The 288,358-nt window shown below is 44.0% G+C and overlaps 1 protein-coding gene and 1 long non-coding RNA gene across 2 annotated transcripts; both read right to left on the bottom strand.

Moving 5' to 3' along the window:
• Positions 1-117,191: 117,191 nt before the first annotated feature.
• Positions 117,192-229,152, bottom strand: ABCA12 (ATP binding cassette subfamily A member 12). Its single transcript, XM_066575618.1, has 39 exons — positions 229,029-229,152; positions 228,753-228,938; positions 225,864-226,056; positions 225,630-225,769; positions 223,966-224,094; positions 217,047-217,137; positions 214,293-214,472; positions 210,779-211,076; positions 210,551-210,665; positions 207,672-208,001; positions 205,978-206,047; positions 204,160-204,294; positions 203,919-204,065; positions 200,758-200,938; positions 197,589-197,807; positions 191,037-191,233; positions 189,937-190,094; positions 181,583-181,819; positions 177,955-178,087; positions 176,766-177,018; positions 174,708-174,791; positions 174,040-174,133; positions 165,445-165,572; positions 164,149-164,230; positions 162,241-162,346; positions 154,341-154,392; positions 150,533-150,710; positions 142,144-142,259; positions 141,884-142,055; positions 139,593-139,846; positions 138,277-138,490; positions 136,243-136,352; positions 135,965-136,115; positions 134,306-134,440; positions 133,481-133,584; positions 130,258-130,350; positions 126,005-126,110; positions 121,416-121,553; positions 117,192-119,080 (listed from the first exon to the last, which is right to left on the bottom strand). Exons 1-39 carry the CDS (start codon positions 229,077-229,079, stop codon positions 118,991-118,993), a joined length of 5,850 nt encoding a protein of 1,949 aa, XP_066431715.1. The 5' UTR covers positions 229,080-229,152; the 3' UTR covers positions 117,192-118,990.
• Positions 229,153-232,534: 3,382 nt separating this feature from the next.
• Positions 232,535-237,697, bottom strand: LOC136576376 (uncharacterized). The gene is made up of 3 exons (XR_010786354.1): positions 237,468-237,697; positions 234,306-234,391; positions 232,535-232,636 (listed from the first exon to the last, which is right to left on the bottom strand). It is a non-coding gene; the product is annotated as an uncharacterized lncRNA (long non-coding RNA).
• Between the last annotated feature and the right edge of the window lie 50,661 nt (positions 237,698-288,358).

The raw sequence follows: 288,358 nt of genomic DNA, 5'->3' as shown, positions 1-288,358 counted from the left end.
GGGCTGTGGCATATATATGCCGCACCCAGCCATGTGAATGGGCTAGAAAACGGGAGATTTAGCTGCAACTTGCTTGCAGCTTTCTCTCATTCATGCAATTTTCAGCTGTGATGCGAGTGGTCAAAAATCGCAACGTCCGTGTGGAAGAGCCCTAAAGGTAAAAATAATGTTCAGGAGGGAAGTGTATTTGTTAAGAAACAAATCACTAGAACAAGAGGGCTCAATCCGAAATTAATTGGGTGAAGATCAGAAGCAACTTCAGAAAATGTTATTTTACTGAAAGAGTAGTAGATGCTTGGAAAAAACTTCCAACAGACATGGTTGGAAAGTCAACAATAAATGAATTAAAGCTGCCTGGGATAAGTATAGATCTATCTAAAAGGAGATTAAAAAAAGAAATAATACAAGTGCAGACTAGATGGACCATGTGGTTTGTTCTGCTGTTAATTTTCTATGTTACATCTCCCAATTAAGTGGACAAATAATTGCATATACGAGCACATACATTTTGGTGCATGAATACATACAATTGTTATAAAATGCTTAAATAAAGCTTCTTTAATGACCAAGTTCTAAAATTTGGTTTTATAGTTTTCTGAAAAAATTAAATTGACATTGTGGTATTACATACATTTGACGCTATGATCTAACACTGCAACGTGTAGTTGTTTTCTCATGCCTTGGTATATTAGTGGCCTTTATATTGGACAAATGCAAGGCTAGACAATCCTGACCCTTCTCATTCTTCAGGTTTAATTTTAGATCTAGAATATGAAAGCTCCTCACAGGTTTCATGTGACAGAATTCTTCCTTTGTATCCCTCTATGTTATGTGGTTTGCTAATACTAAAATAATATAATTACAGTATTCAGGACCTCCCTTTGTAATAATTATCATTACGTCAGAGATATTCAAGCGACCAACAAGTATTATCACTGGTAGACAACAGGTTTTGTGTGATATGCTAATACTAATATAATAATACACTTATGCAAGCTTCGACTTGCCTTTGCAACAACTTTGATTATTCTGGAAATATTCTAATTCCAGACCAATAATAAGCCACTGTTGTTGCTGGCATGATTCACACTATTACCTCTCCCAAGCCAAATAATGACGTGATAAGCCACAGCTTTAACATAATGAATCTGCACAAAGAAAAAAAGGATTAGAAGCTTTTCATTTCAAAGTGAATAATCACTGTTTTGCTTACTTTTTATTAAAATTGGTTAAAAAAAAAGTGCTATAATTGTATTTCTTTATAGAGTTCACAGTTTTATTTTTTTATATACAGCGCCAAATCACCTAAAATGGTGGGGCTGGAAACCATCAGCTACCTGCTCTGTCATTTACCCCGTGACCTTTTCTGTCAGCAAGTTGAGGAGGGCATGATTCAGTGACCTTATCACTCCCAATTTACTGAGCTGCAGACAGCACAGAGCAGAAGAATCCTTTAGGGTGATCTGCTTTGTTCATCATAGGAAGGGGTTAGTTGACTACTCGTTTTGTTATTTTTAGGGTTAAATTTCTCTGTTGGGAGTTCTAAGTGGGCTTCTTTCCCATGTGTGGAACATTAACAGTCATCTTAACTGTGTATGGGGCACTAAGAGGGCATTACAACTGTGAAAGGGTACTAAGAAGACATCTGTACTGTGAGGTGAGGCTAGGGTGTGTCCATGATGTATCCAGAGACACCAAAGGGACATGACTACTATAAGGGGAGCACTAATGTGGCATCATTACTTTAGGGGCATCCTTAGTGAGTGTTGTGGCACTAAGAGGGCAACATCACAATGCGACGACACAGTTATTGTGTGCGACATACAGACGGCAGTATAGAAGTGTGTGGGATACCATTACTGTGTTGGGGTGCTAAAGAGGGCACAATTACTGCGTCTTACAAGAAAGACGGCATTGATATTGTGTGGGGGGTACAAAGGGGACTGGGCAGAATAGGGTGTAAATTGACAAGGATTGGGCAGGATTAGAGGCATTGTTTACATGAGGAAAACCGCTACATGCCTAACCAGTATAGTACCATTCTTTCCATTCTATGAAAATGGAAGGTATGCCATAGCAACCAACTCCCTACATGGCCCTGAGCCTGGAATTTGGAATTCTATATCGTAAAGATGTGTATCCTAATATATATTATGCTAATTAATCAGAAGATCAAATTAAAGGTTGGACATTCACTTTAAGGCTGGTGACACACTAGTGTATTTTGGTCACATTTATGTGTCTGTAATATGCACATGCGTCTCAGCCTTACCGTGGGTCTTCTGGTTTGAATTTTCATCATAAATTTTCTATCAGGCTCACAGTTTGAGTCAGGAGACCTGAATTCAGGCCGGAACATATGTCCATATTACAAACACATATATACAGCTGAATGACATTGCTGTGTCAAATGTCTGAGGGTGAAGACCACCACTGGCTGCCTCAAATGTTAAAAAAGCTGTTATTGCAGCTAGTTTTCAGTAGGGTAAACACTTAAGTTTGTCTTCCCTGGCTATGTCAACAGTTATCTAAACCCCTTTTAAAGATACACATATGGTCCAGCAAGCTTGCTGGTTTATGCAAATGAGGAGTGGAATATAAAAGTGATTAGGCAATGATTGACTGTTATTCTCCAGTGCTATGATCCAGTAACTTAAATTTTGAAAGTTCCTACCTTATTATGTTTGCTGAAGGATTGCTTGTAATCTCATTCACTACTTCCAGCACAGATTGAAGGAACTCATCCAGGTTGATGGTATCATTGCAAGTGATATTCAAGACATTAAATTGACCTGAGAGTAGATCAAATGAGACAATGTAGTAGCTCAATCATATAACACAATACAGAAGAGAATAAATGGGCATTCAGTCTGTCTTTTATAGTATTAAAAAATCAGACAGGTGCAGGCCCCACCTCTGGGACCCACACATACATCTAGTTTTGGCCACAATCACCCCTGATCTGGCTGTATGAGGTGTCCAGGGGTAGACAAATGAGCTTCCCTGTGCTCTCTGTGTAATTCCCATTGACTTCTATGGGAGTTATAGAAACAGTATAGCCCAGTCATGCTTGGCTGTTTCTACCCTCCCAGATACCCTGCCACCTCAAGGGAGGGCATCCATAATTGGTTGAGATGAGAACACCCCTTTTGTTTACAAGCATGTACAGCAGTGAGAACTCTGAGTGTCCTTGTCATGTTGCTAGAAGTAGAAAACAAACTGGTATGAGCATTAGGACCCAATATTTTTTGTTTTAGTCCCCATAAGGGACATGAACTAGCTATACGTTGATTGCTTGTGCAATATATTGCAATTAGAGATGAGCGAGCACCAAAATGCTCGGGTGCTCGTTACTCGAGTCGAGCTTTTCGTAATGCTCAAGAGCTCATTTCGAGTAATGAACCCCATTGAAGTCCATGGGAGACTCGAGCATTTTTCAAGGTGACACATGCTCTGCATAGGGGAGGGTGTGTGATTCACCTGAGAACATCAGAAAGTGATGGAAACACCACAAAAATGGATAGGGAAGAGCAGGAGCAGCATGCATGGATGCATCTGAGGCTCCCAGGTCGCATTTTTAAGCCACATTGTGGGCAAGAGCCTGGTGGTCACCCCCCTAGCAATTTAGTTGGGCCAGACCATAATCAGCAAGGCACACGCGCTGGCACATCTTAACTAAGCACCCCACTAGGTGCAACAAGGCCAATCACCGCCTGTGGGTGACACCACTGCCTCTTCTCCTGTGTTACATGCTGGCATTGCTATTCCAATCCCCCCCAGGTCGCAGGCACGAACCTGCATCCACAGCGTACTGAAAATTTTTCCCAGCGCAGTTTCCAGCTGTCCCCATCCCAGACACGGTAAGGCGCACCCCTTAGCATACTCAATATGAACTGTAAAGAAATTAGCGGCCAGAGATGAACACGGTTACCATGCAGTGGCTGCCGGGGCCACGGGTGGTTGGTTGGCGCGGTGCGCGTGCTCGTGGGTCCGGGCGGCGACGTGTGCGCGCGCCTGTAAATGCAGCACTATGCACAAGTCCCTGTTTATGGGATTCTGCTGGGAGGTAGTCGCCTTCCCCTCTCCACCCCTGGGCTGGCAGTGAGGTCCATTCACTGCCAGTTATTGGTTTCTGTCAGTGTGTTTGCTTCCTGCCTCTGTCAGTCTCCTGTGTTCAGCTTGTTTGCTATATCTGCCAGGTTATCCATCTGCCTCGGTCTGCTTGCATTATCTGTTGGTTTATTCATCTGCCCTTCCTGTCAGTATTCTACCCTGTTCCAGCTTGGTACGCCAGCATCCCTCCTTGGTCCCTAGCAAGAGTAGGGACCGCCGCCCAGTTGCCCGCCTGGGGTTTGCCAGGAGTGGAGGCAAGTAGGAAGGGACAGTTCTAGGGCAACCCGGGCTGGCGTATCATCGGGTTGTTATTATGTTGTTATTATTATTGTAACATAATAACTGGCCCTTAAAATTACCCTGCGGGTTTTTGTTTACTCTCCAATGGAGACTATGAGTGTCCTTGCTAATCAGTTGCAGGAGCTAGTGGGCGTGATCCAAGACCTGTCCGGTCGTATGGTGGCCCAGGGGCAGCGGGTGTTGGCGCAGGTTCCTGCTGCCCCATATATTCCTGCGCCCAAGTGTCCTCTCCCTGAGGTGTTTTCAGGGGAGAGAAGCAAGTTTCTTGTTTTTCAGCAGGCATGTAGACTATATTTCCGGATGCAGCCCGGGTCGTTCGGCTCTGAGTCCCAGAAGGTGGGATTGATTCTGTCCTTACTGGGAGGTTTTCCCCCAAACATGGGCCTACTCCTTACCGAGAGTTCGGCTTGCCTGCAGTCTGTTTATTCATTTTTTCAAAAAGAAGCAGGGTCAGGCAGCAGGTTAGGTGCTTAAAGATTTTAATGCATAAGCATCAGTTATAAACACCTCATAGCCATAAAATAGCGACGTTTCGACCCTATATAAAGCGGGTCTTTGTCAAGCCTACAACAACTTAAAACAGAGTGCCATATATATACACACCCACCAATCACCGTGAACAGACATTAACATAAGTGATAACATAAGTATGCAGCAGGTGTGGGACCCGTCATGAGCACTGAATTTCAATCAATGAAAGACCTTGAGAGTAAATCATCCGCATCAGCACATGTCAGTAAATAACGGGTAGTAAACAAAAGGGGCTTATTCACATATCATAAATCTAAACTTACTATATAGTGAATCAGCGATCGGCAGGTCACCCAGCAACCATTGAAACAAACGGCCGTGTATTCCCATATTCTGCGCATGCGCGAGAACCGCTAGTCTTGCGGGACTTCCACGTCATCGATGACGTAAGTCAGCCAGCGAAAAAAAATTTTTTGAACGGAGTTCACAATGCTGCGCAAGCACATAGGCTCCGCAACGGGAATTCCGAGATCCTTACATAGTATCATCAATGAGCTTATTGCATGCGCGCAATAGGCACATACAAAAAAACAAGATACCGGTGCGGCTGTAATAACCAAAGAAGGGGCTTTTATTCATAACCATCATACGGATTACAAGTGTATCTATAACGTCTGTGATTCAACAATGTTGTTTTAAAGGTGCAGTAACATTGCATCAGAAAATGAAATATTCCCATAGCGGAATCTGAGGTATTAGTACACTATCCTGATAGAGTAAAAAGCACTGTTCGCATGTGTTTTTGAACTAAATGGTCACATCATGTGTGTCAATAAAAACTAAAAAATGTCTGGGGTTTCGATATAAATATTACCCAGGTAATTGAATGACTCCATGGACTTTTAGAGTAAGTATAAGACACAGCCTCTCAAGGGAAGGAGATATTGAGATATCACAACCACAGCCACTCCAAGTTGAATGCTCAGAAAAACCATTTATTATTTTATTATTTTACAATTTGGCCCAATAGAGGGAATATTTACGTATATAGTAGCGCAAAATTTATGAATATATGAGAATCTCAAAGAAAGGGGGACATCCCCCACTCAAAATTATATAGGGTCAAACATTGGTAGAAAAATCAGGCTTCAAGGTCCACTTTACATTCAGAAATCCACCTGCAATACAAAACACAGCAATTAGGGTGCTGATCAAGTACAAGAAACATTACAGTGTTATTGAAAAGAAAATGTATTGTACTCAAGATTCAAACGCGGGGAGCCAAAGTATCGAGAGTATGTATCCAAAAGGCTTCTTTTTTCTTGAGAGATTTGATGCGGTCTCCACCGCGAATATTGACAGGGACATGATCTATATATAACCTTAAACTTAAGCTGGCTGATGTTGTGGCCAGCATGTAGGAAGTGTTTCGGAATGGGTAACTGTACGCTTTCCGTGCGTATGGTACTTTTGTGTTTGGTGATTCTCGAACGAATCTCCTGGATTGTTTCACCGACATAGTAAAGCCCACAGGGGCATGATATTAAGTATACCACAAAGTTGGATTTGCACGAATACCGATGTCTGATCTGATAGGTTTTTCCAGTCCTGGGGTGGTTGAAAGTGCTGCCCCTGCTCATATTGCCACAGCACGTGAAATTAAGACAAGGGAAGTTGCCCATTTTAGTGGGAAAGAAAACACGTTGTGTTAAAGAAGTCGTGTCAGGTAAATATGACTGGACCAACTGGTCCTTCAAATTCCGATCATGGCGATAGGCCATAAGGGGAAAGTTCTTGAACTCAGGAATGTCAGGACTGCCTCTCGATAACAATGGCCAGTGTCTATGAATTATTTTTGCTATATAATTGCTACAAGGACTATAAGTAGACACAAACGGGATCCTGGATGTAGTAATAGCAGCCCTATCCTTCTCCTGTAATAAATCATTACGTGAAACCTGTCTGGCTTTATCTACCAGTGGTACAACTAGTTTAGCAGGGTAACCTCAGGATAAAAATTTAGAGCACATCTGGTCTAAGCGAACGTCAATTTTATCATCGTTCACAATGCGTCTAACTCGTAACATTTGACTCCATGGTAAAGATTCCAATGTCCTTTTGGGGTGAAAACTGCTGAATAACAATAAATTGTTTCTATCGGTAGTTTTGACAAACATGTCTGTGTCAAGTAGATTATCCTTTTTAGAAATTAATACGTCCAAAAATTGCAGTTCGGTATAAGACCACGCCATTGTGAATTTGAGTTCTGGGAGGATCTCATTCAATTCATTATGAAAGTTTGTTAATTCCATCTCTGAGCCCTCCCAAATCATAAAAATGTCGTCTATATACCTCCACCATCCGGGTACATGTCGCCAGAATGGGGAGGTATATATTCGAGACTTCTCAATAAAGTTCATAAATATAACGGCGTATGTCGGGGCCACGTTAGAGCCCATTGCCGTTCCGCAGCATTGGCGGTAAAATACTTTATCGAACAGAAAAAAATTATTAGTTAGAATAAATTCCAATAGGGACAAAATGAACTGGATCGTCTTGTTGGCCCAATCAGAATTACAAAGATGGTCTCGTACAGCCTCCAACCCTTTATTATGTGCAATAATAGTGTATAATGAGACCACGTCCAAGGTCACTAGAATTGTTTTCTCATTAGTCGTAATTGTCTTGATCTTATTCAAAAAAATCGCTAGTGTCACGAATATATGATTGTGCGTTTACAGCAAAATCCCTTAAGATTTGATCCAGAAAACGGGCTATGTTGCTAAAGAGCGAATCCCTCCCGGAGATAATAGGTCTACCGGGGGGATTTTCCAAATCCTTATGGATTTTAGGCAAAGTGTATATCGTAGGTGTAATAGGGTAAAGGACTAGCAAAAAATCCGCAAGTTGTTGGTCAATGATGCAATCATTAATCGCATCATCGATCATGATCCGTAGTTGTATCTGGAACCGGAGGGTGGGGTCATGACTCAAAGGTTCGTATGTATCAGTATCGTCCAATTGACGACGAATTTCCTCAATGTATTTATTTCTATCCATGACAACCACGGCACCTCCCTTGTCTGCTGGCTTAATTATCAGGGATTTATTTGAACGCAAATTCTTTATAGCAATTAGCTCATTCCTATTTACATTGGCCCTACAGATCTTATGTAGTTGGCTAGATCTTAACCGGCTAATATCCTGCTTTACGAATTTAGCAAAAGTTTCCACCGTATGGTCAGAGGGAGGTTGAAAGCGACTGGGGGGGGCGCAAACCCAGCTCCCTGGAGGAAAAAGCCACACAGGGGCCCGTCCGCGTACCCCCCTGTCCTTCACCGCCCGAAGTACCTGAAAAATACATTTTCAATCTCAATCTCCTAATGAAGGCATCTATATTAACATCAAGGTTAAACCAATTCACTGTGGGTTTTGGACAGAAAGATAAACCTTTTGAAAGAACTGAAATTTCAGTATCAGATAATACAGTAGATGAAATATTTACCACTAATGTGGCGTCGGTGGTTAAGGGGCTCGCTTGGACACTGCTCGAGTTTGTATACCGTCTTTTCCTTGACCGACAGTGTTTGCGGCCGCCTCTGCGGGTTCTTGTTGGTTGCGGGAATGGCCTCGCGCTTTGAGCGGGGGACGATGATCTAAAAAATGTGCTGTATTAAGCATTTCTTCATTCCCGTGTCTGGATGATTCGTCTGTTGAGTCAGATCCAACCGATGTGAAACCAAAGTCACCCTTGCGTTTGTAGCCACCCATACGTCCTCGTCGTTGTCTCCTCACATTTTGACCTCTGTTAATATTGCTGCGGGCAGGATGCCAATTATAAACCTTATTGTTCTTGTAGTCTTCTGCATCTCTATACCATTTGCTCCGTTTGGTTGCTTCTATATCACTTTGAAATTTTTTAAGGAACAGATCCATTTTTGTAATATATGTGTCCCATCTGTTGAGATAATTGGGCTTCAATCTCTTTTACGGTCTCCTGGCTTTTCTTGACCTCTAAGTTCAAATGTTCAATATTTAGTAACATGAGGTCAAAAGAGCATTTATTAATAATGCCTTCAAACTTCGCACAGAAGGTGGGATCATCAGACAATAATGTTGGTCTTATGCTGGAGCGTAAGCCCCTTGGTATTCGCCTCACCTGATAGTATTCATATAACGTAGCCATATGGAGGTTGTATGAGATAATATGCTTACATACTGATTCCAAGCGCTTTTGTAATGCTCCTACAGATGGGGTACACAGAAAGGAAGTGTCCACTGTAACATCCGAAAGAATCCTTGTTGCTTGTGCTTCTAAATACATAAATGACCGTGAGGTTCCTGGCGCACCATCAGCCAAACCAGAAAATAATGAAGGCGTAGTCCCTTGGGGTGCTCGCTGAGTAGGATCCATTAGTATACACGTGAAGACTGAGGGGTACAGCAGCACTCACCGACCATATAGGGGGACCCTTCCAAAGGAAATAGCTGCTCGCCTGAAAAAGGGATTGAATCCACAGAAATCCCAATGTGTCAAATCCAAAAAGAAGCAGGGTCAGGCAGCAGGGGTCTGGTTCGCTTAGACCAGATGTGCTCTAAATTTTTATCCTGAGGTTACCCTGCTAAACTAGTTGTACCACTGGTAGATAAAGCCAGACAGGTTTCACGTAATGATTTATTACAGGAGAAGGATAGGGCTGCTATTACTACATCCAGGATCCCGTTTGTGTCTACTTATAGTCCTTGTAGCAATTATATAGCAAAAATAATTCGTAGACACTGGCCATTGTTATCGAGAGGCAGTCCTGACATTCCTGAGTTCAAGAACTTTCCCCTTATGGCCTATCGCCATGATCGGAATTTGAAGGACCAGTTGGTCCAGTCATATTTACCTGACACGACTTCTTTAACACAACGTGTTTTCTTTCCCACTAAAATGGGCAACTTCCCCTGTCTTAATTGCACGTGCTGTGGCAATATGAGCAGGGGCAGCACTTTCAACCACCCCAGGACTGGAAAAACCTATCAGATCAGACATCGGTATTCGTGCAAATCCAACTTTGTGGTATACTTAATATCATGCCCCTTCGGGCTTTACTATGTCGGTGAAACAATCCAGGAGATTCGTTCGAGAATCACCAAACACAAAAGTACCATACGCACGGAAAGCGTACAGTTACCCATTCCGAAACACTTTCTACATGCTGGCCACAACATCAGCCAGCTTAAGTTTAAGGTTATAGATCATGTCCCTGTCAATATTCGCGGTGGAGATCGCATCAAATCTCTCAAGAAAAAAGAAGCCTTTTGGATACATACTCTCGATACTTTTGCTCCCCGCGGTTTGAATCTTGAGTACAATACATTTTCTTTTCAATAACACTGTAATGTTTCTTGTACTTGATCAGCACCCTAATTGCTGTGTTTTGTATTGCAGGTGGATTTCTGAATGTAAAGTGGACCTTGAAGCCTGATTTTTCTACCTATGTTTGACCCTATATAATTTTGAGTGGGGGATGTCCCCCTTTCTTTGAGATTCTCATATATTCATAAATTTTGCGCTACTATATACGTAAATATTCCCTCTATTGGGCCAAATTGTAAAATAATAAAATAATAAATGGTTTTTCTGAGCATTCAACTTGGAGTGGCTGTGGTTGTGATATCTCAATACCTCCTTCCCTTGAGAGGCTGTGTCTTATACTTACTCTAAAAGTCCATGGAGTCATTCAATTACCTGGGTAATATTTATATCGAAACCCCAGACATTTTTTAGTCTTTATTGACACACATGATGTGACCATTTAGTTTAAAAACACATGCGGACAGTGCTTTTTACTCTATCAGGATAGAGTGTACTAATACCTCAGATTCCGCTATGGGAACATTTCATTTTCACCGGTATCTTGTTTTTTTGTATGCGCCTATTGCGCGCATGCAATAAGCTCATTGATGATACTATGTAAGGATCTCGGAATTCCCGTTGCGGAGCCTATGTGCTTGCGCAGCATTGGGAACTCCGTTCAAAAAATTTTTTTTCGCTGGCTGACTTACGTCATCGATGACGTGGGAGTCTCGCGAGACTAGCTGTTCTCGCGCATGCGCAGAATATGGGAATACACGGCCGTTTGTTTCAATGGTTGCTGGGTGACCTGCCGATCGCAGATTCACTATATAGTAAGCTTAGATTTATGATATGTGAATAAGCCCCTTTTGTTTACTACCCGTTATTTACTGACATGTGCTGATGTGGATGATTTACTCTCAAGGTCTTTCATTGATTGAAATTCAGTGCTCATGACGGGTCCCACACCTGCTGCATACTTATGTTATCACTTATGTTAATGTCTGTTCACGGTGATTGGTGGGTGTGTATATATATGGCACTCTGTTTTAAGTTATTGTAGGCTTGACAAAGACCCGCTTTATATAGGGTCGAAACGTCGCTATTTTATGGCTATGAGGTGTTTATAACTGATGCTTATACATTAAAATCTTTAAGCACCTAACCTGCTGCCTGAACCTGCTTCTTTTTGGATTTGACACATTGGGATTTCTGTGGATTCAATCCCTTTTTCAGGCGAGCAGCTATTTCCTTTGGAAGGGTCCCCCTATATGGTCGGTGAGTGCTGCTGTACCCCTCAGTCTTCACGTGTATTCATTTTTTCAGGAACTATGAGGTATTTTTGATGAGTCAGACTGGGCGGGGTTAGCCGTATCTCACCTTATGGCTTTGCATCAAAAGCAGCAGTGTGCTGAAGACTATTGCTCTAAGTTTAGACAGTATGCCAGTGAAACCTACCTGGAACGATGGTGCCCTCAAAGATGTGTCTTTATTGGGTCTTTCTGATGCTGTCAAGGATCTTATTTCCCATCCCGCTCCCGTAACACTTAAAGAGGCAATGGAATTGGTAGTAAAGGCTGACAGGAGACTGAGATCTAGTGAAATGGAATGTCAGGCCTGTAAAACTAGGGAGTCCTGTAGATCCGTTCCCATTTTTCCCATGCCAGCTCCTGAGGCCGATCCTTCGGAAATAGACCAACTAAGTCCCGGGGAACAGCGACGGTTGCGGATGACTCACTGTCTTTGCATCTACTGTGGGGAAGCCGGACATCAGGCAGTAACGTGTCCACAGAAGCAACATCAGTCTGAACCGGCGGAAAACCTACAGATCCTAGGCGATTATTGGAAGGGTCGCCTAGGATCACAGGTACTCCCTAGGTTGTTGGTGCCTTGTTAGGTTGGCTTCCAGAATTTTATTCTGTCTGGTCAAGCCCATATTGATTCAGATGCTGCCGCCAATCTGATTAATTAAAATTTTGTCAGACCTCTGATGACCGAATTTTCCATGCTGAAGCCCCCCATACGCTTCATCGGTATTGATTCTATCCCTCTCTCTGCAGGTGTTGTTGAATGGAGGACTCCCATTCTGCAGTTCACTGTGGGTGTTCTCCATTCTGAGAATCTGTCTTTCCTGGTTATAGAAAAGATGTCTGTTGATGTGGTGCTTGGTATGCCCTGGTTGGGACTGCACAATCTCTGATTTGATTGGTCCACCCGGGAATTGACTCATTGGGGGTCATCCTGTCATAATCATTTAACTACTATAGCCATGTGCTCAGCAGATACTGTGCTTGTCCCGGAATATTTGTCAAATTTTAGGGACGTATTCTCCAAAAAACTGTCTGAGACTTTGCCTCCCCATAGGGAGTGGGACTGTGGTATTGATCTGATTCCTGACAGTCCCATCCCTACGGGAGCCATTTTCAATTTGTCAGGGCGTGAGCGCGAAGCCCTGAAGTCCTATATCTCGGAGTCTCTGGCCAAACGACATATCCGGCCGTCCAGGTTCCCTGCCGGGGCAGGTCTCTTCTTTGTTGAGAAGAAGGATGGCACATTGAGGCCTTGTGTGGATTATTGGGTCTTGAATAAAACCACAGTGAAGAACCAGTGCTCCTTGCCCCTGATTCCTGACTTGTTGAATCAGGTGGTAGGGGCCCACTGGTTTTCCAAACTGGACTTAAGGGGGGCTTACAATTTAATTTGCATTTGAGAGGGAGATGAATAGAAGACCGCATTCAACACCCCGTTAGGACATTTTGAATGTCTGGTCATGCCTTTCAGACTCTGTAACGCCCGCGCTGTGTTTCAGGGTTTTATGAACGCGGTCTTCCACGACTTCCTGAGGGTATTTTCCAGACTGGGATTCACATGTATGGCACCTAAGGTTGGTTATGACCAGTTTGCGTGAGTATCAACCTTTTGTCAAGTTTGAGAAATGTACATTTGGTTCTAAGCAAGTATCTTTCCTGGGTTATGTGGTCTCACCCACGGAGATTCGGATGGAGTCTGATAAAATAGCAGCAATCTCCCAATGGGTCAGACCAGACAACCTTAAGGCTCTCCAGCGGTTTTTGGGTTTTGCTAATTTTTACTTCAAATTCATTAAGAATTACTCGTTTATCCCTCAACCCTTGACCGATCTGAATAAGAAGGGGGCCGGCTTGGTAAAATGGTCGCCTGCAGCCCTAGAGGCCTTTAGTCATCTAAAAAGAGCGTTTATGACTGCCCCGGTGCTAGTATAGCCGGACACGCGACTACCATTTTTCATTGAGGTAGATGCATCTGAGGTGGGGGCAGGAGCTGTATTGTCTCAGGAAGTCAGTGGGAGATCCAGGTATAGTCCATGTGCGTTCTTTTCGGGGAAGTTTAGTTCAGCAGAACGCAACTAAGACATGGGTAACCGCGAGTTACTGGCGATCAAAGGGGCTTTAGAAGAGTGGTGATACTATCTTGAGGGTGCTAGACACCCCTTTACCGTTTATACCAATCACAAGAATTTGATATATCTCGCCAATGCTAAAAGACTCACAGCTCGTCAAGCCAGGTGGGTGTTGTTTTTTGCCAGGTTTAATTTCGTCGAGACATATATCCCAGGAGAGAAGAACGTGAAGGCGGACACCCTGTTGCGGAGTTTCGGGGCGCCGGAAAGTGAGACTATGATTCCTGAGAGTATCTTGGTACCCAGGGTGGTGGTGGCAGCTGTAGAATCTAACTTTGTCCCTCAACTACAGAATGCTCAGCAGGACACTCCTTTGGGGGTGCCGGAGGGCAGATGGTTTGTGCCAGAGACCTTACGTCTCAGAGTCATTGAAGAATCTCACTCGTCGATTTTCGCAGGTCATCCGGGGTTTCAGGGGACCCTGGATCTTTGTTCTAGACACTTCTGGTGGCCAGGCATGTCTCAGGAGATCTGCGACTTTGATAAGGGATGCTCTGTCTGTGCACGCAATAAAAGTCGGCGGCGTCCTCCAGAGGGTCCTCTGAGACCCTTACCGCTACCTTCTCGTCCGTGGTCACAGTTATCGGTAAATTTTATCACCGATCTACCGGAATCCCAGAAGCTCACCACTATCTTAGTGGTTGTCGATCGTTTCTCAAAGATGGCACATTTCTGGCGTTAAAGAAGCTACCTTCGGCAAAAGAATTTGCCAAGATTTTTGTAAATGAAATCATTCGCCTACATTGGGTTCCCCAAAACATTGTATCTGATCACCGGGTTCAGTTTGTGTTGCAGTTTTGGCGAGCCTTTTGCAGAAACCTGGGACTGTCGCTTTCCTTCTCGTCAGTGTTCCACCAGCAAACCAGTGGTCAGACTGAGCGGAAGAACCAAGTTTTACGGTTGTTTGCTAGCGAAAAGGCTCATCAGTGGGCAGAGTTCCTGCCGTTGGCAGAGTTTGCACTAAGCAACCGCACTTGTTCTTCCACTGGGGTATCTCCATTCTTTTGTGTATACGGTCAGCATCCTCGCTTTCTTACAGCGATTCCTACTCCACCTGTCTGTCCTGCAGCTGACGTCGCCACAGATATGCTGCAGGGAGTATGAAGAGAGATACAGAAAAACTTGGAAGCAACGGGGGCTCGTATACAGTTGCGTAGTGGAAGGAGTCTGTCAGTATCTGAACCTTACAGGGTGGGACAGAAGGTATACCTATCTTATAAAAATCTCAAATTAAGGGTCCCGTTCTTGAAGCTGGCGCCACGTTACGTGGGGCCCTATGTCATCACACATGTGGTGAACTCTCTCGCCTATGAACTGGGTTTGCCAGCTACATGGAGGGTTCACAGGGTGTTCCATAAGTCTTTATTGAAACCTTTTTTCCCTTCGGTCCCTTGTGCTTCATAGCTGACAAATCGCAGACAAATTAATAATTGCAAGAAGAGATTTTTTTTTACCAACATTGCAGGTGAGAACCTGAAAGATTTTTTGAGCGAGAGTGCAGGGTATTTGTTTACCAAGAGTGTAGGTGAACCCCTGAAAGATTTTTTCACCAAGAGTATAGGAGAACCACTGAAACATTTATTTACCAAGAGTATAAGCGAACCCCTGAAAAATGTGTGTACCAAGAGTATAGGCGAATCCCTGAAAGATTAGTGTACCAAGAGTATACCCGGTAGGTGTACCCCTGAAAGATTTGTTTACCCAGAGTGCAGGTGAACCCCTGAAATCCTTTTTTTTTTTAACATAGAGCTCATACTTGCTTAATGGGATCCAGGTGGCGGTCCACTGACAGGCGAGCTACTGCCTGTCCCAGACCCTTCCTCTTCCTGAGGGTCTTGTTAACTAGGGCTGGGATACATTTGTGTGGGCGTATGAAGCTGGAACCAGCATGTTTGCTGAACTCTAGTGGTGAACCTCTTCATAATTGGGGGCGAGAACCTGGAGCCGGCTCTCAGAAAAAATTGTTTTGACAGAGCCAGGAGGCAGCCCTCCGAAAAAAATAGTTTTTACAGAGCCTTTTGGCCATCTGAAGAATTGGCTTGTCAGCATGCTGACATCCTGGTTTAGGAGGAGGAGGAGGAGGAAGATCAGAGAAGGATAGATCAAGCTACTTCTACCCTTTTTTGGGGTGATAGAGGGTGAGTTCCAGCTTAAAGATACTTTATTTTAAGCTGCTTTCCACTGGTGGAGAAGAGAGATCTGGGGAAATCCAGGCTTTGTTCATCTTAATAAGTGTAAGCCTGTCGGCGCTGTCAGTTGACAGGCGAGTACGCTTATCCGTGATAATCCCCCCAGCAGCACTAAACACTCTCTCTGATAACACGCTAGCAGCAGGGCAGGCCAGCACCTCCAAGGCGTACACAGAGGTGTGTTGGAGGAGGTGGCATAATAAGCCGGAGAAACCATGACCGCAATCCTCAGTGTGGGTAGCACATGAGCGGACCGAGGCTCAGACTCGGTCCCAGCCTTTACCAAGTTAACCTAGTGTGCCGTCAGGAGATGTAGTGTCCCTGCCCGCCAGCACTTGTCCACGTGTCGGTGGTTAAGTGGACCTTCCCAGTAACCGCGTTGGTGAGGGCATGGTTAATATTCCGTGACACGTGCTGGTGTAGGGCGGGGACGGCGCAGCAGGAAAAATAATGGCGACTGGGGATCGAGTAGCAAGGGACGACCGCCGCCATGAGGTTTCAGTAAGCCTCACTTTTTTACCAGTCTATATAGCAGCATCTCCAGGCTCAGCAGTTTGGAGATATGCACGTCTAGCGATTGTGCATGCAAGTGGGTGGCTGCATATTTGCACTTGCGCTCTAATGTTTGTGATATGGACAGCTGAACGCTGCGCTGGGACACATTAGTGGAGGCAGTGGAGGACCGCGCAAGTGAAGGGTTGGGTGCAGGGCGGGAGACGTTTGTGCCTGCGTCCTGGGAGGGGGATTGGATCTCAGTGCCAGCATGTGACACAGGGGAAGAGGTAGGGGGTGAATGGCCTTCGTTGCACCTCGTCGGCTGTTTAGCTATCATATGCCTGTGCATGCTGGTGGTGGTCAGGCTGGTAGTGGTGGTTCCCCTGCTGATCTTGGTGCGGCACAGGTTGCACACCACTGTTCATCAGTCGTCCACGTTCTCATTAAAAAACCTCCAGACCTTTGAACACCTAGCCCTCTGCATGGGAGCTTGCCACGAGGAGGTACTTTGGGGAACAGTTGGGGCATTACTTGCTCTGGCCCTGCTTCTCCCTCTGGCCACCCCACTGCCTCTTCCAACCTTTTCTGGTGCTGCACTTGCTTCCCCCCTCTGAAGCCCTGTCTTCAGTATGCTTACCAACCCAGATCGAGTCAGTCACCTCATCATCCACCAGCTCTTCCTCTGAATCCTCAGTCTGCACCTCCCTCAAACTTACTGCCCTAACAACAACCTCACTGACAGACAACTGTGTCTCATCATCATCATCATCAACAAATACCTGTTGAGATGTTACTTGGAAGTCCCCACCCTCATCACCCTGAAACTGTGAAAGATCCAAATTTTGGGCATTGGTCACGACAAACTCCTCAGGTGGCTCATGAACCGTTTTTTCCGACTCAGGGAAGGGACCCAAGAACAGTTCCTGTGTGTAAGCCTGTTCTGAATCTCTTCTTTTCCTGGAGTGACCAGGCTGGGAGGAAGGAGGATCAGCATGAGGATTCACAGGTCCAGTCCCTGGAGGTGTTATCCACTATCCACATCATCACCTGATAACAATGTTGTGCTTTTAATAATGGTCTACCACACGGACCTGCAAACTGTGAGCTGAAGTTAGGGAGCGTAGATACATGGCGCTCAACTTCTCCCTCAGCAGCAGGCACCGTTTCGGCCCCCACCCCCCAGGACCTCGGCCTATGCCCACACCCTCATTTGGACACCCACATTCACGTCCTCGACCCTTACCCCTTGTGTTCATCATGTTGTATAATGCACTCCGTCAAAATGCTACGCAAACTGTGAGGTATTTTGCGTATGCTTTAAGCCAAAAACAGAAACTGTAAACTGCGTATAGTCTTGTTAGATAGTGTGGATTGACAGGACACAGACAAGGGGATTTGGTGTACGCTTTAAGCCCAAATTAGACACTGTAAACTGCGTACAGTCTTGTTAGATAGTGTGGATCGACAGGGCACACACAGGAGGATTTGGCGTTCGCTTTAAGCCCAAAACAGACACCGTGAACTGCGTACAGTCTTGTTGGATAGTGTGGATCGAGAGGACACACATAGGGGTTAATTTTGCGTAAGCCTAAAATAGACACTGTAAACTGCGTATAGTCTTGTTAGATAGTGTGGATCGACAGGACAAACACAGGGGGATTTGGCGTACGCTTTAAGCCCAAAATAGACACTGTAAATTGTGTAAGTCTTGTTAGATAGTGTGGATCGACAGAACACACCCAGGGGTTAATTTGGCGTACACTTTAAACCCAAAATAGACACTGTAAACTGCGTATAGTGTTTCTAGATAGTGTGGATCGACAGGACACACCCAGGGGTATATTGCGTAAGCTTTAAGCCAAAAATCGACACTCTAAACTGCGTATAGTATTGTTAGATAGTGTGGATCGACAGGACACACCCAGAGGTTAATTTGGCGTATGCTTTAAGCCCAAAATAGACACTGTAAACTGCGTACCGTCTTGTTAGATAGTGTGGATCAACAGAACACACCAGGCGTTAATTTGGCGTACGCTTTAAGCACAAAATAGACACTGTAAATTGCGTACAGTTTTGTTAGAGAGTATGGATCGACAGAACACACCCAGGGCTTAATTTGTCATACGCTTTAAGCCCAAAATCGACACTGTAAACCGCGTATAGTGTTGTTAGATAGTGTGGATCCACAGGACACACCCAGAGGTTAATTTGGCGTATGCTTTAAGCCCAAAATAGACACTGTAAACTGCGTACAGTCTTGTTAGATAGTGTGGATCAACAGGACACACCCAGGGGTTAATTTGGCATAAGCTTTAAGCCCAAAGTAGACACTGTAAACTGCGTATAGTCTTGTTAGATAGTGTGGATCGACAGGACTCACCCAGGGGTTAATTTGGAATACGCTTTAAGCCCAAAATAGACTCCATAAGCGGCATATAGTCTTGTTAGATAGTGTGGATCGACAGGACACACCGAGGGGTATATTGTGTACACTTTAGGCCCAAAATAGACACTGTAAACTGCGTACAGTCTTGTTAGATAGTGTGGATCGACAGGACACACCTGGGGGTTAATTTGTCGTACGCTTTAAGCCCAAAATAGACACTGTATACTGCATATAGTGTTGTTAGATAGTGTAGATCGACAGGACACACACAGGGGGATTTGGCAGACACTTTATGCCAAAAAAAATGAAAAAATGAAAAATGAGAGGCGTTTTGTTACTTCCTATTTAGTCTGTGTACACCAGTAGCAGGATACTGTATAGAACCGGTAACAGTGTGCAGTATACAGCCTGGATGCTTGTGAATAATTTGTGCGCACTACTGGTCCCAGCCAGCCAAACTGCTGATGCACAAAAGTGGACCTGTAGTCCTAAAAAGGACTGTAGGGTTCTTGGAAAAAGGATCCCTGCCTAAACGCTTCTTTAACCTACACTACCACTCTCCCTCATTCACAACAGCTCTGTCCCTCAGCTAATCCAGCCTGCGTGGGAGGCGAGCATCAGGTGACCTGAGTTTTTATGCTCGTAGGTCACTTGATCCGGCCAGCAAGTCACTGCTATAGATGTGCACAGGGTTGGCACGTCATAGCAGGAGGTGCCAAAGCCTTCCCTGCATGTTCATTGGCTAAAAATGCCGCTTAAAATGTGGGGAGGACAAGGTGAAATTTTCTCAAGCACTGCGTGGTGCTCACTTGGGTAACCAGTACCTTCGAGTATGCTAATGCTCGAACAAGCATGCTCGCTTATCTCTAATTGCAATACTTTTGTTTATGCATAGCAGATTTTTTCGCAATAGAAAACTTGCTGTGGGTATTCGAGTGGATCAACACCAAAATCAACACTAAAATCTGCATGTGACAAGTGGACTTTGACATTGATCTTGGTGTAGAAATTGACCTGGATTGCAAGTCAATTTACACATAGATTTAGTGCAGATTTGTTCCGCAACGTGTGGATGAGATTTTGAAAATCTCATTATTTTTGCTGTCACTGTAAATGCTGCAGACATATCTCATATATACACAGGACCAAATGATCTAACAGCAAAGATAAAACTGAATGCATTTGTATCTCTCCCTATAAACCAATAAATGGATGAAGCTTGTTCAAAGGTATAAGATTTACTATAAGATATAGAACATTGTAATGAAAGTGCTCTTTGAATGTATGTAACTGCCAACAACATTGTTCATTTTGTAAAAAAAGAATAAATTCACAGTTCTTCTACGCCACAGGGCAAAAACACATGGGCATATGTGCAACTACACTCACCGCTACAGAGCTTCGTTGCGCATGAACCAGGTTTTCTTTTTAGTTGGGCCATTCAAACTCCGCACCAAAGCGCGCAAATTTGAAAAAAACAACAGGAAGATAAATCTTGCTGTGTCTTTCCCACACGTTGTATTAACTATGTGCGAGAAATATAGAGCAAGTCCTATCTTTTGTCGTCTGTTCTATTAATGGTCAAAAATACCGCTAATGCAAACGAAACCATTGAAATTAATGGTTTTGGTTCATCCTGTTATGCAGCCCTGATTATAACGGGACTAAATCATGCCCATGTAAAGAAGCCTTTACCGTTGTGACTCTCTTTTTTTCCTTCTCTTGGTCTGCTGCCAGCTCTCCCCTGCTTGCACACATGAAACTCTGGCTTGCGTACAGTCCTATGTATGGGAGTATTTGTTAAGCAACTATCCTTTGGGTACTGGCTCTCCACATCTGGCTTCAGTTTTGTTTCATCTCACAACAGCTTGTCTCTGGAAATCTCTGTTTCTTCCTGGTGTCCGTGTCGGCATGCACTCACCAACCACTGGCTTCCTTGACTCTTTCAGTAATACACGGGAGCGCTCACCATTTTTGGCTTGCCATGATTCACTTATAGGAAGGGACATGAAAGGCCAGGTAAAAATATACAGCTAATTAATACCTTGCTATTAGAAGTGTAAAGAAAGAAAAAGGACAAATTCAGAAAAAAAGTATAGGAGCAAGAGACACTGATCACATAATAAAATGTTTTTACACAAATGCCCAGATAATGGGAAACAAACAAGGAGAATTGGAGCTCCTAACACAAAAAGAGAAATGTGATGTCATAGGCATCATGGAAACTTGGTGGAATGATACACATGATTGAAATACAAGGCTTGAATGATATAACTTATTTATAAGAAACAGACCTAAAAAAAGGTAAGAGGTGTTGGATTGTATGTTAGGAAGACATTCATCTCCACCGAGATTCAAGCTTCAGGGCATGGTAGTTCTATAGAAACTGTTTGGGTAAGAATACAAGGAGAAAACAACAGAAAGGACAAATTGCAGGCATTTACTATAGGCAGCCTGGACAAGCAGAAGATATTGATGAACTCTTTTTACATCAGATGGCCAAGCTCTCAAAAAAGCATGATATAGTGATCATGGTAGATTTTAACTATCCAGACATTTGTTGGGAATCTCTCTCAGGTAAAAGTAATGGATCCTATAAATTCTTATCCGCTCTTGTTGACAACTTTATCTTTCAAAAGGTAGAAGAGAAAACAAGCGAATCTGCTATCTTGGACCCAATTCTTACCAACAGGGAGAGAATGGTTGAGTAAGAGTGGCTGGGACCTTAGGAGGCAGTGATCATGTTATCCTTAAATTTTGAATAAAAAGAGGAGGAAGACCTGAGAAGACTCAGACCTCAAGGTTGGATTTCAGAAAGGCAGATTTTAATGAACTTAGAAAGAAGATAGGAAGAATCCAATGGCTGGATGATCTTAAGGACAGAAATGTCCGAGAAGGTTGGGAAATATTATGAAATTAGATTCTCAAAGCACAATTGTTAACAATCCCTAAAAAGGAAGAATGGGAAGCATTTAAAGAGACCAGGATGGATGAACCCAGAATTTGCACACATGTTAAAAATGAAGAAAAATATGTTTATCAAATGGAAATAGGGGGGGAATATCTAAAGAAGAATATAATGCGGTCTGCAGAAACTGTAGGGCAAGTGTCAGAAAAGCTAAAGCTAATAATAAATTGAGGCTTGTAACAGAGGCCAAAAGCAATAAAAAGGGATTTGGGGGGTTGGTTAAAAGCAAAAGAAAAGTCAAATATGCTATTGGATGCTTACAGAATGAAAATGGTGAATTTGTTAAGAATGATGTTGAGAAGCCTGAACGTTTAAATTCCTATTTTGTATCTGTTTTCTCTCAGAAAGTAGATGGAACATCAACTGATCTTCCCCGTGTTATTGAGGGAATAAAAGAATGCAGGCTATCTATAAGCAGAGAGATGGTGAGGGAACACATAACTAACCTAAATGAATTCAAGTCTCAAGGTCCAGATGAACTACATCCTAGAATACTAAAGGAAGCAGTGGAGTTAATGGCTGAACCACTCACTATAATCTTTGAAAATTCCTGGAGAACAGGAGAGGTCTCAGAAGACTGGAAAAGGGCAAATGTTTTCCATATCTTCAAAAAGGGAAGAAGGTGGATCCAGGAAACTACAGGCCTGTGAGCCTGACTTCTATAGCGGGAAAGATCTTTGAACAAATTGTTAAACAGCATGTATGCAAGTACTTGGATAAAATGGAGTAATTAACCAGAGCCAGCATGGGTTTGCAACAAACAACTCATGCTAGACTAATCTAATTTCCTTCTATGACAATATCACCAACTGGGTTGATAAGGGAAATGCAGTGGATATAGTATATCTTGACTTTAGAAAAGCATTTGACAAAGTATCTCGTACCATACTTATTGAAAAATGACCAAATATGGGATTGACAAGAGAACTGGGGTTAGCCAGGAGTGGAGGCAAGTAGGCAGGGGGGGTTGTGGGTGAGATCTAGGGTACCCGGGCTGGCGTATCACGGGTAGTATACCATAACGTAATAACTGGCCCTTAAAATTGCTCTCCAAGGGAGGCCATGAGTACCCTTGCAAGTCAGTTGCAGGATTTAGTGGTCATGATCCAAGACCTGTCTGGTCATATGGGTGCCCAGGAGCAGCGGGAGTTAGTGCATGGTTCTACGCCCCTTCTTTTCCCGACCCCAAATGTCCTATTCCTGAGGTATTTTCAGGGAAGAGGAGCAAGTTTTTTGTTTTTCAGCAGGCATGTAGATTGTATTTTCAGATGCGGCCCTGCTCATCTGGCTCAGAATCCAGAAAGTTGGATTGATTATGTCCTTACTTCGGGATTCCCGCCAGACATGGGTCAACTCCTTGCCCGAGAGTTTGGCTTAGCTGCAGTCAGTTGATTTGTTTTTTCAGGAACCTGGAGGTATTTTTGATGAGCCGGACCATGCGGGGTTGGCAGTATCTCACCCTATGTCAGGGGCAGCAGTGGGTAGAGGACTATTGCTCTAAATTTAGACAGTATGCAGGTAACATCTCTTGGAACGATAGCGCTCTTAAGGATGTGTTTTTGTTGGCTCTGTCTGACGCTGTCAAGGATCTACTCATTTCTCATCCCGCTCCCGTGACACTCACTGATGCGATGGAATTGGCGGTCAAAGCTGACAGCAGGCTAAGATTTAGAAAAGAGGAGTATCAGGCTCATAAGGCTAGGGAATCCAGCAGACCTGCTCCCACTTCTTCCATGCCAACTTCGGGTGCCGAGCCTATGGAAGTGGACCAGCTAAGTCCCGAGGAACAGCCTCTGTCTCTGCCTCTATTGTAGGAAAACCAGACATCGTGTAGCGACCTGTCCTGAGAAGCGTCTACAACATCAGTCCGAAAGGGCGGAAAACTTCAGATCCTAGGCGATTTTTGGGAGGATCGCCTAGAATCACAGGTACTCCCTAAATTGCTGGTGCCTTGTCAGATTGGCTTCCGGAATTTCACTTGGTCCGGTCAAGCTTTTATTGATTCAGGTGCTGCCGCCAATTTGATTAGTTTAAGTTTTTTCAGACCTCTGATGACTGAATTCTTGACATCAAAGGTTCCCATTTGCTTCACTAGTATTGATTCTACCCCTATGTTGGCAGGTGTTGTACAATGGAGGACTCCCATTTTACAGTTCACTGTGGGTGTTCTCCATTCTGAGAATCTGTCATTCTTGGTAATGGAAAGGATGTCCGTTGATGTAGTGCTTGGTATGCCCTGGTTGGCACTGCACAATCCCCGATTTGATTGGTCCACTAGGGAATTGACACATTGGGAGTTGTCCTGTCATAGTCACTTAGCTATATATCCATGTGTTTTTACCGTTAATTCATTAATAATTATTCTGTTATTGCTCAACCCCTGACCGATCTTACCAAGAAGGGTGCCAACTTGGTAAGATGGTTGCCAGTGGCCCTATAGGCTCTTAGTCATCTCAAAAGGGCGTTTACTGCTGCCCCAGTGCTAGTACAGCCTGACATGCGGCGACCGTTCTTCATTGAGGTCGATGCGTCTGAGATAGGGGCGGGGGCTGTATTGTCTCAGGAAGTCAGCGGGAGATCTGGGTATAGTCTATGTGCGTTCTTCTCACGGAAGTTCAGTTCGGCGGAACGTAACTACAATGTGGGTAATTGTGAGTTATTGGTGATTAAGTGGTCTCTAGAAGAGTGGCGTCACCATCTTGAGGGGGCTAGGCATCCCATTACTGTGTATACTGATCAAAAAAACTTGGTATATCTCGCCAATGCTAAGAGAATCACAGCTCGTCAGGCCAGGTGGGCATTGTTTTTCTCCAGGTTTAACCTCGTCGTTAGATATATTCCAGTGGAGAAGAATGTGAAGGCACACACTCTCTCACGGAGCTTCGGTTCGCCGGAAAGTGAGAAAGTGGCTCCCGAGAATATCCTGGCACCTAGGGTGGTGGTGGCAACTGTAGAATCTGATCTCATTCCTCATCTACAAAATTGTCAGCAGGACGCTCCCTCAGGGATGCCAGGGGGCAGATGGTTTGTGCCAGAGACCTTGCTTCTTAGAGTCATTGAACAGTCTCATTCATCTGTTCTCGCAGGCCATCCGGGGTTTCAGGGGATTTTGGATCTTTGTACTAGACACTACTGGTGGCCAGGCATGTCTCGGGGAATCCGCAACTTTGTTAAGGGATGCTCTGTCTGTGCACGCTGTAAAAGTCATCAGCGGAGTCCGGAGGGGCCTCTGAGACTATTACCGGTGCCTTCTTGTCTGTGGTCGCATTTATCAGTAGATTTGATCACCGATCTACCTGAGTCTCAGAAGTTCACCACTATCCTAGTGGTTGTAGACCGTTTCTCAAAAATGGCACATTTTGTGACGTTAAAGAAGCTACCTTCTGCGATAGAATTTTCCGAGATTTTTGTAAAAGAAATCATTCGTCTACATGGGGTTTCTGAGAATATTGTATCTGATTGCGGTGTTCAGTTTGTGTCACAATTCTAACGAGCCTTCTGTAGAAACCTGGTAACATTGCTTTCCTTCTCGTCAGCATTCCACCCACAAACTAATGGTCAGACAGAGCAGAAGAACCAGGATTTAGTGCAATATTTACGGTTGTTTGCTAGTGAAAAGGCTCATCAGTGACCAGAATTCCTGCCGTTGGCAGAGTTTGCACTAAACAACCGCACTTGTTCTTCCACTGGGGTATCTCCATTCCTTTGCGTATGTGGTCAGCATCCTCGCTTCCTTACAGCTGTTTCTATTATTATAAATATATAGATAGACGATATAACCTTGGATGTAAAAGGCCACTGCATTTATTTTGGATTACACATTCTTAAAAAAATCAAACTGCAAATATTATAAATAATCAAAAACCATAGCCAGTCAATACACCTTTAAAAGGGTGCGAACCAAGCGTCCTCTATGTCATTTACTTTACCTGAAATGTGTGGCTTTAAGCCAAACATTTCATCAGAACCGCAATGAAGTCAAATGTCTAAGCAATCTAACCACCATTTCACTTCTTGCAGATAGAGAACGGCATATATAACACCCATATTGTCAGTGTGCAATCGAATCTTTTTACTTTTGAACGCCTTACCCCACAGATAAATTGCAACTAGGAATAATTCCAGTAAAAACAAATTTTTATTGAGGTCCTTATTCTAAAGCCATCAGACCATGACACGCCGTCGATCATTAAAATAAACACCTAAAGCAAATGAACTGGAAACATTCATAAAAAGATCAATGCAGGAGCAAAGAGACAATGAAAGAGGGAGAAGGAAGGTGCTCAATGAGTAATGAGGCTGATCATATGTTATACCATAGGAGAAGGCATAAGGGGACCAATAACTTACATATAGAGGTTAGGCAGATTGTTCTCTCATCCCCAAAAAATTAATAATGCATTTTCACCAATAAAGTCGAAGGAGATGTTTATTATACATCCATCCAACATATATGCAAAGGACCCTTCAAGCTGTCATATGATCATTTGTGAGACACACTTTTTTTTACTCCAAAAATGAGTACAATTTAGCAAGACATTATTTTCTCTGCATTTTTTGAGATTGAAAAACATAGCCTGCCATACTTTTCTGTCCCACAAAATAAATTATGGAAACAAATACTTTTTTTTAACATTGCAGTCAATTGAAAATGTATGGAAATGTATGGCTGTAGATTTCCATACACATAGGAATCCTTCACAAGGGCATATTTGTGCACGCAATATGCAGAGAATAGAACCCATTCATTTCACACAGTTCAGCTGCACAAAAAAACCCTCAGCATTCCCTACTTTTCTGCATATTTGTGCAGAGATAAATGATAAAATGCATTAAAAAAGTGAGAAAAAAACCCCAACCCTATATAAATTTGGTATTGACATAAGGCCTCGGTCAGACGACCGTTTTTTGCCGCGATTTGCGGATGCAATCTGCGCATATATAGAACCATTGGTTCGCAATGGGAGCGGTCACATGTCCGCTTTTTTATGCGGATATGCGATAAATTATAGGACACGACGACGAATCGCAAATCACATCTATCTGCGTTCTGCGATTCCTTGTGTTCTATATATGCGCTCAATGGGGCCGGCGGCAGCAGCGCCTACCCCATTGAGAACATATACTATAAAGATCATTCTCTTCTGCCACAGCTGTAACAGCTGTGGCAGAGAAGAACGATGTTCGCCCATTGAATTCAATGGAGCCGGCAATACAGCCGGCTCCATTAAAAGCAATGGGCTGCCGGCGAGTGCGGCATGAATTTTCGGGAAGGGCTTAAAAATATAAGCCCTTGCCTGAAAAGCATCCAAAAATGTGTAAAAAAAAATAAAAAATTATACTCACCTTGTCCCTGCAGACGGAGTTCAGCCGCGGCCGGCCAGCAGTTCTCCTGAACTGCTCTGTGTAGTATTCAGCAGGCGGGGATTTAAAATCCCCGCCTGCTGAATGGGCTGCCTCTGATTGGTCACAGCCCTCACCAATCAGAGGCAGCTCTCACTCACCCATTCATGAATTCATGAATGGGTGAGTGAGTGCTGTCTCTGATTGGCTGAGCGCAAGGACCAATCAGGGGCAGCTCTCAGCTATTGAATGACAGCTGAGAGCTGCCCCTGATTGGTCCCTGCGCTCAGCCAATCAGAGGCAGCACTCACTCACCCATTCATGAATTCATGAATGGGTGAGTGAGAGCTGCGACCAATCAGAGGCAGCCCATTCAGCAGGCGGGGATTTTAAATCCCCGGCTGCTGAATCCTACACAGAGCAGTTCAGGAGAACTGCCGACCGGCCGCAGCTGAACTCCGGCTGCAGGGACAAGGTAAGTATATATATTTTTTTTATTTTTACACATTTTTGGATGGTTTTCAGGGAAGGGCTTATATGTTTAATCCCTTCCCGAAAATTCATCCTGCACTCGCCAGCAGCCCATTGCTTTCAATGAAGCCGGCTGTATTGCCGGCTCCATTGAATTTCAATGGGCGGACAGCGCTCCTTTGATCGGGCCCATTTCGCCGAAAACGCTGCTAGCTGCAGATTTTTTGGCGAATCGTCGGCCCCGGTCACGCGATTTGCGGATGCGCATCCGTCATGCGATCCGCAAATCGCGGCAAAAAACGATCGTCTGACCGAGGCCTAATACTGGCCTGCAAAGTTAACTTAACATATTATTTATTCTGGACTGTGAATGCCGTTAAAAATAAATATAAAACTTAAACTTAATAAATTATAAAAACAACATGTTAGCATTGCAGATTTTGTTAATCTTGCCTCTAGAAAAAAAAATAAAAGGTAATCAAAATGTTATATGTTCTCAAAAATTGGATAAATTAAGACTAGAGTTTATCTATCTAAAAAACAAGCCCTTATAGAGCTTTGTCAATGGAAAAATAAAAATATTATGTTTCTTGGAAAGCAGTAAAAAAAAAACTGTTTTTTTGTGTACAAAAATGGCAAAACATGAAAAAAACTGTATAAATTTGGTATCGCAGGAAGCATGCTGACCTAGGGAATAACGTTATCACATTAATTATTTTGCACACTGAACGCTTTAAAAATGAGATCCAAAAACAAATGCCAGAGTTTCTTTTTTTCCGATCCCCCTAAAATAAATACAGTACTTTATATGTACTCAAAAATGATGCCATTAAAAAATACAACTAGTCCCACAAAAAAAGCCCTCATACGGCTATGTCGACAAGCAAATTTAAAAGTCATGTCTCCTGGAAAGCGACAAAGAAAAAGTGTGAACAATTATTTGATCATTAAGACGCAAAAAGGCTTGGTCACTAAGGGGTTAACATGTAACAACTTTCTTATTAGCAAAATAATCCTATGCAATTTTGCAAATCTAAACATGAACAAGGGGAAAGTGTTTTGCAGTGTGAGCGCTGTAGAAACAAGACGCATAGAAAGATGGTGGAATGTTGTCTTTTTTTCATTTTACTCCACTTAGAATTTTTGTAAAAGTTTTTCAGTAATTTATTGTACATTAAACAATATCATTGAAAAATACAACTCGTCCTGCAAAAAAACAAGCCCTCATACAGCTACATCGATGGATAAATAAAGGACTTACAATTTTTAAAAGGGGGGGAAGAAAAAAGGAAAATGGGGGATTTGTGAGGGGGGGGGGGGTACATCATTAAGGGGTTAACAGCTCCACATAATTTAACCCTTTCATGATGGCCCAATACCATGAGGCTCATTTTATTATACATTTCAGTGGGCCTTGTCATTCCCTGTTAGCTGGCATGGAAAATATCTCTCTTCACAGTAGCAACCTTATCTCAGAGACCTTCAGTTCTGATACGCCTATGAATCTTTTGCATATGGGTATTGGAATATTAAAAGGATTGTCCCATTTCTAGGGTGTCCCATCAACAGGATAGATCATCATTAGCTATGCAGCAGGGCTCCTAAGCAGCTAATTGCTGCGGCTATTGTTCTAATGTATGGAGTTGCTCTGCTACCAGAACCAGCTTTGTATATTGTGCAGTACCCCAACATGGTACTGCAAGCAGAGCACTACTGAAATGAATGGGACTGGGTCTGCAGTATACTCTGGGCCACTGCACAATGTACAAAGTTGTTAACTTCCAGCAACAAAGCAGCTCTGAAAATTAGAACATCAGCCCAAGTGATTAGGTATCAGCAAGTATTCTAGGCAGTAGGCCCCTGTTTATTAGCTATTTATGATCTATCTTGATGATAGGTCATTAATCTTAGAAGTGGGACAAACTCCTTTAATCTTAGTTCGCATTGCAAAGGATATTTGTATTCAAAGTTCCCTTGTCCTTTATATAATGGACTTAAAATGCATGTCATCATGAGTTTTGTATTGATTTGCAATTACTAGTGAAGCAATCAAGATAAATATTGCAGCTTAGTAAATGTTAGGAGCTGATAAGAAGTGTTCCCAGCAAGGAGAACCTTGATAGCAGTACAGTGGAGCACTATGCTAAGGCCCATTTACACCAACCTATGATCGCTTAAAAAAAAAAAAAATCGCTAATCAACGATCGTTTTAGCAATCATCGGCGCATCTAAATGCGCCCCCATCACGTGCTTTTCGGGCATTGCTTGCTGATCATTAAATTCAGTCCAACCTAAAAATTGTCAGTCAGTCTTATCAGAAGTTCTCCACGGGGAGTGCTGATAGCATTGTTTCCCGTGGAAAACTAAGGATCTGAGCACAGATAATAGCCCTCAGGCTATTAACTGCATTCAGGGAAGGCTTCATTTGCACACAATTGCTACTAAGTAGCTGAGTAGCTACTTAATAGTTTATGCAAAATGATCGCTCAAAGTTGTCACTCAAACCCTCGTTTGAGCGATCTTTGAGCGATCATCGGCCAGTGTAAGCCAGCCTTTAGTCATAAGCAGATGGTCAAAAATGGATAATCCCTTTAAGTAAGTTTGTTAAAAACAGGTATAATAAATGAGTCATTTATGTACCAAGTTTAATCCACATTTTTAAAGCCAAACTATTTTATTTTTTATACATTATTTATTTAAGAACAGAGGTAGAAAACAGCGTGGAGGAGCATTCCTTCTTGGGGTAAATAAACTGCACTTACAAGTAACAGTCAGACCTCAATAAAAGAAAATAACACACTTGAAGAAGTAGTCCAAATGCAACATACAGTGTAGTGACCTGGACTGGCACTACAGAATAGAATTACTTTACCTGCAAGATAAGAGCAACTGTTCTAACTACCAGTTCATTTAACAAAGGGTACTTATAGTAACATCGTAACATATTATGTAAGGCCGAATTAAGACAATGTTCATTTAGTTCAGCTTGTTTAACCTCCTTGTTGATCCAGAGGAAGGCAAAAAAAAACAGGGGGCAGAAGCCAATTAGCCCTTTTGGGGGGAAAATTCCTTCCTGACTCTCTCATGGCAGTCAGACTAATCCCTGGATCAACCTGTAATAGTTCCTACCTGTCTGTATACCCAGATCAACAACCTGCTGGTCACCTAAAATTTATATCCTGTAATATCCTTTCACTCTAGAAAGACATCAAGTCCCCTCTTAAACGCCTTTATGGATTTTGCCATCACCACATCCTCAGGCAGAGAGTTCCACAATCTCACTGCTCTTACAGTAAAGAACCCTTTTCTGTGTTGGCGATGAAACCTGCTTTCTTCTAGACGTAGCGGATGCCCTCTTGTTACTGCGGCAGTCCTGGGTATGAACAGATCGTGGGAGAGATCCTTGTATTGTCCCCTCATGCATTTATACATAGTTATTTGATCACGACTTAGACGTCTTTTTTCCAGGGTAAATAATCCCAATTTGGATAGCCTCTCTGGGTATTCCAGTCCCTTCATTCCATGTATTAGTTTAGTTGCCCTTCTTTGAATCCCGTCAAGCACTGTAACATCTTTCCTGAGCACTGGTGACCAGAACTGTACACAGTATTCCATGTGGGGCCTAATAAGTGCCTTATATAGTGGTAGAATAATGTTCTCGTCCGTCACCCCTATACCACTTTTAATGCACCCCAAGTCTTTTTTAGCTTTTGCAACAGATGACTGGCATTGGTTACTCCAGTTTAATTTACAATCCACTAGTACCCCCAGGTCTTTTTCCATATCACTTTTTTCCTAGCAGTACCCCATTTAGTGTATATTGGTGACATCTGTTTCTCCTGCCCATGTGCATAACCTTACATTTATAAACATTGAACTTCATTTGCCATTTTTCTGCCCAAGCCCCCAGCTTATCTAGGTCTGTTTGTAGCCGTACATTGTCCTCCTTTGCATTGATTATCTTGTATAATTTTGTGTCATCTGCAAATATTGATATTTAACTGTGCAGCCCCTCTATCAGGTCGTTGATAAAGATATTAAACAGAATGGGGCCCAATACTGAACCCTGTGGCACCCCACTAGCGACAGTGGCCAAATCTGAGTATGAACTGTTTATTACCACCCTCTGATTTCTATCTCTGAGCCAATTCTTTACCCAGATACACACATTTTTACCCAATCCGAGCTGTCTCATTTTATATGTCAGCCTATTATGCGGCACAGTGTCAAATACTTTAGAGAAGTCCAGATATACGAGATCAATAGACTCTCCCAGGTCTAGCCTAGAACTTACTTCATCGTAGAAGCTGATCAGATTGGTCTGACATGATCGACCCTTCATGAACCCATGCTGGTGAGGAGTTATTCCGTTGTTCTCCTTGAGGTATTCTTCGATGGCGTCTCTCAGAAACCTCTCTAATATTTTTCCAGTTACTGAAGTAAGACTTACCGGCCTGTAGTTACCAGGCTCTCTTTTGGACCCCTTTTTGTATATTGGAATTACATTGGCAATGCGCCAATCCAGTGGTACAACCCCGGTCTTGATAGTATCCATAAATATTAGAAATAGCGGCCTAGCTATCACATCACTTAGTTCCCTTAGATCCAAAGATAAAAGAAAAATAACCCAAGCGCTTCCCAGGAAAGATAGATCCACTGTATGGATGGTTTTTCCTATGGTTTATTGCAACAATCATTAATATAGAAAAAAGTGTGACTTACAATCTTGTGGGTGGAGTTTCCTCCAATGAGGACGCTATTGTGTAATAACGTCAGTACGTCCTAGTATGTCAGAGACTGTAACCATAAAGTGATACAGTTATCATGAATGGTATGACTAAATGCTCCAATGTCTAACGGGCATTCCTACTTCGGATAACATGATGTTATTTTATACTCGAATGAGTATCTCTCTGCTCGTCCCTGAAGATTCGGGGAGCGCCGCGGCTGACAGGTGAGTCGCAGCGGGGAGCAGGGGAGAGCGGGCGGGAGAGAGGGAAAGAGAGATCTCCCCTCCGTTCCTCCCTGCTCTCCCCCGCTGCTCCCCGCTCCGTGGCGGCACCCGAATCTTTAAGGACGAGCAGTGAGATACTTGGCTAAAGCACATTACTCGGACGAGTAGTGCTTTAGCGAGTATGCTCGCTCATCCTTAATAAGAAACTTAATAGCTTTAATAGCTTTTGGACCCCTTTTTATTTATTGGAACTACATTGGCAATGCGCCAATCCAGTGGTACAGCCCCAGTCTTGATAGTATCCATAAATATTAGAAATAGCGGCCTAGCTATCACATCACTTAGTTCCCTTAGAACCCTTCTGTGTATTCCATCTGGGCCTGGAGATGTATCAATTTTAATCTTCTTTAGCCGGTTCCGCACTTCCTCCTGCATTGGGTATGTAATATTTTGTGAGGGGTTCATTTTGTTCCCCTGCATCTCATGTGACATTTCCTTTTCATTTGTAAATACACTTGAAAAGAAACTATTTAATAGGTTTGCCTTCCCTCCATCATCTTCAATGATTTTTCCTGCATTATTTGTTAAAGGGCCAGTGCAAATCCTTTTACTGTTAATATAAGTAAAGAATAGTTTTGGGTTGTTTTTGCTCTCTTTGGCAATCAGTCTTTATGCCTCCTCCTTAGCAATTTTGATCTTTTCTTTGCATATTTTGTTTTTTTCCCTGTATGATTTTAGCGCTTCTTTGCTGCCTTCTTGCTTTAGTAGTTTAAACACTTTCTTTTTTTCGTTTATTTCCCCCCTTACAGTCTTGTCGAGGCCACATTGGTTTCATTTTACTTGAAGTTCTTTTATTTTTAAAGGGTATGAACTGCTCGCACGAGGTGATTAGGATCTTTTTAAACTTATCCCATCTGTTGTTTGTACTTTTATTTTTGAGGGCGTTGTCCCAATTAATGTTACGGATAGTATTTCTAAGCTGATCAAATTTTGCTTTACTAAAGTTTAGTTTATTTGTCACTCCCTGATAAGGCTTCTTATTGAATGACAGCTGCATCCCCATTATTCGGTCTGGTTTGTTAGTTAATACTAAGTCCAGAGTGGCCCTCCCTCTAGTTGGCTCCCGCACAAGTTGGATAAGGTAGTTATCTTTAATTGTTCTCAAGAATTTATCACCCCTATGAGATTTGCAGGTCTCATTATCCCATAATATATCCGGATAATTAAAGTCCCCATGATAATTACTTTGTTGCGGATTGACACCTCCTCTATCTGCCTTAATAGTAAGGTTTCAGTTTCTTCTGTTGCTTTTGGTGGTCTATAGAAAACCCCTATCGGGATTTTGTTATTTTTTTCTCCCTGTATTTCTATCCATAGAGATTCATTTCATAGGAAGAGGGAGTCAGGATAGGAACTAAAGAGTTAAGGTTGTTTAGGCCCCGTCGTAAATCACCTAGCTGCTGAGCTATGACAAGTACATGCTGAAGATAATACCTTAAAGCCATGTGATTCATTACAGGTGGTCCCCGACTTGTCAACAGGTTCCGTTCCAGGAGCCTGTTCGCAAGTCCATTTTGTTCGCAAGTCGAACAAATGGTTATATGGAGCGGGATCGCGGGTGGATCCCGCTCCATACAACGACGGGTGCAGGCTGTTCTTACAGCGGGCACCGAGCGGCAGCAGTTCCGACGAGCTGCGCCGCTTGTCGAAACTGTTAACACTTTAAATACCGCTCTGACAGCGGTATTTAAAGTGTTAACAGTTCTGACGAGTGGCGCGGCTCGTCGGAACTGCTGCCGCTGGGTGCCCGCTGTAAGAACAGCCTGCACGCGACGTTCAGGGGGCCCGTACAGCGTCCCACGATGAGATCACGGAACGCTGTGCGGTTGCTAGGCAGCGGGGGACCTCCTGAAAGGCCCCATGGCTGCCTATGCAGAGTGCCCATCAAGCGCACGGCTTGATAGGCACTCTTCATAGACAGCCCTAGGGCCTTTCAGAAGACCCCCGGCTGCCTAGCAACCGCGATCTGACCGGAGAGGCTTCTATCAGGCTTGATAGAAGCTTGTCTGGTCCCTGCACAGTATGATGTTATGCCATAGCATGACATCATACTGTGCAGAACAGATAGTTCGTATCTTCCGAAATTCGTAACTCGAATGTTCGCAAGTCGGGGACTATCTGTATTTAAAATATTCCCCAGTTTTCTCCTGCTGTGCTGTCCCCTGCTGATGTGATTCTCATCCATTTGCGTTAATGAGACATATTCTGTAAACAGCAATCTCTGTGGTTACTTGTTAAATTCACCCACCAGTGAGGAGCTCAAAATTGATATGCAAATCAATATCTACCTACAGTGGAGAATTAACTGCTATTTATTTTGAGTTTGAAGTAGTTAGGAACACATTCCCTGGCATCATTGGTTCACATTCTCTGTTCTCTGCTGTGTGAACCAATGATAAGACAAGGAATAAGTGCCAGACTACTTCAGTTTAAGCACTGTGTATAAACTATAGTTATAAATCATGGTGCTGTCATAACAGTACTGCGCTAAAAAGTAGCTAATGATTGAGATCTGAGCAAAAATACGTAACAGGTAGTTATTAGAGATGAGCGAACGTGTTCTTCCGAGCTTGATATTCGTGCGAATATTAGGGTGTTCGGGATGTTCGTTATTCGTAACGAACACCATGCGGTGTTCTGGTTACTTTCACTTCCTTCCCTGAGACGTTAGCGCGCTTTTCTGGCCAATTGAAAGACAGGGAAGGCATTACAACTTCCCCCTGTGACATTCAAGCCCTATACCACCCCCCTGCTGTGAGTGGCTGGGAAGATCAGGTGTCACCCGAACATAAAAGTCGGCCCCTCCCGCGGTTCGCCTCAGATGCCGTGTGAGTTAGATGAGGGACAGTGCTTTTTGTACCGGAGCTGCTGTGGGGAAAGAATTGGTAGTTAGTGTAGGCTTCAAGACCCCCCAAAGGTCCTTATTAGGGCCACTGATAGCTGTGTGTTGGCTGCTGTTAGCAGTGGCAATTTTTTTTTTCTCAAAATCGGCTCTGCAGAGCGTTGCACCCGGCATTAGGGACAGAAGTGCTGCATAGGCAGGGAGAGTGTTAGGCGTGAGTGTAGCCTTCAAGAACCTCAACGGTCCTTTCTAGGGCCATATTTAACCGTGTGCAGTACTGTCCAGGCTGCTGTTAGCTGTGCTGCATTTTTTTTTGCTTCTCAAAATCGCCTCTGCAGAGCATTGCACCCTCCATTGATACTGCAGGGAAAGAATTGCATAGGCAGGGCCACAACACAGTTATTATTCATTGAATATACGCAGTGCTGCCTTTTGCTTGTAAAACAAGTGAAAATAATTCTATTTGTCCTGCCTCTGTCCGTCCTAAGGGCGGTGGACACGTGTCGGCTGCGTGTGCAACCTGTAAAAATCAGACGCACCCAGCTACGTTTTACTCCTGGCTTCGCCATTTGCTTTCCTTAATTGGGAAAAAAAATACCTGCTCTGCCACAGTTAATAACTCTGCTACCCTCACGTTCTGTGACACATTAGCAGGAAAACAGCACAGTTATTAAACTTCTCATGTTCATAGAATATACGCAGTGCTGCCTTTTGGTGCAAAAAAACGGAAAATAATTCTATTTGTCCTGCCTCTGTCCGTCCTAAGGGCGGTGGACACGTGTCGGCTGCGTGTGCAACCTGTAAAAATCAGACGCACCCAGCTACGTTTTACTCCTGGCTTCGCCATTTGCTTTCCTTAATTGGGAAAAAAAATACCTGCTCTGCCACAGTTAATAACTCTGCTACCCTCACGTTCTGTGACACATTAGCAGGAAAACAGCACAGTTATTAAACTTAGATTATACATTCACTAGAGGCAGTGGGGCCTTTCGTTTTCAAAAAAGGGAAAAAATTATATTTGGCCTGCAGTCTTGCGCCAATTTATTAGCTGCCTGTGAAATCAAATCACTGGTAATACAGCATGCTGAGGGGTAGGGGTAGGCCTAGAGGACGTGGACGCGGCCGAGGACGCGGAGGGCCAAGTCAGGGTGTGGGCACAGGCCGAGCTCCTGATCCAGGTGTGTCGCAGCCGACTGCTGCGCGATTAGGAGAGAGGCACGTTTCTGGTGTCCCCACATTCATCGCCCAATTAATGGGTCCACGCGGGAGACGGTTATTAGAAAATGAGCAGTGTGAGCAGGTCCTGTCCTGGATGGCAGAAAGTGCTTCGAGCAACCTATCGTCTACCCGCAGTTCTGCGCCGTCCACTGCTGCAAATCCGAATCCTCTGTCTGCTGCTCCTCCTTCCTCCCAGCCTCCTCACTCCACTACAATGACACCTGCTCAGGAGCGGGAACACTCCCAGGAACTGTTCTCGGGCCCCTGCTTAGATTGGACAGCAGCGGTTCCTCTCCCACCAGAGGAGTTTATCGTCACTGATGCCCAACCATTCGAAAGTTCCCGGGGTCCGGGGGAAGAGGCTGGGGACTTCCGTCAACTGTCTCAACAACTTTCTGTGGGTGAGGAGGACGATGACGATCAGACACAGTTGTCTTGCAGTGAGGTAGTAGTAAGGGCAGTAAGTCCGAGGGAGCAGCGCACAGAGGATTCGGAGGAAGAGCAGCAGGACGATGAGGTGACTGACCCCACCTGGTGTGCAACGCTTACTCAGGAGGACAGGTCTTCAGAGGGGGAGTCAAGGGCATCAGCAGGGCAGGTTGCAAGAGGCAGTGCAGTGGCCAGGGGTAGAGGCAGGGCCAGACCGAATAATCCACCAAGTGTTTCCCAAAGCGCCCCCTCGCGCCATGCCACCCTGCAGAGGCCGAGGTGCTCTAAGGTCTGGCAGTTTTTCACAGAGACGCCTGACGACCGACGAACAGTGGTGTGCAACCTTTGTCGCGCAAAGCTCAGCCGGGGAGCCAACACCAACAGCCTCACCACCACCACCATGCGCAGACATATGATGGCCAAGCACCCCGCAAGGTGGGACGAAGGCCGTTCAGCGCCTTCGGTTTGCACCCCTGCCTCTCCCCCTGTGCCCCAACCTGCCACTGAGATGCAACCCCCCTCTCAGGACACAGGCACTACCGTCTCCTGGCCTGCACCCACACCCTCACCTCCGCTGTCCTCGGCCCCATCCAGCAGTGTAGTTCAGCGCACCGTCCAGCCGTCGCTTGCGCAACTGTTGGAGCGCAAGCGCAAGTACGCCGCCACGCACCCGCACGCTCAAACGTTAACCGTCCGCATAGCAAAATTCATCAGCCTTGAGATGCTGCCGTATAGGGTTGTGGAAACGGAGTCCTTCAAAAGTATCATGGAGGCGGCGGCCCCGCGCTACTCAGTTCCCAGTCGCCACTACTTTTCCCGATGTGCCGTCCCAGCCCTGCACGACCACGTCTCCCGCAACATTGTACGCGCCCTCACCAACGCGGTTACTGCCACGGTCCACTTAACTACGGACACGTGGACAAGCACAGGCGGGCAGGGCCACTACATCTCCCTGACGGCACATTGGGTGAATTTAGTGGAGGCTGGGACAGAGTCAGAGCCTGGGACCGCTCATGTCCTACCCACCCCCAGAATTGCAGGCCCCAGCTCGGTGGTGGTATCTGCGGAGGTGTATGCTTCCTCCACTAAAGCACCCTCCTCCTCCTCCTCCTCTGTCTCGCAATCAAGATGTGTTAGCAGCAGCATGTCGCCAGCAGTCGGTGTCGCGCGGTGTGGCAGCACAGCGGTGGGCAAGCGTCAGCAGGCCGTGCTGAAACTACTCAGCTTAGGCGATAAGAGGCACACGGCCCACGAACTGCTGCAGGGTCTGACACAGCAGACCGACCGCTGGCTTGCGCCGCTGAGCCTCCAACCGGGCATGGTCGTGTGTGACAACGGCCGTAACCTGGTGGCGGCTCTGCAGCTCGGCAGCCTCACGCACGTGCCATGCCTGGCCCATGTCTTTAATTTGGTGGTTCAGCGCTTTCTGAAAAGCTACCCACGCTTGTCAGACCTGCTCGTAAAGGCGCGCCGGCTCTGCGCACATTTTCGCAAGTCCCACACGGACGCTGCCACCCTGCCAACCCTGCAACATCACTTTAAGCTGCCAGTGCACCGACTGCTGTGCGACGTGCCCACACGGTGGAACTCTACGCTCCACATGTTGGCCAGGCTCTATGAACAACGTAGAGCTATAGTGGAATACCAACTCCAACATGGGCGGCGCAGTGGGAGTCAGCCTCCTCAATTCCTTTCAGAAGAGTGGGCCTGGTTGGCAGACATCTGCCATGTCCTTGGTAATTTTGAGGAGTCTACCCAGGTGGTGAGCGGCGATGCTACAATCATTAGCGTCACCATTCCTCTGCTATGCATCTTGAGAAATTCCCTGCAAAGCATAAAGGCAGCTGCTTTGCGCTCGGAAACGGGGGCGGGGGAAGACAGTATGCCGCTGGATAGTCAGGGCACCCTCCTGTCTATTTCTCAGCGCGTACAGGAGGAGGAGGAGGAGCATGAGGAGGATGAGGAGGAGGGGGAAGAGACAGCTTGGGCCGCTGCTGACGGTACACCGGCTGATTGCCTGTCATCCTTTCAGCGTGTATGGCCTGAGGAGGAGGAGGAGGATCCTGAAAGTGATCTTCCTAGTGAAGACAGCCATGTGTTGCGTACAGGTACCCTGGCACACATGGCTGACTTCATGTTAGGATGCCTTTCTCGTGACCCTCGCGTTGCACGCATTCTGGCCACGACGGATTACTGGGTGTACACACTACTCGATCCACGGTATAAGGAGAACCTGCCCACTCTGATTCCCGAAGAGGAAAGGGGTTCGAGAGTGTTGCTATACCACAGGACCCTTGCGGACAAGCTGATGGTAAAATTCCCAGCCGACAGCGCTAGTGGCAGAAGGCGCAGTACCGAGGGCAAGGTAGCAGGGGATGTGCGTAGATCGAGCAGCATGTACATCCCAGGCAGTGCAACAGTCTTTAAGGGCCTGGCCAGCTTTATGGCTCCCCACCAAGACTGTGTCACCGCTCCCCAGTCACGGCTTAGTCGGCGGGAGCACTGTAAAAGGATGGTGAGGGAGTATGTAGCCGATCGCACGACCATCCTTGGTGACGCCTCTGCCCCCTACAACTACTGGGTGTCGAAGCTGGACACGTGGCCTGAACTAGCGCTGTATGCCCTGGAGGTGCTTGCTTGTCCTGCGGCTAGCATCTTGTCGGAGAGGGTGTTTAGTGCGGCTGGGGGAATCATCACAGATAAGCGTAGCCGCTTGTCAACCGACAGTGCCAACAGGCTAACACTCATCAAGATGAACAAAGGCTGGATTTCCCCAGACTTCTGTTCTCCACCAGCGGACAGCAGCGATACGTAAGCAATACGTAGGCTGCACCCGCGGATGGAAGCTACGTTCTCTCTCACCATCCAAAACGGGGACATTTCTGCTTCATCAATCTGTGTCTAATATTCCTCCTCCTCCTCCTGCTCCTCCTCCTGAAACCTCACGTAATCACGCTGAACGGGCAATTTTTCTTAGGGCCACAAGGCTCACTCAAATAATTTTTCTGAACAATTTTTATAAGTTTCAATGCGCTTAAAAGCGTTGGAACTTTAACTTGAACCAATTTTTCGTTACACTGGGCTGCCTCCAGGCCTAGTTACCACTTAAGCCACATTAACCAAAGCGATTAATGGGTTTCACCTGCCCTCTTGGCTGGCCATGGCCAATTTTTGGGATGTACATTAGTACTGTTGATACAGCAATTTTTGTGGGCCCTCGCCTACAGTGTAATCAAATTAATTTTTAGCCCATCTGCATTACAGCTGACGTTACCTCAGCTGTGTTGGGCAATGCAATGGGATATTTTTGTGTACCGCCGGTGGGTTCCAGGGAGCCACCCATGCTGTAGGTGCACACGGAGTGTAACCTACATGTGTCCACTTGTAAAGAACCCCGGTCAGACTGGGGCATGCAGTGTGGGCCGAAGCCCACCTGTATTACGCACGACATTACTACCTCAGCTGTGTTGGGCAATGCAATGGGATATTTCTATGTACCGCCGGTGGCTTCCTGGCACCCACCCAGGCAGTGGGTCCACAGGGAGTTTAACCTACATGTGTCCACTTCTAAAGAACCCCAGTCTGACTGGGGCATGCAGTGTGGGCCGAAGCCCACCTGCATTAAGCACGACATTACTACCTCAGCTGTGTTGGGCAATGCAATGGGATATTTTTATGTACCGCCGGTGGGTTCCAGGGAGCCACCCATGCTGTAGGTGCACACGGAGTTTTTAATACATCTGTACACTTCTAAAGAACCCCAGTCTGACTGGGGCATGCAGTGTGGGCCGAAGCCCACCTGTATTACGCACGACATTACTACCTCAGCTGTGTTGGGCAATGCAATGGGATATTTCTATGTACCGCCGGTGGCTTCCTGGCATCCACCCAGGCTGTGGGTCCACGTGGAGTTTAACCTACATGTGTCCACTTCTAAAGAACCCCAGTCTGACTGGGGCATGCAGTGTGGGCCGAAGCCCACCTGCATTAAGCACGACATTACTACCTCAGCTGTGTTGGGCAATGCAATGGGATATTTTTATGTACCGCCGGTGGGTTCCAGGGAGCCACCCATGCTGTAGGTGCACACGGAGTGTAACCTACATGTGTCCACTTGTAAAGAACCCCGGTCAGACTGGGGCATGCAGTGTGGGCCGAAACCCACCTGTATTACGCACGACATTACTACCTCAGCTGTGTTGGGCAATGCAATGGGATATTTCTATGTACCGCCGGTGGCTTCCTGGCACCCACCCATGCTGTGGGTCGACAGGGACTTCACAATAGGGAGTTGTACCTGCCTGTGTCTATGAATTAAAAAGCCCGGTCTAACTGGGGCATGCAGACACCTTGACAGAATGAATAGTGTGTGGCACATAGGTTCCCCATTGCTATGCCTACGTGTGCAGCTCCTGATGGCGGTGGCACAGGATTCTATTTCTCATTGCTTCTGTACAGCATTGTGGGCTATCGCCCCGCCCCTTTTAAAGAGGGCCGCTGCCTAGCCATGCCAACCCTCTGCAGTGTGTGCCTGCGGTTCCTCCTCATGGCAGACGCACTTCTAAATAGACATGAGTGTGGCGAGGCATGAGGGCAGCTGAAGGCTGCGCAGGGACACTTTGGTGTGCGCTGTGGGGGGGAGGGGGGCGGTTGGTCAGCATGTAACCCAGGAGAAGTGGCAGCGGAGTGGCATCCAGGCAGTGATTGTGCTTTGTTGTAGCTAGTGTGGTGCTTAGCAAAGGTATGCCATGCTAATGAGGGCTTTTCAGAAGTAAAAGTTGTTGGGAGGGGGAGGGGCCCACTCTTGCCGGTATTGTGGCTTAATAGTGGGACCTGTGAACTTGAGATGCAGCCCAACATGTAGCCCCTCGCCTGCCCTATCCGTTTCTGTGTCGTTCCCATCACTTTCTTGAATTGCCCAGATTTTCACACATGAAAACCTTAGCGAGCTTCGGCGAAATACAAAAATGCTCTGGTCGCCCATTGACTTCAATGGGGTTCGTTGTTCGAAACGAACCCTCGAACATCGCGGGAAGTTCGTTCCGAATAACGAACACCCGAACATTTTGGTGTTCGCTCATCTCTAGTAGTTATCGCATTAATGTATTGACTTACATATCAATTTTGAGCTCCTGTCTTGAGGGTCCCTCATCCTCATCATCCTCATCCTCATCCTCATCTTCATCAACCTCATCATCCTCATCAACCTCATCATCCTCATCAACCTCATCATCCTCATCATCCTTATCATCCTCCTCATCCTCCTTATCATCATCCTCATCCTCATCATCCTCCTCATCATCTTCCTCATCATCATCCTCCTCCTCATCATCCTCATTATCCTCTTCCTTCTCATCCTCATCCTCCTCATCATCATTGCTATATTTATCTCAAAGGGGTGTTAACAGAATAATAAGTGAAAACTTACTGATAGGTGGGGGTTTTCACTTTCAATGCAACTGTTGAGATTCCCACTTGGGTATTTCTGTCACTTTCTTTGAAATGGAAGGAGCACTGACCACTCATGCTCAGGTAGCACTCCATTCAGAGTGACATAATTGCTGTGGATAAGGGATATCTTGTTGTTGTGGTAAACCCCTTTAAGGCTATAATAAATTAAATAATGATATGACATGAAAAATATGTGAAAAGAGCAAAAATATCAAATAAAGATATATTACAAAGATGAAAGATTTTATAGTGAATGATTATAGATCAAATGTTTATCAAAGATTAAATTTAAACCTTAAAGAGACTCTATCAGTTAAGTTTAGCCATACAAGCAAAGCTTATGGGCTGAAAGTAGTTAACCCGCTGAGTCTAGAGATGTAAATTTTATACTCACCTTCCTCGTCATTACTCCACTGTCAACACTGAAAGTCGCAGCGAATGCATTGAATGGGGCACTAAGTAGTCTGCCCATTATAAAATTAGAATGGGTGGACTACTTAGCAGTACCACTCAATGTACTTGTGATTGTTCCCAGTAAGAGAAGCCAAGTAATCTTGTAGATATCATACCTTTTAATGGCTAATAAAAATACATGATGTTATAGTGATATTTCAAACATACTTAGGGTTCTTCTTCAGGGATAATGAAATAATGGCTGAAAAAGAACCCTAAATAGGTTTGAAAGCTCGCTGTAACATCATAATCCCATCATAACCTAGAGCTTGGCTAGAAATGAAAGGGGTGATACAGATGCTGAAAACTTTAACTTAAAGGGGTTGTCCCGCGGCAGCAAGTGGGTCTATATACTTCTGTATGGCCATATTAATGCACTTTGTAATGTACATTGTGCATTAATTATGAGCCATACAGAAGTTATAAAAAGTTTTTTACTTACCTGCTCCGTTGCTGGCGTCCTCGTCTCCATGGTGCCGACTAATTTTCGCCCTCCGATGGCCAAATTAGCCGCGCTTGCGCAGTCCGGGTCTTCTGCTTTCTTCTATGGAGCCTTTCGTGCAGGATGCCGGCTCCGTGTAGCTCCGCCCCGTCACGTGCCGATTCCAGCCAATCAGGAGGCTGGAATCGGCAATGGACCGCACAGAAGAGCTGCGGTCCATGGAGGAAGAGGATTCCGGCGGCCATCTTCACAGGTAAGTATAGAAGTCACCGGAGCGCGGGGATTAAGGTAAGCGCTCCGGTAAGCTTTCTGTACGTCCCTGCATCGGGGTTGTCTCGCGCCGAACGGGGGGGGGGGGGGTTGAAAAAAAAAAAAACCCGTTTCGGCGCGGGACAACCCCTTTAACGCTTAATGTATTAAATACAGGGTTTCAGTAAACTTTACTGTGGCTTTTCAAGTATAGATTTAGCAAGGTTTAATTTGACTTTTAACAGGTTATTGTAACTTTGTGTCACGGTTTGCTTACCCTTTTACTTAATGATTGATTGCTATGTTAAGATAAAATCTATAGCTTTTAAATGGCTTAAGATAACATATCACAGTATGACAATCAAGTTAAAATTACATCTATTACATTTGTAGGGTTGTCAATTTAAAGTTTGCTGAAACAGCATATTTCACACATTAATGCCGGCTGCACACGGCCGTGATGGGCTCCGCTGCGGAATATTCCGCGGCGAAGCCCGTCACGGCGCCCCCCAAAGACCCCATACTTAGCAGCGGATCCGGCATCCTGGGTCCCGCATGGCGCTTCGGCATGACGCACCGCAGCATCATGTGACACGCCGGCCACGTCACAAGACATGCCCACAGCGTCACATGACGCAGCCGGCCGTGTCATATGATGCGCCGGCGGTAGGCGGAGAGGCGATTTTACGCTATCTTCCACTGTGCTACAGCGGCAGATAGCGTGAACGGACGGCTTCCATTGACTGCAATAGAGCATGGCGCGGGTGAGGATGGGAGATTTTACGGTGCGGAATTCCGCGATGGAATTCCGCACAGTGAGCACTGAGCTACTAGGTTCAATAGAACCTAATAGCTGCGGGCAACGCGGCGGATTTCCGCCACGAATTACGCGGCGGAAATCCGTCCGTGGGAAGGAGGCCTAAGTGTCAAGTTTGTTTGCTACATCTGTAAATGTTTGTTTGTTAGGGCTCCACCACCGAGACCTCCATGATCACTAGAATGAGAGATGTGCACCTCTTCTACATACTCACCCATATGACTGCAATAAGGTGGAATTTGGGTGGAATAGCAGCACCCATGCTTGTGCACTACTTCCTTCAAATTCCTTTTCATTGCAGTTGTGGGTAGAGATGAGCGAGCATGCTCGTTTAAGGCAGATACTAGAGCGAGCATTGCTCTTCTCAAGTAACTGCTTACTCGTCCGAGCAAATGCGGGGGGGGGGGGGGGGCGGCGGTAGGGAGCAGGGGGGAGAGAGATCTCTCTCACTCTCCCCCCACCCCCATTCCCGCATTTGCTCGGACGAGTATCTGCCTTAAACAAGCGTGCTTGCTCATCTCTAGTTGTGGGTATTAGGAGGATTGGTTGTCCTCAATATCCCAATCTAGTGGATAGGTGATAAATTTAATTTAGTTGAAAAATCCTGTAACCATATTTTCTAGGCTAAAATTTTGGACTTATAAGAGATATTTATTAGGGAGGAGCGAGCGTACTCGTCCGAGCTTAATGCTCGTTCGAGTATTAGGGTGTTCGAGATGCTCTTTACTCGAGACGAGCACCACGCGATGTTCGAGTTACTTTCACTTTCATCTCTGAGAAATTTGCGCGCTTTTCTGGCCAATAGAAAGACAGGGAAGGCATTACAACTTCCTCCAGTGACGTTCCAGCCCTATACCACCCCCCTGCAGTCAGTGGCTGGGGAGATCAGATGACACCCGAGTATTTAAATCTGCCCCGCCCGCGGCTCGCCACAGATGCATGCTGACATAGATCAGGGAAAGTGCTGCTGATGCTGCTGCTGCTATAGGGAGAGTGTTAGTTTATCACAGAGGCAGAATTGTCTAATAATCAACCAGAAAGCCCTTCACAGTTTAGACAAAAACTTTGTTTTTTTGTTTTGTCTAAACTGTGAAGGGCTTTCAGGGAGAGTGTTAGGTGTTATTTTAGTCTTCAAGAACCCCAACGGTCCTTCTTAGGCCCACATCTGACCGTGTGCAGTACTGTTGAGGCTGCTTTTAGCAGTGTTGCACAATTTTATTTTTTTTTGTATATCGGGCATGCAGACCATAGCGTCCTCAGTCTGCAGTCATTTTACAGAGTATAGGGGCAGTACTGGTGAGGCAGGGAAAGAGGTATACTGGCTATATAGGCAGTGGGCTTTTTCCCAAAAAGTTCAAAAAAATACTGTATTTGGCCTGCCTGTCACTGCCTTCAGTTTACTGCGTCTCTGCTGGAGTAGTAGTTGGTGAATTAATACCCAGCCTTGCGCATAATTGTTGCCTGCCTCTGCAATGCGTTACGTACGCAAAGTCAGCCTCCAACAGGGAAATCAAAATACAGTGTATATCGCAGGCAGTGTGGTTGTTCCCAAAAACTTCAAAAAAATACAATATTAGGTCTGCCTGTCACTGCCTTCAGTTTACTGCGTCTCTGCTGGGGGTAGTAGTTGGTGAATTAATACCCAGCCTTGCGCATAATTGTTTCCTGCCTCTGCAGTGCGTTACGTACGCGAAGTCAGCCTCCAACCACAGGCCAAATAAGCGGCACATTTAATTACAGCGTTCTGTTTCTGCTAATCTCGTAATACACCATGCTGAGGGGTAGGGGTAGGCCTAGAGGACGTGGACGGGGGCGAGGACACGGAGGCCCAAGTCAGGGTGTGGGCACAGGCCGAGCTCCTGGTCCAGGTGTATCGCAGCCGACTGCTGGGGGATTAGGGGAGAGGCAAGTTTCTGGGGTCCCCAGATTCATCTCACAATTAATGGGTCCACGCGGTAGACCTTTATTAGAAAATGAGCAGTGTGAGCAGGTCCTGTCGTGGATGGCAGAAAGTGCATCCAGCAATCTATCGACCACACAGTCTTCTAGGCCGTCCACAGCTGCAACTCTGAATCCTCTGGCTGCTGCTCCTCCTTCCTCCCAGCCTCCTTACTCCATGAAAATGACACATTCTGAGGAGCAGGCAGACTCCCAGGAACTGTTCTCGGGCCCCTGCCGAGATTGGGCAGCAATGGTTCCTCTCCCACCAGAGGAGTTTATCGTGACTGATGCCCAACCTTTGGAAAGTTCCCGGGGTCCGGGGGATGAGGCTGGGGACGTCCGGCAACTGTCTCAAGAGCTTTCAGTGGGTGAGGAGGACGATGACGATGAGACACAGTTGTCTATTAGTGAGGTAGTAGTAAGGGCAGTAAGTCCGAGGGAGGAGCGCACAGAGGATTCGGAGGAAGAGCAGCTGGACGATGAGGTGACTAACCCCACCTGGTTTGCTAAGCCTACTGAGGACAGGTCTTCAGAGGGAGAGGCAAGTGCAGCAGCAGGGCAGGTTGGAAGAGGCAGTGCGGTGGCCAGGGGTAGAGCCACCAACTGTTTCCCAAAGCGCCCCCTCGCGCCATGCCACCCTGCAGAGGCCGAGGTGCTCAAAGGTGTGGCAGTTTTTCACTGAGAGTGCAGACGACCGACGAACTGTGGTGTGCAAGGTTTGTCGCGCCAAGATCAGCCGGGGAGCCACCACCACCAGCCTCACTACCACCAGCATGCGCAGACATATGATGGCCAAGCACCCCACAAGGTGGGATGAAGGCTGTTCACCGCCTCCGGTTTGCACCACTGCCTCTCCCCCTGTGCCCCAACCTGCCACTGAGATCCAACCCCCCTCTCAGGACACAGGCATGACCGTCTCCCGGCATGCACCCACACGCTCACCTCCGCTGTCCTTGGCCCCATCCAGCAATGTCTCTCAGCGCAGCGTCCAGCCGTCGCTAGCGCAACTGTTTGAGCGCAAGCGCAAGTACGCCGCCACGCACCCACACGCTCAAGCGTTAAACGTGCACATAGCCAAATTGATCAGCCTGGAGATGCTGCCGTATAGCCTTGTGGAAACGGAGGCTTTCAAAAACATGATGGCGGCGGCGGCGGCGGCCCCACGCTACTTGGTTCCCAGTCGCCACTACTTTTCCCGATGTGCCGTCCCAGCCCTGCACAACCACGTCTCCCGCAACATTGTACGCGCCCTCACCAATGCGGTTACTGCCAAGGTCCACTTAACAACGGACACGTGGACAAGCACAGGCGGGCAGGGCCACTATATCTCCCTGACGGCACATTGGGTGAATTTAGTGGAGGCTGGGACCGAGTCAGAGCCTGGGACCGCTCACGTCCTACCCACCCCCAGAATTGCGGGCCCCAGCTCGGTGGTGGTATCTGCGGCGGTGTATGCTTCCTCCACTAAACCACCCTCCTCCTCCTCCTCCTCCTACGCAACCTCTGTCTCGCAATCAAGATGTGTCAGCAGCAGCACGTCGCCACCAGTCGGTGTCGCGTGGGGTGGCAGCACAGCGGTGGGCAAGCACCAGCAGGCCGTGCTGAAACTACTCAGCTTAGGAGAGAAGAGGCACACAGCCCACAAACTGCTGCAGGGTCTGACAGAGCAGACTGACCACTGGCTTTCGCCGCTGAGCCTCCAACCGGGCATGGTCGTGTGTGACAACGGCCGTAACCTGGTGGCGGCTCTGCAGCTCGTCAGCCTCACGCACGTGCCATGCCTGGCCCACGTCTTTAATTTGGTGGTTCAGCGGTTTCTGAAAAGCTACCCACGCTTGTCAGACCTGCTCGGAAAGGTGCGCCGGCTCAGCGCACATTTCCGCAAGCCCAACACGGACGCTGCCATCCTGCGGACCCTGCAACATCGGTTTAATCTGCCAGTGCACCAACTGCTGTGCGACGTGCCCACATGGTTTCTGTGTCGTTTCCAGCACTTTCTTGGGTTTTGCAGATTTTCACAAATGAAAACCTTAGCGAGCATCGGCGATATACAAAAATGCTCGGGTCGCCCATTGACTTCAATGGGGTTCGTTACTCGAAACGAACCCTCGAGCATCGCGAAAAGTTCGACTCGAGCAACGAGCACCCAAGCATTTTGGTGCTCGCTCATCTCTAATATTTATACAAAGAATAATACTTATCAACAACTTACATTGCAAAATACAAAAGAGAGAAAACATAAGAAAAATAACCACTTCAAAGTAGTAATATCTTCTACCCACTTGCAGGTTTTTTTTCTGAGCCATAATTCACTTCTGTACAATAGACAGATGTGTAGTCATTGGTTATATCATAGTCAATACAATGATATATAGCTCCATTTTATTTAGGGGAATAGGTAGATAGAGTTCTTTAACCCCTTGAGTGGCAGGTTTCCTACCACCCTGTCGTGCCCACCAGGGCAGGTTTTTTAAAATGGTCTAATCATTGAATTTCAACTAATTTTGCAGTTGCGTCTCAAGAGCCATAAGTTTTTCATTTTTCCATTGACATGGCCATATAAGGGCTTGTTTTTTGCGGGACAAGTTGTGATTTTTTAAACAGGGGGGAGGAAAAAAAGAAATGGGGAAAAAAGAAAAAAGGGGCCATGTCATTAAGGGGTTAAATAATGCATTAACTTCCTTCTCTGGGTCATTATGACGCATGGATACCACATGTGTGATTGTATTTTTGATTTTTTACAAAGTAAAGGGAGACAAGTGTTTTTTTTATTTTTTTAATAATTTTTTTTCCTTTTTTTTTTAATTTTTTTTTTTTTTTGTCCCTTTAGGGGACTTCCACAGGGACCCATCAGGACCCCTGATCACATTCCAGGGGTCTGATGGTGACAGCCCTTTACATGCTGCAGTGACAGCCCTTTACATGCTGCAGTCACATAGACTGCAGCATGTAAAGGGTTAACACAGCAGAGATCGGGGGTTTTCTCTGATCTCTGCTGTAAGAGCTAGTACCTAGCTGTCCTCTCACAGCCAAGCACCAGCTCTCCCTGCCACAGAGACCATCGGCTTGCTTCTGACAAGCCGATGGTCTCTATGGCAACTTGTAAACAAAGCAGGACATTGACGACATGTCGGCAATATCTTCTGCTGGTTTTTCAAAGCCCTTGCACTGCTCTCTGTGGGTCTGTGCAGGCAGAGCACACTGCTACAGCTTGTGGCATTGTGCTCTGCAGCTCCCATAGTGATACATAGCCCGGAAATCTTCCGGGCTATGTTGCTATGAGCAGTGGAGCTGGTCCCCGGAAATTTTCCGGGCGTGCCACTCAAGGGGTTAATGTATCCCCACAGACAGGTCGGACAAGAGAGTCTGGAACTCCTTTCAAATCTCCCTCCCCCCCTTTTTTTCCTCCCCTTCCCCCTCTCTCCCTTTTGTATTCAGTTTGTGCTAGCTCCTCTTCTCTTTTTTTTTCCGCTCAGTTAGGTAAGCTGCAATATTGCAGTTTTTTCTGTCTTTAAGCCGCCCGCTGCTAGGCTGGATGTTGTGGAGTGGGAGCTGGAAGGCTAGTTAAGCAGACGAGTTACACTGGCTTGCAATGTTAAAAGAGCTGAGAAGGGAATGGTAATTCTAATTTCTGATTTTCTTTTTAAAATCATGTTGGGAAACTTTCCAGAGCTAAATTGTCTTCTTTTGCATATTTGGTATTGAAACTGAAAATGCAAGATTTCATATATATCGATGTATGAATATGATAATACAAAATTGTGCTTTTGACTGCAATGTTAAATGAAAAATTTTCAATAAAAAGTGATTTAATAAAAAAAAAAATTTGTAAGAAAAAAAAAGGGTTAACTTGATGTTAGATATTAGTTTATATGGACTCATACAAAGCCATTTGACTATTAGATTAGGAAGAACATACACACATTTTCAAACTGATAATTTGGAGATTTCATTTGAGATATGGAATCTCAAAACGGGAATCAACGGAATGCTTTTGTAAGCTGGGAACCGAGAAATAGGATTATGTGAGCTATAATGCAATAACTAGACTTTTTTTTAGTAGGAGAAAAAAAAACAACATCTAGTATTGAGTACAGAAGTTAAAACTTGGGGTAGTACCACTAGTTTAACAGTCTCACAAGGTCAGGAGCCCCCCAAATATCTGTCAGATTCTTTACATTAAGCTACATTTACTGGGGTCAATTTTTTGGGCACAAACCTTTGCCCAATAACTGGCCTATGTAAATTTGCAAAAGATCAGTTGACAAATGAGCAAATGGCAGTGTGAATGCCATTCTGTGAATGGCAGTGAATGAGAACCAATCAATGTGCTGTGTTGATTGGTGCTCTTTAAGGCCTCGGTCACACGGGCGTTTTTTCCTGCGATTTGCGGATCGCATGACAGATGCGCATCTGCAAATCGCGTGACCGGGGCCGAAAAATCGCCCGAAAAATCTGCTCTAATGAATCTAATGAAACCTAGCCGTGTTTCATTAGAAACGGGCCGGAGTAGTGCAGTGCTGTCCAGCGCATTGAATTCAATGGAGCCGGCAATACAGCCGGCTCCATTGAAAGCAATGGGCTGCGGGTGATCTCACGATGAATTTTCAGGAAGGGCTTAAAAATATAAGCCCTTCCCTGAAATTCATCCAGAAATGTGTAAAAAGTAAAAAAAAAAATATACTCACCTTGTCCCTGCAGACGGAGTTCAGCCGCGGCCGGCCGGCAGTTCTCCTGAACTGCTGTGAGTAGTATTCAGCAGCCGGGGATTTAAAATCCCCGCCTGCTGAATGAGCTGCCTCTGATTGGTCACAGCCTCACCAATCAGAGGCAGCTCTCGCTCACACCCATTCATGAATTCATGAATGGGTGAGTGAGTGCTGCCTCTGATTGGCTCAGCGCAGGGACCAATCAGGGGCAGCTCTCAGCTGTCATTCAGTACAATGGCCTCATCTGCTGGCTAGAGCCAGTACTGTGGTATCGGACATGCTGGAGAGGCCCCCGACAACAGAGCGTCCAGTAATATACAGTAAGAATGCGCTGCTGGACGTCTTCCGACATCGGAGCTGTACAGGCTTCAATTAGAATGTCTTCAGACGTCAAACAGTGGATGGGAAGGAGTTAAAGGAGAATGAGTGCCTCAGAAGATTAGCTAAAGTTGAAGCTGGTTGAAGATTATGTCTGGAAGTGCAATCTGCACAATGTGAACAGGTTGTAAGAAAATGCAAATAAGAACCCAAGAGTAAAGGCCCATTTACACACAACGATTTTCACTCAAAATTCGCTTAAAAACCGTTGTGTGTAACTGCACTGACATTGTGCAGTTTTCATTAAGCCAATGCTCATCGTTGTTTTCAGCGTGCTGAAAGACAACGATGAGCCCTATCAGGGATTCATAGTGGGATACAGCTAATCCTATTGTTTCAGCTGTATCCCGCTCCCTGATTACAGGCTGAGTATAAAGAACAGAGCAGTCCAGCTCTGTTCTCCATACCCCGCACGGAGCGCTTGGCTGTATAACAGCCGGGCGCTCCGTGCAGAAAACAGCTGGATGCAGAAGACAACCGCGGCCACCCCGCTTGTCTTTTGCATCCTCCGCTCCGAGCGGGGAACAAGTGGATGCAGAAGACAGGCGGGGACACCCCATTTGTCTTCTGAATCCTCTGCTCTGATCTCTCGGCTGTATAACAGCCGGGCGCTCGGAGTGGGGAACAGCTGGATGCAGAAGACAAGAGGGGTCACCCCGCTGTCTTCTGCATCCTCCGCTGGCAGCGCAAGGTGATTGCTCGTCTTGAGCGATCATCTTGCGCTGTAAATGACACAATTGTTGCTCAAAAGACATCTTTTGAGTGATAATTGTTGCGTGTAAATGGGCCTTTAGAGATGAAGTGTTGCAAGTTAGAAAGAGCTTCTACAGATGCGTTAAATCAAACTACCGATTTGCATAATCATGTTGAAGAGTTGAAAATGCAGTTAGCAAAGATAAATGGTGAATAGGAGTCTCAGATAAGTGAGCTAAAGGAAAAATTGGAAATGTGGGAAGTTGCTTGCAGCCAGGCAAAGCAGCCAACTATGCACTTCATGAGCTTGTGGTGACCCAGCAACAGATAAGCCGGGATGAGGAACTTGAACTATATGGAGCTCAAATCCAGGATCTTAAACAGAACCATGTTCTAGTTATGGAGCAACTGTCCAAACGGTTAGAGCAAGATGGAAAGGTGAAAGAAACCTTGGAAGAGGCCAAAGAGGCTTTGGAAAGTGACTGTACTGAGCTGACCTATGAGGTGAAGGTGCTATTGGATGACCAGCATGAATCTGAATGCAAGAGAAATGCAGTAGAGATGCAGCTTCAAGAGCTACAAATAAAAATCACTGAAGGTGGAAGAGTACAGGCAGAGCTTTCTGAGAAATTGAGCGGACTGCAGGTGGAATTGGAAGCTCAGATTGAAGAGTCTAAGAAGTTGGTGCTTATTAAAGATATGCCACTCAACATGAGCATGCTAAAGAAAGGGCTCCTAAGAAAGAGACCGAAGTGCTAACTTTGACACGCACCCTGAAAGTTGTGTCAGAGAAAAAGGCTATGTTTCAAAAGTTTGCTAAGAAGCTAAGTGTACAGATGAAATTCTGGGAATCAAATAGGAATGTTACTGGAAGGAAGGTTCAGAGACTGGAGAGGTCTAGGACCCAGTTCAGACAGTAAGTAAAAAAAAAGATCTTGTTGAAGAATCTTAAAAATTAAAAACAAGCAGTGAAGCATGACAGATTTTGCTTGGAAGGTGACCTGCGCACTACAGGTGAACAGTGTAAAAACTGGGAAAGTATTGAGGGAAGAAATCACCTCTGAAAACACTAGTAAAGTCATTGAGAAGATGAGGGCTGAGCAACCCTCTCTGAGTATAGGAGACCAAAGAGAAGGCAAAATGTGAGGATGCTGAAGCTGAGAAGGCCACTAAAGAAGCAGCAGCTGGAAAAAAAGGTCTCAGACGTTGCAGGCCTCAGAAGCAAATCTAATATAAATAAGCCTACAGGCTTTTTCCTGCACCACACTTTGACCCCTTTGTCTGACCTTTGGTGGATGATTTTGGTGTCATTAGATTATTGACAACCTCGCAGGTGCCATAACATCCTAAAATTGGAGATTGGTACAGCGAGTAACCTGTGAGGGCAGCCCAATTTTCCTATGTTAAATCTATGGGCACGTGTCTGGGGACAGTGAACCATTGCTAAGGTGAGCGCACGTGGGCAGTATTGAGGCAGAGTGGACGATACTGAATGACAGTGGCCAGTTCTGATGGTGAGTGGCCACTACTGAAGGGCAGCAGGCAGCACCGTAGGACAGCGGGCGGTGCAGAAAGACAATGGGGCAGCACTGAAGGACAGTTGGGCAGCACAGAAGAGACAGTGGGGTGACACAGCAGAGACAGTGGGGCATTATCAAAGTGACAGCGGGCAGCACTGAAGGAGACTAGGCAGCGCTGAAAAAGAGTGGGTGGTGCAGAAGGGACAGTGGGCAGCACAGAAGGGACAGTGGGCTTGTGTAGGTGTGTAGAGTTGTTTCAAGCCAGGACCTGTGTCGTATGAGAGAGAAGTCTTAGGTAAGCTATGGGAGGTATACTAAGTTATAGCATTGAAGATGGCCAAAAGATCGCCAAACAGATTATAGGGAAGAGAGTGAGGCAGAAAAAAAAGAGTCCCCACACCCTTTACCCTCTTACATTCAAACAATTAGAGACTCTGGAAGAATTCGTCTGGTAACATAGAAGATGTGGTTTAAATGGCAAGAGTGGATTCTTGCGATGTTCTTGAGGTGCAGCTGACATGTTCGGGCGAGAGATTAGATGTAGGGGGTAAATGATAGATCAGAGTCAAATATGACCCCAAGGCAGCGGGCATGTTGTCTAGGAGTTATGGTGGCACCACACACTGAGATGGAGATGTCAGGGTGAGGTCGGTTAGTGGAGGGTGGAAATACAAGTAAGTCAGTTTTAGAGAGGTTTAGTTTTAGGTAGAGAGAGGACATAGTGTTAGAGACAGCGGACAGACAGTCAGTGATGTTTTGGAGGAAAGGTGTAGAGTTGTCACAGGAAGAGGTGTATAGCTGGGTGTTGTCAACATACAAGTGGTATTGGAGGCCAAGTCTCCTGATGGTTTGTCCAATAGGAGCTGTGTAGATAGAGAAAAGGAGGGGGCCGAGGACCGAGCCGTGGGGGACCCCAACAGCATGGGGAAGAGGAGGGGAGGTAGAGCCAGCAAAGGAGACGCTGAAAGAGCGGTCAGATAGGTAGGAGGAGAACCAGGAGAGAGCAGTGTCCTTAAGGCCGATGGAGCGAAGTATACTGAGGAAGATTTTGTGGTCAACAGTGTCAAATGCTACGGAAAGGTCGAGGAGGATCAGTAGGGAGTAATCGCCCCTCGATTTGACTGTAAGGGCAGTTTCTGTCGAGTGTTGAGGTCGGAAGCCAGACTGTAGGGGGTCCAGGAGAGAGTGCTCTGATAGATAAGCTTACAAGGCGGGAGTAAACCAGGTGTTCTAGTAGTTTGGAGATGAAGGGGAGATTAGAGATGGGTCGGTAGTTGGCAGCATCAGTTGCGTGTTTGAAAGAAGAGGGAAAGATGCCAGAGGTCAGAGAGAGGTTGAATATAGTGGTGTTATGGGAGATGACCACTGGGGAGAGGGATCGGAGGAGGTGTGAGGTGAGGGGGTCGCTAGCGCAGTTGGTGGGGCGAGCAGAGAAGAGCAATTTGGAGACTTCTTCCTCTGTCGCTGGTCTGAGTACAGACAGTGAGCAGGAGCTAGATGCAGTGCTGACAAGACTAGGGTCAGGGCCAGTCTGGGATTGGGAAGTTATTTCCTGACGGAGGTCATCAATTTTCTTTTTGAAGTAAGCAGCCAACTCTACAGCACTGAGATCCATCACAGGGGGCTGTGGTTTAGGGCTGAGAAGGGAGTGAATTTGCACAAGCGCTTACAACCTTAGTGGTGAAGTCAGCATTTGTGCAGTCATTTAGACGACTGTCATTCCATCTAAATGGGACACAACTGTAATTGTTTTCTTTATTTTTTTCCCCTTTATGTGTAACACTAATCTATGTTTTCTAAATACATGAATTAACATCCCACTGTAGGGCTGAGTAATTCTTATGATTATAGGTAATTAATTCCACCCACTGCTGTGCACCGTGACACAACCCCTACTCACATGATCACATGACTGGAATGCAGTATGACACCAGCATTAGAAGCAGGATATGCACTGATAACATGAGTCAAATCCCACGTGATCTTCCGAGTGGAATTATCCATTTCCGCAGGATGGTTATGGCACCATTCTCCAAATCTCATGGGACTACCCACTTCCAGCTCGCCATATTCAGCTGGTACTTAGAAAATTGAAAACAGTGTTCCTGTTGTACTCAATACTTTGTATTTTAATGAGTCTGACTTATCCAGAAGACTCATTTAGGAAATAAGTGATTTCTTTCTTTTTTTTTTCTTGAATTCACCTGGAACACAGGAATTTTATTTTATGTCCTTTTAATTTTCACATTTTTTCACAAAACCTGGCACACTCTTGTGTCCATGCAAGGCGAGGAATTATTTATGTAAAAATTAGCAATGTGTGATGAAACATGCAATGCAAATTCAATTTAGCAATATCATTCCTTCCTGCATAAATGATAACATAAAGATCTGGAAAGCTACTCCTAGATCTCTCTGACATACCTTTAACTCCATTCCACTTTAAATTTCTATGTCCTAGCCAAACAACCTGAAATTCAACAGATCCAAGGTTCTGTGATGTTCTGTATGTCCAGGCCGCTGTTCTTCTCTGAGCCTAGAAAACAAACAAGTGCCTGACTATCCAAATTACTCTGCATGCAATGTCTGAGGGGAAGAATAATTAAAAGGGTATTCCCATCTTCTTCTATGGTAAAAAAAAAATTGATTATGTTAGCACTCGAGCATTTCTTACTCCTTTCTTTCATCTGAATGTGGTGGACAGGATCTCAAGAGCACATGCGCACTAGCTCCTGGCCCGGCCACCAGCTACCATTGTCTCTGCTGTTTTTTTTTAATAGAAGAGGTGATCGATTTCTTTGGCAATGAGCAGTAAACCAGAGGGCAGAGGAATCAGTGAGTGCACTGTTTTGTGATTTCAAAGAGATTGAAGTCGGATTCTCGGTATGGGAATACCTCTTTAAGAAATGACCAGATTAGGACAAGCATGCAACTTAAATCTATACTGTTATTCAGGCCTAAACTATCCATTTCCGTAACTGCACCAATCAAAATGAATAAGCAATTAAATCAAAACCCGCAAGACCCACAACATCTAAACACTTCATTAACACAGGTATGAATTGAAACTTAGTGACAGAGGTTGAATTAACATGAATCAGAAAAGAGCCATGAGCCTCAACTGTAAATGATCTTGAACAACAGTAACCAGGTACAATACAGAACCCCCCAAAACTAGGCATTCTTAACCAACAACTTATTTGAACTATTTTAGATTTTTTAATTAAAAAAGTGATTTTTTGACTTCGACAAAATCAATCACTGAATAGCAATAAAGACAAAAATTAAAGATATATGCAACTCATTGATCAAACCAAACCAGCATTGCTACAAAATACCTAGCACTTACTCCAAGCGTCTGAATCACTACTCCATAACTACACCATGTATTGGGAGCAAGAAACCTTTTTCCTTAACTAACGTATTAATCACAGATCAGGGACCATACTTCCTCCAGACATTGAACAGTCACTGGCTGTGAATGAAAGATTAATTCCCAAAACCTCTTCCACTGCAAACGTAAGAGTGCATCTGTTATGTCATTTACTTAACCTGGAATAGATGTGGCTTTAAGCCAAACATTCTACTGCAAACATAGTGGAGTCAAATGCTAAGCAATTTAACCACAATATCACTTCTTACAGATTGGCAATTAATAGTATATGAAAGCCCCCTATTGTTGGTGTGCTGAATAATTGTTTTCTTTTTAAACTCTTTACCCCACAAACAAATTGCAACAACAACTGGGAATAATTCCAGTAACATCATTTTTTTTAGACCATTCTGAAGCTGTATATCAGGCCATGACACACCATTAAAATAAATGGTCATTAAAATAAACACCTAAAACAAATGAATCAAAAGCATCCATAAAAATATCAATCAGCGGTAATATAGTAACATAGTATGTTAGGCTGAATGAAGACAATGTCCATCTAGTTCAGCCTGTTTCAACACCCCCACCCTCCACCCCCTTGTTGGTCCAGAGGAAGGGGGAAAAAAACAACCAGCCTATTTAGCTCATTTGGAGGAAAAAATTCCTTCCTTACTCCATAATGGTAGCCAGAGTAATCCCTCGAGCAACATTTGAGATCAACAACCGCACTGGTCACTGCTGTGTCAGTATCCAGAAAAACTTCTTGCTAAACTCTCTTCTAAAACTAGATAAACATGGCCCAAACCCCTAAATCGTCCTTCATACTTCTAGGCAATCCCAAGTATGCAAAAGAGGATTTTAAACTACTCCTAGCCATATGAAACCTACGAGAAAAAAAAATCCCACCTGATAGAATGACTTCTGAAGCAAAAACAAGCTAACCTAACAAAGGCTACAATTCTCTGACAGTAGCTTTTTTTAACAATGCAGCAACTTTCTTATTGACAAAATAATCCACTGCAATTTCTCATCAGGCAATCTAAACTCTATTCTAACAGTATAAATAGTCATACCTAGAAAATCTAAATCCGAACAAGAGGAACATCAAATTGAGTGGTTACAAAATGAAATCTATTTAACAAACCCAAAGGAATGTCCGTTCCAGGAGGACCAAGAAAATCTTTCAAATAATGTAACTTTTGGTCAGAAGATTGATTAAACATAACAACCCATTCAAAAAAGGACGAAAATAAGTTAAACACCAATGAGGCATGGACTAGACGTCTCACAGAAAACCATGGAAAGACGTCTCACAGAAAAATAAATCATTGAACTGAAAACGTAAAGTATTAAAACTACAAGCTTTAATCGGGAGAAGACAGGAGGCAGCCTTGCTATCAGCTCTGGCTAGCCTTTACCACAGAAACAGTTTTGATAATGCCAAAATCAAAAGAGGCATACTCAACACTAGCCAACTTTTATGTTTCTTGCTATTTAGTAACCACTTCTATGGATGTGATAACTGGTGAATGAGTCTAAAAATCATTTGGTTCCTTTTTTTGGGACCACGACCAAAGGAGACAAGTGACACATTTTTAAAGGACCAGCAACTCTACTATCATGTTCCCTTTTTAAAAATCAAAATGTAAAAACATCCTTATGAACTGATTTTAAATTTTTAAGCCATGAACATCCTGAACTGACAAATTCTGGAACATAAAAACCAAACTTAATCCATTAGGTAAGAATGCAGCTATCGCTTTGGGTACATTTGTAACCATTTTAATAACAACGTGCTGGAACAAACCTGAGGACTTTTTAGGACATTTTTTTCCTGTAACAGCAGAAGAGATTGAAAAAGCCTGCAGCCAATTATGGAAATTGAGATTTCAGAACTGGATCCTTTCACTCATTCTTAACCCTCTCATCCATTTTTTGTGATGCTTACTCACATCTTTTGCAGTTGGAAGCAAAGACAATAAATCAACATATTTTTTTTTTCGTAGCTCCAGACAAATGAAAGCACAAAGGGGACACTTCATATGTAAAGGCATCTTCCAGACAAGACTCATTCATGCTAAGAGATCTTAATAAGTTGGAGGAAGGAAGCAGTATAAATAGGATTACTCATACTACATACATTGACAGATGACGGTTTTGACAATGAATTATTGCAATTTAAAGCACCATTGTTGACTGAATTTAGATTGGTACCAGACAAAAAAAGATCAGGCTGTAGTGACATCTTAGAGGCAGAAGGTGGTAGCAAAACATCAGAGACCACGGCTCTGCAGCTAGAAGAATCCCACGCGCTTTTAGCAGAGCTAGCTAACAGAGTTTCTGTAAATTTGACATTGCTTTTAACAATCTATCTAACAAGTCAATATTAATTACAGGCAGGATGCCTATAAGAACCTCTGCACACAACTGATAGCTTGGGATTGTCTTCTGCCATGAGTAGGTGGAAAATAAACCCCCTGGGGATTCTTGTGACTTCTTGGCAGGCTACTCCTCCTTTTCAACGTTGCACTGAGCGCCCACAGTCCAACTGATGCTTACTTCCTGTTTCCTGTCAGCATTGAAAGTCTTCTTCCATCCACCACTTGACTTCCTCTGGCAGACAACTGACTTCCTGCTTGGGGGACAGAAGATCGCTCTAGTATATCCAGCTCCACTGACTACTCCCACTCCAGTGGGGAACCGCTTCAAGGCACTTCAGCATCCAGGCTTCACCATCATAGCTCTCTGCTCTCAATATAAGGTTCAATAGCTCTTCAATATAAGTTTCAATAGCTTTTTTATCGTGATGAAGCTCTGGAACACTTGATCTTCTGACTTGACTGGACATCAGTTGGACTTTCTGTTAGACTTTTACATATAGGATTACTGCTGTCTCTCCAGTTGATCCAAACAGCTGATTTGGATCTTTCTGCTCTGCAATTCCTGGTGTTTCAACATGCTCTGACCCATTCATCTAGCCATCACAATTTGGCCCTTATCAAAGTTGCTATGATAATTATAATTGGGCATTTTTCCAAATCAACTTCAAGAAATTACTGTTCCCAGTTGTGTAATATAATATATATTTCCTTGATATTATATATATTCCCTTGATAGGTGCCTTTGACACAAAAAAATCAATGTTATATTTGGATTTGTTAAACACATGCATCACACTCTTTGCTGTCTGGCGAGGAATTCCATTCTACATAAAAAATCCAGTTTCCGTCAAGAAACCATTAATTTAGCTAATTAATCATGCAATTTCAATCATATTCCAATACTGGAACTGATCCAATATTACTTTTACTGCGTGCAGACAACCTGGACCCTTTACTTAGATGACACTCCAGACCACCTGTCTGTCCGATGCTTAACTTTTTTGACAACATATTCCTCTAGAAATTCTACTCCCAGCTTCCTCCTTACTAAGCAAGGATTGTCCATCGTTTAAATCATTGACTCATCAGAAAAGCACACACTTAGAACTCCAATTCTTAAACTACTTGGCTCAAGTTAGGCGTTCCGCCTTCAATTGTTGATTCAAAAGCTGCTTCTTCCCAGATGAATGATCTTGGTAGTCTGCATCACACAGCCTCTTCTTCCCAGTTCTACATTTTTAAAAGTAATTGGTCAGCCCTAAGGCTGGTGATTCATTTCCTTCCACAGTGCTCCCTGACCCAAATCAAGGTGCTTTTTTAAATGGAACATCACTGATTGATTAACAAATAATTTGCTACCTATTTCGGACTGGGCCATTGAAATATTTTGCAGCAAGACTTCAATTTTATCTTGTTTACAAGCTAAATATCACACACTCTGCTCATTTTTGCAAAGGCTTCAACAATTCACCAACAAGATTACCAGACAAGCCAAAATACGAAGAGGCTTATCATGTGCCTATACACTAGCATTTTACTCCAAGATTCCTTGGACAAACTATACAGTAAGTAGCAGTACGTGATGTAGCACCCATAAAATTCCAACCATTAATTACATGTTTTTACAACACAAATACAACTAAAACATACTGTATAGTAATACAAAATGCAAGGTTATGTTATTAACCCTTTGCAATCCAATTTTCGATTCAAGGTTTCCTAAAGGGCTTTCTCTTTCTGCCATGACACAATGGCGCCATCTGCTGGCTAGGCCCCCGACAACATAGCGGCCAGTAATCTATAGTAAGAATACCCTGCCGGACGTCTTCCGACATCAGAGCTGTACAGCCTTCAACGTCTTTAGACGTCAGACAGTGGATTGGGAAGGATTAATATGACCAGTACTGTAAATGTAGCAACAATCTATTTTATGGATATGATAAATGATCTTACAGATTTTCTCTGTCTGTAGACATGTACAGCCTCTACACTTGGGTAACTTGTTGCATCTTACAACTAGAACCATGAACAAGGTTTCTGACTCACACTGGTAACTGCCGGTTTCATTACAGTAATTAAGTGTTTTGTCAGCCTGTAAAACCAAGATCTTACACAGGTGCAGCGGGCTTATGTGATGCGTTTTTATGTATTTCTAGTAGTGAGACAACAAGGGATGGGAAGAGTGTGCTGAGCTGCCGCGTTCTTAGCTCAGCTGCAGGTCATGTGTCACCGTACTCATTGTTGACTTTGCCTTAATGATATCCCGGGAGCGCCCTCTCCTCCATTCAGGTCTAACGCCACTAATGGCACACTGATGTTTGTTTTACTCTTTCATTGGCAGTGATGTGGATAGTGCATTTCATCCTGATTTCATTCAGGGTTTTCTAATGGTTATATCTAATGACTTCTGTGTAAATAATCGAATATACATATAGTAGTAGCTTTGACAGTCATTGTCATATAATGAATGATTCCATATAGATATTGCCATCAGTGAGTTTTCTTTAAATGCTTACTTAGCATAGAAAGGCGTCATCTATCTGTTAGATCGTTCAGTTTGCACAACAGGACATTTACTGTCGTCTTTACGGAATTGTGTTATGGAATCCTATTAAAAAGGGCATGCATGTTCTGTTCTATCTGTCAGATTGCCTGGTTTCTGTGCTGATGTGGTGCTTTTTCTGGTAACTCCTTTCATTCAATGGGTGTATGCACTGCTTATATAAGCATGCTGCTTAGCTATCACTTACACGTTTTTCTTTTTTTTATCATGTGTGGAAAACACACACGTGAAAAATGCAGGTCTGAATGGCCCAATATTAATCAATGGGCTTTTAGTACTGCGTAATACACCTGTGTGAGGAGGGCCCTTCAATGAGTTCATCTCAATGAGCATGTTTTGAAAAAAAACAGCATGCTCTATTTTTGTGTGCACCAAAGGCAAATAGGAGTCTATGGGAGGTCCGCAAATACGTAAGAGGATGCAATAAACACTGCGCAAATCCGTGGGGAAAAGAACACATCTGGACGTCATTAGGCTGACTAGCCTTTAAAATCATGGAAGAGGTGTGGCAAGTGCGCATGTGAACTAGCCCTGCGTGTGCAAAAAGTAAAGTACTATGTGTTGATACTCATGCAGATCTACTTCATACAGCCTCAATCACAGCACAAATACACGGCACTGTGGTGAGCGTTTTTGCACATACGCTCCTGTGATGGGGCCCTTAGGGTGAGTCTGATTCAGTCCAGATGATGCTCTCAGTCATTCTACAGCAGGTCAGTATCATATATATAGGGAATTGTCTATTACACAGGTCCCTTTTAGTCTGTTTGTAGTAATAGAATTTCAGTGTTTTTGCACTGATCTTTTTTTTCTATTTTTGCTTTTTCTGCCCCTATTTTAAAAAATCATAACACTTTTTTCTGTGGAACAAATTACATATTGGGTAACTGAAATCTGAATTAGTCATTGCAAGTAGGTGCTGTGAACTTTTCTGCGTGGGTTAGGTAATTATTATTAACCCATTAGTGACCAAGCTTGTTTGCGCCTTAGTGGCGGAGCCAAATTTTGGAAATCTGACATGAGTCACTTTAACATAGAATAACTCCGTAAAGGTTTTGCATATCCAAGTGATTCTGATATTGTTTTTTGCCACGTATTGTACTTCATTTAGGTGGTACAAATAGACCGATTTTTTTCATATTTTCAACTGCAATATCTCAAATATGTGCAAACATACTGTACAAATTTTTGATGAAATATATATTTCTATCTGTTTACTTTATTCTGGATGCACATTTGAAAAACTCTAGTTTTCTGTTAATCATTTAGGAGACGTACACATTTAACATTAGTTATCAACATTTTGAGGAACACTTTGTTTTCCTACACCAAGCCAAGATTGCAAAGGCTCATAGGTGTCAGAATGATAGATACCTCCACAAATTACCGCATTTTAAAAACTAACCTTCACTGTTCTGATCTCTTCAAATATATAAAACTTAACTTTCATTGTTTTAAACATGATAAAACACTATGAAACAAAACAAAACATATAGCACAGTCCAATGCCAACAATACATTTGATCAGATACACATATTGTGCTGGGTTGTAATGTCCGATAAAGATGTACCTAAAACCAAACCATGTACTGTCTCAATATATGTAGTATACTATTTTGAGATCAAGATAATGTACATACTCATGCATAGAGAACCATCATATACATAACCAATTATAGTATCCCCACTATCTGGGGGCTTAACAGTACAGTGAAAAAGTGATTGAACTGTGCTTATGTGTATACATACACTGTACAAACAGGTGACTATGGGGATTTATAGGTATTAACCACTAGAGATGAGCGAACGTACTCGTAATGAGTACTTACGCACCCGAGTACCGCCATTTTCGAGTACTTCAATACTCGGGCGTAAAGATTCGGGGGGCGCCGGGGGGCGGGGAGAGGCGCGGCGGTGCGGGGGGGGAGCAGCGGGGAACAGGGGGGAGCCCTCTCTCTCTCCCTCTCCCCCCCACTCCCCACTGCTACCCCCCGTGCCGCCACGGCGCCCCCCGAATCTTTACGCGCGAGTACTGCTGTACTCGAAAATGGCGGTGCTCGGGTGCGTAAGTACTCGTAACGAGTACGTTCGCTCATCTCTATTAACCACCTAGTCCTCTGGATAGATCATTTACTTATATTACTGCCCGCTTATACTTCACAATGGCGTGCTCATATTTACACGTAATTCCACTCTGATGATGTATTAAAGGGGTTGTCCCGCGATGACAAGTTAAGTTAAACACTTCTGTATGGCCATATACATGCACTTTGTAATATACATCGAGCATGAAATATGTGCCATACAGAAGTTATATACTCACCTTCCCTGCGCTGGCGTCCCCTTCTCCATGGTGCCGTCTAATTTCAGCGTCTAATCGCCCAATTAGACGCGCTTGCACAGAAGGGTCTTCTCCCTTCTGGTTGGTCCGGGCACGAGCGGCATTCTGGCTCCGCCCCCTTCTACGCGTCATTGCGAAGCTCCGCCCCATCACGTGTGCCGATTCCAGCCACTCAGGAGGCTGGAATCGGCAATGGACCGCACAGAGCCCACGGTGCACCATGGGAGAAGACCCGCGGTGCATCGTGGGTGAAGATCCCGGTGGCCATCTTGGAGGAAAAGAAGGAAGAAGTTGCAGAGAGGGGATTCGGGTAAGTAAATTTTTTTTTTTAAATTTCATCACATCCCTTGGGTTTGTCCTGCGCTGAACGGGGGGCCTATGCAAAAAAAACAAAAAAAAACCTTTCGGTGCGGGACAACCCCTTTAAGTGTTTTGCTGCACTGCAGTAGTATACTATTCTGCCCAAGTGGGTTTATAGACATGGATTTTTTAACGGGATCTTTCCTTAAGATTTTATGATTTGGGTTTATGCACAATCATTTTTGGTTTGGTTCGACTTGTTTTTGTTGCTTGATTCAACTCATCAGGAACCCCTTTTTGTGATGACAGCTACAGGTTGTCGGCTACCTCTGGTGGCCCACGTGGCTTTAATCCCCAGAGCCAGCGTGTTTTTACGGCCCTGTGGATTAAAACCCAGCCCACCAGGACGTTGAAACACTATGAGGTGGTCACTAAGGGGTTAAAGCATTGGAAAACCCATTTAATCTTGACTTTAAGATGTATTAAATAATTTGAGATTTCACCAAACTGCTATTCCATTACCCAGGTATAAAGCAGAATATATAGAGGGAAATTTCTTAAGACCGTTCTTTTAAACAGAAGTCTTAGTATAATTTCCAGCACTTAACACATGAAGAGATGCATGCGTCTTCATGTATTTAGGTACATCTTGGCTTCTTCTTGCACCTAGACAGAAATGTATGCCAGGTCCAACCTTTTTTGCAAAAGTGGTGTAGAGGAGAAAAAGTTCCAAAATTTTAGCGCAAGCAGTTATTGCGCTAAATTTTGCTACTTTTTTATGCCAAAAACTGATGTGAAAAACCTTTTGAATGTCCCTGATAATATTTTAGAGGACAACATGTTAAGGACTCTAGTTGTGTCAAGTTTGTTCTAATATACTGTGTGAAAAGGGACTCAAATGGTAATTGTCATCATAAGGCAATGAATACTATTGAAGTATATAAATGAACTGTTAGATTAGCTGTTGCAAACTCATCACTAGCTCTCTTGTAGGCATATTAACTAGGGAATATCTTTTACAATATATCTAAAGAAACATTCCAGTCCTTATTGTGTTAAAGAGCCAGTCCAGTAAAAAGAAAAACATTTTCCACCTCTGCACCCCTCACCTGATTGTCTATCATGCTTTTAATGTCTCCTATGTATATTGCAGTCACTTCCATACAGTGCAGCCTCATGTCTGATACGTATCAGGCACTATATTGATGCTTAGATCTCTCCCTGATTTATCTTCTATGCTGTAGTAGCAATTCCATGATGCATCAGCACTGCATCACATGACCGGCTAGAGTCAGTACCATCTCTGACTGCTGAGAAAACCCTAATTATAATTACCTTCTATATTCACCTAAATAAGCTGAAAACCATAAGTATACAGTCAAGGATGATGAACTGTTTTCTCCTTCATTATAACTGTGTGACAAAAGCCTCTAATCATCATCAGTAACTGCAATTGTCTTTCCTCTGTGTTGAGCTTGCATGGTAAGTCCATGTGTAAGGGGGTAGGCACTGCATGCTCCACCTTACTATAGACAGTGGATTACAGCCACACAGACCATGGCACAGAGCTGTGTATTAAGCTCTATCCCCTCTGGTCCGGTGTCTGGCCAGGAGTGGCTACGGAAAGAGAGGAGACTGGCGCTTGCCAGCAACAGTCTGTACAGTGCTGCAGTACTATATGACAAGGCGCCTCCACTGACCACAGAGTCACAGCCAGGGAAGGCAGGAGAAGAGTGCCAGACAGTACTGATAGAACAAGTAGTCGAGTCACGTACAACTTCTAGGTTCAAGCCTCTGAAGACTGAGGATTACTAAAAAGCTGTGACGGACTTGCGGTTTTGAGCTCTACATAAAATGTCCTCCAGGGTAATTGCGTCAAATGTCTTACATAACAAATGCTACTGTGACTGACTGATTTATAAGCGAAATTAAACAGTGAGTGCAGTTTCAAAGAACTTTTGGTATGTCAGAGTTTTGATCTTTGCTGAGACCCCTGCTGATTGCTGAAATGAAGGATCTACAGCACTAACCTGAGTGCAGTGCCCCTTCAGCTGTCATCATTGCCCGTTAGCTCCACTTGGCAGCTGAAGATGGATGCACAGATGTCTGTAGAATCCAATGCATCCATGTTCATCTACTGAAAGGAGCAGACAGGCAATGATGCAAGCCAAAGGGGAACAACACTTGGGTGAGCATTGTGGCCCCTTTGTTTTAATAATATAATCAGACTGGGTCTCAGCACATGAACCTCAACTGATCAAAGATTTTGGCATGTGAAAAGTTTTTAAGAGTGCAGTTACTATTTAAGGCTTCTTTTCCACTGCTGTTTTATGTTAGGAGAGATAAAACTGATGAAAGGGCGCACAAATCAAACGTTTGTGCGCCCGTTCAGATGCCGTGGGTCCCGACGCATATACGCCAAGACTACCATGCCGTCATCCCTTCCCCCCCTCCCCATCGCAGGCTCACCTCTGCTCCTCTCCTCCCTGTTCTTTGCAATGACAGGGGGCAGGGCAGAGGCGGAGCTAAGTGCCGTCCCATCCCGCCTCCTCGCATTGATGGCTATGGACAAGGGGCAGGGAGAGGGCGTCCCCGCCCCCTCCCATTGCAAAGAATGAGCGGGAAGGAGAGCAGAGATGAGCCCACATGGGGGAGCGGAGGAGAGCAGAGAGAGGGAGTTTAGCAGCGTGGCTGCTAAACTCCCTCCCACCTCCAGCTGTTGCCATGGGCTCCCATGCAGCGGCCGACATATTCCTGCCCAAAAGATAGTTCCAGGACTGTCTTTTGGGCCCGGAGAAAAAACACTCCATGCTATATTGGCCTTCATCAGATCACAGCGTATATCAGCCGGCCGTGAAAATGGACGGCCAATATACGCTCGTGGGAAAGAGCCCCAAGGACTTCCCTACAGAAAAACTGAAAATTTCTCTGGAAGTATCACTTAGAATTAGGACTCATATTCTTGTTCTTTTAAATACTGAGCATGTCTCCCTTTATATATTAGAATTATGGACATAAAGGATAGTGTCAATACCTAATGAGGGCAATTGAACTGAAAGATAACAAACTGATGTACAAAGTATGAGCTTTTTATGAGGAATTAACAAGTAGTGTCTGGTCACTGTCTGATAACACTGATCGGGCTCTGTCTGTCCAGACGTTACATTTTTGCTGTACACATATTGGGGAATGTTTATTTTATTGGTGGACTTATACATAGTTGGACTAGGACAAGCTTACTGCACTAAGATCCTAGAGTAAATATTCTTGACAAAACTGGAACGTGTGCATTTTATAATATTCAGTGTATATACATGTTTTATATTGTAGGTTGTTTCAATCTGCCTTGAAGGGATTGTGCCTAGATAGCTTTCCCTGTTCATATGATTTATTATGGCATAAGAACATCATAGAGTGGGTTCCCTGACTCAGGGCCCCCCTCTAGGTCCCAGAACAAAGAGATTCTCAGTAGCAGTGGTGTCCGTCCAAGTAGACTTTCTGAGGTCCTGTTAATTACAGGTCAGTAATTTCTGTGAAGCTACATTTTCACTGCAGTGGAGGCTGCAGGAAAAATATCAGGCTGGCCGCAGCTACTTGCAGCAGAATCAACTGTTTGCCAAAGGTACCGAAAATAAAACACAGGATGATCAACTGATCACCCCGAGACATGCATTCACAAAGGGGTTGTGTATCTTCGCACAACCCCTTTAAAGTGATTTCATATACATGATGATTAAATGTTCTTTTTCTTAATCTGTATTTGAAACTTAAAGGTAAAGTTGGAAAAATTAAACCATTTTGACAGACTGGCCGACCAGGTCTATATGTAAAACTCCCAGCCCAGAGGGGCGGGGAAAAATCACATGACTCCCAGGGGGAATCATAAAACCGCCTCCCCCGACGGCGTGCACTGACCAGAGTGCCGCGTGGCTGACCAATGGACGGGCGCGCCCTCACACGATGCGGAGCGCACCACCGGCAGCCGCGACCGCCCACGAGGGTGGGGGAACCCCAGACAGAGACGCCAGCCCGGGCCCCCGCACCCCTGGTGGCAACCCCAATTCTAACAATACCGGTAGGAACTCATTATTGGTCCCTAGAGTGACACTTGCCTTGGACCCACATATTAGGTTAATTATGTCCTTTGACAATAAATCTTTTAAGATCTTTAAGGCCGGCTTCACACTGCCGAGAGCGATATCGGGCTGTGATTCATGGCCCGATACCGCCCTCACAATCCTTCTGAAAATACCTCTGGATGCGAGACGTTTTCACATGGAAACAGCCTTGCATCACTGCGTGGCTGAGAGAATCCTCCTGCGTGACTGTCACAGCTGCAACAAAAGATCACAATGTTCTCCCATTGTTTTCAATGAGGCTGGCGTTGCTTTTTTTATTCACTCTCCCATCACCAGTGTGAAGTCAGCCTAAAGGTCTGAATTAGAGATGAGCGAGCGTACTCGTCCGAGCTTGATGCTCGTTTGAGTATTAGGGTGTTCGAGATGCTCGTTACTCGAGACGAGCACCACGCGGTGCTCGACTCCATTATATTTCCTTCCCTGAGAAATTTGCACGCTTTTCTGGCCAATAGAAACACAGGGAAGGCATTACAACTTCCTCCTGTGACATTCCAGCCCTATCCCACCCCCCTGCAGTGAGTGGCTGGGGAGATCAGATGACACCGAAGTATTTAAATCTGCCCCGCCCGCGGCTCACCACAGATACACGCTGAGAGAGATCAGGGAAAGTGCTGTCTTGCTGTAGCTGCTATAGGGAGAGTGTTAGGTGTTATTTTAGTCTTCAAGAACCCCAACGGTCCATCTTAGGGCCACATCTAACCGTGTGCAGTACTGTTGAGGCTGCTTTTAGCAGTGTTGCACAATATTTTTTTTGTGTATATCGGGCGTGCAGACCATAGCGTCCTCAGTCTGCAGTCATTTTACTCAGCATAGGGGCAGTACTGCTGAGGCAGGGACCAGGGACAGTGGTACAGGGAAAGAGGTATACTGTCTATAGAGGCAGTGGGCTTTTTCAAAAAAATTGGGGAAACATACTATATTTGGGCTGCCTGTGACCGTCTTCAGTTTACTGTGCGTCTACTGGGGGTAGTAGTCGCTAATTAATACCCAGCCTTGTGTATAATTTTGTTCTGGCTGCACTGTGCTTTCAATAACCAAAGTCATCCTCCAACAGGGAAATCCATATACAGGCTATATAGGCAGTATTCCAATAGCTTAGTCATACGCACCTAGGTCGTACTACAGGCTTGCGCATAATTGTTTCCTGACTCTGCTGTGCGTTCCGCAAGCAAAGTCAGCCTCCAACCACAGGCCAATAAGCGGCACATTTAATTACAGCATTCTGTTTCTGCTCTACTCGTAATACACCATGCTGAGGGGTAGGGGTAGGCCTAGAGGACGTGGACGGGGGCGAGGACGCGGAGGCCCAAGTGAGGGTGTGGGCACAGGCCGAGCTCCTGGTCCAGGTGTATCGCAGCTGACAGCTGCGGGATTAGGAGAGAGGCAAGTTTCTGGGGTCCCCAGATTCATCTCACAATTAATGGGTCCACGCGGTAGACCTTTATTAGAAACTGAGCAGTGTGAGCAGGTCCTGTCGTGGATGGCAGAAAGTGCATCCAGCAATCTATCGACCACCCAGTCTTCTACGCCGTCCAAAGCTGCAAATCTGAATCCTCTGGCTGCTGCTCCTCCTTCCTCCCAGCCTCCTCACTCCATGAAAATGACACATTCTGAGGAGCAGGCAGACTCCCAGGAACTGTTCTCAGGCCCCTGCCCAGAATGGCCAGCAATGGTTCCTCTCCCACCGGAGGAGTTTGTCGTGACCGATGCCCAACCTTTGGAAAGTTCCCGGGGTCCGGGGGATTAGGCTGGGGACTTCTGGCAACTGTCTCAAGAGCTTTCAGTGGATAAGGAGGACGATGACGATGAGACACAGTTGTCTATCAGTGAGGTAGTACTAACGGCAGTAAGTCCGAGGGAGGAGCGCACAGAGGATTCGGAGGAAGAGCAGCTGGACGATGAGGTGACTGAGCCCACCTGGTTTGCTAAGCCTACTGAGGACAGGTCTTCAGAGGGGGAGGCAAGTGCAGCAGCAGGGCAGGTTGGAAGAGGCCAGGGGTAGATGCAGGGCCAGACCGAATTATCCACCAACTGTTTCCCAAAGCGCCCGCTCGCGCCATGCCACCCTGCAGAGGCCGAGGTGCTCAAAGGTGTGGCAGTTTTTCACTGAGAGTGCAGACGACCGACGAACTGTGGTGTGCAAGGTTTGTTGCACTAAGATCAGCCGGGGAGCCACCACCACCAGCCTCACCACCACCAGCATGCGCAGGCATATGATGGCCAAGCACCCCACAAGGTGGGATAAAGGCCGTTCACCGCCTCCGGTTTGCACCACTGCCTTTCCCCCTGTGCCCCAACCTGCCACTGAGATCCAACCCCCCTCTCAGGACACAGACACGACCGTCTCTCGGCCTGCACCCACACCCTCACCTCCGCTGTCCTCGGCTCCATCCAGCAATGTCTCTCAGCGCAGCGTCCAGCCGTCGCTAGCGCAACTGTTTGAACGTAAGCGCAAGTACGCCGCCACGCACCCGCACGCTCAAGCGTTAAATGTGCACATAGCCAAATTGATCAGCCTGGAGATGCTGCCGTATAGACTTGTGGAAACGGAGGCTTTCAACAACATGATGGCGGCAGCGGCCCCGCGCTACTCGGTTCCCAGTCGCCACTACTTTTCCCGATGTGCCGTCCCAGCCCTGCACGACCACGTCTCCCGCAACATTGTACGCGCCCTCACCAACGCGGTTACTGGCAAGGTCCACTTAACAACAGACACGTGGACAAGCACAGGCGGCAGGGCCACTATATCTCCCTGACAGCACATTGGGTGAATTTAGTGGTGGATGGGACCGAGTCAGAGCCTGGGACTGCTCACGTCCTACCCACCCCCAGAATTGCGGGCCCCAGCTCGGTGGTGGCATCTGCAGCGGTGTATGCTTCCTCCACTAAACCACCCTCCTCCTCCTACGCAACCTGTCTCGCAATCAAGATGTGTCAGCAGCAGCACGTCACCAACAGTCGGTGTCGCGCGGCGTGGCAGCACAGCAGTGGGCAAGCGTCAGCAGGCCGTGCTGAAACTACTCAGCTTAGGAGAGAAGAGGCACACGGCCCACGAACTGCTGCAGGGTCTGACAGAGCAGACCGACCGCTGGCTTTCGCCGCTGAGCCTCCAACCGGGCATGGTCGTGTGTGACAACGGCCTTAACCTGGTGGCGACTCTGCAGCTCGGCAGCCTCACACACGTTCCATGCCTGGCCCATGTCTTTAATTTGGTGGTTCAGCAGTTTCTGAAAAGCTACCCATGCTTGTCAGACCTGCTCGGAAAGGTGCGCTGACTCAGTGCACATTTCTGCAAGTCCAACACGGACGCTGCCACCCTGCGGACCCTGCAACATCGGTTTAATCTGCCAGTGCACCGAGTGCTGTGCGACGTGCCCACACGGTGGAACTCTACGCTCCACATGTTGGCCAGGCTCTATGAGCAGCGTAGAGCTATAGTGGAATACCAACTCCAACATGGGCGGCGTAGTACGAGTCAGCCTCCTCAATTCTTTACAGAAGAGTGGGCCTGGTTGGCAGACATCTGCCAGGTCCTTGGAAACTTTGAGGAGTCTACCCAGATGGTGAGCGGCGATGCTGCAATCATTAGCGTCACCATTCCTCTGCTATGCCTCTTGAGAAGTTCCCTGCAAAGCACAAAGGCAGACGCTTTGCGCTCGGAAACGGAGGCGGGGGAAGACAGTATGTCGCTGGATAGTAAGAGCACCCTCATGTCTATATCTCAGCGCGTTTTGTAGGAGGAGGAGGAGGGGGAGGAGCATGAGGAGGAGGGGGAAGAGACAGCTTGGCCCACTGCTGAGGGTACCCATGCTGCTTGTCTCTCATCTGTTCAGCGTGTATGGCCTGAGGAGGAGGAGGATCATGAAAGTGATCTTCCTAGTGAGGACAGCCATGTGTTGCGTACAGGTACCCTGGCACACATTGCGGACTTCATGTTAGGATGCCTTTCTTGTGACCCTCACGTTACACGCATTCTGGCCACTACGGATTACTGGGTGTACACACTGCTCGACCCGCGGTATAAGGAGAACCTTTCCAATCTCATACCCGAAGAGGAAAGGGGTTCGAGAGTGATGCTATACCACAGGACCCTGGTGGACAAACTGATGGTAAAATTCCCATCCGACAGCGCTAGTGGCAGAAGGCGCAGTTCCGAGGGCCAGGTAGCAGGGGAAGCACGGAGATCAGGCAGCATGTACAGCGCAGGCAGGGGAACACTCTCCAAGGCCTTTGCCAGCTTTATGGCTCCCCAGCAAGACTGTGTCACCGCTCCCCAGTCAAGGCTGAGTCGGCGGGAGCACTGTAAAAGGATGGTGAGGGAGTACGTAGCCGATCGCACGACCATCCTCCGTGACGCCTCTGCTCCGTACAACTACTGGGTATCGAAGCTGGACACGTGGCCTGAACTCACGCTGTATGCCCTGGAGGTGCTTGCTTGCCCTGCGGCTAGCGTCTTGTCAGAGAGGGTGTTTAGTGCGGTTAGGGGAATCATCACGGATAAGCGTACCCGCCTGTCAACTGACAGTGCCGACAGGCTTACACTCATAAAGATGAACAAAGTCTGGATTTCCCCAGACTTCTCTTCTCCACCAGCGGACAGCAGCGGTACCTAAACAATACGTAGGCTGCACCCGCGGATGGAAGCATCATTCTGTATCACCATAAAAAACGGGGACCTTTTAGCTTCATCAATCTGTGTATTATATTCATCCTCGTCCTCCTGCTCCTCCTCCTGAAACTTCATGTAATCACGCCGAACGGGCAATTTTTCTTAGGCCCACAAGGCTCAGTCATATTACTTTTGTAAACAATGTTTATACGTTTCAATTCTCATTAAAGCGTTGAAACTTGCACCTGAACCAATTTTTATTTTAACTGGGCTGCCTCCAGGCCTAGTTACAAATTAAGCCACAGTAAGCTAAGCGATTAATGGGTTTCACCTGCCCACTTGGTTGGGCATGGGCAATTTTTCTGAGGTACATTAGTACTGTTGGTACACCAATTTTTTTGGGCCCTCGCCTACAGTGTAATCCTAGTAATTTTTATGGGCTTCGCCTGCACTCATGGTACAGCAAGGTGTTGGCCTACACTTTTGCTACATAAATGTAACTGGGGCCTTGTCTATACTGCAACTACTGAAATGTGAAAGAGACTGTTATCTCCCTAAACTGCTGCAACGGGAATGTTACTGTGGCCTGTCTAGACTGGTACTATTACTGAAATGGAACTAAGACTGTGCTCCCCCTATACTGCTGCTTCGGAATTGTTACTGGGGCCTGTCTAGACTGCTACTATTACTGAAATGGAACTAAGACTGTGCTCCCCCTATACTGCTGCTTCGGAATCGTTACTGGGGCCTGTCTTGAGTGCTACTATTACTGAAATAATAATAATAATCTTTATTTGTATAGCACCAACTTATTCCGCAGCACTTAAATGGAACTAAGACTGTGCTCCCCCTATACTGCTGCTTCGGAATTGTTACTGGGTCCTGTCTTGAGTGCTACTATTACTGAAATGGAACTAAGACTGTGCTCCCCCTATACTGCTGCTTCAGAATTGTTACTGGGGCCTGTCTTGAGTGCTACTATTACTGAAATGGAACTAAGACTGTGCTCCCCCTATACTGCTGCTTCGGAATTGTTACTGGAGCCTGTCTTGAGTGCTACTATTACTGAAATGGAACTAAGACTGTGCTCCCCCTATACTGCTGCTAGTGATATGTTACTGGGACCTGTCTGGACTGCTACTACTACTGAAATGGAACTAATACTGTGCTCCCCCTATAATGCTGCTAGTGATATGTTACTGGGGTCTGTCCCTAATGCTACCGCTGAAATGTTACTAATTCTGGGCTCTGCCTATACCGCTGCTAATGCTATGTCACTGGAGTGTGGAAACGGAGGCTTCCCAAAGACATGATGGCGGTGAGGCCATTTCCCACCAACGCGGTTACTGTTAAGGTGCATATAACCACGGGCACGTGGAGAGGACACGTAGTGCCTCAAAAACATCCCCCTCCTCCTCCAACAATGAAAACATTCTTGGCAAATACCTTTGCATTGGTCCGTCTGGTGGCAGTCCAAGAATTTCACCTTTAACGACACAACAGGAGAGCCCCCCCACCATGCCCCCGCCATGGCCCACTTAATCCTGGCCACATTCCGAAAACCAACTAAATAAAACCGCGCTACTAGGTCCGCAGTCGCCACCACATTCCCACCAACGCGGTTACTGTTAAGGTACATATTACCAGTCTGACTGGGGCATGCACTGTGGGCCGAAGCCCACCTGTATTGTATGTGACGTTAGCTCTGCTGAGCAGGGCACTGCAATGGGATTTGGTTATGTACCGCCGGTGGGTTCCAGGGAGCCACCCATGCTTTGGGTCCACACAAACTTCACATTAGGGATTTGTACCTGCCTGTGTCTATGTATTAAAAACCCCGGTCAGACTGGGGCATGCAGTGTGGGCCGAAGCCCACCTGCATTTAATCTGACGTTACCTCAGCTGTGCTGGCCAATGCAATGGGATTTATTTATGTAACGCCGTTGGCTTCCTGAGACCCACCCATGCTGTTGGTCCACACGGAGTTGTACCTGCTTGTGTCTACTTTAAAAGAACCCCAGTCTGACTGGGGCATGCAGTGTGGGCCGAAGCCCACCTGTATTTAATTTGACGTTAGCTCTGCTGTCCAGGGCACTGCAATGGGATTTATTTATGTACCGCCGGTGGGTTCCAGGGAGCCACCCATGCTTTGGGTCCACACGGACTTCACATTAGGGATTTGTACCTGCCTGTGTCTATGTATTAAAAACCCCGGTCTGACTGGGGCATGCAGTGTGGGCCGAAGCCCACCTGCATTTAATCTGACGTTACCTCATCTGTGCTGGGCAATGCAATGGGATTTATTTATGTAACGCCGGTGGCTTCCACACGGAGTTGTACCTGCCTGTGTCTACTTAAAAAGAACCCCAGTCTGACTGGGGCATGCAGTGTGGGCCAAATCCCAGCTGTATTTAATCTGACATTAGCTCTACTATCCGGGGCACTGCATTGGGACAAACTACAGGAGCAATACAGCGCTATTGAGACGTGTACAGCTACGCTAGCATTGGAGTCCTCTGTAGGCACGCGATTGCTGAGGGTTTGTGCAGAGGCCTATGTCCTGGGTGCAGTGAAAGTCCGCTTCCAGCCTAGGATTGCTGAATCTGTGGGCCGAGGCCTATGCCGTGGGCGCGGTGCAAGTCTGCCATGTTTGGCCGCCCAGATCAATTTTTTGTTCATGTCTTGGGTTTACTAGGACCCACCTATGCTGTTGGTGCAAACACAGTTCCCATTGCGGTGTTTGACCTGCCTGGCACAAAGGCACTGACTGACTTGGGTAGGGGGCAGAGTGCTGACGGCTTTCCCCTTCAAGTGTGGATTGAGCTATACGACACCTTGACAGAATGAATACTGTGTGGCACATGGATTCCCCATTGCTATGCCCACGTTTGCAGCTCCTGACGGAGGTGGCACAGGATTGGAGTTCTCATTGCTTCTGTACAGCATTGTGGGCTATCGCCCCGCCCCTTTTAAAGAGGGTCGCTGCCTGGCCCTGCCAACCCCTCTGCAGTGTGTGCCTCCGGTTCCTCCTCATGGCAGACGCACTTATAAATAGACATGAGGGTGGTGTGGCTATGAGGCCAGCGTGTGGCATGAGGGCAGCTGAAGGCTGCGCAGGGACACTTTGGTGTACGCTGTGGACACTGGGTCGTGCGGGGGGGGGGGGGGGGGGGGGGCGGGTTGGGCAGCATGTAACCCAGGAGAAGTGGCAGCGGAGTGTCATGCAGGCAGTAATTGTGCTTTGTTGGAGGTAGTGTGGTGCTTAGCTAAGGTATGCCTTGCTAATGAGGGTTTTTCAGAAGTAAAAATTGTTGGGGGCTATTGCCGCTATTGTGGCTTAATAGTGGGACCTGGGAACTTGAGATGCAGCCCAACATGTAGCCCCTCGCCTGCCCTATCCGTTTCTGTGTCGTTCCCATCACTTTCTTGAATTTCCCAGATTTTCACAAATGAAAACCTTAGCGAGCATCGGCGATATACAAAAATGCTCGAGTCGCCCATTGACTTCAATGGGGTTCGTTACTCGAAACGAACCCTCGAGCATCGCGGGAAGTTTGACTCGAGTGACGAGCATTTTGGTGCTCGCTCATCTCTAGTCTTAATCTTCACTGGGATATATTTAGAGTAGATACTAACCTCAGTGATGCTTTGACTGTACTCCCCTCTGTTACTTTTAGAAGAGGATGTCGTTTACGTGAACAATTAGTTATTACAGTAGTTGCTACACCAGACACAAGGGGGTTGTTAATTGGTTGGACTGATGTCCAATTGGTCATTTTAAATGTGGGAATAGTAGGGCATGTAACTATTTTTGAAACATGTACAACTCCAAAGGCTAGCTCACCACATGGATCTACTTCCTCCTGGGTGCACCGACAAGTAAAGGTACACCATAAACAGCAATACAGACAAAAATCTAATACTTCCATGAATTCCAGCATAAAAACAATGTTTCATTTAAATTTCTATTTGTAAAACATGTAAATTCTATAACAACATTTTTGACAGGACATACATATTTTACAAAACATTTTTTTAAATTATTGCAGTGAGGATGCGTTCTACTTATGTTAGTGTTGTTGCCCTAGGTTATTTATAGGGAAAGCCTTCAGAGAATTAAGAAGGCATATATGTGAGCAAATCTGTGATACTGAAATAGATCCGTGTCCAGGCATGTTGTGGAGGTGCATGGAGGGGACCCATGAGCGGTCACTTTCTCGACCATTGAGATTATACGTCTATTGCCATGTGGTGGAGATTGGAATAAAATAATTCTGCAGTAAGAGTTTAAGTGGATTTATAGATTTTGCATTTTATGGCTTGAAGGAATAAAATGTCCTTTAGCTACTATTTGTAAAAAAAACTTTGGGGCACCTCTTTGTTTCTGCTGTGGTTGACTCCGAATACGGACTATTTATCTACTAATTATCATTGCATATGAACTGTTAGTTTAATTACTGTATATACTCGAGTATAAGCCTAGTTTTTCAGAACATTTTTTTGTGCTGAAAAAGCCCCCTTCGGCTTATACTCGAGTCAGGGAAGGCTTAAAAAAAAAACCTCCATACTCACCTCCCAGCTGTCGTCTGTGTCTCCGGCGGCTGTGCGGCAGGCTGCTTGAAATCTCACCGCTGTCATCCTCCACCATCCTCTTTGCTCGGCTCTGTCATCCCCCGCCGTCAGCGCTGTGTAAGTAAGAGCTGCAATTGGATCGAGCGTCAGACAATCACAGTCGGTGCTTGATCATTCACAGCCAATCAAGCTGCTTTAGAATTCTCCCTGCTGTCATCTCCCTGCTCGGCTTTCAAATCCCCTGCCATCAGTGCTGTGTAAGTAAGCGCTGTGATTGGATTGAGCACCAACTGTGATTGGCTGGCGCTCAATCCAATCACAGCGCTTACTTACACAACACTGATATAGCCAAGCAGAGAGGACGGTGGGGGAAGACAGCGGGGAGAATTCAAGCAGCTTGTCGCGCAGACACAGATGCCGGCTGGGAGGTGAGTATGGAGGTTTTTTTTATACTCGAGTATAGCTAGGCTTATACTCAAGTCAATAAGTTTTCCCAGTTTTTTGTGGTGAAACTTATTGTCTCGGCTTATACTCAGGTCAGCTAATACTCGAGTATATACGGTAAGTGTGATTGGTATATTTGCTCATGAATACCATGGATTCTTTCTTCATCCATTGTGATAGGCACATGTGGTAAACCATTTGCCAAGTTTTGACACAGTGTTTGTGTTTATTTGGACTATAACACCTGTATTAACCATATCCCCAATGAACTAGTGTGGCATATTGCACTTTATGACAGATAAATTTATTGTGATATTGGGTGCTTTCTTTTATATATATATTTTTTTTTTTTTTTAGATATATATATATATATATATATATATATCACTTTGTGAAGATTTCTCATTAGCAGAGAGGAGAATTAGGCATTTATACCCAATATTATACAGCCTTTGACATGTGGTGGAGATTGGAATTAAACAATTCTTCAGAAAGCACTTCAGTGGATTTATAGATTTTGCTCCTTTGCACTGTATGGCTTGAATGAAGAAACATCCTTTAGCTGCTATTCGTAAAAAACCTGGGAACACCTCTTTGTTTCTGCTGTATGTTCGACTCTGTATATCTAGCATTGTATCTCTAGTACTTTTTTGATTGACGTGTGATTGTGTTCTTACTTTTATTAAATGCTGGACTGCATTAGGTTCCAAATCTTTGCTTATCTGTATTCTATTGAAATCTAGTGCTTTCATTGATATTGCTTTATAGTATGCTACTTTAATCTGGGGCCTATATATCCATTTACTATGACAGCAAGTGCGTATTAAGTGCTTTATCTGGATGGGTCTGCAAAATGACTGCAGCTTTTCAGTTAAGTGGATGTATATTGATTAATGTTGTTTCTTTCCACTCTAGACAAATTGGTCACTAGAAATAAACTGCTAATTGACTTGTTTCAGTGTTTTATCTGTATAGTTGCTCTCCTTTGTTTTGAGTGGAATATTCATCATTGCATATGATCTATTAATGCACCAAATCGTCCTTCCATATAGCCTATTTATCTACCTAGTAATCATTGCATCATAACTATTTATCTGCTTGATTGATGGTGATGGATATATTTGCTCATCACTGCACATGAAATATTTTTTGAACCATTGCAGTAGGTGCATGTAATGAGCCATTTACCAAATTTTAACATAGTGCTTGTGTTTGAGATATAACACCCATATTAACCTCCTCTCCAGATGAACTAGTGTTTACTAGGGAAATGCATTGGAATTTTTTATTGTTTGGATTATTGCACATACCACTTTTTATATTATTCCTTATACTGTACATATGACATTAGCTTATATACCCTATGTTGCCCAGTTAGGCCTTTATGTCCTAGCTCTTTGCTTCTCTTTTTGAAGTGGGGTCTCATGCTGTTTCAGGGTCTCTGCAACCCTGGATGTAGTGCATCTGCAATACTTGAAGTTGAGCCTTGTGTGCTTCTCTCCACTCAAGAAGGACAGGAGTACTAGAATGAGCTCCTTGGCAAATATGACTGCAAAGACCCTCTTGGAACAATTTTGCAATGGATACATTTTTCTAAAGATTGGACCAGCGTCTTTACATTATATTTATAATATTTTTCCAAATGTGGACTTAAAATTGTAGCAGTTAACAGACTGTAGATATAATTTTTTCTCAGAGAACAACTCTTTAGCTTCTATGGCCCTTTCTTCAATGTGAATTGTACCAGACAGAAAATGCCAAATATATCAATAATGTAGTTGCATGGGTAAAAACTTGTAATGTCCTCCAGTAACCAGAATACTCCTTTAAGGAATTATAGGCTCCTACATGCCTTAAAGGAGATGTCCCGCGCCGAAACGGGTTTTTTTTTTTTTAACCCCCCCCCCCCGTTCGGCGCGAGACAACCCCGATGCAGGGGTTAAAAAACCCACCCGCACAGCGCTTACCTGAATCCCGGCGGTCCGGCGTCTTCATACTCACCTGCTGAAGATGGCCGCCGGGATCCTCCGTCTTCGTGGACCGCAGCTCTTCTGTGCGGTCCACTGCCGATTCCAGCCTCCTGATTGGCTGGAATCGGCACGTGACGGGGCGGAGCTACACGGAGCCGCTCTCTGGCACGAGCGGCTCCATAGAAGACTACAGAAGACCCGGACTGCGCAAGCGCGGCTAATTTGGCCATCGGAGGCCGAAAATTAGTCGGCACCATGGAGACGAGGACGCCAGCAACGGAGCAGGTAAGTATAAAACTTTTTATAACTTCTGTATGGCTCATAATTAATGCACAATGTACATTACAAAGTGCATTATTATGGCCATACAGAAGTGTATAACCCCACTTGCTGCCTCGGGACATCTCCTTTAATGAATCTCAATCAAACTTACTGTTTGTTGCTCATAGCAACCAATCACAGCGCAGCTTTCGTTTTACTAGAGCAGTTTAAGGAATGGTAATGGGTTGCTATGTGCCACAAACAGGTTTTGTTTGCTTCAATAAATGAAGCCTATTGTATAATCAATGGTAAAATGAGATGCTTTGTGATTCAGTGGCGATCTAAAATGTCTCTGAAAAAATGGAAGCCCGCTGGGCAAGTTCAGCCTTTAGAAAATAATGTAAAATTACTGCAAGTGAGTGAGTCAAGCAAACAATGTGAACAAAGACTTAAGAATAAGCAGAAAAGAGCCAGGACATCAAGGGCTGCAAAGACCTCAGAACAGCATGAGGGGAGAACTCAAAAAGAGAGAGAGAGTAAGGATTTCAAAAGCATCAGTAACCATTGGACATTAACTTTTTGGTCACCAGTCTGAGGATGGTAGATCTCTTGTCACAGACCCTTTTAGGATCCTTTTAACTAAAGCCTCCAGGGTCACGATGGTAGGTCTCATTCTAGCAGACCAGTTCCTCTTCTCTGCCCCAACAATATCATTCCCATTTCAAAAGGGTTGAGATTGGTTGCCTACCTGTTTGACTATATACAAACAGATGTCATGCTGTCAATTTTTTTAACAGCTTGCCATGTAATTTGGGCAGTTCTCTGAGATTGGATGCCAAAGAGCTTTTCTCCATGGTCCAAGTGCCTCATACTGGAAATCTGTGTAGATGGCCTCCCAAACTTTGTTGGGATGCATCAGTAGTCAACAAGATCCAGCAAGACTGAACCATGGTCTTCTTATCTACAAGCTAGCTCCACAATTTGAGGGAGTGACTGGATTTAAAAGACAGGGAGCATTTCTTGTCCAACCCTCTTACATTGTGGTTCCAGATGCACAGGACCTCTTCTTGCAAAGATTGTAAGTGCCGGTAGATTGAAACCTGGATTGTGACAAGGTCTTCAGGACTGCATCACAAAAGCTCTCTGAGGATTCTTTTAGCTCTGAGGATATAGAATTCTCAAGGAGACTCCATAAAGCCTGTATTGTATTTTCCTGAAGGTGTATTCCTCATTCTAATTGAGACATATCAGTAGTCTACAGGATCTAGAGTAACTGGATCAAGAATCACTTGACTGAGAGGTTTCTAATATCTAAGGGCTTGACGAGGTAGAAACAGCAGGTTGCACCAACTGTTAAACCCCCTGGGTTGTACTTCTATAGGCTCAAGAGCTCTCTCTGTAGATAACATAAGTACCATAAATTACAAGACCTTACTGCCAACATTGTCTTGATGAAGGGAGGAAGGCAGTAAAGTATCTCCTTGGAATTCATAACAAAGCTCAAGAACATCTTTGCTCTTGATAGCATGATATCCGACTTTCCTCAATTTGGTTTCCAACTAGAGATGAGCGAACCTACTCGTTTCGAGTAATTACTCGATCGAGCACCGCGATTTTCGAGTACTTCCGTACTCGGGTGAAAAGATTCGGGGGGCGCCGGGGGGCGGGGGGAGGCGTGGCGGAGCGGGGGGTAGCAGCGGGGAACAGGGGGAGCCCTCTCTCTTCCTCTCCCCTCCCCGCTGCAACCGCCCACTCACCCACGGCGCCCCCCGAATCTTTTCGCCCAAGTACGGAAGTACTCGAAAATCGCGGCGCTCGGGTGAAAAAGGGGCGTAGCCGAGTAGGTTCGCTCATCTCTATTTCCAACCTAAGTGTTGGAGTAATTGGACAGTAGTCTAATGACATTTATTAGCTTATCATCAAGGTTTGAAACCACAGATGTTCCCTATGGTCTAAAAGTGGCAGCTATAACAGCCATCACCTTAATAAACGTATGAGGTGCTGAGAAAATCCTGAAATGATAAATTGCGAATTGCAGGTACTTGATACTGCATTTTAGCTGCACATTTATTCTTAGTGATTTTCTGTAAGGCACAAAAGTAAGAATCCTTTAATTTCAGAGGCCAATATCTTTTGACCTAAAAAGATGATGGATCCGATTGTCCCCATTCTGAATTTCAACTTCCTGCCGAAGTAGTTAAGAAATATAAGGACAATACTTGACCTTCATATGCCTGAATGCATAGGAGCTGGAATTACAGGAGATTAAACTCCTGTTCCTCTCTCTGGAGTAGGGAGCTCCTCTATGACCTTCATTTCTGGAAATTGTAGAATGGAGTTTTCAGGATGGCACACATTACATGGTGTTATATGCAGTAGACCCCAGGAATCTGAAGTGGGTTTTGAACTTATGCCTCCAGGGAAGACTATGACTTAGTGCAGAACCTTAGACTGCCTAGCCATCCTGACTACCTTGCTTATGGGCTTTGAAGCCTCCTGCTGGACTTCTTCCTCTGCATTAGCTTCATGGACCTCTGAGTAGAAAGTTCATGTCTGGAGAGTACCTCAACTTTACCTGCTAGAAGCTAGCATTACCTTTCAGATATCAGCACTTGGAAGTTCAGCACTACAGCAATGGAGCAATAGATGTCCTCTGTGGTGGCCATGCTACTTGCCATGGCTTAGCCCCTGCAGAAAGCATCATAGTTGGCGTATGGACCTATTGTTCCATCACTATCGATTTTCTGGGCTAAGTGAGTTGTTCCACACACTTTAGTGGATTGGAACTTCCATGGCCACCGTCATCAAAGACTGCAGAGTAGGCCGTTGTAATTGAACACTCACTGCAGCGAATCCTAGGATCTTAACTTTTCATCTGTCAGAGCAGGTAATACCTTATGTCTAGACAATCAACTAGAAGCCATTTTAACTCTTGAGAGAGGACGCTTTCTAGTCCTGAATCTTTGAGGGCAGGCAAATCTCCTAGAAAATTTGGACTTAAATCTTTAGCAGGGATTGATCCCATCTTGGGAAATTTCTCTTCAACCAACATAGGTTTTTTTTTTTTTTAAAGCTTTGTCCACTTTAAAGGCACTAGGCCCCCAGGAGGTGGAGACAGGCGTTTTCCCAGGTCAAAATCATACTCATATGACCAGATGGATTTCAGCAATTTCTTGCAATTTGATAAAAGCAGGATACACTTTCTCTTTATCCCGGAGTGGATATTTGTAGAGATGATTCACCAGCAAGGTGACAAGCTCAACAGTCTTACAAGCGGATATTACAGTCTTTGCAGCTAACTGCATTTATTTGGAGGTTGCTTTCTTTCCTCCAAATCTCATGTCACCAGAACCTGCTGAAAACATCCACAAAAAAAGATGTCAATTAGAGTTATATAACTTGCTTCAGATGAGCACAAACTTCAGATTCTCCAGGATAAATAAGTATGCAACTCTGCACTGACAGAGGCAGAGGTACACCCAGAATAAGTAGTGTGAACTGCAGCCAACAAGAAGTGAAGATTTTCAGACTGAAAGATATTTTTAAGAATAAAGTTGCACACAAACAGGAAAGGCTTCCTCATCATACACCTGTAATTTTCTAGGAAACAAATCTACCCAATGGTTTTGCTGCTGTAGGACATAAGGGAAATACAAATATTTTTTTTACATAGTACTGCTTAAAAAATATAAAAATCTTTCTTTGAAAAATATCACTTTCTGCAGCCATTTTTTAATTCCACATAACTTTTGTCACGCCTGTCTCTTGAGATTTGTGGTACTACAGATGATCTGCAGCTTTCCTGCTCAGGTGTGGGGGTTTGTGCTGGTTGGGCCTGTGTGTCTCCAGTCAGCCAATCACTATAGGTCAGCACTAGAGATGAGCGAGCACCAAAATGCTCGGGTGCTCGTTACTCGAGTCGAACTTTCCGCGATGCTCGAGGGTTCGTTTCGAGTAACGAACCCCATTGAAGTCAATGGGCGACTCAAGCATTTTTGTATATCGCTGATGCTCGCTAAGGTTTTCATTTGTGAAAATCTGGGAAATTCAAGAAAGTGATGGGAACGACACAGAAACGGATAGGGCAGGCGAGGGGCTACATGTTGGGCTGCATCTCAAGTTCCCAGGTCCCACTATTAAGCCACAATAGCGGCAAGAGTGCCCCCCCCCCCACAACAATTTTTACTTCTGAAAAACCCTCATTAGCAAGGCATACCTTAGCTAAGCACCACACTACCTCCAACAAAGCACAATCACTGCCTGCATGACACTCCGCTGCCACTTCTGCTGGGTTACATGCTGCCCAACCACCACGCACGACCCAGTGTCCACAGCGCACACCAAAGTGTCCCTGCGCAGCCTTCAACTCCTCTCATGCCACACGCTGGCCTCATATTTTTATAAATAGTCACAGGCAGGTACAACTCCGCAATGGGAATTCCGTGTGCACCCACAGCATGGGTGGCTCCCTGGAACCCACCGGCGGTACATAAACAAATCCCATTGCAGTGCCCAGCACCGCTGAGGTAACGTCAGGTTTAATGCAGGTGGGCTTCGGCCCACACTGCATGCCCCAGTCAGACTGGGGTTCTTTAGAAATGGACACATGCAGTTACAACTCCGTGTGGACCGACAGCATGGGTGGGTTTCAGGAAGCCACCGGCGGTACATAAATATATCCCATTGCATTGCCCATCACAGCTGAGGTAACGTCCGATTAAATGCAGGTGGTCTTCGGCCCACACTGCATGCCCCAGTCTGACCGGGGTTTTTAATACATAGACACTGGCAGGTACAACTCCCTAATGTGAAGTCCCTGTGGACCCACGGCATGGGTGGCTCCCTGGAACCCACCGGTGGTACATAAATATATCCCATTGCATTGCCCATCACAGCTGAGGTAACGTCAGATTTAATGCAGGTGGGCTTCGGCCCACACTGCATGCCCCAGTCAGACTGGGGTTCTTTAGAAGTAGACGCATGCAGTTACAACTCCGTGTGGACCGACAGCATGGGTGGGTCCCAGGAAGCCACCGGCCTTACATAAATAATTCCTATTGCATTGCCCAGCACAGCTGAGGTAACGTGAGATGAAATGCAGGTGGGCTTCGGCCCACACTGCATGTCCCAGTCTGACCGGGGTTTTTAATACATAGACACTGGCAGGTACAAATCACTAATGTGAAGTCCCTGTGGACCCACAGCATGGGTGGCTCCCTGGAACCAAGCGGCGGTATATAAACAAATCCCATTGCAGTGCCCTGCTCAGCAGAGCTAACGTCACATACAATACAGGTGGGCTTCGGCCCACAGTGCATGCCTCAGTCAGAGTGGTAATATGTACCTTAACAGTAACCGCGTTGGTGGGAAATGGCCTTGCCGCCATCATGTCTTTGGGAAACCTCAGTTTCCACACCACAGTGACATAGCATTTGCAGCGGTATAGTCAGAGCCCAGAATTAGTAACATTTCAGCCGTAGCATAAGCGACAGGCCCCAGTAACATATCACTAGCAGCAGTATAGGGGGAGCACAGTCTTAGTTCCATTTCAGTAGTAGTAGCAGTCAAGACAGGCCACAGTAACATTCCCATTGCAGCAGTTTAGGGAGATAACAGTCTCTTTCACATTTCAGTAGTTGCAGTATAGACAAGGCCCCAGTTACATTTATGTAGCAAAAATGTAGGCCAACCCCACACACCTTGCTTTACCATGAGTGCAGGCGAAGCCCATAAAAATAACTAGGATTACACTGTAGGCGAGGGCCCAAAAAAATTGGTGTACCAACAGTACTATTGTACCTCAGAAAAATTGCCCATGCCCAACCAAGAGGGCAGATGAAACCCATTAATCACTTTGGTTACTGTGGCTTAATTTGTAACTAGGCCTGGAGGCAGCCCAGTTAAAAAAAAAATTGGTTCAGGTGCAAGTTTCAACGCTTTAATGAGAATTGAAACGTATAAACATTGTTTAGAAAAGTAATATGACTGAGCCTTGTGGGCCTAAGAAAAATTGCCCGTTCGGCGTGATTACATGAGGTTTCAGGGGGAGGAGCAGGAGGACGAGGATGAATATAATACACAGATTACGTACTCCCTCACCATCCTTTTACACTGCACCCGCCGACTCAGCCTTGACTGGGGAGCGGTGACACAGTCTTGCTGGGGTGCCATAAAGCTGTCAAAGGCCTTGGAGAGTGTTTCCCTGCCTACGCTGTACATGCTGCCTGATCTCTGCGGCTCCCCTGCTACCTGGCCCACGGAACTGCGCCTTCTGCCACTAGCGCCGTCGGATGGGAATTTTACCATCAGTTTGTCCGCCAGGGTCCTGTGGTATAGCATCACTCTCGAACCCCTTTGCTCTTCAGGTATGAGAGTGGAAAGGTTCTCCTTATACCGTGGGTCGACCAGTATGTACACCCAGTAATCCGTAGTGGCCAGAATGCGTGTAACGCGAGGGTCACGAGAAAGGCATCCTAACATGAAGTCAGCCATGTGTGCCAGGGTACCTGTACGCAACACATGGCTGTCTTCACTAGGAAGATCACTTTCAGGATCCTCCTCCTCAGGCCATACACGCTGAAAGGATGACAGGCAAGCAGCATGGGTACCCTCAGCAGTGGGCCAAGCTGTCTCTTCCCCCTCCTCCTCATGATCCTCCCCCTCCTCCTCCTCAACGCGCTGAGATATAGACATGAGGGTGCTCTGACTATCCAGCGACATACTGTCTTCCCCCACCTCCGTTTCCGAGCGCAAAGCGTCTGCCTTTATGCTTTGCAGGGAACTTCTCAAGAGGCATAGCAGAGGAATGGTGACGCTAATGATTGCAGCATCGCCGCTCACCATCTGGGTAGACTCCTCAAAGTTTCCAAGGACCTGGCAGATGTCTGCCAACCAGGCCCACTCTTCTGTAAAGAATTGAGGAGGCTGACTCCCACTACGCCGCCCATGTTGGAGTTGGTATTCCACTATAGCTCTACGCTGCTCATAGAGCCTGGCCAACATGTGGAGCGTAGAGTTCCACCGTGTGGGCACGTCGCACAGCAGTCGGTGCACTGGCAGATTAGACCGATGTTGCCGGGTCCGCAGGGTGGCAGCGTCCGTCTTGGACTTGCGGAAATGTGCGCTGAACCGGCGCACCTTTCCGAGCAGGTCTGACAAGCATGCGTAGCTTTTCAGAAAACGCTGAAACACCAAATTAAAGACATGGGCCAGGCATGGCACGTGCGTGAGGCTGCCGAGCTGCAGAGCCGCCACCAGGTTACGGCCGTTGTCACACACGACCATCCCGGCGAAAGCCAGCGGTCGGTCTGCTCTGTCAGACCCTGCAGCAGTTCGTGGGCCGTGTACCTCTTCTCTCCTAAGCTGAGTAGTTTCAGCACGGCCTGCTGTTGCTTGCCCACCGCTGTGCTGCCACCCCGCGCGACACCGACTGGTGGCGACGTGCTGCTGCTGACACATCTTGATTGCGAGACAGAGGTTGCGTAGGAGGAGGGTGGTTTAGTGGAGGAAGCATACACCGCCGCAGATACCACCAACGAGTTGGGGCCCGCAATTCTGACTCGGTCCCAGCCAGCACTAAATTCACCCAATGTGCCGTCAGGGAGATATAGTGGCCCTGCCTGCCTGTGCTTGTCCACGTGTCCGTTGTTAAGTCGACCTTGGCAGTAACCGCGTTGGTGAGGGCGCGTACAATGTTGCAGGAGACGTGGTCGTGCAGGGCTGGGACGGCACATCGGGAAAAGTAGTGGCGACTGGGAACCGAGTAGCGCGGGGCCGCCGCCGCCATCATGTTTTTGAAAGCCTCCGTTTCCACAAGCCTATACGGCAGCATCTCCAGGCTGATCAATTTGGCTATGTGCACGTTTAACACTTGAGCGTGCGGGTGCGTGGCTGCGTACTTGCGCTTGCGCTCAAACAGTTGCGCTAGCGACGGCTGGACGCTGCGCTGAGAGACATTGCTGGATGGAGCCGAGGACAGCGGAGGTGAGGGTGTGGGTGCAGGCCGTGAGACGGTCGTGCCTGTGTCCTGAGAGGGGGGTTGGATCTCAGTGGCAGGTTGGGGCACAGTGGGAGAGGCAGTGGAGCAACCCGGAGGCGGTGAACGGCCTTCGTCCCACCTTGTGGGGTGCTTGGCCATCATATGCCTGCGCATGCTGGTGGTGGTGGCTCCCTGGCTGATCTTGGCGCGACAAACCTTGCACACCACAGTTCGTCAGTCGTCTGCACTCTCAGTGAAAAACTGCCACACCTTTGAGCACCTCGGCCTCTGCAGGGTGGCATGGCGCGAGCGGGCGCTTTGGGAAACAGTTGGTGGATTATTCGGTCTGGCCCTGCCTCTACCCCTGGACACCGCACTGCCTCTTCCAACCTGCCCTGCTGCTGCACTTGCCTCCCCCTCTGAAGACCTGTCCTCAGTAGGCTTAGCAAACCAGGTGGGGTCAGTCATCTCATCGTCCAGCTGCTCTTCCTCCGAATCCTCTGTGCGCTCCTCCCTCGGACTTACTGCCCTTACTACTACGTCACTGATAGACAACTGTGTCTCATCGTCATCGTCCTCCTCACCCACTGAAAGGTCTTGAGACAGTTGCCGGAAGTCCCCAGCCTCATACCCCGGACCCCGGGAACTTTCCAACGGTTGGGCATCGGTCACGACAAACTCCTCCGGTGGGAGAGGAACCATTGCTGCCCAATCTGGGCAGGGGCCTGAGAACAGTTCCTGGGAGTCTGCCTGCTCCTCAGAATGTGTCATTGTAATGGAGTGAGGAGGCTGGGAGGAAGGAGGAGCAGCAGCCAGAGGATTCAGAGTTGCAGCTGTGGACGGCGTAGAAGACTGGGTGGTCGATAGATTGCTGGATGCACTTTCTGCCATCCACGACAGGACCTGCTCACACTGCTCAGTTTCTAATAAAGGTCTACCGCGTGGACCCATTAATTGTGAGATGAATCTGGGGACCCCAGAAACTTGCCTCTCTCCTAATCCCGCAGCAGTCGGCTGCGATACACCTGGACCAGGAGCTCGGCCTGTGCCCACACCCTGACTTGGGCCTCCGCGTCCTCGCCCGCGTCCACGTCCTCTAGGCCTACCCCTACCCCTCAGCATGGTGTATTACGAGTAGAGCAGAAACAGAACGCTGTAATGAAATGTGCCGCTTATTGGCCTGTGGTTGGAGGCTGACTTCGCTTACGGAATGCACAGCGGAGCCAGGAAACAATTATGCGCAAGCCTGCTGTGATACCTAGGTGCGTATGACGGAGCTGCTGCAATTCACAGCGCAGAACCAGTGAAGTGGACAAAGCTCAGTGATAGGCCTTCAGTATTTTGCCTCAATTTTTTAAAATGGTGAGGTGAGAAACCAGAGACACCGCATGCAGGGGATATAATGTGTACTGTTTCCCTGTGGCGGGATGATGACAATGATGTTACGGAACGCACAGCGGAGCCAGGAAACAATTATGCGCAAGCCTGCTGTGACACCTAGGTGCGTATGACGGAGCTGCTGCAATTCACAGCGCAGAACCAGTGAAGTGGACAAAGCCCAGTGGTAGGCCTTCAGTATTTTCCCTCAATTTTTTAAAATGGTGAGGTGAGAAACCAGAGACACCGCATGCAGCGGATATAATGTGCACTGTTTCCCTGTGGCGGGATGACGACAATGATGTTACAGAACGCACAGCGGAGCCAGGAAACAATTATGTGCAAGCCTGTAGTGACACCTAGGTGCGTATGACGGAGCTGCTGCAATTCACAGCGCAGAACCAGTGAAGTGGACAAAGCCCAGTGGTAGGCCTTCAGTATTTTCCCTCAATTTTTTAAAATGGTGAGGTGAGAAACCAGAGACACCGCATGCAGCGGATATAATGTGTACTGTTTCCCTGTGGCGGGATGACGACAATGATGTTACAGAACGCACAGCGGAGCCAGGAAACAATTATGCGCAAGCCTGCTGTAACGCTTAGCTGGGTATTAATTAGCAACTACTACCCCCAGCAGACACGCAGTAAACTGAAGACGGTCACAGGCAGCCCAAATATAGTATGTTTTTGAAAAAGCCCACTGCCTATATAGCCAGTATACCTCTTTCCCTGTACCACTGACCCTGCCTCACCAGTACTGCCCCTATACTCTGTAAAATGACTGCTCACTGAGGACGCTATGGTCTGCATGCCCGATATACAAAAAATAAATGTGCAACACTGCTAAAAGCAGCCTCAACAGTACTGCACACGGTCAGATGTGGCCCTAAGAAGGACCGTTGGGGTTCTTGAAGACGAATATAACACCTAACGCTCTCCCTATAGCAGCAACAGGATCAGCAGCACTTTCCCTGATCTCTGTCAGCATGCATCTGTGGCGAGCCGCGGGTGGGGCAGATTTAAATACTGGGGTGTCATTTGATCTCTCCAGCCACTCACTGCAGGGGGGTGGGATAGGGCTGGAATGTCACAGGAGGAAGTTGTAATGCCTTCCCTGTGCTTCTAATGGCCAGAAAAGCGCGCGCATTTCTCAGGGAGAGAAATGTAATAGAGTCGAGCACCGCGTGGTGCTCGTCTCCAGTAACGAGCATCTCGAACACCCTAATACTCGAACAAGCATCAAGCTCGGACGCGTACGCTCGCTCATCTCTAGTCAGCACACATATAAGCTGTCTTCCCAGATGTGGGTGTGGTCAGCTTTCTCTGTTCTCATTCTCCTTCAGTGTGTGGTGTGAGCAGGTTCTATGTGTGGTGGCTGCAAGAAAGGTTTGTGTTTTGTGTTTGTTTGGTTGGTAGTGTTGCTGGACTCCTGGTTAGTGTAGGGACTAGTGGTATAGCCAGGAGCCATGAAGTGGCCCGCTAGCTTCCATACTTTGATCAAAATGTCAACTAATACTTGGCATTCATAGCATTAAAATCTGCTACTAGTGTTTGCATTTTGGCTGCTGTATGGTGTGATTATAGCTCTGTGTGTCTTCTCACCCTGTCCAGTTTTCCCTGTTGGTGGTGGCATGGGTTCCTAGGAGCAGCTAGGGCCCAGTTCCGAAGTCCACTGGGATGCCCTTTATTGGTGGGATGTCCCGCTCAGGTAGTCACTAACCCTAGTAGAAGATAGCTAATCTGTGGTAGTTCACCTGGTGTTCCCTATCCTTCTGGGTCATGTTCATATGGGTCCGGTGCTCACTTGCCCACACAAATGTAACAACTTTTTTATTTTTATGTCGATGCAGCTGTGTAGGGGCTCAATATTTACAGGGAAACGTAGTTTTTATTGGAATCATTTGACTTTTTAGATGCTTTTAAGTTTTTTTTAGATGAGGTGTCCAATAAGTGTAATTCTGCATTGGACATTGTGTATTCTTTTTCTGACTGCATTTATCATCTGAAATTAATACTTTTAATAAACTGGACCTTTGTGGATGTTGCAATACCAATTTGTGTAGAAATGTACTTATTTTCAGAAGCCTAATGTGTATCAATGACTTATATCCTGTTTCCCATTACGGGGAGGTCAGTAATCACTTTTGTGAGATATCATTGTTCTGAACACAACTATTGCAAAATTACTAGGGTGCACTTCAAGTAAAATATCTGTACTTAGTATCTTTAGTCTCTATTGAAATCGCTACCATTGTGACTGGGGCTGTCACTGTTATAGTGTAGTCTAGCTGTCACACTGAGTTCTGTGATTATCATTGTCATGTTAGTAACAATATTGGTAATATTATGCACTGCTTTTGTGCAAAGACAATTTTTCATGTTGAACTGACACTCCACTCTGCTTTGAAATCTGAGTTAGTCATTGCAAATAGGTGCTGTGAACTTTTCTGTGTGGGTTAGGTAATTATTAGAGACTAGCGTACCCGTCGCGCGTTGCTGCGAAGACAGACATACATACATACTACGTTTTTATATATCTAGATGACGGCAGCAGCGACCACTGAGGTTTACCGCTGGGGTATGTCACTCTTATTACTAATGGGGGGAGTGCCACTATTATTACTGCTGTGGGATGTCACTATTATCGCTGGGGTGAAGGTGTCACTATTACCGCTGGGGTATGTGTACATGTGGCAGAAATGGGCAGGGCTCTTTCAGAATAGACCGGGTGCAGATTTTGACTGCTTTTTAGATGCGGAAATGCTGCAGAATTTTCCACAGAAATCTCCGCTGAGGACATTCTGCAGTATTTCCGCGTCCAAAAAGCAGTCAGAATCTGCACCCGGTCTATTCTGAAACAGCCTTGTCCTTTTTAGAACGACGGGGGTAAAATCATACGTTGTGATAAGCCCCGCCCCCTGACGTGTTGGCACTTTGCGATACATAAGTGGGTTTTGGGTTGTAGTTTGGGCACTTGGTCCCTAAAAGGTTCGCCATCACTGGCCTAGTACATGTTTGCCCACTTCCAACTCCAATGGAGACTGACTGTAAATGGCTGGCGTGCTCTAGTATTTATGGTTCCAAGCTGTACGTGTCATTGCATACAGTCTATCTATCTCCTATCTATCTATCTATCTATCTATCTATCTATCTATCTATCTATCTATCTATCTATCTATCTATCTATCTATCTATCAGGGTTATTGCCTACAGTCTATCTATCTATCTATCTATCTATCTATCTATCTATCTATCTATCTATCTATCTATCTATCTATGACATCAGGAAATGAGAGAATTAGATTTTGTAGGCCGCTGCTTCCCCCTTGCGGGCTGAATAAAATAGCCGTTGGGTGTAACATACAATTTATCCGGCTGCTGTGGCTTCTTAGGAAGATATCCTAGTACTTGTTTACCCACTTCCAACTCCAATGGTAATTGGCTGGCGTGCTCTAGTGGTTCCAAGCTGTACGTGTCATAATAGAGCCTTAGGCCTCATGTCCACGGGGAAAATCAGATCCGCTGCAGATTCTACATGTAGAATCTGCAGCGGGTCCCTCCTGCCCCGCGGACATGAGCGCCGAAAATAAGAATTTAAAAGTATTTACCATCCGGCGCGGGCGGAGAAGATCAGCTGTTCCTCACGGCCGGATCTTCATTTTCGGCCGGCGGATGAATTCCTGACGCCGGCGGCACGTCGCCGGCACGTCGCCGACGTGCCGCGCGCATGCGCCGGGCACATCCGCCGAGCCGAAGCAAGGAAGATGCGGCCGTGAGGAACAGCTGACCTTCCCCGCCCGCGCCGGATGGTAAATACTTTAAATTCCTATTTTAGGTCTCCCGCGGATCCGGACGGCTTCCATAGGCTTCAATAGAAGCCCGCGGGAGCCGTCCCCGCGGGAGACCCGCACGAAAATGGAGCATGGTCCGGATTTTTCCATGCTCCATTTTTTTTTAAATCCCTTTTATTGACGATCCGCGGGTATTTATGTACCCGCGGGTGGTCAATGCATCCCTATGGGATGCGGATCCGCATGCGGGAGATCCGCTGCGGATCTTAAATCATATTTTGCCTGTGGACATGAGCCCTTAATGACATCACAATGCAGCTTTATAGAACATGTTGGGGCATGTTCAAGGGCGTCCGATGTTGATGACATCAGTGATGACATCACAATAGCAGGTGGCTTACTTATTCGATCTTTGTGGGGGGGGGCGTAACTTTCGACGACGCTCGCGCGCCATTTATCGTAGGATATTTGTACTATGCCTATAATCTTCCCAGGAGTGTACTTAACAACTTCCCAAAGTTTCATGGCGATCGGATGAATGGTGTAGTAGCGCATAAAGGACAAACAGACACGCACGCAGACACGCAGACACGCACGCACGCAGACAGACATACATTCAATTTTATATATATAGATGAGCGAACGTACTCGTCCGAGCTTGATATTCGTGCGAATATTAGGGTGTTCGGGATGCTCGTTACGCGTAACGAGTACCACGCGATGTTCGGGTTACTTTCACTTTCATCTCTGAGACGTTAGCGCACTTTTCTGGCCAATTGAAAGACAGGGAAGGCATTACAACTTCCCCCTGTGACGTTCAAGCCCTATACCACCCCCCTACTGTGAGTGGCTGGAAAGATCAGATGTCACCCTAGTATAAAAGTCGGCCCCTCCCGCGGCTCGCCTCAGATGCCTTGTGACTGAGTTAGCTGAGGGAAAGTGCTGCTGCTGGTGCTGCTGTTGGGAGAGTGTTAGGAGTGAGTGTAGGCTTCAAGAACCCCAACGGTCCTTCTCAGGGCCACATCTATCCGTGTGCAGTACTGTGGAGGGTGCTGTTAGCAGTGTTGCACAAATTTTTTTTTTTTCAAAATCGGCAGTCTGCAGAGCATTGCACCTTGCAGTAATACTACAGGGACAGAAGTGGTGGTTAGGTAGGGAGAGTGTTAGGAGTGAGTGTAGGCTTCAAGAACCCCAACGGTCCTTCTTTGGGCCACATCTATCCGTGTGCAGTACTGTGCAGGCTGCTGTTAGCAGTATTCCATATTTTTTTCTTTTCAAAATTGGCTGTCTGCAGAGCATTGGGCCTTGCAGTAATACTACAGGGAGAGAATTGTGTAGGCAGGGCCAGAAGACATAAATTATTGATTGAATATAGTCAGTGGGCCCTCCGTTTCCAAAAAAGGGAAAAATTCTATTTGTCCTGCAGGCTTGCGCCAATTTATTTCCTGCCTGGGAAAAGTAACCGCTGTGCTGCACTTCATATAACTGCATTTCTGTGCAACACATATCTTCTCTGATTGAATATAGTCAGTGGGCCCTCCGTTTCCCAAAAAGGGAAACATTCTATTTGTCCTGCAGACTTGCGCCAATTTATTTGCTGCCTGTGAAAAGTCTCCGCTCTGCTGCACTTCATATAACTGCATTTCTGTGCAACACATATCATTCCTATCTGATTGAATATAGTCAGTGGGCCCTCCGTTTCCCAAAAAGGGAAACATTCTATTTGTCCTGCAGGCTTGCGCCAATTTATTTGCTGCCTGTGAAAAGTCTCCGCTCTGCTGCACTTCATATAACTGCATTTCTGTGCAACACATATCTTATCTGATTGAATATAGTCAGTGGGCCCTCCGTTTCCCAAAAAGGGAAACATTCTATTTGTCCTGCAGGCTTGCGCCAATTTATTTGCTGCCTGTGAAAAGTAACTGCTCTGCTGCACTTCATATAACTGCATTTCTGTGCAACACATATCATTCTTATCTGATTGAATATAGTCAGTGGGCCCTCCGTTTCCCAAAAAGAGAAACATTCTATTTGTCCTGCAGGCTTGCGCCAATTTATTTGCTGCCTGTGAAAAGTCTCCGCTCTGCTGCACTTCATATAACTGCATTTCTGTGCAACACATATCTTATCTGATTGAATATAGTCAGTGGGCCCTCCATTTCCCAAAAAGGGAAACATTCTATTTGTCCTGCAGGCTTGCGCCAATTTATTTGCTGCCTGTGAAAAGTAACTGCTCTGCTGCACTTCATATAACTGCATTTCTGTGCAACACATATCTTATCTGATTGAATATAGTCAGTGGGCCCTCCGTTTCCCAAAAAAGGAAACATTCTATTTGTCCTGCAGGCTTGCGCCAATTTATTTGCTGCCTGTGAAAAGTAACTGCTCTGCTGCACTTCATATAACTGCATTTCTGTGCAACACATATCTTATCTGATTGAATATAGTCAGTGGGCCCTCCGTTTCCCAAAAAGGGAAACATTCGATTTGTCCTGCAGGCTTGCACCAATTTATTTGCTGCCTGTGAAAAGTAACTGCTCTGCTGCACTTCATATAACTGCATTTCTGTGCAACACATATCTTATCTGATTGAATATAGTCAGTGGGCCCTCCATTTCCCAAAAAGGGAAACATTCTATTTGTCCTGCAGGCTTGCGCCAATTTATTTGCTGCCTGTGAAAAGTAACCGCTGTGCTGCACTTCATATAATTGCATTTCTGTGCAACACATATCTTATCTGATTGAATATAGTCAGTGGGCCCTCCGTTTCCCAAAAAGGGAAACATTCTATTTGTCCTGCAGGCTTGCGCCAATTTATTTGCTGCCTGGGAAATCACTGGTAATACAGCATGCTGAGGGGTAGGGGTAAGCCTAGAGGACGTGGACGTGGCCGAGGACGCGTAGGCCCAAGTGAGGGTGTGGGCACAGGGCGAGCTACTGATCAAGGTGTATCGCAGCCGACTGCTGCGCGATTAGGAGAGAGGCACGTTTCTGGCGTCCCCACATTCATCGCCCAATTAATGGGTCCACGCGGGAGACCTTTATTAGAAAATGAGCAGTGTGAGCAGGTCCTGTCGTGGATGGCAGAAAGTGCATCCAGCAATCTATCATCCACCCACAGTTCTGCGCCGTCCAGTGCTGCAAATCCAAATCCTCTGGCTGCTACTCCTCCTTCCTCCCAGCCTCCTCACTCCACTACAATGACACATGCTCAGGAGCGGGCAGACTCCCAGGAAGTGTTCTCGGGCCCCTGCTCAGATTGGGCAGCAGTGGTTCCTCTCCAAGCAGAGGAGTTTATCGTCACTGATGCCCAACCATTCGAAAGTTCCCGGGGTCCGGGGTATGAGGCTGGGGACTTCCGGCAACTGTCTCAAGACCTTTCAGTGGGTGAGGAGGACGATGACGATGAGACACAGTTGTCTTGCAGTGAGGTAGTAGTAAGGGCAGTAAGTCCGAGGGAGGAGCGCACAGAGGATTCGGAGGAAGAGCAGCAGGACGATGAGGTGACTGACCCCACCTGGTGTGCAACGCCTACACAGGACAGGTCTTCAGAGGGGGAGGCACGGGCAGCAGCAGGGCAGGTTGCAAGAGAGACGCAAAACAATCCAATTGCAGGAATACAGCTTTTTGTGGAAAAACTTGCTTTTTATTTTCTTGTGGTGCTTGAATAATAATAATACAGAGAACGCGTTTCGGTTATGAAACCTTGTTCACCTCTGACTAACAAATGCATAATGCAGACCTTAAAAAGGTTTAGTGAAAATAAGTGAATTAAAAACACATGTGCAATTAACCCATGGCAATCTGTTACTTCAATTACCAGAGCTCGTTCCTCCTGCAGGAACTTGCCCTGATCATTTTATATATGCATGACACATTATATGGTATATAAGAATAGCATATTCATATACATATACTGAGCGCTCCGCTGAAAAGAGTAGAGTATGAACCTTGAAATTTCATCCATTGCGGTTTTCCCTGACTGGAGGAAAAAGTGCTAGGTGCTATCAGATCTCCCAAGTCAGGGAAAACCGCAATGGATGAAATTTCAAGGTTTTTTTCCGCTGCGGCAATTCCAGATGTACCGTATGCCATTTAACTGATAGGAGAAAAACTTTTTCTGACAGCGACAATAATAAAGAGTATAAAATCTGCAATTATATTAACTGCAACACTATTAATGTAGTATATATGATTCAATGCAGAGAGTGTAATTTGAATTATATAGGTTGCACCACACGAAAGTTGAAGACCCGAATCAATGAACACATCCGTAACATCAAAAAGGATAATGTGAACAGTTCAGGTGCGGTTAAACACTTTTGTGATAAGCATAAAGGCAGTTTAAATACTTTTTCATTCTTTGGAATTGAAAAGGTCGTAAATAAAAAGAAAGGAACAATCAACCCGGATAAAGTGTTTAAAAGAGAAGCGTTCTGGATATTAAACTTAAATACAAGATTCCCTAAAGGAATGAATTATAAAACGGACCTTTTATACATTTATTAGGTATAATAATTATTATTTATCAAGTAACACACATTTATTCCAGCATGATTTCATTATGCTGGAAGTGTATGGTGTAGCGTTATGGATTACTATATATCGCTGGTAATAACATTCCATACTAATAATTTGTGTCTTGATTTAATATTGCTGTCAGAAAGGTTATTTTCCTTTTGTTTCTATAACAATGATGTACTGTTTTCATACTCTACTCTTTTCAGCGGAGCGCTCAGTATATGTATATGAATATGCTATTCTTATATACCATATAATGTGTCATGCAAATATAAAATGATCAGGGCAAGTTCCTGCAGGAGGAACGAGCTCTGGTAATTGAAGTAACAGATTGCCATGGGTTAATTGCACATGTGTTTTTAATTCACTTATTTTCACTAAACCTTTTTAAGGTCTGCATTATGCATTTGTTAGTCAGAGGTGAACAAGGTTTCATAACCGAAACGCGTTCTCTGTATTATTCAAGCACCACAAGAAAATAAAAAGCAAGTTTTTCCACAAAAAGCTGTATTCCTGCAATTGGATTGTTTTGCGTCTGTCAGAGCCAGAAGTAGCTGGATGGCAATCAGCTTGTGAGTATACTTGCTAGCGGAACTGAGGTGTGCAGCACATGAAGACAAGGTGGGACTTTTTATTGTTTGCTTCTTCAGGTTGCAAGAGGCAGTGCGGTGGCCAGGGATAGAGGCAGGGCCAGACCGAATAATCCACCAAGTGTTTCCCAAAGCACACCCTCGCGCCATGCCACCCTGCAGAGGCCGAGGTGCTCTAAGGTCTGGCAGTTTTTCACAGAGACGCCTGACGACCGACGAACAGTGGTGTGCAACCTTTGTCGCGCCAAGATCAGCCGGGGAGCCACCACCAACAGCCTCACCACCACCAGCATGCGCAGACATATGATGGCCAAGCACCCCACAAGGTGGGACGAAGGCCGTTCACCGCCTCCGGTTTGCACCGCTGCCTCTCCCCCTGTGCCCCAACCTGCCACTGAGATCCAACCCCGCTCTGAGGACACAGGCACTACCGTCTCCTGGCCTGCACCCACACCCTCACCTCCGCTGTCCTCGGCCCCGTCCAGCAATGACTCGCACCGCACCGTCCAGCCGTCGCTAGAGCAAGAGTTTGAGCGCAAGCGCAAGTACGCCGCCACGCACCCGCACGCTCAAGCGTTAACCGTCCACATAGCCAAATTTATCAGCCTTGAGATGCTGCCGTATAGGGTTGTGAAAACGGAGTCCTTCAAAAGTATGATGGTGGCGGCGGCCCCGCGCTACTCAGTTCCCAGTCGCCACTACTTTTCCCGATGTGCCGTCCCAGCCCTGCACGACCACGTGTCCCGCAACATTGTACGCGCCCTCACCAACGCGGTTACTACCAAGGTCCACTTAACAACGGACACGTGGACAAGCACAGGCGGCCAGGGCCACTACATCTCCCTGACGGCACATTGGGTGAATTTAGTGGAGGCTGGGACAGAGTCAGAGCCTGGGACCGCTCACGTCCTACCCACCCCCAGAATTGCGGGCCCCAGCTCGGTGCTGGTATCTGCGGCGGTGTATGCTTCCTCCACTAAAGCACCCTCCTCCTCCTCCGCAACCTCTGTCTCGCAATCAAGATGTGTCAGCAGCAGCAGCACGTCGCCAGCAGTCGGTGTCGCGCGGCGTGGCAGCACAGCGGTGGGCAAGCGTCAGCAGGCCGTGCTGAAACTACTCAGCTTAGGAGATAAGAGGCACACGGCCCACGAACTGCTGCAGGGTCTGACAGAGCAGACCGACCGCTGGCTTGCGCCGCTGAGCCTCCAACCGGGCATGGTCGTGTGTGACAACGGCCGTAACCTGGTGGCGGCTCTGCAGCTCAGCAGCCTCACGCACGTGCCATGCCTGGCCCACGTCTTTAATTTGGTGGTTCAGCGCTTTCTGAAAAGCTACCCACGCTTGTCAGACCTGCTCGTAAAGGTGCGCCGGCTCTGCGCTCATTTCCGCAAGTCCCACACGGACGCTGCCACCCTGCGGACACTGCAACATCGGTTTAATCTGCCAGTGCACCGACTGCTGTGCGACGTGCCCACACGGTGGAACTCTACGCTCCACATGTTGGCCAGGCTCTATGAGCAGCGTAGAGCTATAGTGGAATACCAACTCCAACATGGGCGGCGCAGTGGGAGTCAGCCTCCTCAATTATTTTCAGAAGAGTGGGCCTGGTTGGCAGACATCTGCCAGGTCCTTCGAAACTTTGAGCAGTCTACCCAGGTGGTGAGCGGCGATGCTGCAATCATTAGCGTCACCATTCCTCTGCTATGCATCTTGAGAAGTTCCCTGCAAAGCATAAAGGCAGCCGCTTTGCTCTCGGAAACAGAGCCGGGGGAAGACAGTATGTCGCTGGATAGTCAGAGCACCCTCCTGTCTATATCTCAGCGCGTTCAGGAGGAGGAGGAGGAGGAGCATGATGAGGATGAGGAGGAGGGGGAAGAGACAGCTTGGCCCACTGCTGACGGTACCCATGCTGCTTGCCTGTCATCATTTCAGCGTGTATGGCTGGAGGAGGAGGAGGAGGAGGAGGAGGATCCTGAAAGTGGTCTTCCTAGTGCGGACAGCCATGTGTTGCGTACAGGTACCCTGGCACACATGGCTGACTTCATGTTAGGATGCCTTTCTCGTGACCCTCGCGTTACACGCATTCTGGCCACTACGGATTACTGGGTGTACACACTGCTCGACCCACGCTATAAGGAGAACCTTCCCACTCTCATTCCCAAAGAGGAAAGGGGTTCGAGAGTGTTGCTATACCACAGGACCCTGGCGGACAAGCTGATGGTAAAATTCCCATCCGACAGCGCTAGTGGCAGAAGGCGCAGTTCCGAGGGCCAGGTAGCAGGGGAGGTGCGGAGATCGAGCAGCATGTACAGCCCAGGCAGTGCAACAGTCTTTAAGGGCCTGGGCAGCTTTATGGCTCCCCACCAAGACTGTGTCACCGCTCCCCAGTCAAGGCTGAGTCGGCGGGAGCACTGTAAAAGGATGGTGAGGGAGTACATAGCCGATCGCACGACCGTCCTCCGTAACGCCTCTGCCACCTACAACTACTGGGTGTCGAAGCTGGACACGTGGCCTGAACTAGCGCTGTATGCCCTGGAGGTGCTTGCTTGTCTTGCGGCTAGCGTCTTGTCTGAGAGGGTGTTTAGTGCGGCTGGGGGAATCATCACAGATAAGCGTACCCGCCTGTCAACCGACAGTGCCGACAGGCTAACACTCATCAAGATGAACAAAGCCTGGATTTCCCCAGACTTCTCTTCTCCACCAGCGGACAGCAGCGATACCTAAGCAATACGTAGGCTGCACCCGCGGATGGAAGCATCGTTCTCTCTCACCATCCAAAACGGGGACATTTCTGCTTCATCAATCTGTGTATAATATTCCTCCTCCTCCTCCTGCTCCTCCTCCTGAAACCTCACGTAATCACGCTGAACGGGCAATTTTTCTTAGGGCCACAAGGCTCACTCATATAATTTTTCTAAAAATTTTTTATACGTTTCAATGCTCTTAAAAGCGTTGGAACTTTAACTTGAAACAATTTTTCGTTAAACTGGGCTGCCTCCAGGCCTAGTTACCACTTAAGCCACATTAACCAAAGCGATTAATGGGTTTCACCTGCCATCTTGGTTGGGCATGGCCAATTTTTACTGAGGTTGATTAGTACTGTTGGTACACCAATTTTTTTGGGCCCTCACCTACAGTGTAATCATAGCAATTTCTATGTTCTTCGCCTGCACTCATGGTACAGAAAGGTGTGTGGGGTTGGCCTACACTTTAGCTACATAAATGTAACTTGGGCCTTGGCTATACTGCAGCTACTGAAATGGAACTAAGACTGCGCTCCCACTATACTGCTGCTTCGGAATTGTTCCTGGGGCCTGTGTAGGCTGCTACTATTACTTAAATGGAACTTAGACTATGCTCCTCCTATACTGCTGCTTCGGAATTGTTACTGGTGCCTGTCTTGAGTGCTACTATTACTGAAATGGAACGAAGACTGCGCTCCCACTATACTGCTGCTTCGGAATTGTTACTGGGGCCTGTCTTGAGTGCTACTATTACTGAAATGGAACTAAGACTGTGCTCCCCCTATAATGCTGCTAGTGATATGTTAGTGGGGCCTGTCCTAATGCTACTACTGAAATGTTACGAATTATGGGCTCTGCCTATACCGCTGCTAATGGTATGTCTTTGGGGTGTGGAAACAGAGGCTTCCCAAAGACATGATGGCGGCGAGGCCATTTCCCACCAACGCGGTTACTGTTAAGGTGCATATAACCACGGACACGTGGAGAGGACACATAGTGCCTCAAAAACATCCCCCTCCTCCTCCAACAATGAAAACATTCTTGGCAAATGCCTTTGCATTGGTTCGTCTGGTGGCAGTCCAAGAATTTCACCTTTACCGACACAACAAGAGAGCCCCCCCACCATCCCCCCGCCACGGCCCACTTAATCCTGGCCACATTCCGAAAACCAACAAAATAAAACCGCGCTACTAGGTCCGCAGTCACCACCACATTACCACCAACGCGGTTACTGTTAAGGTGCATATAACCACGGACACGTGGAGAGGACACATAGTGCCTCAAAAACATCCCCCTCCTCCTTCAACAATGAAAACATTCTTGGCAAATGCCTTTGCATTGGTTCGTCTGGTGGCAGTCCAAGAATTTCACCTTTACCGACACAACAAGAGAGCCCCCCCACCATCCCCCTCGCCACGGCCCACTTAATCCTGGCCACATTCCGAAAACCAACAAAATAAAACCGCGCTACTAGGTCCGCAGTCACCACCACATTACCACCAACGCGGTTACTGTTAAGGTGCATATAACCACGGACACGTGGAGAGGACACGTAGTGCCTCAAAAACATCCCCCGCCACGGCCAACTTAATCCTGGCCACATTCCGAAAACCAACAAAATAAAACCGCGCTACTAGGTCCGCAGTCATCACAACATTACCACCAACGCGGTTACTGTTAAGGTACATATTACCAGTCTGACTGGGGCATGCAGACACCTTGACAGAATGAATAGTGTGTGGCACATAGGTTCCCCATTGCTATGCCCACGTGTGCAGCTCCTGATGGCGGTGGCACAGGATTATATTTCTCATTGCTTCTGTACAGCATTGTGGGCTATCGCCCCACCACTTTTAAAGAGGGTCGCTGTCTAGCCGTGCCAACCCTCTGCAGTGTGTGCCTGCAGTTCCTCCTCATGGCAGACGCACTTATAAATAGACATGAGGGTGGTGTGGCATGAGGGCAGCTGAAGGCTGCGCAGGGACAGTTTGGTGTGCGCTGTGGACACTGCGTCGTGCAGGGGGGAGGGGGGTTGGGCAGCATGTAACCCAGGAGAAGTGGCAGCAGAGTGTCATGCAGGCAGTGATTGTGCTTTGTTGTAGGTAGTGTGGTGCTTAGCTAAGGTATGCCATGCTAATGAGGGCTTTTCAGAAGTAAAAGTTGTTGGGAGGGGGGGGGGCCCACTCTTGCCGGTATTGTGGCTTAATAGTGGGACCTGTGAACTTGAGATGCAGCCCAACATGTAGCCCCTCGCCTGCCCTATCCGTTGCTGTGTCGTTCCCATCACTTTCTTGAATTGCCCAGATTTTCACACATGGAAACCTTAGCGAGCATCGGCGAAATACAAAAATGCTCGGGTCACCCATTGACTTCTATGGGGTTCGTTATTCGAAACGAACCCTCGAGCATTGCGAAAATTTCGTCCCGAGTAACGAGCACCCGAGCATTTTGGTGCTCGCTCATCTCTAGTAATTATTATTGACTAAAGATGAGCGAGCGTACTCGTCCGAGCTTGATTCTCGTTCGAGTATTAGGGTGTTCGAGATGCTCGTTACTCAAGACGAGCACCACGCGTTACTCGAGTCAATTCCATTTCCTTCCCTGAAACTTTTGCGCCATTTTCTGGCCAATAGACATGCAGGGAAGGCATTACAACTTCCTCTTGTGAGGTTCCAGCCCTATCCCAGCCCCCCGCAGTGAGTGGCTGGCGAGATCAGGTGACCGCCGAGTTTTTAAAGCAGTCCCACCCGCTGCTCGCCTCAGACACATGCTGGCAGAGATTAGGGAGGGTGCTGCTGGTGCTATATTTAGAGTGTTGGCGTCTTCAAGAACCCCAATGGTCCTTCTTAGGGCCACATCTGACCATGTGCATTACTGTTGTGGCTGTTGTGAGCAGTTTTGCTCTTCTTTTTTTTTACATCGGGCGTGCAGGCTATAGAGTTCTCCGGCTGCAGTCTGTACTACGTAGTATAGGGGCAGCAAAGTATGTATGAGAGCAGCACTCCAGGGGTTAAATAAAAGAATAAATCTTTATTGTGCCCACACAATGTGCTCTCATACATACTTTGCTGCTGAAATTGTGATCCAGGATCTTTGATGAGCGTGCACCAGCTGGTGAGGACTGTCTTCCCTGCATATTTGAAGGTGAAGTGTGTGCTGTGATCAGTATTACATATTGGATTACGTAGTATAGGGGCAGTACTGGTCAGGCAGGGCCAGTGGGTAGTGTGTAATCCTGTGTACAAGAACCCCAACGGTCCTTCTTAGGGCCACATCTTACCATGTGCATTACTGTTGTGGCTGCTAGGAGCAATTTTGCACCAAATTTTTTTTATCATCTTGGGCTCTGCAGACTATTGCTTTCTCAGTCTGCAGCCAATTATACAGAGTATAGGGAAGTATTGGTGAGGCAAGGACAGTGCTAATGTAGAATCCTGTCAACAAGTACCCCCAAAAAGCTCCTGCTTAGGGCTATCTGTGACCGTGTGCATTTAACTCCGTGGCTGCTGGCAGTTCTAGTACCTCACTATTGCACAGCTAGGCTTGCTTGCAGGCTTCCGTATAATTTTTTTTCTGGGTGCAGTTTGCGTAACATAAGCGCTGTTTCCCTCCAACTGCACGCCAATAATAAAAAAAAAAATGTACACCGCTGTGTGTCTGCCGTCAACTGCACGCACAGCGTACGCCAACAGCCACCGATAGAGGGAAAGTCACATACATGCTATATAGCTTGCATAGCATTTCCCAAAAATTTTAAAATATTTCCTTCTTATGGCTAGCTGTAACTGTCTGCATTTCACTGCGTGGCTGCTGTGAGTTGAGGTACATCACAATTGCATATTGCACAGCTAGGCCTGCTTGTAGGCTTCCGTATTATTTTTTTCCTGGCTGCAGTTTGTGTAACATAAGCGCTGTTTCCCTCCAACTGCTCGCCAATAATTTTAAAATGTTTTACACCGCTGTGTGTCTGCCGTCAACTGCACCCACAGTGTAGGGCGACAGCCCCCGATAGAGGGAAAGTCAGATACACGCTATATATCCTGCATTGCATTTCCCAAAAATGTAAAACAAAAAAATCCCTCTTACGGCTAGCTGTGACTATCTGCATTTCACTGCGTGGCTGCTGTCAGTTCAGGTGCATCACTATTGCATATTGCACAGCTAGGCCTGCTTGCAGGCTTCTGTACAATTTTTTTCCTGGGTGCAGTTTGCGTAACATACCGTATTTTTTGCCTTATAAGACGCACCGGTCTATAAGATGCACCCCCGTTTTAGAGCGGGAAAATAGGGGGAAAAAATTCATTACTCACCTCCCCCGGCATTCTGCGGCGCTGCTGCAGGCTGTCGCTGTCTCCTGGTCCCCGGCAGAGCATTGCTTTCTGGACGCAGGGCTTGAAATCCCCGTCTCCAGAAAGCTAATACTGTGATTTGCTAACACACGCCGTCAGTCAATCACAGCCATTCAATGACATCATTGAATGGCTGTGATTGGCTGAAGGCGCACGTATGTTAGCCAATCACAGCCATTGCACAGCAAGTGCAGCAGCAGGACAGGTTGGAAGAGGCAGTGGGGTGGCCAGGGGTAGAGGCAGGGCCAGAGCGAAGAATCCCCCAACTGTTTCCAAAAGCACCCCCTCGCGCCAAGCCACCGTGCAGAGGCCAAGGTGCTCAAAGGTGTGGCAGTTTTTCACTCAGAGCACGGACGACCGACGAACAGTGGTGTGCAACCTTTGCCCCACCAAGATCAGCCGGGAAGCCACCACCACCAGCCTCACCACCACCAGCATGCATAGGCATATGATGGCCAAGCACCTCACAAGGTGAAACGAGGGCCGTACACCGCGTCCGGGTTGCTCCACTGCCTCTCCCCCTGTGCCCCAACCTGCCACTCAGATCCAACCTCCCTCTCAGGACACAGGCACGAGCCTCTCCCGGCCTGCACCCACAAACTCACATCCGCTATCCTCGGCCCCATCCAGCAATGTCTCTCAGCGCAGCGTCCAGCTGTCGCTAGCACAAGCATTGGAGCGAAAGCGCAAATACGCCGCCACACATCCGCACGCTCAAGCTTTAAACGTGCACATTGCCAAATTGATCAGCCTGGAGATGCTGCCGTACAGGCTTGTGGAAATGGAGGCTTTCAAAAATATGATGGCGGCGGCGGCCCCGCACGGTCCCCAGTCGCCACTATTTTTCACTGTGTGCCGTCCCAGCCCTGCATGACCACGTCTCCCGCATCATGGTACGCGCCCTCACCAACGCGGTTACTGGGAAGGTCCACTTAACCACGTGGACAAGCACAGGTGGGCAGGGCCACTACATCTCCCTGACGGCACATTGGGTGAATTTAGTGGAGGCTGGGACCGAGTCAGAGCCTGGGACCACTCACGTCCTATCCACCCCCAGAATAGCGGGCCCCAGCTCGGTGCAGGTGTCTAAACCTTCCCCCTCCTCCTATGCAACCTCGACATCGCAATTAAGATGTGTCAGCAGCACGTCGCTAGCAGTCGGTGTCGCGCGGCGTGGCAGCACAGCCATGGGCAAGCATCAGCAGGCCGTGCTGAAACTAATCAGCTTAGGAGAGAAGAGGCACACGACCTACGAACTGTTACATGGTCTGACAGAGCAGACCGACCGCTGGCTTTCGCCGCTGAGCCTCCAACCGTGCATGGTCGTGTGTGACAACGGCCGTAACCTGGTGGCGGCTCTGCAGCTCGGCAGCCTCACGCACGTGCCATGCCTGGCCCATGTGTTTAATTTGGTGGTTCAGCGGTTTCTGAAAAACTACCCACACTTGACAGACCTCCTCAGCAAGGTGCGCCGGGTCAGCACACATTTCCGCAAGTCCAACATGGACGCTGACACCCTGCAACATCGGTTTAATCTGCCAGTGCACCGACTGCTGTGCGACGTGCCCACACGGTGGAACTCTACGCTGCACATGTTGGCCAGGCTGTATGAGCAGCGTACAGCTATAGTGGAATACCAACTCCAACATGGGCGGCGTAGTGGGAGTCAGCCTCCTCAATTCTTTACAGAGGAGTGGGCATGGATGGCAGATATCTGCCAGGTCCTTGGAAACTTTGAGTAGTCTACCCAGGTGGTGAGCGGCGATGCTGCAATCATTACCATTCCTCTGCTATGCCTGTTGAGAAGTGTCCTGCAAAGCATAAAGGCTGACGCTTTGCGGTCGGAACAGGAGACGGGGGAAGACAGTATGTCGCTGGATAGTCAGAGCACCCTCGTGTCTATATCTCAGCGCGTTTTGGAGGAGGAGGGGTAAGACAGCTGGGCCCACTGCAGAGGGTACCCATCCTGCTTGCCTCTCATCTGTTCAGCGTGTATGGCCTGAGGAGGAGGAGGAGGAGGAGGAAGATCCTGAAAGTGACCTTCCTAGTGAGGACAGCCATGTGTTGTGTACAGGTACCCTGGCACACATGGCTGACTTCATGTTAGGATGCCTTTCTCGTGACCCTCGCGTTACACACATTCTGGCCACTACAGATTACTGGGTGTACACACTGCTCGACCCACGGTATAAGGAGAACCTTTCGACTCTCATTCCCGAAGAGGAAAGGGGTTCGAGAGTGATGCAATACCACAGGGCCCTGGTGGACAAACTGATGGTAAACTTCCCATCTGACAGCGTAACTTCCCATCTGACAGCGCTAGTGGCAGAAGGCGCCGTTCCGAGGGCCAAGTAGCAGGGGAGGAGCGGAGATCAGGCAGCATGTGCAGCGCAGACAGGGGAACACTCTCGAAGGCCTTTGGCAGCTTTATGGCTCCCCAGCAAGACTGTGTCACCCCTCCCCAGTCAAGACTGAGTCGGAGGGAGCACTGTAAAAAGATGGTGAGGGAGTACGTAGCCGATAGTACCACTGTCCTCCGTGACGCCTCTTCTCCGTACAACTACTGGGTGTCAAAGCTGGACACGTGGCCCGAACTCGCGCTGTATACCCTGGAGGTGCTTGCTTGCCCTGCCGCTAGCATCTTGTCAGAGAGGGTGTTTAGTGCAGCTGGGGGAATCATCACGGATAAGCGTACCCACCTGTCAACTGACAGTGCCGACATGCTTACACTCATAAAGATGAACAAAGCCTGGATTTCCCCAGACTTCTCTTCTCCACCAGCGGATAGCAGTGTTACCTAAACATTCTTTTCGCTGCAACCGCGGATGCAAGGATTGTTCTCTATCACCGTAAAAAAAGTGACATTTACCTTTGTCAATCTGTGTATGATATTAGTCCTCCTCCTCCTCCTGAAACATCCTGTCATCACGCTGAACTGCCAATTTTTCTGCGGCCCAAAAGGCTCATATAACTTTTTTCAGACAATATTTCCACGTTTCTAACTAAAGCATTGAAACTTCAACATGAACCATTTTTTTTTAACAGGGCTGCCTCCAGGCTCTGTTACAAATTAAGCCACAGTAAGCTAAAATATTAATGGGTTTCACCTGCCCTCTCGGTTGAGCAATTTTTCTGGGGTACATTTGTACTGTTGGTACAGTAATTTTTTGGGCCCTCGCCTACACTGTAATCCAAGTAATTTTTCTCGCCTTCGCATACACTCATGGTACACCAATGTGTCAGGGGTTGGCCTACACTCTTGCTACAGAAATGTAACTCGGGTCTGCCTGCTTATACTTCTGCCACAGTAATGCTACAGGGGTCTGCCTAAACTTCTGCAACAGAAATTTTACTTCAGTCTGCCTATTTTTCTGCTGCTGAAATGTTACTAATACTGGGCTCTGCCTATACTGCTGCTACGGAAATGTTACTCGGGTCTGTCTATGCTGTTACAACTGAAATGTTACTAATACTGGGCTCTGCCTATACTGCTGCAACTGAAATGTTACAGGGCTCTGCCTATACTGCTGCAACTGAAATGTTACTGGGGTCTGTCAATACTGTTACTACTGAAATGTTACTGGGCTCTTCCTATACTGCTGCAACTGAAATGTTACTGGGGTCTGTCAATACTGTTACTACTGAAATGTTACTGGGCTCTGCCTATACTGCTGCTACTGAAATGTTACTGGGCTCTGCCTATACTGCTGCAACTGAAATGTTACTGGGGTCTGTCTATATTCTTACTAATAAAAATGTTACTGGGCTCTGCATTTACTGCTGCAACTGAAATGTTACTGTGGTCTGTCTATACTGCTGCAACTGAAATGTTACTGGGCTCTGCATTTACTGCTGCAACTGAAATGTTACTGGGCTCTGCATTTACTGCTGCAACTGAAATGTTACTCTGCTCTGCCTATACTGGTGCAACTGAAATGTCACTGGGCTTTGCCTATACTGCTGCAACTGAAATGTTACTGGGGTCTGTCTATACTGCTGCTACTGAAGTGTTACTGGGGTCTGTCTATATTGTTACTACTGAAATGTTACTGGGCTCTGCCTACACTGCTGCTACTGACATGTTACTGGTGTCTGTGTATACTGCTGCAACTGAAATGTTACTGGGGTCTGTCTATTCTGTTACTACTGAAATGTTACTGGGCTTTGCCTATACTGCTGCAACTGAACTGTTACTGGGGTCTGCCTATACTGCTGCAACTGAAATGTTACTGGGGTCTGTATATACTCTTACCACTGAAATGTTACTGGGGTCTGTCTATACTGCTGCAACTGAAATGTTACTGGGGTCCGTCTATACTGTTACTACTGAAATGTTACTGGGCTCTGCCTATACTGCTGCTACTGAAATGTTACTGAGCTCTGCCTATACTGCTGCAACTGAAATGTTACTGGGGTCTGTCTATACTGTTACCACTAAAATGTTACTAATACTGAGCTATGCCTATACCTTTGCTACTGAAATGTTACTGGGCTCTGCCTATACTGCTGCTACTGAAATGTTTCTGGGGTCTGTCTATACTGTTACCACTGAAATGTTACTGGGCTCTGCCTATACTGCTGCTACTGAAATCTTACTGGGCTCTGCCTATACTGCTGCAACTGAAATGTTACTGGGGTCTATCTATACTCTTACTACTGAAATCTTACTGGGCTCTGCCTATACTGCTGCTACTGAAATGTTACTGGGGTCTGTCTATACTGTTACCACTGAAAAGTTACTAATATTGATCTATACCCATACTGCTGCTACGGAAATGTTACTGGGGACTGTCTATACTGTAACTACAGAAATGTTACTGGGGTCTCCCTAGACTTTTGCAACATAACTGTTAGTGGGGTCAGCTTATACCTTTGTAACAGGAATATTACAGAAGTCTGTGCATAGTATGGGTGCACTACGTTTTCCCATCGCGGTGTTCTACGTATCTGGCCATAACAAAAAAAAAACCCAGACTGACTAGGGCATGGAGTGTGGGCCGAAGCCAACCTGTATTTTATCTCACGTTTCCGCAGCTATCCTGGACACTGCATTGGGACAAACAAAAGGAGCGAAACAGCCCTAATGAAACGTTCCCAGCTACGCTAGCATTGGAGTGCGTTCTAGGCCCGTGATTGCTGAGGGTTTGTGCAGAGGCCTATGTCCTGGGTGCAGTGAAAGTGCGCTTCCTGCCTACGATTGCTGAAGCTGTATGCCGAGGCCTATGTCCCCGGGGGAACTGCAACTACGCCAGGTTGGGGCTGTGCAATTTTTTCCAGGCTAATCCAGTCATTGTAGCGGGGAAAGAAAACATAACTGATTTACTTAGCCAGCTTGGCCTTTCTGCAGGCAAGCATATAATTTTTTCAGCCTACCGTGTGCTTTACAGTACCACTGTCAGCCTCCAAGCACAGGCCAATAATCGCCTAATTTTTTACAACGCTCAGTGTCTGCTGTATTCAAAATACACCATGCTGAGGGGTAGGGGTAGGCCTAGAGGACGTGGCCGTGGGCGAGGACGCGGAGGTCCAAGTGAGGGTGTGGGCACAGGCCGAGTTCCTGGTCCAGGTAAATCGCAGACAGCTGCTGCGAGATTAGGAGAGAGGAAAGTCTCTGGGGTCCCCGGCTCCATATCACAATTTTTGGGACCATGTGGTAGACCTTTATTACAAAATGAGGTTTGTGAGCAGGTCCTGTCGTGGATGGCAGAAAGTGCATCCAGCAATGTCTCCAGCAACCTGTCTTCTACGCTGTCCACTGCTGCAACTCTGAATCCTCTTGCTGCTGCTCCTCCTTCCTCGCAGCCTCCTCACTCCATGAAAATGACACATTCTGATGAGCAGACAGACTCCCAGGAACTGTTCTCAGGCCCCTGCCCTGATTGGGAAAAAATGGTTCTTCTCCCACCTGAGGAGTTTGTCGTGACCGATGCCCAACCTATGGAAAGTTCCCGGGGTCCAGATGATGAGGCTGGGGACTTACAGCCAAGTACTAAAATATGTGGGTGTCCAAGCAGTTCTCTCCAGTTAGTTGTTGATCTAAGAACTGATTGTGTATTCAGGGATCTACAAGGACAATCAGTCTAACATGATTTTGTACTCAACATTATCCATTATAATCATAGTTCCACCTTTATCAGAGAGTTTAATGACTACTGATTTATCCTTTACAAGACTGACCTATAGCAGTCTTTCAGAGATTGAATTATACCTACTGTAGGTTATGGCGACTCTCTAGTTCCCAGTTACAACCTTAGTAATAATATCACCCATCAAGGCTATTCTGATGAGCAGGCAGACTCCGCTGTCCTAGGCCCCATCCAGCAATGTCTCTCAGCGCAGCGTCCAGCTGTCACTAGCGCAAGTGCTACTACGCCGCCACGCAACCGCACGCTCAAGCATTGAACGTGCACATTGCCAAATTGATCAGCCTGGAGATGCTGCCGTACAGGCTTGTGGAAATGGAGGCTTTCCAAAAGCATGATGGCGATGGTCCGACGCTACTCGGTCCCCAGTCGCCACTATTTTTCCCGGTGTGCCGTCGCAGCCCTATACCAGTACGTCTCCCGAAACATGCTGTTACTGGGAAGGTCCACTTAACCACGGACACGTGGACAAGTACTGGCGGGCAGGGCCACTATATCTCCCTGATGGCACATTGGGTGAATTTGGTGGAGGCTGGGACCGAGTCAGAGCCTGGGACCACCCACGTCCTACCCACACCCAGAATTGCGGGTCCTTCCTCGGTTCTGGTATCTGCGACGGTCTATGCAACCTCCTCTAAACCCTCCCCCTCCCCCTCCTCCAACAATGAAAACATTCTTGGCAAATGGTTAAGCTTTGGTCCCTCTTGCGGCGGTCCAACAATCTCACCTAAACTGGCACAATAGGAATGCCCCCCCCCCCCCCCCCCCGTCCCTCTTAATCCTGGCCACAGTTCCGAAAACCAACTAAATACAACCGGGGTCATATTCGATTATCCCTAGCTGAAGCATTCAGCCAACCGGTAGAGCAATAGCGGCTTCCATCTTGTTGGTACTGATAATAATTACATATTGTAGTGTACAGCTGAGGTAGGAATAGAGCTGACTACAGAACACAGCATCCCTGCAGGGCTGGGGACAGAGTAGCAGAAGGCACATATCCTTGGTGGAAGCAGGCCAGCTGAGATCCACATACTGCCAGACTGATTTTGGACTGATTGATGAGGCCTTTACTTGTGATCATCTTTGGTAATTCCTGATAAAGATGAGTGGTATAGCCAGAAACTTGCATTGCTAACACTTTGAAATGGTCAACAGAAAACATATGAGGGAAGCCTTTCCATATTTCTGATTGAGATGAGGAGGAGTTCCGACTTTTAGTTCCTAGAATATCCTTTTCATTGCTATCAAATGCCCCTCTTGTCTCAGAAAATACTAGCTTTTCCACATAGCTGTTGTCGCTTCCACTTTTGTTCTGTGGCTTCACTGTTGTCCATTGGCTCTTATTCGCATCTGAAGGTTTGATTTTGCCCATGGAGGCAAAATTCACGGTGGAGGCGCGGAACCGAACCTGATCCTGGGCCCGCTAACGTGCTTCCCACACAGACTATAGCGGGTCCCGGTCATGGTGTCTTGACCTTGTAATGCCACCTCCTCCTCCTGCTTGGGGTCAGGGGATCAGCAATGCACATCATGTATTTTCTCTCGTGCTACCACAGTTATCGGAGAAACTTGTTTGGGCCAAAGGAGAGGAGCGTAACTGCATTAACGTTACAGGGGTCTGCCTATACTTCAGCTGCAGAAATGTTACAGGGGTCTGCCAATACCGCTGCTACATAAATGTTTCTGGGGTCTGCGTATACTTCTGCAACTAAAATGTTACTGGGGTCTGTCTATACTGTTACTACTGAAATGAACCTAATACTGGGCTCTGCCTATACTGCTGCTACGGAAATGTTACTGGGGTCTGTCTATACTGTTACTACTGAAATGTTACTGGGCTCTGCCTATACTGCTGCTACGGAAATGTTACTGGGGTCTGTCTATACTGTAACTACAGAAATGTTACTGGGGTCTACCTAGACTTCTGCAACATAACTGTTAGTGGGGTCAGCTTATACCTTTGTTACAGGAATACTACAGGGGTCTGTGCAAAGTATGGGTGCACTAAGTTTTCCCATCGCGATGTTCTACATATCTAGCCCCCCCAAAAAACCCAGTCTGACTCGGGCATGTAGTGTGGGCCGAAGCCCACCTGTATTTTATCTGACGTTAGCTCAGCTGTCCAGGGCACTGCAATGGGATTTATTTATGCACCGTCGGTGGGTTCCAGGGAGCCACCCATGCTGTGGGTGCACACAGACTTCCCATAGCGGAGTTGTACCTGCCTGTGACTATTAATGAAAAAAACCCAGTCTGACTCGGGCATGCAGTGTGGGCCAAAGCCAACCTGTTTTTTATCTGACGTTAGCTCAGCTGTCCGGGGCACTGCAATGGGATTTATTAATGTACCATCGGTGGCTTCCTGGGACCCACCCATGCTGTGGGTCCACACAGACTTCCCAGATCGGAGTTGTACCTGCCTGTGACTACTGATGAAAAAAACCCAGTCTGACTCGGGCATGCAGTGTGGGCCGAAGCCCACCTGTATTTTATCTTACGTTAGCTCAGCTGTCCGGGGCACTGCAATGTGATTTATTTATGTACCGCCAGTGGGTTGCAGGGAGCCACACATGCTGTGGGTGCACACAGACTTCCCATAGGGGAGTTGTACCTGCCTGTGACTATTAATAAAAAAAAAACAGTCTGACTAGGGCATGCAGTGTTGACCGAAGCCCACCTGTACTTTATCTCACGTTAGCTCAGCTATCCGGGGCACTGCAATGGGATTTATTAATGTACCATCGGTGGCTTCCTGGGACCCACCCATGCTGTGGGTCCACACAGACTTCCCAGAGCGGAGTTGTATCTGCCTGTGACTATGAAAAAAGGCCAGACTGACTAGGGCATGGAGTGTGGGCCGAAGCCAACCTGTACTTTATCTCACGTTAGCTCAGCTATCCGGGGCACTGCATTGGCACAAACAAGAGGAGCGATACAGCGCTAATGAGACATTCACAGCTACGCTAGCATTGGATACCGCTCTAGGCCCGCGATTGCTGAGGGTTTGTGCAGAGGCCTATGTCTTGGGTGCAGTGAAAATCCGCTTCCTGCCTACGATTGCTGAAGCTGTTGGCCGAGGCCTATGTCCCGGGGGAACTGTAACTGCGCCAGGTTGGGGCTGTGCAACTTTTTCCTGGCTAATCCAGTCATTGGAGCGGTGAAAGGAAAGGTAACTGATTTACTGAGCCCATCGCAGATGAACTAGCATCTCTAAGTCCGCTTCATGCCCGCGTTTGCTGAGGGTGTGGGCTGACGCCTATGTCCCGGGGGAAGTGCAAGTATGCCAGGTTGGGGCTGTGGAGCTTTGTCCTGCTAATCCAGTCATTGGAGCGGTGAAAGGTAACTGATTTAATCAGCCCATCGCAGATGAACTAGCATCGAAGTCCGCTTCATGCCTACGATTGCTGAAGCTGTGGGCCGAGGCCTATGTCATCAGGGTGGTGCAAGTCTGCCATGTTTGGCCGCTCCGATTTATTTATTGTTCATGTCTTGGGTTGCCTAGGACACACCTATGCTGTTGGTGCACACTTAGTTCCCATCGCGGTGTTTGACCTGTCTGGCAAAAAGACCATGACTGACTTGGGTAGGGGGCAGAGTGCAGATGGTTTTCCCCTTGTGGTGTCAATTGAGCTATGCGACACCTAGATAGAATGAATACTGTGTGGGCACATGGATTCCCCATAGCTATGTAACTCATGCCCACATTTGCAGCTCCTGACAGAGGTGGCACAGGATTGGAATGAAGATCGAACGTCAATTTTTCATCGATTCTCAACAGCATTGTGGGCTATCGCCCCGCCCCTTTTAAAGAGGGTCGCTACCTGGTCCTGCCAACCCTCTGCAGTGTGTGCCTCCGGTTCCTCCTAGACGGAGGGGTGTTTATCACTCCAGCTCTCCCCATCTTCCCCCATCTCTGTGGGGCACCTCTGGTCTGCCAGGCTTCCCTGGTGTGTTTGGCTAGGGGCCACCCGTGGCCTTGTAGCAGGCCCAAGTCTCTGGGGGGAGTGGGATCTCTGTCTGCCAAGAGGGACTGATGTGGAAAGTTTCCTTTCCTCTGTATGTGGCGTGCTGCCGCTCCCTCCCCCCTCCCCGGCCAAGCTGTCTCCTCTGTCCCCCGGCAGGGACGGTACGTCCTCTTCGCAGGGGTCTCCCGACGGGCCATCTCCTCTGCAACCTGCAGTGACCGCGACTCCTACTCGCCCGTGTTTTGCGGCATTGCCTCTTCCTCCAGGCTGGCACGGCGCCATTTTGATTCTGCCGCTCAGCGTCGGCACTCTTTGGGAGCGGAGGAAGCGCTCCAGGTCCGGAGCAGGGACTCTCAACTGTTGCCTGGGGACATCGGGGGTCCTCTACTTCCCCATGATGGCTGGATCGAGGGGGTCTGCGGCGGCGGATCGGCTCTTTACATCGGCAGGTCAGGCAGGAGCTCAGGGCACAAGCGTCCTACTCCATGCAGCGGTAAGCAACGCCCCCATGTTAATTAAAATTAAATCATCCAATGGTGGGTTCATTCCTTGCTCAGGTGGAGCTTCCTGCCCTTCCTTTTGTGACAACTATGCACATCATTAATTGATTGTTATCTCCAGCTCAAAGGAGCTGGAGATGTCATGCATTCATGATACTGCATGTGTGCCAAGCCTCCAGAAAAGGTACATGTGCAGTGACTTGCCCTGCGGTCATCATGGGATCACTGAAGTCACTGTGCATGCACCTTTCCCAGAAGTGCACTTGCTGTATCATAAACACAACTCCGAAAGCTGAAGGGGGAAGTTATCGCTAAAAGAGGGGAAGGAAGCCAGACCAGAGCCAATTGCTCAAATACCCATCAGATAGCTTAGTCCTAATTAGTATACTTCACATGAAGTGAAAAAATTACTGATTTTGGCACGTAGCTACTCAGAATAAAAGCAAAGGTATGGAAAGGGTGGTCTTCATTCACCAATGTCTGTATAGAATTCATTAATGTAGGAAAATGAGTGAGAAACTTCCTTTAAATGAAATAATTTAAAAAAAGTCGCCAAAACTTCACCAAATAAAGAAATATTTAAATTTATTGTAAACACTTTGTTTCAAAATTCACTGTTTTAGGCATCAGGTCAGGTACAATGACATTGTTAACATTAATAGGTAATTAACCACCTTTGCAGAAGTTTTGTTGCTGCTCGCTTAATGATATCTTCTGTAGGTACATTTATAATTTTCAAACCTAACAGAAATAGTTAATATGTACATAATATGTAGATGGTCATGAAGTGCAGCTTCAAGTGTGGTTGAGTTTGTCTTTCCACTGTACTGAAGGGATAAAATAATAATATTGTACCTAAAAAAGTGCAATAATTCCGTATATATTTTTTTCTTTTTCATTGAATTGCTTGAAATCTAGGTAGTCAAGTATACAGTACAGTGTTAGCATCCAGAATAGTGGATAGACTTTAAAGGGGTTTTCTGAGACTAGACTATTAATAACCTATCCTCGTGATAAGTCATTAGTAATTGATTGGTGGTGTTCTGCCACTCGGGATTCCCTCCAATCAGCTGATTGAAAAGATCAGGGAGCTCGGGTGAGCACAATAGCTTCTTCTTGGGCGTATGATGTCACAATCATCGGTCACATGGCCTGAGTGTAGCCCAGTTCCATTCAAGTGAACAACACAATGCAACACAATGTACAATTCTGTACCTAATATGGACTGAAGTGGCCAGGGTTCTCACTCAAGTGTTGCTATCACTTCACTAATCAGTATCCCTGCCAATGAGATAACTGAACAACCACTGATCAACAATTGATGACCTATCCTCAGGAATGATCATTATTAGTTTAAGCCCTGGAAAACTTGTTTAAATACAAGATGCTGACATGGTTTTAAACATTCAAAGTATTGAAATTAACAGACCAGCAGTTAAATAACCCCATACATACAACAATGCATTCAAGGTCAGGAGAGTAAGAGTGAACATTCATAACATTTTTGCAACATGACCTAGCATGGCATATGTAAAGAGGTTTTCTAAAACAATCAAGTTTTTCCATAGTTGCAAATTGTTGATGGAGCAGAGCAAATATGACTGGATTTGCCCATTCTCTGGGATCACAATTTTCAGTCTTTCCAATCAAACAGAAAATATGACATTTGCATGTTAATATAATAAACTACTAAGTGTTTTATCTTCTTAACAATCACATTGAAATTGGAAAAACACTCCCAGAAATGTCACTTGTTTTTATTGTACACTTTGAATTTTTACCATTGAAAATTCTGAATTCATACTAAACTTGTAGATTCTGCATCTTCAGGATTCCTGTCCTGATCAATGCAACCATAAAACATTCCCTATAGTGTGCAGATGAATATATCTGGATTTCATTTGTACGCGGCCACTATCATAGAATTGTTTACTAGTCACGTTATCTATGGCAGTTTCATCAAAAACACCACAGACACATTAACCTACTTTATAAGTAGGAGGTGAAAATGTGCAGCAAGTACAAGTATCACTTTTTTGCTTGTTGAAAGAATGTGATGGCCCTGGTGTCTGATGTCACCTTTTAATTGACAATGTCACTCATGCTTGGAATTTGAGAAACATTAAAGTACTTGTGAGCTTTTAGGCCAGGGCTTTTCAATCGTTTCCTACTGGAGCTCACCAATACAAAAATAAAATATTTTTTAAATTACCTGCATTTATAATACATTTTACCTCCTGAACTTTGCACATTAAAATAGGCACAAAATAACTTCCTTATGTTGCTAAACCAGAGATTGATACAACCATAGAAAGTCCTGTGCAGCATATGTTCACTGTCAAAACAGGCCGCCAGCTGCTCCTCACCCACAACTGTCGCACTTCAGTTTGAGAAGTACTGCTTTAGGCAACCATTATGTGTGATAGGGCTTCTTGACTGCTTTCTCTGGAGTTATCAGGACTTGACTGAGATTGAGCAAAGTTGATAAAAACCTGGAGGAAAACACAGCAACATGTCAACAATACTGCTGTTGGGTTATGAATAAAAGGTAGAATTTAGAGGAAAAAAATCAGTTCAAGCACTTAGATGCTCTTAAAGAGATTTTGTCTCAAGGACAACTCCTGTCTATATGACATATGGACATAATAGAAAAGAGACAGTCATTCAAGACTAATCTATGAGTCAAAACACAAAACATTATATAAGAGTATCTGGCCACTTCATTAAAGGCACTCATCTTGTAGCGCATTGGACCTCCTTGCCCTTTAATTTCAATAAATTTTTATTCAAAAAGTAATGACTATACAACCGTATATATGCGTGAGTTAGTTGTTCAATACAATAGGAATCACATGTTAATATACAACAATAAACGTCTCTCTTTTGTAACATATGTGGATTAAACACTGTCTTTAAAATCACAATTATATGTTATTAACTTTGCTTTAAATTAACCCAAGGAAGTGGTGGGCAGGGAGTATGGAGAGGAGGTGATGTAAAGGGAAGAAGGAGGGGGGGGGGGACTGGGGTGGAACTTGGACTAAAGAGGAAAGGGGAAATGGGGAGCCACTTTTTTGTTTCAATGTTTTCCATGTTAATGAAAGATTTAACATAGTATAATATATAGAATCTGGTGTGGGTATATTACCACCTTGAAACTGTCTTGTAGTGGGACTCTATAAGGTTGGCGCTCTTGGAGCTTTTCTGTGCCCATGTAAAAGCTTTAGCCCATTGCTGAGGTGAGAAAGTTCCACCTATGTCCCTTTTCCAATTTAGTAGAATTACTTTTTTAAAGTATTTCACCTCTAATTCTCTCACCCCCACTAATAGTTCAGAAAAGAAACGCATCCCTAGCTTAAATGGGTGGGGGTGAATAGTGAATAGGAAGTTGTAGAGATATATGGAGAGCAAGGGTGATAGTGGGTGATGATTTTCCACATAGTTTTTAATTTGGAGAAAGTTCAGGAAATTTTAACCCCGGTAAAGAGTATCTCTATTTTAATGTTTCTAATGGAATTATTTTAGTATTTACCATTAGATCTGCAATATTTCCAAACCCTCTCTCCCTCCATCTGTCTACCTTTAGCTCACGTATAAAAAAAAAGGCCAGGGTTTCTATAGGAAGGCAAAACTCTTTTTTTAGGTGTGTGCATTCTGGAGAACTGTATGAGGTACAACCATGCTTTTGCTGTAGCCTCTAAGGAGGGGCACTTCGGAATTACTAGTGAATGGTCGAAGAAAATAGCCAGTAGTAGATAGTGACATGGGGCTCTATATCTTAATAATTGACCCTCTGTGGAAGGCCAGCTTGTTGGTTGAAGGTGGAAACCCCAGGCACGATCTTGGTGGATTAAGCTAGTTTTGCAGTATTGCTGTGATATTTGGGACATCTATTCCTCTGCTCACCCATGTTGCAAGCAGAATAGAGGCAGCTACTCTAGGTCTCCTTCCATTCCATATACAGTCAAACCTCTAGTTTTGTTGTCTTCTTTCAGATGGATTACCAATGAAACTAGAGGTTTGACTGTAAAGGAAATTATTTGTCTCTGAAGAGATGTCAGATTTCTTTTGGAACTGTCATAGTGCAGAACACATATAGGATTTTTGGCAGAATCATCATTTTGTATATGATTATTCTGCCAGGCCGTGACGGCTCTGAATGAATGCAGTTTGTTAGATTATCTTTACGTTCAGTGATCAAGGCCTCCAAATTGAGGTCAGGAGTTCTATTGAGAGGGAAAGGAACTTCCTGGGTTCAGAAGGACCACACAGACATTGTAGACTATTGTAGATGTAGATTATGATTTATTAGCAGGCACTGATGGAGTGTTGAGCTGAAGTATGATTGTCCTGTTCTATACCACTTCCTGCAACATCTAATTGTAAAGCAAGGATGAAGAAGAATCAATTACAGTAGAAAGCAATGTGGCAATGTGTGAAATGGTCACTGAGGCTCCATGTATACCTCTATATTGCCAGTTCCCTCTGTACTTTACTGCAAAGTCTAAATGGATGTGTTGGGTTTTCAATAGAAATCACTCCACAGATGTGAATAAAGTCTTATCAGTAATCACTTTCTAATATCTATTTCTTAAATGTCAATTAGTTATTGGACAAACATATTTTTTATTATGGGACCCCATACATTCAGCAGTGATTTAGCGTAACCTCATGGGGATCACTGCTAATTGTCAGGCAGCACCTAGATTTGTCAACAGAAACAAGAACACGTCCAGGTGCTGCCCAGAAATTATTGGTGATCTGCACCCTGCAGTATATAACAATACTCATTACACATTTAGGCAGTACAAAAATATTATCAAGTACCTCATCAAGAGTCGTCTGACTGACTGAAAAGTGAATGATGTTCAAGGCATTCTTGTTAGATTCAAGCAAGTCAAATATATTGGCGACTCCTCCAGCCGAAACAGGAACATGATATTCCACCATAGTGAAATGTTGCTCCTGTAAAGATATGGTTTTATTACAGTAAATGGGCATCTAATATACTTGTGCCTGTGGTAGTAGAGCCAAGAAGCTAGATATGGTATTAGAGATGTTCAGTGGACAGTTGGCTTTCAAAATAGGAACTTTAGTGGGTTCTTCTAGTTATTGTTTAACAGAGGGCTCTCATGGGCCAATTGTGTGAGGTCATTGTTACAAGGGGGTGCTAATAAGTCTTTGGCTTTGTGTTCTTTTTTTGTTTCTATGGTAACGAATGTTACATCACATGAAAGCCTTATGTGTCTAATATATGTTTTCAAAATGTTGTGTTTGTAGCTTATGGCAACAGTGATCTAGACACACAGGAAAACAAAATGGCGGAGTCTAAGGCGACATTCACAGCAAATCAGAGGAGTGATAAAATTCTTGTTTTTGCAAGGAAGGTCCGCAAAGGATATTCATGGTGATATGTCGCAGACATTGGGGGATCAATGCCCTTCATATTCTACAGTTAAGAACAGGGTTGCCAAATTTAAAACGGCCACTTCAGCACAAATGATGAGGAACGTTCTGGACGACTGAAAGAGGTTGTTGTTCCGGAGATCGTTGATGCTGTGCACAACCTCATACTGGAGAATCGGCCAATTTCAGCTAAAGAAATAGCAGACATCATGGGGATTTCTCATGAACCTGTTTGTGTCATCATCCATGAACATTTGAACATGAAAAAGCTACCTGCAAAGTGGGTTTCCAAATGTTTGACAACAGATCAGAAAAGCATGCGAGTCAAAACTTCCCAGTCCATTTGTTAGCGTTTCCGGACTGATAAGAATTTCCTGGATCGACTGGTCACTATGGATGAGACCTGGATTTATTTGTATGACCCTAAAACCAAGGAGCAATCAAAAGAGTGGAGGTACAGTGGTTCTCCTCGCCCAAAGAAGTTCAGGGTGCAAAAATCAGCCACTAAGGTGATGGCGTTTGTGTTCTGGGATAAGGAGGGCATGCTGCTAGTGGACTACCTTCAAAATGGTTCCACCATCAATGCAAGGTATTACATTGAACTTTTGGACCAATTGAAGGCAGCTCTAAAGGCCAAAAGGTGCGGCAAGCTGTCCAAAGGAATCTTGTTACTACAAGACAACGCCTCCGCTCACACTGCATAAGCAACCATGGCAAAACTGGAGGAGCTAGGCTTCTAGCTGGTTGACCACCCACCTTATTCACCAGATCTAGCTCTCTCCGACTATCATCTATTTCCAAACCTGAAGAAACACCTCAAAGGTACCAAATTTCACACCATTTCAGATGCTATGGCTGCTACGTATGACTGGTTTGAGGCACAACCGAATTCCTTCTTTTTGCAAGGCTTACAGAACTTGGAATACCGATGTAAGAAGTGTGTTGACATTAGTGGAGAGTATGTGGAAGAAATGTAAAGTTTCATCTTCCTATCTTGTTTCTTTCTGAGTAAAGCCAAAGACTTATCAGCAGCCCCTCGTATTTGTATAGCGCCAACTTATTCCGCAGCGATTAATCAATAGTATTTTCCTGGAAAGCCCCCATAACTTTTATTTCTCCATCGACATAGAGTTTATTTTTTAAAAGATAAGTTGTACTTTCTAATGGAACAATCTAATAAGGTAACTAGATGAGACTCTGTATAGATACAAAAGATGCATTGTTTTTAACTCTTGCATGCTTGAGAAAGGCTTCCTTGTTGAGGCCGAAATGCATTGCATTGTTATAATAAATTGCTATATCGATCTTTGCCACGTTTGCAATATCGCCTGGTGTTTGGGATTTGGGGGTGCCGAGGACAGGGCACCCCAGTGAAGTAAGTCTATCATCACTATCACCTTTGTCTTTACTTGCACCGGAGCGCTGGTATTTTTTGACTATCTACCCTGAACTTTGCATTCCTTGTTTTACTGTGTATACCTGGGATTATACCATGACGCTCTCCTGATGGGATGCCCTAATTGACCGGTGCACTGGAATCTAATCACCAACAGTGGTGCAGTGATCAACTGAGGTTATACACATTTCTGGATTTGGGACGTACCGGTATCCCCTAGGGGATACCTGGTTACGTCGGGTGAGTCCTTTCCTTTTTTTCCCCTTTTCCCATCTATACATCCACCGCAATTGGAGCGCTACCTATCATTCATTCCATTTTTGGATGCGGTATTTGTTTATTGATTTTTCTATGTTTTACTACTTTAATAAAATTAAAAACCCTCTTAAAAAATGTTTTGTAATCATATTTAGAGCCTCATAATTTAATTTTTCCAACAATGAGTTATGTGATACCTCGGTTTTTGTTTTTTTTTGCAGGATGAACTGAAGTTTTTGCGGCTACCATTTTTGAGCACATAACCTTTTAGTCACTTTTTATTCAATTTTTATTGGGAGATGGGATGAAAAAAATGCAATTGTGGCATTAAGTTTTTTTTCTTTTTTTTAAAGCTTTCTCCATGCAAGATAAATAATTCAGTACTTAGATAGCCTGGGCTTTTTTTGATGCAGTGATACCAATTATGTTCATTCTTTTATTATGTAAATTATTTTGTGGGAAAACTAGGAAAAAGGTTATTTTTAATATTCCTTATTATCTTTTTGTTTAAAAAAAATGTTATTTGACTTAGTTTCTTTTTTTAGTCTGATTAGCAATTTGATTGCTTCTACCATATACTGCAATGCTTTAGGTATAACTTGCATCAGAAAACATTTGTGTCTTGAACAGTAAATCTGAATAGGGCAGATTTACTATTCAAAATACAAGAGTTTGCTGATGCAAATTGCACCTGAAAACTGTCTTACACGCTTTCTACTACATTGACTATTTTTTTTATACATTTTTTAGATACTTTCAGACATATTTTGCAATTCATCAGAAAAAGAGGCATGGCTTTGTAAAAAGGGTGAGTGGCCAAAATTGCACTACAACTTCCGCAAAATTGAAAAACATTTGGCGCACTTTTTGGTATAAAACAAACTAATACATGGTATAAATTTAAACCAGACAGTCTTAAAATTCAACATATTTACCATCCAGCATGCATTTTTGCATTTTGACTTAGTTTGCACTGTCTAATTTTAGACAATATTAGTAAATGTGTCCTATTTTTAAAAAATTACAATTCGTTTTTTCCATAGAGAAATATTTAACTGTAAGGGGCTCATTATCCAAGAATTTTTCTGAATATTAGGTATATAGAGCAAATGAAACCACAAACAAAACAAAGCTTTGTTTTATTTGCTACTAGAAAACCTATCCAGAGTTATTAAGATGTATCGCAGCAGAGGTTTTTTCACTTTGCTCTTTTGCTGCACAGAAATGGCTTTAGGCAATAGCAAAGTAGGAGATTTGTTTTGGCAGCAAGTGCTTGGAGAGCATCATTATCAACAAGCTAAGGGAAAAGCACTCAACAGCCTAACACCCTAGCAGTATCTGGCTATTGTTTGACTATAACTCCCATAATCCTCTGCCAGATGAGAGCTAGGAGGGTTGTAACTGAACAGTTATGGCTACGTATCAATAATCTGGTGTCAGAGTTAAGGATTTCACATCTTGGACTTTAGTGCTTTTTTCAGCTTACAAGCATTGAACGCAAAGTGCATTATATATGATGTCTAATAAAAGCTCAGAATGGAAAAAAGCATTTTAAAGTGAAGCTCCGTCCTGACACCTGTATTTATGGAGAAAGTGAACACTGAAATGTTCGTCATTTGGTCGTGCATGTGTTTAGACTGAAGATAATTGTTCAGATTCTCGCTGATGGCAGGAATCTGAACGTTTCTTGGCTCATGTAAAAGGATCCTTAGCTTCATCCATTCAGACTGTTTACAGCTGAAACTGGTACAGATTAGCAGGAGATTAACCCCTGTTTTTCTGCAACATTACCACAGGACTATTTGAGGAACCTGCAGAAAATCCTGCAAACTAATAAACATTGGGGCAAGAGTATCTCCTGCTTACTTGTTTTAGGCCCCCTGTTCACAGGCATTGCGAAGTCCGAGGGCGAATCTCCGCCGCCGGAGCCGCGCCTGGGAGCAGGAGCCGGTAGATGAATTTTCGCTGGTCTGCCTATCTGATAGGCTGACCGCGGAGAATCGCGGCAATTCGCAGCATGCTGTGAATTGCCGGCCGCGAGCGGAGAATCGCAGTGATTCTCCGCTCATGGGCAGGGGGCCGGCGCTTTCCATAGCAATGCTATGGAAAGCTTCAGACGGTGTGATTCATCGGCAGTTTACCGCCAGCGAAATCACGTCCGTGGACAGGGGGCCTTATTCATTTCTAGGTTTATTTGTGTATTTTGACATTCCAAACTACAAAACATCATGGATGGCTTGAATTCTCTTTAAAGAAAAGTAAATATAATTATTTATAAAAAAATTACTGATTTTTGGTCATTCTGACATAGCTAATTAAAGCCACTATACAAATAAACTATAAGACAAAGTTGTACCTTTAAATATGTGTTTGGAAAGTGTGAGTGCATAAAGTTTGTAATTGTCTCGCTGCTGACGGAGGAATCCTTCAAATGCATCTTCACCGTGAACCCACTTCCAAACCTGAAAACATAGCAGAGGCTCATCGGATTGTAGCGTACAGAAGAAGCACAACATTTACTTGTTATTATAGAAGCTTGGAACTTTCTGTAGCTAGGAAGCAAATCCAGTCCTGTAGTGAGAATGTGTGCAACAAGCTGAAGTTAGCAGAAGCAACTCGAGTGGGTATTCTAAGTCAGGCCCAGTCATGGTGGTGGCCACTTTGCATGGAATGTTGACTCGCGCAGTAGGCGGATTTTCACAAAGGTGATTGGTGACAGCAAAGGGTACAAACACAAAGTGACGCCAGTGCCTCTGAGCATGGTGCAATGGTGAAATAAAGAGTCCAGACCAAAGAGCTTTAGTGAAACCAGAGGCACATATTTTTTACTGACTCTTGCAAAATGACAGGTTAGAATTCACTTGACAGTTTTACCAGGCAGTAGAAGCTTCAACAGTTCTTCTCTCACACATAAAATGACAGATTAACTTTCCTGGACTCTCTGTTGGAAGATAAGACTTCCGGACTAAGTTAGATGGTTGCAGCACTGGGAGGTTATTTGTGGAAGAATGGAGGGATAAGTGCAGGCTTGTTCGTGGATGCCTGGCCTTCTGATTCAACAGGGATGTGGTAAACTCATGGTTCCTAGGCCTGATTTCCTTCCAACTGCATGGTGTCTGCCCTGACTCAGATGCCTTCTGGTAGGGTGGAAAAAAGACTCTCCTGTGGCCAGCTCCACAACTTGAATTTTCCAGGCACTGCTTAACTTGGTCCAGCCTACATTAAGCTCGACTTCACTTGAACTCAGACTTCATCTACTCTCCTTCTTTCTCTCCTCCCGACTGGCCCCGGACCCTACCCAAGCTCTACCCCTTTGTACTATCCCACCAACCAATCCCAAGGGCCGGTTAAGGGTGATTGACACAGGACAGAGTGAGTTAGGGTGAATTGTGCTCAGTCATACCTGCCAGGTTAGTCAGAGAAAACACACGGCATTGACCTTTTTCTGACCTGTCTAGGCCAATACACACAAATTAACCCAGTTGACAATACACGCATACATATACACACACCAAATAAGGTAGCTAAATAAGTGCAGTAGGGCCCCAACTCTGGGCCACTATATATGCACAGTGTATCAACTAGTGTTGCTCGTCTTGATCCGGCAGGCAATGAAAACATCCCAATTTTCACCAAATTTGATCAGGTAAGTTCACACTAATTTTTCATGAAATCATAGGAAAAAAAAAATCGAATTATTTCCCATAAAGCCTGCTACAGTGGTCAGCCTGCAGCCTATCAGCAGGCAAGCCGCATTGATGGTGTCACCAAATGTGTTCTCATCTTGAATGTGGGCAACAATTTCATTGGACACCTACATTACATGACCTAGCCATATATAACATAGGCACAGTGCAACCAGAATTCATTTTAGATATTAGCTTAGGACAGAGAATCTGGACACCGTTTATATGCCTATATAAAGCATGTTCTGTTAGGGACAGATATTCTACAGAGGATATACTGTATTGCTGTTGGGTGTAAAAACTTGTATACCAGCAGAGAACCTAAATGGAGTTCTATTGGAGGGAGCAGAGAAAGAAGCTGCATCACATCTGTTTATACGAAACGTGGTCTGTACATTGGGAGAGGCTATATTTCTGCTGCTGTCAACGTATAGCAGCAAAGCAGACAGGCAAACTATGCTTTCGTGTGGAGACAAATGCAGTTCTCTGTTTATGGCATCATTCAAAGTCACCAGTGCGGCCACTATAAATTTTCCGGAGAGCTTAACAGCAAGCAGTGGGATTTGGGGAATTCAATTACGCTGCACAGTACAGGGACAATGTACAAATATACAAGCTGTACTGCCTGGCTTTCTGTTATCACATAATGTGCTGCAAAACAAAAATTCAAAACAGGGAACATCAAATATACACAGCGAGTGTCAGTATCCTCAAGTGTTGTTCAAAGTCGCCAGTCCAGCGACTACGAATTATTCGCAAGCCTTATGAAGCTAGCAGCAGGATGAGGGGAATTCAATTACGCTGTGCCAAACAGGGACAGTTGACAAATAAATAAGCTATGCTGTGTGGCCTTTTGTTCTCATATATTGTGCTGCCAAGGGATTGCGGCTTATTTTGTGGGCGGTGGTTTTTTTGTTAATATAAAACAAAAAGAAACTCTAACAGGAAAACCGTAAATACACAAAGTGTGTGTCAGCAGCCTCAGACATTGTTCAATCACAAGCCCGGCCTCTGCATATTATTTACAGGCCTACAAACTCAGGGCTTTCACCCACTAGCGTTTTTTTTTTAACGCTGCGATAACGCTGTGTTTTTCTCAATGGGACTTTCTAATGTTTAAATCGCATCGCACAAAAATCGCAAGTTTGTGCGATGCGATTTTTGTGCGATGCGATTTTAACATAAGAAAGTCCCATTGAAAAAAACGCAGCGATATCGCGGCGTTAAAAAAAACACTAGTGGGTAAAAGCCCTTAGTTGAAAAATTACTTAAGCCAAACTAAAAGTAAGTAGAAATTTTTTTAAAAAAAGCTGTAGCTCTGTACTTCCATAATTGCATATTTTTAATTTTGGGGGAAGTAGGAGGGGGAAAAATGGTGGGAGCAGGAGAAGGAAACCAGCAGTTCTACCACTACTAGCAACAGCACCTTGAGGGCAGAGTGCGCTCCACATGGAAACATGAGAGCTGTAGTGCTATATTTCAATATTGAAATATTTTTTATTTGGGGGGGAAGTAGGAGGGAACATGGCAGAAGCAGAAGAAGATGGTCTTCTCCGTCTGGTTGTTTGGACTGTCTGGTTATCATCTATGACACTGAATGATCAAACAGCTCCTTAGACTGATCCATGTAGACTGCATCAGACAGTGTGGGGGATTTGGCAGAGAGTGAAGTAGAGGGGATGCTCATGGCCGACTGTTACAGAGTGACCGCTGTGCGCCTGCGAGGAAGAGAAGGTGGTTGTACTTGAGGCATGTTCTGTCATCCACGCTAACTTTGTAGCATGTAGAAAACCACTGCTAGCTGCGTAAGACCTGCAAATATTATGTAGTGGCCGCTGACACGCACTATGTGTGTTTGCCGTTTCCTTGTTTGTTTTCTTTTTGTTTTATAATAACAAAAAAAGCACCACCAACTAAATAAGCTGCAATCCCTGGGAGGCACGATATGTGAGAATTGATTACAATACATGAGCATTTATTTCTGCTTGCTATATTAAGAAAATATCAAAATTATATTTATTTCAGGTTTTAAAAAAAACTTGATTTTTGGAAATCAGTATTTTTTTGCATTGCTACATTCAAAGTCCCATAAACTTTTCCTTTTGTGCTTCCAGCTGTAGTTTTTATTTGTACAATACTGGGATATATACGGCTTTTTAAAATAACTTTCATCGCTTTTTTGGGGAGACGAAATGAACAAAATAAGCATTTTGCCTACTTTTTTTAGTGTATTTTTTTCCCCTTACGATGGCAATCATAGGCCATGTCAGGCCGGGATTGTCTGGCATCCAGTTGCCTTGGCAGCCCATAGATCCTCTGTGATTATATAGCAGAGGGCTGAGGACATTATACAGGTAGCACGCTCCCTCTGTTAACCCTTTGTATGCAGTGATCTATAATGATCATGGCATGTAAGGGGTTAACAAAATGGATCTAACAGCCGCCTCCTCCTGAAGGATGGCGCGGGCTCATTTCTGAGTCCATGCTATTCACAAGACATACATTAATTTGCACATAACACGTATGAGTACAAAGTATGTATGTTTATTATCCTCATTTGTGGTGCATTGATAATGATGAGCTGAAGAGTGTGTGTATATATATATATATATATATATATATATATATATATATATATATTACATGATCTCTTGTTTTACATTTAATCCTTTTGGAGTACAAGTCTGTGCTTTATGTGCATTTTGTCATTTTTAAACCAGATTAATAAATGTCTGGTTTTAGTTTTTAGAACCTACTGTTACTGGACTTTTCTTCAAATATGGATTTATTCTGACAGCTCGGTGCATAGTGTATAAATATATACTTTATCCATGGACGTTGCTGCATACAGATGAGCTGACCATTTTCTCTGTATAATCTAAATCTGTATAACGACTGATAGATGAGCACAAAAGACACTGACCTGCTCTTTATGTGCTGCAGAGAGCCGATGCATTGAAACTTCCCTCTCACCATGATTGCCAGTCTGGTGCACAGGGCTTCACACTCCTCCATGCTGGGAATATAGAGTAGAATGAAAATTAGTACAGGCAATATGATATTAGGTTTTAGCTTGATTTACATTAGAAAGATAAGACTTTTTGCCATCACAAGCTCTCTAGTATGTTAGTAATTGAAGTGTTCGTCATCATATGGACATAATGTTAAAATAAATCAGTACATGTGGATATGTACATAGATACATTACTGTGATTTTTTTCTCACGCCATGATGCAATGCGGAGGGGAAAGAAAAAAAAATTGCTCATGTGTATAATCCTATTCAAAAGTATGCAAAAAAATCATACGAGGTTTGAGCGTTTCGAAATGCACAAAACTCGCACGATTTTCTCGACTATGTGAAAGTGGCCTAAGCCAATTTAACTTTTTTAATGTCCCAGAAAACCCCTATAAGTTTGTTAGTAAGTAATTTCTTATATTGCCCATGCTTTAAAACATGTTGTAGCATGCAATGCATTACAGAAAGAGAGCAAGGGATAGCTTGAAGATGTAAGATAAGGTGCCATCAATAAAGTAAAATATGACAGCCTGTGTTTTGTAAAAGGGGCGTTGCAGCCAAATCACTGAATGGACACTTAATTCGCAAGATAAAAGATAAATATTTGATTGGTTGGGATTCGACTGCTGGGACCTCCACCAATCACGAAAATGGGGGTCCTAAATGTCCCTGAATTAATGAAGCGGCAGTCAAACAGCTCTGTGGCAGTTGACCATGCATGCTGCTACTCCATCCATTTCAATGGGACTGCTGAAGATAGTCGAGTTCAAGCACTCAGTCCTCTCCGGCAGGTCCACTGCAATGAATGAAGCGGCAGCCCACAAGCACGGTGACACAGGATTTTATTCACACGGTGACACAGGACTCCCACTGTTGTGATCAGTAGGGGTCCTGTGGATTGGGGATAACTTTAAATCTTGGTACAACCTCTTTAAGATACCCTAATAAATAACAACTTGTGTTAATTTCAATATACAATATGTTTGATAACTGGAGTATATTGACATATGGATAGGACTGGCTAGTCATATATTTCCATATGCATCACCAGTACATCAGAACTGCTACAACTAAGAAGAGGATATAGCTCCCCAGCTTTACAGAGGGATTGTTAGATATTTTTTATTTGGCAGCGAGAAAGATGACTGAGGGGATCATGGAAGAACCTGACGTAAAATTTTTAAAATGTACATTGGTCACTTTTTTTTTAATATTGTTGTACCATTAGGCCTCATGTCCACAGGCGGGTCACAATCCACGTGCAGAATCTGATCCTGCCCACGGTCGAGGGCCCTACATACCTGTGCGGGCAGGTGGCGGCATCCGCGTGGACCTATGTACTTCCGGGATTTCTGCATTGCGGATGGTCCGCACGGCTCACCATCGAACATGCACAGTACAGATTTTTCTTTTTAAATCCCCTGCTTCCCCGCGGAATCCGCAATTCAATTGCAAACGGGCCGCAGATTGGATGGCTTCCATTGACTTCAACAGAAGCCATCCATGCAGGATCTGCACTGCAATGAAGCATGCTGCAATTTTTTTCTGGATTAAAAGGTCCACAAATCAAATCCACATTCTTTATGTCATTTGCGGACGCTCCTGTTTCTCTATGGGCGGCTTGATTTGCGGATCTCCCACGCAGATTCTGCAAAACATATCCGCCCGTGGACATTGGATCTTAATCAGACTAACTTATATTTTTTGGAGTTAAGCATAAATTCTATATGCCCATAGATCTCTTTTACATCATGAGATGAAAATGGACACAATACAAGGCCAGGTCAGATTCTTCAATTTTCTTACGGCTCCATCTACAATACATCTATATATATAAAATTGAATGTATGTCTGTCTGCGTGCGTGCGTGTCTGCGTGTCTGCGTGCGTGTCTGTTTGTCCTTTATGCGCTACTACACCATTCATCCGATCGCCATGAAACTTTGGGAAGTTGTTAAGTACACTCCTGGGAAGATTATAGGCATAGTACAAATATCCTACGATAAATGGCGCGCGAGCGTCGTCGAAAGTTACGCCCCCCCCCCCACGTAGATCGAATAAGTAAGCCACCTGCTATTGTGATGTCATCACTGATGTCATCAACATCGGACGCCCTTGAACATGCCCCAACATGTTCTATAAAGCTGCATTGTGATGTCATTAAGGCTCTATTATGACACGTACAGCTTGGAACCACTAGAGCACGCCAGCCAATTACCATTGGAGTTGGAAGTGGGTAAACAAGTACTAGGATATCTTCCTAAGAAGCCACAGCAGCCGGATAAATTGTATGTTACACCCAACGGCTATTTTATTCAGCCCGCAAGGGGGAAGCAGCGGCCTACAAAATCTAATTCTCTCATTTCCTGATGTCATAGATAGATAGATAGATAGATAGACTGTAGGCAATAACCCTGATAGATAGATAGATAGATAGATAGATAGATAGATAGATAGATAGGAGATAGATAGACTGTATGCAATGACACGTACAGCTTGGAACCATAAATACTAGAGCACGCCAGCCATTTACAGTCAGTCTCCATTGGAGTTGGAAGTGGGCAAACATGTACTAGGCCAGTGATGGCGAACCTTTTAGGGACCAAGTGCCCAAACTACAACCCAAAACCCACTTATGTATCGCAAAGTGCCAACACGTCAGGGGGCGGGGCTTATCACAACGTATGATTTTACCCCCGTCGTTCTAAAAAGGACAAGGCTGTTTCAGAATAGACCGGGTGCAGATTCTGACTGCTTTTTGGACGCGGAAATACTGCAGAATGTCCTCAGCGGAGATTTCTGTGGAAAATTCTGCAGCATTTCCGCATCTAAAAAGCAGTCAAAATCTGCACCCGGTCTATTCTGAAAGAGCCCTGCCCATTTCTGCCACATGTACACATACCCCAGCGGTAATAGTGACACCTTCACCCCAGCGATAATAGTGACATCCCACAGCAGTAATAATAGTGGCACTCCCCCCATTAGTAATAAGAGTGACATACCCCAGCGGTAAACCTCAGTGGTCGCTGCTGCCGTCATCTAGATATATAAAAACGTAGTATGTATGTATGTCTGTCTTCGCAGCAACGCGCGACGGGTACGCTAGTATAATATATAATGGAGTTTTACCTGTGAGATGTCAGTATGACTGCGCATTTTTCTCTAATTTCTTCAGAAATGATTTTCCATAGATGTCTTTTTGTTTTGGGATCCATTCCTGAACTTGGCTCATCCTGAAGGCAATGATGAATAACTGGGTAAGTACAAAATACCATAGATGGTTTGGGCAATATGTCTCTCTAAATCCTGTGGGCTCACTGTTATGACTGAAGTATGGAATGTGTGCTTGAAGTGGCCTTCTTCTGCTATTAGAGGGGCAGATCATCCACCCTCTCAGGAGATTCAGGTAACAATCCGCGTTGAGACTCCCTAGAATGAACAAAGGGCCAGCAATGGCTCCATGCATGTATCATAGTTGAAGGAGGCCACTTTGAGTACATTTTACTTACTTCAGTTATAGCAGCAGTTCCATAGGACTTAGAAAGACATGGAAGTTGAGTTTTACTTTGCTCATGCTACTCTTCAACTTTGCAATTCGGTTTTACTCTCTGTTACATGGACCACAACACAAAATTAAAATGCATGTTCTGGGGCCCTTGTACCATACCCTTGAGTAGTGCATCTATGCCTTCCTATTCAAGTACACTATTGTTATTACAATACAGGACACTAGTATTGAGAAATAGCGCTGGATCAGTCTTTTGACTACGCCCAGTATAAGAAAATAACAGAATATGGAAGAAGGGTGTATTATTTCACACAAGTTAGATCGCTTTAGGCAGTGATACTTAGTTGAACAGAAAGATCCCTTCAATTATCTGTATTTGTAATAGTAAAAAATATTCATGAACCAGTCAAATAAATCGGAGGGCATTTTAATATTGTTATATTTACCAGCAGAAGAATTGAGGGCTTTCCAATGAGGGCAAGAGCTGTAGACAGTTTCCTCCTAGTGCCACAGCTGTAACTGGCAGCTATTCTGTCTTTGTATTGTACAAGTTGTAGTTTTTCAAGCAGTTTATTGGCTACCTGTGAAAACAGATAAACAATACAAATATATATGCAAGTATAAAACTGAAGGAGATTTATTAAGCTACCCTATAGTGAGAATGCTCTTTGTTGTCCATAGGGTTAGGGTTACAACATTGGCAGAAGACATGTACATTTGTGTCAAATGAAATTTATGTCCTAGGGGGAAATCATCTTCACTACTTCATTTGTGTCGAGTAAAGTTTGTCCTAGGAGGACATAATCGTCACTTGATCCTGATAGTCTTCCTGTTGGCAAATCATGAAATGAGTCAATCTGTTTGTAGAGGTTTTATTATTTCTTTGTGCTCTTTGTAATGCTTAGGAATTGAGAGACGCTCTGTTTGTAAATATTAGCTGACTCTGCCTATGATCAACCTGCCCTAACAATAAAAGGGTTAATGACCAAAAGCATGTGTGACCAATCCTCCATACGTTTCAATGCAACTAACAGAGCACCGACTTTTCTATCTAGATACAGTGAATAGAGCTTTGATTTGTGGTTAGACCTCAAGCGGAAAACGCTTAACTATCCCATGGATAGGTGATAAATGTTTTAAGTGGGATAACCCGTTTAATGCCCTGTGCACCCTGAGTTCCCCTAGTGAATGGAGTGGCAGTGTGCATGCGTGGTCACTGTGAGATAGCTGAGTGATGCAGCTGGCTAACACTGTCAGTCCAATAGAAGGGAATGGAGCATTGGTTATACGCTGTTTCATTCACAGGGTGCAATGTTCTCCTGGGCCTTGGGCATCTCAATGGTCAGAACCCCATTAATCATACAGTTATCACCTATCTGTTTTTGGTGGAATAAAGGCCCATTTAGACTGGACGAATGTCGGACAAACGATGCCCGACACTCGTCCCCGCACATACTCGCTCTTGTGCGGCTGATACACTGGCTCACAGCAGGGCGGCTTGAGGAGATTTCACTCCTCTCGCTTCTCCGCCCCTCTCCATTGATTTAACATAGCAGGCGTTTAATACTGAATGGCTGCTATTTACACTGAATGATGATCGTTCAGCTCATCGTTGATCGTGTATGCAGCATAAACGATGGATGATGAGCTGAATGCTGATCATTCAGTGTAAATTGCAGCCATTCAGTATTAAACGTCCGCTATGTTAAGTCAATGGAGAGGGGCGGGGGAGAGAGGGGAGTGAAATCTCCTGCAGCCTCCCCGCCCCCCTGCTGGCCGCTCTGTGAGCGAGCCAGCGATGCTAGCTCCCATGCAACAGCACGGGAGAAAGAGAAAATGCGGGGACGAGTGTCGGCCAGTGTTCGTCCCGTCTAACTGAGCCTTTACTCCTTTCAATGGTTATCCAAAATGAAACAACCACTTTCAGAATAGAATACAGATTTATGTACTGTATAGATGTAAGTAGAATACTGGATTGCGTATTTAGAAAACAGTGATATTAAATGTGTGTGACAGATAAACCAGTATTTTATAGAATTTATTATCATCATGGATCTTTTGTAAACATCTCATAGAAATTGTATTTATTACAATAGCACACTTACATATTTGATGTTTTTTTCTGGAATTCCATGTATTCTGGCATAGTAATATAAATGTTCTTCTCCTGTCATCAGTTCATCTAGTGCATCCTCCTGTGGACAGTACCCAAAAGAAGACCAGTCTGTATTGAACCCTAAAACATTCACCAGATTCCTGTGTGACAGATACAAAGAAGTTGATAAGCAATGTGGGATGTTATTTTGCCAATCAGTACAGATTGTATGTCTTATGGTAGAATAGTGGAAAATTGGAAAGTATTTCACTGGTAACTGATACGTACCCGAGATGATTTCTGACTTGGATGTTTCCACATGATGGTGATATTTCTCCAGTCAGCATTTTGAATGTGGTTGTCTTCCCAGCACCGTTCACACCCAGGAGTCCAAAACACTAGGGAAAGAAAATATATTAATTTATAGTTTCCCGAACGGAGGAAGAGCAGGAATATTAGAGATAAGAGCTAAATAAAGCAATTATACGTGAGTGTGCAGTCATGAGTATGCATGCTGTATTCCAAGTATGCTGTTTTCTAAAGTGTGCAGTCTCTTAATTAAATGACTTTGGGAGAGTCACTTGTATTTATTTACTGCTTACCTATTTTAATTTTTGCATACACTACTTTTATCTATTCTATCTGTACAATCCTTATTTAGCATGTGCTCCATATTGATGATGCCGTCCAGTGTAAATCTTGTACCATGTATGCAGTCCTTGAACAGTCGTTCGAGGGTGCATACTACTGTTTGAAATGTGTGTTGCGCATTGGGAAGCCATGATCCTGGATCTTAATGTGGGTCTTGCAACACTGAGATCCATTGACAACATGGGAAGGAGTTTGCTGCTCACTGAGCAGATACTCCCTGGGGCAGATGTGGGAGTGGATAGTAGAATGGGAGTGCAAGATGATCAAGCAGCTAGCTGGAATCATATAGGGAGTCAGTAGCACTATCTTTAATGCTTAACTCAGCAGGGGAAGATAGTAGATGCAGTCTCAAAAAGGGGCCTTGATCCAAAAAGTCCAAAAACCACGTATACTGACTCATTGAGTCAAAACGTCGTATTTTTTTTATCTGGGAGGAATAAAAAGGGATTATTTGCACCTTTGATGCTGTCACATCTTCTTCATATACAAGCAGCTAGCTGGGTGACAGAAGGAGGGGTAGAGGAAAGAGATCAAGGGAGGCTAATGTTGAACTGGTACACCTCAAGAAGTTTGCAAAGTTGATAGGGGAATTTCCTTACAAGATTAGCAATGCTGCAGCATGACATGCCTTCTGAACGCCAAGAGAATGTCTGCTTCAGTAAAAAGGGGAATAGCAGTGTAGGGAAGGCTAGACAGGTTATGGTAGTGGGAACCTGAATTATTAGGGGGACAGACAGGGAAATGGGATGATTTAGTGAATCCTGCACTGAGCAGGTCCCTTCCAATTCTACCATACTATGATTCTATGATTCAATCTTCCACAAAGACCGGGATCGTTAAACAATGCTTGAGTTTGGCACAACGTGGGTGGGTGGAGGGTGCTTTAAAATGATTTAAGGGAACTAGGATGGAAGCTTACGCCAAGGACCTCCAAATTAGGGAGGGTGCAGCTGTGCTGGGAGAGAAAATGGCTAGAAGGTTGGAGGAATGTTTAAACTAGGGACTGGGGGAGAGCAAACTGAGAGATGGAGGGGAAGATAATGTAGAGAGAGATCTGGACCTAAATAATTAGAATGGGGGTGGAGCGGTGGTAGGGGTTAGAACAGTGAAAACTAGTAGAACATTTAGTAGGAATACAGTTGATATAAAAAATAGCCAAAACTTTCTAAGCTGTATGGTGACTAATGCTAGAAGTCTGGCTAATAAGGTTGACGAACTTGAAGTAATAATGTCTGAGTAAAACTATGGCATAATGGGAATAATTGAGACCTGGTTGGATGAAAGATGTGACTGGGTGGTGAACTTACATGGTTACAGTCTGTTCAGAAGGGATTGTAAAAAATGAAAAGAGGGAAGGGTTTGACTTTATGTAAAATCCCGTTGAAAACCCACACTATCGAAAGATATATGTGAGGGAAATGAACAAGTGGAATCTGTATGGGTAGAGATACAATTGAGGGAAACAATAATAAAATCCTCATAGGGGTTTTCAATAGGCCACCAAACATAAAATAAGGCATTGAAAATCTATTACTGAGGCAAATAGATGAAATGGCAAATCACAACCACGAAATTATTGAATTATTGAACTAATTGGAAATCTGAATTATGTACATGCATTACTCACTCTACTGCATTTTATACATCACTGCATAGAAAATTGTTACTTACCTCTCCAGGTGGAATACCCAGGGTCATGTTGTTTACTGCAATCATATTCCTGTTGACCTGATGGAATACTTTGGTGAGACCTTGCAGAAGCAAAAGATCCCCATTAGCATTGCCAGACTGGACCCGGTCTCTTTCTGCTGTTACATCCTCATCCTCTTCATGACTCTTTACAGCTAAACCGTACTTTATCCGAAAGGTCTTCTTAAAGAACACCCTGGTAGAAAAAAAAGATTCAAGCATAAGACTGTGATCCTTCTATCATCCATACGGCATACTTATTGATTTTGAGTTATTTTTCCCTTCTCATGGCCTTTTATTTTATAAATGTTTCTGAGCCAAAATTATTGACGAAAGAACATGGCAGCCAGGTGAAATACTTTAAAATAAATATGAAGCCCTTTGAACCCATTTTCAATCCTCCAGTCCAGTCCTCATATTGCTACCTATAAAATGATGCCATCCTCACATGTTAAATGGGGTTTCCCATGGCCGAACTATTGATGGCTTATCCTCAGGAAAATTCAGCACTGGAAAGATATAATTTTGAATTTTATCTTTGGGGTGCTGGATTTTCCTTCCTTGTATCCACCGATTGAGCCAACATTTATTCTGTGCACCTAGCCATTGAACATGAGGCCATTCTAACATGCACGTTGACACTACTACTATGTTGAGTAATTTACTTTCATACTATCCTTAGCAAAGGTCACTAACAGTTGATCAGCACGGGTCCCCTCCAATCAGTGAATCAAAGGGTCACTGTGCTAGTGTATGGAGCTGATGTGTCACCAAAACACAACTCTGTACACACTTTCAATGGCCCGGGATGGTATTGCAGGCAAAGTTCCCATCTACTTCAATGGAAACTTTGCCTATAATATCATGCCAAACCACTGCAGTGTGCATGACGCTATGCGTTTCCAGCAACACATTGGCACCTGACAGCTCAGTGAACAGCTTACCGGCAGGGATTTTAGTGAGTGGATCCTGCCAATCAGCTATTAATGACCTATTGCAACTATCAATAGTTTAATCCTGGAAAACCCCTTTAAGATAAACATAATATGTACTTTTGTGTCCCTCTTCAACAAAATAACACAAAATATCAAGGTAATTTTATACCAAATTGCATACAATAGTTTACAATATCCTATAATAATGACTATGACTTATAATACGCTAGTTGATGAAGAGTGAATGGAAATAGTGAAAGTTGTAATAGTTTAGTATTATATCATTTTCTATTGAGCCACCCAGTCTCTGCAATAAAATAATATTTATTCTTGTCATTTATAGGAATAGTCAGATTTACTTACTTTATACTGTAGATAATCCCATCATTAATCAGTAATCGTAGTATAAAGCAGAATGTCCCCTGGACGACCATGGCTACATACATATAGCCCAAAATATCCATAGAAAAAACATCCACCTTTTCATAATTTCCATAGATCTTTAACTGATCCTTTATAGCTTGTTGTTGTGACAGTACAATCAGCCCATATCCAAAGCAGAATTGAGGGAAAATCTTAAAAACATTTATGAGGGTATCGTAGGTGTAATTTAGGCTCTGTAAATAAAGAAGACAGAGTGTCACAGATACAGGGATGGGTAAAGACTAGAGATGAGCGCGCATACTCACTAAGGAGAGCGGGGGGGAACTGGGGGAGATCTCTCTCTTCCCCCCGCTCACTCCTGCAACACACCGCTCACCCCCGCCGGCACCCGAATCTTTTCTCACGAGCGGGAAGGTACTCGAAAAGGACAATACTCGCTTGAGTATTTGTCCCTAGCGAGTATGCTCGCTCATCTCTAGTAAAGATTTGAAAAATATTATAGATTAATAATATATTTTAGTATAGAAGGAAAATGTACAATATATGTAGAAGGGGAGTGGTGTGGTTAGAGAGGTGAGAAGGAGAAGATAGTAGGTAGATAGAAAGATTGCCGAAGGTAAATCTGCAGGAAAGTGGTGCAAAGCAAAAGGTGCGCAGTTCAGACTATAGACAGGTGGACTCGGTGCCTGAATGGCCAGTAGACACAGGTAAAGTAAGATCTGGCCTGAGTGGGTGCTCACAGGTCTCCACATCTAGCTCCTAATATTGAATATCCTCCAGTCAGTTAGAGTGCAGATGGCTACGAAACTGAAAGGTGGGGCCCACTGTTAGAGTGATTTGACTATGAGCAACATTTTCCACACAGCATCTGCTGGTGTAAAATGTATATTGCAGGGGTTTTGCTATGTTAAGCTAGGGAGTAGCATTATTGGCTGCGCAGTGGTCATACGGGGCATCCTGAAGTCCCAGACTACACTGAATATAAAAGAGATATGAGTGTATAATTGACAGAGTCTAACCTGTTGCAGAGGATTTTATTGGCTCGGTGCCAAAATCCCAAGCCCTTGAGCTAAAGGCCCTTTACCACGCAAAGATTATTGCTCAAAATTCATTCAAATGGCCGAAAATGAGAGATAATCGTTACATGTAAGCGAGGGCATCGTGTACTTTTCGTTTAAGTGATGGATTTCAGTCCACTCAAAATCCATCATTCAAGCTGCTCCATTTGTACACGGTGTACTCTGCTGTGTGGAGAACAATGGAATCTGCCAGCAGATGTTTATTCATTGGACGTGTGTTTAAACACACACCCAGCTCAGCAAACAACTCTTGGAGGAAAAAGAAAGTGATTAAAAGGTTATCTTGGCCTAAAGGCCCTTATGGCTCATGATGTTGGAGGGTTGCTTATTTTGGGATTATCACTCAGTTTCACATGATTCAGCAATTAATTGAATGACAATTGTTCCATGCAAAAGGGTCCTTAGTCATTATTGATGATGATTCCAAGTAGTTAGCAACTTACTGAGCTGTGAATACCACTGTTTGTTGCCGAGTCCAGGCATTGTAGAACAGCTGAGAGAAGAGCGCATTAAATCAGAAGGGCATGGAACAGTTCCAGCAGGAAACCCTACCTTGAGAAAATCCTGCATATGCCCTTTATGCTGCCCATCATAGATAAAGATCACTAATCAGACTTGAGAACTACCAGTCTCTGTAGTTGTGTAATAACAGAAGCTTCATTAACTAATAATGGAGAAAGGTTTTTTGTATAGTTTATAGTTTGTGTGTAAAAAATGGTCAAGAAATTAGGCGAACAGAGTTTCAGGAAAAGTTTCTTTTTAATAGTGGTGTCTAAAGACTTCCCTTACATGTGTAGAGGAAGCTGTGAATGGTATTCCCCAAGTTCTAGTCCATAGAGCCTTGGCCGGCCTATCTTGTACTGATGAGTGCTAAGAAGCCTGAATCTCCTCTTTACTTATAGACTGTATCTTAGCTATGCTTTCATAGAATGAATTGCCATACTAGTTGGATTACTCACCTCTTTTAAATTCATAGTGGAATATACAGCATTTATACAAATAACTTCATTTTTGGAAGATATTGCTATTTTGCATTATTCTATGATGGTCGAAAAAAATCGGAGCTACAGTATGGTTCTGTTTTGCCATACAAATTACTAGCACACATAACACAATAACAATGTCTCACTAAAATATCCTAACCCGTACAGCCATTCTGGATAGTTTCATAAAGAAAGATGAGATAAATACCTGAAAATCCTTGTCAGATGGACTCCTTTGTTGAATGAGCATATAAACTACACAAGAAGAGATGATGGTATTAATGCCAATGAACAGGTTAATACAGACATAGGAAATGAAAGCCATTCCAGGATTCCTGAAGGTTCCTGCTAGCAAGTACATCCATGAGAAGCTTGCATAACTAAAAAAAAATAATAAGAAGATTAAGGGTCTCCCTTTCTGGAAAGGAAGGATACTTTATCAGTTTGCTAGGAAGGAAATGAACTTACCCAAACAAAATAAATAGTAGCGACACGGCTCCTAGGTTGGGAAAATCAGAGAATGCTGGTAGCTTAAAGGCTGCTATCACGGCTATAGAAAGTGCAACTGCTATGAAGTAGATTGCCTACACCAGAAAATGTAGACAATGTTGGTTAGTGACATATATACATTTTGATATTACCATTTAGCCATGGCAGCAATAAAATAGATAAACCAGGTTATATAGATAAATAGGTTATATTGTAATAAAATTACTGGAGTTATAGGTTGCATAGAAATATATATAATATACATTCTTCTTGAAGGGGAACTAGATAATTGGAGAAAAAGCTGAAATATTGGTCATGGGAAGAACAAATCATTGGTAGAACAGGCATCTGGATGTGAAAAGGATAAATTAATTATTCTATAAGGCCGCCTGCAGACGAGCGGGTCGGATCCGGCAGCGAGAAATCTCGCCGCGCGATCCGACCCCAGAGCCTGCAAGGATGAGCGCGTACTCACCCGCTCCTGGCGGCCCCGGCTCTTTGATGTGCCGGCTGCCGCGCAGCCGGCGCATGCGCAGACCGGAGCCGGCGGCCAGGTGAGTGCGTGCCCCGCAGAAAATTAGAACATGCCGCGGTTTGTTTGCCGCGCGAGATTTCGCGCGGCCAAACCGCGGCCGTCTGCATAGGAGTGCGTATTGTAATGCACTCCTATGCAGACTTTCAGCGGCGGAAATCCCGCGGGAAATCCCGCGGCGGAATTCCGCTCGTCTGCAGGCGGCCTAAAGAAGTGTTTTTTTTTTCCTTGTTGGATGTAAAATAAATACGTAAATAAATGGTATTTTCTGTTTAACACGTTTTCAAATGACTCATTAAACCCATAGGACAGAGGGTGTTGAGTTTGTATATCCAATGTATCTCTCTTTTTTTGAGTGTCAAATCTATCTGAGGTTTCAGCCAGGATTTGTTATGTTGCCACTACAGAAAAGCCATCAAAGTCACAGTTGTGTTTTAATGCTGAGTGTTGAGAAATGCTATGTTTGTGGAAGCCCTGGATGGTGTCGAATCTGTGCTTATAGATTCTACACTATAGGGTCGGTGTAGTGCAACTTACATATTAAAGTTGACAGGAGCATTGTAACATAAATGACAAAATTGGAAGAGCAATTAATGAAAGATTTATACTTGAATTTGTCATTTGTGGTGTAATTAATGAAGTCGGTGGTTCTTGAGCTGCACAATTTTTCTATTACATCTGATGCAACCCACTATTTTTGGGAACATCTGATTTTTCTCGACTTTTCTCAATTAGCTCGGTGCTAGGTTATTTTTCAGGGACTTTGCCTTTCTAAAAATGATACGAGGATCAGGCGGGATAACCCCTGCCAGCTACCAGTCTTGTAGAAGGATCGGCCAATGTTTTTCAAAATTTTCTGAATTACTGGTACTGAGTGTTAGGGATTGTAGGTGAGGCTGAGGTTAAATTTATGGGGATCTTTCTGTTTTTTCTTCTTTTTCTTTAGAGAATCCTGTTGGGCCTCCTTTTTTGCTCTTATTCTCCCACCATTTGTGACTCCACATAATGTACTTTTTTTCAAATTCACCAATATATAAGTTGGTGAAACTTGGTAAGGACCTCATCCCCATTGCAGTCCCCCTATTTTGTTTAAAAAGTTTTGAGTTAAAGGTAAAGTATATTCTTCATAAAAATAAAGTAAATACCATGAAAAATGATTTTCTTTTCTGTCCAACTGGTATAGTAAAATCTGATTCTAAAAGTGTCACAATAGTGCTTACTCCTAGATCGTGCTGTATGTGGGTAGCCATTGTATATCTGTCAGGAAGTTGAGTAAAGGAAGAATGCCTTTTGGGTAGGACTCCAGATTAATCCCATATCTCTGGCGGAGAATATCAATATATTGAGATAAGTTGCTGATTACAAAATTAAAGGGAATCTGTCACCTACTTTCTGCCCTATAAATTAAGTTTATGGACTGAAAGTTGGTGACCTGCTAAGTCCAGGGATGCAAGTGTGATAACTTCTCAAGTGTTGACCACTGCACCCTTCACTGACATCACCATATTCTTTCCCAGTAGTTGGGACCTCATATTCATCAAGTCCATGAATATGTAATGCAGCTGAACTGATAATTTAATGCTGGGGTATTTTAATGATGGTTGTCTAAAATCACCAATAAGGGAGAAGTTGAACCTAATGGTTTTAGTAATTTCATTGCTTCTGAAGTGCTGCGCCACACCACCAGTTTTTGTCTCTCCATTCACCCAGTTCCACTTTTGTGGAGCAGTATCTGATCAACAGAACCTCTATAATAACTTGTATGCTTCAAACCCATTCAGCCCTTGCCTTTTCTTTGGGCCACTCCTTCCACACAGGTTTTTCTCCACTCATTTTTCTATTTTACAGCAAGAACTGAGGAAGGGACATTTTAGCCCCAAAATGCATCTACATATGCTGGAGAACAATAAACAGAGAAGTTGAACTAACAATTTCATGAATTTGTGCTTCTCTGAAGGTTGCACCTTAAACACAGTTTTTAAACCTTTAACCCCTTGAGTGGCGTGTTTCCTACCACCCTGTCGTGCCCACCAGGGCAGGTTTTTTAAAATGGTCTAATCATTGAATTTTAACTAATTTTGCAGTTGCGTCTCAAGAGCCATAACTTTTTCATTTTTCCATTGACACAGCCATATAAGGGCTTGTGTTTTGCGGGACAAGTTGTGATTTTTTAAACAGGGGGGAGGAAAAAAAGAAATGGGGAAAAAAGAAAAAAAGGGGCCATGTCATTAAGGGGTTAAATAATGTATTAACTTCCTTCTCTGGGTCATTACGACGCATGGATACCACATGTGTGATTTTATTTTTGATTTTTTACAAAGTAAAGGGAGACAAGTGTTTTTTTTTTTTGCTGTTTTTTTTTAATTTTTTTATTTTTGTCCCTTTAGGGGACTTCCACAGGGACCCATCAGGACCCCTGATCACATTCCGGGGGTCCGATGGTGACAGCCCTTTACATGCGCAGTGACAGCCCTTTATATGCTGCAGTCACATAGACTGCAGCATGTAAGGGGTTAACACAGCAGAGATCGGAGGTTTTCTCTGATCTCTGCTGTAAGAGCTAGTACCTAGCTGTCCTCTGACAGCTAACAACCAGCTCTCCCTGCCACAGAGACCATCCGCTTGCTTCTGACAAGCCGATGGTCTCTATGGCAACCTGTAAACAAAGCAGTGCAGGAGATTGCCGACATATCTGCAATATCTTCTGCTGGTTTTTCAAAGCCCTTGCACTGCTCTCTGTGGGTCTGTGCAGGCAGAGCACACTGTCACAGCTTGTGGCATTGTGCTCTGCAGCTCCCATAGTGATACATAGCCCGGAAATCTTCCGGGCTATGTCTCTATGAGCAGTAGAGCTCGTCCGGGAAAATTTCCGGGCGTGCCACTCAAGGGGTTAATTGGCTTGATCACATATGTCCTCCTTGAAGGTTGTGAATTTTTTGGGTTGGCTGCACCTGTTATACAAACCACTGATTCTACCAAGAAATAAAACCGTATTTTTCAACCGAGGAACCTGTCTGCCCTACTCTTCCTGGGATTGTTCCACCCCTCCTTTTTTCCCACCGTTTCCTATATCTCCTGAATTTATTGGAGGCCTTTTGTTAAAAAGAGGTTTTAGAGTTAGGAACCCATCCAACCTGGATGTGGTGGATGGGCCCACATGTTTTAAATAAAATATGCACTAAGAACATTGAATTTTTATGTGTTTAGTATAAACAACATTTGTGCAATTTTAATCAGATACTAAGAGGGAAATGTACTAAGATCGGCATTTTGAACACCCGTCTTAGTATAATTTCCTCCAGCACACAACACAGCTAATACACGGAGTAACCAATGCCAGTCAGTTGCTGCAAAGGCTAATAAAGTCTTGGGGTGCGTTAAAAGAGGTATAGGGGCGAAGGGCGAGAACATTATCCTTTCACTATATTAGGCACTTGTCAGGCCTCACATGGAATACAGCGCACAGTTCTGGTCACCGGTGCTCAGGAAAGATGTTACAGTACTGGAGGGGGTTCAAAGAAGGGCAACTAAACTAATACATGAAAGGACTGGACTGGAATACCCAGAGAGGCTATCCAAATTGGGATTATTTACTCTAGAAAAAAGACGGCTAAGGGGTGATCAAATAACTATGTATAAATACATGAGGGGACAATACAAGGATCTCTCCCATGATCTGTTTATACCCAGGACTGCAACGGTAACGAGAGGGCATCTGCTACGTTTAGAGGAAAGCAGGTTTCATCACCAACACAGAAAGGGGTTCTTTACTGTAAGAGCAGTTAGACTGTGGAACTCTCTGCCTGAGGATGTAGTGATGGCAAAATCCATAGAGGTATTTAAAAGGGGACTTGATGTCTTTCTGGAGCGGAAGGATATTACAGGATATAAATCTTAGGTTAATTGTTCATCCGGGTATACAGGCAGGTAGGAACTATTAGGAGTTGATCCAGATTAGTCTGGTTGCCCTTAGGGAGTCGGGAAGGAATTGTTTCCCCAAAAGGCCTATTTGGCTTCTGCTCTTCGGGTTTTTTGCCTTCCTCTGGATCAACAACACAGGACGATAACAGGCTGGACTAGATGGACATTGTCTTCATTCGGCCTTACAAACTATGTTACTATGTTACATGCAGCTCCTTGCGGCAACACAGAAACGCATGCAAGGCCTGACCTGGCGTACATTTCCAGCATAATTTAAGACAGATTTATGTATAATTTACCCCAGAAACTGTCAGTCTGGGGTGGCCATGCCTACCAAAGCACCACCTACTTTCCACAAAAGATAAAGCTGGTGCAGAAAACAGAAAAGTCCCAAAATGTTTGCACATGCAGGCCTTTCCTATGCCAGTATTTTGGTGTAAGGCCATCATAAATGTCCATGTGAGGCCTCGGTCACACGGGCGATTTTCCGTGCGATCTGCGCATGCGATGTGCGATTTTATAAAACCATTGCTTTGCAATGGTATCGGACACATGAGCGCTTTTTATGCGCTCGTCCGATAAATTATAGAACAGAAATCGCAGATCGCACCTATCTGCGATCTGCGATTACTGTTCTCTTCTCTATATGCACTCAATGGGGCCGGCGGCAGCAGCGCCGACCCCATTGAGAACATATACTAGACAAATCATTCTCCTCTGCCAATGTTTGCCCATTGAATTCAATGGATTGGTGAGGGCTGTGACCAATCAGAGGCAGCTCATTCAGCAGGCGGGGATTTTAAATCCCCGTCTGCTGAATACTACTCACAGCAGTTCAGGAGAACTGCCGGCCGGCCGCGGCTGAACTCCGTCTGCCAGGACAAGGTGAGTATATATTTTTTTTTAACTTTTTACACAGTTTTGGATGATTTTCAGGGAAGGGCTTATATTTTTAAGCCCTTCCCGAAAATTCTTCCTGAGATCACCCGCAGCCCATTGCTTTCAATGGAGCTGGCTGTATTGCCGGCTTCATTGAATTCAATGCGCTGGACAGCGCTGCACTGCTCCGGCCCGTTTCTAATGAAACGCGGCTAGGAGCAGATTTTTTGGGCGATTTTTCGGCCCCGGTCATGCGATTTGCGGATGCGCATCCGTCATGCGATCTGCAAATCGCGGGAAAAAACGCCCGTGTGACCGAGGCCTAAATGTGTATGAGTGCTGAGGCACAAGTTCCTGTAACTGCCTGATTCTGTTGTTCTTGGGGAGATAGCAGTTGTCAGCGGATTATGATAGCAGCTTTCTCCTTTTTCTATATTCAGAACTTGTCCGAAAATGCGTGTGATTGGAGCTGTTGGACAAGATAGCTGATGGTTGACGAGTGTCATTGCTATCATGGCTCCCAGTGTTTGATTGGTGCCAGGAGAATGGCATGTGACTGCAGCGGTTAGGAGTAGCCATTTGTAAAAAAATACTAGGATGACAGTAGTAGCTGCAGTGCTGGATTGCCGGGGAAACAACAAGTGAGCAATGCTTCTTTAATTGCCTTACAACATTTGCAGCCATTTTTTTTATTTCAACATTTGGGCAACTCTTTACATCTCTTTAAATGTCAGGGGGTCTAAAACAGGCATGTGTTTGATTCTCCCATACACACAAACAGCAGCATTCGTGGCCAAGTGTTGTCTGGCAATGCATCTTATCTTCATTCAAGTGAGCTCAGCTGAGACAGCCAATGATCCTGAAGAATGAGCCTATTTCTAGAAAATAATCAAACCAATTCTCTAATCCTGTAAACCACCATGAAATCTATTCCTGTACTAATCCTTTTTGTGTAATAGCCTTATTGTGTGCAGTTTGAATTTACTAAATTCATTTCTCCCTGCTAATATTTGCTAAAGACTTAGTACTCTCATTCGAGTTTTGTGACATGTTTTATAAATAATACTAAATATTTTAGTAATTTTAAGCTACATGAGAAGTTATCAAAATAAAGTGACATAAAGATGCATCAGGACACAGGCTGTATCCACACCTATACAATGTATACTTAATCCACTCAAAGTTTACACTGCATACAGTTGTTGGGTTTTATCAAGTCTTATACCTTTAATTACATTCGCCATACAGCTCCTAAAATTGATGTCCATCACATGGCCAAGCATGCATTGCTTTCTATTCCTTATAACTTTAATTGATTATAGCCCCAAGTCATAAAGTATTATGACAAACACATGATAAGTGACAGGGACCTGTCCTTCACTGATCTTCCCAGTGATGCACCTTCACTCCAAGGTCAGTCATGGTGTTTTGCCTGTGACTGGGCCTATTAGGGTTAATGAGGTGTAAGAGACAAGCAAGGTAGCTACAGTAGCACAGAAAGAGTTGGATGACTGAAGACATTTGACTCTGGATGCAGCATTACTTTCCTAAACAAGACCTTAAGGCAGCTGTCTGCGGTATTTAGGTGAGTTCTATAAAATATTCATATCTATTTTTGAAATATTACGCCATGTTTACAGCACAGGGCAAGACTGCAAATCAGGTTGGTAGAGGGAGAAATATAAAACCATTTACATAGTTCACATGTTATGTGGCGTAAGGAGAAATATTATTATTTCTTTTTTTTACACAAACCCACACATATATTAAATTACTTTACACTAAATGTAACAGAATGCCACTTTATTAGAGACAACTATCTAGCAGCGATTTCACTGCATGTTGCAGTTGTCGTGCAGGAATATTGGCTCATGCGGACACGACAGTTTCTTGCAAATACTGCAAATTAGATGGCAACACTAATGCTCTATCATTCACTGAAGTCTTCTAGGCCTCCCTGGATTGATTGATTGATCTGTCCACTATAATGTGGATTAAGGCCTTAGTCACATTGGCGTTTTTTCCCGCGATTTGCGGATCGCATGACGGATGCGCATCCGCAAATCGCGTGACCAGGGCCAAAAAAATCGCCCGAAAAAACTGCTCCTAGCTGCGTTTCAATAGAAACGGGCCGGAGCTGTCCAGCGCATTGAATTCAATGGAGCCGGCAATACAGCCGGCTCCATTGAAAGCAATGCACTGCAGGCGATCTCACGATGAATTGTCAGGAAGGGCTTAAATATATAAGCCCTTCCCTGGAATTCATCCAGAAATGTGTAAAAATAAAAAAATATATATATACTCACCTTGTCCCGGCAGACGGAGTTCAGCGCGGCCGGCCTGCAGTGGGTGTGAAGGGGGTGTGAGTCAGACCTGCCCCTGATTGGTTCAGCGCTGAGCCAATCAGAGGCAGCACTCACTCACCCATTCATGAATTCATGAATGGGTGTGAGTGAGACCTGCCTCTGATTGGCTCAGTGCTGAGCCAATCAGGGACAGGTCTGACTCACACCCCCTTCACACCCACTGCAGGCCGGCCGCGCTGAACTTCGTCTGCCGGGACAAGGTGAGTATATATTTTTTTTTTAATTTTTACACATTTCTGGATGAATTGCAGGGAAGGGCTTATATATTTAAGCCCTTCCCAATAATTCATCCCGCGCTCGCCCGCAGCGCATTGCTTTCAATGGAGCCGGCTGTATTGCCGGCTCCATTGAATTCAATGCGCTGGGCAGCTCCGGCCCGTTTCTAATGAAACGCGGCTAGGAGCAGATTTTTCGGGCGATTTTTTTGCCCTGGTCACGCGATTTGCGGATGCGCATCCGTCATGCGATCCGCAAATCGCGCAAAAAAACGCCCGTGTGACTAAGGCCTGAAACTGATCTGCAGAGAATGTGCTCACTTGATTTTATGGTGCACTCTGGGATCTAATTTCCATACAGGGAAGATCGACTTGTGAAAGGGCAGGTGTCTCTAATAAAGTGGCTGTTCACTAAACATTTATACACTTTGTATTAGTAAAAAATGGACATTTACCAAGTCATAAAGGAAATTTGTCAGCCAGTAGCACACTTCCCCAAAGCCTGCAATGTGCTGTAGCCTCTTAGAGCCATTGGCATACTCTTTTACCACATAGGTGACAAAACTTGAAGTCATGATGGAGTAGCCAACCAGAATAGATAGTGCCACCAGTGTATTCACCAAGATGGTGGTCCTGCAAAAAGACAAGAATGAGACTGTGAGGTAGGAGCATGCACTCGGCAGATTGCAGCTGTATAGTATTAGAGCTCCTTCCTCTCTCGGCTATTACTTATGAATAAAAACACAGAGAGGACGGCTACACAGTTGTTAAAGAGATAAATAATGGTGCCTGGAAAACCAGAGAGGTAAATACATCTTCTGCATTACTGCAGCACGGCTTTTATGAGCGTGACCATAATACCCAGAAACATATTAAAGCCCTAACAGAAAGAAGTCTTTCTAGAAATCTGGAATCCCAGAGGAGCATGAGGCGACATAAAAGACGGCAATATATTTTGTGTGAGGCTGGAATGTTTGTATGCAAGCCTTGCTACTGCATTCTTTTTTGTGCAATGACATTTCTTTTCTGCTATGGCTTTAACTAACCACTAAATTACAGAGAAGTTATTTTGCCATCCCTATTTAACTAATCATTGTTCTGCGACGTCCCAAATAGTTTAAAATAGTAATACAGTAGAAAAGGTGTACAGCATTTACAATACATACAGTATTTGTCTTGAAGGGCATCTAGCTCATAAAGTGATACTACTAAGGTTATAACTAGTGATGAGTGATCATACTCGCTAAGGGCAATTGCTCGAGCGAGCATTGCCCTTAGCAAGTACCTGCCCGCTCGAGTGAAAAGGTTGGCTGCCGGCAGCGGGCGGGGAGCGGCGGGGGAGAGCGGGGAGGAACGGAGGGGAGATCTCTCTCTCCCTCTCTGCCCCCCGCACCCCTGCTTACTGCCGCAACTCATCTGTCAGCCGCGCCGGCAGCTGAACCTTTTCTCCCGAGCGGGCAGGTACTCGCTAAGGGCAATGGTCTCTCGAGCAATTGCCCTTAGCGAGTATGCTCGCTCATATCTAGTTATAACCTAATGGGTGCTGACTGTATTCACTGTAATAGCTGCACTCAGAGGTGTAACTTGAAGCTCCTGGGCCCCAGTGCAAAAACCTGTAACAGGGCCCCCAACTATGGCCGCCTGCACACGGGCGGAAATCCCGCAGCGGGATTTCCGCCACTGAAAGCCTGCATAGGAGTGTATTACAATACGCACTCCTATGCAGACGGCCACGGTTTGGCCGCGCGAAACTTCGCGCGGCATGTCCTATTTTTGTGCGGGGCTCGCAGAGCCTCGCACAGAGACGTCACTCACCCGGCCGCCGGCTCCGGTCTGCGCATGTGCCGGCTGCTCGGCAGCCGGCACATGAAAGAGCCGGGGCCGTCAGGCGCGGGTGAGTACGCACTCGTCTCTGCAGGCGCTGGGGTCGGGTCCCACGGCGAGAATTCTCGCCGCCGGATCCGACCCGCTCGTTTGCAGGCGGCCTATAATGCTTTATTCATAGTACTGGGCTCCCTTTATGGAGAAGAGAGGCCTTATGGGCCCCCTAACTCTCCTGGGCCCGGGTGCAACCGAATTCCCTGCATCCTCTATAGTTACGCCCCTGGCTGCACTAATAGTTTGGGAAGCAGTGCTCTGCATCTGTTTACCAACCAGATCTAACAGAATAATATGTGGTGAGCCCCCTATATCGATAGTGAACCGTCATCAATTATACACTGGACATTTTTAGTGCCCACGATACATAACTGGGCATCTTGTAGATGTTATGATTAATAGTTATGTGAATGTTATGATTTTGTTTATTTTATTTTAATTTTCTCTTTCCAGAAGTCATAACTTTTTTTTAGCTTTATTACTTGGCTGCTGTATGAGGCCATGAATTATCACAATACATACAGACTTGTCCATGCCTACCTTGACTTCAATTCATTTAAAGACTCCAATCTCCCATAATCCAGTACAAAAATGTACATATTACAGTATTCTTTATTTAACATGGGAGCTTCCGTTGGAAGCATCAATCAGACTTATCCGGTAAAAAACGCATATACATTGAACATACATGTTTTGTTTCTGCCAGAGGCATCCATCAAACATACTTTTTTACTTCATTTTGCACCCTGCAGCTCAGTGATGTCACATCAAAGGGGTTTTCCTGGGACTAAAATATTGTTGACCTGTCCTTAGATAAGTCATGAATATCAGAGTGACATGGATCTGATTCACAGCATCCCCACAATCAGCTGAAGAAAGACACTGCAGCGTTCAGGGAAGTGCTACAGCCTTCTCCTCTGCCTCATCACATTTTAGTCACATGATCTTTGTGTAGCTCAATCCCATTCAAGTTAATTCCAGGCATCGCTTCTACGCAATCTATGGCACTTTGTCTGGTATACTTTGATGAGACCGCAGCTGTTTGGTGGGGAGAACCAGGAATCAGGCCAATCTAATATTGATCATCTATTATAAGTCAACTATATCTAAGTCCTTAATTTCTTACAACGTGACATTTATATCATATTGCAATAGCTTATACATTATCTGTAAAACAGAGCATTATACCACACAACACGTTTTTTTTTCCAAAAAAAATAACTTATAGTTGTATTCCGTATGTGTATGTTTGCTCTTCTGTGGCTAATTGGAGGCTGTAGAGATTTTGGTTAAGATAGAATGTAAAAAAAAAAATGTTAATTTAAAAACTCTGAGAGTGAACAAGCTGGACCACATATTCAGGCTTCGGTCACACTGGCGTTTTTTCCCGCGATTTGCAGATCGCATAACGAATTTAAAATCGCCGCCTGCTGAATGGGCTGCCTCTGATTGGTCACAGCCCTCACCAATCAGAGGCAGCTCTCACTCACCCATTCATGAATTCATGAATGGGTGAGTGCTGCCTCTGATTGGCTGAGCGCAGGGACCAATCAGGGGCAGCTCTCAGCTGTCATTCAATAGCTGAGAGCTGCCTCTGATTGGTCCCTGCGCTCAGCCAATCAGAGGCAGCACTCACTCACCCAGTGAGAGCTGCCTTTGATTGGTGAGGGCTATGACCAATCAGAGGCAGCCCATTCAGCAGGCGGGGATTTTAAACCCCCGTCTGCTGAATACTACACAGAGCAGTTCAGGAGAACTGCCGGCCGGACGCGGCTGAACTCCGGCTGCAGGGAAAAGGTGAGTATACATTTTTTTTTATTTTTACACATTTTAGGATGATTTTCAGGGAAGGGCTTATATTTTTAAGCCCTTCCCGAAAATTCATCCCGCGCTCGTCGGCAGCCCATTGCTTTCAATGGAGCCGGCTGTATTGCCGGCTCCATTGAATTCAATGGGCGAACATCGTTCTTCTCTGCCACAGCTGTTACAGCTGTGGCAGAGGAGAAGGATCTTTAGTATATGTTCACAATGGGGTCGGCGCTGCTGCTGCCGGCCCCATTGAGCGCATATATAGAACACAGCGATGCGCAGAACGCAGATAAGCGCGTTATGCGAATCGTTGTGTCCTATAATTGATCGCATATCCGCATAAAAAGCGGACATGTGACCGATCCCATTGGGATGCATTTGGTCTAAAGATCTGCAGATCGCAAGCGCGTCTGCAGATCGGACCAAAAACCGGTCGTGTGACCGAGGCCTCAGGAAGAGTAAAGAACCATTCTTTTGTTCTTGTTTTGAACCTGAGCTAGAAATGTAGGATAATATGGTTAGAATGTAAACACTGATTATAAATTGTAATTATAAACGGAATTGAAATGTTCTTACATGGCTCCTTGTGATACAGCTCCAGCCAGAGGCTTGTTGTAGACTGAAATGCCTGTAGAGAAAAATATTTTATAGCCATGCTTAGTGCTTCTGACATCCTATCATATACTACGGTGTGGTGAATGGCTGTGCATTATACTTTTTCAAGCAACAGATATAATCAACTGCAAGTAACCAAGTTTATTATTTATTTGTTATTTATTTCGTTTACTGTAATTATTCTCTCACAACTCTTTAGGCTGGATTCACACAAGCGTATGCACATTTGCACCGTGTTTTAGTGGAATGGGCATTGCATATTTGCGTGTGCTCTTGTGTTTTTTACTATACTTGTGTCAAAAGCGGTGTTGTGTCTCCTTAAGGAGAGCACTCAAAAAGTGTGTGGGGACACCTAGGGGTTGAGTGGATCAGAGGATGGTATAGTCTCTCCCCAAGGAGAGCACCTAGAAGTGGTGTGGGGACACCTAAGAGCTAAGTAAGTAGACTTCTAAGGCAATGCTCCTCTGGGAAATTTATGCAAATCAGAAAGATGGAAAAATACTATGGTATTTTTCCATCTTTCTGAATTACTGTACTTGCTGCGTGCACAAATCGTGTGCATTTGCACAGGGAAAAAATATGCAAAGATGCTCTCAGCCATTGAAGTGGCCAATTCGTTTCATGACTTCAAAATATTATGTTTCCTCGCACAAATGAGCAGGAAAATAGAACATACTGCGTATTTTTTGGGGCGACCAAAATGTACCTACAAAATATGCGCATGTGAACAATCCTATTGAAAACAGTGGGTTCTATTTTCTGCGTATTGCAAGCGCAAATATGCTTGTGGGAATCCAGCCTTAGAGAAATCATAAGAAGCGCAAACAATCAGACTGAATCTACTTATGGTCATAACAGGAGACCATTCAGTTATGTGAAAAGAAGAAATTTGCTTCAAATGAACTCCTCAGTAATTTCAGATCAGATTCGTTTGTTCTATAGGGAAAGGACATTACAGTTTTGAATGAACAGAGCTCGTTTTACTTTAAACAATTGTAGTTCCGCCCATATTAAATCTTGCATCCAAGCTAGACACGACCCAACAGGGTGCATAGAGCCTCCATGGCCGCCCATATCATATCTGGTATCCAAGCTAGAAACAGTATAATGGGGTACTAGAGCCTCCATACCTGCCTGTATCAATCTTGTATCCAAGCTAGAAGCAGTATAACAGGGTACTAAAGCCTCCATGCCTGCCCATATCACATCTTGCATCCAAGCTAAAGATGGGCTAGTAGGGCACTAGAGCCTCCATGCCTCCCTGTATCACATCTTGTATCCAAGCTAGAGCCGGTACAACAGGGTACTAGAACCTGCGTGCCCACCCATATCACTTCTTGTATCCAAGCTAGAGTCAGTATAACAGAGTACTAGAGCCTCCATGCCTGCCCGTATGACATCTTGCCTGTATCACTTCTAGGTGCTTGATTTTGTTTTGACAATGAGCGTATACTGAACTATCCGGTGGCCATAGAAGGAATATATGTTAGAGAGACAGAATAATGCACAAAACCAAGACTTCCAAAGACACACACTGCTCCTGGGTGTTACGTCTATCTCCTGGGATCTGTGGTACTACAGATGATCTGCAGCTTTCTTGCTCTGGTGTTGGGGATTTGGGCTGACTGGGCATGTGTGTGTCTCCAGTCAGCCAATCACTATAGATCAGCACACATATAAGCTGTCTTTCCAGGTGTGGGTGTGGTCAGCTGTCTCTGTACTCATTCTCTCTCACTCTGTGGTGTGAGCAGCTTCTATGTGTGGTGGCTGCAAGAAAGGTTTGTGTTTTGTGTTTATTTGTTTGGTTGTGTTGGTGGACTCCTGGTTAGTGTAGGGACTAGCGATATAGCCAGGAGCTGTAAAGTGGCCCGCTAGCTTCCATATTTTGATCAAAATGTCAACTAATACCTGGCATTTATAGCATTAACATCTGCTACTAGTGTTTGCATTTTGGCTCTGTATGTCTTCTTACCCTGTCCAGTTGTCCCTATCAGTGGTGGCATGTGTGTGTGTCCTATCCAGGGTGCGTGGGTACCTAGGAGCAGCTAGGGCCCAGTCCCGAAGACCGCTGGGCTGCCCTTAATTGGGGCGATGTCTCCGCTCATGTAGGTCTGTGTTACTAACCCTAAAAGAAGATAGGGGAGGTGCTAATCTGTAGTAGTTCACCTGGTGTTCCCCATCAATCTGGGTCACGTTCGTGTTGGCCCGATGCTTACTTGCCCGCACGAACCTAACATTGGGCTCTCTTCTGACTCAGAACCATACAATGGATGCTATATTTCTTATTTGATTCACAGGTTGAAAATTACACTTAAATCCAAATGTCCTGGCCGAGGCTGTGAACCAGAGTTCTAAAGCAGCAAAGTGACAGGGTGAAAATCTCCTTTATTGGACTTTTTATAATCATTTTTTTTACAGGAAGCCTAAGTCGAACCCCGAAAATAGGATTTGATTTCCTTCCAAATCACTAAAGCCGCAGCAGACTTTTATCTGTCCTTTTCAACTGTCAAAAGCTCTTGTACTTCAGAGTAGTTTATCTCCATTTATTGTAGTGCAGTCTGTCATTTATTCCCAATGGGAAAGTAAAGGAACAGAAAGCGCAGAAGTAAGGAAAATAAATTCTACAGTATGAATGGCAATCAGAAAATGGCTCGAAGACCGGCCCAGTGGTTGAAGCAATGAAAGCTAAAATTTTTTAGATGAAAAATATATGTAATAATATTAGGGTCAACGCAGACATGTTTATGATAGCACAAGCTGATGATATTGTTCAGGTTCTTAAATAATATTATCTATTTTTGCAACATAACATTCTTTAACCAAAAGCTGAAGGAATCACTGGCATAAAATTAGCAGGGTTCATAAGGTCCCCCAAGTTTTTTTGAGGCTCAGTGTGGTGAAATAACATAAAAACAAAAACAAAATAAAAACAAATTCACCTCAACCAGTGCTTTTCCTGCTGCTTTCTACTACCTGCTAAAAATCACCACCATGTGATATTTATTCTCTACCTGAAACTTGAAAGGAATCTGTCATCTACTTTTATTTCCATAAGCCAAGCTTAAGGGCTGAAAGTAGGTGACCCACTGAGTCCGGGGATGTAAGTGTTATACTCATCTTCCCCGTTGTTTCCCCAGTGTGAGCACTAAAAGCTGCCGCACAATGCATTGAGCGGCCGGCAAAGTAGCTCGTCCATTCAAATTTTATAATGGGCAGACTACTTATCAGCACCGCTCATGGCACTGCAGCAGTGGCTTCCAGGGCTGATATTGGGGGAACGACAGGGAGGCAAGTGCAAGACACCTTCGGATTCCATGGGTCACCTACTCTCAGCCCATAAGCTTAGTTTATAGGGCTAAAAGCAGGTAACGGAGACTGGTTAACCATTATCACTAATCACAAGTAGTATAAAATATAACCTTTTATTTATAATAATTAAAAACCTTTAATCATTATGTTTATAAACATGGTGCTCTGTCGAGTAATAAGTTACTCGATATTTTTTCTAGTGATGCGAGATCGAATGCCTCGCGGCGCAGAGAAAAGGCTGCAAAATCGCTCATTATTTTCAATGGGGCAGGCAGCAGCAGCGCCTGCCCAATTGAAAACATAGGGAGTACATTGTGGACTTCTGCCACAGCTGAAGATTCCGTCATCCTGGGGGGGACCAAGGAATTCTCTGCCACAGCTGTCACAGCTGTGGCAGAAGTCATTGATGCAATCCCATTGCTTTCAATGGGGTCAGCACTGCTGCAGCCCCATTGGAATCAGTGGGTTGTAGGCAAACCCTGCAGCGATGATTTTTCGGGGAAGGGCTTAAAATATAAGCCCTTCCCTGAAAATCATCCATAGCTGTAAAAAAACGTTTAAAAAAAAATTATACTCACCTAGAAGTCTCTTCTCTCCAGCAAGGCTGTCTTCTTCTGTGTTCTGGAGGCTGGGGATTAAAAAATCCCCACCCCCAGAAAGCACTGGTCTCATTGGCTGAGCCATGAATTCAATGAATGGCTGAGAGCTGGCTGTGATTGGCTGAGTGCTGTGACCAATCACAGGCAGCGCTCAGCTGTCATTCAATGGCTGAGCACTGCCTGTGATTGGCTGAGCGCTTACCCAATGAGACCAGTGCTTTCTGGGGGCAGGGATTTTTCAATCCCCAGTCTCCAGAACACAGAAGAGGACTGCCTTGCCGGAGAGAAGAGCCGTATGGCTCTTCTAGGTGAGTATAATTTTTGTTTTTACTGCTAGGGATGATTTTCAGGGAAGGTCTTATATTTCAAGCCTTTCCCTGAAAATCATTGCTGGGGGGTTGCCTGCAATCCATTGCTTTTAATGGGGCTGCAGCAGTGCCGACCCCATTGAAAGCAATGGGATAGCATCACTGACTTCTGCCACAACTGTGACAGCTGTGGCAGAAGATTCATTGGTCCCTGCAGGGAAAACAGCTGTGGCAGAAGTCCGCAATGTACTCCCTATGTTTTCAATGGAGCTGGAACTGCTGCCGCTGGCCCCATTGAAAATACTGAGGGTTATTGCAGATTTTTTCTCTGCACTGTGAGACTTGAGAATAAAAATCGCAAATGAGTATGAAACCATTGAAAATCATTTTTTAATAATCATCGCTCTCGCATCGCAAGGAAAAATATTGCTAGTGGGTAGGCACCCTAAGACACATAGAACATGAAACATGCCTCAGCCAGAAGGTGCAGCGGCCAAAGCAGAGACTGGATGAGTGCTGGGTTAGTGCAGTGCTTGCCAGCACCTTGTGAAAGCCCCCTCTGCTAGTCAAGTACCACGGGAGGGAAGGGGTTAGCAGAGGTACTTTTGTGCCATGTTTTAAGGTCCAGTGTGGAGCAGCTGGGGAGGTTCTGCCCACTCTATGATGTGGGCAGTGATGTGGCTAGTGTGTTACCACCCAGAAGAAGCCCACTGGTAGAGCTGGAGGTGTGAGGAAGGGAGATTCTGCCTTTCCCCTCTGGAATGAGACAGAAAGCTCTGGAAAGTTCTGGGCACAGGGAGGTGTTAGATATGAAAGGACAGAGCTGCAGATGACTGGTTGCGTGAAGCTTCAGTGTGGAGAGAGAGCAGTAGATGCAGCAAGAGACAGTAGCAGCTCCTATGTGTGAGATGAGCTAGCAGCACAACCAACTCTTAGAGTGTTGGAAGCTGCTAATTAGGGTAGTGGCATGGGCTGCATTCCCCCTACCAGGAAAGGAGCCAAGATGTCAGCAGCCAAATGGCTGCAATGGCCTAAGAGCTACGTCGGGCCCTGATAAGCTGGGGGCCAAAGTCCACCAAAAGAGTCCCAATGACCAGAGACCAAAGGGCAGGCTAGGATGCGATGGCCTGCGAACAAGAGAGTTTAGAGTACTGTTGCAAAGATGGCAGATTGGGGAACCAAAGGAAGATAGACATTGCTGCAGCGTTAGAACGTAAATTAGGGTTGGCCTCATTTCGATGAGCATAACATGTGACTTTAAGTTCTAGCAGGCCTGCTGGCAGGGTTAAAGTTATGGACAGTGACCAGAGACATAGAGCACTGTGGAGATTGTACAGTGGGTTTGTGGGGAATCATAATTCCAGTTTACGTGTGATATTTTCATAGAATATGGAAGCTATTAATGCTATGCACATGTGGCATATATTATTTAAGAAGTGAATGCAAGAAAAGGTGGTTGTAGACGCAATTCCTTTTTTTCCTTCCTGAGGTCGTTTTCTTACAGCCAAGAAAATCGAGTGAGATTTGTGCATTGGACAAATCCTGCACGGATATGAACCCCATTCTTTTCAATGGGGTCAAACACATGAGCAATGCTTTCCCATGGGGAACAAAATGCGGCATCCCCTATCTTTGGGTGTGCAGTCGCATCGCCCATTGTCTTCAAAGGGACTGGCAGCAGCATCGCACCACGTGCTAGGTGCATGTGGTGCAATGCGAGGTCTCCCCACTAAAAACAATGGGAGACTCTCCATGATCCTCTGCCATGGCTGTCAGCCGTGGCAGAGGATCGCTACTTCCCTGAAGTGATGCAAGATGGTTTTGACATAACAACACCTCGTATCCGCTGGGAAATTGCATCTTGGCGAGCGTGAAATCGAGTCGTAATCGCATTCGCCTATGTGAAGTAAGCCTTAAAGAGACACAAGACGTGATGTTAAACTTGACTCCTCTGTTTCTATTAATAAATCCAGCATACAATAAACATATTTCTGGACTGTTGCGCCCTTTCCTCCAGGTTTAAGCTGGGGACACACAGCCAGCACTGATGTGTTCTGTCTGAAGAGGAGTGGAGCACTGCGCCTACAATCACTTTTTTATTACATTCACTACATGCATTTGCACGTCCTCCTGGAAAGGTGTGATGTTTCGTAGGATGGCTGCACCTTTTACATATATCAACAACTGAGCATTTCTCACTCCCATAATTAGAAAAGGGAGAAGAGAGAGTAACTCCTAAACCAATACAAAGATTCATAGACTTCCTCAGGTACACGCTCCACTCTCGCTTTTCTCTTCTCATCTTTCATCATATATTATGTAAGGGCGCAGCTGAACATCTGAGAGAAAATGTGACATAGCCAGGGAAAGACCTATATGTATGTGATGTCTACGATGTCGTACATTCCCTTTGTGAGACGCAGCCTCAACAGGGCAGGATAAGGTCTAGACTATGTGTAGCACAGGTGATTATGGCCAACTGACATGAGCAGGTAAGCTGCTACAGCCCAGTTCGGGAAAGTGATGTAATGAACTGTAAGCATCATCCTATGTTATAATGTAATGTTCAAGTAGTTGAGCCCTCCAATAGACTGTTAAACCAGTGCGGTCTCCATTTCTCTCTGTGACCGCCGTGCCATAGCACCACCCACCTGTAACACAAGTATTTGTCCTTAGCTCAAAATTTCGTTTATAAAAGTATGTAGAATCCGGCTGTGAGGGTTTCTTTTGCAAATGCCCCATGAAGAATGAAGCAAGTAAAGCATCTGTATAACATCGGAGATAATGCCTGGTTATTTTTAGCAGAACAGTGGCACAAGTGCAGTAGTAGTTAGGAAACTGACTCAAGGGATTCTCCCTGGCGATCTGAAGGAGAAACTAAAAGCTATAATCATGATGGACAGTGGTATAATTAAGCTGTAATGTCAGTGGGATTGAATGCAGGACCTGCATAATGGCTTCTCACTGCAAGATAAATGCAGGCCTAAATCTAACGTGTTTATGGAAAATAAGCGGTGTCTAGAGATCATCAAAATGCTTTATTTTTTCAGAAAAAAAATCACAAGTCCTCCAAGAATCACTTCCACCACTACTATTGTTTGCACTGTTGCTAACTTACTAAACTTATATCAAATATTTATTGGTTTCTGCGCATTGCTCAGTGGGAGGTTTGAGCATTTAATTAGAGGTCTATGTTTCAGATGGGAAATTGAGCATTTTAGCTCTGTAGATGACATCTTTACCCAGTAGTAAATGCATATTTAGACCTTAATTAAGAGACATAAAGAAAAAATAGATTCAAGTCCTTCAAGCACTACATGGGCTGGGGGCTATTTGCTTTGCATGTGAAGTAGGTTACAGCTGTGTGAACAGCATGCTACCTATTTCATATTCAACCCATGGAGATACCTTGGTACATTCATGTAGCTTCAAACACTGGCGTCATGCATCAATTTTACATGAAATGTCGGATACTGAACTTTTATGTACTAGTTGTCCTTCTCTGCGCCCAGAATCTTGATATGGTCATCTTATGATACTAGAATAAACTTGGTGATGCTGTTTTCATATACTGTATCACATACGTATACTTGACTGTTACTTCACCTTTTTGTCAGACTGATTATTTGATACGGTTTTACTTACTATATTGTGAAGACTCTGCACTTGGCAGATTGGCCCTCAGAAGGAAGTTGCTGAAGCTGTTCAGGAAAGCTGGCAGACTGTGAGGACCCTTATAGTTATACCAAACCTGGACATGAGCAGAAATGGTCATGAGAAATATTGAGCAATCAGATCCAGGAACGGGTGGATAATACAAAGTTTAACTAACCCCAACAATTTTTCAATATAATAGCTAGCAGTGGATTTCTACCCATTGTTAGGTTAAATAATAATATACAAGAGCTTAAAGGAGTTTTCGAGGAGTGAAAAAAATTATGAAAGCAAGGGTAGGTTACAAATAGGGAAATGAGTCATACTTACCTTTTGCATGGTTCCCCCATCTCCTGGTCCGATGCAGAAGCACTGGTCACTGCCTCTTCGACCTTGGAAGAAGCTGAGGCGGTCATATGCCATTCACTCAGCCAATCACAAGCTTCAGCGATGATTCTTCCATGAAAGGCATGTGAACGCTGAGGCCTGTGATTGGCTGAGCGGTGAGGCGCACAATGAACGGCACATGACTTCTAGCATGTCTTATTTTTCTATTTTTAACTTTTTCTTGCCTATCCAATGCTTTTTCCAAACCCATAAACCCCTTAAACTGGATAATTGGCAAACCACCATTTTGCAATTGACTATTATAAAGGGGCTGTCTCATCAGGCTACATGACTATTGTAGAGGGGGTTCTCCTGCTCTTCACTAACCTCTACAAGACAAAGTGGAGAACCACTAAATAGCAGTTCTCACACTGGCTGTCCTTGGTATTGGAATGACCACCATGTGACGGCAGATTCACACATTCCATAAGAATCTGCCCCAAATTCCACATGTCCTACATGAAGTGTTTGGTGTGGATTTGTCATGGAAATGGTGCAGAAATGTTGAGGATTCCACTATTTTTATTGTTAGGGATGTAATCTAAAGCAATTCTGCACCATTTCATTTCCACATCAAAATTCCCATGTAAGACATGGAATTTTATGCATTTTTTGTGGCAGATTTTTATGTCACACATGAATTTACGCTAATGCTATATTTATCCTGCAGAAGCTGGTGCACAGGTAATGACCAGATGATGGCAACTTCCACCGACAGAAGCAGCGGTTTGCCAGGGGTTCTCTGGAACTGGACCTGCAGATAGCGGCAGGTCCCATATTAAAGAGATTGTCTGTAATGACAGGAATAAGGACCAAGCTTAACTCTTTCCAATCCAATTTGTATCCTGGTTTTCCTAGGGGGGCTTACTGTTTTTCTGCCTTTATACAACAGCGCTATCTGCTGGCTAAAGCCAATACTGCATGGGGTGACACGTTGGATAGGCTCCAACAGCAGAGAGGCTGGCAATATACAGTAAGAGAACCCCAACGGTCGTCTTCCAACATCGGAGCTGTACAGCCTTAAATCATAATGTCTTCAGAAGTCAGACAGTGGATTGGAAATGGTTAATTTTCAGTGTTGTCCAGTTAGAAATAACAGCATATTTTGCTATTGTATGTTGATAAATTTAAATTATTAATTAAAAATATATAATCTAATATAGAGCAGCAACTGTTCTCTGATTTTTAGTGAACCGATTACTATTCAATAGTACAGTATTATAATATATAGTATAATACAGAATTTACTATTTGTTTTGCTGAACAGATTTCCTTTGGAACTGAAGGTTTTCTAGAAAAGGAATAAGTGAACTTTTGTTGAAACTAAATAAGAACATCAAAGCAGACAGATATTTCCCAATAAGACCCGTGAAGGCAGCAGTGTGATGAAAAAGCAGATATTGCGAAGACCACTTCAGATGGAAACATTTTTATTAAGAACTATAGCAAACAAGTAAATTAAGCTTTCATAAGACTAAGGTGCATCATCTTGACTTGTATTTTTTGTATTACCTTACTCAGAGTCAGGTTTGCAGACACAGGTTCAATACTAGTTATCTGCGATGCAGGAATGCCAAAACTCCATCCTCCATACCTAGACACAAACAACTATTTATCACAGTGATACTAATCATCAGATCCTATACATTCATGTGTGATTACAGTTATCCCCAATCACCCTCTTCTCCCACATCGTACCCACAGGGGACCTACAAGCTGAGATATAGTCAGTTGACTCTCACAGTAAAGCTGTTATAGGGGTTGTCTCATCATTGAAGCAACCCAGTGAATAGATGATCACCATGAGTCCAACTTCAGAAATATCTGGTGATCAGCCGTTATTAGTGATGGGGGGGCTGCGGCACGCTACACTTGTACATGTGGTATATGACAGCCATTCAAATAAGTAGCCAACTCTGTAATACTTAGATGGGTCTGGTATTCTAGAGCAAGAGAAGAGTTTTGTTATTGGATTTCCACTCTCGCTAGTACTGTAGGAGTTCAAATTCCCTAGGAGGACTTACAGAAAGGGTTTGCTTCCATGAGTGTCCCTGTGGCTGCCTGTGACATGAAAGGGACACTGTGGACACCGGTAAAGTTATTTTCCCTGCAGGGACGGAATTTTATTAGGGAAAGATGTTTGATAGCGACTGCAATGTTTTCCAATGTCACTGGTACAAATGGACAACGTAAGCAGCTCTATGTTTGAAAGACCTCACCAAACAGAGCCCGATTTATGAACTTCTGGACAACTGTGTGTGACATGGGGAAGAGGTTGTCGAGATTAGAAAAACAGTGCCATTTACTTCCAAACAACAATGCCACACCTGTCTACAGGTTGTGTTTGGTATTGCAGCTAAGCTCCATCCACATCATGAAATGCAATACCAGAAAAAACCCTTGGTAAGGTATGTTTTTGGAAGAAAGCTGAAATGTCTTTCAGATCCTGGACAACCCCTTTAAGCACTTATTCCCATGGCTGTATGCATAAAACGCTGCATGTACCATGCAACGTTTTACTGCCGTGCGAGCCGGTGCTGAGAGTAAGGCAACGATTGTGCATTGCGCATTACAGTGTAGCTAAATGCATGCTGCCACATGCAATGTGACTAGTTTTTGTTGAATTAGATTTTGTGTGACTAGTTTTTTTGTTCCCCACCGTGTGTCACAGCGGCGTTGTGTACTCAACGCCGAACATACTCTTTAAAAATAAAGAGCGCAGAGCATACATACAACCAAAATATCGTCTCAGACCCAACAATGGAGAATAGTGTTCAAAAGACTCTGCTACAGAGTGCACAAACTTACAGACTTTGGACAAATTGCATGGTCGTTGCAAGGAGATAGCCCTCCATGTTTTTGCCTGTCAGATTGTACATCATTTGTTTAGAGTAAGTCATCCGATGGGGAGGACTGGCATCAGGTGGATTACAGACCTGGGTAATACAACACAGAAGGCTCAAAACATGATACAAATACAGTGGAACCTCTTTGAGACAATCACCCCAAATTTGCATTGTAAAATGGTTTTCTAAAGTGAGGTATTCTCAATGATAGTCAGTACACATAATATATGGGGTAGTGAAAATCTGTCACAGGAAATCTGTTCTGGAGAAGAAGTGGTCTTTTGGAGAGGTTTCAGTGTATCCATCTCATACATAACTGTGGGGCAGCGCAATCAATACTTCATATCTGTTACAGATTTGCCAAAAACACTAGTACTGCTATAAGAGTCATTTATAACTTCTTCTGCGCAAAGGCGATGAAAAAAAAAATCACAGTGATTCCCGTGATTCTTAAAGTTTTTAAAGATTTTTTTATGTATAAAATACAAGCAGCTCTTGTGTTCTGAATTTTGCATGATAACTAGAGATGAGCGAGCACCAAAATGCTCGGGTGCTCGTTACTCGGGACGAACTTTTCGCGATGCTCGAGGGTTCGTTTCGAATAACGAACCCCATTGAAGTCAATGGGCGACCCGAGCATTTTTGTATTTCGCCGATGCTCGCTAAGGTTTCCTTGTGTGAAAATCTGGGCAATTCAAGAAAGTGATGGGAACGACACAGCAACGGATAGGGCAGGCGAGGGGCTACATGTTGGGCTGCATCTCAAGTTCACAGGTTCCACTATTAAGCCACAATAGCGGCAAGAGTGGGCCCCCCCCCCCCTCCCAAAAACTTTTACTTCTGAAAAGCCCTCATTAGCATGGCATACCTTAGCTAAGCACCACACTAGCTACAACAAAGCACAATCACTGCCTGCATGACACTCCACTGCCACTTCTCCTGGGTTACATGCTGCCCAACCCCCTCCCCCCCCACAGCGCACACCAAAGTGTCCCTGGGCAGCCTTCAGCTGCCCTCATGCCACACCACCCTCATGTCTATTTAGAAGTGCGTCTGCCATGACGAGGAACCGCAGGCACACACTGCAGAGGGTTGGCACGGCTAGGCAGCGACCCTCTTTAAAAGGGGCGGGGCGATAGCCCACAATGCTGTACAGAAGCAATGAGAAATAGAATCCTGTGCCACCGCCATCAGGAGCTGCACACGTGGGCATAGCAATGGGGAACCTATGTGCCACACACTATTCATTCTGTCAAGGTGTCTGCATGCCCCAGTCAGACCGGGCTTTTTAATTCATAGACACAGGCAGGTACAACTCCCTATTGTGAAGTCCCTGTCGACCGACAGCATGGGTGGCTCCCTGGAACCCACCGGCGATAAACAAAAATATCCCATTGCATTGCCCAACACAGCTGAGGTAGTAATGTCGTGCTTAATGCAGGTGGGCTTCGGCCCACACTGCATGCCCCAGTCAGACTGGGGTTCTTTACAAGTGGAAACAGATGCATTTATAATTCCCTGTGGACCCACAGCATGGGTGGGTGCCAGGAAGCCACCGGCGGTACATAGAAATATCCCATTGCATTGCCCAACACAGCTGAGGTAGTAATGTCGTGCTTAATGCAGGTGGGCTTCGGCCCACACTGCATGCCCCAGTCAGACTGGGGTTCTTTACAAGTGGAAACAGATACATTTATAATTCCCTGTGGACCCACAGCATGGGTGGCTCCCTGGAACCCACCGGCGGTACATAGAAATATCCCATTGCATTGCCCAACACAGCTGAGGTAGTAATGTCGTGCTTAATGCAGGTGGGCTTCGGCCCACACTGCATGCCCCAGTCAGACTGGGGTTCTTTACAAGTGGAAACAGATGCATTTATAATTCCCTGTGGACCCACAGCATGGGTGGCTCCCTGGAACCCACCGGCGGTACATAGAAATATCCCATTGCATTGCCCAACACAGCTGAGGTAGTAATGTCGTGCTTAATGCAGGTGGGCTTCGGCCCACACTGCATGCCCCAGTCTGACTGGGGTTCTTTACAAGTGGAAACAGATGCATTTATAATTCCCTGTGGACCCACAGCATGGGTGGGTGCCAGGAAGTCACCGGCGGTACATAGAAATATCCCATTGCAGTGCCCAACACAGCTGAGGTAGTAATGTCGTGCTTAATGCAGGTGGGCTTCGGCCCACACTGCATGCCCCAGTCTGACTGGGGTTCTTTAGATGTGGAAACAGATGCATTTATAATTCTCTGTGGACCCACAGCATGGGTGGGTGCCAGGAAGCCACCGGCGGTACATAAATATATCCCATTGCAGTGCCCAACACAGCGGATGTAACGTCAGCTGTAATGCAGGTGGGCTAAAAATTCATTTGATTACACTGTAGGCGAGGGCCCACAAAAATTGCTGTATCAACTGTACTAATGTACATCAGAAAAATTGGCCCTGGCCAACCAAGAGGGCAGGTGAAACCCATTAATCGCTTTGGTTAATGTGGCTTAAGTGGTAACTAGGCCTGGAGGCAGCCCAGTTTAACGAAAAATTGGTTCAAGTTAAAGTTTCAACGCTTTTAATAGCATTGAAACATATAAAAATTGCTTAGAAAAATTAGATGAGTGAGCCTTGTGGCCCTAAGAAAAATTGCCCGTTCGGCCTGATTACGTCAGGTTTCAGGAGGAGGAGCAGGAGGAGGAGGAGGAATATTAGACACAGATTGATGAAGCAGAAATGTCCCCATTTTGGATGGTGAGAGAGAACGTAGCTTCCATCCGCGGGTGCAGCCTACGTATTGCTTACGTATCGCTGCTGTCCGCTGGTGGAGAAGAGAAGTCTGGGGAAATCCAGGCTTTGTTCATCTTGATGAGTGTTAGCCTGTTGGCACTGTCGGTTGACAGGCGGGTACGCTTATCTGTGATGATTCCCCCAGCCGCACTAAACACCCTCTCCGACAAGACGCTAGCCGCAGGACAAGCAAGCACCTCCAGGGCATACAGCGCGAGTTCAGGCCACGTGTCCAGCTTTGACACCCAGTAGTTGTAGGAGGCAGAGGCGTCACGGAGGACGGTCATGCGATCGGCTACGTACTCCCTCACCATCCTTTTACAGTGCTCCCGCCGACTCAGCCTTGACTGGGGAGCGGTGACACAGTCTTGGTGGGGAGCCATAAAGCTGTCCAGGCCCTTAAAGACTGTTGCACTGTCTGGGCTGTACATGCTGCTCGATCTCCGCACCTCCCCTGCTACCTGGCCCTCGTAACTGCGTCTTCTGCCACTAGCGCTGTCGGATGGGAATTTTACCATCAGCTTGTCCGCCAGGGTCCTGTGGTATAGCAACACTCTCGAACCCCTTTCCTCTTCGGGAATGAGAGTGGGAAGGTTCTCCTTATAGCGTGGGTCGAGCAGTGTGTACACCCAGTAATCCGTAGTGGCCAGAATGCGTGTAACGCGAGGGTCACGAGAAAGGCATCCTAACATGAAGTCAGCCATGTGTGCCAGGGTACCTGTACGCAACACATGGCTGTCCACACTAGGAAGATCACTTTCAGGATCCTCCTCCTCCTCCTCCTCCTCAGGCCATACACGCTGAAATGATGACAGGCAAGCAGCATGGGTACCGTCAGCAGTGGCCCAAGCTGTCTCTTCCCCCTCCTCCTCATCCTCCTCATGCTCCTCCTCCTCCTCAATGCGCTGAGATATAGACAGGAGGGTGCTCTGACTATCCAGCAACATACTGTCTTCCCCCGGCTCTGTTTCCGAGCGCAAAGCGGCTGCCTTTATGGTTTGCAGGGAACTTCTCAAGATGCATAGCAGAGGAATGGTGACACTAATGATTGCAGCATCGCCGCTCACCACCTGGGTAGACTGCTCAAAGTTTCGAAGGACCTGGCAGATGTCTGCAAACCAGGCCCACTCTTCTGAAAAGAATTGAGGAGGCTGACTCCCACTGCGCCGCCCATGTTGGAGTTGGTATTCCACTATAGCTCTACGCTGCTCATAGAGCCTAGCCAACATGTGGAGCGTAGAGTTCCACCGTGTGGGCACGTCGCACAGCAGTCGGTGCACTGGCAGATTAAACCGATGTTGCAGGGTGCGCAGGGTGGCAGCGTCCGTGTGGGACTTGCGGAAATGTGCGCAGAGCCGGCGCACCTTTACGAGCAGGTCTGACAAGCATGGGTAGCTTTTCAGAAAGTGCTGAACCACCAAATTAAAGACGTGGGCCAGGCATGGCACCTGCGTGAGGCTGCCGAGCTGCAGAGCCGCCACCAGGTTACGGCCGTTGTCACACACGACCATGCCCGGTTGGAGGCTCAGCGGCGCAAGCCAACGGTCGGTCTGCTCTGTCAGACCCTGCAGCAGTTCGTGGGCCGTGTGCCTCCTATCTCCTAAGCTGAGTAGTTTCAGCACGGCCTGCTGACGCTTGCCCACCGCTGTGCTGCCACGCCGCGCGACACCGACTGCTGGCGACGTCCTGCTGCTGCTGACACATCTAGATTGCGAGACAGAGGTTGAGGAGGAGGAGGAGGAGGAGGAGGGTGCTTTAGTGGACGAAGCATACACCGCCGAACATACCACCACCGAGCTGGGGCCCGCAATTCTGGGGGTGGGTAGGACGTGAGCGGTCCCAGGCTCTAACTCTGTCCCAGCCTCCACTAAATTCACCCAATGTGCCGTCAGGGAGATGTAGTGGCCCTGCCCACCTGTGCTTGTCCACGTGTCCGTAGTTAAGTGGACCTTGCCACTAACCGCATTGGTGAGGGCGCGTACAATGTTGCGGGAGACGTGGTCGTGCAGGGCTGGGACGGCACATCGGGAAAAGTAGTGGCGACTGGGAACTGAGTAGCGCGGGGCCGCCGCCGCCATCATAGCTTTGAAAGCCTCCGTTTCCACAACCCTATACGGCAGCATCTCAAGGCTGATAATTTGGCGATGCGGACGGTTAACGATTGAGCGTGCGGGTGCGTGGCGGTGTACTTGCGCTTGCGCTCCAACACTTGCACTAGCGACGGCTGGACTGTGCGGTGCAAGACATTGGTGGATGGGGCCGAGGACAGCGGAGGTGAGGGTGTGGGTGCAGGCCATGAGACGGTTGTGCCTGTGTCCTGAGAGGGGGGTTGTATCTCAGTGGCAGGTTGGGGCACAGGGGGAGAGGCAGCGGTGCAAACCGGAGGCGGTGAACGGCCTTCGTCCCACCTTGTGGGGTGCTTGGCCATCATATGTCTGCGCATGCTGGTGGTGGTGAGGCTGTTGGTGGTGGCTCCCCGGCTGATCTTGGCGCGACAAAGGTTGCACACCACTGTTCGTCGGTCCTCAGGCGTCTCTGTGAAAAACTGCCAGACCTTTGAGCACCTCGGCCTCTGCAGGGTGGCATGGCGCGAGGGGGCGCTTTGGGAAACAGTTGGTGGATTATTCAGTCTGGCCCTGCCTCTACCCCTGGACACCGCACTGCCTCTTGCAACCTGCCCTGCTGCTGCCTCCCCTTCTGAAGACCTGTCCTGAGTAGGCGTTGCACACCAGGTGGGGTCAGTCACCTCATCGTCCAGCTGCTCTTCCTCCGAATCCTCTGTGCGCTCCTCCCTCGCACTTACTGCCCTTACTACTACCTCACTGCAAGACAACTGTGTCTCATCGTCATCGTCCTCCTCACCCACTGAAAGGTCTTGAGACAGTTGGCAGAAGTCCCCAGCCTCATCCCCCGGACCCCGGGAACTTTCCAATGGTTGGGCATCAGTGACGATAAACTCCTCTGGTGGGAGAGGAACCACTGCTGCCCAATCTGAGCAGGGGCCCGAGAACAGTTCCTGAGAGTCTTCCTGCTCCTGAGCATGTGTCATTGTAGTGGAGTGAGGAGGCTGGGAGGAAGGAGGAGCAGCAGACAGAGGATTCGGATTTGCAGCACTGGACGGCGCAGAACTCTGGGTGGATGATAGCTTGCTGGAAGCACTTTCTGACATCCAGGACAGGACCTGCTCACACTGCTCATTTTCTAATAAAGGTCTCCTGCGTGGACCCATTAATTGTGCGATGAATGTGGGGACGCCAGAAACGTGCCTCTCTCCTAATCGCGCAGCAGTCGGCTGCGACACACCTGGATCAGGAGCTCGGCCTGTGCCCACACCCTCACTTGGGCCTACGCGTCCTCGGCCGCGTCCACGTCCTCTAGCCCTACCCCTACCCCTACCCCTCAGCATGCTGTATTAATAGTGATTTCACAGCCAGGAAATAAATTGGCGCAAGTCTGCAGGCCAAATAGAATTTTTTCCCTGCTTTTTACAAGGAACACCCACACTGCGTGTATTCAATGAATACTAAGTTTAATAACTGTGTTGTGGCCCTGCCAATTTGTCCCAGGACTGCAGTGATGCAAAGTAATTCGCTACCTACAGCAGATCAGGGATTTCCCATGCAGAAAAAAAATTGCCAAACGCCTGCGGTAAAACGTAGCTGACTGCGTCTGATTTTTTCTGAACGTTCAGCGCACAGCACACACATACACAGAGCCCTGAGTACTGTCAGAGGCAGGCCAAATAGAATTTTTTCCCTGCTTTTTACAAGGAACACCCACACTGCGTGTATTCAATGAATAATGTATGTCTTCTGGCCCTGCCTACACAATTCTATCCCTGTAGTATTAATGCCGGGTGCAATGCTCTGCACAGCCGGTTTTGAGAGAAAAAAAAAAAAAATGCAACACTGCTAACAGCAGCCTGGACAGTACTGCACACGGATAGATGTGGCCCTAGAAAGGACCGTTGGGGTTCTTAAAGCCTACACTAACTCCTAACACTCTCCCTGCCTAACCCCCACTTCTGTCCCTATTGCAGGGCGCAATGCTCTGCAGATCCAATTTTGGAAAGAAAAAAAAAAAATACTGTGCTAACACAGTACTGCACACTAGTAGATGTGGCCCTAAGAAGGACCGTTGGGGTTCTTGAAGCCTACACTAACTACTAACGCTCTCCCTACAGCAGCTCCAGCACGATAGTACTTTCCCTCAGCTAAGTCACAAGGCATGTGTGGCGAGCCGCGGGAGGGGCCGATTTTTATACTCGGGTGACATCTGATCTTTCCAGCCACTCACAGCAGGGGGGTGGTATAGGGCTTGAACGTCACAGGGGGAAGTTGTAATGCCTTCCCTGTCTTTCAATTGGCCAGAAAAGCGCGCTAACGTCTCAGAGAGGAAACTGAAAGTAACCGGAACACCGCGTGGTACTCGTTACGAGTAACGAGCATCCCGAACACCCTAATATTCGCACGAATATCAAGCTCGGACGAGTACGTTCGCTCATCTCTAATGATAACCCCTTCAGGACCAGATATTTTTCATCGCCACCTTCCTAAGCCATAACTTTTTAAGTTTTCCATTAATATAGTCGTATGAGGGCTTGTTTCTTGTGAGACAAGTTGTAATTTATAATGGCGCCATTCAATGTACCATATAATGTATAGAAAAATTTTAACACATTTTTAAGGGAGAAATTAAAATGCAATTGTTCCATTTTTTAGAGGGGAGGTAGTTTTTGCAGCATTTACAGTGCAATAAAAATGACATACCATCTGCAGTACTGAGAAGTCAGAAAAAGACATGGCCGCACAGACGCTGGCGAAGAAGGCCGTCTGTACACACAGGTGCGCAAGGTCACCCACCGCGGTCAGGGCCAGATGGCGTGTGCATGAGGCCTAAGGCCATGTTCACATGGTGTGATTTGATTCGAAGTACATTCAGCATCAAATGTATATATTATTCCCTTCCTGATATGGATTCTGTGCAATTGCATATTGTGTTTTCCACAAACAGGTTAGCACCATTATACAAGGCTAATCCATGTGCAGATTCGCGGCAGTGGTAAATGAAAATTTGCAGCAAAAATCTGCTCCTACATGCATGGTTGTCTGCTAGGGATCTACATTGAAATCCATGCTAGAGCAAAAAAAAAAAAGGATTTGACAGTGTGAACATGACTTTAGAGTTACGTTAATATTTTTGCTGCATATGCATTTATACAGCTCTTATTATACTTAATGGGAGTTGAAAAAAAAATGTTTATCTTACATTTAACGCATGTCTGTATGTAGTTTAGCGTTTGGCTCCCTCCCACCCTGGTCCCAAAGCAGCATGTGGCCTGCCTTTATGGTATGTACCACAGACAAACATTCTTAAATGTGCTTCAGGGCTTATTCAGATAGGCGTAAATCGGTTGGGTTTTCACACCCAGCCAATATATGCTGCCCCTCTCTGCAAGGGGAGGAGGCGGGTCGGGAGCTAGTGCATTGAGCTCCCGCCCCTCGCTACGGTTTGCAATGGGAGGGGGCTGAACTTGGCGCTGCCCCTCCCATTTCAAACAGTGGCGAGTGGCGGAGAGGAGGCGGGAGCTCAGTGCACTAGCTCCCGTCCCGTCACCTCACTTTGCAGAGAGGAGCAGCGTATATCAGCCGGGCATAAAAACACGGCCGATATACGTTCACGTGAATAAGTACTCAGGTCTAGCCGCTACCATAATAATTCCAGATCTTCCGGTCAGAACAGAGCACACCAGTCTCATTAAACTTACCCCATATCCGGTTGAGCAGTTGCAGTTACCATACGTGAGTGTCTGGTCGCCCGTATAGTTCCATGACCCCAAGCTGTCTTCAGCCAAGCATTGCCTACAAGAAGAGGAACAGATGTAACACGTCATTCCACAGGGGTGTTTTCTAAATATCTCAATGTGTGACCCATTATGCTCGGAAATAGCGTTTTTCTACTTCATGTTTTATTACATTTTGGAATTTAGGACTGAATGAGATATTTTGGGTAGCATATTTTAATATTTTCTGACACAATGTATTTCATGTAATGTTTATGTGCAATTTATTAATACAGGTCAGTGGGGATAATATTTGAATAAACATCACATTCTGATGTCATTACCTGGTGAGTATACAGAGATGAGTGGCGCTGCATGTATACTACTTATCTCTTCCTGTGGCAGGTCTATCAATTTCGCAGGAAGCCCCTCCTTTTGTGTCATCCAGGGAGGGGCTGGTAGAGTTTGTGTGCTAGGTGCCAACAAGCTTTTCTACCTTTTGCCAGGGCATTTAAGAACTGAACTAGGGCAGCAAATTGAATTTTTGCTATACGTGAAGGAAAGCCTTACTATACCTCTGTATAAAACTAAAAAATAATTGCTAAAATTAGTTAAAACAGTGGTTGACTAAAATATTGCGCTACTGTGCTTACGTGTTTTTGTTCAAACAGGTGACGTCAATGCCAGGAAACGAGTTCATTGCATTCATCAGGCCTTCACTTGAGTTATTAGAAATTCTACAAAATGAATGAAAAAAAATAGAAAAACATAAAAAACTGTATAAATTTTGTATCATCGGAATCGTACTGAGCCAGAGAATATTGTTATCACATTATTTATTGTGTGTGCTGAAACGCCATAGAAATGAAATCCAGAAAACAATGGCAGAATTTTTTTTCCAAATCCACCTAAAAAATGATTACATAGTAATACAATACATTATGTGCACCCTAAAATGATGCAGTTAAAAAATACAATTTGTCTTACAAAAAAAAAAACACTCATAAGGCTATGACAACGAAAGAATCAAAAAGTTATGGAATGCAACAATGCAAAAAAAAAATGAAAAACTGGTTGGTCATTAGGGCATAAAATGAGCCCATCGCTAGGGGGTTAAGTAAAAAAAAGGAAAAAAATTGCTGTTATAAAGAGAGCAGTATTTTCTGATGAAATTCTGGGCATCCATGAGAATTAGTTTGAGTAACAGCGTGGACAATAAAATCGCCTAAAAAAACTAACTTAAAAGTGTCCACCCTTCTGAGCCCTGCTGTATTAAATTGTATCCCTCAGTTACCAGTAAAGTCAGGGACCTGTGGTCTGAAATCTTCTGGGGTAATCCCCTGAGCATCAGATGAATCGGGTTCCCCTAAAGTGGGAGATCTTGGACACCTTCTCAGGGTTACAAGGGGTTTGGACTCTTGATGGTGAAGAAGATAATGGCAAAAAAGTGGAGTCATCTTCACTTGCTGAGTCTGACTCAGACGCAATTATTGCATAAGCCTCCTTCGCAGTAAACCTCCTGCAGGCCATACTATAGATAGATAGATTTATTAAACACCCAAAAAAGCACAACATTTTTTTTTTCATTGGGTGGGTGACCACAGGGCACTGGATGATCACTGGGATTGGTGACCACAGGACGGGTCAGGAACACAGCAGGAACTTTTTATTTATTACACTGACAGATGTGCTGACAGTACACTGACTAACCACACACTACACTATACTGACTGACCAAGGTATAGGTAACTACAGGACAGGGAGATAGGGATGGGAACACAACAGGAACCTTTTTCGGTCTTTGAATTTTTTTTTTACACTGACAAGATTTTTTTTTTTACACAGACTGCTTTTGAGCAAATTTTGAGCGATAATCGTTGTGTCTAAATGGGCCATAACTCTATACTGACAGACTGATCCCACTTTACTAACTACACTAACATACTGACAGTTCACACAACACTGACTAATCACACTTTACTAACTACATTAATATACTGATCACACTACACTGCCTACACTAACACCGATCGCTATATTTTTTTCTTTTTTGGACACAATTCTCTCCTAAACCCTCTCTCTCCAGCCTCTGATAACACACTGTGGTGGTGGAGAGAAAGCTTGCATTATAAATAACGTGAACTCGGGCTGCTGCACTCTGATTGGTCATTCAGTACTGACAGACCAATCACAGTGATTGCTGGGGCAGAACCACTGTGATTGGTCCCCTAACAGCAGGTAGTGATAGGCTGCTATGTTAGCAGCCATCATTGCAGTGTCGCTGCGATTACCACTTTGGTGACACTTTAAAAGCACTAAGTATCATGCACCCATGATGTAAACTTGCGTCCTGTGATGTTAAGGGGTTAAAGATATAAATCATGGTATACAATATTAATGGTCTACATTTATAAGCACTTTCTTTACACATTTATCTAAATTATATATTCCTATCAGATAGCCGTTTTTTTGTTTTTTTTTAGCACTTCAGATGCAAACTACACCTGATTGGTGCAGTCACTACTGTAGTTTTCTGTCCTATTTTGTATAAACCCAACAGACTGCTCTTAGGACAGAACATCTCCATAACAGTGTGCCGTGCAAGGGCCATACTGAAGCACTGTAGAATGAAGCCGCATGGACTCTACGCATTTCTACAGGAGACTTTCATGATGCCCAAGTTGACAAAAATAAATTGAAGTAAATCTTACCCAAACACTACGGCTTGCTCTGTGGTGCCATACAACTGAGGAGACAATAAGAGCACTGGGTACTTTGCATATCCTATTGAGAGGGATCCCAATCCCATGGCAGCGATGACAAATAATACCGGAAGCAGAATTTGAGAAATCAAACCCTTCCAGTTCCTCTTGGAATTGTGGAACCTCTTTATAAACATGGCCATTATCTTCTTCAGTAGCAGCATGAAACCTCTTAAGTTTTCCGTCTTGGCCAGTGGTTGATCTGTGCAACATACAAATACAGTTTGATAAGTGTAGACTTGATAAGGATTGAAATTAATCGATAACACTATTAGACCACATTGATCATCTATCCTTAATGTACGATTGCAGGGGGTCTGACTGCTGAGATCTCCAGGAATCATGAGAATCATGCATCACAATTCTCCTTAAAGAATGGAGCGACAACAACCATGGCCGCATTCACTGCTAGGGAACACATCACTCCACTATCTCTTACACAGTGAATAGAGTGGTGACACGTGAGTATTGCGGTTTCATTCACTAGGGGAATTCAGAATGTCTTTCTCATGATCTCTAATGGTCCCAGCAAACCGACCCCATACATTTATCATCTATTCTGAGGATAGAGAAAAAATGGTTTTTGGTGGAATAATCCTTTTAAGAAATTAAACAAGGTTATTTGATACCTTCTTTCGGGTGCCCATACATGGCACTTTACAGCTGTGGGTAGCACACATGTTTTACAGTGAATTGCCAGCCTGTATCTACACTTGCTATTGTTTCCAGTATAGGTTTTGCTTGGCAATTAGAGGTTAAAAGAGTGCGCTACCCATGACTTGGAAGCATTGAATACAGGTACCTTTAGTGATACTACTGAATCACTAGATGCTGCTTTATGGGTAAATAGCTCTAAAATGCACTTAATGTCTGCAGTATATTATGTAATGGTAAGGCCGACTACTGATGCATAATACCACTATTGACATTTTGCAAGATGTGGCTCTTTTATGGCCCTGCAGTACTTCTTACTATTTTCATCTATGATCTGAGTGTTGGGTTTCCACTACAACTAATATCTTTAGTGTTCTGGAACCTCGCTTCTATTGATGCTCATTTCACCCAGTACTATGCTTGTCTATAATATCTTGCGATCTAACTATTGCTACTGTATGGCTATAGTTTCCTTGCAACTTACCACCCCTGTCTAAACAATTCTGTAAGTTTGTAGAAGATCCATCATCGACTATAAGACTGCCCTGGTTAGAGTTAGGCGCAACGTTTGAAGACAGATCATCTTCATCCAGCCCATCAGTTAGTTTTAAGAAAACCTACATAAAAAAGAAATGCAATTAACCAGTGTATTGGATATAGTAGTGGCATAGGCTGGGCTCATATGAACGGGTGTGCCGATGTGCCGCGCACGAGCACGTAGCAAGTACACCCTGCAATGCTGAGCTATCCAGATTCCTCAGTATTTGCTGAACACCTATTCCTGTTTTTCTGCACTATATACTATTTAGTGGCATTAGTTATGCTTGCAGTATGGCAGCTTTATCTGCTTAAACTGTATAGTGATGCTATTTATTCACTACATAGTGAGGACACTGATTGCGTCTATTAAAGGAGATGTCCCGAGGCAGCAAGTGGGTCTATACACTTCTGTATGGCCATAATAATGCACTTTGTAATGTACATTGTGCATTAATTATGAGCCATACAGAAGTTATAAAAAGTTTTATACTTACCTGCTCCGTTGCTGGCGTCCTCGTCTCCATGGTGCCGACTAATTTTCGCCCTCCGATGGCCAAATTAGCCGCGCTTGCGCAGTCCGGGTCTTCTCCTCTTCTCTATGGGGCTCCGTGTAGCTCCGTGTAGCTCCGCCCCGTCACGTGCCGATTCCAGCCAATCAGGAGGCTGGAATCGGCAATGGACCGCACAGAAGCCCTGCGGTCCATGAAGACAGAGGATCCCGGCGGCCATCTTCAGCAGGTGAGTATGAAGACGCCGGACCGCCGGGATTCAGGTAAGCGCTGTGCTGTTTGTTTTTTTAACCCCTGCATCGGGGTTGTCTCGCGCCGAACGGGGGGGGGGTTTAAAAAAAAAAAAACCCGTTTCGGCGCGGGACATCTCCTTTAAGTACGTGTGCCTCTATTTGTAAGTGTGTGTATGACAAAGCTGAGTTCTATGTTATTACTATTGTAGAGGGGCACTACACAGAATGGAAGCAAGTGCTGGCCCAGCTACAAATAAGCTGGGATGAGGAAATTGAATAATATGAAGCTCAGATCCAGGACCTGAATCAGACTCATGCGCTAGGTATCAGGGAACTGTCGAAACAGTTAGAGCAAGCTTAAAAAAAAGTGAAAGAAACCTTGGAAGAGGTCAAACAGGCTGTGGAAATAAGTGTACTGAGCTGACCCATAAGGTGAAGGTACTATTGCAGGACAAGCAGGAGTCTGAAGACAAGAGAAAAACAATGGAGAGGCAGCTTCAAGAGCTACAAATATAAATCATTAAAGGTGACAGAGTGCAGACAGACAGGTCTAAAACCCAGTTCAGACAGAAAAGAAAAAATGATTTTGTTAAAGAATCTGGAAAAAGTTACAAGTAGTAAAGTATGCCAAATTATGTTTACAAAGCAAGGCTGTTGAAGCTGAGAAGGTCTCAGAAGGCAGCAGAAATCTTGGCAGAACTGCAGCAAGAAAATAATGACCTCAAAAAGCAAACCCAGAAAGTGAAGAAACAGTTTGTCCAACAGAAGGTAATGGTAGAAGCCTATTACAGGGATGCTGGCTCCAAAGACAAACACATCAGTGAACTGAAAACTACCAAGGAAAAATTAGATTCAGAGGTAAAGGAAAGAATGCTAATGGCTCTAACCAACGACAATACGCTACTAAGAGAAGAAGTAGAATTAATACAAAGTGAGAAAAAAATAATAATTATAGAATGGATGCAAAGAATGAAGAGACTGGGTTCAGACTTAACAAGTGCTCAGAAGGAGATGAAAATCAAACACAAAGCATATGAGAATGCAGATGGGGTTCTGATTCAACGTCTTCAGGGAGCACTAACTGAAAAAGAAACAATGGAATCTGGGCTCCATAAACTCAGAATGAAAATTTCTGGAGGAGGCAGCAGTCAGGCTTGTCAGAAAAAGCTAAATGGATTGAAAAGTGAATTAGAGACTATAACCCATAGAAGGAGCATGAGCTACAAGAGGTGGAATCACTCACCAGCCAGGAACTGGAAGACTACAACGAGAAGGTTCTTAGCATGGAGGAGCCCTTCGAAAGACAATTTAAAAGTTTTAACAAGCCATTGCACACTGAAATGGAGGACTTGGTTAGCTCCAAGGATGATGTTGGAAAGAGTGTACATGAACTAGAAAAGTCTAAAAAAGCCTTGGAACAGCAAGTAAAGGAAATGAAGATTCAATTAGAGAAACTTGAAGAGGAGTTACAAGCCACAGAGGATACAAAGCTGCGCTTGGAAGCTCTGAGGGCACAGTCCGAGGGAGATCTGCACAGATGTAATGAGCAGAGTGAAGACGAGAAGAAAGAACTTGTCAGACAAGTATAAGTAAATATGCGACAGTGGCTGGAAGAGGCAGTGCAGAATACACGCGATTTTGACAGCCAAAAGAATAAAGCTGAGATAGTAAAAATAGAAAGAGATCCCCAAGCCTGGAGTTTTGACCCTGGAGTGAAAAAAGCTGTGATAAGGCCTACAGCCTTTATCAAGGAGGAAGGGGGGGGGGGTGTAGTGGGGCACTACACATAATGGCCTGCAGGGGGCAACAGACAGGCATTCTGGTGCTTGAGACAAGGAAAAACACCCACAGGTGTGGACAGGAAGTAGGTTATAGGTGTTCATTCCTGCTACATTCAGGGGAAAAGTAGGCTGGAAGCCAGAGAGAGACCTGGGCTGAGAGCCAGAGCAAGAGGTCCAGAGAGAGACCTGGGCTGGAAGCCAGAGAGATGTCCAGGGAGAGACCTGGACACCTAAAGACTGATTGTGTGCCTCAGGAAAGTTATGTGAAGAATTCCTGAGGAAGGCTGTGTGAAGTTGCCCTGGAGTTAGTTAGTTATCTCGCTTGGACGACGAGGGTCCGTAGCGCCGATCTAGAATGACCACGACCAAGAGCATTGTTCCATTCACTGTTGATGCCGGAGGAGGTACCGTTGCCTATCTGTTGCACCCACGAGTGCTGCGGACGACCAGGGGGCCTCCGCCATCTGGCAGGGGGTCGTCTCTCGATTTTCATAGCAATTGCTGGGGTTAGAGCACTGTGGGCCGAAACAGCTTCTGACAGCGTGCAACATGACCAAAAAGTGCGAATTGTCTCCTTGTTATTGTTTTTGTGATTGACTCAAGCCCCGTGCAAGCCTGTATCTCGCTGTTTCTGATGAAGTCAAACCAGAGCCTCATTAGCCAGCCGTATTCGAGGATCCTGACAGGCCTTCACAGCTACCGTAGCGGCCACCGTACTTCGTCCTGTCAGGCAGTCCCCTACTTGACTGTTGCCCGTCTCCCACGATGAGGACGTGAGGTTGGACTTTTGGGAGCGTGGGTGAGAAACACAGTTGGACTGTTTATTAAAACTCTGACTTAAAAGAACATTTAAGGTATTTGCTAAAGAGCTGTGCTGAAACAAGCTGATATTGCTGTGAAGGTAGAATTAAATAAGAGTTTGGAGTTTAACCTATTGGTGTCTACCTGTGATGTGAGCGAATGATCCCAAGTTGTTACACTATAAAACGGAGACTTGTACATATGGTTATCTTGACCTTAAGCAGAGTAAATATATTGTAAATGCTTACCTCTTCTATGGTGGTGTCCGAGATGCCATAGCAGCCAATATGGAGGTCATTCAGTCTAGTATCCAGATTATGGAGGAGTGAAAGATAGGCACCTGATATCTCTTCTCTGAATGGTGGGAGGACGTACACTAGTTCCCCACCAACATCTTCCTTCAGTTTTGCTTCTGGGATATGTGATTGGATTAAAGCAGTGACATTTTCCGAATTGCAGGCGTTTTTATCTTTCTGATTAGAAAACTGTAACAAAAGATGTTGCATTTTTACTTTTAGTGTAACTTCAGTTTAGAATGTCAGGAGCATCTTGTGATTTTTGTCATGACTTAGTTCTCACTTAAAAGAGGGTTTTGGTGTGAGGGGTATAAACCTGAGACCGTTAAGAAACAAACTCTTCGCGCACAATGAATAGAACCCATTGATTTTGATAGTTCATCCTCACTTTCCTTTATACATTCTGCACACATGAAAAAAGAAGCACAGCATGCTCTATTTCAGTGCGCATTTACACACCAAAGGCCCACAAATGCGCACCCAATACCCGGGGTTATTACGCAATACACTGTGCAATATTGCAAGAAAAAGAATACATCTGGAACTAATTAGGCTAAATAGCCTTTTAAATTGGGGCATAGCTGTGCCCCGTGCCCATGTGAAATGTGCCCGTCAGCGCAAAAAGTACAGTAAAATGCACAGAAATGTATGCAAATGTGCAGCAATCACTGACCCACATGTAGTATTAAAGGGGTGGTCTCGCGAAACCAAGTGGGGTTATACACTTCCGTATGGCCATATTAATGCACTTTGTAATGTACATTGTGCATTAAATATGAGCCATACAGAAGTTATTTCACTTACCTGCTCCGTTGCTAGCGTCCTCGTCTCCATGGTTCCGTCTAAATTCGCTGGCAGCTTGCTTTTTTAGACGCGCTTGCGCAGTCCGGTCTTCTCCATTCAGCACGAGCTGCTTCAGTGTGCTCCCCGCTACAGCTCTTCTGCGCATGCGCAGACGAGCTGTCACTGCTCGGGAGCGCGCTGAAGCGGCCATTCTGCACCATCCTCTGTTAGAGGAAGGTGCAGAAACTGGAGCTGCCCAGCGGAGAAGCCCAGCCCAGCCCAGCAGCCCCGAGAAGCCTCCCAGGTAAGTGATGGGTCGGGGGGGGGCTGCCGCTGCGCCGGGCTGCGCTGCCGCTGCGCCGGGCTGTGCTGCGCCGGGGGGGCTGTCGCTAGGCCGGGGGGGGGCTGTCGCTAGGCCGGGGGGGGGGCTGCCGCTGCGCCGGGCTGCGTCGGGGGGGCTGTCGCTAGGCCGGGGGAACTAGCGCTGGGCTCCGGAACCTAGCGCTGGGCTCCGGGGCCTTCACCTGGGCTGAGGGTCTAGCGCTGGGGAGCCGGGGGCTAGCGCCGGTTACCTGCTGTCTGGTCGGCGGCTGCGGGGCGTCTGGTCGGCGGCTGCGATGCGTCCGGTTGCCATGGAGACACAGCTGGCGGCGTCTCGGGAGCGCGCACGTCGGGCTGCAGCGAGCGACGGGGAAAGAGCCGGCGGCCATCTTGAGGAAACTTTTATAACTTGCTGAAACGCTGGAACGGTAAGTACGAACCAGCTAGAAATGTCATTTACAGGGGGGCTTTGTAATGTATGTTTAATGGGGGGGACTGGGCAAAAAAAAAATTAACTGCTTCCTCGAGACATCTCCTTTAACTATGATTCATACTCGTGCATGTCGCAACGCACAAATCTTGCGTGAGATTCTCAGACATTTGAAACCGCGAGTGCGATGAGAGGTTTCCCATTAAAACAATAGGAAATACTCCGCAATCGCTCGCCACGGGGAGGATCGCTTTTTTCCTGTGATGCGAGGCAGTTTTTATACAAAAACGCCTTGCATCTGCAGGGAAGTGGCATGTTGGCGAGCGCAATATCAGGCCGAGTTTCACAGCTCGATTTTGCACTCGCCCCTGTGTGAAATTAGCCTCAAGCACATACTTGTCTATGTTATATAAATCATTATTTAGTTTATGCCAAGTTCCAATGTTCCGTTAGATGCAACAGACGACTAACAGAATAAGGACGTAAATGCTACAGTGAGGACAGCTTAACCCCTTAGTGACCAAGCCTGTTTGCGCCTTAATGACCAGGCCAAATTCTGGAAATCTGACATGTCTCACTTTAACATAGAATAACTCTGTAAAGGTTTTGCATATCCTAATGATTCTGACATTGTTTTTTCGCCACATATTGTACTTCATTTAGGTGGTAAAAATAGACCAATAGAATGTGTGTATATTTATTAAAAGCACCACAATTGGGAAAAACTTGAAAAAAGTTTTTTCACATTTTCAACTGCAATATGTCAATTATTGCAAACATACTATACAAAATTTTGATAAGCTACGGTATATATTTCCATCTGTTTACTTTATTCTGGAAGCACTTTGGAAGAACTAGTTTTTTTTTATCCATTCAGGAGATGTACAAATTTAACATCAATTATTAACATTCCCCCATGATTGCTAACCTCCTCCATGTGTGCTGAAAACGCAACACTTTTTCGGGGGGTATTTCTTTACCTCAGTGGCAATGATGGTGTGTAGAAAGTGGTGCTCTGTGAGGCTTCATAAGCTTGCTGAGGTGTGGTGGTCTCAAACAGAAGGCGCTCAACAAGCTGCTCCTGGAACTGCAGGAAGGCAAGCGTTCCTGGGGCTTCTTCTAAATTACGTATTACAGGTAGCGGTCTGAATAATGCCGGGCTCACACAGCCGGATGTGGAATCCGCATGGGGAGGTCTGCACTGGATTCCAGCTGTGAGTTCGTCTGTGGCGCTGCGTACAGCCATGTAATGTACTGCGCATAACTGCGTACTCACGCAGGCGGTCATGCGCACTACACCTTTTTTGTTTATATTTCCTGTGCCATAGCTTAGCGATGATACGGGAACCCGTAGCCTGTTCGCAATGTAATTGCGTATGGGCTGTGGGTATATCTTCTACCATGGAGCACAATGGTCTCTATGTCATGGATATTCGTGGTAAAATAGAACATGCTGCATTCCGTTTTCTGTGAGTGGATTACGTAATTCCAATTTGGTAATGTGAGCGAAATTGTGTAATCCAATGTATTTGATTGATCCGTGTATTACCGGGAAAAAAACACATGCGGAATCAACAATTCCTATCTGGTCGAGTGAGACCGGCTTAAGGTAGATCTCTACCTTTTTATCACGTGACCAGGGACCGCTCACTGAGGCCACCGGTCACTGCTCCAGGCTCTTGGCTACCCTTGGTAGCCAGGAGCAAGGAGATTTAAAATTTCCTGTGTTCCCCGGCTCATGCGTATGTGTCTGTCATTTTGCATGTACATGTGTAGAAGCCGGGGAAGGTCCGTGGGGGATGATCACATCGGGGTTCAAATGCGGAGGCCTCTGGTAAAACGTTTTATCTTCTCTCACCGATCGCATATGTTATCGCCATTATCTGTTGGACAATGGCGATCACATGACCACAGCCCTCTGTCACTGCGCCAGGCTCTGGGCTACCTTTAGTAGCCAGGACTAAGGAGATTTTAAATTTCCCGGGGCCTCTCCAGCTTCTGTGCTTGCGTCAGCCCTTTTACCGACGGCCGCATGCATAGAAGCTGGGGAATGATCCGCGGATAAAGATCCAGTCGGGGACGTTGCCAGAGGCCTTAGGTAAGTAATTTCACCTCCCCTCACAGATCAGATCGGAGGTGAAACTAACTTTTTTTACTTTTACGCGTACCATGGCCCCCAGAAAAATCTCCAGGCTCTCGGCTATGTTTGGTAGCTAGGGGCAGGGAGATTTTAAATTTCACAGCAATCATCGACTTTTGCGTATGCGCCCGCCATTTTGCCGATGGGAGCAAGGGCAAAAGCCAGGGTCAAAGTCCGTGGATAAATATCCCACCGTGGAACAAATACGGGGGCCTTGGTATTTAGTTTCATCTCCGCTCACGGATATGATCCGTGAGGGGAGATGAAACAAACTTTTTATACTTTTTTTAACTTTACATGATCCTTATTATCCATTGAATAACGGCAATCCTGTGATCAGGGACTGCATACCGCGGCCCCCAGTGACATCTCTCTGCTAGCCGAGAGCAGCGAGATTTAAAATTTCCAAGGCTCACCGGCTTTCTACGCATGTGCTTGACAATTTACATCTGGCGCACATGCGAAGAAGACAGCGTCAGGTCCTAAATGCCGCGGGACATCACGGAGGATGGAGGTTTCAGCTCTACTCACGGTCCTGGAGATAAAACTTTAAGTTTATTTAACTTTTTTTTTTTTACTTTTATGCGATCGCTGTTATCCATTGGATAATGGCGATTGCATGATAAGAGGTCGCACATCGCGACCCCCGATGACAGGTCCAGGGAGCTATCACACTCCACAACCCCGTGGCTTTAGTCTACAGGGCGAGCATGTTTTTATGGCCCTGTAGATTAATGCCCAGACACCTAGGACCTGAAAACAAGTATGGGTGGTCACTAAGGGGTTAAAGGGATCTAAAAAATGGCCACTGATTGCAGCCTGTGAGAAAGCTGTCCTAGAGTGTAACTAAGATGGGTTCATGAAGCTTGAGAGGTGGGCAGTACCTAAGGGCTCCTACCCACTTGCGTTTTTTAACGCTGCGATATGGCTGCGTTTTTAAAAGCAATTGTCAATGGGACGTTCTAATGTTAAAAAGCACCACAAGTTTGTGCTTTGCGATTTTTGTGTGATGCGTTTTTAACATTAGAAAGTCCCATTGACAATTGCGTTAAAAAAAAAACGCAGTGTTAACGCACCGTTAAAAAAAACCAACTGGGTAGGAGCCCAAACACCACAATGTTAATTCCTGTGAGGCTGAGAGAAATACAGAGTGTGATGTTAGGCTCCTCTCCTGCTCATTCATTCGCGGTCTACCCTCTTCTCTCAGGTCTCATTAACCAATCCTAATTTCATTCCAGGCTGGGTTTCAGATGGCAGCAATTTTGTTATTTTTCTAGACTACCCCAGTCAGTGCTCTCATATCCTGTTCACAGACTGGACCAGAGAATATACGTAGTATACTAATATAAGAGTGGATTTACACGAGCGAGTGCAATATCAGTAACGAATATTAGTGCAAATGCAATGTGTTTTGCGAGAAAAATCACATTGCTGCACTTCCAACATGAAACTCACATGAAAATCACCCATGATTTCCTATGGGAGCAAAAAATGCATTGCATCGCACTCACATAAAACTGGCATGTACATGCAAGCTCAATGCGATTTTTTTTTTTTCTTTCTGCTACCATAAGGAAGAATGACATGTTGCTTTGCTACTTCTTGCAGCGCTGTGAGAGAAAAATCGCACATGTAAACAATAGGTTCTTTTCGCGTGCGATTTCTGTGCATCTCACAGAAATCATGCAGGAAGATCGCATGTAAATGCAGCCTAATATGTACAATACTTAAAGCATCAAAGGCTATTTTCCAACAACCTCCACTTAAATAATTCAATCACAAAATTCTTTTATGCACAGACTGATGGGGCTATGAAAGTAAAGTCAGAATCTGCTACTTGTCCTGGCGCCCACTTATCATATTTTTATGCATGCACGATGCATCATTATTCTGCCTTTGCTTTTATTTAATGCTAAGTTGGAGAAGAAGACTGCGGAGCAGAAGCATTGTTAACTCTTTTCTGGTAAACCTCAACTAATGTTTTCTGTAAAGCCTCTTCATTTTATTTATAATTCGTCCGACTAATACATATAGACCACTGCCATAATGACAGCACTGACTTGTATGGATGAGCTGCAATCACATGAATTCATGGATGTCATGGGAAAGTGCCTTAGTTATCACATTTGTTCTTACTGAGCTGCATTCATGTTTAATGTCTGCTCATCATCCATCGTTTATGCGGCATAAACGATGGACGATGAGATGATCGCTCATTGTTCAGTATAAATAGCAGCCGTATTGAACGGCTGCCATGTTAAGTCAATGGAGAGGGGCAGGGGAGAGAGGAGAGAAATCTCCTGCAGCCTCCCCACTCAGAGCCAGCGATACTAGTTTCAGTGCAGAAGCACGAGAGCTAGTATGTGTGGGGGCGAGTGTTGAGCATCGTTTATCCTATATTCGTGCTGTCTTAATGGGCCTTTAGACTAGAAAATGTCTTATTTCTGATATAAACGCAAAATGGATATATTAAGAAAAAAATATACATATATTATATATATATATATATATATATATATATATATATATATATATATAAAATTATATATATATGTGTGTGTGTGTGTGTCTATAAACTAAACTGAACAATGCGGCTCTGATCACACTGGCTCTTATTTTTACAAGACTTATGATGGATCCATATGGTGACTCAAACTAGTGCATCCCACTGATTCTTAGGAACCTTCCACACAGGACGCAATTACGTTGCAGGTAAATCCACAGCTGTGGAATTCCACACCAAAATCCACAAGTCTACCTGGAGTTGAACCCGCATGTACTTGTTCAATACACTTGGTGGCTTCAGAGCATTCAAAATATAAGTACAGGTTTTTTTTTACACCAACAGTTGAAATAGACTTTTAGTCAAACGATGCCTATTTTTTCCCTCCTTTTTTGCTCAATATCTGAGGTGAGACTGTGTTGTGAGTTTTCCTTTTTACATTTAGGGATTGCTATTCCTGCTTATCTCTTAATATCCTTTTCCTACAGTATGGTATTACCTCTCTGGCTGACGCACTCCATGAGGTAACGCTGTCTGAGGCCATCTCTGAGGTAACGCTGTCTGAGGCCATCTCTGAGGTAACGCTGTCTGAGGCCATCTCTGAGGTAACGCTGTCTGAGGCGATCTCTGAGGTAACGCTGTCTGAGGCCATCTCTGAGGTAACGCTGTCTGAGGCGATCTCTGAGGTAACGCTGTCTAAGGCCATCTCTGAGGTAACGCTGTCTGAGGCCATCTCTGAGGTAACGCTGTCTGAGGCCATCTCTGAGGTAACTCTGTCTGAGGCCATCTCTGAGGTAACTCTGTCTGAGGCCATCTCTGAGGTAACTCTGTCTGAGGCCATCTCTGAGGTAACTCTGTCTGAGGCCATCTCTGAGGTAACTCTGTCTGAGGCCATCTCTGAGGTAACTCTGTCTGAGGCCATCTCTGAGGTAACTCTGTCTGAGGCCATCTCTGAGGTAACTCTGTCTGAGGCCATCTCTGAGGTAACGCTGTCTGAGGCCATCTCTGAGGTAACGCTGTCTGAGGCCATCTCTGAGGTAACGCTGTCTGAGGCCATCTCTGAGGTAACGCTGTCTGAGGCCATCTCTGAGGTAACGCTGTCTGAGGCCATCTCTGAGGTAACTCTGTCTGAGGCCATCTCTGAGGTAACTCTGTCTGAGGCCATCTCTGAGGTAACTCTGTCTGAGGCCATCTCTGAGGTAACTCTGTCTGAGGCCATCTCTGAGGTAACTCTGTCTGAGGCCATCTCTGAGGTAACTCTGTCTGAGGCCATCTCTGAGGTAACTCTGTCTGAGGCCATCTCTGAGGTAACTCTGTCTGAGGCCATCTCTGAGGTAACTCTGTCTGAGGCTATCTCTGAGGTAACTGTCTGAGGGCTGCCTCAGGTCTTCCTCAAGGAACGGTCTCAAGTCTCTCTGTGGACACTGCATGAGGTAACTGTATATGTTGTTGCCTATTCCTCACCTTGGCTTCTCCTCTTTGTCTAGTACTCATTCACTAACTATGTGTGGGAGCACAAAATGGCTGATTATCCCCTATCATGTCATTTAACAAGGAGCAGCCACCATCTGTAAATTACAATATAGTAGTCAGTACACACTATTTGACATTGTAATACTACTGCAAACATCATAGCGCATTATAACAGATCACATTAAAAGGGAGTAAACTTTTGGGGTACAAAATACATATTTCTGGGTAGCGCATGTGTAGGGGAGGCAGGAGGAATAGCAGTCAGCATTCATCTGATAGTGACTGAAGGTGTACAGGCAGCATGTGTCAAACATACTGTTTTCTGGAAAAATACCGCTGCAGTTTTTGATACATGTCTGCATACAAAGCTAGAAGTGGGTCCAGCAGGTGGGAGAAGTATACGTTCTTACCTTATATTTCTTATTCCTTTTGAATCTACTTCTGACTTAGGCTCAAAAACTGCACAAAAATCTGCAACAAAAACAGCAGCATTTTTCTAAAAAGCCCTAGAGATTGAATATGGAGATTGATATTCCTCGTAGCCCACCATAATATTATTACCTTCCTTGTGTTAAAAAGGCGAAAAAGCTAAACTGCTAATTGAAGACATCACCATTTCCATGCCATACCATATTACCAGATCAGGAATGACTTACCTTTTTAGTGAGAGTGAGACGATACCCGCTTCCAAATTTCTCTTTTAGGAACCTCGGGGTACCACTGCACTTCAGACCTCCCTTCTCAAGGAAAGCAATGCGATCACTGAGTACTTCCGCCTCATCCAAGTGGTGGGTAGACAATATGATTGTTTTATCTGAGATAACACAGAACAAAAGAGTAAATCTTGCTATAAATACGGAATACATTAAACTTGTGTAGCGCTTTATCTATGTACCCTATGCATGTTTATGTATGTATTCAACAAAGGAGATGTTCAAACTGCTGATTCTTCATGTTCATTTAGATGCATTTTCCATGCTGAAAGTAGTGTGAAATCAGCTTAAATTCTGCCTTTCATTAATAGCCTTATTATAATGTCCTTAAAGGGGTTCTGTCACTAAAAACGAAAAATGCTCTACTTATCTATTCCTCCCCCATCAGTCTACTTACCAGATCTTTACCTCCCTTATCTTCTCCTGTCTCCTGCAGTCCGGGGGCTCACTTCACCTCCACTTGCCTGATTCTGCTCCTTCCTGTGAGGTTACGTACATTAGGTTGGCAGTCCGCCAATGTACATTACGTCACAGGCCAGCAGGAGGACTGCCTATCTTCTTCAGAGATTGCTCATGCGAGCTATCTCTGAAATAGATTACAATTCCTTCCTAGGCAGTGAAGCTACAGCACAGGGATGTGACCTTCACTGACCCGGCCGGCCAGAAGGAGTTTGTGATGAGCAGCCTTCATAACAAGCTGGGCTCAGACTGCAGTGAGCTGACCTGGGGCACTGGAGAAGCTCAACCAGGAGAAGATGTGATAAGGAGTCAGACAGGGAAGGAATAGGTAAGTTTAGATAATTTTTCTTTTAATGACAAAACCCCTTTAATAGGAATCAATGCCATACTGTACAGCAGTTACTGGAAAAAAAGCTATGCTCAATTGAGTAATTGTCCTAAACGAGCACATTCGCTCATCTCTATTGATGATACATTTGGATATTTAATGTTCTATTTTTCTAGGGTGTCGTACCAACAGGATTTCCAGGCAGGTCTACCACATAATCTTTATAACAATTGTTCTTCTCTCTTTTGGTCCTTACCCTTTTTGTTTTTGGAAATGACTTCCCAGATACTTCGCCTTGAACAAGGGTCCACCCCAGTAGTCGGTTCATCTAAAATGACCACTTTGGAGCCACCAATAAGGGCAATGCAAATGGACAGTTTTCTTCTCATCCCACCTGATAAGGCCTTTACTGGTTTGTGGCGATGCTTGTATAATCCAGTGTCTTTCAATGTCCTAAAAACAAAGTATCAAGCGTGGAAACTCAATATTAATATGCCAAGACCAGAATCAGTATTACTCTGTGTCTTTATGGAATATAGTATTATGAGTATTACATATTGTCCAAGAAGAGTCTCATCGCTCTGCATACTTGTATTTTATTAAGGCTCATTCACATGGTCATATTTAGTTTTGGTCTGTGAATACGCAGCATATTTATAGACTGAAACTCTGCATATTCATTGTGTATCTAGGCTTGGTTACATTTTATTTGCGTGTGTATATTGGGTATTTCATGTGTGCAAAACAAAAAAAAACACACATAAGGTCCCCATTGATTTTATGTGTATATACGCAGTGAATACAAATGTAGCAATTTCATAAAGTTTGCAAAGGACAAATTCTACCAGGTGATCAGAACAGCCAAGCACGGACCTTCTACAAGGGAAAGCTGTACAGCTACAGCTGTTTCTTGTGCTTTAGAATTTTTTTTGTTTGGGGAGATGAAGGAAATGGAAACATGGCGGAAGCAGGAGAAGGAGGGCAGCAGCAGTTCCACCAGCAGCAACAGCACATTGAGAGCAGAGTGTGCTCCTTGTGGAAACATGAGAGCTGTAGCTCTGTATTTCTATATTTTTTATTTGGGAGAAGTAGGAGGAGAGTGGCCCCACCACCATACCACCACCAGCAAGAGCACCTTGAGAACAGAACATGCTCATTGTGGAAGGATGAGAGCTGTTTGTGGTGTGGAGGGGTGGGGGAGGGGAGTTGGAGGAGGAAAAATGGCAGAAGCAGGAAAAGGACAGCAGCACCACCAGCAGCAACAGTACCTTAAGGGCACATTGTGGTTTTTGATATAAATGTTTGCTTAGTGATTTGTGAATAAAAATTGCCAGCATGCTGACTAATCAGTGGAATCTGCCACGGGGGTTCAGAAGTCAGATGAAATCTATGCCTGGTTCATTTTTATAAATGTTGGGCAATCCACATGGTCTGTGGACAGGTGGAGCGTCTGTCGATTATCACACCTCCAGCTGTGCTGAACACCTTTTCTGACAGTACACTGGCTGCAGAGTAGGCAAGCACCTCTAAAGCCCCATTTACATGGGACAAATGTCAGGCAAACGATGTCCAACACTCGTCCCCGCACATACTCGCTCCCATGCTGTTGCACAGGAGTGAGTATCACTGGCTCTCTGACAGAGTGGCCAGCAGGGGGCTGGGGTGGCTGTTGGGAGATTTCTCTCCTCGTTCTCCTCCTCCCCTCTCCATTCACTTAACATAGTGGCCGTTCAGTACTGAACGGCTGCTGTTTACACTGAACTCTCATCGTTCAGGATCATCGCTCATTGTTCAGGATCATCGCTCATTGTTTAGGCCTCATGCCCACGGAATCAGACCTGGTACCCCCAGAGACCCTATGCTCACCTCTCCGGATGGGCTGTGACACAGATTCTCACGGTACTTCGGCGGTGCTCACTGCGGAAGTATCGCGGGACGGACGTCTTCCATTGACTGCAATGGAAGCCGTCTGTGTGATTTTTTTTGCACAGAATAGAACATGCTGCAATTTTCCCCCACAAGCGGAAAATCGCAGTTGATTTCCGCTCATGGGCAGGGGAAAATCGTTTAACACAGCAAGTCTATGGACGGACATTGCTGTGAAATTTGCGGCTGGTGTCTGACCACGAATTCCGCAGTGATAATCTGTCCGTGAGCATTCGGCCTTAAGCTGCATAAAATTCTGAACGATGATTGTTCAGTGTAAATAGCAGCCGTTCAGTACCGAACGGCTGCTGCGTTAAGTTAATGGAGAGGGGCGGGGGGAGAGCAAGAAGAGAAATATCCTCTAGCCGCCCAGCTGCAAGCTAATGATACTCGCTTCTGTGCAACAGCACGGGAGTGAGTACATGCGGGGACAAGTGTCAGGCATTGTTTGCCCGATAGTCGATCCCATGTAAATGGGGCTTAAAGTATGTCAATATCAGGGGACATGGTGGTGGCTCAACTTCTGCTCTCAGTTTCCTACTCCCGGCTCTGAAGCCTGCGGCCCAATTGTCAATTGTGTAGTAGAGTCAATTGTGGAGCGTTTCACATGCGTCAGAGGATCGCAAGTGTTTCCCATTGATTTCAATGGCAAACATCAAATCACACTCACATGCACTTCGCATGGCATGCAAGTGCCATGCGATGTCTTTTAAGGTCCCATAAGGCCGGCTGCACAGGGCCGGGACAGGCTCCACCGCGAAATTCCGCGGCGGAGCCCGTCACGGCGCTCCCCAGGAGACCCAATACTTACCTGCGGATCCGGCGTCCTCACTCCCACATGATGCTTTCCCGCCCACCTCCACAGCGTCATGTGACACGCCCACCGCGTCACATGACGCGGCCGGCCGCGTCATATGATGCGGCGGCAGTGGGCGGGGAAGCGTTTTCACGACGCTATCTTCCGCTGTGCTACAGCGGAAGATAGCGTGAATGGACGGCTTCCATTGACTGCAATGGAAGCCGTTTGCGTGTACACCCGCGGCAAATAGAACATGCCGCGGGTGAGGACGGGTGAATGCACGGTGCGTAATTCCGCACCATGAGCACTGAGCTATTAGGTTCAATAGAACCTAATAGCTGCGGGCAACGCAACGGATTTCCGCTGCGAATTACGCGGCGGAAATCTGTTCGTGGGAAGGAGGCCTTAAAAACAAGAAATATAAAGGAATACGCATCTAGAGTGGACATGGTGTCACATAGTACCTACCATTTATAATTTTATGATTTTTTTTTGTAATAAAAGAAGATTAAAGAAGTGTTTTTAACTCCTTATAGACCAGGCTGTTTTGTACCTTAAAGAGCAGACACATTTTAGGGATTTTACCTATGTGGTGTTTTAACTGCCCTATTTTTTTCCTTCAGCTACCAAAATTATTTGTGCTGCCTTTTTGTTTTCTGTGACACATAGGGATAATTTTAAATATCTTTTTCACTGACTTTTTTTTTGTTTTATTGGGGTAAACCCCTAAAAAAGGTTTTATTAACATTTATTTTTTAAATTAGTATATTTACGCTAAAATAAAGTATGGGAACGGGTTCCCATTTTGTTTCAGACGTTTTGATATATAGTATGTAAGGTTTTGGTTTACAGGGCGCATACGGCGACGGTTTTGGTTGACGTCAGCTTTGGGTTATTTTCTTTCTTATGTTATCTTATTTTTATTTCATTCTGTAACTTAGTTTTACTTATTTATGTAATTATATGTTTTACTTTCTACGTCCCTTATGACATCATATAAGATCTCTGGGAGACATTCACATGTTTTTTTGTTTTTTTATTATTTGACATTTTTTCACTCTAGTTGGAGCATCCATAGGAGCCCCAGTTACATGGAAAACATTCCCCTCTGGTAACAATAGTCACTGGCAGAGCTGTTCAGGGTCTGCTTGGGCCCTGTAGCTCTCCTGTGCCAGGGGAAATTTCGGCGGTCAAGTGACTGCCGGCTCACGTAGTGGAAAAAACACTTCTAGAGATGAGTGAGCACCCAAATGCTCGGGTCTGCGTTATTCGAATCGAGATTTTCGTAAAATTCGAGAGCTCTAGTCGAGTAACGAACCCCATTGACTACAATGAGAGACTCGAGCATTTTTGTATGTGGGACGCCGGGTCCTGAGCTTTTTTTTTCTTCTTGGTTTGTATGTTCTCTCTCTCTCCCTCCCTCCCCCTCTCCCCTCGTACTGCCAGCCAAAAAATTTGCCATTGACGTGCACGCTGCGTCGCGGCGGGGCCAAAACAGGCACGTCACAGCAGGGAGGAGCCAAACACTAGGGGCGGATTCGAACATGGTGTGATGCTCATTCAAGTAACGAGCACCATCGAGTATGCTAATACTCGAACGAGCATCAAGCTTGGCGGAGTACGTTCACTCAACTATAAACACTGCCACTTTTACTCTTTAGTACATAGCGCTCATTGACAACCCGACCTCTTCTGCTTGATTGAAGCAGGGGCTTTAATCCCGCGTCAAATTTTTATTATTGGCTGGGATTAAAGCCCAGGACCAAGCGCCGTAAATTTACTGTGCTTAGTCCTTAATGGGTTAATGAGCTGGCTTTTTTTACTTTGTTGCTCCTAAATGTTCTACCAAAATCTTTCCTATGACAAGAAGTATTTTTAGGCCAGATATATTCTGCTTTTCTCAAGTCATGAATTGATTTACAATAAATGCAGAAATATAGCTTGGTTTAATTAGAATGTTTGACATCTCCTCAGTTTACAGGTTCTTTTGAGGTCGGCTGATTGAGTACCACTGCTGAAAGCCTCTATGATCAGGTACTATCACCGGTGGAGCAAAAATATACCTTAAAGGGGTTGTCCCGCGGCAGCAAGTGGGTCTATACACTTCTGTATGGCCATATTAATGCACTTTGTAATGTACATTGTGCATTAATTATGAGCCATACAGAAGTTATAAGAAGTTTTTCACTAACCTGCTCCGTTGCTAGCGTCCTCGTTTCCATGGAGCCGACTAATTTTCGCCGTCTAATGGCCAAATTAGCCGCGCTTGCGCAGTCCGGGTCTTCTTCTTTTCTCAATGGGGCTCCGTGTAGCTCCGCCCTGTCACGTGCCGATTCCAGCCAATCAAGAGGCTGGAATCGGCAATGGACCGCACAGAAGCCCTGCGGTCCACCGAGGGTGAAGATCCCGGCGGCCATCTTCAGCAGGTAAGTAAGAAGTCACCGGAGCGCGGGGATTTAGGTAAGCACTCTCCGGTGTTCTTTTTTAACCCCTGCATCGGGGTTGTCTCGCGCCGAACGGGGAAGAGGGGGGGGGGTTGAAAAAAAAAAAAAACGCGCGGGACAACCCCTTTAACTAATATAACTAATTCCATCTCATGTGAAAGGTCCTTAACCCCTTCCCGCTCCAGGACGTACCGGTACGTCCCGGGAGCCTGGTACTTCCCGCAACAGGACGTACCGGTACGTCCTGGGGATAGCGCGGGATCACATATGATCCCGCGAAATCCCGCAGCGGGAGCCGGCTGTCAGTCACAGCCGGCGTCCCGCTCCAACAGCGGGGGGACATCGGAGATGCGCCCGCCGCTGTTAACCCCTTCCCTGCCGCGATCTAAGTAGATCGCGGCAGGGAAAGAGTTCACAGAGGGATCGCGATCCCCCCTGGGTCTCCGGCCGGCTCTCGCGATGTCATCGCGAGAGCCCGGCCTGTCACCATGGCAACAGGACGCCAGACACTGGCGTCCTGTATTGCCTGTGCCTATAATCGCTGTACAAGCGATAAGGCATGGGAGAGCAGTAGCTCTGCCATGCCTTATGACAGCGATCATAGGCACAGTGATGTAAGTCCCTCAGAGGGACTCAAATAGTATAAAAAAAAAAAAAGAAAAGTGTAAAAAAAAGAAAAATGTAAAAAAAAAATGTAAAAAAAACCCTTGCTTTTTCTAATATTAGCATAAAAAAAGGGAAAAAAAACTAAAACCCCACATATTGGATATTGACGCGTCCGTAACAACGTGTACAAAAAGTTGAACATGCTTTTTATTTTGTACGACAAAAAGCGTAAAAAAACCCGCTAAAAAACAGGAGCAAAATGCTAATTTTTAGCATTTTGCCTCACAAAAAATGCAACAAAAGTGATCAAAAAAGCCGTACATTTCCCAAAATGGTACCAATAAAAACTACAGCTCGTCTCGCAAAAAATAAGCCCTTAAAGAGCTCCGTACATAGAAAAATAAAAAAGTTACAGGACTTTGAATGCAGCTATAGAGAAAAAAAAAAGATTTCCAAAAAAAAGGGGGTTTTATTGCAAAAAAGTGTAAAAACCTAAAAAAAAATATAACAATTTTGGTATCGTTGTAACCGTACCGACCCGCAGAAAAAATTGTGTGTGTCATTTATGCTGCATGATTAACGCTGTAAAAAAAAAAAAAAATCTATGGCAGAATTGATGTGTTTTCTCTCCCTGTTATCATTAAAAAAAAAAATAAAATTTTACGATATTGTCTATGTACCCAAAAGTGGCACAGATAAAAACTACAGATCGCCACGCAAAAAACAAGCCCTTATACGGCCGCGTCCACGGAAAAATAAAAAAGTTATGGCTTTTGAAAAATGGAGATGGATAAATACCAAAAAATCGCTTGGTCCTCAACGCCAAAATAGGCCGTGTCATTAAGGGGTTAAAAGGTGTTTCCCAAATTAGAAAAAATGAATGAGGCTGCGCTGCAATATTAGACACAGTTCAAGCAGAAAACCAGGGCTGTTCCTGAAAAAGGAAGATCTTTCTTTCTAATCCTGGAAATCCCTTTAATATCATGATTAATAATAGTTGCAATATTAATCTAACTACATGTCATGCATGTACCTCTTCACTTCCTCATGCAGCTGCCTCTTGTTCCATTGTGGGGCCTTAGTAGATCCATATAGTAGCAAATGTTCCTTTGTGGTGAGATGGTCAAATAAGACATCATATTGCATGCAGACTCCCATACTTTTCCTGCTCTGGTCGAAATGTGTTCTTATGTCATTTCCATAGACATATATGGTTCCAGAGGAAGCGCTGAAAAGTCCTGTTAGCATAGAACTGGAGAAAAAAATTGTTAAGCATGAATTCCTTTACAGGGATTAAGAATCCTGGCATCTATTGGAGGTACGTTCGTATATATTAATAAGGTTTTAGGCTGGTGACACACAGCCTTAGGGCTTATTCAGACGGGTGTATATCGGTCGGGTTTTCACGCCCGGCTAATATACGTTGCCCCTCTCTGCAAGGGGAGGAGGTAGAACAGGCGGGGAGGTAGTGCACTGAGCTCCCTCCCCCTCTCCACCCCTCGCCACTGTTTGCAGTGGAAGGGGGCAGAACTTAGCGCCCTCCCGTCCCACCCCTCCCATTGCAAACAGTGGCGAGGGGCGGAGAGGGGGTGGGAGCTCAGTGCACTAGCCTTGCAGAGAGGGGGAGCGTAAATCGTCCGGGCGTGAAAACCCAACCAGTATACGCCCGTCCGAATAAACCCTTAGGCTTAATGTACACAGCGTAAAGATCTTCAGCTGACCATGTCACGGCCACAGCGTGGCCGAAAATTGCATGACTGAGAGGCAGCCATCACCAAGTCACAGCTGCAACTCCTATTTTAACTGCTGTTCAGACTGCTGAGTACAGCAATTATATGCTGCACCCAGAATACCGTCGGGCGGCAGGAGACAGTTAAACTGCCTACCCCTCTCCACCCTCTCACCGGCTGTCAGCAAGGGGAGAGGAGGACGGGGCGGGAGCTAGTGTGCTAAACTCCTGCCTTCTCTCCACCCCTTAATATTCAACCTACGGTTTACAGCAGCACGTACGCATACAGCTGACTTCAGCGAGGTACAATAAATGCAATGTCCACAGAGCAGTGAACCATTTGTCCTCCCATATTTCTAGAACTATCTTTTCCGGCTGGTGTAAAAACATTTGTCTGAAATGCGCACTGTATGCGCTTTTTTTACTGTCTGGTTTTACGCATCGAGAATATGCCCATCTGAACTGATGCATCGGAAACCAATGCATCAGATGGGTAGCATATATAGGCCGTCCGTGAAAATGCGGCCGATATATGCTTGTGTGAATGAGCCCTTATTCATATGTAGTATTTCCTGTCCGTGTGCTACTCATGTATTTCACAGACAGCACATGGACGCATTATAACCTGTAAGGCTATACAAACAAGCATCAGTCAAAGTAGAAAAAAAATCACTTCATGTACTATTCTGGCTGATATTTTCATACAAGAATAGGACATTTAATACGCACCATCCCTGCAGATCATACAGCACACAGACGAGTGTCTGGGTGCTGTCTGATGCATGTTGCACTCAAGATTCTTGGGTACAATTCACACTAGCCCAATTGAATGAAGCCTACAATGTTTTAACATCTAACAGAATATTCCGCAATCTAAAATTAAAGGGGTTGTCCCGCGCCGAAACGGGTTTTTTTTTTTTCAATAGCACCCCCGTTCGGTGCGATTCAAACCCGATGTATGTGTTGAAAAAAAAAAACGGATAGTACTTACCCAAATCCCCGCGCTCCGGTGACTTCTTACTTACCTTGCGAAGATGGCCGCCAGGATCTTCACCCTCGGTGGACTGCAGGTCTTCTGTGCGGTCCATTGCCGATTCCAGCCTCCTGATTGGCTGGAATCGGCACACGTGACGGAGCGGAGCTACGAGGAGCAGCTCTCCAGCACGAGCAGCCCCATTCAACACGGAGAAGACCGGACTGCGCAAGCGCGTCTAATCGGGCGATTAGACGCTGAAAATTAGACGGCACCATGGAGACGAGGACGCTAGCAACGGAACAGGTAAGTGAATAACTTCTGTATGGCTCATAATTAATGCACAATGCACATTACAAAGTGCATTAATATGGCCATACAGAAGTGTATACCCCAACTTTGTTTCGCAGGACAACCCCTTTAAGGTCTGATGTCCACGGGCGGATCACATTCTGCATGCGGGAGCCCACAGCGGAATCCAACCCTGCCCGCGGCCGAGGACATTGCTTACCTGTCTGGGTCTTCTATTTTCTTCATTCCAGATGTGTGTGGAAGCACCGGCCGGCGCGCTGCCACACATGCGCAGTGGAGTTTTTGTTTTAAACTCCTGCTTTCCAGCGGAAACCGCGGCCCGTCCGCAATTCAATTGAAGATGAGCCAAGGATTTACTTCAATGGAAGCCAGCCATGTGGGAACCGCACTGAAATGGACCATGCTGCAATTTGTTTTCCGGACCAAAAGGTCTGCAAAACAAACCTGCATGCTTTAATTTAGCTGCAGACGCCCATGTTTCTCTATGGGCAGCTTGAGCTGCAGATCGTCCGTGCGGGTGCCCCTCGTGGATTCCGCAACTCAAGTGCGCCCGTGGATATTGGGCCCTAGTCATTCGGATTTTGACAGTGGAATAATCAGTGGAAAGTACCCCATGGCCGCTTTCACACAGTCGTGAAAATCGTACAAGATTCTTTTGAATAGGGCCATATACATGAGCAATTTTTTTCCCGCATTGTATCATGGTGCACAGGGAAAAAAAAATCGCAGTATGTCCTATGTATGGGTGTTCCCTCAGATAGTATTGCTCATTGTTTTCAATAGGACTGTAAAACACATTGCATGGCATGCGATGTGCACGCGAGTGCAATGCGGGGTTCCCCATTAAAGACAATAGGAAACAATTGCTGATCCTCCGGTACGGCTGAAACCACGCTGGAGGATCTCTACTTTATCTGAAGTGATGGAAGGTGTTTTTAAATAAAAAAGTTTCGCATCCACAGGTATATTGCACGTTAACAAGTGCTATATTGGGTAATTTTCACAGCCCGATATTGCGCTCGCTCGTGTGTAGGAAGCCTAAGACAGAACATTTTTAAGCAACATTAATCATGTGGTAGCAGAAGTTGAACTTGATGGCACTTAAAAAATATCACTTTATAAGTGTGGGCAAGCGTATTTCACTTTAAAAACTATTTCGCTATATCAAATGAACAGTCATGTTCTTACAGTGTGGTGGTTTTTCCAGCTCCATTATGTCCCAGCAATGATGTTATGTGGCCTTCATAGAAGTTTAAGTTCAGATTCTCCACAGCTGCCTTTGACTGGTAGATCTTTGTTAGACCATGAAGAGACACTCCTACATTTAGATCTGCAGGTTCTTGCTCATTATGTGGATAGAGGTCATCTCCTGCACATGAATGTAAGTACATCTCATTTATTGATCAGGTTTTTACAATGTTATGTTACTAATTGACCCATTAGAATTTATAGTAATATCTATGTAAATAAATACATTATAAAGTGGAAAATCTATATTTTTCCTTAAGGAGAGCACCTAAACGGTGAGTGAGGAGACTCAAAAGGCCATTCATGCTCCTATGGGTAATATGCAAATAAGGGAGATGGAACAATACCTCTGCATTGCCTCCTATTAGAAGGCAGCATTCCTTCAAGCCAAAGTCAGACTCTTTATACACGCCTTCTAACAATCACTGGGAATTAAAAGCAAAGCCAGACTCCATGCACAGACAGCTGTTTCAGGGTATTTGCCCTTCATCAGTGTACAGTAGGAGTCTGGCTTTGCTAGTGAGAGGCCTGGGACGGGGGTCAGAAACGCTATCTTTTCTCCTAAGGGAGAGCACCTAGATGGTGAGTGAGGAGACTCAAAAGGCCATTCATTCTCCTCTGGGTAATATGCAAATAAGGGAGCTGGAATTATACCTCCACAGTGCCACCTATTGGAAGGCAGCATTCCTTTAAGCTAATAGGTGGCACTGTGGAGGTATTATTCCTTCTCCATTATTTGCAAAGTGGAAATAATAGGTATTTGTAAGCACAACTTTTTAATTATATATTAGTACTTAGGTGTGGCACTGTTTTTGGAAGAAAGTTGCTATGTTTTTCTAAACCTGTACAGCTTCCTAAAAAAAAGAAATCATTAAATCAAATGTTTCACATACAGTATTAATACACACTGAATAGTAACGTTATTAGATATGCCCATCTAGTAGCCCTTTGCTGCAGTTCTGAAAGTCTACTATCGCAGCATAGATTCCACTAAGTAAAGAAATGTAGATAGGAGAGCTTCTTGCAGCTGCCGCAAATCAGATGGAGGTTCTTACATGTTCTGAATGGCTGACAACAAAGGTTCGATTCACACCGTTTACAGCAAATTTTCACCCTCCCATCAGCATGGTATAAAAGACGTCTAGATTCATCTGATCAGTTTTTCCACTGCTCAGTTATCTAATTTTTGTGCTCTTTTGCCCCCCTGAAGTCTTGCCTGTCTGTTTCTCTTAAGGCCCTTTTACATGCAATGATTATTGCTAAAACAACCGCACAACTGAACAAATTGCAGATACTTTTTAATAAAATTACACAGATAATGGCTTTTAATCATGTGCATTTCCTCCACCAGTTGTTAGCTCAGCTGGGTGTGTATTTATACAATGGTTATCTTCCCAGCAGGAGTCCACTGTCTTCTCCCAGCAGAGTACATAATAAGTAAACAGTGTACTCATTATGTATGCAAGACAAACAAACCCCATAGTGCAGCCACTCAAACTTCCATTCAAATGGAACAAATTTTGAGCAATCAAATAATGGTTTTTATGCTGGCTAAAAACCAGTGCTAAACGACAAGTGAGTGAATAGTGCACGACTGTCAATGTTTACATGTAACAATCATCGCTCCCTTTCGGTCGTTTAAACGAATTGTAAGCGATAATTGTTGTGGGTCTTTAGACAACAATGGCATTCAGGTTGATTGTCTGCTGTTCCAGCCTATTCGTGCTAATGAACAACAACTTAGAAAATTGGGCACATTAATTGTATTTAACTGCAATCAATGTTATATTTAACTGCAATCTGCTTAAGGCCGCCTGCAGACCTTTCTCGCAGCCCTCGCAAGCCCCGCACAGAAATAGAGCATGCTGCGATTTGTTTGCCGCACAAGATTTCGCGCGGCCAAATCGCGGATGTCTGCATAGGATTGCGTTTGTTAACCCAATTCTATGGCAGCTTCCAGGGGCGGAAATTCCGTGGGTAATCCCGCCGCGGAATTTCTGCTTGTCTGCAGGCAGCCTAACTGTGCCCTGCTTGTTTGGCCGAATGAATCTTGAATCCTCTTAGACCCTTTTTCATTGTTAAAGGGGTTGTCCCGCGCCGAAACGTTTTGTTTTTTTTTCAATAGCCCCCCCGTTCGGCGCGAGACAAACCCGATGCAGGCATAAAAAAAACAAACCGTCCAGTACTTACCCGAATCCCCGCGCTCCGGCGACTTCTGACTTACCTTGTGAAGATGGCCGCCGGGATCTTCACCCTCGGTGGACCGCAGGTCTTCTGTGCGGTCCATTGCCGATTCCAGCCTCCTGATTGGCTGGAATGGGCACACGTGACGGGGCGGAGCTACGAGGAGCCGCTCTCCGGCACGAGCGGCCCCATTCAGAAGGGAGAAGACCGGACTGCGCAAGCGCGTCTAATCGGGCGATTAGACGCTGAAGATTAGACCGCACCATGGAGACGAGGACGCTAGCAACGGAACAGGTAAGTGAATAACTTCTGTATGGCTCATAATTAATGCACGATGTACATTACAAAGTGCATTAATATGGCCATACAGAAGTGTATACCCCAACTTTGTTTCGCGGGACAACCCCTTTAAGTTGTTTATGTCCACAGGATCCCTTTTTGATGGATATTTTCCTTGATCACAGCATTCTCTGTATACTCTTGATACCCCGGCGGGAGGAAAATCCCACAAGGCTGGACATTTTTGAAATACTGGTCCTGGCCACTTTAGCACAGATGACCATGTGTCATTGGAAGTTGCTGATATCACCTGACTTTCTTATGTAATGTGGATTAACTTTGAAACTGATCCACAGAAAAATTTACTCTCCTAATTTTTAGGTTTCACTTTGTCATGTTTTCAAATAGTAAAGCTCTAACCGTGAAAAAACAGGCACAGTATGTCTAATAAAGTGTCATTCAGTGTAGACACAAAGACATAGGAGCATGCTGAAACAGTTTATAGGAGCAAAGTCTTGATTTCCTATGGGCACAATAAACTATGTCAGGTTTACAGCTCATAGATAAGCAATACATTTTCAACGTTCAACAAAGTTGAAGTTGACCTCTAGAAATTCGCTAATTGCTTTTATAGTTACCATTTTTCTTTGGAATGCCATGAGTAGCAAGGTTAGAGATCATCAATCCAGTTGGTTTCTTGGAGCAGCGGTTTTGTATTCCACAACTTTCCATCCAGAAAGAAGGGAGAACGAGAAAATACCATGGAGTTGCAATGCCATATTGTCCTTAAAGAAGCATATAAAATATCATTATTAAAGGCGGCTTTATTAAACAGTGTAAGACAGCTAATCAACAAAGCTTTATTCACTCAGTTCTTACCAGGGAACACTATCCTTATGTACCAGCCAACAACAAAATATATCAAAGCATCTATCAGCATGATCCAGCACAACCAGCCAACACAAAATGTGTCATTGATCACGGGGGAAGTATACATGTTATCCCACTGAATCCCTGCAATCACAAACCATGGTTTAATCTTAGAATACAAGCTCTAAGCAATCACTATATAATAACAATATTGTTATGGACAAGTAGCAGTAAGACAGAGCCTATCAAAATATCAAATCTCAAAAACCATTGGAAATACAGTAGAACCTCAACTAATGTCATTATTCCGTCCGGAAGCAATGGACTTAAGTAGAAATCAACGTTAGTTCAGGACATTATTTCCATAGGAATTAATGTAAATCCAATTAATTGGTTCTAGACATTCCAAAAAACACACCAACGCCATTTAATAGAGAATAACTCTGGTCTTTAATACCAAAAACAATACCAATACTGAATGAATATAAAGCACAACTGTAAAGAATAAATTGACATTGCAGGGACATCATTATAGCAGTACATATCACTGTGCTATCTGTGGTTTGACATAGGACTACAGGGACATCATTATAGCAGTATGTATCACTGTGTTATCTGTGCTTTGACATAGGACTACAGGGACATCATTATAGCAGTATGTATCACTGTGTTATCTGTGCTTTGACATAGGACTACAGGGACATCATTATAGCAGTATGTATCACTGTGTTATCTGTGCTTTGACATAGGACTGCAGTATTAATTTGCAAACGTTTCTTTACTGTACTGTCCTCATCTGTACAGTACGTACATTTTGCAGTACAGTGGGGATTCAGAAGGCAGGCAGCGTTCAGCCGGCACTTTGGGGATTCTGCTACTGTACTGTGTCAGGAGGCAGGCAGACACAGCAATGTTCAGCCGGCACTGTGCACTGTGGAGAGGGGAGGGGGAGGAGAAGGCGCGCGCTGATGGAGGAGAAGCAGGAAGTGACCGGCATCAGCTACGCACTGGCTCACTGAGCAGCGCCCGGGGTCATGGAGCGGTCAGCATCCTTATCTGAGGAATGCAACTTTTCTTGAGGGTCCACCGCTGCCCTGACACATCAACTAAAGTTGAAAACAGTGTAACTTAAGAGCAATACTACTCAAGGGTTTACTGTACATTTTCTTGAGCATAGAATCCCATGCTTGCCTAACTCTATAGAATTGCTTGTTTGAGACAATCGTTATTTCTCTGATTGGGTCTTGACACTTGAAGAACTTTGTAAATTCAGACTATTTCTTTAAATGGTGTTTAAAAGTGCACGCATGTTTTAAAGATAACTGCAGTATGAATCCTGCCATATCTTACCATGATCTATACAAGTTGTGCACTAAAATGCCGGGAATAAATATTTTAACACAACAGATATGTGCATTTATTTCAAAGGAGATGGACAGTAGCAAGAAAAAGTAAGTGAACCTTTTGACATATTGATGAACTGAAACATATAATTCGGGAGAAATGGTCCACAACTCTTCCTTGATGCTGTACAAAGGTTGTTTGCAGATGCAGTTAAAGTTTGATGAAGGTGCTCGCTGCTAAGGGTGGATGTACAGGTTAACAAATTCTGAGGTTCATTTACAACTATGTATATTTTGTATAAATCATAGTTTTCCAGCAATTGACAATTACTTATTTTTGGATAAACAAACATCAATATTTGATTCATTTCTCCCATAGTAATATTTTGTATACAGATTGTATGGCTAATATGAAGATTAGAAAGATTTATCATTAATATGTGATGTATGTATACTAATCTTAATTACTTAATAGTATGCTCACCTACATCTTGCTCTTCATAGCGAACAATATATTGTGTGGCATAGCTCAAAGCCGTTGGAGAAAAAAGACTCTAAATATAATTAAAATAAGGACAATGAATTAATGGCAGGACCATATTATGGTCTCTTTAACCTTGATACTAAAGCTCTGTTGACAGCAAGATTATGTTCAGCACCTAAGCAGGAAAAATGTCCTAATGTATACATTGAACATAACAATAGACTTCTATGGACCCAACATATGTCAAAAGATGGATCTTTTTGCAAATATGTTGGCTGCATACCGTTTTTAAAACTTTATTGGAAAGCATAATCGACTATAATTTTGAATAAAAGGACATTCTGCAAAAAATGTATAAGTGACATTCAGGGAAATGCGGTGGATATAGTATATCTTGCTTTAGTAAAGCATTTGACAAAGTATCTCATACTATACGGATTTTAAAAAATGACCAAATATGGGATTGACAAGGCAACTGTTAGGTGGATTCACAACTGGCTGAGTGATCGTACTCAAAGAGTGGTCATAAATTGCTGCACATCCAAGTGGAAGAATGTATCAAGTGGGGTACCACAAGGCTCTGTCCTAGGCCCAGTGGTGTTCAACATTTTTACAAATGATCTAGAGGAGGGAATTGAGGGGAAACTGATCAAGTTTGCCAATGACACAAAGCTAGAAGGGATCGCTAACACTGGAGAAGAGAGAGGATTCAAAAAAATCTGGACAATCTTGGACAGCGGGCAGCAACTAACAGAATGGTATTTAACAAGGAAAAATGCAAGGTTCTACATCTGGGCAAGGACAATGAAAAAAGCACATACAGAATGGGAGAAATTGGGCTAAGCAGCAGCGCATGTGAAAAAGACTTGGGTATACTAATAGGTTATGAGCCAGCAGTGTGATGCAGTAATAAAAAAAGGCAAACACAATTTTGGGATGTATTAAAAGAAGCATAGAGTCTAGATCACGTGAGGTAATTATTTCCCTCTACTCCTCCTTGGTCAGACCTCATCTGGAATACTGTGTCCAGTTCTGGGTACCTCAATTTGAAAAGGACATTGACAAGCCAAAGAGGGCTCAGAGAAAAGTTACCAAGATGGTGAGTGGTCTGCAAACCATTTCCTATGAGGAACGGTTAAAGGATCTGGGAATGTTTATCTTGGGAAAAAAAGGAGGCTGAGTGGAGACTTAATAGCTCTCTACAAATATCTGAAGGGCTGTCACAGTGCAGAGGGATCATCCCTATTCTCATTTGCACAAGGAAAGACTAGAAGCAATGGGATGAAATGGAAAGGGAGGAGACACAGATTAGATATTAGAAAAAAACTGTGAGGGTGATCAATGAGTAGAACAGCTTGCCACTGGAAGTGGTGAGTTCTTCAATGGAAGTGTTCAACAGAGATTGGACAGACATCTGTCTGGGATGATTTAGTGAATCCTGCAGTGATCAGGGGGTTTAACCAGATGACCCTGGAGGTCCCTTCCTACTCTACCATTCTATAATTCAATATTTACTAACAATTTAAGCCAAGGGTTGTTGAATTCAACTATATTACATATAGTTGCATACGTCTGGCTTATATGTTGGGAGATGTTCTGCAAAATATATCAGATGTACACACCAATCGTCGTGTGAACAGGGTCCAACCAAAAAACCATTAAAGTTGTAAACACTGAAAAAGGTTAAAACTCACCAACAAGGTTTTTCCTGCAAATGACATCGCAGTCTCCTTAGAAACCACAACAATGAATGGAAAGAAAGTGATGATATAGATGAGGCTGCCACTCAGAGCAGCAATATTGGTGTTGTTGAAGAAGACGCTGATGAGGTAGCTCATTGCTAATACTGTTAAACTGTAATCCAGGAAGAGAAGAAATAGAATAAAGCCATTGCTTTGTGGCAGAACCTTGCCAGCCTTAAGAATGAGGACAAGAATGGCAACAGTGATAATAAGGAAAGAGGCGCATTCAATGAACCAAGCCAAAAAATGACTGCATGAGCTGATTCCCATCATCTTCATGTACTGCAAAAAAAAAGTCAGTATCAAATCTTACTGAAATATTTTGCTTCAGAAAAGTATTTACATTACATTGTTTTTCTTCCTTCCCCCTGCAGCTGTGTTTTTCCCATTTTTTTCATCCCCACACACCACGATCTATAACTTTATTTTTTAGTCCACATACCTGTATTAGAGCTTGTTTTTGAAAGAAGAGTTGTATTTTGTAATGATACCATTTAATGTACCATAGTGTATTGAAAAATTTTAGAACATCTTTAAGTGTGGTGAAATGAAAAAAAAATGCAATTCTGCCAATGTTTTTTGGATTTTCATTTTTACTGTGTTTACAGACTGTAGAAAAGAGCTTATAAACCATTCAATAATAGTCCTGTGCATTGCAATGCAACAACACACTCACTTTGTCTAAGGCCGTCTGTACATGGCCAGATTTGAATCTGGAGCAAGCATCTGCCTCCGGATTCCACAGCGAATACCGGCCATAGCATGCTATGGAAAAGTTTTTTGCCTGCCCACGAGCAGAAATCAATTGCGATTTTCCGTTCGCGGGGGACTAATCGCAGCATGCTGTATTTTGAGGTGGATTCCGTCCAGACAGCTTCCAATGAAGGTCAATGGAAACCGTCCGACCTGCGGCCCTTCAACAATCATCATTGAGGAAAGGTCATGGGATCCGCATCATCGCCTAGCGATGGTGCAGCATTATCTGTACTGCGCATGTGTGCCAAAAGGCACATCCGCAGCACAGAATAGAAGAATCTAGGCAGATATGCAGAGGTCACTGGCCGAGCACAGGGTCAGATTCCGCTGTAGAATCTGGCCTGGTCGTGAGCTGGCGGCCTAAGACACAAGACAAAACTATATATGGCCTGGTCGTGAGCAGGCGGCCTAAGACACAGGACAAAACTATATACGGCCTGGTCGTGAGCAGGCGGCCTAAGACACAGGACAAAACTATACACGGCCTGGTCACGTGCAGGCGGCCTAAGACACAGGACAAAACTATATACAGCCTGGTCATGTGTAGGCGGCCTAAGACACAGGACAAAACTATATACAGCCTGGTCATGTGCAGGCGGCCTAAGACAGAGGACAAAACTATATATGGCCTGGTCATGTGCAGGCAGCCTAAGACACAGGACAAAACTATATATACAAATAACATACTTTATTACACATAATTACACACACACAAATATAATATAAAAAAGAGAGACCGTGGGTGTGTGTTTAAGGACTGGTGAAAGTGACATGTTAGCTTTAGTACAACTACAGCAATAGCATAGTGGCTCAGTGGTTAGCACTCTTGCCTTGTAGTGCTGGGGTTCTCGGTTCAAATCTGCACCTGCATAAAGTTTGTATGTTCTCCCTGTGGTTGTATGGGTTTTTTCCCACACTCCAAAAACATGCTAATAGGTGAATTTAAAAAATTGTGTGCCCCATTGGGGACAGAATCCATAATATCAAGTGCTGTGAAATATGTATATACTATACTACATTCACAGTGATTACTAGTACTATAGATTACATTCATATGTATTATATTATCCAATGTGGATTGTTTTTAAACAATCTCTTTTTATTGAAAAACAACCGGGACTGTAGGGAGGGTAACCCCCTTCCTGGAAACCATCTACATAAGCGGACACACAGGTCCTTGCGGCTTAATTGCAGCACATAAATAACAAAAATTAGAAGAAATCCTTGTGTCCAGCTAGAGAAACTACTGCATAAACTGGTTGACATACCTAAGATAAAATAAAAATTTAGTGTTCATACCTAGTGCAACCTAGCACCATTAAAATAGAAAGCAACTCAAAGAGATGGGAGTAGGGGAGGGAAAGGAGGAAGCAGGGATGTAGGCGGGGGAACTGTGAGAGGTCTATTAGCATTTTTAGCTAAACTGAAGTGCACATTACATTTTCTTTAAAAGAAAGTGATCTCTGTTGCCATTATCTGACCCAAAATATTTTTTATTTAATTAATGGAGTTTTCTTTGTGGGGTGAGTTCTAGTTTTTATGAACACCATTTTGGGACACATACAACATTTTGCTAACTTTTTATTCCATTTTTTGGCCAGTGAGGGGGCCAAAACAATTGAAATTTTGTCACTTTGAATTTATTTTCCTTTATGATATTTAACATGTGGAATAAAGTTTGTTATATTTTCTGAGTTTGGACTATTTCCGATGCGGCGATATCAATTACGTTTATTTTTTATTGTTTACATTTTTATGCAAAAAAGGGGGAGGCTTTGAACTTTTAATATATTTGTTTTAATATTCTAAACACCTTTATTATACTTTTTTCCAGTCTCTAAGAGGGACTTGAGCATGAGAATTCTTTATGACATGCACAATACACTACAATACTTATACTGTATGTTTCAGTGTATTGTTCCTACGCCGTCATCTAATTACACAGATTGCTGCAACTCTCAAACATGGTGATCTGATTGTTTATATATATGGAGGTGATAAGTCCAAATTTTATAATTCACATCTTTGTAATGATCATATAAAAAGCTTATTGGAAAGCATCCATCCTGGCATACCTCATGTAGCCTAAGCTCTTTCTCATGTACAAGCTTCTTTACAAACGCTGCAATGAAAAGGACCCATGAAGTCATCAAGGCGATGGGAAGTATGAGGGACATACTGTAGAGAAAACTGGCAAAACAAGAAAGTGGTGAAGAAGTTATTCCCTTTGACATAATGATGGAATAGTTGTGAAGGCTTTACAATTATTCAGATTTTTCATGCACTTTATTCTTCATGCGTACCTGTTCCTGATATAGCAGGGGTAAGGCATGGGTTGGTATTGTACACCAACATCATCCAGACTCTTGTTTGTCTGCATTTCAATGATCGCTCTATCAATATTTTCCTGCAAGTACACAAACCCACGGCTGTATTTGTTTAGAGAGTTTTGTGGCCCAGGAAGCCAGTAGGAGCTTCTGATGTAGTTGGTGTCCTCTGATAGCATTGAGCGCATGGTGATACTATATTCAATTTGTTTAGGTAGCCCAGAAGCAGAGCGTTTCATCCTACTGGTGCCAGATGGGAGATAGAAAGTAACCGCTGTATGGATAAAACAATTACTGTTACAATGAAGGAATGACTTCAAGAATCATTAAAACATAAAACGCACCTATACTTTCAAATGAATTTTCAGAATAAGTAGCAATGTGTGTACATGAGAAACAGCATCATTACTGGCCATGGTATGACATGTATCCTGCATTTTTTACCTGTTCTTCCCCTTTGCAGGTTGTACTGTAATCTTCAGTTTTCTCTGAGCTGGTTGGAGACTGCTGCTATGATGTCTTCTACATACTGCACATGATCAAATCAGCAAATTCTGCTCCCCAAGGGCCCTTTCACATAAGTGTGTTTCCTGTCCGTGTGCTGTGCATTACACAGATGTTTTTTCACGGACCAATTATCCTTGTGAAAAAAATCATAGCATGTCTTATCCGGTCCATTGCTCGTGGGTATCAGACAGCACATGGACAGGGCATCTGTACACTGTTCAAGGTGAGTTGCCCCAGGAATCTTAGGCATTACTCGCATTCACCTGTGTTAAAAGAACCTAAGGCCTCATGTCCACTAGCTAAATGGAATTGTGGATTCCGCAGCGGATTTCCACTGCGGAATCTGCAGCGGATTTTGCCCATAGGGAATCATTGGCCATCCGCGGTTCATTAAATTGATTTTTGCACCCGCGGATGGCATTTTAAAAGAATTGCGTTTTTCACGCGCGGGAGAAAAAAACGCGGCATGCTCCATTCTGCCACGGATTCCGCATGGATCGGCAACATTGTTATCACATTGATAGCAATGTGTGCGGATATCTGCATGCAAAAAAAAAAAAATTTAAAGCAAATCTGCGGCAGATTCTGCGCGGATTGTATTTTTCAAGTGGACATGAGACCTAACTGTTTATAGCACACTCAGAGAAACAGCATCAGCATGGTGAACACGAGAGAAGTACTGAGCAGTGTAGATGTGATTACATTAGCTGTAAATCACCAGTTAGCTGCTGCAGTGTCTATGTGATTCTCTCTCCCCCTCCTCTCTCTTCTCTCTTTTTCATAGACTTCTATGGGGAATATCAGTCATCACCCTTAAAGTTCCTTCACACTGGCGATCGCGATTTTGCCGTGATAAAATTGAGGCAAAATCCCGTTTTTGTTCCCGTGTTTTCTGAGGGTCAGCAATGCTTTTTCCTGAGAATAATCTCGCATCGCATTGCTGCCGCACCCGATTGTGTTGTGTGATAAAATTGTGTGATTTTTTTTTTCTTAGCACGGACGTCAGTAAGACTTTCTAATGTTAAAGACGCATCGCAAGAAAATCGCAATTTTGTGCATTTCAATGCAATAAAAAGGAGGCTTCATAGGGAAACATGGGAGATTAAAGAAAAAAAAAATATCAAAACGCAGAAAGATAGGACATACTGCAATTTTTTGATTAATCGCAACATCGCATGAGTGAAATCATCGCAAATGGGGATGAAACCATTGAAAATCATTGGTTTCATAATTCAGCGTTTTTATTCACTCTTGCATTTCCCGAAAATCGCACAATTTTATCGCAGGTGTGAAGGCCCAATTAGGCATCCTTTCCACGGGTGACAGCGATATCGTTGCGAGAAAATGTTAATTGCATCGCAACACCGCAAAATCGCAAGCTTTTGTGATGCGATGAATCTGTTTTCCCATTGCACTGTATGGGCGACATAAACAAGCAAACCGCTGAAACAATCCTGCTGCTGCAATTTTATTCCTCGCATCGCAACTTGCCCTAAAGCATTGCAAGTGGAAAGGCTGTCATTAAACAACATACATCGTACTTTCTTGCGAGAGCTTGCACTCTCTCATCACACTAAAAACGTGCGATTTCCTTGCTACAGGAAAGGGGCCCTTTGGGCTCCTACTCACTAGCGTCTTTTTAACGCTGCATTTTTTTTACGCGAATGTCAATGAGACTTTCTAATGTTAAAAACGCATCGCACAAAAATCGCAAAGCACCAACTTGCGATGCGTTTTTAACATTAGAAAGTCCCATTGACATTCCCGTTAAAAAAAACGTGGGGGCCCTTACTTGTACTTCCAGTTATCCATCTTGTTATCACTGTTACTACAAAGGGACTCCACTTGTAAACAGGAAGTGGACAGTAAAATAGAAGGAATAGAGATCCCTAGTGGTCAGCACAAAAATGGAATTTTAGGTAAATAAAGTGATTTGCACTTTTGCTCGTTATCACATTAATGTTAATTATTTTATACTAACATAAGTTGTTTCACAGTGCAATGACCATTTAAAGTTTGAGCAGCTACAACTTTTTAGGCAGTAATTAATACATGTATTTCATTAACGGGCTTTAAATGGGACATAAAAAAAAACATTTTACACCAGTTTCTGGCATAAAAAAAAGTCGCCTCAGACAATCAAAGCCAATCAATGATGTAATTCAATGAATGGCTGTGATAGGTTCATCAAGCGTCAGCTCTGATTGGCCCAGGCAGCGCTCCTGAACCAATCAGAGCAATCGCTTGTTGGAGGCAGGGTATTCAAGCCCTGTCACCAACAAGAGATGCTCCAGCAGAATTGAGGACTACTCGGAAGCCTGCCGGAGCGCTGCAGCTGAGCAGAAGGGGCCCAAACACCGCCTGCTAGGTGAGTATTAATTTTTTTTCATGTAGTGTAGCAAGGGCTTATTTCTGGAGTAGGGCTTATATTTCAAGCAACCTGAAAATCAGAATAGGGCTTATTATCGGGGTAGGTCTTATTTTCAGGGAAGCTCAGTATATATTTTAAACCCCGAATCTATATTCTGTTCTTGTACGCTGAATCCTGAATATGGAACCCCTAGATTTGAGCCTCTGTCTTTGTATCCTGAGGATGTGTCTACTGAAATTCTTGCTGCGGTTTCAGCTCCACTATTTTCCCCATATCCAGTGTCTTGAGCCCCTCACCCTGGCCTGCATCCTGAATCAATCTCTGAAGCCAATGTAAGTATCTGTATCCTGTATGCAAAGGTTGTGCCCTGTATCCAGTACTTGTGTTCGGTGTCTTGTATCCATATGTATTATTGACCAGTACACCCATATCTGCATATAATACTTCCATTGGCATGTTTTGGTTCAGCTCTTGTACTCATTCAGATTGCGAGTTTGCAAACATACAGTGTTTTTTTAAACAGTGAACACTATAATAGGGTAAATGCGTACTGCTATAGAATGAAATGAACAGAGACAAAGTTGGTGTAAAAATCTTTTTTTCAGTCATCACCTGCAAATAACTCATTCGTTTTCTGAAGCTCCTCGGCCTTTTCCTGCATTTCATCATCCCTGTTGAAAGGTTTAGTGCGGTTATATAACACGCAGGCCAAAAGGCTGTCCAGGGTTTGACATAGAGTTAGACTCAACCTAATGTAGGGTTCATTTTCAATCAAAAATGGGATATAACTAGCTGTGGAAATACAAATAAAATATAGATTATAAATGAGGCAGCATCTGAAAATGTGAATATTGTAGTTATAAATTGTAATTCTTAGGCTATATACATAAATTATGAATTACTACTGATGTAACATTGAAGACATTCTGCAGGCATATCCGACTCCCTGTGAATGGCCATCAACAGATTGCTGTGTAATATACCCATTTTTAATATTGCTGGCTTGCACCGGCCTAATACTACTATATATTGGACTTACCAGTGTTAAAAAACAAGGGGGTCTTTTAACATTTCAGGTCTAGATTGTAGAGGACAGCATGTTAACGAGGTTGCCCAGGATTAGAAAAACATGGCTCATCTTTTCCAGAAACAGCGCCACTCCAGGCCATAGGTTGTGTCTGGTAATGCAGCTCAACTCCACTGAAATAAATGAGGCTAAACTGTAATACCACACACCACCTGTGGACAAGTGTGGTGCTTTTTTTTCTAAAAATCTGTCCTATTTTAATGGATAACCTCTGGTACAGTTCTAAAGTTAGCCTCACACGGGTGTAAGTGCAATTGCGCATGCCTTAGAACAACTTTTTTGGGCTATTCACGTAACAGCGTATTTTATTGTCCTTTTTTGGTCACAGGGCATGTTCATTTGCACACGGTAAACAAACGCACTGATTAAAATGGCTAATTAGTTCCAGATATGCTTCTTTTCTAGTGGACATAAGCAGTGTTCCATGCATCTCTTTGCGTATTGTGTGTGTTTTTTGCAAATTCCCCCCTTGACTTCTATGGAGACCTTTGGTGCACAAATGCACAGAATGATAGAGCATGTTCAATCTGTTTTTTCGCGGTTGAAAATGTGAACACAAAATACGCAAATGTGAAAAATGTGTTCTATTTACTGCGTATTGTATGCACAAATACGTCCATGTGAAGTCACCCTTAGGTGGGGCTGCAATTTTGCATATAAGACAACACAAGTAACCTAAAAGTTAGTCAGTTTACATGGTTGAAATAACAGGGCTTTATATATACATTAGGGCAAAAACACATGGCCTTATGTGCCATGCTATGGAAAGCAGTTGCACGTGAACAGGATTTTGCTTTTTTTTCCCATCGGAGTATTCAAACTCCGTGCTATAGCGTGTGAGTTTGAATAAAAGAGCAGAAAGATAGGTCGTGCCCTATCTTTCCCACGAGTAGTATTAACTGTGTGCCAGAAAGATAGGGCAAGTCCTAGCTTTTCTTGACGTACCATTAACAGCCAGAATACCGCCAGTGAAAACGAAACCGTTACACTCAATGATTTAGTTTCATCCCATTTTGCGGCCATGAGTATCACGGCCACATAACGGGACTAAAACACGCCCATGTGAAGAAGCCCTTACTGTCTTATATAGATTTCTAGATTACACTGAATCCTTTGCCTGCGCAAATGAAGGAAATCTACTGTATAATATATTCTAGAGCTTAGAAAATATAGTGGGGGCTGCATTCACACGAACGTATATTGGCTCGGTTTTCACGCTGAGCCGATATACGTCGTCCTCATCTGCAGGGGGGGGGAGGATGGAATAACCAGGAGCAGAAACTGAGCTCCCGCCCCCTCTCTGCCTCCTCTCCGCCCCTCTGCACTATTTGCAATGGGGAGAGGTGAGGCAGGGGGCGGGGCTAAGGGATTGAATTAGCCACGCCCCATCCCGCCTCTCCCCATTGCAAATAGTGCAGAGGGGCGGAGAGGAGGCAGAGAGGGGGCGGGAGTTCAGTTCCTGCTGCTGGCTCTTCCATCCTCCCCCCCTGCAGAGAGAGACGACGTATATCGGCTCGGCGTGAAAACCAAGCCGATATACATTCGTGTGAATGCAGCCCCAAAATGCGCCTCTCTTGCAATTAAAAAATGCTTTTTTGCTAAATTGGAAGTGGACTTACCCGGTGCTACAAGGGTTAATCCGGTGGTGAAGGAGTTAACCCCTCTGCACCTGTTGTCCACGCTTGCCTTCAGCAGGTTTCTTGCTTCTCCATGTCTCCTTTCTTTTGGAGCGGCATCTGGGGATTTCCTTAGACCGTGTTTGCAAGCACGGTCGGGCTGGACAGTAGCGAGTACAAGTAAAAACTATCCCGCGCCGTATACCAAAACTTGAAAAAGACACATGTTGTGTCGAAACTCGTTGTTTTTTTTAAAAAAAATAAAAATTGGTTTTCCGCTACGTCGCAGGATAGTTTTTACTTTTACTCGCTATATTCTAGAGCTTATTATATAGTAGGTTTAATACACTTACATGGAACTAAATGCTTTATTTGAATATATATTATATGGCTATATTAAATATACCATCTCAGTATTGTGAAGGTCTATTGTAGATTCTTTATCCAAATAGCCAATACAATACTATACATTGACATTGTTGCACTTTCTGTGGTTAACGGCGCCTTCTAGTGAACAAATACAATACTGCACTTCTGAACATTGCTACATTTCCAACTTGCTAATTTCATTTTGCACTGAATCTCTCATCTTTTAACAATTAAACTGTCTGTCATTTGTTCTCATGTTGCAAATACAATATGATTGGAAGCACCGTCACTTACCAGCAGGAGGTAATTTTGTAGATAGATCAGTAGTGTTCATGTGAAGAAATTCCTGCAGAAACCCACTGACAAGAGTATTGTTCAGAACGCCCTAAAGATGCAAATGTTAACATCATTAACATCATATAAGGCACAAAAGAATCTGTGTTGGTGTAATATTGTAATATTAAATATCGATTATTTTATTACAGTATTTAACCCTTTAGTGACAAAGCCTGTTTGCGCCTTAGTGACAGAGCCAAATTTTGGAAATCTGACATACGTCGTTTAACGTGGCATAACTCCGTAAAGGCTTTACATATCCCAGTGATTCTGACATTGTTTTTTCGCCACATGTTGTACTTCATTTAGATTGTAAAAAGAGACCGATATAATTTGTGTATATTTATTAAAAGTACCAATATTGGAAAATTTTTGAAAAAATTGTCATTTTTTCACATTTTCAACCGTAATATCTCAAATATGTCCAAACATACCGTACAAATTTTTGATAAGATATGTATTTCCATCTGTTTACTTTATTCTGAATGCACACTTGAAAAACTTTTGTGCTTTTTTTAACCATTTAGAGGACGTACAATTTAACATTACATTTCAGCATTTTGAGGAGCACTTTGTTTTCCTGCACCAAGCCAAGTTTGCAAAGGCTCATAAGTGTCAGAATAATAGATACACCCACAAATGACCCCATTTTAAAAACTACACCCTTTAGTGTATTCACTGAGGGGGGGTCATGAGTATTTTGACCCCACCAGTTTTTTTCAGGAATTAGTTCAATTTAGGGGAGAAAAAATAAAATTTCATATTTTCGCAAATATGTCATTTTAAAGACATATTTTTTTCCTATAGAGCCCATGAAAATGAGGAATTACACACCAAAATGGATACCCCCGTTTCTCCCGTGTTCAGAAACATACCCATTGTGGCCCTAATCTTATGTCTGGATGCATAACGGGAGCCAAAATGAAAGGAGTAGTCGGTGTCTTTCAGAACATAAATTTTGCTTGAAGGTGTTTTAGGCCCCATAGCACTTTTGTAGAGCTCTTGAGTGGCCAAAACCAAAGGGAACCCCCACAAGTGACACTATTTTGAAAACTAGACCCCTTAACGAATTTATCTAGGGGTGTACCGACCATTTTGACCCCACAGTTTTTGAATGAATTCAAGCCAAGCAAAAGGAAAAAATTGTGATTTTCGTTTTTTTGTCAATTCTGTCATTTTAAAAACAGCTTTTTTTGTACAGCAAACGCATGAATGAAGCCTTTCACCCCAAAATGGATACCCCTGTTTCTCCTGTGTTAAGAGACATACCCATTGTGGCCCTAATCTCATGTCTGGATGCACAATGGGGCCCAAAACAAAAGGAGTAGTCGGTGGCTTTCAGAACATAGATTTTCCTTGAAGGCGTTTTAGGCCCCATAGCACATTTGTAGAGCTCTTAAGCGGCCAAAATCAAAGAGAACCCCCACAAGTGACCCCATTTTGAAAACTAGACCCCTAACGAATTTATCTAGAGGTGTACTGACCATTTTGTTCCCACAGTTTTTGAATGAATTGAAGCAAAGCAAAAGGAAAAAATTGTGATTTTCGTTTTTTTGGCAATTCTGTCGTTTTAAAAACTGCTTTTTTGGTACAGCACACACATGAATGAAGACTTGCACCCCAAAGTGGATACCCCTGTTTCTCCCGTGTTCAGAGACATACCCATTGTGGCCCTAATCTTTTGTCTGGATGCACAACGGGGCCCAAAATGAAAGGAGTAGTCGGTGGCTTTCAGAACAGAAATTTAGCATAAAGGTGATTTAGGCCCCATTGCCCACTTGTAGAGCCCTTGAGCGGCCAAAACGACAGAGAACCCCCACAAATGATCCCATTTTGAAAACTAGACCCCCTAACGAATTTACCTAGGGGTGTACTGTGTATTTTTACCCTACAATTTTTGAATAAATCTAAGCAAAGCAGTAGGAAAAAAATTACAATTTTCATTTTTTTGGCAGTTGTATCAATTTAAAAACTGTTTTTTTTGTACATCACACATAGGAATGAAGACTTTCACCCCAAAATGGATACCCCTGTTTGTCCCGTGTTCAGAACCATACCCCTTGTGGCCCTAATCTACTTAAAGGACGCATGGCTAGGCCTATAATGGAAGGAGCACCCGTTGGATTTTAGGGTACAACGGAATAAATTCCAGGCCCCATTGCCCACTTGTAGAGCCATTGAGCGTCCAAAACGATAAAGAACCCCCACAAATGTCCCCATTTTAAAAACTAGACCCCTTAACGAATTCATCTAGGGGTGTACTGCGTATTTTGATCCCACAGTATTTGAATAAATTTCAGCAAAGCAGAAGGAAAAAATTACAATTTTCATTTTTTTTGGCAATTTTGGCAATTTAAAAACTGTTTTTTTTGTACAGTGTACATAGGAATGAAGACATTCATCCCCAAATGGATCCCCCCGTTTGTCCCGTGTTCAAAAACATGCCCATTGTAGCCCTAATCTACTTACAGGAAACATGGCAAGGCCTGTAATGGAGGGAACACCCATTGGATTGCAGGGCACAACTGAATAAATTCCAGGCCCCATTGCTCATTTGTACGGAATAAAAATTGACTCCCTAAAAATCCCCCCCCCCTCACCTTTTTCGGCGTTCCCCAAATCTTAGATAAAAGTAATAATGTGAACTGTGTAGTATTTCCAAAGACGGGTAATTATGGAGGCTGGTTGGGATAGGCACATAGGGCAATAAAATCGGGTATCCCCCCTCCTCTCATGCTTTTTGGGGGTCATTTTTTGACCTCAGTGGCGGGTATGGGGTGTAAAAAGTGGCGTTCCGTGAGTCTCCGTAAGCTTCATGAGGTGCGGCGGTCTCACACAGAAGGCGCTCAACAAGGTGCTCCTGGAACTGCAGGAAGGCGAGCGTTCCCGGGGCTTCTTGTAAATTGCGTATTACAGGTAGCGGTCTGAATAACGCCGGGCTTACGCAGCCGTAGGCGGATCCCGGCTGTGAGCCCGGCTGTGACCCTGCGTACGGCCGCGTAATGTACTGCGCATAACTGCGTACTTACACGGGCGGTCATGCGCAGTACACTTTTTTTTGTTCTTGTTTGTATTTCCCGCACCGTCGCTTAGCGATGACGCGGGTACCCGCAGCGCGTACACAATGTAGTTGCGTATGGGCTGCAGGTATATCCATGACCATGGAGCACAATGGGCTCTATGTTGCGGATATCCGCAGTAAAATAGAACCTGCTGCGTTCTCTTTTCTGCGAGTGGATTACGCAATTCCAACCCGCTAATGTGAGCGGAATTGTGTAATCCAATGCGATTGATCTGCGTATTACCACTAATCAAACGCATGCGGAATCCGTAATTCCTATCCGGTCATGTGAGACCGGCCAAAGGTAGATCGCTACCATTTTTTCACGTGACCGGGGACCGCTCAACGAGGCCACCGGTCACTGCTCCAGGCTCTCGGTGACCGTTGGTCGCCGAGAGCAAGGAGATATTAAGTTTCCTGGGCTCCCCGACTCCTGCGCATGTGTCCGGTGTTTTGCCGGCGGTCGCATGCGCAGAATACGGGAAAGTTCACAGAAGAAGATTTCGTCGGGGTGCAAATATGGAGGCCTCCGGTAAAAAGTTTTATCTCCTCTCACCGATCGCATCGGTGAGGGGAGATGAACCTTCCCCTTTTTTTAACTTTAACGTGATCGCCATTATTCTTTGGATAACGGCGAACACGTGACCAGAAACCGCTCACCGCTGCTCTCCGTGAAATCTCCAGGCTCTCGGCTAAGTTTTGTAGCCAGGAGCAGGTAGATTTTTAAAAACCACGGCTTTTGCGCATGCGCCTGCCACATTGGCGACGGGTGCGTGCGCAGAAGCTGGGGTGAGGTCCGTGGATAAATCCGCAGGCCTTAAGTACGTCATTTCATCCTCCCTCACGGATATGATCCGTGGGGGGAGATGAAACGCAAGGTTTTTTTAACTTTTTAAAAAATTTTTAAAACTTTTTTTTTACTTTTTGCCCTTTTTTTTTTTTACCTTTTACCCCTTTTTTATTTATTTTTTTTTACTTTTTGCACTTTTTTTTTACTTTACATGATCACTGTCATCCATTGGATGACAGTGATCATGTCCCTGGTGACATCCCTCTGCTCTTGACTACACATGGCAGCCAGGAGCAGAGCAATTTTGAATTTCCCGGGGCTCGAGCCCCTCTGTGCACGCGCCCGATGTCAATCATCGGGCGCGCATGCGCAGATGGGGATTTCGGGTCCCGGGACATCGGGACATCGCAGAGGACCGGGGGTGAGTATCTTTACCTCCCCTCATGGATCCGATCCATGAGGGGAGGTGAAACTTTACTTTTGTTTTACTTTTTCAACTTTTTCGTGATCACCGCTATCGCAATGGATAGCGGTGATCGTGGGCCTGGGGACCGCTCACAGTGGTCCCCAGCAACACCTCCTGGTTCCCGGCTACCTTCAGGAGCCGGGAGCCAGGAGATTTTAAATTTGCCGGGGACACCCGAGCTTCTGCGCGTGCGCGTGACGTCATCGGCTGGCGCGCATGCGCAGAAGCCCACCGGCGGGTCCGGGAGGACCAGATCTCCGGGGGACACCGCTGACAAGCCGTGTGAGTATTTTCAGCTGCCGTGATGGATCCGATCCATCATAGCAGCTGAATTACTACTTTTTTACACTGTTTTATTTACTTTTTTGCGATCGGCGCTATTCATTTTATAGCGCCGATCGCAATGCCGGGGGGGACTGCCCGCATCCTGCGATGACAGCTCCATGCTGTCGGCTACCTGCGGGCACCGACAGCATGGAGCTGTCACGTCCTCAGGCCAGTGGGTATTAATCCAAAGAGGATGCATAAAACTACGTCCTCTAGGATTAAAGCCCACTTTCTGAGGACGTAGTTTCCCGATGGGGCCGTCGTTAAGGGGTTAAACATCATTTTAAAAAAAGTTCTGTTACCTCCCCCCCCCCCTCTTAAAGGGGTTGTCTGGGATTTAAAAGTAAGAAACAGCCAGACAACAGGAACTGCAGCAATAATGTGTCCATCGACCCATGTGACCACTGCAGTCAGTGATTGGCTACAGCAGTCATGTGGATGTAATTGTTGTCTTTTTATTCTATCACAATTGCTGCTGTCTGGCACTTTTTTTAAAATCCCATGAAACCCTTTAATGCACATGGCTTTCATAGAAAACAAGGAAGCTGTATAAATGGCATTGTAGTATTGTTAAAGAGTTGCATCAGTAAAGACACCAATGGCATCTCGAGAGGATATACCACCAATGTCTGATCTGACCTCTGTGACCCCACAGATTGCTACAACAAAGTAGCATCAGTATTAAGAAAGCACATTGCTACGTTGCCCTGACAGGGCTAGGAAAAAGTCAAGCAGAGCTGAAGTTATACATCAGGTTTCCTATCACTGCAGCCACTTTGTGTTAGCGATCAGTGGGATCACAGCGGTCAGACTCCACTGATCGAACATTAATGGCATGTCTCACTGTGTCAACATCTTTATAAAGGCCTGAGTTCAGTACAACCAAGTTTTGTTCTATCAGTTCTTACAGGATAGCGTAACAGCACATAAAAGTAAGTGCTGATTGGAAGCTACAACATGCCCACTACGTGAACTGTATAAGCTAATGTGGTCCTACTGGCCACCACTATGCCTCTAGTGCCTAATGAAAACGGTGTCCCTATCTAGACCACTTACATATTGTTACATGATCACTGTGATTGTTTCTGAACAGAAATATAATGGATCTGCAGTATCATGTGATTTTCCAGGTAATCAGAGTGGTTATTGTTGAAAACAAATCTGCAGAATCACAAATTTTCAGGATTTAGGTTACAGTAGAATAAATTTACAAGCTCCTGGAGCTTAGATGGAAGAGTGATGGATGTAGACAAGTTACATTAGTTATAGTAGCTCCTTCAATAATTCCTTTAAGGCTAGTAGCACACTAACGTACCTGCGAGTTGTGCCCAATAGTCTCATCACATAGCACATGGATCCCAGTCCATATGCTGTCTAACATACACAGACACAGCGCATTCACGTGCATTAAAGGAGATGTCCCGCGCCGAAACGGGTTTTTTTTTTTTTAAACCCCCCCCCCGTTCGGCGCGAGACAACCCCGATGCAGGGGTTAAAAAAACCACCCGCACAGCGCTTACCTGAATCCCGGCGGTCCGGTGACTTCAATACTTACCGCTGAAGATGGCCGCCGGGATCTTCTACCTTCGTGGACCGCAGCTCTTCTGTGCGGTCCACTGCCGATTCCAGCCTCCTGATTGGCTGGAATCGGCACGTGACGGGGCGGAGCTACACGGAGCCGCTCTCTGGCACGAGCGGCTCCATAGAAGACTGCTGAAGACCCGGACTGCGCAAGCGCGGCTAATTTGGCCATCGGAGGCCAAAAATTAGTCGGCTCCATGGGAACGAGGACGCTAGCAACGGAGCAGGTAAGTAAAAAACTTTTTATAACTTCTGTATGGCTCATAATTAATGCACAATGTACATTACAAAGTGCATTATTATGGCCATACAGAAGTGTATAGACCCACTTGCTGCCTCGGGACAACCCCTTTAACATTTCCTATTTCTTCTCCATGAAATACAAAGGAATAGGACATGTCATGAGTTTTTTTTTCATGTGGGACAAGAGTCTGTGTGCCAAAACATCCACCTGTATAGGCCCACAGGCTGCAGTGGGACTGTGTGCCGTCCATGGGATTAATCGGAGACCGCACAGCCCAAAAATACGCTAGTGGGCCACTAGGCTGATAGGATTCCAAGTGACATGGATTTCACAAGCCACATCCAATCTAGGGTCACAGAAACAATTACAAACATAGCTTATGTAACACCACATTAGAGAAGTGCTTACCTGCAACATGTCCATGAGCTTCTTAGTTTGTGCTATGTATTCCCAGTTATCCACAAGTTTCTGAATGTTGGTGGATAGACTATTCAGTGTTTCCTTGTATTTTTCCACTTCACGCAGCTTGCTGTTAGTCTGCCAAAACATGATAACATGGCAGATTTTGTATATTCCAAGGACAATGGAAAAAATTCCTGATAAGGGTACGTTCATAAGTAGCTGATTACTGCAGGTTTTTTGAAGCTGAAAAAACTTGCAACAAAACAGCATTCCAATCTGCGATGAAATCCGCACCAAATTGTGCTGTGGAGCAACAACAAATTTCTCCATTTCAATTAGGGCTCCCATAGCGTTTTACACGTACACTGCCCATATGCTCTGCCAGCGGAAACCCTGTATGGGCGGTGTATGGCGCTGCGCATGCCCGGGAATCAGGCATCACAGACATGCTCAGTGTGATTTTTTTTGTTTAAACGGAGATGCGTATGGAAATGCTGCCCGCATGTAATGTTTTGCATTTGGACTGCATATCATACGCAGCTCATAGAAGTGCTCCATATGCAATGCAGAGAACTAGAGCATGCTGTGATTTATTTCTCTTGCGTATGGATAGGCAGTGTCCGTATTACTACAGCATGTATGCACATTGCCATTTAGCATGTATCCACATAAGGTTTTTGATAAAGAACCAGTAAAGAAACAATTGTCAAATAACAAAAACAAAAGAAGTCCGTGTGTTTGATATTGTTTCTTGACCGGTTCTTTATTAAAAACCTTACGTGGACACATGCTAAATGGCATTGTGGACACGTGCTGTAGTAATACCGGCTGTGTCCACACGCCAGTGTGCATTGAATGATGAAAGTCCATTGACTTTCAGTGCCTCCATTCACCACATATCCCGCCTGTGGACATGAACCCTTAAAAGGATGAAATCTGCACGAAATGTTGTGGATTTTGTTGTGCATTTGCATTTGTTTTTCAGATGTGTTTTTGCAGAATTGGCGTTGTGTATTTGCGTGTGCATCAGCGTAATCTATTGTACTTTTTGCTTGCACAAAAAAACATGCACTGATGCTCTCAGCCATTGAAATGGCTAATAGTTTCATGAGTTCAAAATGTTCTCTTTCCCTGCTGTGTATTTTTTTGCACAACCAAATTACACACACTAAATTTGTGCATGTGAACGAACCCATTAAAATCAATGGGTTCTATTTTCTGCGTTTTGTGCGCAAATACATTCGTAGGAATCCAGCCATAGTCATACTAAATATCCAATCTTTAGCAGTAACTGTCACAATGGGAGTGTTTTGGTCATTAGTAAAATAAGTTATACTTTTATATAATGTCAAGTTCTGAAAATAATTTTGACTGGAAATCAACTATGTACCCGCAGCTGATTTCATATTATGTGGCGCTCCCCCTCGCCTCCTCTGAAGGCTGACTGTAGTCAGCGCTCCCCTTGCTTCCAGTTCCCAGCGGCCTGGTCAGGTGTGGCGCCACTGGTCAGGTGAGGCCGCTGCAGGCCGCTGGGAACTAGAAGCCGGGGAGCACTGACAGCGGGAAGAGGAGATGAGGGAGAGCGCTGTCTCTTTTGAATCGTCACTGTACTTTTTATAACGACCTTGTCTGAGTGGTAAATACAGCAGTAGGGTGGAGTGGTTTCATACCTTATTCATTATCTTTTCAGTTTCAGCAGTGTGTGGGGTGTAAAGAATTTGTCCATATAACATTGGCTTCAGTAGCATCCAGTAATTGGCTCCACTAGGTGTCTGAACAAGATTTGTGAACATGTTTAAGCAAAAAGGGTCTGAAAAATAGACAATTACCATTAATTAGCTGTAGGGAACAGAAACTGATGAGCACATGTAGTGCCTACTGTAGTCTCCAGAAACAAGACTTACTGTCAGTTGGTATGCCATATAACTGGCCAAGTGTCTCAGCTCTCTCACTGTTTCTGCTTGTAGATGATTGTGTTTGAGTCGAAAGTATGTAGAGGGCCTGGCTGAGACCCCTGAAGTTTCCATTACACAGAAGTCTTGAGATATCAGTAAATGAGACAGTGTTAGCTTGGGTGCTTGGAAATATTGCAGGATCCTGAAAATAGGCAAGCATATGACAGTATTCATTATATGAATGTATACAACTTGGCATCTAAAAAGAAAGTAGCAACTTTACAAGCAGCCCTTGTTAAAAATCTTAAAACGCTTTGTGTCTATGCAGAACCATGGGTCTCCATATACAAATCGTTGTGGTAACTGCAATAGATGGAATGTTAAAAAAAATAATTTTGGTTTATTGTACTGATTGGCCAATCAACTGCAATATATGTCATATGTCAGCAGACCAATGAGAAACTGCCAAGTTCCCTCTCTATAGGACGAATCAGGTGATGGAGGCAAAATGGGAATGTGTTTTGTCTCTTCTGTAAAGTGTGATAGATTTAACATACAACCCATGCAGTTACCACAACAAAACATAGCTAGTGCAGTCCTACAACCTTCTGTCTGTCCTTATTGCTAATTTTCTAATGACTGTTAGAAAGACGTAGCAATTAGATGGAGAGGAGTTTGTTGTAGTCTGTATTGTAGCCATAGGTCTGCATAAGAGCTAAAGACATCAAACAGTAGGATTTATTTTAATCAAGACTAATTGCAAAGTTGTCAATTTTTTTATAATAGATAAATTGGAGCAATATAAAAAGCTGGTTGCAAAGATGAAAAATTCTGTAGAGACTGAAAAGCTATTACAAGGCTTTACTACCCAAGTTTAACAATGAGCCTTGGACTCCCATAACTGTGTCCCAGGTTCACCGGTTGTCCTTTCTTGGACCATTCAGTTAGGTACTAACCACTGCATATTGGGAGCACCCTACAAGACTTGCCGTTTTGGAGATATTGTGACCCAGTTATCTAGCCATCACAATGTGGCCCTTTCCAGATCCTTACACGTGCCCATCTTATCTGCTTCTAACATACCCACTCCCAGGACTGACTGTTTACTTGCTGGCTAATGCTGCATTTAAAGTGAAGAATTATTGTTCAGAAAATCATTTAACCCCTTGAGTGGCGGGTTTCCTACCACCCTGTCGTGCCCACCAGTGCAGGTTTTTTGAAATGGTCTAATCATTGAATTTCAACTAATTTTGCAGTTGCGTCTCAAGAGCCATAACTTTTTCATTTTTCCATTGACACAGCCATATAAGGGCTTGTTTTTTGCGGGACAAGTTGTGATTTTTTTAAACAGGGGGGAGGAAAAAAAGAAATGGGGAAAAAAGAAAAAAGGGGCCATGTCATTAAGGGGTTAAATAATGTATTAACTTCCTTCTCTGGGTCATTACGACACATGGATACCACATATGTGATTGTATTTTTGATTTTTTACAAAGTAAAGGGAGACAAGTGTTTTTATTAAAAAAAAATATTTTTTTTTAATTTTTATTTAATTTTTTTTTTGTCCCTTTAGGGGACTTCCACAGGGACCCATCAGGACCCCCTGATCACATTCCGGAGGTCCGATGGTGACAGCCCTTTACATGCTGCAGTGACAGCCCTTTACATGCTGCCGTCACATAGACTGCTGCATGTAAAGGGTTAACACAGCAGAGATCGGAGGTTTTCTCTGATCTCTGCTGTAAGAGCAGGTACCTAGCTCTCCTCTCACAGCCAAGCACCAAGCTCTCCCTACCACAGAGACCATCGGCTTGCTTCTGACAAGCCGATGGTCTCTATGGCAACCTGTAAACAAAGCAGGAGATTGCCGGCATATCAGCGATATCTTCTGCTGGTTTTTCAAAGCCCTTGCTTTGTTCTTTGTGGGGCAGTGCAGGCAGAGCACACTGTCACAGCTTGTGGCATTGTGCTCTGCAGCTCCCATAGTGATACATAGCCCGTAAATCTTTCGGGCTATGTCGCTATGAGCAGTGGAGTGCGGCCCAGAAAATTTCCGGGCGTGCCACTCAAGGGGTTAAATGAGCAAAAGTGAACGATAATCATTCAGTTTAAATGCAGCCGATGACTGAATCGTGCGCTTCTTGTTCGTCATTCTGTTTCAACCGGTATAAAAATCAGTGCCGGCTTGTGCATTTATCATGCAGTTTAAGCACTGATCATTCAGTCCTTCACATAGGAATGTGAAATATTGAAGGATTAGTGCATAAGAATTGTGCAGTCTAAACACGCAGCCCAAGCACGAAGAAGCTTGTGATGACGTCACTAGCTCGTCCGCTCGGGCAAATGAGTTTGTAAGATTCTCAGTCCGTGTAAAAGGTGCATATGGGCTTGTTCATATCAATGTTCGAGGTTCCATTCAGAGCCTCTGTCACTGAATTCTGTTATAACATAGGACAAATAGTGCTGGAAAATGCTGGGTAGCCAGATGGAAACCAAACAGACCCCTTTATAGTTAATGGGGTCCGTTTGGTGACGGTATGGAGCTTGGACATGGACTGAGAACAAGCAAGCCTTCATAGAAACACCATGGAGTGAGTTTCTATAACTTATATATTATAAAGGGAAATAACTATGATGTTAAATGTTCTTGTTTAAAAAAGACAAACGTATTATGGAGGTAATACCTTTATTGGCTAACCAGAAAAATTATACATGCAAGCTTTCAAGGCTACTAGGCCTCTTCATCAAATGATTATGCATGAGTACCAGCAGGAACTGGATCAGAACTAGAACCCACCATTTCACGATGGGTGGCCAATCCTGCAGCCAAAACCTCCTAAATGACTTTGGTGATATCGGACTGACATACCACTAAAGCTATTTACTGTATGTAAAACATACCACATTTCTTTTCCGCCTGGTTGATGTGGTTGTTTCACCCATAAGTTTCCTCATGATGTCCAGCAGATTGTTTAGCCCCTCTTGAGAAGGCATGTCTTTAAAGATCTCATCCATTCTCTTGATCAGACCATTCAGTGCATTCATGATAATCTCAATCATTATTTGCCATGCTGATGGAAACAATACCTGAAAGACAGCACACCACTTCTCTGTAAGGACTAGTCTTGGTAAAGACTATATAGACATATATCTTTATTCTTACTGTATGCCACTTACCCTATAGGATAGTTGAAAAATATCCACATTCTGCAGAAATATTATAGCCATTTGGTATCCTTTGTCTGAAGACAAGTTGCAAAATACTTGCAGTGGTTCAGCCACCAGAGAATGGTTTGTACTACAGTGATAAAGAGCAACAAACCATTTGCTAATCTAAACGTAGAGGATTATAAAGTTTAATGTCTAAGAACTACAATCACACAAATAAATAAGCAGCACAATAAAAACAGCCTGTATGGTAACATTTTCTTTTAATGGACATTTAAAGACAATTAATCATGCCTAACATGTGGGTCCTTCTCTGGTGAACATGAATGACACAATCAGGACCCAAAAGTCATGAGTTCCCCATATTAAGGCACTTGAGTTGGCATTTTAAAGGAGTTAGAAAAACATCTTCCCCTCTTGTCTATACGGTTGTGTGTGGTATTACAGCTCAGCTCCATTGAAGTGAATAGGAGCTGCACTGTAGTATCAGATACAATGCACAGACAAGCATGGTGCTGTCTTTGGAAGAAAGCAGCCATGCTTTTCCAACCATGGTCAACCCCTTTAACCCTTTGATGTGGCTAGATTTGTTTTTTAAATTTTTGTTTTTCCGCTTTACTTTAAAAAAAAAAAACGTTTATTTTTTCATCACATAGCCATTTGAGGGCTAATTTTTGCGGAACAAGTTGTGCTTTCTAATGGTACCATTTAATGTAATATAGAATTTACTGAAAAGCTATTAAAACTTCTAAGTAAGATGAAATGAAAAAAAAAAAACGTCACCATTTTTTGGGGGTGTTATTGTTACGGTGACACCTTGTGGCAAAAATGGCCTAGTAACTTTATTCTGTGGGTCAGTACAATTATGGCGATAATACATTAATAAATCTATTTTTTTACTTGTTGTAACTTTAAAAAATAAATTGCTTTCTATTGCCATCTTAAGACCGCCATTACTTTTTTATTGTTCCATCGCTGTGGTTGTGTGGAGGCTTGTTTTTGCAGAACAGCATGTAGTTTACATTGATACTTTTTCAGGTGACATACACGGTTTTGATTGCTTTTGATAACATGCTTTCTTGGAGAAATGGTAACCCAAAAAAGTGAAATTTTGACGACGTGTATTTTTTTTCTGAGTGTTCACTATGCGTGATAAATAATGCATTATTTTAATAGATCAGACTTTTATGGATGCATTACTACTAGAGATGAGTGAACATACTCGGTAAGGCCGATTTCGCAATCGAGCACCGCGATTTTCGAGTACTTCACTACTCGGGTGAAAAGTACTCGGGTGCGCTGTGGGGCGGGGGGTAGCAGAGGGGAGTGGGGGGTAGCAGCGGGGAACAGGGGGGAGCCCTCTCTCTCTCCCACTCCCCGCTGCAACCCCCCGCTCACCCACAGCGAGCGCACCCGAGTACTTTTCACCCGAGTAGTGAAGTACTCGAAAATCGCGGTGCTCGATTGCGAAATCGCCCTTACCGAGTACGTTCACTCATCTCTAATTACTACCCCATATGTTTATTTTTTATGTAAACAATGGGAAAGAGGTTTTCTTTTAATTTTAAATATTTTTTGTACTAATGTAAAAAACTTTATTCTTCAATCGTCTTTTTTAGTTTTGACAGAAGACTAGACCTTGCAACCATCTGATCTCTGCAGTCATTCTATTAAGATGTGCCACAGGCATATCCTACTAGGCAGAAATACATGGCAGCCCAAGAGGCCTTCACAGGGCCACAGGCTGCCATGACACTTGACTGGCATCCAGTAATCTCAATGCAGTGAACCATTTGGAAGGCAGAGGTTCAAGAACAGCCAACACCCACTGTGTATAGAGCAGGCTTGGGTCCCGGGCCCACTCCATTCAAATCTCCCAACAAAAAGTATACATGTACGGGGGTTAATTAGGGCCGGATGAAGGTTTTCAGGCCATAGGGCAAAATTTTGTTTTTTGGGAACCATTTTTAAGGCAATGGACTTCTTAAGAACAAGTTCTAGGCAAATGATGACATTAAGCAGCTACAAGATATTATAGGAGTATAAAAAGTAGCACAATCACAACAATAGTAATTTCAAAACCTCTATACAGTGCTGTATACATGCAAATAATAGCACTATACAGTGCACAGATTAAACCACCATAAAGCATTTAAATCATACCACCAAATATTTCATAACTACTGCCAACAACCCGCTTGTCTTCTGCATCCTCCGCTGGGAGCGTTCGGCTGTATGACAGCCGGGCGCTCGCACAAGGTGATTGCTTAACGTTCGAGCGATCATCTTGCGCTGTAAATGACGCAATGATTATCGCTCAAAAGACATTTTTTGAGTGATAATTGTTGTGTCTAAATGGGCCTTCACTCACAGTAACATAGTATGTAAGACCGAAAAAAGGACACATGTCCATTCAGTTCAGCCAATTACGTCCTAATGTTTATCCAGAGGAAGGCAAAAGAACACCAATGAGGTGGAAGACAATTTTCCCCATTTAAGGGGAAAAAAAATTCCTTCCTGACGCCAATCTGGCAATTGGAATAAACCCCGGATCACTGACCCTTTCAAAGTTATTAATGATTATAATAAATAATATTGTATCACTCAAGAAAACCGCCCAGGCCCCTCTTGTACACTTTTATTGAATTTGCCATCACCACATCCTCAGGGAGAGAGTTCCATAGTCTCACTGCTCTTACAGTAAAGAACCCCCATCTTTTTTGGTGTAGAAATTTTCTTTACTCTAGGCATAGAAGATGCCACTTTGTTACTGTTACAGTCCTGGGTATAAATAGATCATGGGAGAGATCTCTGTATTGTCCCCTGATATTTATACACAGTTATTAGGTCGTCCCTCAGCCGTATGTATTTCCTCTGCCCATGTACATAACCTTACATTTATCAGTGTTGAATCTCATTTCCCACTTTTCTGCCCAAACCCCCAACTTATCCAGATCCTCTTGCAACCACCTTCTGTCCTGTGTTAATTTCTTTACATAGTTTTATGTCAACTGCAAATATTGATATTTTACTGTGCAATCCTTCTACCAGGTCATTAATAAATATATTAGAATTTATGCACAATGGAATTTACAGTAGCCTTTTAGCCACCAGTTCCGTGCATGCGCTCTCCCATATAAAAATCTAGGAGAGGGCGTGCACAAGACTAGGAAAAGAGTCAGGTTTGCGTGCTGCAAGCCTACTTCACTGGGTGACAGCGCTGGATCAAGGGAGTGGGTGAATATGAAAGAAATTCATTACCAGGCTCCCTGTCACGTCTTCTAACAGCACCATAATGTAGTTTATGGTACTGTGGGAACGTGACATGTGTCCCTTTAAGATACCATGATGACCAGTTATATGCACTGGTAATCCCTCATCTGTTTTCCAGTCAACAGTTGACCCCATATGTCTAATGATCTGGTCTTTTATGCTGGCTACAAGATTGAATTGTTTGTTGGGTCATTCTATGTTCATATAAGTTACAGAACTCACATCAGTATTACTTTGGATCTGCACACTCATCAGTGCAGTGATACTTGCTTGACTTAGATTTACTACTTGTCGTAATTGCTCCTGGACGTGGCTACTGTTGTGGAATATGCTTCTTAAAGTTACTATGATTAAAGAAAAGTTAGTGTTAATACATTTCTTATTACTTAAATACTTCGTACAGTAAGTATCATATGCCTAGATAAGAGCTCCTCAGAAATGCTTACAAAACACGTTTTAAGGGCCTTTCACACAGGCAGATATTTAGCATGTTTATTAGTGCCGATTAACAAAACAACTGGTTGATCAACACTTGTTACTGCTGCTTGCATACGACAGAGGTCTGCTAGTATGGAGGTAAATTTAATTGGTTAAAGGGGTTCTGTCACTAAAAAAGAAAAATGCTATACTTATCTATTCCTCCCCCATCAGTCTACTTACCAGATCTTCACCTCCCTTATCTTCTCCTGTCTCCTGCAGTCCGGGGGGGGGGGGGGGGGGGTACTTCACCTCCAGCTGCCTGATTCTTCTCCTTCCTGTGAGGTTAGGTACATTTGGTTGGCAGTCTTCCAATGTACGTTACGTCACAGCTCACAGGCCAGCAGGAGGACTGCCTATCTTCTTCAGAGATTGCTCATGCGAGTGGTCTCTGAAATAGATTGCAATTCCTTCCTAGACAGTGAAGCTACAGCACAGGGATGTGACCTTTACTGACCCAGCCGGAAGGAATTTGTGATAAGCAGCCCTCATAACAAGCTGGTCTCAGCCTACAGTGAGCTGACCTGGGGCACTGGAGAAGCTCAACCAGGAGAAGATGTGATAAGGAGACAGACAGGGAAGGAATAGGTAAGTTTAGATTTTTTTTTTTTTATGACAAAACCCCTTTAATGTGATTGTTCATATCCATGCAAACTATATTAGTCAACAGCACATCCCCTGTTTACACAGGAGACATGCTGCCAATGAGCGACCATTTTTATGCCTGCACTAATCAACCAAAAATAAGTGTTTGATAGGTATATTCACTCAAGCGGATGATGAGGCAACCAAGGCTTTGTGCCCAATCATCAGTGCGTGTAAAAGGGCCTTTTTCTTATTATGGCCTTGCTCTGAAGAGTAATTGTTTAACTCTTTTTCACATGATATCGCTGCGTTTTTTTAATGCAGATGTCAATGGGACTTTCTAATGTTAAAAACGCATCACACAAAAATCACAAAGCACAAACTTCTGATGTTTGTGCGATGAGTTTTCAACATTATAAAGTCCCATTGACATTTGCGTGAAAAAAACACAGCGATATCGCGTTAAAAAACGTGCAAGAAAAATGCAAGTGTACAAGAGTCCTTACTGAGAGACATTAGAGAGACAGCTGTCAATCAGTGGCTGCAGGGAGGAGTGAGCTGGCATAATCTGCAGCTCATGAATATTGAGGACTACTTCTTGTAGTCCTTTATGTGTATGCTGCTATTGATAAAATGTAAGTTTCTGAAAAACTGTTTTATAGATACATATAGCAGATATATTGCTGCAACCAGCATTCTTGCCACTACCTTATGCTGCCCTCTGAAAAGAGAACATAAAGGTGATGACAGATTCCTTTAATAATTAAGGGCTTCCTCTAAAAAAAATGGGAAAAATGCAAGTGATAAGCATTCTTTAAATGCAATTTATCAACCAAAAGCAAGTGTGTGATGGCTGTAGCGACTAAAGTAATATGACCTTTAATGCCTCTAATGCCAGATCAATCACAGTCTGACCCTGGAAGAAAATTATTATTTTAATTTGTAACAAACCTTGAGTATCTGCACTTGATTCATTAGTTATGTTGGCAAAGTTGCTTAGAAATGAGGTGATGTTTGATAAGTCACTTACTGGAAGACTGAAAGAAATGCAGGAGATAATTGTTAAATTAATCACAGAAATGTCCACTACTGTAAGAAAACCGAGGGCTCTGTTGTAAATCAGAAATACAGAGTTGTTACATGAAGCCCTTTCAGAAGTGTAACTTTTTTTATCCAAAGCCTAAAAATTTAGAGTGTTTACAAAATCCACACTAAACACACAAAATCGTTCTCTGGAGGTCTTTACTTATTCATCACACACTTGCAAAAATTACTGTGTTCAGAATGCTTGTTGCGAGTACATAGTATTACAGGAAGTAGGAAATGTTACTGTGGTGCAGAGCAGCTATTCTATCTCCCAGTATTTTTCATACTGACCCAGCTCCCTTATTCCCACACTGTCCGCTAATGAAGCCCACATGTGGTCTGAAAATCTGACTCTCGTCAGACTGCTGTGCGCGCATTCTCCAAAAGTCGGATTTTGAGTCTTCTTATGGACAACATAGAAACGGGGGAGCGAGGGAGTATGAAAAATACATCGCGAGGTTCCCTGTTACCTCCCTGAACGGCACCATAACTTAGTTTATGGTGCTGTTCAGTGGTGACAGGTTCCATTTAAGCCTAAAATGCCCTAATGCAATTCAAGGGTACAGCCCTAAAAAGAGCTCCTAAAGGTTACAAAACTGACCCTGTGTCACCTAGCACATCTGAACCTCCAGCTGTCGTCCTATGCCCTCAAAGTAATTTCCTGATGGGACTGGGTACCACATTGCAATAATGAAATTTGTAATTGGTCTTTCATTTAAAAAACAGCACCACTTCTGACCATGGCCCGAGCCACATTCACTAGAAGGGCGATGAGCTGCTATACCAGCCACAGTCCATAGACATGAGTAGCGCTGTTTCTTCAAAAACTAAAAACAAACCCTTTATTCTACCCTCATGTAATCAATTTAGCTATATTAGGCTGGATTCACAAAGGGTGGATTTGAAATCCCGTCCGGAGTTTTGCTGTGGCGAATCCGCCTACGGCTGCTAATCTCAGGATTAGCTAACCACGTGGACGAGATTTGTCAAAAATCTCGTCCACATGGGACAGCCAATCTGTAATGGCAAAGCCGGCAGAAGCCAGTACTGCGGCGCAGATTCCCCGGCCACAGCATGTCAATTTTTTTTTCCATTGTGGCCACGCTCTCCTCTATGGGAGCGCCGGACGCAATGGAAAAGCATGCTGCCAAGCCGTTACAAAACCCGCGACCAAGTGCCGCGGGTTTTGAAGCTGCGCTTTCCTGGCGGAAATCTCGTGTTTTTTCGCTGCGGCCAATCTGCGAGATTTCCCGTGGGATTCCGCCCTGTGAGACCCGAGCCTTAAACAAAGTTATATGCTAGTACAAACAAATGTGCACATGTGCAGAGTGTCGCCATCATAGCAATTTTTTTTATTAATGTTCAAGTTCACACTGATTCATAAAATACTATGTTGTAACAGGGTTCTCAATTATGTTTGATAAAGATTGTTTCTACTTATGTGCTAATTAGTTGAAGATGTTCTGGGTTAAAATTACTACTTTTATTGTTATTACAAATGTTTTGTTTATAGAAAATAAGACCACCTGTCAATATAGAGCTACTAAAAATTCAGGCTCAATCGCCCCCTTTTATCTTCCTTCCCTGCAGCCCATAAGAGCCAAGTCCATACATTATTTAGAAAGCTTCGCACAGAGCACAATACAGTGGTCATGTGACTTTTCGTGTGACCACATGCCTATTGGGTTTTGTAGAAAACTTTCTGTATAATCTACAGCATTGGAAAGTATGACTTGTGCTCTGTATACATGTCTGCATTCAGGAGGACAGGCAATGCGGGAAAATGGATTGAGATTTCATATCTAATTAAGTGAACCTCTGTTCTATATACAGAAGATTTCAGATAATAGAATTACTTTAATCGCAAACAGATTCCTTAAAAACATAGATTTTTGCAGCATAAAGCTAACATTAGGGTAACAAACTAAAGACAAATGTAAGCAAGGTCAATGAGTCTGTATAATTCTGTCTTCAGTTTGCTCCCCCTAGTGGCAACCTTATAGTGAAGAAGTGCATGTATTTCACAAATCTGTGTTTACAGTTTAATAGGAGAGATCTCTTAAAAAAAACAAAACTGAGGGTCTATTACAATATGGTATTTAATGAATCACTGTGAACACTGGCATTCATTTATCTAATACAACATTAAAGATTCGGAGACTTAAGGGTGCATTCCCACAAACGTATATCGGCTCGGTTTTCACGCCGAGCCGATATACGTTGTCCTCGTGTGCAGGGGGGGAAGGAGAAAGGAAGAGCCAGGAGCAGGAACTGAGCTCCTGCCCCCTCTCTGCCTCCTCTCCGCCCCTCTGCACTATTTGCAATGGGGAGAGGCGGGGCAGGGGCGGGGCTAATTCTCGGAACTTAGCCCTGCCGCCGCCCCACCTCCTTTCATTGCAAATAGTGCAGAGGGGCGGAGAGGAGGCAGAGAGGGGGCGGGAGCTCAGTTCCTGCTCCTGGCTCTTCCAGGTCCCCCCGTCCTGCACACGAGGACAACGTATATCGGCTCGGCGTGAAAACCGAGCCGATATACGTTCGTGGGAATGCAGCCCCCGGCCCATTTACACACAACGATTATCACTCAGAATTCGTTCAAACGACCCAATTTGAGTGATAATCGTTACATGTAAACGCAGGCATCGGGTACTTTTTGTTTGAATATTGATTTTAAGGTGAACTTGAAATCCATTGTTCAGAGGGTAAGGTGAGCTGCCTGGGATGTAGCTGAAATGTAGAGAAAAATTGCAGCACGGCTTGTAAATTGATTGTTAATGGCTGTACAATTTTTCAAGCAAACAGCTTTACCCACAAAACCATTAATGCATCGGCATAGTGTTAGGCACAATTTTTGGCAGCGTCTCAACTGCATTTTAGGTGCCTGGAATTGTGTGGTGTGGTCTTTACCTTTAGACTAGGCCTATATAATGAGGTCTGTAAACAATTTAGTATTATTAATGGTAGTGCAATGTATAGATCACAGCCTTATACCGACAACATATCCAGCATTTTATTGGTACATTAACTTACACAGAACTCATCATTTGGTGAAGTTCATTCTTAATGGCCAGATATACTCCATCTAGTAGGGATGTTATTGTCACCACACTCAGGCTTTGAGCTGTTTGGATGAGTTTAATTCCTGTAGCTACGACATCAGTGCCCCTCTGCAGGACTGTGAGATAGTGACACGGTACATAGCAGTATGACTGTGTATCATTTGAGCCACCCAATCCGCAGATTACATCAGTAAGCTTTTTCAGATGATATATCTGTAGGAAAGCAAAATGATCACAAAAACCCTTAGCAAAATGCTTTGACATCAGAAAACGGTCGATAAAAACTAGTGCAAGTAAAGATACTATAGTGGTGCTGCCTGCAAAAATTACTTAAGGACATTTTCTCTTCCCCACTTTCGTTTTTTTCTTCCACCTTTTAAAAAAATCATAACTTTTTTATTTACCCATTGCCTGAGAGCTTGTTTTTTGCAGGATGAGTTGTATTTTTTAATGGTACTACTTAATGTACTGAAAAAAATTCTAACTGGAGTGAAATAGAAAACAACCTAAATTCCGCCATCTTTCGGTGCGTCTTGCTTCTACCGCGTATAAAACTGCAACAAAAACGACATTATAACTTTATTCTTTGGGTCAGTACAATTACTACAATACCAAACATATATTTTTTTTTTTTTTTTGCTGTACTACCGTACTTGTATTTTTTTTCAAAGATATTAAATTTTTAAAAATTATTTTCTGTCGCCATCTTCAGACCGAAATAACTTTTTTATTTTTCCGTCGACCTAGTTGTGCAAGGGCTTATTTTGTGCGGTACATCCTGTTGTTTTCCGGTGGTAGCATTTTTGAATACATATGTCTTTTTGATCACTTTTTGTTATATTTTTTTTCCTGGAGACAGGATGACCATAAAAGCACAATTCTCACGTTCTTTATTTTTATTTTTTTGGAGAACGTTTACTGTACAGGATAAATAATACGTTACTTTGATAGATCTGACTTTTATGGACGGAGTGATACCAAATACAGATTTTTGTTTTCTTATTTAGACTCTTTTGTTATAAATATGGCAAAAGGGGTTTAAATCTTTATTATTTTTTTTAAATAATTAGTAAGATTTTATTAATCTTATTTTTTCCCCCTGCAGCATTACATCATACTGCGATTGGGCAAGAATTCTTTCAAGCCACCCAACGGGCATGGCTTGATAGGCATTCTGCCATGACAGCCCTGGGGCCTTTCAGAAGGCCACTGACTGCCATGACACCTGCACGGTTCCCTACGATCTCATCCTCCGAAAATTGGCTGGTGAACCCCTAAGGGCTCATGTCCACGGGCAAAATATGATTTAAGATCCGCAGCGGATCTCCCGCGCGCGGATCCGCACCCCATAGGGATGCATTGACCACCCGCGGGTAGATAAATACCCGCGGATCGTCAATAAAAGGGATTTAAAAAAAAATGGAGCATGGAAAAATCCGGACCATGCTCCATTTTCGTGCGGGTCTCCCGCGGGGACGGCTCCCGCGGGCTTCTATTGAAGCCTATGGAAGCCGTCCGGATCCGCGGGAGACCTAAAATAGGAATTTAAAGTATTTACCATCCGGCGCGGGCGGGGAAGGTCAGCTGTTCCTCACGGCCGCATCTTCCTTGCTTCGGCTCGGCGGATGTGCCCGGCGCATGCGCGCGGCACGTCGGCGACGTGCCGCCGGCGTCAGGAATTCATCCGCCGGCCGAAAATGAAGATCCGGCCGTGAGGAACAGCTGATCTTCTCCGCCCGCGCCGGATGGTAAATACTTTTAAATTCTTATTTTCGGCGCTCATGTCCGCGGGGCAGGAGGGACCCGCTGCAGATTCTCCATGTAGAATCTGCAGCGGATCTGATTTTCCCCGTGGACATGAGGCCTTAAGGTTATAAAAATCAAGGAAGCAGAAGGTGTCGCTAAGTTTTCAAGCACCAATCTCTGGGAGGGGCTTCAAGGGTATAAAAGCCAGATTGAAAGCAAATTTTATCAACCATGTAAAACCTCAACAATTTGATAAAGGCTTGAAGTGTGGGTGCGTAATGCTTCCTGTTCAACATGCCAGTTATTGCCACTTGTGGCGAACTGAAAGAGACATAATCCTTGATCTGAGAGACCTTAGTTTATCACTCAGGCAGATCCCTATGTGCATAGGCCGAGATATCAGCAGTGTTCAAAGTTGTATATACCACTTGTGTGTTGGGAGAACTACAAACTTGAATGACAGCAAGAGGTGCACAGAAGTTAACTTCTGTACAGACGGATTGTCATATTAGAATAATGACACATAGTGATCCATTCTTTACTGTGAGTGAAATTTGGCATTACATTCCAAGCAAACAGTGTCTACACAAGCCACATATCCACCTACAGGTGTGCCATTGACCTCACACTACTGTTTCAAAGGCTATCATGGGGCAAAAGAAGACAGCAATGAAGACTAAAATGGAAGTCTGTCTTCTTCAGCAAGGAGTCCACTTTTGTCTCAGATGTGACATAGTCAGAAATTTGTCTAGAGACTATGTGGGCATTGCCATGAAGAGGCCCTAATGAGGGAACATCACACGGGTTCTACTCCTGTGAAAATGGTGTGGGGTGGTATAATGTATGGTAGCCGGACCCCCCTAGTCTTCATTCCAAGTACACTAACAGTTCAGAGTTATGCTGATTTAGTCATGAAACCAGTGGTATGGTCATTTCTCCAAAGTGTTCCTGGAACCATTTTTCAACATGACAACGCCAGGCCGCATATTGTTCGTGCATCTCATTTGCATTTGTAAGATCCAGTCTATGTGATTTCCTAATTCTATGACTTTTCCTTCTTGGTGTTGCAACTTCAATATTGAAGAGTATAAGTCGGCTAGTATTGCCTTGTTTAGTTACTCCTTTCTATCTGAAACTCCTGGAGTCCTTCTCCTCCGGTACTTCATGTGATCTAATTTCTGACTAGCTGAGATTTACTTGGGTTTATGTGTCCTCAAATTAGTGAGTTTTTCAGTTAGGATAATTTAGATGTGATGGACACTACTTTAGCTCACAAGAGGGGGACACAGAAAACTCCTATCACAGTTACTGATGATGATTAGAGGCTCATGTCACACAGTTATAATGAAGGAGATGATCGTTCAGCCTCCTGATGGTATATTTATGGTCTGTAACTTATTTAAGTGAAAATAAAATACAGATGGTAATGACACTATTATTTATGTGAAAATACAGGGTAATGATAATTACAGTGTCCTCCCAGCAGGCAGTGATTATACAGGCTCTAGTTGGTCATGTAATAAAGTTCTGATACATTATGGAATTAATAGCACAGCATCATAAAAGAGACAGCAGAGATAAATCTCCAAAGCAAGATGGCATATGATAAGCATCAGACAGGACTTTGCACTGCATGGACATGAGTGCAATATGCAAAGGAGGTGTCTAGAGTGTTACAGTCAGCTGAAGGGTACAGGGATGGAAAATGTGTTTTCACCAAAGTGGCCCTTTAAAGGGGGTTTCTCAATATTAAAATATGTTTTTCCCTGCATTGTGGCACTTCCGTCTACCCACTGTACAGGGAACTGCAACATCGCCAGCCCCATTCACTTGTATTGAGCTCTGTTGCAGCTTCCTGTACATTAGCACTCCTATCTATCAGCTGAACAAGGATCTCAGTCACTTTTTTCTTGGGATTGGCAAAGGATTCCAGAGGTTAGGCCCCTACTGATCATAATGTGATTGCTTTTTTTAGTGATGGGAATGGTGCCCCCACTTTGTCTTGGTTTACGCCTTTGGTTCTTGACCTATGAAAATGTTACAGTGCCTTTAATGTAGTATTACATGGTCCCTACTACACTACTGATCTGTGTATATAGGTCCAGCAGAATGTAGCCTTGGCTTAAGTGTTACCCAATCCTGATTTCTACCATTAACAAAAAGAAATGCTCTTCTTTTGGGTCCCGTAGCAAAACTTAGTCTATCTTTATGGCAGGTATGCCAGAGCACATAAAATAAACTCTGGATGAGATTAAGGGAGAGTAAGAGAATGCAAGAAATTATATATATATTATATATATATATGAAATGGCTTTGCTTTAGACAGCTTGCCTTCTGATTGAGTAACTCGGGAATCATTGATGCATTTGTTAATTCATTGCGTTGAGTAAACAGATCCTGAAGTGCCATGTCAAGGTGCCCTAAAAAAAGATAAGATGATTAATAAAAGACTTTATAGTAAGAAAATCTATATTGAAATCAGTTCCTTCGTGCACATTATCAAATCCTCAGTAAGTGCATTAATTGCAGAAAAATCTATATTGCATTATAGAATCTGCTTAATTAGTGGTTTTCTTGTCTTGGCAAACGGAACTATTTATTATACTTTAGTGCCAAGACTATTTAAAGTTTGCACAATGAATGGCCAAAGTGGGTAAAAACATTGAAATAATGGCTAGAAAGTGACATTCACTATACCCATTTCATGATCGGTAAGGTTGTCAACCACATTTTTTAGACAGTCCATGATATTTCCATAAGGCTCTGTCAATGGAGGGATCTGTACAGCAATACTGAATTTTGTCATGACATTCTGAAGCCTGCAAAAGATAATGTACAATTATGTCATTGTTACTATTTATTATAAGGGCTAATAGCATTTTGTTTAATGTAATCCGCTCTCTAGTTTTAAAATATAAATGTGATTTTGTAGGAATTATTAAACAAAATGTATGCAGCACTGACCTATACCCCGCACTATGTGCCTTCATATGGCACCATATTACAGGGATATTCTCAATAAAATGATGTGATGGTATATCCCACAATTTAAGTAAACAATATGCTTCTGTGTAAAATCGAAGGCCCATGGTAATGTATGGAACCATAGTATGTTATATTGTATCACTAGGATATAGCATTACTTTGCAGAACTGTAAGTCTGCCCATATGCATTAGAAAGCTGTTAGCTAGTATCTCACCCAACACCCCCACATTCAGATGTGTCCACCCCTAACTAAGCTCAAATTTGGTTAAGAACTGCAATTTTTCATTAAACTAGTTCAACAGAATATCACAACATGCTACCAAAACCCTTGACAGGCTGGTACTCACCTCACAACCACTGGGTGGATACAGTGGACATTTTGTGACAGAGTATCACAAAATCATGTTTCAAAAAGATTATTATCTGAAAACACATATATGAAGCTATCCAGCCAAGAGAAGAGCCATGAAAGGACATATCTGTACATCAATAAAGCATGCATCTGTTTTGAATGTAGAGAGGGTAGATTCCTCTGGCAGAAGCTTATCTCCTGGGGACTAAATGATTGGGCAGTTGAAATCCAACTGCCCAATCCATATCTACCCCCACATCTGCCATTGGAGGAAAGTTGGTAGGCCCTCATGCACATTAGATTATTGGTCAGACCCAATGGGTTCAGCTGATCTATATTTAATGTGCTACGCTACCTTCACAATGGGTGGTCAGGAGTGCAGTTGTGTGGGTGAAAAACTGAAGGGACCTTTCAAGTTTTTACTTCTTAGGACTGGAGGTAGTTGCAGAGGTCGGACCCTTCCCAATAAAAATGATATGGCATATCCTAATGATACAGTATGCCATAACATTAACAAATGAGTATATGGTATTCTTTTAACCAATAAGTCTCTGCTTATTATTTGGAGGTGCTGTTTAGTAGATAATCTTAGGTATGTAGCTGAAGTGACCAAACTTAACATCAACCTGCTTATTGTTCAGGTATCGGGGAGTCTAGGGAGCTGTGTCTTATTCTCACTCAGTCCCCCATTCCTGCTTCGTCCTCCAGCAAATCAGCACACACACAGACAACATGACTCTTAAGAAGGTTGTGCATGTGCATTTCCATTCATCTCTATGGGAGGTTTGTCCGTACAACGTTCTGAAAAGAGTCAAGCTGCTATGCATGTGCTGACTTTGTGGCAAGATCAAGAGACCAGCTGAGTATGAGACACAGCTCCCCATCATCTGGACTATAAGCACCATAACTTAGTTCATGATGCTTACAGTTGATGACAGGTCCCCTTGACAATTTAAGAAAAATCCAATTTAGTTATGTTTCACTGCCAATCATGAGGAACCCTGGGTGATTTATAAGTTTCTTTAGTACTACTGTTAATATCAACGTAATTTAACAATCTCGAATATACTTACTGTTCATTTATAACACTGCTTCTAGTTAAGCTGCTGATGCTATTGGCGATAGTTATCAACCAATCAAATAAGATTGAAATTCCTTGTGAGTAGGATGTAGCATTAAGACTTCTTGACAGTAAATGGAAAATATCAGTTTCCAAAACCAGGACTTCATCAACTATAGCAATGTTGCTAGAACTGAACAGAATGGAGGTTAAGTTGTGTACAGGGATTTTTCCCAACCAGGTTATAACTGTAGCGTTACTGAAAATCCTCATTTCTTGGATAAATAGTTCATAAATACTATTCAATAAATTCTCCTGGGAGATATTTGGAGACTGTAAAACTTCAGTCAGGAATGAAATGATCTTCTTGGTTGCAGTTAAATAAGCAGTTACGTCCGCAGGTACATAATTTGCCATATTTGATAAAATATTATTAATGATTTCAAAGTCTGATGTCCAGAAATAATTTGCTGACGGTATATAAAGTGTATTACAGGCTAGTAAACCAAAGTTAGAGAGCAATTCTCCTATGTTTGATTGTGTTTGATTGAAAATTTGGCTAACAGAGCTGGACAAGTTGGCCACGGCATTTACAACAGCTGTACATTCTGCCAAAGAGGATACATTAGGGTTAATCACCCAAGAATTAGTACCATTGAGGAGTATAGAGAAGGATGGATTTTTGACCAATGAAGCTATTGCTTGATAGATCTGGAGTGCTTTTCCATCCATGGCACCATCTAATAAAACAACTGCTCTCCTGATGGTTTCCAGTACATAAATCGATGAGTCAATGCTGGAAACTGTCCAGTTCATGGATAGAATATTACCCAAATTCTGCCAGGATTCTATCCAGTTGGGCTGTATTGTCAAATTTACTGCAGTCTCAATGAGTTCATAAATGTGACTGTCAACTGATCCATTAGTTGGAACTAAAGTCTTGATAATCTTTGATATTCGTGTCCATACCTGCCATACGTATGAAGTCTGAATGGTGGAATTTTCATGTTGGATAATAAACTTAAAGAGAAGGTGGATTGGGCTGGACTGGTTAAACATGGCTTTCAGATTTTTCATTATCTGTGTTTCTGTCTTAAATGTGAAATTGTGATATGGAAAAATGAGACTACCATTAAGAGACCGAATTAGAGATGCTTGAAACCCCAACATGTCGTTTAATCCTGACAAGACACTCATGGATAATCTTATCACTTGCATGAAGCATGCCATCTCTTCTTCAACTGGTTGCAATTTGTCTTTATTGCATACAGTATGCAATTTCATAGAGCTTCGTATAGCCAGATAAATCATATCATCCAATGTATGGTTGCTGCTTACAGTGGCATCAGAACTATTATAAATGAATTTCCAGTTACATGTTGTCACTTCCTGGGACTCATTGATTGTGGTATTCTTGAATATGGTCTGTATGAGTATTTGTAGGATATCCTGAGCAGTACAGTTTTCACTATTGGCCTGAGAACCAATACCTCCTAAGAATGGTGTCATTACTAAGTAGATGACATCTAAAAGTTCAGCTTCACTTGTAGATATCTTTTGAAAAAGAACCCAAGTCCATTCTTCCTGAACTAATAGAAAGCCAAGGTTGTAAATTTGATAGACATCTTCTTTTGCTATTGTTCCTGTTGCTTGGATGTTTTTAAGGATCTTTTTCCCTTCCATGATTATTGTGAAGACTTTTTCTGACATTATATTGTTATAAAATGTATAGTCTAAGTTAAGTTCTTTCATATGTTGTATAGTCTGTTGCACTTGATTTATAGAAGTTAAGATCAAGGGTATATTGACACTTTCCACTTCTTTGAAGAGGAGATAGACAATTTTTGCATCTGTTTTTGTGTTTTCATCCAAGAGATTCCACAAATAGGAGATATTGGTAAAACTCAGAATTTCTCCTCCAGTCTGATATATGAGATTTTTAATCTGTTCATTCTGAATAACTGTATTGAATAAATGCATCATATCTGTTACATTAAATAAATTATTAAATGACGTAATTATAAGTTCAGCCTCCCTTAAAATCAGATTAATATTTTGGTTATTATCTTGGATCCATAGACGAGTTTGATTCATGACTGAGAGAAGATCGGGTAATTTAGTGCAGTTATTGGAAACCTCTGAATTAAATGTTAAAAAATTATTAATGAACATATGAATCTGGTTGATCATGTTTGGTCCAGTTACTTCAAGTACAATCCTTGTCACATTTAGTACAATCTGTAAAGTCTCTTTTAGGTTTTCATCCTCAGTTTGTGGTAAGAATGCTTTCAGTAGCTCTTCCAGCAATGTCTTCAGAGCATCTTTAGTTGTATTAGGAGAGAGGTGGTTGATTGACTTAAGTACAGACTCTACATCTCTTATAATTATGTTAATTTGTTGCCACCGTGCAACTGGATTAATTGTGTTGCCTCCTGAAGAGTTGGCAAAAATTCCAGTCTGGTTTTTAAAGTGAAGCATCAACCAGTTGACAATATCCAACTGCAATCGCATTGATTCTAGAACTTCACCGATGTTATACTGTAACACATGGGAGAGGTTATATATGTTTGGGCCATACTCAAGCTGTAGTATTATCTCTAACAGAATGTTGGTGACTATGTCTGTTTCCTTCATGCTGATATTCTGCAGTATACCCATGTCATGTAGTGTATGCACAATGCTTAACAGGGAGGAGTTTACTGCTTGTAGTATTGCCTGGTGTTGAACTGTCACATTGTTGAGATCGATAAGCTGCTGTAAAACTGAGATATCAGTATTAAAGTTAATTATCCATTGCCCCAATATTGAAGAGATGAGAGATAAATTGCCATGAATTGTGCGTCCTAATGGCAACTGGTTCAGAAGCTGTGTCAGTTGAAATGTAACATTTAATTTACATAATAATTCATTTTGGCCAGTCTTGTTGGCACAGGTGTATGTCTGAAGAACTTTTTCGACTTGGCATAGAAAATTGGTAATGTTGACAGATCTTAGAACTTCTATAATGGTTTGAGGAGAAAGGGAAGTAGTGAAATTATCTTCTATTGCTATGTTAAATATCTGGTCTTTTAATGCAAGAACATCTTCATAGATTCCAGTTTGGCTTGATGAAGCATTATATTGATGCCCCATTGCATGTGAAAGTAAGAGAAATATTTCATTTATTAAGGTGATCTGTGATTGACTATACAATCCAAAATTCAGGAAAAAGCTATTTGCAAGATTTCTGTTTTGCATGAATGCCTCAAGTTGACTTACATTTGAAATAAAGTTCAGTATTCCTTCAACAAGATCTGGGCAAATTGGCATATAAACACTACATGTTTGCACAGAGTCAATAAGCTGTTTTGTTTTATTTGCAACTTGGTGAAACCAATCTTGCTCAGCTTTTGGTATACAACTAGAAATAATGTTCACAAGCCATGAAAATAGTTCATTAACATTTGTATGTTTCTTTAGTAGGAACTGGAAAATTGGTAGCACTTGTACAGTGGTGTTATTCTGGTCATTGGACTTTGTACTTGGCAGATTGTTAATATACTGCCACGTATTAAGGATAGTGTAGAGAGACATTTCTGATTCATTGTTGGACCGCATATAAATGGGTAGATAATTAGCAAAGATGGTAGAAAGTTCTTGAACAGTAATAGTGGTGTTCATCTGGGCAAATTGGTTGAATATCTTTGGTGCATCCAGAAAAAGCTTCAGATACTGTGTATGATTAGAGCCAAGGAAAATCTGTGTATATTTTGAGATAAAACTGAAAAAGTTAGCTTTAATATTGGTGGCATTGGTTGGAATCTGCATTGTAACCATACGGTTCATTAACAGTTGAAGCTTACTGAAAATTGTTGTCATGTCCGCTCCAGTTTGAAGATCACCCAGTTGCAATGTGAAGTTTTTATATTGTGGTAAAGAAGTCTGCATAATACCGCTCAAAGCCATTTGCAGAACTCTCATTGATGTGTTTGAATTAGAAAGGCTAAGTGATGAATCAGATATGACTAAATCGGTAATATTGAATATGAGTTGGACTAGGCGATCTAGTAGTTGTGCATTCTCAGAACTGGCAGAACTATTATTCAGAAAGAGTTCACTGACTGTTGAGATGATTACAGTCTCCAAGCCATTTTGTTTGAATGAATTCCAAACTTTCTTAAGTAACCTGGAAAACAAATGATGAAATAATTATATCTTTTAAGTTTAATAGAAGGGTTTATAAGAGTATAAAACAACTCAGAACAAATATCAATTATGTAACTGATCGTGTGTATAATAGTTTGAATTACAATCACCTATAGAGTTGCTATCACAAATTTTTTTTTGCCCCATGCAGTAAAAAAAGGTTAGGGTCCCTTCCCATGTCTTCCAGTTTTCTAAAGAAACTACTTGACAGTATGAATCTTATGTGAAAATTATGCAGTGATCTGCAAAAGGGGGTAATCGGTGCCAATGATTTCATTTTATGTAACCAATATAGACCCTACTTCTTTGCTGATTAATTTAGTATATCTTTATAGGGATTGGAGTTCCCTTTTTCTGACATAGCTGCAAATCCACTTCTTCACTTTGCACAGATAAGAATTCTGTTTGCCTATAACCACCACTAGCAGAAGCTCCCTGCATATGGATTTATACAGCATCTATTGAACTTGTTACAGATTGTGGCAGTAGCCACCAGCTTACCTCTCCTGGTGGCTACAGCACACATCCTCTTCCCAGCAGATGCCCTGCTCTAATGTCTGCAAGGTCTTTGACCCAAATGGCACACACACACAGACAATCTTAAAGGGTCAGCAGGCACCTTGAAAATTTTTCCCTAGCAATCATGTGGTATCCTGGGATATACCAGATTCCCTTCCCACATGGAGGATGCCTAATTTTGTGGACTTTTGGTCCTGCTTAAGGTCCTATTCAACTATACTTGACTCTCTGCTTCCCAAAGGGTATGCGCTCATGCTCATTAGGCCTTTTAAGGGCCAGCGGGTGCACCCAGCTTTTCTGTCCTCAGCTAATCCTGATGTGTCCTACCATATTTTAGGCTTCCTCTTTCACCAGAGGGTGCCTGAGCAATCAATCTCTATAGTGAACAAAGGTGTTTACTGTTCTGAGAGTTGTCCTGTTTGACCCATGCGGTTAAAGGGTAAAAAACACAGACCAAGAAGTTCAACCCTCGAATTAAGCCCTAAGCCAAATAGGTTTAGAAGCACAGTAGATCTAACTATATACTGTTGGGCACTAGAAAACATTTTTAAAACGGTCCCATTCTCATGTGACAGAATGTTATTTCTCTTCTAAAAGAGGTTGCATGGTAAAAGAATTTTTTTAAAGCCTAGACATGTGATAAAATAAAACAACAGAGTATTCACCTGTCTTTGGCCCCCCAAGGCACAGCTCCCGCTACCTCATCTTCATTCTCCAAAGCGGACATCACCCAAAAGTCCGCTGACCTGCTGCAGCCAATTAGAAGCCGCAGCATCACCTTCCAAACTCCTGACATCAGCGCTCATATCCTGGACACAGTAGCCTCTAATTGGTCGCAACAGTCACCTAACTTCCGGTGACCGTCTGCTTTGCTTTTTTTTTTTTTTATCACATGTTCAGCCTTTTTATTTTTTATTTTAACCACACAACCCCTTTAGTGTCTCAATAAGTCTAAAGCCAAATCTTGCAAAGGGATGCTATGTCACAAAGAGATATCGATGCCGCATATTAATCTGTTTTTGCATCGGACAAAGTCAGCATTTGTCAAACCCAGGTAGATTCCAGGGTCCATTGTAGTTGCAATTACAATCCACTACCCTTGTGAAGCCAAGCGTGGGGTAGACATGCAGCTTACTGTGACACTACCCATCATGGCCAGAGGTGGGAGGTAGTTTAGCAGCATGGCTGCTAAACTTCCTCCCTCTGCTCTCCTCCCCGCTTGCTCTTTGCAATGGGAGGGGGTGGAATGGGGGTGGAGCTAAACGCTGCCCCATCCTGCCTCCTCCCATTACTGGCTGCGGACAAGGGGAGAGGAGGGGCAAGCGGTAAGGAGAGCAGAGGTAAGCCTGCAAGGGGAGGGGAAAGGGGCAACGGCATAATAGCCTCGGCGAATATGCATCGGGCACATGCCGTGTGAACGGGCGCACAAACGTTAGATTTGTGCGCCTTTTCAGGAGCTTTAACGCCACAGATGGTAGCGTATATTGGCTGACTGTGAAAACAGCTGCCGATATACGCTCGTAGGAAAAAAGCCTTAGTTGTATCATCTGCTTCTCCTGTAGTACCACCACTGCTTGTCAGAGAAATGACCCACTAATGGCTCTTATGTAGTAGCTATAATCTTCATTTTTAAAATTAAAGTGGTAATGTAATTGTTTGACATAAACTACTGTTTTTACTGTACATGGCTGGAATATTTAGAAAATTCCTCAAAGTTCAGAGATGCATAAATGAACTTACCTATCTTCAGGCGATGGCTCTTGTGTACCATTCATAATGTTTTTCACTACTTCCAATGCAAATGACACCCAGACATTATACAGAGAGGCAGGCTGTGTCTTAAGCATATATTGTATATCCTGTACCATTGTGAATACAAATCTTTTCACTTTGAAAAGCAGAACGTCTTTGGGAGAAGATGAGGTCCAAGCAAGATCCAATAAGAAATAAACAAGCTTCTGGAAAGTTCTATTTTGTACCCAATCCATTGCACTGTTATTGAACAATTCTTTAATAGCCAGTACAGCATTTAGAATATTCAATATGTTTTTTTCTGTTAAATCTGGCTCTTTAGGGAATTCTGCTGCCACCACAAGGATATGCTCTGCTGCAATAAAATATTTCTGCATGCTATCAGGTACAAGAGGAATCAAATAGGTTATTAGCCCCTTGGAAGTCTGAAGTAAAGTAAGCCAGTTATCCTGTACATTATTCCAATGCAACAAACCACAAGCATTCAGACTGAAGTTTAAGAAAAACATTTCATCCACCCAAGCACTTGTCTGGTTGGTGGTATTTAATATCATTTTACACATAGCAGTAAATATTCTGGAAACACTCTGGCAGTCCATCGCTAGGAATGACTCCAGAGGAGATTGGAAAAACTGTGTAAGATTCATGTTTCCAGTGGAATAAATTTGGTTAAAAATCTCAAGAAAGAAATGATAAAACTGCAAAAATTCTGCACCCTCCGTAATATTGTGTGTTGCAATAGCACCCTGCAAAACCTTCATTATTTCATTGATCCGCGTCATATTCAGCTTGCCAGCCATGATTTTGTTGATAACTTGCCAAACTGTTTTGAATTTCACATGGCTAAGAACAGGAATTGAGTTGATATGTTGGAAGATACCTGATAAATTTAGCATATTTTCAACTTGATTCATTGCTTCTGTTTCATTTGGGGTCAATAACCAGAAAGGATTCTCTATTTTATGTGATAACAGATTGGACATATTCTGCTTGATGTACCACTCTATGATCTTTATTTGAGTTTTCACATTTTTCAGCTGTTGTGTACTGTTGGTGTCGAAAGGACCTATAGATGAGTTGATGAGGTTGCCTTTTTGTAACATCTTAAAAATCTTTACAATAAGGTCTTCTACAATGGAGAAAGATCTGTTGTTGATCCTCATATCCTGAATGATCTTCATATCCTGAATGATCTTTGAAATATCTGTTAATGTCAAGAGTGTTGTTTGGAGTTTGGGTTCATTTAGTAATGCAGCTCTTGTAAGCTCATACAGAGAGACCATCTGTTGGTATACATCAGCAGTTGTGCTTATTTCGCCCAACCAGAATTTAGCAATTGTTGAGGCTGTCAATAGTTGTTCCATCAATGGTTTAGGAACATGTAGTATTTGTAGGAAACCTAAGAAGTGAGAAGTGAGATTTACCGTACACAGCAAGTTCTGGTTTGTACACTGAAAGTCTTTTTGTAAATTCATTATCTGGTGGAGCCACTCTGTTACATTCTTGGCTGAAGTAACATTTTGAATAATATCTATCAATTGTGTGTAATTCTTAAGTATTTCCAAGTTTGATTGAACAGTGCTGGCCTTTGGGTCTATTGTGCTGTTCAGGATGAATTGACTTGCAAAGAGGATATCTTGGTTGATGTTCTTTAGATCTTCAAACAAATTGTCAGTAGTGTTTTGCAAATTCCAAAACACTGAAAAAAAATTATTTATCAGAGATATCTGTGAACTGGTTAGTTTCTCCAATTCCATCAATGTTTCTTTGGAAATCTTCAAATTAAGTATTCCATTTTCCATGTTAGTAATGACATTGACCACATTTATAGCCAACGCTTCAAAGCTAGATACTGTACTGTCACAGGCTGACGAGTCATTGCTGTCACATTTCCCTACTAGCTCCATAAGAGATAATATAGTATCAGTGAAATTTCTGATGGTATGCTGTTGGTCAAGAGGTATGTTCTTAGACAGAACATTAAGTAATGTGGAGATAAACTTATAATTACCATTACTAATATTATATAGATTAGAAGGGTGGAAAAATGGTAGTAACTCTAAAGCAGCACTTATTTCACTGGCTTGCAAAGATGATAAGTAACTCAATGCTGAAAAGGTTTGATTTATTTGGCTGCTGGATATAAAGCTGGACAGATGTTTAATGTATAGATCAAGTATATTCCAATCAACTGTCTTGTTCAAATTTAGCAGATCATAGAATTTTTCTAAAGTGTTGACCAAGACTGGAACATTTATAGTACAGTTACTCCTATTCATGAGATACCGTATTGTTTGCCTAATCTGATCTTTTGCACCTTCCACAAAAAAAGCAGCAAACACTTTGAGTAGGGTGGTACTGTACTTATAATAGAGTACTTTATCTGTAGAGTTTTGATAAATTAACTTGTTGAGTAGACCTTCAAGTTCTTTCACTTCTTTATTAGGTCCATTCTGGGGAAAGGCTACAACCTGTGAAATATTATTCCAGTTCTGGGCGACCTTTAGGATGTCCGTTAGTATAACAAAGATTAGTTCCGCGATATACTTGTGTCCACCAAGACTCTCAACTGCAAATGTGTGATTAAAGTTCTCCACAATACTCTCTATGATGTTGACTACTAGACTGCTGTTGTAAGATTGTGACTGCAGTGGTATTTCAGAAATTGTTTCATTAATGGTAGATACAATAATACTCAGTATGTTCTGCACAATTGTCCGCTCCTCTAAAGAAAGGCTAAGGATTTGATTTTGTACTGACTGGGTGAAAACATTCTGGAGGCCACCTTCCTGAAAAGATTTCACAATTTTTTTCAGTATCCTATGAAAAAGAAATAGTATATATTTTATACATTGCTTTTCATGTATACTTAGTTATCAAGCCTTTCACTTTTCTCTTGCATGTACAGTAGTATGATTATTATATATTTCTGTGACTATAATAATGCTGTACATCCATGAGAAGGCTACTAGCTTGGATCTTTTATCACAAACACATGGAATAAATATTCAATTACTTGTTAAAAGAAGCACTTTTTTCAGTTTATCTTACTCTGATGCCCATTTTAAATTGTTAATGGCTGTTGTTTACCTGTAAAATATCCAATAATGTCATAGCGATTTTGAAGGGCATTTCTGAGATTTTAATAATGATGGCCTATCCTTAAGTTCAGTCATAATGTTTGATTTATGAAGATCGAACTCCATGCGCCCACACTGATCAGCTAAATGAAGGGACTTAGGTTATGCCCAGATACTGCAGGTGACTGCCGTATCAACCACAACCAGTGATCGCCGGGGGTGAGTTAAACAATTATGGATAGCCTATTCTAAGTAAAAGGCATAGATATTAGGCTATGTTCGCTGCACAGCAGTTACATAGTAACAGAGTATGTTGGGCTGAATGAGGACAATGTCCATCCAGTTCAGCCTGTTTCAACCCCTTTGTTGATCCAGAGGAAGGCAAAAAAACCCAAGAGGCAAAAGCCAATTAGCCCATTCGGGGGAAAAATTCCTTCCCGACTGCACATATTATTCGCACATATTGTCAAGATCCATATGTAACACGCAGAATTTGGCAAAGATTTTGATGCGTATTTTGACATTGATTTTCCCCCTCTTTTGAAGAGGTGTTATCTACAACATCAAGAGACAACAAATTTATGATGCAGATCTCAACCACGCTACTGGTACTGTAAGATGAGGTGGATTTTCCGCAACCAATTCTGCTGCAGATAATGCATATCATTTGGGTTGTTCAAGTTGTAACATCTTAGGACAACCCCTTTCCCGTACACAAACATAACAAATAGTGGTATTATTGTACCCTGACGCCACTGAAAGCTGTGGGTTTGACAGGAGGAACGCCGCTCACACCCCTAGCTCCCGATTGGCGCAAGACAGGAAGGTCCTACTACCGTATGGATACATTTCTGCCAGCCGTGGAGGGTTAGCCTGAGGGTTACTGTTCTTCTTAGGCTTACATTAGGCTTACATAGGCTTACCTGTAAAGGCTGGCATGTTACCACTGTAACATGCCAGCATTTACATGTCATAATCTAAGCCTAAGAAGAACAGTAACCATCAGGCTAACCTCCATGGCTGGCAGAAATATATCCACACAGTGCAGCGAATCTGCTCACTGGCAGCTGGCATTTCAGGCGACCCACCTGCCCGCTGCCTGAGCCCTGCGTCCCGGGCACCGCCTCAGCCCTCCGTCCCGGCCGCCGCCTCAGCCCTCCGTCCCGGCCGCCGCCTCAGCCCTCCGTCCCGGCCGCCGCCTCAGCCCTCCGTCCCGGCCGCCGCCTCAGCCCTCCTTCCCAGCCGCTGCTTCAGCCCTCCGTAACAGCCGCCGTCTCAGCTATCTGTCCGGCCCGTCAGCTTTCAGCTCCGTGCCAGCGGCCGCATGTGTGCTCAGTGGTGCCTGCTCCCCCACTCACAGCTTCCAATCACCTTCGCTTTGGCCTCCCTGATCTCGAGGTTGCGCAGTGCTTCTACACTGAGCAGTATTCCGCCTCCTGGCCCACCACATGGAAAGGTACTTGCAGCTGTGGGTGTGCGGCTGCAGTGCCAGCGACCGCTGTATCCCTTATCAATACATCTTTAGTGGCCTTCCAGGACCTGCTGCCGAATAAGCTGTGCAGCGAATCAGGTACAGGGGGCGTCACCTCCCTGTCAATCTTCGCTCCACCAGGAATTCCTGGTGGCGTCAAGATATAATAATACCACAAATAGTGATATACTTATCTCTCACCACACCTGGGAGTGGGAAGAGGTGAATATATTGCTCTTTGATATGGCAGTGCATGGGGAAGGGGTTGTCCTGAGATGTTACAACTTGGACAACCCCTTTATGGTTTTAGAAAACGCCTTCAAGTGGTTTTAAAAACTGATTTGAAACTAAAATTACACTATATTAAAAGGGCACATCTGTAATCACATATAGATTTGACACTTTTACAGTGTGTTAAATCTTGACAATCAAAGTGTCTGTAGGGTATCAGAGGCCAAACAGGGAGGAACAACTCTACAGTACAACTAAGTCTGACTTACACCTCTGAAGATGAAGCTGTAGCTATTTCTATTCTTAGACCCATGAGCAAGGAAAAGGCGTTACATAGTAAACTGTATATAAAGTGATCCCTAATATACTTCTTATGTCAGAAATGCTCTTTTTTTGCTAGACTAGATCTGATAATAGCACAGCAGTATCTGTGAAAATCAGACAGCTTGTGTCCAAATACAGACAGATAAGGAAGTCACAAAGAACTAGGACGCCCCATGGCGTCCATTATGTATTATCACATAACTTTGCTCATAAAGGAGGCAATTCTGGTAACATATGCTAAGTAATTTAATGATATATAATTCCTTATTACTGTACAGTTTCTGTAATCCAGCTTTCACATCACCTGCGAGATGTCAGACTATCAATACTTCTGAATTACAGAATGTCAGATTAAAGGGCTTTCACTCTATATAACTGCAGATTCAGGCAATTATAGCTGAAAGCCATTAGTGGATGTACATGCTACAGAAGTAATCTCTATTTTCAATGCCTTCAGGTTCCATGGCAACATATAAAAGGCTCAAGGCAAATGCTGAAAGTAAATAACCAGGAAAATCTAACACAGATGAAAGTTGTCAGTGAGTGGAAAAAGGGAGACTTCCAGGTAGCGTTAGAACTCAACGTCATATTTGCATTTTATCTATATTGATTATGAGCAAAACATGTCAATCAATTCAATGACATCTAAGGCCTCATGTCCACGGGGAAAATCAGGCCCGCTACGGATTCTACATGGAGAATCTGCAGCGGGTCCCTCCTGCCCTGCGGACATGAGCGCTGAAAATAGGAATTTAAAAGAATTTACTCATCCGGAGCGGGCGGGGAAAGTCTTCTCTTCCTCCCGGCCGGATCTTCTTTTTCGGCCGGCGGATGAACTCGTCACGCCGGCGGCACGTCGCCGAAGTGCCGCGCGCATGCGCCGGGCACATCCGCCGAGCCGAAGCAAGAAAGATCCGGCCGTGAGGAAGAGAAGACTTTCCCCGCCCGCTCCGGATGAGTAAATTCTTTTAAATTCCTATTTTAGGTCTCCCGCGGATCAGGGCGGCTTCCATAGGCTTCAATAGAAGCCTGCGGGAGCCGTCCCCGCGGGAGACCCGCACGAAAATGAAGCATGGTCCAGATTTTTTCATGCTCCATTTTTTTTTTAAATCACTTTTATTGACCATCCGCGGGTATTTATCTACGCCGCGGGTGGTCAATGCATCCCTATGGGGTGCGGATCCGCGGGCAGGAGAAGAGTCAAAATCTGCTGCGGATTTTAATTCTTCTTTTGCCCGTGGACATGAGCCCTTAAAATCTGCTGCGGATTTTAATTCTTTTTTTGCCCGTGGACATGAGCCCTAATACCTTGGAGAGATTTATCATCCTAAAACTTCATGTAATTATGTTGCACATTCTGAAGCAAGACCCACTTGCGCAAAATATTTGCAACTTTTTAAAATGTATTTTTAAAGAAGTGGGTGGGTTTATTGGAAGGAGATAGGAAACTGGCGTAAATTATACCAGAAATAAACTCAAGCTAATGACTGTCATAGATTTCTTCTTAGGCGCACAAATGGCCCAAGATGTACCTAATGTAATCAAGCTGGATGTGCTTGAGATAAGAATTTAGGAAGGCAATGTTGTTTGGCAAGGCAAGATCTGTGTGCAAACATTGCAGAATTTGCGTTAGGCCGGATTCACAAGACCGTATTTGTGTACATAAAATTTGTGTGTGCAATATGCAGTGAATAGAACACATTGATTTAAATAGGTTTGTTGACATAAGTGTATTTTTTCTGCGTATTTCGGTTGCGCAAAAAACCCCCCAGCATCTTCTGTTTCCCTGCGCACTTGCGTACCAAAAGTCCTCACAGAAGTCAATTGGGATGCACAAATGCATGCAAAATAAGGTAGGAGATGTGTAAAATAATGCGTAATGGTGCAGGAAAAAGAACTCATTAGACTAATTATGGCTGGGAGCTTCATTGCATATTTTTTTGCGTGCGCAGTCAACGCATATTTGACTGATGATGTACTTTTTTGTGTGAGGGCTGCACTCTCTTGTGAAACTTGTAAATTTTAAATAGAAATATTTTAATATGATTAGAAATATATTAAAAAAATCTTTATATACCAATCTGTGTATTGTGACACAGTAGATGTTGAAAGGAAATGACTCAGATTCATCAAGTAAAACTCTTTAACAATCCTGTGTTTTCAGTTAGTGACGATATCAGTGCTGTTCAATGACTGTATGTTCAGCAGTTCTGACCAATAAGCACATTTATCTGATTCAGTAAAGTCTGCAGGACTCGGGCGTATTGGCTCGTGTTGGACTCTATGATTAGAATGGCAGTAGTAGTGAATAAGAGGTGAAAGAACTGTGGTGGTTCTCTGCAGCTGTGGATTGGAAGGATAACTAATAGCAATTTTCTTTTCTACACATTGAAGTACCATCTCAACTCCGTTTGCTTTGAGAAGGTCCATGCCTGATGCACTTACAGTATCTCTAGGAGTTAACACTGAAAAAAGCCATATCAGTATATTGTAATATGCACTGGACAATCCATTAAAAAACCTAATATTTGATTTCTTCTGCATAATATTAAGGCCGGTCTCATGTGACTGGATAGGAAATGTGGATTCCGCGAGTGTTTGATCCGTGGTAATACGCGGATCAATCAAATGCATTGGATTACACTGTTCCCCTCACATTAGCTAGGTTTTTTTTACTTGGACAAAAAGTCTGAGTAAGAAAACATAACTAAATTGCAGCATGTCCTATTATTATCCAATTTTCTGACAAGAATAGCACATATAAATATGTGGTGCCTTGTACATCGGACAGCACATGGATGGGATGTCGTGTGCTGTCTGATGCAAGTTGCTCCCAAGAATCTCGAGTGCAACTTTTTAATCATCCGTGTGCAAGTCGCCTGAAAGTGTAGTAGATACTTGGAACAAAATGACAACAGAGATCGTTGGAAAAGTAACAACAAATGAATTCAAGCATGCCTGGGATAAGCAGATATCTAGGCCCATTCAGACACAACGTATATCGCTCAAAAGATGTCTTTTGAGCAACTTTTGAGAGATAATCATTGTGCACCTTTACCACACAAGGTGATCGCTCAAACGTTGGGCGATCACCTTGTGCTCTGAGCGGGGTATGCAGAAGACAAGTGGGGTCACTTGTTTTCTGCATCCAGCTGTTCTCTGCTTTGAGCGCCCGGTTGTTATACAGCTGGACCGCTGTGTTATTCATTCCCCGGCTGTTCACGGAGCGCTCAGCTGGTATACAACTGTGCGCTCTGTGCGGAGTATGAGGAACACAGCTGGACCGCTCTGTTCTTCATACCCCACCTGTGTTCAGGGAGCGGGATACAGCTGAAACAATAGGATCATCTGTATCCCGCTGTGAATCCCTGATGAGGCTCATCGTTGTCTTTCAGCATGCCAAAAGACAACGATAAGCAACGGCTTAAGGAAAGCTGCACGATGTCAGTGCAGTTACACACAACGATTATCGCTCAAAAGACGGCTTTTGAGTGATAATCGTTGCGTCTAAATGGGCCTTGAGAGAAATAAAAAGGACATAATAGAAGTGCAGACTAGACGGACTATACAGTTGGTTTCTTCCATCAGCTTTTTATGTTTCCCTGTTACATTTCCTTTGACATGGGCACATAATTGCATATGCAAGCATGTAGATTTTGGTGCATGAATACATACAAATATTATAAAGCCCTTTTAATAACCAAGTTGTGAATCTAGTTTTATCGTTTTAAATACTAAGACACATTGTGAAATCACATACATGTGGCAATATGATGAAACATTATAACATGTTGTTCCTGCTTGACTCAGTATTTCTGTAATTTTTTACTGTATGTCTGATAAATGGAAAACTAGAAAAACATGTCTGTCCTCATCCTTTACGTTTAACTTCATACTTAAATGGAAAAGTTCAATATTACCCGGAATATGAAAGCTCCTCACAGGTTTCATGTGACAGAATTCTTCCTTTGTATCCCTCTATGTTATGTGGTTTGCTAATACTACAATAATATAATTACAGTATTCAGGACCTCCCTTTGTAATAATTGTCATTACGTCAGAGATAATCAAACGACCAACACGTATTATCACTGGTAGACAACAGGTTTTGTGTGATATGCTAATACTAATATAATAATACACTTATGCCTGCTTCGACTTGCCTTTGCAACAACTTTGATTATTCTGGAAATATTCTAATTCCACACCAATAATAGGCCACTGTTGTTGCTGGCCTGATTCACACTATTACCTCTCCCAAGCCAAATAATGACGTGATAAGCTGCAGCTTTAACATAATTAATCTGCACAAAGAAAAATATGCAGGGCAGGAGTTCAATTGCCTCTGATGGCTTTTATTTTTAAAGTGAACGACGACCATTGAACTCTATTTTGCTATTATTTTAAGATCTAAATAGGTCAAAAATTAAGTGCTAATTGAATATATATTTCTTTTTTAGGGTTCAGAGTTCTGTTTTTCTCATGCAGTGCTGAATCCCCTGCATGGCCAGAGTGTTAACTATAAAATACTGTCAGTCAGCTTAATATATACATTAATGTCATTAAAATACAGAGAAAAATGTAAAAGGCTATGCAGTAAGCTCCACCGCTCCTCCTGGGGTAGCTGTAACCAGATTTTTATTATACAGGGTGGCCCATACATAATGACACGCTATTTAAACACGCAGTAACTTGTTAACTAATAAATATATTTATTGTAACATTCACTCATATTACAGCTAAAACAGTTGTTGAAATGTGTATTCAGCGGTTTTCAAGTAGGTGATCAGCAGTGCCCCCGTCGAGGTCAACACAAGCTAGCAAACATAACTCAACCTTCATGCACACTTTTCTGAAAAATTTAGGAGGAATTCTTCAACAATGTGTTGCTTCAGTTCGTCAAACATTTCAATTCTGTGGCTATAGACTTTGTCTTTCACATAATCCCACAGAAAATATCTGGAGGTGTGAAGTCCGAGGCCAGAGGAGACCACTCTGGAATCTCTCCGTTTAATCCAGCGCCCGGGTGTTAGGTTCGCTACCTGTGTCTGCCACTCTCTTACTATTCCAGGCAGACGCAGGCATTGCTCTGCTTCTTCTGATTGAATGTACTCTTTGTTCTATTTTCTACCAGAAATGACAGAGTTAACCCCTTTTAGTGCTCACAGCCCAGCTGCAGCTTAAAGAGCAATTACCCTTCTATTTAAGTGAGCTGGGTACCCTCCCTCTTTGCCCCAGAATGGATGTCTATTTGCTTTTGACACCCAGCACATTTAGGTCACCTGTTTCAGGACTATTCGGTCTTTTGAGACGGTATCTGTTTAATTTGTATGTTCATTGCCTTATGCTTCAGCCTGTGTGCATCCATCCATTTCTGTCCAGTCTGTTCATTGTTCCTGTTTCTGTGGTAGTCGGTCCTGTTCTGTGCTTTGGGTAGATTGTCCCTGTTTCCTGTCAGGGATAGTCAGCCCCAAGGGTCCAATATGGGGCCGTTCTTATCAGGACATCTGTCCTGCTTAAAGACATGTATAGATGGTCTTCCCATCTTCCTGCTTAGCTAAGAGCAAGTTACCCATCTGGGATTTCCCTGCTTTCGTACCTCTGACCACTGAGGTCAGCTGCCTGCCACACCAGGTCTGGTGTAAAAGCCAGGTTTGGTTGGTTAGCACAGTGGGACCACACCCAGAGCTCTTACACTGGGGAACATGTTTGTGAGCCATTTATGAACCACTGTGGCATAATATGGTGGAGCACTGTCTTGCTGCCATCACAGTTCATCGATGTTGTAGCGATCAATAAGAAGTGTACACAGTATCCTGCAAAAGTTTCAGGTAGGTTTCTCCTGTGACCCCTCTGTCAAAAAAGAAGGGTCCAATTAAGCCATCATAAGCCATTTCACTCTAAACTATCACACTTGGGCTTTGACTATCATGCTCAATTTGGAACTGAGGATTTTCTACATGCCGGCTAACTGATCCTGACAGATGAAATTTTTCCTTATCTGTCCATATCACCCTCTTCATCAGCATCAGATCATCTTGTAACAAATTTAGAAACTCCTCTGCAAACTGCAAATGTCCATCAGGGTCATCTGTATTCAACTTGTTTATTAAGCTTGGGTGATACGGACGAAGCTTCATATCTGCCAGGATACTCTATAATGTTGTTCTTGATATGTCCAATTGGGATGACACTTTCTGGATTGACTTTAATTTTGCAAGAGATGACTCCAAATCAGCACTTATGTGCCCTTTGTTTTCATATTTTGCAACAGTTTTTTCCCTACCTGGTGATTTCTAATAGGCGATACTTCCTGCTTCGCCAGAAGGTTTATTAATTTGTGCAATCCTCTTTCTCTGTGGTGGAGGGGGGCCAAATTCTTTTAACATTTGCTGAGAAAGCTCATAAACATTGTTACTGAATCTTACACAGGCAATACACTTCTCTAGCGCCTTTTTCATGTAGAGTGCACTGACCTTGACACACTTCGTTTACATGCACCTGAAAACATGGTATTGTACCTTTTACAACTGTTTTAGCTGTAATTTGAATGAATGTTGCAATAAATATCTTTATTAGTTAACAAGTTGTTGCGTGTTACATTTTATATAAGCCACTCTGTATATCTCTATAGGGAGCTTTAACAAAACTGATGTAAAGGAAAAGTACATCAGTTGCTCATTTCATGCCTCTGAACCGCCCCAGATCCAGCAGGACAGCTTTGGATTTTGGAACCTGTCCTGACATTAGCTTATTGTTTCACCATTCGCCCTGTAACCCTAGTAAACAATGAATTAGAGCAGGCAGACACAATTCAGTGACCTGATCACGTGCAGACAGCAAAAATAGAATAATCTGCTTTGTTCATCATGGGAATAGGGCTAGTTGACTATTAACCCTTTCCAAACCGACATCCAACCTGTCTTCTGCATATGTATATTACAGTCTGCGGGAGAGAGGTCTGATGACGGACTTCTCGCCTGCATACTATAATACACATACATAATAATATTATATATTACTATATATATTTACATATGCAATATACATATTAACTTACATTTAATTTCCCAAAAATTGCTTAAAATATTATCATTAAAGTTTATTTTTATGTTTTTCTGTTGTTATTCGAAGGAATCCGCAAAGCGCTTTCCCATAAAAAATAAATAAGAGCTGGGGAGTGTGTGGGTGGCAGGGAAACTAGATTGGAAAGGGTTAATTTAGATGGTTTTAAGGGCACTATTTCACTGTTTCACTGTTGAGAGCTTAAAGTGGGTGTCTTTACTATGTGGGTGGAACACTAACATACTATGTTTGGGGGGCACTTCGGGGACATTGCTACTGTGAAGGAGTACTAAGACGGCATCTGCATTATGAGGGGGGGCTAATGGAGTGTCCGTAATGTATGAGGAGATGCTAACATGGCATCATAGCTGTAAGGGAGGCACTAAGGGATAATCACTACTGAGAGGGTCATGAAAGTGGTATCCTTAATATGCGAGGAGGCATTAAGGGGGCAACATTACTGTGACAGGACACTAAAGAGGCATCATTATAGTATGAGGACACTATAACGGTGTGCCACACAAAGAGAGCAGTGTGAAAGTGTGTGTAACACTAAAGAGGGCATAATTACTGTGTGTTACAAAAAGGATTATTATTGTGTTGGGGTACAAAGGGGACTGGGTGGGACAGGGATTGCGCAAGGTTAAAAGCATATGGTTTAACATTTAAAAAACTGCCACAAAGCACTTCATGCATCACTGGTATAATCCCTCTTTTCATTCTTTGAAAGCTGGGAGGTATGCCATAGCAACCAACTCCCTACATCTGCCTAAGCAGGGAATCTATCATAAAGATATTTACCCTAAAAAGATTAGTTATGAAATTATTTAGAAGATCATAGTAAAAGTTGGACATTCACTTTAAGGGTGGAGACCACAACTGGGTGTTTTAAATGCTAAAAAGGCTGTTATTGCAGCTATTTTTCAGTAAGGCAAAAACTTGAATTTTTTATCCCCTGCTATGTCAACAGTCATCTCTTCCAAACCCCCTTATATAGATGCACACGTATTCTAGCAAGCTTGTAGGTTTATGCAAATGGGGAGTGGGATATAAGGCGTCGATCACACGAGCGCTGTTTTAGCGCATTAGGTGGTTTCCTATAGATCCGTTCAGATGAAGGAATTTTAGACACTCTAAATACTCGCACCTAACAAAGGTAAGACATGCGACTGCAATGCTCGCATCTAAGGTTCGTAGTGTGTGAAAAGATAGGACCGGACCTATCTTTGGTGCATTCTTTCCATAGACTCCTACGGGAGCTGGATAAAACGCACCATGCACCTCCAATCGTGTGAACGGGCAGTTTCACAGCTAATTAAAATAGCTGGAAATCACCCATTCACCTGATCTTTAGTGCAGTATAGCCGCAATCTTCTCATATTCCTATACTGTGCTAAAACAGCGCTCGTGTGAACGAGGCCTAAGAGTGATTTGGCAGTGAGGGACTTTGTTATTCCCCAGTGCTATGATCCAGTAACTTGCATGTTGAAAGTTCCTACCTTATTATGTCTGCTGAAGGATTGCTTGTAATCTCATTCACTACTTCCAGCACAGATTGAAGGAACTCATCCAGGTTGATGGTATCATTGCAAATGATATTCAAGCCAATAAATTGACCTGAGAGTAGATCAAATGAGATAATGTGAGTAACAATTAAATAATATAGCATAATACAGATGACAAAGCTCACTACAATTATTTAGTTTACAAGCATGTACAACAGGGAGATCTGCAGGTCCAAGAGTACCTGAAGACAATACCATGAGTGTACTTGTCATGTTACTTTGGCCTCATTGACATGGACGATTTTCTTATCCTATGGAAACTTTAAGATGAACGATTTTAACTGTGTCAAAAAACCACAACAAAAAAGACATCAGCTGTGGAATTCAGCGACTGCAATTCCCTGCTGCGTCAAGAAATAGGTCTTGACCTATCTATTGGCATAGAATTGCTCTAGCCTCCATAGACTCCTATGGAAGACTATGCGAGCTGTCCGGCAAAGGGAGCTGGAGGGATTTCCCCACAGCAGGGAGAGAGGGGTTCCCCTGTAGGGGAGCTGGAGGGACATCCCTGCTACGGGGGAATTCCTCCTACCCCCCTGCAGGGGAATTCCTCTCTCCCTGCTATGGGGAATCCTTCCAGCTCCCCTGCAAGGAAATTCCTCCATCCCTGCTGACATAAAGAGAGTCCCTAGAGATGAAGGGAAGCCCCGCAGGGCTCTCCATCTCTCTCTCCTCCCGGAGCAGCAGCACCTTTTTTTCTGCAACACGCAGCTCCCAATCGTGGGAATGCGCAATTTCAGCACTAATGAAGCTCAGGACTTGATAGCGGGAAATCGTCCATTCACGCGTTTTTTAACGCAGTTAACCGCAATTGTTTTGCACAGCTAACTTCTGCAGGATTTTGACGCCCGTGTGAATGAGGCATTATTCATAATCCTACATTACACTGCAGATATGCCTTTAAAAACTTCAAAGTAATATTCCTTCATCTACTCCTATTAGGGCATATAAATACAATAGAGTGATCCATCTATTAGCCACATGGAAGCCATTATAAAGAAAAAATGTTGCTCTGGAGCCTTTAGCAATACATCAATGACATCTTTCTCCTGCCATCTTATTAACTGACTGCTTGGTTTAACCCTGCAGTTGACAAACTCTATATTATACTCTGTAAGTTCTACTAAATATTTTCTTGCAATTGTTTCTAAAAATGCAATACTAGACAAAACCCATGGATAGCAGCGTCATCATTCCTAGAAAAAGAGCAGATCCTTTTTTCTAATCCTGGAAAATCCCTTTAATTAAGAAAACAACATTTTTGAATTATGAATACTACTGTGAATTATTATCTTAATCTACACTGCACTGTGAAGTTTGTATGAAAATAGCTCTCGTATAGCATGAACACTTTGATTGCAATTGAAGTTGGAATTCCCTATCATATGCTCCACGCATATTGTAAATTAATGGCTTTAAAGGTAACTTACAAAGATTGCTGGAAGTTCCACTAGTCAGAGATGACACCAGCGAGTAGATTTTCTCAAATGTTTGTTCCATCTCAAGCCAGCATTGACTAGATCCACAGGACACTCTCTGCACAGCGGAAAAAACATAAGAATACCATAATAATAGTTATGGGATTGTAGGTTTATAAACAGAATTGTTAATGTCATCTGTAAATATTTTGCTAACCTTTCACAGATATGGAATGAGAAAGTTCTTATATATCTACTGTATTTCCCCGAAAATAGGACTGTTTTATATTAATTTTTGCCCCAAAAGAGGCTCTAGGTTTTATTTTCAGGGGAATATCTCATTATACTCACCTAGCAGGCTCAGTCCAGGTTCCTCCACTGCTTTCTGGAGCTCAGACGCGATTCTTGCCGTTCTCGGCCGCCCACAAAAGATTACTTCCTGGTTACGGGATTCATAAATCTCGCCTCAAGGAAGCGATGGCTCTGATTGGTTCTCGAGTGCTGCTCAGCCAATCAATGCAGCACTTGATGAACCTATGCAATGGCTGTGATTGGTTCACTGCATTGGTTGGTTGAGCATTGGTCGAAGCATTAATCACAACCATGACGTTGTGGAGGCGAGATTTATTAATTGGCTGAGCTGTGGGATTGATTGTCCAATTCATAAATCCTGCCTTCACAACGCAATAGCTGTGATTGGTTTGTTGACCGCTGCTCAGCCAATCAATGCAATGCTCGGTAAATCGGTCACAGCCATCAAATTGGTTTAACAAGCGCTGCATCGATTACTTTAGCGGTGTTCGAGAACCAATCAGAGCCATTGCTTCCTGAAGGTGATATTCTGTGGGCAACCAAGAACTGCAAGAAGCACATCAGCGCTCTGGAGAGCAGTGGGAGGGAACTGGACCAAGCCTGTTAGGTAATGTATTGCTTTTTTTTTAGTAATGCAGCTAGGGCTTATTTTTAGGATAACGGCTTATATTTGAAGTCTCCCAGAAAATCCCTAAAAATCAGGGTAATCAAGAAATTATAGATAAACTTTTCTGCGCTCTTGTTGTGGTCTTCGTGCCGAAAGTAGGGGTCAATATGATCAGATCCAATGGTAGAATCTAATAGTCCTTTGTTACTTACATAAAAGTATGCTCAATATAAATCCATAGTCCAGTCCAAAATTTCAGTATAAACTTGCCATACAATAAGTATATAAAATGCCCTCATCAAACATCATTTCTTGATTGCTATCACCCCTCCTGGGTCATCTATATGGGGTATTCCTGCCTACAGCTCTCCAAGGGATATGGATCGTTGGTGTAAAGTCACTTTTGCTGAGCCTACCAGGATCTCCGATGCAAGTGGGTACCTCTAAAACCTTGGGGTCCTGCTTAGCACCAGGTTAGTTAATCCTGTTTATTTAGCCAGGATTATTTACATCAAGGCGCTGTCCCTATAATTCATTAAAAAAGCAGGGTAGGGCTTATTTTCAGGGTATGTCTTATTTTGGGGGGAAACAGGGCATTCTAAAACTACATTATTTAAGTAATTTCATTTGTGCCCAATTATTGGATACTACAATCTATAACGAATTGGTTTCCTGACTTTACCATCGTATTGCCAATTTCCATGTGTTTATCTGGCTTGAACAATATACAGGGCTGACCCAGATCTGGGTGACTGATGTGAGAACAAAGGCCCCTCTGCCATTTAAAAAGACCCCCTTATTATAAATAGCTCAGGGTAGGTGGGGGCCCTGTTACAGATTTTGGATTCGGGCCCAAGTACTTCAAGTTATTCCTCTAACTGTATGTTTTTACAATGATCCCATATTCAATATGTTAGTTTAATAACAGTATGTCTATTGTAGGATTAGTAGACCCTTAATAGATGACAATTACCTGAAACAAGGAAACACAGGATTTCATATTACTCTTCATGCTTTGGTCTAAGAAAATCTCCAGGATTCCAAGTCGACTATTTCCAGATGACATGTTCTGCACTGTATTACATATAGAAATCACACATTAAAAATGGCATATTTTAGAAAGAGACTTTCCTCCACCATGTTATGCATAATGTAGAACCTGAGACATAATTGAGGGTTTACCAGGTATGTAAACACCTATAAAATGTAATTAATGAAGATATCCAAATATATAAGTATTTTTGGTGTTACATCACTTGTGATACAGGTGTCCCAGTCCCACGTCCTTCTGCTGTAGTACAAAGCTGTGTACAAAGGATTCAATGGAACTCAGCATCAACTGGTTCGTCTGATGTCGGTTGTCCAACTCCACCTATTGTTGTTTGACAAAGGGTGATGATGTAATTCACAAGTGTAGCATAAACTATCTCATTCATCTTCCCCTAAATATAAAAATCAATTGAAGAAGTTTTTACTACACCTGTGAAAGCATCAACAACCACTCTGTGTCAAAGAATAATGGCTACAGTTGGACAATTCACACCAGATTAATTGCTGCTGAGCACCAATGGATCATTTGAGCACAGTTACGTGTAGCAGCAGAAGGCGGATATACGGTAGAGAGAACTTGTTGATGTAAACTATTTGTTCTTCCTACATGTAAATCATGCAATTACAAATAATACATATTTAACAATGAAATTAGTTTTTACACTGCTTCCCATACATATAGTTTTCTAGCATTATAAACCAGTAGAGATGAGTGAGCACAATACACTACATACAGCAGTAACTCGAGCGAGCATCGCTCTTATCGAGTAACTGCTTACTGGTCCGAGCGTGCTCAGGGGGGAGCGGCGGGGGTAATTGGCAGGGGGTAGCGGGGGGAGAGATCTCACTCCCCCCCCCCCACTACACCCGCCACCCCCCCCCCCCTCCCCCGAGCATGCTCGGACCAGTAAGCGGTTACTCGAGAAGAGCGATGTTCGCTTGAGTTACTGCTGTATCCGAGCGTGCTCGCTCATCTCTATACACTAGCAATGTAGTGAGGCCTACCTCACAATTTCCTCTGTCTCATTAACTGAGATGACCCGGTTAATGTTGTGAGATATAAGTTACTCATAAATTATTATTTTTTCCTGTAAGTTTCACTTTTAGCAAGAAAAAAATCTTACTAAAAAGTGTGTATATCCTTCCCTACAAAAAAGGTTAGGTACCGCGTTAGCCAGTAGAGCAATGTGTGATTGTCCCAGTGTTAGAAACCAAGTAATCTTGTAGATATAATAGCTTTTAATGGCTTACAAAAATGCATGATGCTACAGCAAGCTTTTGGGGATATCTCGCCCCCTTCGTCAGGCTATAGCCCTGATGTTACAGCAAGCTTTCGGGGATATCTCATTCCCTGACGAAGGGGGCGAGATATCCCCAAAAGCTTGAAGTAAAATCATGCATTTTTGTTAGCCATCAAAAGTATCATATCTAAAAGATTCCTTGGTTTCCTTCACTGAGAACAATTACACATTGTCCGTCCCTACTTAATGTGGGTTTCAAAATCTACTCCAAAATACTCACCACACAACTATCCGAATCCTTGCCCAACCTCATCAACATAGATCAAGTAGGGTTCATTAAAGGTAGACAAACATTGGATGGGACACGACGCTTTATAGATGCCACGTCGGTGGTGGAGGATCGGTGAACGCCTTCTCTCCTTCTTACGTTGGACACAGAAAAGCGTTCAATAGGGTCCACTGGGGCTATCTAAGGGAAACCCTTCTAAGGTTTGGCATTGAAGGATTCCCCCTTTCAGCAATAATGGCCTTGTACTCCCCACCCTCAGTTCAGATATTTAACTCTGGATTGCTCTCCATCCTGTTTAATAATATTAATAGCACAAGACAAGGATGCTCTCTATCACCATCTATATTTGCTCTGATAATAGAGCCCTTTGCCGAGAAGATTCGTACCTCCCCTAAAATAACAGGCATCCAAATCGGAAATAGGGAATACCACATAGGACTATTCGCGGATGACGTAATTTTGAGTCTTATCTCACCAGGAAACTCCCTTAAAGCAGCTTCCCAAATCATTGATGACTTTGGACAGGCAAGCTACTATAAAGTAAACTCCTCTAAATCCCTGGTCCTTAATATGGTATACCCCATACCGTTCAAACTAGACTTCAGAAACTTTTCCCATATGAGTTGGTGAATGGCCAGACGCCGTACTTGGGCATTACTCTCACTTTCCCAACAAAAAATATGGGGCTTGTAAATCTCAACAACTTAATGAAGACACTTGAAAAAGAGATTAGGGCTACCTAAATCTACCCATATCATGGTCAGGCCATATATCTCTAACAAAAATGATGCTGTTCACACGAATACTATACTTTTTCACAACTTACCCATTCTTATCTCACCCTCATCTTTAAAAAAAAAAATCCAAAATATGATCATGAGATTTATATGGACACGAGAATCAAAAAAGGTTATGTTTCTTCCCCCCACCCAGGGAGGATTGGGTTGCCCTTGTATTAGATCATACTACTATGCCACCATGATGGAGCAGCTAAAAAGTTGGTGGAGAGATGACTTTACTAAACAGTGGGTAGATATCGAATCGCAGATTCTAGAATCCCCCAAACTATCATGTACCTTGTGGATATCCACACTTACTAGGAAATTTCCTTGTAGCACTCTCCCTACAATTAAAGCTACTATATCGATTTGGAAAAAAGTAACATCAACATTAAACCTTCTGCCTCTCCAAATTTTTAAAACCCCCATAGAGATAGCCCAAATTTTACTTCCTAATACTGACTTTAACACCTGGTGCTCCAGTGGGGTTGAGACAATCAATAATCTTTTTGATAACTTCACCCGTAGAGCATTTGCGCAACTACATGAGATGTATCAGTTCCCTCACATAGATTTCTATAAATATCTTCAGTTAAGGCACTTACTCTCTTTCCTGTCTCTTCAGGATAAAAGTCCACTCACAAGCTATGAAGCATATTTTTATGGCACGAAGAAACCAAGTAAGGGTATAACTAAAGCCTATGATGGCCTGGTGGCGACCCCACATCTCTCCAAGCTGCCATATATTGGCAGATGGGAACAAGAACTGCAATGTTCATTCAGTGAAGAGCAGTGGTCCTTAGCGACCCAAGTCAATTCTAAATTCTCACACTGCTAAGCCATTTTGAAACGAATAAAAAAACTTCTATATAGGTGGTATTTAACTCCACATCGACTGGCAAAAATACCAGCACAAAATTCTAAGATATGCTGGAGATGTAATAAAGAAATTGATTCCCTTCTACATGTGTGGTGGTTACGCAGCGCCATAAGACCCCTATGGGAGCAAATACATTATGCAATTTGCTCAATCATTCAAACTGATATTGGGAGGGGACGGGCACATTGGGGCTTGAGAGATGTGATTATTGGGATCTTTCGCTTGTCTTGCACCTCCTTACTGCTACAAGGATAGCTATAGCTAGAGAATAGAGAAACACTAAAATCCCAGGCATGTCTACAATCTTCTCTATGACTCAATACGACTGTGTAATGGAGAATATGATTGCGTCCAAACTAGAATGCCTTGCGAAATATAAAAAAACAGTGGCGCAGTTGGTTGACGTTTTCGGCCTATACATGTTAAATCCTTATACTCAACCCAGCTTGCCATTTAGAATCCACCAATTATAATCCTATCTTACCTAATTGAGTTAAATGAGCGGTAAGGCCAGACGCACCCCAACCCCTGACACACACATTATTTATTTATTTTTGGCACTCAGATTCTGACATATGTCAGACCTCAGCTCACATCGCAGGCTGATAAGTGGATGACTATTTGTTGTCGCCCCTGTTTTGTTGTTCTCCCTACCCCAGTATTTTGTTCTACTCTCAAATACAGTAAGGCCGCCTGCAGACGAGCGGAAATCCCGCCGCGGGATTTCCCGCGGGATTTCCGCCGCTGAAAGTCTGCATAGGAGTGCATTACAATACGCACTCCTATGCAGACGGCCGCGGTTTGGCCGCGCGAAATCTCGCGCGGCAAACAAACCGCGGCATGTTCTAATTTTGTGCGGATCACGCACTCACCTGGCCGCCGGCTCCGGTCTGCGCATGCGCCGGCTGCGCGGCAGCCGGCACATCAAAGAGCCGGGGCCGCCAGGCGCGGGTGAGTACGCGCTCGCCCCTGCAGGCTCTGGGGTCGGATCGCGCGGCGAGATTTCTCGCTGCCGGATCCGACCCGCTCGTCTGCAGGCGGCCTAAGACTAAAAGGAATGCACTAACTCTTGGTGGCATCCCGCAGAGGGAGGAGAACAGAGAGTAATCTTTGAACCATTACTGTTTCTACCAGGTTTAGATGGTTTAGTGAAATAAAATCTATGAGAACAATTTAGGAACTAACAGCAAGAATTTGTTTATATAGATTATAGATGTATTCTACGTCCTTCTCTTTTTCCCTGTGTTATGGCGTTATGTTCTCTGCTCATATGTATCATGGTGTGCTATTCAATAACTATGTAAATCTGAGACAATTGAATTGCATTTACTGTATTTTTGAACTCTACTCATATTGAAAATTTTAATAAAATACTTGTTAAAGAAAAAGTGTGTATGTCCTATAGTCTGAATACAGGAGGATGTGGCAGTGCCAGACCCCCTGACCGCTTGCTTCATGATCAGCAGGAGCGCTAACAAAGAAAAATGCCAAGTCTTAGAGAGGGCTGTGTGGCTGCAGGGTTCTCTCCCTCCTCAACACTGATCTGTGTATTCAGTGCATGCCAGGAGAAGAAGCTAAGCATTCAGCTGCTGAATACATGAGGGGAAATATGGACCTCCTAATGAGGAGGTCCTTTAGACTCAAAGAGCACAGCAGGCAGCAGTAAGGCAGATCAAAGGTCCTGATAAAGACCCTTCATGATGAGGTGACCAGTTTCATGCCTGGGAGTAGAGAGACACTCCAGCTGCAAGAGGTAAAACCTCTACACTGACTAGTAAACTAGTATTTATAGTGATGGAAAAAATAAATATAGCAGTACCGTTTGTGTGTATGTGAACTGTATGTTTACAGGAAAGCTGTATTAATGTGAATTGCATGTGGGTACAGCAGAGCTGTGTGTATGTGAATTTTGTGCTTGTGCACAGTAAAGCCATGTGTGTATGTACTCTAGAAGCTGAGTGGTGTGTGTGTAACGTTTGTGTCACATGTCCGTCTGCAGCAGCATTTTTAACTGTACTTTTGCATGCGCAAGTCGTGCACTATTGCACATGAAAAAAAACATGCACCAAGCTCTCAGCCATTAAAATGGCCAATTAGTTTAATAAGTCCAAAATGTATTCTTTTCTGCCCATGAAAATAGAGCATGTTGCATTTTTTTTTGCGTGATGCAATTGTGCACTTGTGAACAAACCCATTGAAATCAATGGGTTCTATTTTTTGCATATTGCGCATGCACAATTTTTGTATGCAAATAAGGTTATGTGACACAGGCCTTATAGAATAAAAAAATGTTAACAAAATACAGTAAACAATGAGTAAAAATCAAGATAGAAAGGCACATTATGCAAAAATGTAATGAGGTATCTGCATGCGCAATTGCGGACACATTACATTTAACAGGAACCCCCTTTGGGTATAGAATACCAAAAACGCACGTTCTACACTTAATCAACCTTATGACGTTGAACCCTCCACTTCCTCATACCACCAGGAAAGTTTTAATTAGTATGAAATATGTTTGTTGACTAAACCTGGGGTATGTCTTATAGTCAGAAAAATACGGTAATTACTAGATTGATATGAAGCCCAGTTGGTGTTCCATTGTGGTGTCCATCGTCATGAACTCTTGTAGTTCTCTCATGGTGGCTTTTGTTTTGCTGCACTATACTTGCAGTCAAAATTTACAGAATAGCCCACAGAGGCTCCAGGCAAAGTCTTTAATGGCAGTATGAACTGAGCCTAGGGGTGTAGCTATAGGGGATGCAGGGGTAGCAGTTGCTACCGGGCCCTGGAGCCTTAGGGGGCCCAAAGGCCCCTCCATCCCACAAGAAGACCCCAGTGTTATAAACAGCACATGTTAGGTAGGGAATCCTGTTATAGATTTTTCATCGGGGCCCAAGAACTTGTAGTTATACCTCTGATTGAGATTAAATCTTCCTATCCTCTAAATTTGACATGCGATAAACATTAATAAAGTAGGCTATTATGAATAGCTTATATCTCAATAAGCCATCAATAACATATAATCACAAGTGATGTAACACAAAAAGTAATTATATATTTGGATATCTTCGTTAATTTACATAAGCGGTAAAGGAGTCTCTGTTACAGATTTGTATAATCTGGGATGCTTATCTCCTTAATGAATACTTCCAGTTTGCATTACAATGACCTGTTTAAAGTATGCTCTATCCCAACCAATGTATTAGGGAATGTCACTTTTAGCAAGTGCCTAATATAAGCTCTTTAGTCTTTACCCAACATGCCTTTTTTGAAATTATGAGCAATTTGGGCAACAGTGTAGACAAATCCAGTTCATTCATGGTTGCTTTCCCAGTGCAGAATACTGGTGCAGTTAATTGGGACCCCTATGTCGGATACGCTGGAATTGTACGGGGTAGTGTAGGAACCTTGGATATAGTTGATTGGTATTCTGGCATGTGCTTCTTTTGACCTAGAGCTGCCTGGTTGCTGCATTATAGATAGATATTCTATCATAAACCTGCGATTGTTTAACCAATTAAAGGCTGATTGACCTAAGTTTAAGTTAGTTAGGTTTGATTGTTGACGTTTATAACACAAGGCGAAGCATTTATATCAAGTAAATTTTGAGATTTTAGAAGAGAATTTATATTAGGGTTGCTTAAATAAATGTGAATGTTATATAATTTGTACCTAAAATGTTAAGGCCCCCTGCATGGGGGATTATTGATGCAGGAAGGGCATTTACATTGTTGTATGCAATTCTAATAAAAACCTTTTCAAACTAATTGCAACCTGTATTCTGTGAATGAAGATAGTAGAGGGGATGTCACAATATTTGGAGATATATATTTCATTTACTACCCATGGATTTCCTAATATGTTAGTTAACGTGACTCCAAATTTGAATCTTCTCATTAGTGTTAACAACGCAGAAAATCCAGAAAATCTCTGTGCCATGAGCCAATTTTTTTATGTTAACAGGTAGACAATGTATATTCATAATCTATGGTATGAACATTTCAGTTTTTACCTTGATTTGCAGTTTTCATTATGAACTTTATACATGAATGTAATTCTGTTATTTCTGGAATGTTTTTCGAGAAGAAAGAAGATACATTTCCTTCATATATTAAGCTACAAGGAATAAGAACATTGTGTTAGATGATATAATAGATTAAGATTGCAAAAAAATAACAAAAAAATAAAATTGGCGGTTTGGTGGCTTTTCCCTAAGCAGACAGAAATTGAAATCTATGCTTGTTGCGAGTGGACATAGATTTGCCTGTTTCTGGTGTAGATTATAATAAATCTGACTATTAGAGATGAGCAAACCTACTCGGCCACGCCCCTTTTTCACCCGAGCGCCGCGATTTTCGAGTACTTCAGTACTCGGGCGAAAAGATTCGAGGGGCGCCGTTGGGTGAGTGGAGGGGTTGAGGGGAGTGGGGGGGAGAGAGAGAGGGCTCCCCCCTGTTCCCGCTGCTACCCCCCGCTCCGCCACGCCTCCCCCCGCCCCCGAATCTTTTCACCCGAGTACGGAAGTACTCAAAAATCACGGTGCTCGATCGAGTAATTACTCGAAACGAGTATATTCACTCATCTCTACTGACTATCTATCTATCTAAATAATGTATTGCTAAACGCAATAACTTTTTCTTTCCACTTTTGAAGAGACTAAGACAGAAACTGTTTTAATAAACTCCCAATGTGTCTACAGCTCTCATGATAACAGAAAACCAACTAGTTTGATCCTGCAGCCACACTCTCTAACAACATCAGTGTATTGATAGAGCTACAAATGAAGGTTAGTAAAAATTAAAGGGGTTGTCTCACGGCAGCAAGTGGGGTTATACACTTCTGTATGGCCATATTAATGCACTTTGTAATGTACATCGTGCATTAAATATGAGCCATACAGAAGTTATTCACTTACCTGCTCCGTTGCTGGCGTCCCCGTCTTCATGGCTCCGTCTAATTTCGCTGTCTTCTGGCGTTTTTAGATGCGCTTGCGCTGTGCGGTCTTCTGCCTGGTGAATGGGGCCGCCCGTGCCGGAGAGCTGGTCATCGTAGCTCCGCCCCGTCACGGGTGCCGATTCCAGCCAATCAGGAGGCTGGAATCGGCAATAGACCGCACAGAGCCCACGGTGCACCATGGAAGAAGACCCGCGGTGCATCGTGGGTGAAGATCCCGGCGGCCATCTTGGTGAAGGAAGAAGTAGGAAGAAAGAAGAAGTCGCAGAGCGGGGATTCGGGTAAGTAATATATATATATATATATATTTTTTTTTTTAACACATCCCTTGGGTTTGTCCTGCGCCGAACAGGGGGCCTATGGAAAAAACAAAACCCGTTTCGGCGCGAGACAACCCCTTTAAGCTTTGTTCAGGTTTCCATTAACCCCTTGAGTGGCGGGTTTCCTACCACCCTGTCGTGCCCACCAGGGCAGGTTTTTTAAAATGGTCTAATCATTGAATTTCAACTAGTTTTGCAGTTGCGTCTCAAGAGCCATAACTTTTTCATTTTTCCATTGACACAGCCATATAAGGGCTTGTTTTTTGCGGGACAAGTTGTGATTTTTTAAACAGGGGGGAAGAAAAAAAGAAATGGGGAAAAAAGAAAAAAGGGGCCATGACATTAAGGGGTTAAATAATGTATTAACTTCCTTCTCTGGGTCATTACGACGCACATGGATACCACATGTGTGATTGTATTTTTGATTTTTTACAAAGTAAAGGGAGACAAGAGTTTTTATTTTATTTTTTTAATAATTTTTTTACTTTTTTTTTAAATTTTTTAAAAATTTTTTATTTTTTTTTGTCCCTTTAGGGGACTTCCACAGGGACCCATCAGGACCCCTGATCACATTCCAGGGGTCCGATGGTGACAGCCCTTTACATGCTGCAGTGACAGCCCTTTACATGCTGCAGTCACATAGACTGCAGCATGTAAAGGGTTAACACAGCAGAGATCGGAGGTTTTCTCTGATCTCTGCTGTAAGAGCTAGTACCTAGCTGTCCTCTGATAGCCAAGCACCAAGCTCTCCCTGCCACAGAGACCATCGGCTTGCTTCTGACAAGCCGATGGTCTCTATGGCAACCTGTAAACAAAGCAGGACATTGCCGACATGCCGGCAATATCTTCTGCTGGTTTTTCAAAGCCCTTGCACTGCTCTATGTGGGTCTGTGCAGGCAGAGCACACTGTCACAGCTTGTGGCATTGTGCTCTGCAGCTCCCATAGTGATACATAGCCCGGAAATCTTCCGGGCTATGTTGCTATGAGCAGTGGAGCTCGTCCCCGGAACTTTTCCGGGCGTGCCACTCAAGGGGTTAAGAGGTTCCATTCAGGGGTGCCGTGACAAATGCCGTAAAAAAAATGGTGCAACATGCTAGAACCCAAATGATGGACACTAGAGATGAGCGAGTATCCCTGTAAGGCACATTACTCGAGCGAGTAGTGCCTTAGCCGAGTATCTCCCCGCTCGTCTCTAAAGATTCGGGGGCCGGCGCGGGTGACAGGTGAGTTGCGGCAGGTAGCGGGCCGGAGAGAGAGATCTCCCCTCCGTTCCTCTCTGCTCTCCACTGCCGCTCCCCGCTGGCCCCCGAATCTTTAGAGACGAGCGGGGAGATACTCGGCTAAGGCACTACTCGCTCGAGTAATGTGCCTTAGCGAGTATACTCGCTCATCTCTAATGGACATCATGACAGAAAGCCAACGGAACTCATTATAGTCAGTAGTTTCCTTTGGTACCACTGGTGTCTGTTATTTGATGAATCCAGCATGCCATTTTTTTTCTATTGCATGACAGAAGAGAAAAATAGAAATTTTAGACAGAAATCAAAATAGACCGAATGGAAGGCAATATGACTGCGGAAAAAAACCAACTGTAAATTTGTCATCAGCTCCTCAATTAGTTTAGTTGTAAAAATGCTAATGTGAACCCAGCCTGAATATTCAGCTTCGCTTACACCTTTGCCAGAGGCTGGATAAAATGATTCAGCAGGCTGCACTAATTTGTCTGGGAAAGTGCCAGACAGCATGACAGAATCTGGATGGACCCCAAAGTTCATTTCCATCATGCGACAGATCTGTCCCAGCTGGCATTGTGTTTTCCTGTTCGCATGACGGAATGGGATTCCACAATGCAGATATCAATGATGCCTTAAATAAAAAAAATTGAATTACAACAATTCAATATTCCCTTTTGTTATAAATGGAGCTAAAATCCTGATCCCCAGATACTGGAGAGATAGTACAGTCCCTTCTGTTCTGGAATGGTATACTGAGGTGGATACTATTTGCTCTGAAAAGATCAGAAACAGACTAGAAGGGGACCTGGAGAAATTCCCGAATGCGTGGAGGGCTTGGTTTACTTTCTTATATGGAAATCCCGATCCATCAGCAGATATTAACAATATTCCCAACCACTGGATTACATTCACCCCACTATCCTGTTTCACCCTACCAATGTATAATTGGGCAACAGTTATACCAACCAGTTATGCCAACCAATGAATTCTATGTTTTTCATCTAATACAATCTACACTGCATTTATCAACAATGCTGTCATGGTTTTCTTTTAGGTTTGTTGGCTGTTCGACTGATTTACACTTTGATAACTCCTCTTCCACGATCCTACCTTGATGTATGTCCCCCCACATACCCTTAATGAATAAAGAAAACAATTGATTTAAAGCAGAGTTGGCATTCCATCGTGGTGAACCATTGTACTGTAGTTCTCTCATGGTATCCTTCATTTTTCTGGCAAGAATAGTGCTGTGTGCTGCACTATTCTGGCGGTCAAATGTTATAGAACAGGCAACAGAGGCTCCAAGCAAATCCTTCGATGGCAGTGTGGACTGATCCTGAAGTTCCTGCTCTCAAAAAGACGTAGGATAATACACCCAATTCTGTTTTTATAGCAGCTTTCTCACCTTGGATTATTGATCCATTCTGGTAACTTGAACAAAATATTCCACAATTTTGTGTCATTCTGCACATTTGCTATCTTTGTTGAGAATATTTTAATTGTTTTGAAGATATCGAAGCCATTTGCCTTAATAAAATAAATAAATAAAAATGTAGTATTAACTTTTTTTTTTGTATGGTTTCAATGTAATGTACTCAGACTGAAGTACCCCAGTAAAGACTCATCCATTCATTATTTTCTAACCATGCAGGGAAGTTACTACTATTCCCTTCTGCTGCAAAATCTATACAAAACAATGAAACACTCGTAATCATTATGTACTAGAATGCCAATTGATGATTGGTTGACATGTAAGTTTTCCTATTTCCATCCTAGGTACCAAAAATGTAAGGATCGTTTAGTGATTCTGGTTCTGCGGATATGGCAGTCATTTATATATAACCTGTGTGGGATGTGCTTGTTAAAACAAATGATGTATTTAGAGGAAGGGCAGAGTCATTTTGCTGCTGTTACCGTAGTAAGGCCTGCACTATTATTATAAAGACATAATTAGTGTTCTTTTAATTCTAGTTCTGCATTGAAATTAGAATGCTAGAGGAAACCCAACAAAGTATGTAATCTCCTCTGTTTCTTTGTTTGGTTGTGCGTAGTATAAACATTATTTGAAGGACAAAAAGCTGTACCTGCTTCAACTTTTTTGCTTTCAGACAGAATGTGGTCTAACCAGCCACAAGCCTTAGCTGTGTGGTGTCACATCTGCATTGATGTTAGTCCTTTCATTCTACTGCAAGCCCAATTATGTCAGGAAGTGATGGTAGGGCCAAGTGTTCTGAGGCTACACGCACACTTCGCTGATTTTCCGCAGTAGAAAATCTGCTGCAGATTTTGAACCACAGCAGAATCCACATGTAATGTGGATTCTGACGTGGATCTTTGGGTGAATTTAACATCTCCTTGTTTGAAGAGGTGTAATCTATACAGAAAATCTGCAGACATGCTGTGGATTTAAAATTTGCATCAAAATGTAAAATTTAAGTCAATTTACACAGGGATTTAGTGCAGATTTTTTTCACAGCATGTGGATGAGATTTTCAAAATCCTAAAATATAGGGGACCCAGACATGACTACGCAGGGCATCCTAAGGCCCAATGTCCACAGATGGGTTGGATTCTGCATGCAGGAGCCCACAGCGGAATCTGACTCTGCCTGCAGCCAAGGACCCTGCTTACCCATCCGGGTCTCAATTGTGGATGGGCCTCTGATCGGACAGCTTCCATTGACTTCAATGTTCACGCTGTTTATGCGGGAGCAGCACTGAAATGGAGCATGCTGCAATTTGTTTTGCAGACCAAAAGGTTCTCAAAACAAATCCACATGCTTTAATTCATGTGTGGATGTCCATGCTTTCCTATGGGTGGCTTGGTTTGGGGATCTTTCACGCGGGTAACCTGCGCGGATTCCACAGATCAGATCCGCCCGTGGACATTGGGCCTTTGTACTTGTCCTGATTCTTTTACATACACATATTTAAATACTAAAGGGGTTGTCACACTTTTAAGTTTGATGACCTATCTTTAGAACAGATCATCATTAGCTGATTGGCAGGTGCCCCCGATCAACTGATAGCCAGAGCTGGTGTTCTACTGTACAGAGCTGCTTTGTCGCGGTAGGTGGTAGGCGACACAGAGTTCAGTATAGGGGGTGGGCATTGGACATATGAGCAAATAGATTTTTATTGCATCTAATAATGTCAGGGAGCTATGCTTAAGGATAGTAAACTGTTGGTAAATGTTGCATAACTTTAATGTTTCGTCCTACAGTCTTGATCAATGCTAGCTAAGTATCACAAGACTTAGTATAGATGTTAAACAATTAAACAGTTAATGAACACAACTGCAATAACGTTCTCTATATGACAAGCTCTATCACATTTCTATAGAAAGTACTAACTCCCAATATTGCAACATATCGTGCTCTTTAACCATGTACTGTGACAGCACTAAGTGCACTCACTCTTCTTACAAAGTGACATCACTTTTTGCATTTCCCTGTACAGTGACATCACTGTGCTGTGCCTATTATCTCACTATTGTTACATCATTGTGGACATGATTCTTGTGTTTTAACTGTATTGTTATCACTTTACTGCAATATTATTGTGTGTATCCTATTGCATTAATGAGACTAAAATCATTCCACGTTCTAAATTTGCTGCTAAAGGTGGCTATGGTGAAGTGAGGTTCTATTTCAGATTTAGCTATGGGACTCTATAGTTACTTGGTAACTGTTTATAATGTCCTATGTATTATTATGTAATTATCATATGGGTTTATGACATTTAGGCCACCTTTACAACTGATCTTCCCTGTGCTATTGGGGGAATAAAAGTATGCAGGCTATCTATAAGCAGAGAGATGGTAAGGGAACACTTAGCTAACTTGAATGAATTCAAGCCTCAAAGTCCAGGTGAATTACATCCTAGGATACTAAAGGAAGCAGCAGAGCTAATTGCTGGACCACGCTCCATAATTTTTGAAAATTCCGGGAGAACAGGAGAAGTCCCAAAAGATTGGAAAAGGGCAATTGTTGTCCCCATCTTCAAAAAAGGGAAAAAGGTAGATCCAGGAAACTACAGGCCTATGAGCCTGATTTCTGTACCAGTAAAGATCTTTAAACAAAATTATTAAACAGCATGTATGCAAGTGCTTGGATAAAAATGGAGTAATTAACCAGAGCCAGCATGGGTCTGTAACAAACAAATCATGCCAGATGAATCTAATTTCCTTCTATGACAGAATCACCGACTGGGTGGATCAGAGAAGTGCAGTGGATATAGCATATCTTGACTTTAGTAAAGCATTTGACAAAGTATCTCATACCATACTTATTGAAAAAATGACCAATTATGGGATTGACAAGGCAACTGTTAGGTGGATTCACAACTGGCTGAGTGATCGTACTCAAAGAGTGGTCATAAATGGCTGCACATCCAAGTGGAAGAATGTATCAAGTGGGGTACCACAAGACTCTGTCCTGGGCCCAGTGTTGTTCAACATTATTATAAATGATCTGGAAGAGGGAATTGATGGGAAACTGATCGAATTGCCAATGACACAAAGCTAGGAGGGAAACCTAACACTACGGAAGAGAGAGAGAGTATCTAGAAAAGCTTGAACAGTGGGTGGCGACTAACAGAATGGTATTTAACAAGGAGAAATGCAAAGTCCTAAATCTCGGAAAGAAAAATGAAAAAAGCACATACAGAATGGGAGGAATTGGGCTAAGCAGCAGCACATGTGAAAAAGACTTGGGTATACTAATAGATCATAGACTGAACATGAGTCAACAATGTGATGCAGCAGCCAAAAAGGCAAACACAATTCTGGGATATATTAAGAGAAGCATAGAGTCCAGATCACGTGAGGTAATTATCCCCCTCTACTCTTAGTCAGACCTTATCTGGAATCCTGTGTCCAGTTCTGGGCACCCAATCTTAAAAAAGACAGACAAACTGGAGCAAGTTCAGAGAAGAGTTACCAAGATGGTGAGGGATCTGCAAATCATCTCCTATGAGGAACAGTTAAAGGATCTGGGAATGCTCAGTTTGCAAAAAAGAAGGCTCAGACGAGACTCAATAGCTGTCTACAAATATCTGAAGGGCAGTCACAGTGCAGAGGGATCAGCCCTTTTCTCATTTGCACAAGGAAGGACTAGAAGCAATCGCATGAAACTCAAAGGGAGGAGACACAGATTAGATATTAGAAACTTCCTGACAGTGAGGGTGATCAATGAGTGGAACAGTTTACTACAGGAGGTGGTGAGTTCTTTTTCAATGGAAATGTTCAAAGGCTGGACAGACATCTGTCTGGGATGATTTAGTGAATCGTGCATTGAGCAGGGGGTTGGACCAAATGACCCTGGAGGTCCCTTCCAACTCTACCATTCTATGTGTTCAATTAAACACCGCTCAGAACCGCACTATTTTAATTTGGCATTTTTGAACGCATATCACAGTGTTGGACAGCGCTTTTTAACACACACCCATCATTGTGATAGGTGATTGGGTGCGTTAATAAATGTTAAATCGATGAAAAATAGAACAGACAGTGCTCGAGCGCAGGTCTGAGAAGCCCCATTAAAATCAATCGGAGCGTTGTACCACAGTTAGCGTGGTGCTCGGGATGGCTTGCTAACTGCAGTAAAAACGGTGTGTGTGAGAGTGGCCTTAGTATTTCTAATCAGTGATTAACCAGTTAGGATATTTTCATCGAGATGTGTGGTGCACGCTCTTTCATAAGTTTCCCTATCAACATATTTCTATCCTTACCTCTGATTCCTGTGAGAAGACAGCTTGCATTACAAAGTTTGTTAACGTCTGGCTAGAATTGCAGAATTTCTTAAACGCAGACTGCTGTGTAGTGGGCAGCATAGGGATTGTACTACATAAAGCCCCCTTCACATTTCCCGAAATTAACTCTTTGACTGCAGTCTAAAGGAAAAGTAGTCATTTAAGAGACACAGAAGATTAGTCATTACTCGATGTACATGTTGAACTTCAGAATCACTATTATGTTATTATGAGCAGTATTTCCTAAATGTATATATTTTACATTGAAGTTAATTATAAAGGACATTCTTGCTAAACACACTTTTATGGTCTCCAGATGTAGAAACTAAAGTGATGGCACTTAATAATAATTATAAAAGTGCATGTGCACCCCTGAGTACTATTTACTTTTTTTAATATAATAACTCACAAATTCTATTGGTTTTAATTTGCTGATATATCTTTACAGCATTTTTATTGCATTTAAAATAGTTTTTTAGGACTGAAAAAATACATTTTATAGCTATGGAATATTGCGAAATTCAGAAAAAAAACATACTTACTTCCTTTAATGGTTCCCTGTCCAGAGCTGGAGCACCATTCCCTGCTGCTTCGAACCCAAAAGAAGCTAACTACATTGACGTGCCATTCGTTGTGTATGTGACCGCTAAGCCAATCTCAGACTTCAGTGGTGATTCTGCCATCACTGCTGTACCCTGTGATCGGCTAATTGGATATGTGCACAATGAATGTTAAGTGACCGCAGCCAGCTTCCTCTAGGTTGGAGTCATCACGACTGGGCTCCAGCTCTGGACAGGGAACTACTAAGGAAGGAGAGTATGCCTTCGTTCTATATTTAATAACATTCTATCAGCCTCATTTTTTTTAGTCCTAACCACTTTAATATGTAAGCAATAAGCAGAAAACTCCTGAATTTCCTCTCGATGCTTCAAGCAACCCAAATGTTATCGTTTATCTCTGCGCAGGGGGGTTAGAACTCTGTTTCAAAAGACAAAATACTAATCAAAATAAGGATATAATAGGAAATTAATCATCACAGGGTATTAGATTCAGAAACAACACGATCCTGTAAGGCCAGGCTCACACGAGTGTAGGATTACCGCATATTACACGCGCAATATACGCATGCATGATGCATGGTAATTCGCGGGCAAGCAAATACATTGATGTACACTGTTTCAATTACAGTTTTGTGTAAGAATTGTGTAATAGGCAAGCGCAAAATAGAACACAGCATGTTCTATTTTGCCGCGTAGTACGAGCAAGAGAGCCCATTGTTGTGTATGGGGGTGTAATCAACATCGCTCATATGCAATTACAATACTTATGGGCGGAGTATATACGTGCCATTACAAATCAATAGCGCAGGAAATTTAAAACAAAAAAAAAGACATAACAGGAAGACTGCGCATTAAAGTGTGCATGAGATACTCTGACATGCTCAGTACAATATCGCTACCATGAGCAGCAATAAGCAGGCTCACCACTGCCTCCACAGCAGTAAAAGCCTGTGTGACTCATGCAAGGTTTAAGCATATGGCCACATGAGCCCCGCCTAGGGCCGGTGGCACACGACCAGGTAAGATTCTGCAAACAGGAGCCCACCATGGAAACCAGCTCTGACCACGGCTGACGACCCTGCGTTCCCGATTTCTACTGTATTGTTGATGACCGTGGTGGCTCGCGGTCAGTCATGTGCAGTACAAGCTTTGTTTTAAAAAAAAAAATCTTTGTTTTTCCCGCATCTACGCCAAGCGATGACGTGGGTACAAGGAACCTATCTGCAATGTCAATTGTGGATGGGCTGTCAGTCGGATAGCCCCCATTGACTTCAATGGAAGCAGTCCATGCGGAGTCCGCACTAAAAGAAAACATGCCACGATTTTATTTCCGCTTATGGATATGGGAGTGTTCTATTCTATGAATAGATGCGGAATACCGCGGATTGTCTGCGCGGGTGATGATCATTATGCAATTCAAATCCGGTCGTGTGCCACTGGCCTAAGGTTGAGATTCTCTTTATGATGATCAAACCATGTATTTTTATATATGCTCTATCAGAATTTAACATTCTTTCTAGAACACAGCTGCTGAATCATTTCTTTTGCTGAGACCATAGATATCAATATGTAGTTGTACTGAAGTCTCAATTATTTCAGACTCTTAAAACATAGCAGCCTACAATAAAATGCACGTGCTGCAGATAATACAGTAACATTATGTATACTTCAACATTATTTATTATATTACGTTGATAGGTGAATTTTTCAAAATTTACCTTTATAACATTAATGTTTTTCAAAAAATGTCCCCATTCTTCTCCTGCTGTGCTGTCCCCTAGATGATAAAAATATATTATTTTTTTCCTGGAGATGTGATTCTCATCCCTTTGCATTTACGCAACATATTCTCAAACAGCAATCTGTGTGGTTACCTGTTAAACCTACTATCCAGTGAGGAGTTTAAAATTCATAAGCAGGTCTATACCACTGTGGAGGACTATCTGCTATTTATTTTGAATTTATTTTAATTTTCGGTAGTCAGGAACACACCCCTTGATTTATCATTGGTTCACACTACAGAGGAGGGGATGTGTGCCAGACTACTTTGGATTATGTACTGTAGATAAGATAGCTGAGCCAAAAAAGTAGCCAAGAAGCAAGAAAAATAAACAGCATGTAATCATCATGTGTGGGTATTAACTGATATATCAATTGTGAACTACTCTCTGGAGGGCAATTTTTAGGAAACTTCCCCTTTGATTCATATAATAGGTACAATCTAGCATTCAAAGTTTTTACACTTTCCATTTAGTTCTCAAGACTGTACTCTGTAGACTAAACCTAGAAAGCAAGCAGCTTAAAGTATTATAATTATTACTATTATTATTAACACATTTATCTTAAGGCTATAATAAATGAAAGGCTGTTACGGCAAAAATTTTTCTCACACCAAATAATGGAAAAATATGTGAAAAAAGGAAAGAAATGAAATAAAGATATATTATGAAGATGATACATTTTATATTCAACAACTATAGAGCCAATTGCAATCAAAGGTGGAGATTAAACGTTAAAGGGGTTGTCCCGCGGCAGCAAGTGGGTCTATACACTTCTGTATGGCCATATTAATGCACTTTGTAATGTACATTGTGCATTAATTATGAGCCATACAGAAGTTATCAAAAGTTTTATACTTACCTGCTCCGTTGCTGGCGTCCTCGTCTCCATGGTGCTGACTAATTTTCGGCCTCTAATGGCCAAATTAGCCGCGCTTGCGCAGTCCGGGTCTTCTGCTGTCTTCAATGGGGCCGCTCGTGCAGAATGCCGGCTCCGTGTAGCTCTGCCCCGTCACGTGCCGATTCCAGCCAATCAGGAGGCTGGAATCGGCAATGGACCGCACAGAAGCCCTGCGGTCCACAGAGAGAGAGGATCCCGGCGGCCATCTTCAGCAGGTGAGTATGAAGACGCCGGACCGCCGGGATTCAGGTAAGCACTCTCCGGTTTGTTTTTTTAACCCCTGCATCGGGGTTGTCTCGCGCCGAACGGGGGGGGGGGTTTAAAAAAAAAAAACCCGTTTCGGCGCGGGACAACCCCTTTAAAGAAACCCTTTCTAGTTCCTGGAAGCAGGTCAGGAAAAAAAAAGGAAATGAGGTGTGCCATGTTGTTAGTAAATATCATACCCCTCATAAATATTGATGGAAGATCAAATTCCTGGTACATCTGAAGAAAAGCTCAGTCAATAGCAATTTATGAGTGTCTTTTGATGACCATTGTGGGATTATATACCAGCACAGTGCTTGGCTAAGAACTAAAATGTTTTCCCAGCAAATACATTTATCACCTACCCACAAGATAGGTAATACAGATGCAGCAAATTTTAACTTAACACTTAATGCATTAAATACAAAATTTCAGCAAACTTTACCATGACTTTTCCAATGACTTTTGTTGTGTCGATGGTCAATTTAAAGTTTGCTGTAACAGTGTATTAAACACATTAAGTTTCAAGTTAATTTCTTTATATCTGCGTTTTGTTTGCTCGGGCTCCACCACTGGCACCACCATGATCAATAAAACGAGAGACCTGAGTCCCTTTCTCCAATCACCCATAAGACTGCGGTGAGCAGGACTTTGAGTGGAATAGCAGCCTGCATGCTCAACCACTACTGTTTCATATTCCTTGAGACTGTGGTTGTGAGTGTTAGGAGGACTGGTTGGAATCAGAGTCCCATTCTAGTAGATAGGTGATTAATTTGGTGGAAAATCACTTCAGCATATTTTCTGCGCCTAAATTTAGAGCTTTAATAGAGATATTAATACAAAGAATAATAACCATAGATAGTTTACAATGTAAAATACAAAAAATACAGTCAGAGGAGAAATGACTGCTTCAAAGAACTAATAGCTCCTACCCAAATAGCACTGGCAGTTTTTACCTGCACCATAATTAGTAGACAGATCTGTAGTGAATTGTTATATCAGGAGTTATATCATAGTCAATAAAATTATTTATAGCTCCATTTTACTTAGGGGTAAGGAATGAATTTAATGTACCCTTTTAACGTGCTCTTTAATGTACCTTCACAAACAAGTAAAACAAGAATGTGTGGAACAGGTTTCAAAGACGTAAAACATGAATTTGTCAATTTGATGATAAATATCAGCACTGGTGTAACTATAAGGGATGCAGGGGATGCAGTTGCACCCAGGCCCAGGAGCCATAGGGGGGCCCATAAGGCCTCTCTTCTCCATATAAGGAGCCCAGTACTATGAGTAAAGCATTATAGTTGGGGGCCCTGTTACAAGTTTTGCATCGGGGTGCAGGAGCTTCAAGTTACGCTCCTGTGTTAAGGGGTTAAGAGAAGTTGGGGTGCCCCAAGATAAACTTTTGCACCTGGGCCCATGAGCCTTTAGCTTTGCCCCTGGATATAAGTTAATATGGACTCATACAAAGCCATTTGACTATTAGATTAGGAAAAACATACACAAATTTGCAAGTTGATCATTCAATGATTTCATTTGGGATATGGAACCTCCATCACGGGAATCAACAGAACGCTTTTGTAACCTGGGAACGGAGAAATAGGATTATGTGAGATATCATACCAATTCAATAATTACATGTTCAAAAACCAAATGCACCTCTACGGGGCCAAACGATCATATTCGCAATCAGTTGTCTCCAGAAAGCTGATCATCTGCATTTGTGAATGCATTGAACAAGGTGCAATTAACATGATTTGTTGATCAGCGCTCATTACAGCAGGTCAATTCTTGTCCCATGTACCGTAAACGGGCACTTAGACTGTTCTCATTATAATCTTATATATTAGAATAAATGTACAGGTAGCTTACTGTATACTACCGTACCCCTTCACCATCAGAAACCTGCCATCTTGAATCTTAATGCCTGAACTTGATGAACATATGTCTTTGTCCAACTTAGTTAACTATAAAATCATAACTATGAAAAAATCTTTAAAAATACTAGATGTAAAGGATGCCGTGTTCCTGATGCATGACGTACCCTGTAATTTCATCTTGGATGGCTTCTATGGAAATATAGAGATATGACTAATACAACAGAGCACTAGGCGTGTTCAGGCTTACTAATATAATGTACTCAATGTCAAACCTGAGCTCTGAACTCTGGGACTTACTTTACTTTAATTAGTCAGTGTTTTGT

This window comes from Eleutherodactylus coqui, chromosome 8 (genome assembly GCF_035609145.1).
Source record: "Eleutherodactylus coqui strain aEleCoq1 chromosome 8, aEleCoq1.hap1, whole genome shotgun sequence".
Lineage (NCBI taxonomy): Eukaryota > Metazoa > Chordata > Amphibia > Anura > Eleutherodactylidae > Eleutherodactylus > Eleutherodactylus coqui.
The sequence above is the reverse complement of the archived record's forward strand: the minus strand, read 5'-3'. Positions and strand labels throughout refer to the sequence as shown.

Bases quoted from the DNA above. Each gene is read 5' to 3' on its own strand.
- ABCA12 (XM_066575618.1), bottom strand. From the start codon at position 229,079: ATGGCTATAATATTTCTGCAGAATGTGGATATTTTTCAACTATCCTAT. The intron at 191,234-197,588 runs GTACATGCATGA...CTTTGTTTTTAG, and splicing joins CTGCATGAGGAAGTGAAGAG to GACATTGAAAGACACTGGAT. The intron at 121,554-126,004 runs GTACAACTTTGT...ATATCTTTACAG, and splicing joins TTCCAAACACATATTTAAAG to GAGCAACATTTCACTATGGT.